The sequence below is a fragment of the Lissotriton helveticus genome, chromosome 1_1 (genome assembly GCF_964261635.1).
Source record: "Lissotriton helveticus chromosome 1_1, aLisHel1.1, whole genome shotgun sequence".
Taxonomy (NCBI): domain Eukaryota; kingdom Metazoa; phylum Chordata; class Amphibia; order Caudata; family Salamandridae; genus Lissotriton; species Lissotriton helveticus.
Genome location: NC_136057.1, coordinates 261,971,168 through 262,259,525, shown reverse-complemented (window position 1 = coordinate 262,259,525; position 288,358 = coordinate 261,971,168). Strand labels below are relative to the sequence as shown.

The following is a 288,358-nucleotide window of genomic DNA, read 5'->3' as shown; positions in this document are numbered from 1 at the left end:
GCCACCAGAGTTTGTCAGGGAGGGCCCTCATGGCAAAGAAATGATTATGCCTGCCTTCTCAAATCATATTTCAACTCATACAAAATCTATATATGCAAGAACATGGGCAGTAGCCCAAGCTCCTGCATTATATAAAAATCATGTAGGATGGAATGAGGACTCTCCTCCTCACAAAATCCAGTTGAAATGTCAACCCACTGCACAAAGGCAGTACCCAATTAAACAAGAAGCTAAAAAACAAGTCAGGGAGATCTTAGATCAACTTGAATATCAGGGGGTGATTGAAACATGCACCTCACAAATGAACAATCCTTTGTTTTCTGTCTCCAAGCCAGACGAATCATATCGTCTAGTTTTGGACTACAGACACTTAAACTCTTGCTGCAAAACATTTGCAGTACAAAATTCACACAGTGCAGCACTAATGAATAACATCGTGCGCAAAAAATATAAAACGACATTAGACATCTCTAACGGATTCTTTTGTCAAAACATAGCACCTGAAAGCAGGTATTTGACCGCTTTCTCAATAATGGGGTCACAAAAAACTTCTGTCGACTCCCACAGGGATTCAAGAATAGCCCAGGATTATTCTCAGCAAGAGTAACAGAGTTACTACAAATATATGATGATGAGGCATTATCCTATGTCGATGACATCTATCTCACAGACGATGACCTGGAGACTCACTTGAAAAGAGTAAACACCATAATACTTGGGTTTGCAGCTGAGGGTTACAAATTCAACTTAAAAAAGTCACGAATTGCCCATCTAACTGTCCTATTTTTAGGATATGAATTATCAAGTGAAGGCAAAAGCCTAGCAGACAACTTCTTAGAGAAGTGTGCTGTACTCCAAGCACATAAAACGCTGAAGAACTTACAATCTATACTAGGCTTCCTGAATTTCGAAAGGACATACATTCTAAATAATGCAGAGAGGGTTAAACCTCTCTATGAATTAATAAAACCTGATTTCAAACCAATTAAATGGACTCAGAAACACACAGAAATTTTAAGATCATTGCAAACAGACATGTTAGCTAAAACAAAATTGCAAACTTGCAAAAACGTACGCAACCTTGTAATCCGAGTCATCCCAGGAAGATGCGGATTCACGTACCTGACCTCTAATGAGGGAGAAACGGTACCAATAGCATACAAATCTCACTTGTACACACAAGCTGATATGAAATTCAGTTCTGCTGAAAAAATTCTAATAGCAGTTCAAACTGCTGTAGCAAAAGAAAGAGCCCAAGCCCAAGGCAGAAGGATAACTGTTTTAACAGCAGAATCAGCCCTTGAGGCATTAACAAGTGCACGCAATTTGACTGCTGTGGCATTAGATCCAAAATGGATACAATGGGAAAATTCTCTTGCTGCAGAAGACGTGAAATACTATTTTTACCTGAAAATGAAAAAACTAGAAAATGTAGAATATGAAGAAGAATATCCTCTGCCAATCGAAATTCGGCCTCTAGAACAGTACACATGTGTAATCTACATGGACAGATTTGCACAACACTACGATGTAGAGAAAAAATCCAACAACGCGGCGTGCGCGATTGTTAAAGGTCGCTGGCACTTTGGTAAATTCAGACCAATAGTCACCAAAACTGAATCACTCAGAAACTGTTCAGATCAGCGAGCTGAAATAAGATCTTTAAGGATGGCGCTTGAAAATGCCGATCGTGAATTCCCGACACTAATAGTGTGCGATTCGCATTACTGTGTCAAGTCTTACAATAATGACTTGCAGAACTGGGTTCAAAACGATTACAAAGATGACACAGGTGCCACAATAAAGCATATGAAGCTTTGGCAACAGGTAGTTCTTTTGCAGAAAGAACTACAAAAGACTCACGTGATACATACACTGAGTCATCAACGTGATGGCGTTCACGTTGCAGGGAATTCATTGGCTCACAGAGCCAAAGCGGAAGCAGGTCAGCTGGCTCCTGTAGCCACAAAAAAGCGTTCAGAAAAATACATAGACGGGGAAACCATGCTGGCGGTAAAAGCGTCTTTAAAAGGCAACTATGCAGCATTACCTGTGAACTATCCACTCAATAATACATACATTATTGATGCAAACTCCGTTCCTTTTGCTCAAATCCCTGGAGTGGGGGATAGAGTAATTGCAAACACGAACAGGAGAGTCTTATTAATAGCAGACGCACACATGGGTGAAGGTCTAAGGCACCAAGAGATCAAGGAATCTCTGAAAGAATTACAATCAAAATACTGGTGGCCGGGGATGAGCCTGCAACATTACAAATTTGCAATGGGCTGTCCAAACTGCAACAGAGATCGCAGTCATGAACCGACCGGAGTATTGTCAGGACCCTGTTATTAGAAAGCATAAGGCTATCTATACGCAAAAATCCAGCAGGAGAAATGCGTCCCCATAATATTTAAGACTAGATTCACTTAAAATGCAGACACCAGCACTCGGCTGACGCCAAAACTGTTATAAAAGATTTGCGAGTCTTTATCGGCACATACGCAATTGGCATGCTACATTCTGACCAGGGTCCTGCTTTTAGCTCTCAAGCTTACAAAGAGGCCATGACCAGCATGGGCATTGCATTGCGGTACTCTTCTCCATTCCATCCTGAGGGAAATGCGGTAGTGGAAAGAAAAAAACGGGACATAAAGCAATCTATAACGGCAAAGGTATTAGGTTCGGGTGATGGGTGGGTCAAACATTTAACAAGTGTCCAACGTAGTCTTAATAATCTGCCAAGAAATTCTCTAAAAGGTCTCACTCCGTACGAACTATTGTTCGGTACTAGAATGCACATTCAGGATCTTGATAGTCACACTTCAGTGGTAGAAGAAAAATCCTTTGATATCAAAGACCGGTTGGCTGTTTTACAGGACTTAAATGAAACAAGAAGAAACCTGAGTAACATAAAATTAAAGCAACAGCCAACGGCCACTGAAGAAAAACCACCTGTCCCAGCAAGACCTGTCTGGATTCCAAAGATTGAGGATCTGGTCAGAGAGAAGATCGCGGTGAAGAAGGAATTTGGGCCTTCTTACAGAAAAGCAGTACCTGTCTTAGCCATCAGCTGAACAAGATCAGTTGTACTACCGCCACTTGCTGGTAAAAAGGAGAACCGAGTTGTATCCATCGACCTGGTAAAACCACAATCATGTGGCCAATAATAAGTAGTAGGCCCAGTGGACTCCTAAGATATAGCAGAGTACCAAAATTTGCTACAATACAAGAGGTTCAAACGGAGAAACTGATCACATTTGATAAACCTGCAGTGAATAAAAAAGGACTGTGCAACAAAGCCATGGAACTTGTGTCTCTTGAAACCCAAATTGCAACAGTTTGTCAAGAAACACCAGTCTACAACAATGTAGCCTCAGACTATGCTAATGAGACAAAGAAAAATCCAAAAGCAAATGAAAATTCGGAAGCAATTCCAACAATAGACAGAACTGCATCTGGCTACTTCATCAATTTTGATGACTTTTTTGATGATCCAAGTGAGCCTGAAGAAATGCCAGCAACAAAAACTTTCAAAGACAAAGTAACTGAACTCTTTCATCAACTAAAAGAAACCTATCTGATCTCACCATGGATTGAATTTTGGAGTGTGTTAGGTGTACTTTTCCTTCTGCTTTGGCTCATCATGTTTCTTTGTTTGGGAAAATTAATTGAAGGAAAATACATTACAATGGACACAGCAAGTCAGAACATCCACTTGGTCCTAAAGCCTCACAAATCATCTCACATCGAAAAAAGAGAACTGTCGTTAGTGAACATCACAGACAATCCAATACCCGGTGGGGTAGCATGGGACAAAACGGATTATGAAATTTATGGCCCGATCGAGCTCTTGAAATATCTACACCTGTTCAAGGTTTCATTAAGTGACTTTGTAAAACCAAGTACTTTCTCTGATGATTGGGACTTTGAAAATATTAACAATATGATGTCAGATTTAGTAATGTCAGCCAAATTCACAGAACATGATTATTTACAGGGCTCATCAAATTATGAAGAAATGTAGTGCTATAATCACTTTGGTCATCACTATTTGCATAAATCTGCACAGCCTAGAAATGTTTTTAATTATAACCAATGGGAACATTGTGCAACACCGCCTAAAGGCAGCTCGAAAACATTTTATGAGAAATTCCCATACTTCTCAGGGTTTAACACAAGTGATGCAGAAACGTTTTATTTTAGAATGCTAAATAAGACAGGAATGAAAACAATGCTGACAAATACTAAATTGATTTATTCTGAAACATTTTACATTTGGTTTTGAATTCTGGAAAAAGAACATTAAAACAAAAACCATCTGGGGTACCAAAGATTGGCAGGTACAAGGCCTAGAAGCATTATTTAGGGCCTGCATGATCCCAGAACAATTGATATTCTTGAATGATACCATTCAACAGACTACTTTTCTTGGCCTAGCTAAGATAAAAGACTTAAACAAACCGTCTATTCCGAAGCCCATACCTGATAGTAATAGCACTAAAGATGTGGAGATAGACGTATCCCATATTTTATACCAAAACAGAACACATCCTGATTGGAAAAAATGGTTGATCTGGCCCACAGACACAAATAACTGTCAAGATAGATTCCTGAACAAAACACAGGGGTTCAAAATGACCAGGCCAGACCCAAGATACTCCCAGAGACAACATCCAGGGATAGTTACAACATACAGTGTAGGGAAACTATGCCTCGAATGGCTACAAAAATCCACAGTGGCTGAAATTAAGCAACACTTGACTTTACTTAAAGACGGTGCTGACTTGCGTGATTTCATATTGGGACCACGCAAACAGCGTCAAAAACATTTCATAGCGGCCGGTATATACGCTGCATACAACAAGGCTTGGAAAGAAACACAAATTGAAACAGCAGAAAAAATAAGAGAAATTGATCGTATTAATTTGGAAAAATCACTTTCTGTTGTGGACAATGGGTTAACGACTCTGTCCTCCAGAAAATATATTCACTGGACAGTATTGTATCATCTGCTATTGATATAATAGAGCAGGACTTGCTAATGTTACAACATGGTCAGTCCCAATTACGTTCTATTGTACAGCTTGGCTGGACGTTGCAAAATCTGCGTTCAGGCTTCGTGCCATGGCGTTTAATCAACACAACGTCATTATTCTCTATCTTTAACCTTACTGATAAACAAATCCGTTTGGCACAAAAAGCAGCAGACTATATGATTCTGAGCATTGAAAAACTTGAGAGATTACCATTGACAATGTCAGAAAGACCGGTCATTGAATGGATAATACATAGAATAATTACAATTCTGATAACAACTTTCCAGTTTAAATATTGCCAAGAGTATATACCAGCGGGCCAGTATGAAAGGTTGGGTAAAGGATACATCAAGTCAACATGGAAATTACCTTATACACACAAATGTTACAGTGAAAAGAAAAGGGAGGTATTTCTTAGTGGTAATAATTGTAAAAAATAACTAAGCGGTACACTTCTGTGTCAAGGTATTAACTTGCATGGAGCCTGCGAAGGGTCTTTGAATAACCTTTCATGTCACCTGCACGGCACTCCTACAACTCAGATAGAGCCATTTTTCAGACAGCTTTCCAACGGCAGTTATGTTCTAATAAGTGACCACAGCTGTTGTGGCATGGTGCCAGGAAAAGCCTATCTCGTGAGTGTTAGTTCCATGGTCACTTGCTGTATGCAAGTATTGTATCAAAACAGCAATCCAGACATAGAGGCGGCAATATGGCCTTATTTGAATATCTCTTCTATTCGAATTGATACTTTAAGCAGAATGAAGTCTATTCTTTTACAGACAACTGTGCCTTTGACCTCGTCTAAAGAAACGTATGATCTGCAAGTTGCAAGGACAACAGCAGAGATACATTCCTTATTATCAAAAAATTGCCCCGTGCATTTCATAGAAATGTTGTGCCAAATCTTAAACATGTCAGATACCAGTGGCATCGCACATGTATTTAAGACAATTTTTTCGGGAATGTTAACACCCTTTGAAACAGTTCTGGGCTTTATCCCGAATTTTGTGCATTCCATTTTTGGCGGTCTGCCTCTACTATTGGGACTCGTAGCAGGAATTTTATTTTTTATTCTTCTGCTCCGATATGGTAAGCCTAGCCACAGACAAGACTCCAGCAACGATGGAAGAAATGATCCTAGCAATACGCTACCGGGACCGCATAACTAAAGTCCTCGGATTAGCCCGGCTAAGAGATCTGAATATGACCTGGTTTCTTTCATTCAGACCGATCTGGCAAAATTGCATCTTACCTGTGCTTCGACGTATGCTATGCGGAGAAGAATGCATGTTGGACACCTGTCTCACACTACCATCAGCAGTACCAATGGATATCGATACTTTGCTAGGTCCCGTAACGGCTCATGCATCGTGTTGTCCCCAGCGGCTACCTATTCTGATGACGGCATTCGTTGAGACTTCACCACTACGAGTATGTGGCAGTGGAGTACGAGATGAAAGCAGCATCACCCAGGTACAACCTTCTGTGAGCATTGCTGATCCTGACATCGATGATAGCATTCATTCTCACACATGCACTGTTACAGCATTTTCAAACTTGGTCGAACTTTCACTTAGACCAGTTTTTTGCAAGTCTGTCTGATATGATGTTCTCCCCTGAACAGAAAGAATAACTCTTTTTAAACAACAAGCACACAGCGTTCCCTAAACTCTGAATTCGGCCTTCAGTTTTGATAAACACAGCTACTGAAAACAATTGGAATTATTTTTCTCCTGAAAACAAAATATTTTTTTTTTCATTTCCAAAATATTTAGCTTTTTCTGGCACAAAATACTCTGCTTAAAGTAGAAACGATTCTTAGAGAACAGAGCTTCTATTTTAGGAACTCTAGAGACAATATTTTACCTCAGCCGCAGGCGGTTGTAACAGGTGGTGGCAGCTCCTGTGAATACTGTTGTGCGCTGAGGGGCAGACTGCGAGGCGTGTGCTTGTGATGATCTAAGATCACCGCGCTCTCTTCTGCCTTCTTGTCTCGGACTTAGCCGCACTTTAATAACCCTTATTTTTGTATACTGACCCACCCTGTTACCGCAGCATTTTCCTGATTTTTAAAATTGCATTCTGTGTTTTAAAATCCCCGCACTGTTCCTTGCACTTATCTGCTGCTAGGTGTGTTCCCTCCCCACCCGATCCATCACGGCTGTATTGCCGCTAGTGTGGCGGGTTGGGGCGCCATCTTAGGTCAGTCTCCTGACCGGTAGGACCAGAGTTAGCGGTCTAGCCGGAGGCGGGGCGAGACTACATCTTGGCCGTGTGCGAGGGCGACGCTGCGGTTGTAACAGGTGGTGGCAGCTCCTGTGAATACTGTTGTGCGCTGAGGGGCAGACTGCGAGGCGTGTGCTTGTGATGATCTAAGATCACTGCGCTCTCTTCTGCCTTCTTGTCTCGGACTTAGCCGCATTTTAATAACCCTTATTTTTGTATACTGACCCACCCTGTTACCGCAGCATTTTCCTGATTTTTAAAATTGCATTCTGTGTTTTAAAATCCCCGCACTGTTCCTTGCACTTATCTGCTGCTAGGTGTGTTCCCTCCCCACCCGATCCATCACGGCTGTATTGCCGCTAGTGTGGCGGGTTGGGGCGCCATCTTAGGTCAGTCTCCTGACCGGTAGGACCAGAGTTAGCGGTCTAGCCGGAGGCGGGGCGAGACTACATCTTGGCCGTGTGCGAGGGCGACGCTGCGGTTGTAACAGGTGGTGGCAGCTCCTGTGAATACTGTTGTGCGCTGAGGGGCAGACTGCGAGGCGTGTGCTTGTGATGATCTAAGATCACTGCGCTCTCTTCTGCCTTCTTGTCTCGGACTTAGCCGCATTTTAATAACCCTTATTTTTGTATACTGACCCACCCTGTTACCGCAGCATTTTCCTGATTTTTAAAATTGCATTCTGTGTTTTAAAATCCCCGCACTGTTCCTTGCACTTATCTGCTGCTAGGTGTGTTCCCTCCCCACCCGATCCATCACGGCTGTATTGCCGCTAGTGTGGCGGGTTGGGGCGCCATCTTAGGTCAGTCTCCTGACCGGTAGGACCAGAGTTAGCGGTCTAGCCGGAGGCGGGGCGAGACTACTTCTTGCACATGCCTCCTCGGACGCGCAGAAGGCGCGCCGGAGTTGCGCCTGAGTTAAGCCCGTCTGCGCCCGGTCGGGGCACGGGGCATGTCACTCTGCCTACTCTTATGTTACTCCTTCCTGGGACCTGATTCAGCTACAAGCGCCTCGCTCCGTTGATCCCCTTATTAGGTCTAGGTTAGAGCTTTTAGGTTTACTGTGTGCCAGTGACAGGTTTCCTGAGGTTGCTATTCTGCCATCCCTTGCTCTCCAACGGACCTTATCCCCCACCGCTAGTCAGGTCCCGCTCAGTGCTACAGCACCTGACAATTTGGCCCTTTCAGTGAGCTACCTCAATACCCGTTCCCTGGTGAAAAACCAGTTAGAAATGTTCCCCTTTTTGGACTCTGACCGCCCTGATGTCCTATTTTTAACGGAGTCCTGGCTCACCGAAGAATCTACTCCGGATGTTCTGGCTGCCACCCCACCTGGTTATTATATCCTCCATGCTAATAGAGCGCCCGGTAAATCGGGTGGTGGGGTCGCAGCAATTATCAGACATCCGATCAGATTCTCTTCGATTGTGATGCCTAACATTCCCTAGGTTGATCTCCTAGCACTTAGGCTGGAATCGCCTGTGTCGCCTCTTGTGTGTGTCCTGGTTTATCGCCCCCCCCAACACATGCCTGACTTTGTGACGTTGTTTGGAGACCTGCTCTCCCAGGTGGTTATTAACAATTCCAGAATCTTGGTTCTTGGTGATTTTAATTACTGGCCTTCGGATGAGCAAGAGACCTCCAGCTCACTTGCTTTTTCCGATCTTCTACATAACATGAATTGTTGTCAACACATACAAACTGCCACTCATGTTAAAGGTCACATTTTGGACCAGGTATGGACTTCGAATGTAGAAATATCCACCCCCCATGTCTTTCCCTGTTTGTGGTCCGACCATTCTGTCATTTCCTTTTCCCTTAAATCGCTCGCCCGTCACAGTCACTCACGAGGGTCGACATTTTCGGCCCGGAATTGGAATAAGGCCAATCTTGGCGATTTTGTCACTCTTCTCAATTCCCCCCCCCCCCTTGTCCAGGGCTCAATTGATGCCTACGCGTCAGATTTGACGGGCTGGCTTGAAGTGGCCAGTGACAAGGTTGCTCCTTATAAAACTATTAAAGCCAAGCGCCTTCATGACGCTCAAAAATGGTTTTCGGAAGACCTTAAAACCTTGAAATTAGAACTCAGACAGGCTGAGCGCCGCTGGCGCAGGTACTATGCCCCTGACGCTAAAGCGGAGTTCTTAGCCCTTATGAAAGGTTATAAATCTGCCATCCTGGCGGCCAAGACCTCGTACTTTTCCAATAAGATCTTAGACTCTGCCCAAAAAGCTAAAGATATATTTTCCATCATGGAGGAACTTTCACATCCGGACAGGGTCACTATTAAACCCCTCCCTTTCTTAGGCACTTTGTGACTCCCTCAAATTGTTTTTCGTGGAAAAGATTAAGAAAATTAAGGATAGCATTTCTTCTGTGGCTGCTACTGAATCTGGTGTTGCTGGCAATACTTCTCTGCCCTCACAAAATATTCCGCTGTTAACTCAGATTCTCCCTATTCTGGAAGAGGATTTCCCTGCTCTCTTGAGTAAGGTTACCTCAGGCTCCCCGACAGATTGTTGTCCTCCATCGGTTCTTTGCGAGATCTTCACCGTTTGTCCCACCCCTCCCCGGACACTCCTGAATCTCTCCCTTTCCTGCGGTCTTGTCCCAAGTTCATTCAAAATTGCGGAAGTGGTTCCCATCTTGAAGAAGCCCACGGCCGATCCTGCGGTCATGAGCAACTTCCGCCCCATATCTCTTCTCCCTTTCCTTAGTAAAGTCCTTGAGTCCCACGTGGCCAATACCCTGAGCTCGTTTGTTGAACAATCTCATTTTTTGGATTCTCAACAGGCTGGGTTCAGGCCTGCCCACTCGACAGAGGCAGTCATTCTTTCTGTCATGGAAGAACTACGCAGGGGCGCTGACTCAAACATCAGCCGGGCCCTGGTGCTCCTGGATTTGTCGGCCGCTTTTGACACGGTCGACCATGATATTTTGGTCGGCCGTGTCAGGGAGGCTGGCATCCGGGGCACGGCCCTAGAATGGGTTCGTTCGTTCCTGACCGATCGGCATCAGGCGGTGCGACTCTCCCACTTCTCGGCCGACAGAGTTGGGCTGACCTGTGGAGTCCTGCAGGGCTCTTCCTTATCCCCTCTTCTTTTTAACTTATATCTTACCCCTTTGATTCGGTCTCTGCGTGGCATGAATGTCACTGCATTCAACTATGCGGATGACATTCAGCTGGTGTTTAATATTGATTCCTCGCACCAGTCAGTCCTTGACTTTCAAACCATCCTCTGCCATATTAGCAATTGGATGGGGGCCAACCAACTAAAGCTCAACCCCGACAAGACCGAACTGGTTCTTGTCGGGGGCCTCTCCAATCCCTGGAACTCCACCTATTGGCCGTCTAGTCTGGGCGCTGCTCCGTTGCCCGCTAAAACGGCCAAAAGTCTAGGAGTCATTATTAGTCAGGATCTAACAATGAAGGCTCAGATCAGTGCCACGGTGTCTTCCAGTTTTTATCAGCTGAGGAAAATTAAGAAGATTGCCCGCTTCCTAACTACGGAAGCCCTTACCCTGGCCCTGTTGGCGTTAGTCATCTCTAGGGTGGACTACGCCAACTCTCTGTACGTCGGGATCCCAGCCTACCAGCTTAAAAAACTCCAGCTGGTCCAAAACCAGGCTGCCCGCCTAATATATCACCAGCCCTGGCACCACCATGTCCGTCCTTTGTTAAAATCACTCCACTGGCTCCCGGTGTCCGAGCGCTGTAAATTTAAGCTAGGCTGTACGATCTTCAAAACCCTAATGGGTACTGGCCCGTTCTTCATCTCTGCCTTACTGCACCCGCATGTCCCTTCACGGAACCTGCGCTCCTCTCACCTGGCTCTTCTTAAAGTCCCGAGATTTAAGCGTAAGAGACTTGGCGGTCTCCGGTTCTCGTTCTTGGCGCCCTCCTTATGGAACTCTCTACCCATTGAGTTGCGACTTGCTCCCTCTTACAATCGCTTCAGGTCTTTGCTGAAAACTTTTCTTTTTCACTTGGCCTATGACTAATCCCTCTGGATCTCATCATTTCTTTCTCTTTTTCTCTCTCTCTCGCTATTGCTTTCTCCCCCTCACGCCAAAGCGCCAAGAAACCGTATGGTGTAAGCCGCGCTATACAAGTGCTTTTCACATCACATCACATCACATGTACAGAATTTGTATAAATATGTGATGGAATGGTCTCGACCTTCTTTTCTGTATTCAGAGCCATTTCATGTGTACATTTCGCAATTCATTGAGCTGATATATATATATGCATTTTTAACTGAATGATACAACTGCTTGAAAAGCGTACAGTACTAATACTCATTTTCGTGTATTTACCATATACCATTTCAAATGCTATTCATGTATTTTGGAGTGGGTTGGAAAACACACATGCATCGTTATATGTTTACTATTGCTTAGTTTTAGTAATAATGGATATTAGATCGTGGAGTGGGTGTTGTATTTCGATCTAGGACCCTAATTCGATATTCCCAATTTATGCCCTTGTATGGCTATAATAAATAATATCCTTATAAAGGCATAAGAATCATATCCATATTTAGTCGTAGCCCATGCAGTCCAAATTAAGCAAGGCTACTTCCCCAGACTCCTAGAAAGTACAACGCGTTCACCTCCAACAACCTGGGAAATCCCCATGCTTCTGTTTTGATTTGTCATAGAACTCCTGCGAGCACTGAAAGAACGGCCAGTTCTTAGTGACATCTTTATTGACGTCTTATGTCCAACCTTACGTCAAACCCGGCACCTTTCAGGTATAAATATACCAACGTTGCCTTAAGCAAACACACGGTGGTTTGGAGCAGAGCGGCTATCTACTTGCCAGAGAGCCCAGCTGATGCGAGAGCCCATGGACGTCGCCCCTCCCTTTTGAAACACTGAGAAAGACGCTGGCTTTTTCTCCAGCCGAGAAAATCCAGCTCCGGTGTTTCTATCCACCCGCGCGGGTTGCTGGGATATCGAGTCCTGAAAGAGAGATACCAGACCTCCTGCTTTCTATTACCCAGGTACGGAGCTGACTAAACCCTTAAAAAGAATTCTTGATTCAGATTCTTGGCCAAACCAACTTAACTTAAACTGCTACTTACTTACTCCTTCCCACGTATTAGGCTTAGGTCAGGTACACCGGGGTAAGCGTATTTAGACGCACCAGTTGAGTATGTTAGTCAATGTTTTTATGTATGTATATATTTTATCTATTTTAAAGTATCATATGGCTAAGAAACCATATCAATGCTTTTACAGTATTATTTTATAATACTCCTTTTACTGTACACACTTTACTTTACTATAAGTATTGCAATTGTGGCAATTCATTTCTCTGGCATGAGAAAGAAGACTGCTCAATAAATAACACCTTTTATTGAAAACGCCCGTCTCTATTCTCTGCACTCTGGTGAAACTAAGTATGCACAATTGACTAAGTGAAATAGCTGTCTATTGTTTTAACACGACTCTAGAGATACACTCTTATTCTGAGGGAGCAAAGTTGTCATGTTATATGGTTGTCAGAAGCTAATCCCTTCTTGTCTATCCAGGGAAGTTAAACTCCTCCTTGTTTATTCGAGAAAGTTTCTAGTGACCTCTGAGCTAGCTGGCGAAACTAATTAAGTCTAATATAGTCAGTAGAGACCTAGTTGACCTCAGTCCTACATCTACACTGCTGTTTATATTATTCAAATGCGCAGAGCCTATTGGGAACATAGGAACTACACTACAACGGGAGTGGGTATGGTTGCCACGGGTGCGGCTTTGGGTACTAAGGTATAGAGTGGGTCCAATACAGATTCAACGGGGGGAGTAAAAGAGCCGCTTGACAGTAAGCAATTGGAAATTAAGAAGCTGCCTTACATGGGGGTAACCAAGCCTTTGTGTGCTCATTTAATGTTGGCAACCAAGGAGCGCATATGGAAGGGTGAGTATGTTGAGATAATGAAACTCCGGCATAGGGAGGTCAGGTCTAAGGAGGGGTCCAAGGAAGAGGAGTATGAGTTGGCTAAGGGTCCTAAGGTGCCATTGACCATTGAGAATAAGACGGCAGCGTTTTTAATTTATGCAAGTGTATATTGTGAGAAGTTCCCGGAGCGCAGCGTGTCTATATTTAATATATGGATGTGCATCGCAAAGCGCAATTTACTGGTGGGGGTTATGCATGGGCTCAATAAGATGAGGAGTTTAGGGCTTGGATGGCCTGGGATCCAGAAGCAAGTGGGGGGAGTTAGATACTGACTTATGGCCGCATACAATGGGCGCAGCGGCAGGTGGCAAAATTATCTTCACAGCTAGTGGATTGCCTTTAATATGTCGGACATTTCAGGGGACGCCCACCCGGGGTGGGGTGGGAACCGCAACATCTACACAGATTGGAACGGGAGCAATAAAGGACTATGCACAAGAGAGTATTGTAAGTACAGACATGAGTGCTCCAAGTGTGGTAGGCGGCATCCCCTTGTTAACTGTTGGGGAGCGATATAGCAAGGAGGTCAACAAGGGTTTTAACCAGGCGCATGTACATCTGGCACCTCACAGTTATTTCAAGGGGGTCGGGGTTAGAGGGGCACAGGGTACTGGGCCAAAGGGCTCCTACGCCAGTTAGGTTGCCCAGGTTTGAATACACAAAGCGGGAGTTTGAGGATTTGGGGTGAAACAGAAGCTCTTGGAGGGTTTTCAATTTGGATTTCGTTTGGGTTATCGGGGACCAAAGTGGAGAAGGTGAGCAGATAACTTGAAATCAGCGGCAGAACATAGTGGGGTGGTGCGACAAAAACTGAGCAAAGAAGTACATGAAGGTCGGATGGCAGGCCCGTTTGATGATTGGCCAATTGAGAAATTGATAATATCACCGATTGGAGTGGTGCCCACAAAAGAGGAAAGGCAATACAGGCTCATACAGCATTTGTCGTGGCCTGAGGGGTCTACGGTGAATGATTTCATTGATGAGGAGGCGGCCTCAGTTTCATATTCCTCAGTTGACGTGGCCATGTCACTAGTAGTGACCGCGGGCGCAACTGCAGGATGGCACAATGTGATATTAAGTCTGCTTTTCGTCGCTTTCAGTCCATCCAGATGATTGGGATCTTCTGGGCATCATTTTGAAGGGAAATGGTACGTGGACAAAGCATTACCGATGGGTTGCTCCATGTCATGTGCTTTATTTGAATGTTTCAGCACCTTGTTGCAATGGTATTTTATGCACCACACAGGTCATTCCTTGGTAACTCACTATTTGGATGATTTTTTCTTTGATGGTTCCCCGGGCTCCGCGGAGTGCCAGATATCTCTGGACACTTTCCATGAGCTCATGGAGGATTTGGGAGTGCCCTTGGCTCCTAAAAAACAATGGAACCGTCTACAGTTTAATCCTTTTTGGGTATTGGAATTGATTCAGTGGCAATGCGGGCTCGCTTGCCGGATGACAAAAAACTGAAAATGCTAGACTTGTTGAGCACAATGCTGTCGAAACAGAAGGTGACAGTTAGGGAGGTTCAGGTGTTGCTAGGGCATCTTCACTTCGCTTGCAGGGTGGTCAGGGCAGGGAGGACTTTCTGCGTTTGGGGAGAGCTTTAGCAGGTCAGCATTGCCTCACAACCGTGCTCGTTTGTCAGCTGGAGTGAAAGATGATTTGCTTATGTGTTCCTTTTTCTTACTTCATTTTATGGAATGCCTGTGGTCAGGGAAGAAGATGTCAATGGGATGTTCAAATGTTTTCGGATGCAGCAGGCAGTGGCGGTTTTGGCCTATACTGGCAGGGCAGGTGGTGTGCAGAGAGGTGGCCACAGAATTGGAGGGATGGAGGGAGGAGCATAATATTTTTAGAGCTCTTCCCATTGCTAGTTGTGTTGACCCTTTGGGGGGAGGAATTAACACACAAGAAGGTTCTTTTTTGAGTAGATAACATGGCAGTGGTCGAGATTGTTAATAGGCAGTTGGCGAGAGAGGAACAGATTTTGAAGTTGATAAGGGTGTTTGTGCCTACCTGTTTAAAACATGACATTAAATTTCGAGCTTTACACATACCTGGTGTGGACAATGACATAGCTGATGCTTTATCTCATTTGCAGTGAGGGAGATTCCGTGGGTTGGCCATGGAGGCGGACATGACACCGACCCCAATGCCGGAACATCTTTGGTATGTAGGCAACGTAGGGTGTTACAACGGGTGGTAGGTTTGTTGTCTGCATCCACGCGATTGGCATATTCCCTTGCATGGAAAGAATTTTTGGCGTCCGGTGCATGTAGGCGAGATGAGGCATGGCGCCGTTTCTGATGATGTAGTTCAGTTCATCTTGGATCTTGTTGAAAGATATCTTTCCCGAATTATCATCGCCAGGAAATTAGCGGGCATTTCTTTTATGGGGAAACTCTTTTGGGATTATTCCCCGTCCGTTGGTGAGGTAGGGAAGAGAATGCTTGAAGGCTGGGCTAGGAAGCGGGGTGGGGATCAGTTGGCACACTCTCCTCTCTAGTGGCAGAATTTGGCTCTTTTGTGGGAAGTTTTACCATTGGTTTGCAGGGATGACTTTGAGACATGTTTGCTTGCCACGCTGATGGCTTTTATGTTTTTCGGGGCCTTTCGAGTATCAGAGCTATTGGGTACCAAAGTAAAGAAGGGAGTCACTTGGCAAGAAGTATTTTTCTTGGAGGCAGGTCTGCACATTTGGCTGTCTAGTTTGAAAACTGATCAGAAGAAACTCGGAAAAAGGGTTTGGTTGGAAGCAAGGACCCCCAGGGCTACTTGCCCTCTGCATTTGACCCGTCGTTGGAAGACTTTGTCAGGAGGGTCTGAGCGTGATTTTGTTTTTCAACATATCAATGGGGCACCTGCCACTGCATATCAATTGCGCATGGTCTTGCGAAAAGCACTGCGGAAGATTGGGTTGGACGGAGAGCAATATGGAACTCACTCTTTTAGGATTGGTGCAGCGAACAGGGGCTGACCTCAAGGGGAAATTATGCGTTTAGGACGTTGGTCCTCCAACTGTTTTTCAGAGCTATGTGAGGGCAAACAGGGGGGAGGCGTATTTTCTCTTTACAGATTCTGTGGTGGGCACCCAGTCTAAGGTTCTGATGGTTTGGATAGTGGGGCATTCAGTCATCAAATGGGCACAGGTTAGTGGCGGCCCAGAGTTATTTTTGGAAAATGTTGGGTTTTAACGATCAAATGTTTGACATTGTGTGGAAGGAAAAGGGGGGTATGCTTTGGAGGAAACTTATACCATGTTTGAATAAAGTAATGGTGAGGGGCCTTTGTCCCGACATTTTGTTGTTACACCTGGGAGAGAATGATCTTTGTGGGGTAAAGGGTAAAGGGTGTGGTTTTGTTGAGGGCAATGAAAAGGGACTTGTCTTTAATTAAGGAACGCTGGTGTGGTCGCCACGTGTTGTGGTCGGAATTGGTTCCGCTGAGGATATGGAGAGGGGTTAGGGAATCCAAGAGCCATTGGCAGGGCAAGGAAGATGGTGAATTCAGTCATTTCAAGGTTTTGCCGCAATTGGGTTTCGGGAGAGTATGACACAGGGATATCCGTTTTGAGTCGGTATAATTTTTTCAGGGATGATAGAGTGCATTTGTCTAGGTTGGGTATGGACTTATATTTGTGGGAGATTAGAGAGGTTTTGTCCAGATGTTTGAAGGTGACCACTGTGCCTCTCGAGGCCGGGTCACCCCCTTCACTCGCCTGCTGCCCTGCTAGCCAGCCTCCTTGCCCTGCCTGCCTGCCTGCCGCCACCGCCGCCCCCCCAGCACCCCCGAGCGGCCCAGCCACAGCGGAGCCGGCCGCTCGCCACTTTTCCCGCCGCTGGCCCCTGAGGCCCCGCCCACCACCGGCCCATTGGCCCAGACGCTCGCCCAGCCCAGCAGACCCGCCCTCCCGTCCCCCTTCTTATGATGCCCCCTGAGCGACCGCGCAGCGGACGCGCGCAGCGGGAGCACCGATTGAGCGCCGAAGGTGCGTCAGGGGTAAGCCCGTCTGCGCCCGTCCGCGCCTGGACCGCGCCCAGCGCCAGGACCCCTGGCCCTCGCAGACCCCAGCCCACCCGCCGGACGTACGACGCCGCCACCCTCAACGCACTCAACGCCGGCCGAACCCCGGGATGCTACCGAGCCACCCCGCGACGCACCCACGGACCCTTCATCTGCCAGTCCTGCAAGTTCTCCTGCATCCGGACCTGCACTGCACCAGCGTCCACCAAGCAGAGCACCAGCAGCAACCACCTGGAGTGCATCCTGCTCAACACCCGCTCCGTCCACAGACACGCCGTGGAGCTCTGGAACCTGCTCGACACCACAGCCCCAGACGTCGCCTTCCTCACGGAAACCTGGATGAACGCCTCCTCAGCGCCCGACATCGCCATCGCCAGCCCGGACGGCTACAAAATCATCCGGAGGGACCGCGTCAACCAGACAGGAGGAGGCCTCGCCATCATCCACAGGAACACCATCCGCATCACGACCAACACCGATGACACCATCGCACCCGCCGAACACCTGCACTTCCAGATCCACACCAACCCCAAGACCACCCTCAGAGGCACCCTCATCTACAGACCCCCGGGACCACGCACACAATTCAGCGAGGACATCGCCGACTTCATCAGCCCGCTCGCCCTCCCCTCAGCCGACTACATCCTCCTCGGGGACCTCAACTTCCACCTGGAGAACAACAACGACCGCAACACCACCACCCTGCTGGACAACCTCGCAAACCTGGGACTCAAGCAGCTGGTGACCACCCCCACCCACTACTCCGGACACACACTCGACCCGATCTTCTCTTCCAGCAAGGACATCGCCTTCAGCCACGCCACGGGACTCCCATGGACGGACCACAGCTGCGTCCACTTCAGCTTCAGAAGGACCATGCTCCACCATCACCAGCAACAGGCTCCCCGCAGAAGCTGGAACAAGATCACTGCTGACCAGCTCACCATGTCCTTGAGCAAGAACCCTCCCACCAGCACAACGAACCGCAGTCAAGCAGCCACCAACCTCATGAAATGGATCAGCGACTGCGCAGACGAACTCGCCCCGCTGAAGACCCCGCCGAGCCAACCCGGCAGCAAGAAAGCCCCATGGTTTAACGACGAACTCAAGAGCTCCAAGAAGAACTGCAGAGCACTCGAGAAAACCTGGCGCACAGACCCAACACCGGACAACATGACTGCCCTCAAGCTCACCACCCGAAAACACCACCAGCTGATCCGCGCCACCAAGAAAACTGCATTCAAGGAACGACTGGACAACAACGCACACAACAGCAAGGAACTCTTCAACATCGTGAAAGAGCTCTCCAACCCCAACGCTGGAAACAACGACATCACCCCTTCGCAAGACCTCTGCAACTCCCTCGCCTCCTACTTCCACAACAAGATCGCGGACATACACAACAGCTTCAGCACTCAACCGACGCACGCCACGACCGAACCACCGCCCCCCACCACCACCCTCCGCGCCTGGACCCCGATCAGCACCGAAGACACCATCTGCACGATGAACTCCATCCACTCCGGATCTCCGACAGACCCCTGCCCTCACCACGTCTTCAACAAGGCCGACACTGTCATCGCACCCCACCTGCGGGACATCATCAACACCTCCTTCAACATCGCCACCTTCCCGGAGAGCTGGAAGCACGCCGAACTCAGCGCTCTACTCAAGAAACCATCAGCAGACCCTACCGACCTCAAGAATTACCGCCCCATCTCGCTGCTCCCGTTTCCGGCCAAAGTCATCGAGAAGACCGTCAACAAGCAACTGGCCGCCTTCCTCGAGACGAACGGCTCCCTCGACCTCTCGCAGTCTGGCTTCCGGGCCAACCACAGCACCAAGACCGCCCTGATCGCAGCCACAGACGACATCCGAGCCCTGCTCGACAACGGAGAAACAGCGGCCCTCATCCTCCTGGACCTCTCCGCGGCCTTCGACACTGTCTGCCACCGCACCCTAGTACAGCGCCTCAGCAACGTCGGAATCCAGGAGAAGGCACTGGAGTGGATCACCTCCTTCCTCACCGGAAGGACACAGAGAGTCCGCCTCCCCCCGTTCAGATCGGAGGCCACCGAAGTCATCTGCGGCGTCCCTCAAGGCTCCTCGCTCAGCCCAACTCTCTTCAACGTCTACATGAGCCCCCTCGCAGCCATCGCATGCCAGCACAACCTGAACATCATCTCCTACGCCGACGACACCCAGCTGATCCTCTCCCTCACCAACGACCCCGCCACCGCCAGAGCCAACCTGCACGAAGGGATGACAGAAGTAGCCAAATGGATGTCGAACAGCCGCCTGAAACTGAACTCAGACAAGACGGAAGTCCTCATCCTGGGATCCTCACCCTCCGCCTGGGACGACTCCTGGTGGCCCCCTGCCCTGGGCAGCGCACCCAAATGACCACGCACGCAACCTGGGCTTCATCCTGGACTCCTCCCTCTCCATGACCAGACAAGTCAACGCCGTCTCCTCGTCGTGCTTCCACATCCTGCGAATGCTACGCAAGATCTTCCGATGGATCCCCACCGAGACCAGGAAGACGGTCACCCAGGCCCTCGTCACCAGCCGTCTGGACTACGGCAACTCCCTCTACGCCGGAACCACCGCCAAACTCCAGTAGAGACTCCAGCGGATCCAGAACACCTCAGCACGACTCATCCTGGACATCCCCCGCCGCAGCCACATCTCCGGACACCTGAGAGACCTGCACTGGCTCCCGGTCAACAAGAGAATCACCTTCCGGCTCCTCACCCACGCACACAAAGCCTTACACAACCAAGGACAAGGATACCTCAACAGCCGCCTCAACTTCTACGCTCCCACGCGCCAGCTTCGATCGACCAGCCACGCCCTCGCCGCCGTCCCCCACATCCGAAGAGCCACCACAGGAGGAAGGTCCTTCTCCTACCTGGCCGCCAAGACTTGGAACTCCCTTCCGACCCACCTCCGCCTGACCCAGGACCACCTCGCCTTCAGGAAGCAGCTCAAGACCTGGCTATTCGAGCAGTAGCGGACCCCCCCCCCCCCCAGCGCCTTGAGACCCTCCGGGTGAGTAGTGCGCTATACAAATGCTCTGATTGATTGAGGTTTGGCGGTGTGGGGTTTGAAGGTTTTTTCCTACTTGGGGGGCAGAAAGAGGGGTTGTGCCCCCCGTCTTTCTGGGTGGCGGGGAATATTTGTTTTGGGGCAGTTTTTGGCAGAGGTTTGTTGATTGATGGGTAAGTTGTGTTATTGACAGGGAAAGGATAGGTTGGTCGTTTTTTGTTAGGTTACACTTTTGGGGGATTGACAGCTGTGAAGGGGCAGGCATGGGAGTTGGATAATGGAGGGATTGTATTTATAGGTTAATACTGGTTGATATGGTGATGTTATGTTTTATAATGTTATGCTTTATAATGTTTTAAAATGTTGTATTGTATGGTGGGGCGGGGCCATACATTTTTGGCGAGGGAGAGGGGTTAGGTGTTAAATATTTAATGAGGCGTAGTTTTGGAAGGCGTTTCACCAAGGTTTATTTATTATGTGATGTGCACCTGTTTCCAATAAAGCGGCCTTTTCCACACATTTTCTTTGTCCGTGGGATGCTTCACCCCCCCCACCCTCACCCCTCCCTCCCAAGGGAGGCTTGGGGGGGCAGCCGACCGAAGGGAGGTCCCCCCGGGCGATTTGGGAGGGGCTGTGGGGGGGGTGTGAGCTCATGGCTGCAGCCATTTTAGGTGTTGGGCTGTTTCTAGTTTGCAGCCCAAAAGGAGCCCAAGCATAAATGCTTTGGGCTCCTGCTCCCGGCCACCATTTTAGGTTTGGTGACCTGGTGGCTGGGAGCTTAGGCAGTAATTTTTTCACTCCCTCCCTCCCTAATCACTTGGGTTTGCTGTTTTTTCCTTTTCCTTTGTTGTGCAGGGCTATTTTCGCAATTGTTTAGTTTAGTTGGCCTTTTTTGGAACAGGTGAGCAGGGTTTTTTTGTGGTATTTCTGTCTCTTGGAGCAGGTGCGGTACGGGGATTATATTTGTTTTTGGGCAGTTTTTGGCAGAGGTTTGTTGATTGATGGGTAAGTTGTGTTATCGACAGGGAAAGGATAGGTAGGTTGTTTTTTGTTAGGTTACATTTTTGGGGGATTGACAGCTGTGAAGGGGCAGGCATGGGAGTTGGATAACGGAGGGATTGTATTTATAGGTTTATACTGGTTGATATGGTGATGTTATGTTTTATAATGTTATGCTTTATAATGTTTTAAAATGTTGTATTGTATGGTGGGGCGGGGCCATACATTTTAGGGGAGGGGGCGGGGTTAGGTGTTAAATATTTAATGAGGCGTAGTTTTGGAAGGCGTTTTGCCAAGGTTTATTTATTATGTGATGTGCTCCTGTTCCAATAAAGCGGCCTTTTCCACACATTTTCTTTGTCCGTGGTTTGCTTCACCCCCCCTCACTCTTCCCTCCCATAGGGGCGGATTTACTGTGTGCACCAAATTATCCCGAAAGGGATAAGCAGCTGTCAGCAGCCAGTTAGTGCCCGGAGGTTATTCAAGAGGTTATTTGCAGGCTGATCCGGGGTGGTTTAATCCAATCTCCGGGACATAAGAGTGTCCTCGGGAGAGACATCATATCTTCACTTATAGAACTCCCCGAGATTACGGGATGGCATGACTGAGTTGAGGGATTGGGACTTTTCTCCTTACACATAAGTTGTATAAGTTAACTGGTTCCTGTTTTACACCACTTCACTGGCACATATTCTAACATCGGGATGTAGCTCAGTGGTAGATCGCGTGCTTTGCATGTATGAGGCTTCGGGTTCAATCCCCGGCCTCTCCAGTTAATTTAATAAATATTTGCTTTGAAGAGCGCAGCGCTTTCTTTAGTCAAAAAGGAACATATAATATCACGATGCATACGGACAGCACGTTGGAGTGCAGAAAAGCCACACATCAGCAACTGATAAAAAAAATGACAATTGAAACTGCCAGAAATGCAATGATAAAAAAGCGTGTTTAAGGGCTTCCATCAAGTGATTTTCCATGGCCAAGGCCAGTCAAGCAAGCATTTAACAGTGTTTTATAGATTTTAATGCTTTGTGGCCTTAGGTGTGTGGGGGAAGGCAAGACAGACAGGAAAAGACGGAGGGGGCTATTTGTGACATCAAAAGTGTGTGAAATAAAAACCCAGAGATGAGCAAACTGCAGCATAAATAAATGAGTTAGATTGAAAAGGGTCCTGCAGACCTGCTGTCTGGGCATTAGCTACCTGTTCAGCGCCGATGCTAATTGATTTTTGTGATTAAGAGCCAGGCTGCCTCATTTCTGCCCTCCAGCAATTTAGCAGGAAACAATCGAAAGGCATGAAATCTCCCAACGTGCTGGCAGAAGCAGAGTCTTATGTAGTTGGAGTTTTGACTCGGAAGTTCTGGGTTTTAGTCATAGTAAACAGGGCCAAGGGTTAATGTGCCTGCTGCAAGGGACATGGACCATGCAGATCACGAGACTCCCCTTTTTGGTAATAACAGTATACAGTTAGCTAGGAGCTTCCAGCGCCAGGATGCCTCTCGAGGAGACAGTGCGCTTTACAACTGTAATAAATAAATAAATAAATAGGAGCTGGCACAGAACTTGCAACAAAAAAGAAAAAGGATTTTTGTGTCAAAAACATCCGGCAGCTCTGCAGTCTGGGTAGAATAGGGAAGAAGGAGAAGGTATAGAGACAACAGGGCCACCGCCCCAGCGCCAACTGCCTTCATCATATCTATCTCTTTTGGCTAAACCAACTGTGGAAATTGCAGTCAGTATGTTTACAGTAAGTTAAGATAGATCTCGGCTGGGGGCTAAAGTGTGCCCGTTTTTTTTATTAAGATGTCAGCTAGGGCTGAGGGGTTCCAGATTCCAAAAGGGGGTTAGTAGCTCACACTCTCGCCGATGAAACGCAAGAGGACAACAGTTGGCATAAAGCCAAGAGCCTGGTCAGGTATTCGAGGTCAATAACAGCAGTACCAGAGAGTGTCGGGGAGGTAACAATAAGCAGCTGTTATTCAGCGCAAAGATGTCCTGTGGCAACATGAGCTTTACAAATAGGACGGTTAGGATTCCTGCCACCCCAGTGGGGCCAACCCATGATTCCATCCTTCCAAGTAAGAAATAAGTACAGTTGAGGGTGGGGTGGCAGGTAAGGAACAATGTCCCACATGGAAATAGCACAATGAAATGCGCAATCGAGTGGGTATATTGGATACTAGAAGAAGCAAAAGCAATTTCAAAAGTGTTGAAATAATAAAATGATTGTTTGGACAATATTGCAATGGAGTAGGCGGCTACAAAGTTAAGCAAATGTTTTACGAATGCAACGTTTACCGAATGGGAATGATGGCTGCATCTCAATAGAACAGGCCCAGACAGCTTGCTGGTAGTGTCCTGGTCCCCGGGGACAAGGGGAAGAGTGCGAAATGGGGTGGCCTCAACATTAGATGTAATTACGCCCATTATACAGGCTCAGATGGGCAGTATAGAAGACAAGGGTGGCCTACCACCATAGGACAAGTAGAGGCAATGCTCCTGCAAGCCCCTCGGGAAGCCGCACAGGGGGGCACAGAGGGAAGAAAATGGAATAAGACAGTCTCATGAGGGATAGAGAGGGTAGATGCTCAAGTCGGGCCAACCTGTGGGGGGCGATGGTCTGGGCAGGGGGCAAACATGGAAGAGCAGGGCGTAGTTGGGGGGAGCCGCCGGGAGACGGAAGCCTCCCAGACGGCGTGGCGAAGAACTACGCTGATAGCGGTTGGTACTGAGGCACACCGGAGGGCGGTGTGCCAGATTAGGTCCACTCACCTTCAAATGCCTCATGGCTGGGTGAGTTGGCCTAAGGACAGGTGTGTAGGACCACTCACTCTGGGATGCCTCATGGCTGGGAAGGAAGTTGGCCTACCAAAGATGGGGGGTAGCAAACGGAGATGGCGCTCGCAGCCCAACCCCCGCCTGAAGGCAGGGCACAACAAGGTAGGACAAGGTAGCGAGGTGGTCTAACTCCTGGACAGAAGCTACACCCCTCCCCGCGCAAAGGGCGTGCAAAAAACCAACCTACCAAAGAGAACGACCCAGAAGGGCCAAGAGACAATAACAAGGAAGTTTGTCAGGACATAACATGCAAAATATGCAAAGTATATACATGTTTCTTTGTACTCCTAATAAACTGCGGCCAACAAATGACCACTGCGAGACAAATGTGTATGTTGGCTTTTCTTGTCCTGATAAGGAATACAGTATGGGCGAAGGTGGTATACATATGGGAGTGGGGCAGAGTGCGGGGGTTATTGCAGAGGCTGCTCCCAAAGGGGGCTCGAGAGCCGGTGCCATAACTATCGCTGCGCCCCCGGACACAAACTAGTGGGGGCTGGGTTTTTGGCACGCAAAGCGACAGGAATGAAGGAAACGCCCGGCCGCCCCCCCTGCGGCAGCCGCCAAAGAGGCGCCGGCACCCCCGACCAATGGAGGCCGAGGCAGGCTACGAACTCTCCAATGGGCATGGGGCCTGACTGGCCTGGAAGGCAATTGGGGGGGGCATATAAGCACTGCTCCCCCAGGCAAGCTCCTGTCTTATCGGAGTGGGGCAGCAGCACCGGCGGCGGAGCACAAATTCTTGTCCCACCCACCCACACCTAAGGAACAGCAATGTCACAGGGCTGAGGAACAGGCAAAGTGTGGCGAAGAACTACGCTGATAGCGGTTGGTACGAGGCACACCGGAATAGGTCCACTCACCTTCAGATGCCTCACGGCTGGGTGAGTTGGCCTAAGGACAGGTGTGTAGGACCACTAACTCTGGGATGCCTCACGGCTGGGAAAGAAGTTGGCCTACCAAAGATGGGGGGTAGCAAATGGAGACGGCGCTCGCAGCCCAGCCCCCGCCTGAAGGCAGGGCACAACAAAGTCGGGCAAGGTAGCGAGGTGGCCTAACTCCTGGACAGAAGCTACTACCTCCCCGCGCAAATGGCGTGCGAAAAACCAACCTACCACGAGAACGACCCAGAAGGGCCAAGAGACAATAACAAGGAAGTTTGTCAGGACATAACATGCAAAATATGCAAAGTATATACATGTTTCTTTGTATTCTTAATAAACTGCGGCCAACAAATGACCACTACGAGACAAATGTGTATGTTGGCTTTTCTTGTCCTGATAAGGAATACAGTATGGGCGAAGGTGGTATACATGTGGGAGTGGGGCAGAGTGCGGGGGTTATTTCATTTTAACGGCTTTCTAGTTAAAAGAGTGATTCCCTGTATATGATAATATAAATGGAATTTTCTGATACCAGATACTGACGCGAGCAGTGAGAGCAGTGAGCGAGCGCAAGAGCAGCGTGGAGCATGGGGCGGAGCTTCAGTGGTCGCGGCCGTGGAAACGAGACAAGATGAGGTGTGGAACCCTGCCCTGCGGGGGATAGCGGGTCAGCAACGGCCAGGTTCCAGTAGAGGTAGGTGAGTCCCAGTCTCGATCTCCTCACAACCCCCTACCCCGTAAAGGAGCCTTGTATACAGGCTCTTGTTGCACTTACTCTGCTATACCTACTTCCACACTATTTACGCTCTGTACCCTTGCTGCACCGCTCGCACCACAACGTAAACAGCACTAGCCTGCAGTTGTCACGCTCGCTGGTTTGTTTGCTTTAGCCTTGCCCTGCCTCGCTGGTCCCGCACCTTTGAGCATCCTCCCTCCTCTTCCTCTCTGCCTACATTGACTGCTTGTTTGGGCCTCATTTATACCTCACACCACATACCATCTGGTACTTGGTATTTGTCCTCCCTCATATTTGGATGAGGTAACAGGGTCACAAGGCAGATCACAATAGGCAGAGAAGAGGAGGAGGGGCAGGGGGGTGTCAAAGCTGCAGCGGTAGTAGCTACCGGCTGCTGAGTGCAAACCCAGGTCCCAGCAGGAGCGGCCATGCCAGGTCTGGGTGTGGATAGCAGGGGCCTGGTGTGTTCCCGCTTGGGCTTCCTCTACTCCCCTTGGAACAAGACCACCCTGGGACCTCACTATTACTGCACGGGTCACTGAGTACTGGCAAAGAGGTGGTGGCGTGGTATCTTGACGTGTTTGTGCCGTGTTGTTTAGGCAGCCTAACAAAACAGAGTGATGAGATCCGGGAAAATAAGAAAGGTATTGCCATCTCCAAGCCAAAAAAATTAAAACGGACGGCAGTAGTGGCAGAAGGAGCTGCAGCAACTATTTTAAACAATGCATGGTCAAGCCCGCACTGCATTTATGAAGCTCTTTTCTTCCTGAACCAGACTGTGATAGCAACAAGGAGAGTACTTCTCCGCATGGCTCTACGCATCTGCAATCCCCTTCCATTCAAGATAACTTAAAAAAAACATCAGGAGGGGCTAAGTCCCCCCCTCAAGATTAAAAGGATCCTAAGGTTAGAGCTCTACAACAAACAACACAAGATGCAATTGTCCACATGCCACCAATTAATGAAACTCAACCATCGTTGGACATCTCCAGTGTAAGAACAACAGCAGAAGACCAGAAAATGGCCTTGCGGCAATAATCGGGGGTTCAACCAGACTATCAGCACTCTCTATCTCATTATCCATCTCAGTCCCAGGAAAGCCATGCATTATAATCTTCAAACAATCATTCCTGGAGTGAAACCACTGAGTCAATACCTAATGCTCTGCAACATGGCATTGGGGCAACTGAAAACTTGGCTTTTTACCCTTTAGTTTATTTCACTTTGTTGTTTAGCATGTTTTTAGTTGTTATGTTTCCTGTTCGATGAGCTGCCAATCTAAAGCGCCGGGACACTCCGTTGGAGTAGCCGTGCGCTATACAAATAAACTGTAACATAACATAACAAAACAACAACAAACATACCCATTTATCATTATGTTACAACAACATTCGTCTCCAAGTTCTCCACTCAAACTAAAAGTACAATCAACGAGTGCCGATGTATTCAGCCCTTTGCATCCCAATGGGACAGATCAGTAAAAGGAAACTTTAAATCCTGTTTGCCCCAAATCCCTCCTTACCCAGTTATAGTAACAGCCCCAACAAAGCTACAAACAGGAGCCGACTGAAATGACCAACCATCATTGGAGTTATCTTTTTTTCTTAAAGAGCAGACAAACTATCTAGTGAGAAATCGGATCCCGGTACAAGAAGCCCTATCTTCAGACTAAAGTCGGCAGCATGGTCACAATTGCTGCAAACTCTTCAAACTACAGTTACGGCATTAAATTATCATTCAGATAAACAGGGTATTCAAGTTGATCTTTTGAACACCTTAGCCCTGTTCACAATAAGCACTGACAACAAGCTAGAGAACCTAAATTATCTAATAATAAGGGCTCAATCATCTCCAAACCTGGTCCAGTCAGTTTGTTGTTGTTCACCCGTCATTGGCAGTCTTTCAGCACTTCCAGCTTTTTTAAACTGTGTCCTGAATGAAGTCAAACAATTGACTGGATGCAGAGATAATAAGTTCCAGGAACAGGCTCAATTAAAGCGTGCAGGACCAAGCTCTGCTAAAATAAATTAAAAAACTCCGGCACCAGTGGCCCACGGGGTGACAGGGAGTGGAGAGGTAAGTCACTGGATAGCATCAAATCTGTTCTACAATGATCAAGTTCTGATGCTGCCAGAGAAGACCCCATTACCTTTGACGTAGAGCCCTCAAGTTGGGAGTCACTTAATTCCACTAGTTGAGCCAGCTGACCCAGAGCCGGACCCTATGCCACTCACACTGGCCGCACTACATCCGAAGCCCAATTCTCAATCATCCATCCCCTTAACAAGAGAGAAAGGAAACGTCAATGTAAGCAAAGAAATAAGTTAGTGATAAAAACTACAGCTGAGTCTCTTAAGCTGTAACCATTGTTTAAATTACCAAACAATAAACAAGATTCAAGTCCTAGCTTACAGAAACACGAACAGCAAATGTTTACTGCAAACCCAACACTAAACGCTCAACAGCCCACTCCTGTACACCACCAGTTTCATCATGCTTCCCCTCCATCCTTTATCAAACACCCACGGTGCGGCAGTTATTGAAGAATCAAAAGAGCTCTCAACTGGCACAGAAAAAAACAAATGGTAAACCACAAGTAGAGAAAACAAATTAGACAACCAAATTGATCACTCCAATTCAATTTTCTCTTCATTCTCGACCTTAGACCCTTTGATCTATTGCTAGAAATAACCACCTAAATGTAGCCATCAAGCACGCACCAAAGTCACTTGGCGATCCCCTGACTAGTCAGCTAGACGCTCGAGAAAATTGTCTGCATAAACTAGGAACATCTTCTGGCTCACCTCCAAAAAACTATGATCCATTCGACTCTGGTCCTTGCCAATAGAAAGCTGCCAGTGATCCTAAAAACATGTACATTCTCTTTGTAACTGAATACAAATCAAAAGGACAACATTATGTCATTAACAGAGCCAACATTATCAAATTATTAAAAGGAGTACTAAGATTTGATAACCTGGCATCTGAAGACATCAAGTATATCGAATTTCTCCTTCCAAGAGGGCTAAAACCCTCGGAAGTAACATTGTTCACATTTAAATCCTCTATCTGGGCCCTAGCCCTCTTAGCTAGCAAAGACATCTTCCAGTCATGGGGAGTTACCAGTTACTCAGCCAAGTTCTCGCCACGCCCCAAATGGTGACAGAATCAAGCCGTACTCAATCCTAAAAAATGCTGTAGGCTACGTAGCCACAAAAGACAGACCATGGACCACACACCCTAATTTCAACAAAGTTCAAGATTGGGGATGGTTGCCAGCAGCCCTGCCGCATAAAATCTCAGCTTGACCACATGGGCAATGCTCACAAAAATTCAAACAAAAAGAAGTTGTCAAACTTAGCAAACTTTACCCTCAACCCATAACTCATACCAACTCGCAGTCGCAGTCTTGATCATCTCTATGCTCCTGGAACATTAGTGGCCTTCAACACAAAATGGCCTCATTAGAGACTCAAAATGTTATTCTTATATATGACCTACTTGCCTTCCTGGAAACATGGGCAACTCAAAACTGCCACTTAGTAGGATACATCGAATACTGGAAACCAGATGTAAGGCACTGCAATTATGGACGGCCCAAGGGGGCTTGTCCATTTACATTTCTTGCAGCTTAAAAGGCCCAATTGATTTATTGGACCTTGATGAGGACTGGCTGCTTGGAGTTAAACTTAATTAGTGGAGAGAACAGTACCCTTTACAGCTTCTTAATGTTTATATTAATCAGAGTGCACAAACAAAAACATCTCACTTAAATCAACTGCTCACAGTTCTGTGCGACATGCCTGGGTACTTTCCTCATGCAGATTGTTTGCTTACCGGGGATTTTAACACCAACCTTTTCAGGGAAACCCAGTGGATTTGGGAAGTCTCCTACCATTTTTTCGGCCCGTATTGAAGGATTAGGTCTAACCCACACTCCAATCGCATTGTGGTTTAGGGGAACACTGCGTGTTGCAACTCTACAGTGCCAGTTTTATCATAATGAATGGTAGATTTTCACAGGAAATTCCCCCGAATTGGACATGGATAAATGGTCGAAAGCATTCTTACTTAGGCTAAAACATCTGTAATTTAGACCAGCATCATAGCTCGATCCGAGTGTGATCACCGCCACAAGTCGCTACTGTTACCCTAAACTCAGTCCATCACAGTCCTGCTACGATTACTCACAGGGGAGTTAAGTCTGAAAACCTAAAACGTTTAAGATGGAATGACGACATCAGTATAAACATCATGAAGGAATGCCTGGTACTTACCGCAGGTTTTTTCCTGTTGAAAGCCTCTTTCAACGCTGATTGGGCAACCTTTTGTTCTCAACTCTTAAGTCAATTTCCATCTCCATCGCATTTCTATACCGACTTTCGTAGCACTCAGACCCCTACTTCAAATCAAACTATGGTGTTAAGGAAGACCCGAAACACCACCCTCTGGGCAGCCAGGAAGCACCCTGACTCTGTAGAACTAGTGAATGAGTATAAAATCGCACAAAAAAACTATAGGAGGCATACCAAAAGGATAAACCACACCAAATTGCACAATTCTGGTGCATGCTCCTCTGGGAAAGTAAAAACCAGAACTCAAGAAAATTCTGGGCTCTACTGAACAGGCAATCCAACGGAAACATCAGCCAGGGGAGTGCAAATATTGCAGAGGCAGAATGGGTAACATTTTTGACTGGTCATTTCCAGGCTAATGGAGGTGTAGAATCGATAGCAATCAACATTGCCACATTTGTTAAAGATGCCCCTAGGAGTGGCGTGATTGCTCACAAGAGTTGCAGCAACATCTAAGCAAGAAAATCTCTATCACCCAAACAAGACTGGCTAAAACACTATCTAAAACGAGATCAGATGATGCGCCGGGCCCAAATGGCCTGCCACAGGCCCTGTTTAAATCGAAAATCCCTCTCTGGTCAAAGCAGCTAGCAATCCTTTTTGATTATTCACTAAGAAGCTCAATCATACCTGACTCTTGGCGTGGGGCAATACTTCATCCAATCTACAAGTCTGACTGTCATTCATCCCCAAACAAGTACAGCCTTATAGCCCTACTGGACAATAAGGTGAAGCACTTTGCGAGCATTCTACTCAAAGAACTGAGCTCATGGGCTGACCTGAAAGGAATGATCCCAAAAAATCAAACAGGCTTCATTGCAAACTCTGGCACCATCTCTAACTTAATGGCTCTATCAATACTTATCAATAATGCAATAGTTTCATCCAAGGAGGTTTATTTCTGTTTTGTTGATTTCAAAGCTGCCTTTGACCGGGTTCCTAGAAAAGCACTTTGGGCCAAGCTAATGAAATGGGGAATCCTGGTCAAACCTTTGGAGGCAATAGTCCAACTACACACCAACACCTGTACATAAGTCAAGCCTGGTACTGGCTCACACCTATCTCGAAAAATCACGACTGCAAGCAGAGCCAAGCAGGTATGCGTGCTAGCACCTCTGCTCTTTAATCTGTTCATTGCCGACCTCTCAGAGGAGCTAGATGCAATAAAAAGCCATCCCTCAAGATTGACGGTGTATGCCTATGACCTTGTCCTCGTCAGCCTTAGGCGAGTTGGGCTGCAACGGCTGCTAAATAAATTATATTTAGTCATACCGACATGAACAACCTTGAGGTAAACTTCAAGAAAACTCAAGTGGTCATATTTGGCAGGAAGCATCATGGAGGTGGTGGCTTGTCATATAATAACTCTGAACTCTTGGTAAAAAAATCATATAAATACTTGTGGATCAACATAGACTCTAGGGGCACCTTTGTCAAACATTGCAGCAACATCCCTATGAAAGCCGTGGCCCTTCAAGTGAACCTTTCAAAACTTTCTAAAAAAGTTGACAGGTCTGAGCCTAACCCCAATGTTGGAAGTCATAAGTGCTAAAATAGGCCCCACGTTGTTGTACGGCTTTGAAATCTCCTTGGGTAAACCTAGTACTACATTAAAACCAACATGTGAACAAGATTTACAAAAGGGTCCTTCAGCTGCCAAAATCTGAATGTCATGCACAGATTTGAATACAACTAGGCCTTCTAAGCTATGAAAAGTTAAGCACAGGTGCCTATCTAAAAATGTGCCACAAGATAAGGTAGGCTGGAGCTGGTTCCCTCGAGAAATTGTTATGGTCAGATAGCCGCTCTAGCAATTTTGGCGGATCATGTAGTCGGTTTTTCATGAATTATCAGCAAGTGACCTCTGGAATCTCACCCCAAGTAATACAGCTTTTAAAATAAGTATCAAGAAGCGCATCCAAATGTGTTCATATTCTTCTGACAAAGTGACCCTTGCCGTACGCAAGCATGCATGGGCAATAATCGACTCTCATCAGTTGACCTCCCTCCATCATATCTTCCCTGCACACCCCCTAAATCTAAAACTCCAGTTTATTGCACTTAGATTGGTGGAGCGGCACTTTTTGAAACATCTACCCCTTTGGCATCGCCCATCAGATGAGCTTCTTTGAAGGGGTTGTGGGGAATCAGTTGAGTCTTTTAAGCATGTTCTATGCTTCTGCCCAGGATTGCTGTCCATGCGCAGACCAAACTGAGGTCAGAGTGATACAGATTGGGAGTCCGGTCATGTAGGCAGGCTATCATCGCAGCATTGAATCCGGAGAACACAGCTTTAAATATTAACTTCACACTCTTTATCCATCGTGCATATCGCAACCTTAATCAGTAAATTCCAGGCCCCATGTCAAGACCAGGGAATAGGCACAGGTGGTTATAATAATGGTACATCTTTGAAGCTACTCTCCAGTAAAACCAGTGCATTCAGCCCAGCCTCACAACATGAATCCCGAATTCAACAACTTGTCCTTGACTATTGACTGTCGTTACTATGAATTGTACATTCATTTTGGGATGCTCTTTTTCAAGTTGGTGTCCTACCTCCTGCTTTTAGAAGTAACCTCTATTTTTTATTATTCATATTTATTGATAAAATGCCGCCATCTGGTTTCACTTAAGTGAAGGTTACCCTGTTCTAGAAGGAATGTTATATTAACAAATGTATTGCTTTATTTTTATTGAGAATGATGGGAGGAGCGCAGTGAAAAATATTGTTTAATATCTTTTAAGTTTCGATTTTCATATGTGGATTGTAATGATTTAATTAATTAAACAATAAATATGATCTTATTTAGTATAATTCCAGACTAGAGAACCTGCTACAGTTGAGCTCAAGGCTTACCTGTCTATCCCTTGTGCTATCGGGGAATAACGTCATAATTGTTGCCCCTGTGCTCCTTAATCATTTCTTCTATTTTAATTTACGACATTTGTAATATGTTGATGGGTCTAGTAAAGAACTCAAATTACGAACCACCATAATTCTATTGTTGACTTCCTCAATTCTTCTATGAACATATGTAAATAGTATAACAAATCAGTCATGGACTATCAATTAAACTTATACGGTGTTTGGAAAAAAAATATGTATATATAGTTATTGATTTACTACCAGAGCCCAGGTGGAGACTCAAACCTAATTGGTGTGCATTACTAGCTACTTTGCTTTAACCCTTTGACCATTATCGGTCGGTATTGAATCACCAAAATACACATGCATAATTCTGATGGAAAAAAGGGAATTTGTTAATCCTATTCATGTTCCTGTTTCTCCTTATTTATGCCTCCTACGGAGGGATCTCCACCCTGGATAGCACTAGGTGTCTAGTTTTCATAAATGCACAAGTTGGCTACTACAAACTCCCTTGCGGTCCAGCTTTTCTCAGCCCGGTGCTGCCAGGACCCCGCCTGGCCCACAGGGGCACCCAGGGGCCTGGGTCCATGCCTGCATTACAACCCATCCAATGGGCTTTTTCTCTGAGCCTGCCTTCCCTGAGTGCAGGCAGGGATGTGAAGCTGACATCCCCAAGCAGGCCAGCCTGCTAGGGGAGGGCCCGGCCAGCGCCATATACCCCGATTGATTGGGCACACTTGGTCTGTTTAGGCATGGACTGCTTGGCCAGCATCAGATGTTTCAAGTAAAGAGCTTTCACCCCACCAGTAACTGTCCGATTTGAGGGCCTGCCATGAAAAGAGGCCCTTCTCCATCCCAGCAGAGCGATGGATGAGCAGCCTTGGCAGCATGCGCCCCCTTAGTGGTCTGACCAGAGTGGAACCATAACTGATTTAATGAGCCACATGTTCCTCCCAGTTCGACCTTCGCACGCCATGGGAGCCTGCTGGAGAAGCCCACCCACCTGGGGCGCCTTGTTGGGGGGATCCTGCATCTTGCTCAGGCTGCAACATGGCCTCCTTCTCCCTTCTGTGGAGATATCTGGGCCCTCAAGTGCCCGTGTGATGGAAATCCAGTAGGGCAACCAGATGGCCGGAGCGGGATCCCTACCCCACAAGAGTCACCGGGAGGCAAGTAGCACTGGTAAGAACCCAACTGAGCACCGGACTTAGAGTGCATGGCAACTCTTGTCATTTGAAGACTGCTGTATGACTGGGTCCTGGATCCCAGGCTCCAAGTTCCAGGTCCTGGGGCCTTGGTCCTGGATCTTGGGGCCTGGGGACAGGGTGATGGCTCCTCGGTACTGGGTCATGGAATATGTGTCTTTGGTCCTGAGGCTTGTTGCCTGGGGCCCAGAGCTTGGGACCTGCAACCTGGGTTCTGGGGCCTGGGGTCTGGGGACTGGGGACTGGGGACTGGGGACTGGGGACTGGGGCCAAGGCCTTGGGGCCTGGGTTTCAGGGGCTGGGTCCTGGAGCCTTGTTTGTTGGTCTTGGGACCTGAGTCATTGGGCTTGGGGCCTGTGTTCTGGGTCTTGGATCCTCTTTCCCGGTGTCTAAGGCCTGGGTCATGGGGTCTGGGTCAAGGGGTCCTGGGCCATTGGGCCTGGGGCCTGTGGTCTGTGTTCTGGATCTTTGGTCCTCTCTCCTGGGCCCTTTGTCCTGGGGCCTGGATCATGGGTTCTGGGTCCTTTGGCCTGGGTCCTGAGGCCTATGTCCTGTATAGTGGGGCCTGAGTCATTGCCTGGGCCTTGGGGCCTGGGTCATGAGTCCTGGTGTCCGGGTACCAGAGCCTGGGTCATGGGTCCTTGGACCAGGGTCCTGGGGTTTGGATCCTGGGGCCAGGATCATTAGTTCTGGGGCATGAGTCCTGGATCATTTGGTCCAATGCTTCGCCTGCATGTTAAGGTACCTGTCGCCCCAGGCCAGAGCTCCATCACGGCTCCTCTTGCAGCCGTGTGCCTGAGGCCCAGCTGGGACTCTCAGTCCCCCGAGCCTGGCCATCTGGTCATATGACATGCTTTCAAATGGGGCGACCAGAGGGCTGGGCTGCCTGGAAGTCCTGATGAGTGCTCATTTGCTTTCTTAAGAACAGGCAGGGCTCCAGGAGGTTGGGTGCATTTGCAGAGGTGGTCCCTCCGTCTCCCCCACCTCTGGCAGGAAGAGAGGCCATGGTCTCTCTCTTGGTCAGAGCTCTTGTGGGGCCTAGGCTCCATGTGCCTGCCCTACATGTCATCAAGCATTCAGCAGATAGAAATGGACACCACATTCACTAACAGGGCAGCCTGCTGTGGGACAGTGCCCACCAGACTCCAGTTGATCGTGCATAGCTCGGTCTATTCGGCGACTGTTGGCGGCTTGATTGGAAACACCTGACCTTGGCCCCCGTCAGGGTTTTCAAGCCACAGAGTGAACAGGACGGTGCTCTGCAGGGTAAGGGAGCCGGCAAATCCTGGGTCTGCAAGCCCAAAAGGGTCCTGAGCTCCCTTCCCCAGCCTGCAGTGTCGTAAAGGGGATGCTGCCCCTGTGTGGCTGGGTTCAGAGGATCTGAAGGGGGCTCCCGGGACCCCGCTAGGCCATGGGGTGTGCGCCCCGGTCTGGGGCTCAGTCCTCTAGCCTGCTGAATCACAAAAGGCCCGGGACGGGGTTCCCACAGGCCATGGGAGGCTTTACCTGCTAGGCAGGGTTGACGAAGCAAAAACAGGGCTCCAGGCCAAGGCTCCGGCTTCCCTGGCGTGGGAGCTCCCACCCTGCTGCCCGCTGCATGTCCATGTGCCTAGGATGGTGTTCCACAGGTGCAGCTCAGTTATGGGTTCTTGGCTCTTTGGGTTCTTGGAAAACGTACCCTATAAATCCCCACAACCAGAACGGTACAGCAGACATAACAGTATATTGCTTTCGATTCAATTTCAATATTTAATATTTGAAATGCTACTTTTTATAAGAAAACTTTGACAGACCTACTCATATGACCCCTTGCTAAATTGTGAGTTTCGTCTACTTTTCAGAATTGTATAGTTGTATAGGATCCACCATGGGTTTCACCCCCACTTCTGCCACTAACATGAAGGCGGTTATATTAGGACAAATTGGCTACGTCCCAGTAAAATGCCCAAACTGTGTTGAAACATGTGACTTTCTGATTCAAGTCTGTCTGTTTTTGAAAGCTGGGAAGATGGTGATTTTAGCACCACAAACCCACAAACTGACACTTTCTTCTGTAGTACCTTTTTAAAAAAAGAATAATAATTATCTGTATTTTGGATAATTTATCGGTCCCATCAGGGGGAATTCACAAACTATGGATACTTTTAGAATTCCCAGTATGTTGGAAAAAAGGGCACAGATTTGGTATGGGTAGCTTATGTGGCCATAATCGAAAACGACTCCAAATAGCCCAAAACATTAAGCACGTGTGTGGGGAGGGGCATTGAAGCGAAAGGGTTGATATTAAAATTGTCAATTGTTTTACTTTAAAAGAAAGTGAACCGTGAACTTTTTATGCATTTTTAATGTTTGTGTTTGGCAAATAAATGTTTCCACTTCTGCTTGTACATAAGGCTTTGCAAAAGCAACATACAATGCTGTTTCTCCGCACTTAGAACTTTAATCAGAAGGCAGAACGTAGAATGCAAAAGATTTCTAGAAGATTGGCAGAACACTCTATGTAGAAGATGCATTGCTCCTTAGAAGCAGGTTTATGACAGATGTTAATATTGAAATGCATTTTAATATATCGATGTTTGAATAAGAAAATAAAATTGTATATAGGAAGGAAATTGGCTCCTCGGTCACATGATTCATAAATTTGGTCCTCGTCATACTTTGAGAAAAATTTCCATTTGTCTTAACTCCTACTTAGTCATTGTTCTTGTAAGTTTTTTAAATGCTCTTTTCACTTCCTGGTTCCGAAGGCTGTAGATCATAGGGTTTAACATAGGTATCACCACTGTGTAAAACAAAGACACCACTTTATTCTGAGTCATTGAAGAGCTGGAAACTGGATGTAGATACATGATGAAGATAGTCCCAAAAAACAAAGTGACCACAGTGAAGTGGGAAGCACAGGTAGAGAAGGTCTTGTATCTCCCTTTCACGGACTGTATCATCAGGATAGTTGAGATGATTCGGCTGTAGGATGAAATGATGATCCCACATGATCCCATTCCAAGACATGTTGCAAGAACAAAAATTACCACCTCGTTGGTTGAGGTGTCCGAACACGATAACTTTAGCAAAGGTGGGAAATCACAGAAGAAGTGGTCAATTATATTGGACCTACAGAAAGAGAGACTAAAGGTAAGGCTTGCTTGTGCTGTTGCATTTACGGTACTTACCACATAGGTGGCACACAAAAGATTGCCACATGTCCTTTGGTTTATGATGACTGGATACAGCAATGGATTACAGATGGCCACGTATCGATCATATGCCATCACTCCCAAGAGAAGGCACTCAGCGGTCACAAACACAGAGAAACAGAATTGTTGAACAGCACAACCAGAGAAAGAGATTACTTTCCTAGTCAAGAGAAAGTTATCCAGCATTTTTGGAGTGACCGATGTTGAATAACAGAGATCAATACAGGCAAGATTACACAGAAGAAAATACATTGGTGTATGGAGATGCGAATCTGTGCAGATTAATACAGAGATGCCAATATTGCCTAGCACAGTGATAAGATATACCAGAGTGAAGATCACAAAGAGCATGATCTGAAGCTCTTCATCACTGGTGAGACCCAAAAGAATAAACTCTGTCACTGTGGTGTGATTAGCTGCTCCCATGTGTTAATAGATGTAACACTCTCAGCTCGGCAGTAGTATTTCACCACTGTTTTCTCCACTAACATGAACGTTGAAGTTTAGTAATCTGCCACTTGTTATCTCTTTATATTCAAACCTCATGAACATATGCAATGAGAAGATATTATTTGCAACCGCTGACAACTTGAAGGGCTTAGCTCTGCTTAATATATTCCACTGTGAGAGAGAAAGAGAAAGAGAAAAGGAGAATCAACTTACAAGTTCCAACCTCAAACGTTTGATGTACCTAAACAATTAGAAAGTGTTCTGGTTGTTACACCAGTTGTATTCGGCAAAAACACCACATGTCATTTGTGAGGAAATTCACATACATTCTTGAGGTTGAAACCCTACTCAAGCAGGAACCACAATTCTTTGTTAGGGTGAAGTCACAAGTATACCCTAAATTAACCTGTGCTCAACCGTCTGGTAGTTTGACACAGAGCAGTCAGACTTAATGTAAGGACAATGTGTTAAGTATTTATGCAACATTTCACACAATAATAAAGTAAAATACAAAAAAGTCCTACACCAATTTAGAGAAATAAAGCACAACGGGACATATGTATCCGAAAAACATTTTGTGAGTCCTTAATAGCGAATTTTTGCGAATTGCTATTGAGGACTTGCGAAATTAAATGTATGTAGGTTTTGCAATGTTAATTGCGAGAGGGTTCTGGAAATTTTTCACCCATGAAGGTGTTTAGAAATTTCTGCCTCCCGACCCGGGCCTCAGATTGTCTGGGGTCACAAAAGACTGGTGACCAATGCTTTCTGAGTGTGTCCTGGCATAGCTTTGATGATGCACAAGTGTGGTAGGTGACAGCTCCTCCCCTTGTTGAGTCAGAGTGGCCCATCCTGATCAATACCGCACCTTCCTTTATCTCACTGTCAGGGAGCAATACACAAATACCGACTACACCTAGTCAAGTGACCCAGGAACAAGTTGCAGACAATAAATCGTTTGGTCAACAAAATGTCATTTTTCTAAAAGAGGCATTTTCAGAATTGCGACTAAAATTCTCACTTTAGCATTACTGAGAGCTTTAAGTAACATTCTTTGGACACCAAACTCAGTCTGTCCACCTGATTCCAGTTGAAAGTTATCACTTATTAAATGTAATAAGGAAACTGCAGTCATGCCAAGACACTCCTTGGAGGAGCTGTGCGCTTTATAAATTGCTATCATCAATATTATCATCTCAATGCTATCCTATGGGAGCGGTAGTCCTTGAAGTGGTTAACAATTAATGTTAGGGTTTTGCACTACCAGGACACATAAAGCTTAAAAGTACATGCCCAATTTTTTTATATATATACTACACCCTGCTCTCTGTGCTGTTCCGGGCCTACGTTAGAGGTGACTTATGTGTACTAAATAGGATGGGTTGGGCCTGATAAAAGCTTTTTCTGTGAGGACAAAATAGCAGTTTAAAACTTCACACACAAACTGTGAAGGCAGGCCTGGGACATGTTTTACAGGGTTACTTAAGTGGGTGGCACAATCAGTGCTGCAGGTCCTTTAGTGGCATTTAATTTACAGAGTCTGGGTACATCAGGGAGCATATTTCTGGAGACTTACAAGTAAATTAAATAGGCCATTTTGTACCATCTTTAGGGAGAAAGCACACGTACTTTAGAACTAGTTAGCAGTGCTAAAGTGCACAGAGCCCTAAGGTCACACAAATCGAGATCAGCATAAATTGAAGAGGTGCAGGCTAAATTTTGAGGAAGACCACCCAAAGGCTGACTTGTCTAACAATGATCATATGTAGCCAGACTTGGGTTTCGTTATGGTCTCACCTACAAATAGCTTTATCTGTTTGTTGGTAAGACCTATTGTTTCCCATACATTACATACAATGTTAATGCATAAGATGTTTTTCCTAAATGAATCATGCACTCGAGAAGCACTAGGACACAAAGTATATATTTTAAACTGTTCATTTTAAAAGCCCAACCAATCCATACCATGTGGATTGTAAACACAAAGACTATAAACAATAAAGCAGTGAGTGAAATAAATCAACACTGCGAACAGCAAGAAATATTCAAAGATGGTATTGTATTCTAGCACTAATACTGAGACCCTTATTTACTACATCTAGGCATAATGCTAGTTCTAGCAGATTAGCAAATAACCAGTCTATCTTGTATTTCAAAAGTAGTGTGAGCTCCATACCGCACTCTGTCTCAATCGCAATCCTGCTATTTCTGTCACAGAGCAGTTTGTGTATCGAAGAACAAATATGGCATTCGGGCAGCTAGTCAAGGCTGCTCACCACTCCACAGCAAATTCCGATTTAAGTGGGTACTGAATTCATGCCCGTCCTGTCCAAATAGCACTGGTGAAAACATATTCTCTCTACGTTTATGATACTTAAGCATAGGCTATAGACAGTAGCGGCCGGTGTTGTGTAGGAGTGGCGGGCAGGCAGGTGGGTAGGGGCACAGGGTCAAGGACAAAATAAAAAATAAAATATTTTTAAAGAAACTGTGTTGTGTTCTTCCACTCTTTTCCTCGCAGTCACAGACTCCCAGCCTTCTCTTCAGCCAATCCTGACGCTGCCGTCATGTCATGAGTGCAGCATCAGGATTGGCCTGAGCGATCTGAATTTTTGTGCTGCCAGTGGTGCCTGGAAGCCAGTGCTTAATATGTAAAAAAAGAAGTGCAGGTGCTGAAAATGTTGCCAAGGAGGCAGAGATTTACCCTCTATTCATTCTACCCTTGCCCTTTTTCCTCTTCACTTTTATCCATGCTCTGCTCTCTCTCTCCTCGATCTTGGCTCTACGATCACTCTTCTAGCAGTGATTAGCTGTGTCTCCGTTTTATCATTTGTCTGCTTTTTTTCCTCTGTCCTGTCCTCTACATTCTTTCATTCTATCTTCTCTCTTCGTAATGCTCTCTTTTTCACATCATGGCTGCTTTCTCTTTGTATCTGATTTGCTCTCCTTTTCTTCCACTTAGCTCCATCTAATCTCTCTCCTCTCATGTTTTTCTTTCTCCTCTTTACTCCTGCTCTCTCTCTCATCTATAACACTGCTGCTGCCTGTGGCCCCTGTCGTCAGCCTGTAAATGTCCTTGCTAATTTGAACTCTGCGTTTTCCTGGTGTCTTTCCTAAAGAAGAGGAAGATGACGTGTGTTTTACTTTCTTACCTACACCAAGTGCAAAAACAAAATGTACACCAAATGAAAATTCGTTATTTGCATATATTAATCAGTGCAGTATAACTGGGTTATTTGCAGAACAGGTAGCTGCTCAAGCACAGCAGGTGATGTCACTACTAGTGCTGTCTGTAATTAGTAGGTCCAGGGAAGGCGACGGCATTGGCATCTACTGCTTAGCTTGCTGTGACCCTGCCTGCTACAGCACAGGCATTGTCCCCTGCTATAATGCTGCCGATGCCGATGCCGGTAAGCATGGCTGTGGTGCCTACTGGACTCACGCACGCTCAGCAATTACCATGCTGGGGTGCAGCGCACAGATTCTACAGGTGATGCCATGGCGCAGAAAAGTTGTTGGGCCACAGCCGCATTGAGCACGTTGAGGATGGCAGCAATGCAGGGCTGCAGGAAATGCTACTCTGGCTACACAGCATGTGTAAAGTCCACACTTACTTTTGTTTATTCTTCCTCAAGAGCACTCACTCCCAAGTTCCAAATGCGCTCCCACAGCTTCCTTGTCTCGACTCCGTCTTGAGCCAGCCCCCAGCTACAATTATCCAATGGGAGGCTTAGGCTCAGGCAGTGGCATGGTGCAGCAGACTTTGGGAATAGAATGTAAGACAAAGTTTGTCGATGACTTCTTGGATTTGTGATCGGCAAGATGACATCATCACTAACTTGTTGATACACAATCATGCCTGCCTGGGCGTATGCTGGCATGTCTATGAACATTTACCAGCCAGAAACCAGGCAATGTATGTTATTCTTTTTATTTTGAATTTGAACAATGAATATTGAGACCACCACCTGCAGGGTCAGAAATTGTAGCCCCGGCACTGTGAAAGACGTGCAGGGTCTGAGCATCTGAAAGCTCCTGCTCAAATTAAGCACTGCTGGAAGCCTGTGTCTGCTCTCTCCAACCCAGCCATGCAGCTAAAGTTGGAAAGCGCTACAGTGTACAGCCTTAGACTTCCAGACTCGGCGGAAAAGGAAAAATAAAACAATAATAAAAAGTGTTTATTCTTGTTTTCTTTTTCCTTTCTTGATGTTTATAATCTGGCGGGGTGGCGCTCCTCCACTGCTACTATTAAATAAACAGACATTGTCAGTAGTGCAACTACATAAAATTAGTATACACAGTTCCTTAAGAAAAACAACATATTACATGCAATAACTAATCTTCTGGAAGGTTTGTTTGTTTCTTATGAATAATAATGATATGCTGCAGAAGAGGTGAATAAATAAAATCAAAGTTTTGCTTAGCTTGAATATCATATTTGCATGAAACAATTCAAGAACATGTTAAGAACGTGCATTCGATAAGAGGTATAATTGACTAACACACATTTCATTTAAGTCAGAGGTCAGTGAAAGGAAAGCAGTGTTCACAACAAATCCACTAAGAAGTATTTCCATTTTACAGTGTTTTGACTTGGTAGTGTTGTCTTTTCTCCCCTGGCCCTGTTTCATACCCTCAGTCAGTATGCACTTCACTCCGAAATCCACGCCCTTTTTTGCCACCTGCCAAGCTATATGTGGTTTGCAATTTTGAAATGTTTTTTGGCCATTTGAAGATGGCTGTACCAATGTGCACTCATCTTTCTTTAGCTTTGCTATTTTTACAAATCTGAATAAAAGGAGGTCGTTTTGGATGTGTGCACATCTTTGAACAGGATCCATCTATATAAAATAAAACACTTTCAAACATGGGTGCAGTGAATGGGGGACATGTACGGTGGGAACTTTGAACAGGATTTCTGAGAATAAAATGCTTTTAAATATAACCATGCAGATGCAGGCACATCAGAAATGGACATCTTTAAATGTACTTACTTTATTTTCAGACTCCTCATTCATGGAAGGTTGCTGCGGATGGGACACAATTGTGTTGGCCATCTGGTTTTTCTTTTGTCAGATTGTTTCAATCAGTATTATATCATTTCACTCCTCTGCCACAAGACCCAAAGCTTCCAATTTTACAATTGGACAAACATTATACAATTCTCTGTAAGACCGAATCATGTGATCTTCTTCAAACTGTACTGGTCAAGAACTTCTAGAGCTGCACATTACATTGCGTTCTTTGTAGTTTTACCCACAAATTAGGGAATCAATCACGACTACTTGAGAATGATCCCTCAAACTGAGAAATTAGATTTTATATAATGCGTATCCTAAGGAAAGGCAGGTGCATGTTATTTAGCTGTAAAACTTTTAAATCATAGCAACATTTCATGACGTAAAACATATTACTAGCCCACTTCAATGTACTTCTTTTCTCCCCCCCCCTTACCTCCCCCCCCCCCGGGTCATGGGGTGACACCATTTCTAACTCTAATTCTTCTCTCATATTTTTCCTATGCATCTCCTCCCCTTTATCTTGAGCTGCATTCACTGTAGAATATCTGACTGTATTGTGACAGTCCAGTGGCCTGTCTAATCCCAACATTTCAAGGGCTTATAAACTGTAAAATTATAAAACGAGTTTACAAATAGCACATTGCACTTTAAATTTCTCATTAAATGTAATCTCTCTTCACCTAATGGGGAAAAATATGGAAATGAAGGACTGCAAGTTTTCCGGCAGGCCATACCATAGTAACGGATTTTGTTCCTACTTTAAATATGATAGCTTATAGTGTGTAGTATGATTAATAAGAAATAGAGGGAATAGGACACACTGCGGAATACAGCGGAAATTGTAGGTGGAATAAGCCCATCGCAATTCCACTTAGGCAGTACATTATCAGGTCGTTTTACTTTTAAATAATGAATTAATTGTTTTAAACTCAAGAATATTTTGAACGTGTTTTAAATTTGCGCTTTTTATAAGGCTGTTATTTTGTGATTTTATTTTCAAAATGAGAACGATGGGATACATTGCAAGTTTTTATTACCTGATCAATAAATTCTTATCATTATCATTAAAAAAAATTATAATCCAGCCCTGTCATGAGCCGGCTGGGCTGACATTCAGCCCTTCTTCAATCTCTTCCCCATCATCAGCTTTACAAATTCCCAAGACCTGCAAGATGCTGTTTAGTTTTCGACTAATACTGGCCAACTGACTGCGCTGTTGCCTGTACAACTAAGGACACAATGAATGGTAGGCCTCAGTTAAGTTTTTACCTTCCGACGTAGTCACTTTTTTTAGCTTTTTCTTTTAGCGTCGAGCGACACTACTGAGCAGGCCAGGTGTCAAGCTGATGGAGGCGGCTTGGCTCAGCGTGAGGCCTCGGGAAAATCCTGAAAGTCTCGAGCTGCGGTGCATTCAGTGGGATGAACCTGAAATCCAGGATGGGTCGCGGCTCTGCGTTGGCGGCTTGACTCTCGATGAGAAGTCAGTCAACTTATGGAGGTTTTGCGCAAAATTCTCCAAAGGTCTCCAAACTTCCAGAGTTTCTTCCACAAGGTCCTTTTGGGGTCCCAAAGGGTCCACAACAACAATCCAAGGTTCCAGAGTCTCTGAGTTTCTCCTTGAGATTTTGGGACTATGTCTCCCACAATGCACCAGGCCAAATTCTTAAAAGTCCACTGGGTGCAGTCTAGCTGGGTTCTTCTTGGTGGAGATGATGCAAGTGGAGCTTATTTCAAGGAGTCATCTCTTTCATCATTCAAAGCAAAGAAAAGTCCTTTTTGGGCTGAAGACCAAAGTGTGCAGCAGCAACAGTCCTTATGAGCGCAGTCCTCTCTTGTGTAGTCCAAGGGTCCAGCGGGGCAGTCCGTTTCTTCTTCTTGTTTCAAGGCATATATCTGAGTTGCTGGGCAGCTCTCTCATATTTATGCAGGATTACGGGTTGGCAAGCAAGGACCCACCCCAGACTTATACGGTGGAGGGTGCCACCCTACATTAAGACAACTTCTCTTGAAGTCTGGTACATTTTTGTCCCACATCGCACTGTACCACTAAATCAAAAGCGAAGACAATCTCTTTTGGAGGTTAAGATCTAGCTCTGCCAACACACTGGTGTGGCTAACTTTTCTTAAGACTCCCCTTCAATCCTCTCTGCTAATTGAATTACAGGGACTCCTTACTGGCTGGAGGAGCAGGAAGTGGGTGTGAGCCTGGGTCTTGTCCTAAGTGCCATTCTCTCTCTGAAGACTAGTTTGACTTCCCAGACCCCTACCTGTCTTTTGCTCTGCAGATTGAAGATTTCCTCCCACCAGATGCTCATTTGTTTCCACGCAGGCCACTTCACACCTCATCAGAGCAGTTTGGCTCAGCCTGTTAAAGGCTGGCCAATCAGGAGAGGCTGCTGCAAGGCTGGCTGATGAAGGCCTAGGCTCATTAGGGAAACAGAGGAAAGAACTTGCTGTCCACTCACATGTGATGCTAAGGACAGCTAGGAAGTCGAAACAACATTTGCACCTCACCTTTTAATCTTACCCTTATACTCTTCAGCTGTATTAAACCTTACATTTTAAGGTATCGGAGGTCATTTTATAAATCATTGCATGGATGACACCAGTACCTGCCCTCAGATGGAGGCCGTTCTCACCTAAGAAAGTGAGTATCCAGGTGCGAAAATCAATGATGACACCACCCAAAAGAAACAAGGCAGTGATTACTCAACCTCAACGACAGACTCTCCTTCTACATACCCAACAGGAAACTCCGCTCCGCCGACCTATACCTGGCCGCCGTCCGGCGCATCCACAGAACCACTTCCGGGGGCAGATCCTTCTCCCACCGTGCCGCCAAGTCCTGGAACGCCCTCCTCCTACGACAGACCGCAGACCTCCCGGCATTCAGAATACTGCTCAAGACCTGGCTCTTCGACCACTAGCTGCAGCTCTCCCCCCCACCCCCCCCCCCAACGACTTGAGACCCTAGCGGGTAAACAGTGCACTTTACAAATTCCCTGATTGATTGATGGATTGATTGATTGATACCACCTGTGGCAATTACTGGTTGAGGGTTTCGGTTCGACATTTAAAGTACCCCCACACCAGGAAACCCATACAGGTTACTTTCCTTTTAATTGATAACTCTGTGCTTATGGAATCTAAATTAAACTTCCCCATGCTTCTACCTCCCCATTTTGGTTTTTTAAGCAGGAGGAGGGCTCCACTAGCCATCATACAAGAGCCCGGAGAAGCTGTTAACTTTTGCTGGGAATTCTCAAAGCAGGACAAAGTCCCACTCAAGGAAGGTCGCCTCCTATGTGGTTACTCCAAACCATTTCTCGGGTTGCTCCACTCCCAATGAGATTAGTGCCTGTCTGACTGGGAGAACAAATAAGGCCTTGCCCAGATATTAGCTGGCATTTGTGCCAGAGTAGGGCTCCTTGAAGTCAATCAAGTTTCTGGGCACAGTTTAGATGGCATTGATACCAGCAGAGCAGAACACCTCCGCACATCCAAGGCCTTTGCCTTTAGGAGCAAGTCCACACCTCCTTAAGAAATGGTGATGATCATGCAAAAAGAGGCATTTTCCTAAAAGCTCAACATCTGAAAAGGGTTTGTACTAACTGAAATGCTTCATGGGAGGGATAATTTGTGCAACCTCATGTCACAATTAGAAAAGCTGTGATTCCCTTAGGAGAAGCGTTAGGTCTAGGCTTCTAAGGCTAAATGCTTAGAGTGCACGCATTTGTATATTTAAACACTGCTTTTGCCACTGTATCGTCCAAAAAAAACTATTTTTGATAGGTGTTCTAAAAAAAGGCACAGTGAGAGTGATAGATGACATAAGGAAACAAACACAGTGCACTGGTGATTATTAAAAAATAAACAATCGGGTAACAACTTTTTCAAGGAGAGACTAAAATTTGGAATACACTTAAGTGGGTGCAATTCACTTGTAAATTCCTTAATACAAATTATTGCATGGTCTTCCTCAGGACAGATGCAGAATTACTCAGGTAAAATCTTTCTAGAATTAAATGGGAATAGTGTGTGCAAATCCGCTTTCATGAACCCTGAATGAGCCTGTTTGGGCTTATCATTTTGAATACCGCTCCTCAGCTCCAAAGCGTCTGAGTCATTCCTTCACAATGATCACAAAAGAATAAACACATATAGGATTCACACACACTATTCTCAGTTAATTCTAGAAGATTTATGCCTGAGTAATTTGGTTTTGTGGTTGTTCAAACCAGAAGCCTTTATGTCTCAGAAAGTTCAGGGCTGTGAATATGCATCCACCGATTCAACCTTTTTAGGTCGAGCCTGAGCCGGTGCGCAAGCACTGCTCCGGCGATCTGTTGCAGGTACTGTATGGAGGAGAAGCCTCACCCATTTTTTTCATTGGCTTGTGTCTTTGTCCTTCGTAAATGTTTATGTTTGATTCCTTAATAGGCTTGTTAGTCCCTCCTCAGTATGGCCAGGTCGTAATTTCTATCCTCCCATTGTTACTGGCCCCTTTACTTTTACATGGTACGTGAACTTTTTCTTTATTAAGCCACGTTTATCGCACACACACACACAAAGGTTCCATGCTCCACCCTCCTCTTCCTTGTCCCTCCTCTGTCCCTCCCTTCCTTTGATTTTTTGTGTCCTCTGTGTGACTGCCTGTTTCCTTTCTCCCTCCTTCCTTCTCTCCCTCCCTCCCTCCCCCTATCCAGTTATCCTGTCTGTCATCTCCTCTCTTCCTGGGACCCTCCTTCTCCTCTCTGCCTCTCTAGACTGGGCCGCGTTGGCAACCGTCCGGCCAAGGCTGGGAGTATTCCTCTGCCCACTGCAACAGCCTGGCCTCTTCCTTCACTCAAACCTACTCCAGAGGGACACGTCTCCTGGTTATTGTGTGCAGGAGAGGTGAGCAGCGGCTGGGCAGGTGACAGACGGGGAAGGAGAGTTGCCAAAGTTCTGTCAAACTCTGGCTTAGGGTCCAAGAAAGGACAGCTGGTGGTCTCTGCAGAGGTAGATGACCGCCTTCTTGGAAGGATTGGCTCTGGCCTGAGGTACTGCCGCCCATCACACGTGTGGTGACCCGCAGCCCCAGGTGTATGTCTGTACTGGAGTCTCGGTGTGCTGTGGAGTTGAGTAGTCAGTCGGCGGGTCTCAGAGCACTCTACTCCGAACTCTAGGTCTGTATCAGAAGGCTAGGTTTGGGTGTGCCCCTGTCTCTATCTGAAGTCGAGGTTTGTGTGTGCCCCTGTCTCTAATTTTGAACCCTAGGAATCTTGTTGCTTGTCTGAAACAGGATTTTAGCACCCCGTTTCTTCCGAGGGGGCGTGTCTCATGTCTTAATCCCTGAGACTGTATCCCTCATGGTCACTGCAAGTGCATCTATCTATTTGTGCTTGACTGGATGAGTTTGGGGGACAGAGCCAGGCACGTTTCTGTACACCCCTCCTTGAGTTTCTCACAGTGACCTTATCTAGTCTTTCTTATTTCACTTTCCCGTCAACGTGCCCCATCACTGTGTCCCACCCGCCCCCTTCACTCTTCCTCTCTATCCCTCCCAGCCTGCAACATGGCAGAGAGATGCATACAGACACTAACAACCAGGTCAAGACAGTGGGCACTCATTAATAATTTACAACCACACATTTTTTTGGAATTTTCTAAATGTCTCGGGCCACGTCTAGCGGCAGCAGAGCACATGAGAAAGACGGTACATACATATATATATATAAACCTGACAAGGGCCTTGAGTATTATCAGTCAGATAGATTACTAATAGGAACATGACCATCTTTGCGTAAATGCAGGGCTTTAAGTGGGCCAGGTCCAGCCGGTGATCGGCAGTTCTAAAAATCAGGTGCCTAGATGGGTCCCTTATCGGGCTCTCAATGTTTGCCCTCAGCCCCGAAATGAAAAAAAAATAACACTGCAGCAGTATCACCCTTCACTGCTGTTGATGTAAGCCAACGAGACTAGTTATAGCTCTTTCACTGTCTCACAGTTTTTTCATCCCACTTAAAGCCCTATGTAAATGTATAAAAACAACAGCATACAATAATATGCAGACAGTAAAGACTTGCAGAGATCGATACATAAACACCGATTATCCTCCGCAGACTCACTTCCCATTATTAAATAAAATATTGGCTGCAAGATGCTCGCTCCACTGATGAGTGTAGTATCTGGTAGGACATCTTAGAGGCCATGCACAAGGTTGTTCTTGGCGCAGATGGAACAGTGTTCCTATTTTTTAGTATCACCCCCGAATTGACTGGTTAGGAAATGTTTGACTTTTAAATCTGGATATTTATAAAGCCAGCATTTCTGTATTTCATAAATTACAGCTTCTTTCTACAACTGTAAATTTCTCAGTAAGGCATGTCATAATGAAGGGCATGGTGTGTCATACAAGTAGTTCGCAGAAAGCATGTTAGCCACAGAGTGCCAGTTCAGAGATCTTGGATAGTGTGCAAATACATTGAGGTTTATTTGTAAAATTAGAGAAAGATGCACTGTTTGGGGTGCATGCCCAGCCATTACTTATGGTTGACAAACCTGAGGTAGGTGCATGTGACCTGGTTTATACACACTTGGGGCCTTATTTATGAAAAGTGACGCATTGCTGCGTGAAAACAGCGATGCGTCACTTTTCACTGCACCCTCCCTGCTACACCAATGATGCGTCATATTTACAGTATTGCACAATGAGTTACAAATACGTCAGTATTTCTGACGTATCTGTATGGCGCAAAAGTGACGCATTGCTGGAGTGTGTCACAAAAGTGACGCAACTCCAGCAATGTATCCTTCCCCATGTGAAAGGGCCTGCGTCAGTCTGACGCCTGCTTTGAGGCAGGAGTAAGAAATTTACGCATTTGTGTCCTAGAAGTGTCGTAGTGAAATCTTATAGATTTCACTGCGTCACTTCTACGACCCTTTCTTGCGTCAATACGCCCCCCTTGCATACATTATACCTGGCGCAGGTATAATGGGGCGCAGGGGTTTAGAAAGTGACACATCTACCTAGATGCGTCACTTTGTAAATGTTTTTTTTTTTTTTTTTTTTACAACACTACTGGTTTCTGACTCCCAAGCAGTAAGGCCAAGCCTTTGAAACCAATATAACCACAACAATTGCTAATACTGCGACCTGTTATTTCTGATCCCAATTGCCTACCACTAATTGAAATAAAACAAAAAGGGAGGTGAAAGGACTATTATTTGGTCCGATTAAATCAGATATTTATTTATTCAAATTATTTCATTTTAAAGAAAAAATGTTTTTTCGTTTCTCATTTTTTTGATAGCGGCGATCATACAATTAAAAAATTGTGCAAAAATACAAATCCAAACTTCTAAACAAAAAGACATTCACCTGTGTGTTTTTGCATTCATACCCACTCTACATATTCATCCTACACAACATCTCAATATTTACAGTGGTTGAAACGTTTTACATATAAACATCATTTCTTATTTGCCATAAAGGTAAACATTTCAGATAAATTCTCTTTTTTTGCAAGATAAAGTTAGAGCAATACTGTTTTTGCAGAACTTTTATGGCTGAAAAGGGGGGGGGGTCTACGCGTTTCGAACTCTGACCATTATGGAGTTCTCATCAGGAAAAAAAAACAGGGGCCGGACAAGGTTCAATCAACCATGGGAAATGTCAACCCGGCGCCACAATTACAAGAACTAATAGTATCACCGTTGTTGAACCTTTCAGAAAAAATCTTGACTACAGAAGAAAAAAGCATCTTGTCTAAAGGGTTAACCTTTGTCCCCTCTAAACATACAGATTTCATCAAGATGAAAACAGAAGTGATTGAATTCTGTAGGAAAATCAGATTAAAAACTTTTTTTAACTTAAATCCTATGGAGAGCCCTACTGAAACAACGGGACTAAGAAAGAAATCCACTTTCTGTCCCCCAGCTAATAAAATTCCGAAAGAAGTTACCATCTTTGAAAAAACCATCCTATCAGCTGTGAATGAGATGGAAAAGAAAAAACGGTGGATTAAATATAACATTACAAAACTAGAATCAGAGGCTCTAAATAATCTGAAAAAGGACACGTCCGTTGTCATAAAACAAGCAGACAAGGGAGGCTCAATAGTAATCTGGGACAAAGAAAAATACGTAATAGAGGTTGAAAGACAACTGCAGGATGTGACATGTTACAAAAAAATCAACAAGGACCCGCTGAATGAATTAAAAAATGAACTTTTCAGCATTCTAGATGAGGCAATGGAGGAAGGCTATATTGGCAAAAAAGAATATGAGTATATGAAAATCAAATGCCCCCGTATCCCTCTATTCTATGTACTTCCTAAAGTACATAAAGATGAAAAGATGCCCCCCGGACGCCCCATTGTATCCGGTTGCGAATCACTAATGGAGCCGATTTCCAAATTTGTGGATTTCTTTTTGAAGCCATTTTTACCAGAAGTAAGATCCTATCTCAGAGACACCACAGATTTCATTAATAAAATCTGCACACAGGATTTTGAAGAAGGTTCACATTTTTTAGTGTCCTTGGATGTGGTGTCTCTTTGTACCAAAATACCACAAGATGAAGGTCTAAAGGTAATCGAAACCTATTTGGAAACACGGGAAAAACCAACAAAAGTTCCAACAGATTTCATAATCAAATTGGCAAAATTTGCCCTCAAAAAGAACTATTTTAATTTCAATGGATCATTCTACTTCCAAATAGGAGGAGTAGCAATGGGCTGCCCTTTTGCCCCAGAATTGGCCATTTTATTCATGGCCAAATACGAGGAGAAATTTATCCATCAGAATAACCCGTTTGGTCAATTTGTAAAAAAGTGGAGTCGTTTCATAGACGACGTCTTCCTAATATGGACAGGCTCAGAAGAGGATCTGATTTTGTTCCACCAATGGCTAAACAACCGCACAGAACAAATAAAGTTCACGTTAAACTATTCAAAAAAACGATTGCCATTTCTTGATGTGGAGGTTTACCCGGCAGACGGAGGCCTGGTGACGACCCTATTCAAAAAGAAAACTGACCGGAACAAAGCATTGCATTTTACAAGCAACCACCCCAGAAGCCTAAAAGAAAACCTTCCAATAGGACAATATTTTAGGATTAGACGGAATTGTCATTTTAAAGACGAATATTTTTTTCATGCGGAAGAACTGACAAAAAATTTGCAACAACGGGGCTATCCTAAAAAACTTTTGAAAAGGGCCATGAAAAGGGCTTGGTGGACTCCCAGGGAATGCCTTCTTGAAAAAAAAACCACAAAAGAATCAGACAGGATTGTTTGTGTTTCCACATTCAGCCCAAATTCGAATATGCTGAAAAAGGTGATCATGCAAAACTGGCATCTGGTCAAAAATTTGGACAATTCATTGAAAGAACCCCCCCTTTTTGCGTTCAAAAAAGAATCAAGCGTAGCCAATCATTTGGTTAGAGCCGCACTTCCACAGACCGGCGCACTAACAGTAAGATCATTTGCTGGACTACCACCAATCCAAGGACATCGGAAATGAGGGACATGTACATGCTGCCCCTCGACGAAGGAAGGAAACATCTTCGAACATAAAAATATCTACTGGAAACACAACAAATTTACAAATTGTAAATCAAGATATGTCATCTACGGGATTTTATGCCCGTGTAAAATGTTGTACATAGGTAAAACCAACCAGGAAGTGAAGGCACGCATTACTCAGCACAAGTCAAGAATCAGAAATAATGTACATACAGCGCCACTGGTGAACCACTGGCGTTTAAAAAATCACAAAGAATCTGATTTATTGTGGACGGTCATGTCGAAAGTGGAAAAAGATCAAAGGGTGGTGATTTGGATCTGAAATTGTCAAGAAGGGAGGCAATGCTCATTGTAAAATTTAACACCGCAACAGATGGTCTTAACGAACTGTCCGAAATCTATAACCTCAGTTAGTGACACAATCATCAATAAGGTTTTTTTCGGGAAATCCTGGACCCAACTGGCTGACCTATCACCAGAATGTAAGTCACTGGTCTGATGACCAATAAGGACACTGAGTTTAATGGCCCACCAGCTTCTGTCCTTTGCTGTTAAATGCTAAACAAATATAAAAGAAATTCACACGCTACTGACAGCCAGCCCTTAAAAAAACTCAGAACGTGAGGACTTATTCTTCAAAAACTACATCCCCCATCAACACCGGGGTTTGGACTACAATTCCTAGATTCTCTAGGAAAATAGAAAACTCAGGACGTGAGGACTTATTCTTAAAAAACTACATCCCCCATCAACATAGGGGTTGGTATGGGAATTCCCAGACTCCCTAAAAAAACAGGAAACCTAAAACCAGGAAGAGCACACTACGTGATTACTGAAGACGATGCAAACAGAAGCTTTCAGAGGCAGACGGAACATAGATAACTGTCCCGGTCGCGCTGACAGGTAAGAAACACTTGAAGTATTGCTTCAATGCACGACGCCAACGCGTAAAAGAAAAAGCCCTTTAAAACGATCACTTTGTCTCCCTTTTTCAGCGCGCACCAAGGCGAGGGACCAAAAGAAACACGATAACTTAGATTCAACAACTTCATGAAGTAAGTTGACTCCTTCGAACATTTTAATACCTTTTTGTGGATCCAAAAGGCCCCCCGGTAAAACCGTCTCTTTAATCCTAAATCTTTAGTGCAAATACAGCGTGAAGCACCCTCCGCAAGCCTGCAGAAAGATCCTCACAAGTCCAGACCCCAATTAAAGAATGTAAGCGTTTGTAAAAAAGAATGATGCTGGTTTATATCACAGTTAAGAGTTTATTAGATTACAGTGAAATAGTTGAACGTGCTTTCTCTGTAACACATGTAGAATTGAAGTATGGCAAGGTCCTTGAAAAGGGTAACGAGTGGTACTTTTATTGATTTTTTTCAGCATTTTACGGCTGAATGAGCCCTGGTGTCCCAAACAAGCCCTTTTGGAGGTAAGAGAGGCGTTAGTTGTTGCAAGAGGGGATTAGGCAAACTAAAAAGAAGGAGACTAATTAGGTTATTTTCTATCTCTTCCCACAGCTTGTTCTTTTTGTGGTCCTGATGAGAACTCCATAATGGTCAGAGTTCGAAACGCGTAGACCCCCCCCCCCTTTTCAGCCATAAAAGTTCTGCAAAAACAGTATTGCTCTAACTTTATCTTGCAAAAAAAGAGAATTTATCTGAAATGTTTACCTTTATGGCGAATAAGAAATGATGTTTATATGTAAAAAATTTCAACCACTGTAAATATCGAGATGTTGTGTAGGATGAACGTGTAGAGTGGGTATGAATGCAAAAACACACAGGTGAATGTCTTTTTGTTTAGAAGTTTGGATTTGTATTTTTGCACAATTTTTTAATTGTATGATCGCCGCTATCAAAAAAATGAGAAACGAAAAAACATTTTTTCTTTAAAATGAAATAATTTGAATAAATAAATATCTGATTTAATCGGACCAAATAATAGTCCTTTCACATCCCTTATTTCAATTAGTGGTTGGCAATTGGGATCAGAAATAACAGGTCGCAGTATTGGCAATTGTTGTGGTTATATTACTTTGTAAATGTGGCACAACAAGGCGCATTTTTTACGCCAAAGGTGCGTCACAAACAATGACGCACCAGCCGCGTAAAAGTGACGCACGGCCTCATAAATGAGGCCCATAATCTTTAAGAAGTTCCTATCTCTGCCCAAAGACATTTAGGGGCATGTTCACAAGGCCCTATCGCCACCACAACATCACTTTCAGTGACGTTGTGGTGGCGATAGGGGCCTTGCCTTATTCAAAATGGAGCGTTAAGCCACTTAACGTGGCTTAACGCTGCCTTGTGAATATGCTCTCTTTCAAGCTGTGTTTTGCGTGAAAGGGGCATGCAGTGGGTGTTGTGGTGGGTGTTCCACCGTAACACCCATTGATATTTACGCTGCCCCCTATTCACAAGAGCAGCGTAAATAGGAGCTAACGACAAACTTAAGACCAGGAAAACCCTGGTCTTAAGTTGGCAATGCGAGGAGAAATGCTTTATTTCTCCTCGTTTTTGCATTTTCCATGTGTGCTGCCTTGTGCAGCACAGATGGAAAATGCTAAATGCTAAATGCCATGGTTAGTTTATGTACAGGAAGGTATCCCTTCCTGTACATAAACACACTTTTTTTTTAATTCAGTTTTGTAACTTACATGTGTGCAGCATGAAACAGTACACATGTAAGTTACATGCTGCAATTTTAGGTTTGTTTATGTACAGGAAGGTGTCCCTTCCTGTAAATAAACAAACCTTTTTTTAAAAAAGCCGTTTTATAACTTACATGTCTGCTGGATGAAGCAGCCCACATGTAAGTTACAAACTGGCATTTTAGATTTGTTAATGTCCAGGAAGTGCCACCTTCCTGTACATAAACAAACCTCCCCGCCTGCAGACACCCTTGCACTCTGGTGCAAGGGTGCCTGCTTTGGCACTAAGTTGTGAAATCGCAGGGGGAAAAGCAAGGCTATACAATGTCCTTGTGAATATTGTGCAGCCTTACTTTTCCAAAGTGGCGGAGAGAGGTGTTAAGCCAAGAAGGCTAACGCCTCTCTCCGCCACTTCTTGTGAATATCACCCTGAGAGTGTCAAAGGTTACCAAGATCTACTAAACAAGTCAATAACCAATGTAATGGCTATTTGGGAATTACACCCCAGTGCAATCATGCCACACCCAGGGTGCATGGGCAAGAATGACTTAAGCTGAGTGAGGGTAGCGCTTTTAGACTGGTTTTTGGGGTTGGAATCTTGTGTGTGCGTGTGTGTTTTAGAGCACATCCTTCCATAAGCCACACTGTCTTTCGTCATTTCTAGCTCTTCTGTTGCTTTTGGCTAGCGATCCCCCTATGTCCACATCGAGTTCTCTGTTCTCACTGCATTCATCACAGCTCTTATCTCAGGTTGAGAGAAGAGAATGGGGTAGCCTATTGATACTTCCCACCCACAACACCTCCATTGCCTCTCGTAACCTCCTTCTGTAGCCAATTGCTTCTCTCTCTGTGTACCTTTTGTCCCCCTCCTCTATTCTTAACCCCCAAAGATGATCTCGAGCTTGCTCCTACCTATTTGTTTTTCGTCACCAAAAAGGCAAACCAATACACAGTAATCACCACAAAATTCAACTACACACATTTCCAATCCACCTTGGATTTCGTTTTTTGCTGGTTTAGATGCCTTGGGCACTTTGCCACTGCTGATCAGTGTCAATGTGCAGGTGCTCCCTAGGTAAATTGTTATTATGATTGGTTATCCATGATTGGCATATTTGTTTTACCAGTAGGTCCCTAGTAAAGTGCACTAAGTGTGCCAGGGCGGGTGATTCAAATGCTACTAGTGGGCCTGCAGCACCGATTGTGCCACCCACATGAGTAGCCCTAAAATGGTGTCTCAGGCCTGCCACTGCAGTGCCTGTGAGCAGTTGCTAACTGCCATGCTGACCTGACCAGTGTCCTGACCAGCCCTATTCAGGCCCAGGTGCTACCCCCTCCCACCACTCTAGATGCAGATGGAGCTATTCAGCCCAGGGATGGCCCACTCAGCCTCTGGGAGCCACCCAGCCCCTGCCACTCACAAACCAGACAGTCAATTCACATACAGGCCAATGCACACAGAAAGTTCAGACAAGAGAACAGCAACTTTCTAAAAGTGCTGTTCTCAAAACACAGGATTTAAAAAACACCTTTCCTAAAAGATGTGTTATTAAATTCTGAGTTCAGGGATACTAGACTTGTATATTCTATCTTGCTCCTATGGGAAGATATGCAGGTAGCCACTGTAGCCAGCATTCCCCATGATAGCCTATGGGCAAGATAGCCTTACAATAGCGAAAAATGAAAATGGCTGTAATTCACTACCAGAGCATGCCACCCGCACTAGTACATGCTCTACCTTTCACATACACTGCACCCTGCCCAAGGGGGAACCTTGGGCCTTCCATAGGGTTGACCAATGTGCACAGAAAGGAAAGGGTTAGGCCTAGTCAGTGGGGACACTGGCCAGGTTGACATGGCAGTTCATCGATATACATAGGAACTGCTGTGGCAGGCCTGAGACACCATTTTAGGGCTACTCATGTGGGTGGCACAATCAGTGCTGCAGGCCCACTAGTAGCATTTGTATCACCAGCCATTGCACACTCAGTGCACTTTACTAGGGACTTCTTGGTGATACAAATATGCCAATCATGGATAACCAATTACAATAACAATTTACTCAGGGAACACTTGCACTTTGACACTGAACAGCAGTGGCAAAGTGCCCAAAGCATCTAAACCAGCAAAAACTAAATCCAGCACAGCATCAAAATACAGGAGGTAGAGGCAAAAAGACAGGGGAAATCACGCCAAAGATGCCAGGTCTAACAACCCCTTACTTCCAAATTGATAGTACAGAAATACAACTGAGCATTTCACAATAACTTAAATGTAGGGGTACGGATGCCGATACCAAGACCTTAAGCTATCAATGAGAGGTGCCAGGCTTACTTCTGACCTATAGCCTACTTCATATTACATTTTGTACCCTCCAGTCTAATTTACTTCAAAATGTATTCAAAACAGCCTATTGATAGATAATGCATTACATAACATGTACTAAAATTACAAACATGCATTCAAAACTGAAGAAAAACATCATTGTGAAATAAAACATTATGAAGCTTGTTGGAGAAAGTCAAGAGAACAAGAGGGCATATTATCAAGAACAGGCGATAAAATTATCGCTGCTTTATCGGCAGGAAACTGCCACTAAAGCGGCGATAATGGGCTTAATAATATGTGCTTGTGAATTCCCATAGCAGCCCAGGTTCTGGTATTAACCTGGGCTGCTATGGGAATTCACAAGGGCATATTATCAATGACATTCTAGCACTATCATCTAATGGTGATGACGACGAAAGAGGCGACAATCGAAATATGAAGACACAGTATGTATCCATCGTTATGCAAAATAATCTTTTCCCACCAAGTAAGTCAGAAAAGCCTGTGCGGAATGGTAAGCATTTGAAAGAAGGAAAATAACATTTGTACAGCAGTAATGTTATTGTATACGTCTCGGGGAGCAGTAACAGTACACAAAAACACGTTTCAGCTCATTACAGAACTAATCCAATCTGAATTCAAGTCTCAGGCAGGGGAAATGGCCACCACAACACGGCCGCATCCACGAAAACGTTTTCCAAGCATGCATTACAACGCATGCGTGGTCACAACGACAGCCTTTACCACGCATGCCTTTACTAAGAGAAGCGTAGAAAAGGCATGTGTGGTAAATGCAAAAAAAAAAAGGGAGCTTCGGGGGTCTCCCCCCAAAAAATAAATGATGAAGCGTGGGATTAAAAAGGGAGGGGTGGGGGGGTCCCCCCCCAAAAAAACGAAGAGTCGAGGCTGAAGCAATCATCATCGGTAGAGAGGAAACGGAAAGAAACTTCTGCTTCCTCTGTACGACGTACGACTGACGCCACCAAGGAAGGAGAGGAGACGAGTTAAAAAGGTAAGGAGAAATTAGGTTGGAAAAAAAAAAGGTTACGGGTTAAGGGCAGGGATAATTATAAGGAGTGGGGGCAGGGGGTCATGTAAGGGGAGGGGTATAACCTTTAACAAGAGTATGCCCTCACCATACATAAATTTACAACGAAAATCAATGTAAATCTATGCGTGGTAAAGGAATATTCATGGTAAAGGTTATGCGTGGAAAACGCATTCCGTTGTAATGCCTGCGTGGTAAAGGCATGCGTTGCAACGGAATGCGTTGAAACGACATTCAACCCTCAGGCAGCATGCAATATTTATTCGAAATGATGGGCCAGTGTGTGACACACTGCCATTCAGGAGGTTTCTCTTGACAGGTCTGGAAGCTCTGCTTGGGAAGCCAAGGGTTTCAAGCAAGCTGCTTCACTCACACTAGCACCATGTATCACACTGGAATAGCCAGCACCCGGGGGTGCGTGCAATGAGAAGAGTCAGAAACGTAAACAGCAAGATTTTATTTTAATGATGTCCTGTTCTCAAGGCTTCACCATGAACAGCCTTGTCTCCACGACGCCCTGTGGAATGAAAGTGTATGTTCTTCTACAAACCTCAATGGGGTTTTATCTCAGGCATTTCTGTGGCATGTGGCATTTACCTCCCATCTTGTGAAAGGCATCAACTTTTATTCTAAAATGTTTAGGATACTTTTTGAATGGTGGCTATCCTGTGATCAAATTTTGGTAATCGCTGCATGGCTTTTAAAAATAGATCCACCTAAGCGGATGTTAACTGTATTTCGGGTATGGGAAACGGATAAGAGAAGCAGATGAGTAACAAGCTATAGTAAATGCAGGAAAATATGCTACAGCCTACGGAAATGGAGGAAAGGTGAGTGTCAGGCACACAAAGCAAAGCAAAGCTAGAAAAGAGAGGAGGCGGGATGTAAGTCTCCTTGAAGTTTATATGAAAAATATTAGAATTTTCAAGCACAGCGCAAGCGCTGTGCAGGCAAAAACTCAAAAGGGAATTAAAAAAATATTCAAATACTACAAATGCAAATATAAAGTGCTGCTCTTTTTTCACTTTTACTAATAGAGCATTTGACATTTAGTGGCTGTCTCATAAAGGCATTTAAGAGTAGGTAAAATGTACTGTAAAGTGCAGATTTACTAAAATCTCCTGCAAAATAGCACATGTAAACAAACAGCATTGTGTTGCGCAAGAAGAGAGCAAGAGAGCACCATATTTACCAAAATATGGCACTCTCCTCCCCTCCCCCTAGTGCCCGCACTGAAATTAGCTGCCACGCGCCACTCACACACCATTGCATCACAGTGGAAGGGTGTATGTGTGAGTCTAGTGTAGGTTTTTATACAGGAGGGATAGACTTCCATTACAAAATACTACGCTCAAACTAACTATAAACCTTTTTCCCACTTTGCATGCGTGCTGGACAGTGAAGATACAAAGTTGGAAAAGGAAGGAGAAATTAAAGCATTTCTCCATCATAGCTCCTATTAAATTGGGTGCTATTTTGTGACGCTAAAACTTGTCTACTTTTTAAGCAAATAGGGTTTAGCATAAGAATCCTTGGTTGGTTGCATGACAACACCCTACGAGCTAGGTAATGCAAAGCAGCGTTATGGGCTACTTTCAAGTGTTTTCCAGTGCTAAACAACCTTAGCGCTGGAAAGTTCTTTAATAAAAAAGATTTTGCGTCGTTTTGCATCACTTTTGTGACGCAGACATGATGTTGAAGCTTAGTATATAGACCCCTAAGAGTATTACTTTTCATATTTGTATATGATTTTTCGAATCAGCCCCTGTGCACACAGAAAAACTGGCCCTTGGCTCCTCACAGAGCCAGAGCATCTTTTTGCTTTCAACTTAAAAGCAAAAGGGCGGGCATCAAGAACAGGAAGTGTGCATTTCTAAGTCATAACTCCTGGTTCTGAGGCCTACAGCTAATGTAGGGATATTATACTACATCACAAAGACATTTTCTTTGTGTTCTATTTATTTTTATCATTAAAGAATGTGCCCCTCAAACGTACGATTGAAGATGCGAGCGTTGACAAGGGATGCTTCCACGCTCGCAGGGTGATGCACTCAGTTTTCAAAATACATATTGTGTTCAATACACAACTCTGGCAATTCTCTTCTTCTCTTTTGTTGACATATATCAATAACAGTTTATTAAAAGATAGAACAGCCCCACCTACCAGAGTGTTAGGTATTCAAAGTGTTGGCCCAGAATCCATCCATGATGTGTTTTCTCAGCAACAAAAACATCTGAACCGCTAATGTTGTGAGTTTGACTCTGGATTCATTTTTATCCTGTATCAGAGGTTGCCTATGGGATAGATTTTCCCAGGTGACACAGAGCTTATACAAAGAGAAGAGGCTGATTCTAATGAGTTGACTGAAGGTAGTGTGCACATCTTTAGTCAATGTGGCTAATTAAAATTCAGTTACTTATCCCACTTAATATATCTGTTAATGGTGTTATTTCGATTTTTGTGGTGGGACTGTACTTGGTGTAAACAGTTTGTGCACCCATTAACCTAATCAAAAGAAGGTGCTGAGCAAATGATTTGTGGGAGTACAGAATAATATGCAAGCAAAGAGTTACTGCACAGAATGTACTCTTCCTTTAGCAATAGTGAATAATGCTAAGCTGTCCAATCCAGAATGTAAAATAAGGCGTACACTGTAAGTACGCATAAACAAAGAGAGAGATAGGGTAAAAAACCACTCTTCAACCCCTGCTAATCATATTTAAACAACAAAAGAGTGATCATGGGTGTGCATCCAGAACAAGTTAAAAGTTACACTCCCCAGAAAAAAGGGACAGAGGTGGGAGCGGGTTAGTGAGGGGACAATTTCTTGATTAGTATGAAGAACCGTCACTCACCGACCTGGTCGGTGACATGCTTCATCATGGGGTTCCCACCGGGTAGACCGAATGTCTACCCGGTGTGCTTCAACGCCTGATGTTACAGCGGAGCTGGTTTTTGTGTTGTGGATAGTGCAAAAAATAGTGATGTTAAAAGAAAGCAGTCTGTGTCTCAAAAAAACTTTTTATTAAGAGACCAGCTTGTGTTCGTTAAAAACAAGTGAAACGGACGCCAAACAGTCGCAAATTTGAACCAATAGTGTCCTTAGTGTAAAAAATGTTTGGTCGACATGTTTCTGCTCAAAATGGCTTGCTCAGCTGAGCTTTCATCAGGACCAGAAAATACCCCGGGCGGTATACACGCGCTAAGGTGTATCCTGACCGCAAGGTTCAATTTGCTAGTGGAACAAACTCACGGTTTTGTGGACAGTCCTGGATTTTCCCAGCGTCTAATACCCTGTGAAGAAATAAAAAGAAGAAATGCGGCGCAAAGCAACACCATAATTAATCCATTGCTGCCCACGTGGTAAATGCAGGCACACACTTACTCTAGCAATCGTGGGTTCTCGCTCAACCACCCTCCACCATAGAGACTTCATAATGTGCTATATTATAGTAATGTGAATTAAATGTATTATGAATTGAAGCGCAATGGTGAGGTATAACAATTGCGCAGTGCAGCATGCATTGTTATTGGTTGGGCATGCATTCAAAATAACACTAGTTCTAGTGCTCGCTAGGGCAGTGCTTCTCAGAATTATAGGCCTGCCACCTAGTTCCGTGTGGTTAAACAGTGCGTGCTCCTAAACACTCCATGGAGTGTTTGCGCAAACCAGAAATGGAGCGGCCACCTTAGTATGGAAAAATATCGTGATTGCTCATGACGGTCTTACATGTAGACGTGTTATGTCCCGCTTCTGTGGGCTCACGGCGGGGGTACTCTTCATGCCAGATAATAACTGTAGTAGTGTCAAAGAAAATGAGTTGGACTATTATTGATTTGTTATAATGACAATCTATCGATGACACCCATAAATGCCTCTTTACATTAATCCTGATTGTGCACCCGGGTGTTCACAGCGTCTAGTTTATAGGAGGAGTGCAATGAATGCCTGGTGCTCCCACTCAGCATTAAGAGTGACATGGTAAAAACTTCCCAGTTAAGCATCCTAGCACTAAGAAACAGGTTGGTGAGTGAGGGTTCTTCATACTAATCAAGAAATTGTCCCCTCACTAACCCGCTACCACCTCTGTCCCTTTCTCTGGGGAGTGTAACCTTTAACTTGTTCTGGATGCACACCCGTGATCACTCTTTTGTTGTTTAGATATGTACACTGTAAGTACCAATTACTCTGTTGAGGGACCGAAGCTTTTTTCAGACCATTCATAAAACCATAAAACCCTCTTTATTCAATAGTGGACTATCTTTGTGTTAGCATTAGCACTCGTTGCACCAGCATATTAATTGGACACAAAAAAGACAAAGTTGTCAGCAAACTTTTTTACACAGGTGAAATTGCCGAAAAGAAGTTAGAGAATAGGGGCCTATTACAATACTATAATTTGCAAAGCAATTAGCACTCATGAAAACTGAGTTTATGTGGCCCAAAAGTGCATTGTGGGGATAAACGTGCAGCGGCCAAAAGAAATAAATATGTCACTGTTGTTCAAGCCCTACCACTGGACTTTCACACCTTATTGTGTAGGAATTTCGTCGTCACAAGTGTGCATCAACTGGCTGGCCACACTACTCATCCAATGCTATTGTGTGTGAAAAATTGATCGAGATGGCCTCACACACCCACAGGGTGCCAGGCTTCAACATTGGCCATCCCGTGTTCGCCAAAGCTTCCTCTAATGACAAATGAGCCCCTCATACAGTGCTGTAAATCTGTCATTAGAAGGAAACCAAGGGAACAAGGAAGGGGAGTCCAATCAAAATCCCCACAACCTGCCAGTCATAGCTCACTAATTTCTATTCTTTGGTGAAGAAGGATGATTAAAAACTAAATTAAGTTGGACAGTAAAAGCCTTATTATGGTTCTAGTGTCCAATACTGGTCATGTCAACATGTTTCAGCCCTCCATTGGCCAGAGTGCTGTTTAGGGCTTTTCTCAGGACCAGATTGGACCCTATTTGACCCTTCAATATATCCCTACATACATTGCACATTCGTCCAACTCTACACATAAAAACGAGATTTCTATCCTGTTCAATCTAGGTCTTTCTGTTCTAGGAGCTTACTCACTACTTTTGGGAATAGTTCACCTCATGGGGGAGTGGATAGGGAGTTTTATAGTCAAACTTTCATTAAAGATCTCCCTCGTCTAATCACCTCTGATGTCTTCCTGACCTCCTCCCGACGAGATCTGCTGCTGCTCTGGTCTATGCTCACAATCATCAGCCCTGACACTTGTTCCAAAGAGTCTCTGAACTGTGCCACAAGTACTGCTTGAGATAGAGGAAGATGAGAGGCAAAAAGGGTAAACATTAATTGGAGTTCATGGCAACAACCCACCTGAAAACCTTCAAAGCTCCTGTGGCTCTTTCAGATGATGAGTTTGGAGGTAGGATATGCAGGACTACATCCAGTTGGGCAAGGCATGTCATTTTGTGACCAAATTCAATTGTTTGGGATCTTTTTTAATTAGTTTGGCTGATAGGAGAGAAATACAGATGTTGTCCTCTGCCCATCAAACATTTTGAGGACAGAGGTAAGAAGGGTTCTCTGTGTATTATCATAGGAAATGTAGTAGCTACCTGCAGCATAGCTACAAATGAGGTGATAAGCCATAATATGCAACTAAACCAAATAATTGTGGAATCAGCGCCTCCCTACCGCACGCATCATCTTTAAACAGTAAAAAATCTGAATTACAAAATGTTATAACTTCTAATGCTGACCAAATAAATGTGTCTAAATTGGCACTCTGAAAACCACCCTAACGTTCACCTGAAACTTCATGATCGCCATATAGACGGGTTCTGAGGACGTAAAGTGCCAGGGCTGAGAGTTGCAGATTCGAATGATGACATCATAAGGCATGATTTCATCCACTAATTCCAGGGCAAGAGGAGCAGAGTTGAGCAGCTTGCAGCTGATTATAGACTGAGCTAACTGTAAGAAACACCAAAGGATGAAGTGCAGACCATAATGTTAACAATGCATTTCCACCCGTCTACTGTCAGTTCTGAAGACTGTTGTTGACAAATATTATGATATGGACTTTGACCTGTAACAACCGGATGTGGGTAAGAATAAGACAACACTTTAGAGGAGCCCTGGAGAACACTACCTCTTCCGTCCCAATCCAAAAAAACATCACACTACATTCAAAAGGTAACATTTTGTAATACACATATGAATGCACTAAGATAGAACACACTTACTTAACAGTTCCAGACCGCATCACCACTTTTTCTGAGCATCACCCATTCATGCCCAACCCCAGATATTCCTTAAATTTCTTGAAAACGGCTGAATGGATTTACACCAAATCATAGAAAGCATGCTTTCTGAATAAAGTTCTAACTTTTGGCCAAATTTGGTCCAATTTTGCTCAGCCATAGATATATTCCTCTCATAATCTCAACTTTATATATTCTTCAAACAGAAAATGACTTGACAGGGGGCATGGGTTGGACGCCGAGCGGACATGGCGAGTTTCCTGGACGCATTTTGAATCCTGCATGTGCTTCTCCATCCCGGGAGCTGTGGCGGTAAAGTTTTCCTCATAAAAGCGCGAGCGTCCGCCATTTTGAGTAGTGGCTCTCGCGTTCCGATTTTCTCTTCATTAACTCGTCACATCTGCACTTCCATGATACTTTACAGTCTACTTTTGCATTTTTTGCCGCAAGTTGATGAAACTTTATTCTTGCATGTTTTTTCTGCTTCCAAATATGGGACTTATTGCTGAGCCTTTTTCTTTTTTCAAGATGTTACGCTCTCTGGCTGATTAAATTGCTGTAAATTATTAACATTGCAGAGTGCTTTCATTTCTACAATTGTGCGCTGGAAGGCACTTCTCTTCTCTGGATGAATTTGTACAGCGAATTTCTGCAGGTATTTTTTCCCTTCAATTTCTGCAGAGGCGTCTCTTATTCACATTGGGGCGCACCTTAAATGACATTTCTCTGTGACTAACATTTTTTTATTCTTGCCTCCCTCTTCTATATACAATCTGTTTACCGACTTTTTGGGAAGAACTGCAGTTCTTGTCTTCTTCGTTGCCTATGACAGGTATAATGTATGCAGGGTGGGTGTTCTGGTGCAGAAAAGCTTTGTAGAAGTGGCGCTGTGAAATCTCTGAGAGTTCACTGCGTCACTTCTACAGCGCCACTGCCGTCAAATCCTTACGCTGGCTTGAAGTAGGCGTATGGGGTGATGCAGGCATTTTTACACGGGGCTTGCCTATGTTAGAGTTGAAACCACACAAATAACTACCCACCCCTATTTCATACCCCATTTACTTTAATTCCTTTCTGTATACTGTATTCGCCTTGAACCAACTCACCATCATGACTCTGCCCACCTACTGGCCACAGAGCAGGTGCCCCATCTTTCTGACTCATTACATATACTCCACTTGATTTTGCCTTCTGTAGTGTTGCTCTTCTACTCGTATATTTACTCCCTCACTGGAACTTGTTGATGGGTCAAACTCATTATGGCCACCATGTCTTCTCAGGTAAGTTGCCCAAATACTTTAGATATAGTATCTATAAATGTTAATGGACTGTAAAACTATCTCAAGATAAAAAAGTGACACAAGTTCTCGGCCAACTAGACCACTGACATGGCGCTTTTGCAATAACCACACATGTCTGGATTGTGATCTGAGAAACTGAAAAACAGGGAGATGACAGTAGTTGACAGTAGCAGGTCTTCTTCTTTACCAGTGTAGGCACTCCTTCTGGAGACAACTAATGTGGGGTAGGCTTGCTCTTCAGGAAGTCCCATACTGTAAGAATGCTAAGAAGATGGACTTGTCCAGGAGGCTGATCTGTATTTCTAAAAATTACTCCCAGGGATCTAAGCTGGGGATAGATTCAATATGGGTCATGTAAAATATCTGTTGACCTCTCAGGACTACTTCCAGGGTTTGGAAGATCGTGCATAGTAGTGGGTGCGACAATAATTTTTCCTATGACCCTATTCAAGATCATGCTGGGAAGCCACACTAATTCAATAAAGGTGACAGAAGTAAGCAGAAAGAAATACCTGAGGGCTATTTCTGAACCTCTGGAAGCTAGCTAACTGAAGAGACAGAGAATACTTGTATGTATGAAATTGGGTTATTAGTACTGCAGGTTGTGAGGCCTGTGCAAGTAATAGATCCACAATTTAATTTCCTCTTAATAACCTCTAAGTATCCCATTGTAGAGCTTAACTCCCTCAGGGCAGCAAAGCTGAGCAGTCCAAGACCTACTCACAGGAGGTGGCGTGTGCTAGAAATCACTGGCATGCAGTAATAACAGATCACGTATCAATTTCCCCTACTACACCCCCAAAATTACTAATTTAATCTTAGGGTGTGTTACCGCTTCTTGTCCAAATTTCATTGCTTAAAAATGTTTGGGGAAATTCGTTGTAAACTTCAAAATGACAGACAGTCAGAGCCAAAAAAGGATGTCTGGATCAACCATTCACACAGTACATCAAAACACAAGCAAATAGTTTTGTGAAAAAATGTGTAAAGAACAAAATGACCCCTCACGGGCGCACCACCTTTGGAGCAACTGGCAAGTTGGGGGTGTAGTAGGGGAAATTGATAAGTGATCTATCCACTGCTAAAATACTAATACCGATATTTAATGTCTAAGGGACAGGGCTTTTTGATATTGATGATTTATGAGTGGAGGGCAACCCTGGTCTTCTTTTTCCGTCTAGGCTCCTGTGTGGAATAGATGCATTATTAACAGTCAGTGCTTTTTAGGTCTCGCCCTGCGATTGCAGGCCAAAGGCCTGCTGTCGCAGAGCGAGACTATTGTTATCATTCCGGCTTTCAAGGACTCAAAGGGAGCCGGAGAGGACAACAGACTGTCACGCGCACGCAGCAGCAGCAGCAGCAGCCTGCCGGGATCAGGTCGCGCGCATCAACAGGCTCTTCACAACACATGCACAACACACATACAGCCCCCCCACGCATACACACACACATACATACATACATACAGAACCCCCCCGCATACACACACGCACGCACACACATACACAGAGAACCCCCGGCGCTTACACACACATCCCTTACCTCGTCTCGGCGTCTTCGCGCTCCCTTGCCCCCGCTCCTCTGGTGCGCGCGCACCACTAGTTTCGATTCCCGCGTCGGCTCCTCAGCCAATCAGGATGCAGTACTCCTTTTAGACATGCTCCCTCTCTGGTCCGCTATCATTTCTAACTGCAGGGTGCGTCGTGGCCCCAGCAAAAACGAGATGGCCGCCCTTGTCACAGTCAAGCTTGGGACAGTATTGACTCATGCGGTTAAATATTGCAGAGACGACCGCATATGTATCTCACATGCTATTTTTCTGCACAGGAGAGCTTGGCTTGATGGTTTCATTTTTTTAAACCATTATACGCTATTTACATGATATTTTAGGCACATGCGGTATTTGTTTGTGTGATGACCCGTAAAAAATACAGAAGCGGTTTTCAACAGGAGACTGATTTCATAGTTTAGCGTTTATTATTATTTTATGACTAAACTAACTATAAGTTTTGACATCGCGTAAATTACACGTCTTTCTGGTCACGTGCTGTACATGATTGCGCGACCATGTATATATATATATATATAAGATAAAGAAACTCGGTAGTGGTGATGCTTGATAGGTGAAAGAAAAAACGGGAACTGTTATTAGTTGGCCCTTGCACACAACTTTAGGGGTCATGAGACGCTGAGGCTTAAGAGTAATTGTGAACAGTGCTCCATCTATTTAGTTCACTTTCTTACCAAGATGGCGGCCATCTTCTCATTCCATCTATTTGGGCATGTTGAGCAAATTCCCTTTGGTTACCGCATTTTATCGTAGAGCGCTCTCAGAGGCAGTTAAGCTGTGTTTGATTTTGTGATGATAATAACTGATCCGAAAAACGTATTTCATTTTCTTATTAAGATGGCTGCTACCATTTTACTTCGTCTGCACGGATATAGTGATGGGCATGTTGAGCCCATTCCCTTTGGTTTTCAATTAATTCTGTATTTTGTTGATGCTAATAACTGTTTTGAAACACAACACTTCTTGTTGGGTAATGATTTCCCTGGGTTTCCTGCTTTTTACCGGGGACTCAACCCCGTATAGAGTGGTGTGGTTAAGGGTGTTTTAAATGTATTGCTTCTTTGAATATGATTTTGAACTCAAGAATTGTAGGAAATGTGGCACAGGGAGACAGAATGATTTAGTATCATTTGAATAGAAATAATCTACCGATATGCCACAAAAATAAACATACATCTGCAATACATATAAATGACTGGGATGTTCTGCGTTACATTTCCTATTTTTATTTGTTTTTTGTAGAGAATTGTTTGATTGATATACATCCCAGGACCTCTGCATCTGAACCTTACAATCTTTAAATGTAACACATTGCATGCCATACATTTAAGGTATAGGATGCATATCATTATAACTAAAACAGTGATAAGTATTCTCTCTCTGCTTTTCTAATGATTTGTTTTAATCACGTTATTGCTTCTATAAATTGTGACTTTTTAACTGATTCACTAAACGGAATTAATTGGATATGACTTTAGCCATATATTAAAAAAAATTCTGACTGTGCGTTATGAGATAATGTTCTTGATTGATACATCTTCTATATATATAACAAGCATTGGCATAGCCAATAGGTCTCGCTTTTTGAACCTTATAAGTATTCAGTTATGCAGCACAATGTCCTTGGTGCAACAAGATTAACTGTTGCGTGGTTAAACACTTACAAGGTCCAAAGGCGAGACCTATTGGCTATGCCAATGCTTGTTCTTTAGAGAAATAAAATGCCATTTAGGACACATATGGCATTCTGCAATCACATTTGACCAATAAAATATCATGGGGCAGATGCATCAACATAAGGAATTGCGATTCCTTAATACAGATTTTGAAGGAGTCGTTATTTAGGAATCACAATTCCTTATGCATGTAGGAATCACTAAATAAATTACCACACATTCCCTATTGGTGAATCGCAAATTTGATTCGCGAATAAGGAATGCCTTCCCATTCATTCCCATGGGCCTACAAGCCCATAAAAATGAATGGGAAACCATTCTAAATTTGTGATTACAAATAGTTAATCGCAAATTGTGCATGCAATTTCAAGGGTGCTAGTGGGCCAAAAGTTCACGCTGATGCACGCCCAAAAATGTCATGTGTGCACATGTGGCACATACACATTCCTGAAGGGCTTGTGTGTGCACCACATGGCATTTAGAAAAATGTAATTGTGTGCATTTTTCTAAGGAATTGCAAATTACCATCAACTTGACGTTGAAGGTAATTTGCGATTCCTTAATGCAAATTCTCATTCTGAGAATGCTGCTTGCATTCCATCTAGAGAATCGCAAATTTTGATTCCCTACCTGCATTTGTAAAATAGATAATCGCAAATTACCTATTTTTCAAATGGCTTTGGGCTTGATGCATGCCAAAAGGCTAATTACCGGTCGTCAAGGGTCTGATTCTGCAAATAGGCCGGTTTGCGACTGGTAATTAGCTTGATGCATGTGCCCCCATGACCCTTAAGATCATAGTACCCCCCACCTATACCAGAAACACATCACATTATGGAGGAGTATCACTTTAAATAAAACAGGCCTAATAGCTTAACCAATGGGTCATCTTATTAATAGACAAATAACACACTTGTTATAACTATGTCATTTTACTGTAAGCAATAGCATCCATGTATCAGTGCAAACCTGAATGTCAATAAAGCATTTCAATAATCAAAACAGCACTGTCAGTATAAATGGCTATTAACACATTACAAATAAACCAAACACCTGTGTGTGCATTTTGTTATACACTGTCAAGCCACATAAAATGTAATCATGTAACCAACCCCAGAAAGTGTTGCACTCCCAGTTAAAGAGCAAAAGCTCCAGCCCTGGGAGTGCTTAGAAACCATGGGGAAAATCCTGGAGGGCCATAACACCTTTCACCCAGCAACCGTAAGGTCAGTTTTTAGAAATATCTTAAAGGGGAGAATTTCTGCACACCTGTAGCCATCCCTGAACATTGGTGGTTCCTTTGCCCACTACAAGTAGCAAAGATATATGCAAATAAGCCCTGCAGGGCATTATTGGGCCCTGCAGTGTGTAAGCTGTGCATTTGTAAGTAGCAGCTTCGGACGTGTACCATTCTGGTGCGCAGCCTCACACAGTGGCCATTTTTCCTTTGCTTTAGTCTTTTTTTGTGGAGTTGCCTATCCCAACCTGCAACCCCTGATCCCCAAGTCATCGGGGCAGTGCGAGGAATGCACTACCTGTGGCATGGTCAGATAACCGTGCCACTTGCAAATTCCCCTCTGCCATGGACGCCATCCTCCTCAATCTCCCTGCTCAATCTGAGGCCCGGGAGACAAAGTGAATAGATTATGGTGGACCCCCACCAGATACAAGAATGGAGCAAGACCAATCCACCGCCCCTGGGGGGCTCAGAGGCGCTCCTTTTATGTCTTTTCCAGGCAGGAGGTCTGTCAATGGGGCACTGGGACACTTACCTCTTCCTTGGAGAGGGTGCAACTGTGCTTCCTCTCTGCTGGCATTGGAGGCATGGGGGGCTAACAGCACTCCACTTCCTCTTCCATCGGTCCATGGGGAGATGGGGGACTCGGGGACATTGGAGCACAGAGGGGACCCACTCTCCCTGCCACATAATGGCTGCACTGACTCCCGGGCCCTGGGCCACCCCGGGGGTATTTGCATCTAAAATGGCAGAGCTCCATGTGCTCTGCTTCTTGGCTGAGGATGGTCAAAGCTTTGGAGGCTTAGAACCTGGGCCCGTTAGGTAAATTTGATTAATCGTGGCTCATTTTACTCCCAGTGGCAAGCTCTAGCCATCCGGAGCATTTTCAGTAGACCTCCTGGCCTAGAAAGGGTGTACTTTGCAGGTAGCTAACATCACAGTCTTTCGACACCAGTTTCTTCCTCTGCAGTGTACTTCACAGACCCCATGGCCTCCGGGCCATCTTGCAGGGCATCTGTGGGGCACGGGAGTCCATGCTTACCCCCAACTGGCCGTCAGGAGGTCTAAGGGAGCTGGCCTTACTGTCACTTGGAGAGACTCACTGGTACTGTTGTCAGCTGCAGGCAGAGTCTTTAGTCAATCAGCAATCAGCGTATTCCAGCCTTCCATGGTGTTGTCACAGTCAGTGTACAAAGTCCAACAACAACCCCCTTGTGCAAGAGTTCTTAAATGTGGGTGGAATGTTCTCAAAGCCAGCCATCCCTGGATAATCCTACCATGACACATCACATTTTCATCCCTTTCCCATCCCTCCTGCACAGCATGATAACATAATTTACAATGGCGCTATCAAGATGTCGCGGCTCACATCTCCTCAAGGGGCCTCAGCTCCACCTCAGCTGACATCACTGCCAGGGACGTTCCAACCAATACTTCAAAGGAGAACCTTGGCATCCTCCTTTATTCCGTGAGACTAGGCTGTCCAAACCCTGGTACACAGTAACAGGTAATTAACTGATGCATCCATTCCTCCTCATGAGCTGAGTAAAGCTGAGTTAATTGTTCCCTTTTTGTGGAAAAACCGTTGTTCCTTCTGGGGAGGAGGGCAATTAACTTGGCCCAGCAGGGTGACAAAAGGTCTGGACTCTGTTCCTGAGCTGTGCCAGAGAAATACCCCTAAGGTGTATATTTATGACCTTGGGATCTGTGTAGTCAAACTGGGTGCTCATGTTTAACCCCAGCTTCATACTTTTGGGGACATTGTAGACCAAAGGGAAGTGAAAATGCACTCTAAGATAGGTTTCTCCATATATATGTAATACAGTGCCTCTGCAGACAAAACAGTAAACCATATTGACTTTATCTATAAGTGCCAACCAATATCAGAAGGCTTATCCCATATCAACACTTAACCTTGCAGAGTCCCCTCTTTGCAAGGCTACTAGTGCAGAGTTATCAAGCTTGATACAATGGTAGTCTCACATACGCAGACTGCACACATTTCAACACATGTTCATGTGCAACAAGCCAAGTGCCCCTTACCCTTGCTATGTCACAGAGGTCTTGTATTAAAATGCGGACACTGGCAGTAAATATGCACAATCCATTTACCATATGATTACCATTAATGAGACACAAGTAGCAAAGCTCAACAACAGTAAAAAGTTCAAAAACTGGGTGTTCAAAAAAGCATATAAAAACAAGCATACTAAATGCGCATAACACACTTGCCACAATATTTTACTCAGGTGTGTCTGGCATATATTTTATTCTTGACGGTTCCATTTCTTCAGCCCCTTCTGTCATGCTTGCTGCTTATGAACGAAATAACCTATTTGAGATGCGCCCATTAGAGATCACATAATCATTTGCCACTTCCTTTTATATCCTCAAACATTCTGATCATAGAACACTACTACTAAGAGGCATTCTAATATCACCTGTAAATACCAGAGCTGTCCAAGGGTTTTGGCTTAATTGATGATACTGTGTAATAAGAAACTGCAAAGGCCATAGAGGATATGGCAAAATACTAGAAAGCCTCCCACTTGACCTCTATTTCTTTGCTACTAACTGATGTCCGTTTTCTGGGTCATCTCCTGTTATACACATGTATCCAAACGTTAATTATTATTTAGACTGAATTTATTTTCTTTATCCATTTAGTGTAAAAAAGAGGGAGCATTTTGTTCATTACAATACATAATTTGAACTATGCTCCTCATTTACGAAACAATACATACAAAAGATTGACGTAATTCTCTCATTTGAAAAATGCTGCAAGTGCATTTTCAAAAGTTCCAGTAAAGAATTCACATTTCGTCCTAGAGGACTGGAGTCCACGCTCATCGCTGTACACCCCCACCCCCATACTCACACCTCATTCACATACTCATCAATCCTATCACTGACACACACTACCCACATTCATACACACCCCAGTACAACTGTGCATGCACAGATGGAATCAAAGGGGTGAATCATCAACCCTCAGTGGCTGTGCTGATGACTGGGATGTCACACCATCCGGTCAGTCGACGTACGTTTCAATGGAAATCCATCTCCTTCAGGACCAACGATTTGTGACTTAATAGGAGTGGAAGATAGGGGATCTTCTAAAACTGGACCATAAAGCCTGCTTTATAACACTCCAACCGGAGTGTCATGTATGTAAAAGACGCTTGTAGTCTCATAGGGGCTGACCTCTGATATAGGTCTCAAATATCGTATGGTGCTCTCAATTGGGATATAACCGGTCCTCCTATAATGGGCCACCAAGCCTGCAGAAAGACACCCAATGCAGAGAAGAAGCTTGTAGTCTCATGAAAAGTGACCACAAATATAATTCACAAGTGTCGTATGGTTCTCTCAAATGGGATTCAGTCCTTAATATATTCGAGCTCGGGTTGAAGAAGCCAATACCCAAACGGACTTCAGTGTCCTAAATCACTTATGGTTGATGTCACTGTATACAACACAGATTCTGAAGTATGTTATCTTTCCTTGTACTTCAGTGAATTGCCCAGTCGTCAGTCAAACAAGAGGAGGAGGGTGTCAGGAAAGGCCCTGGTTGAGGACTGAACATGTGCTTCACTAGATGATAGTTTTTTTTTCTTTTAGACCATGTTGGTCAGATGTGGATGCAGAAAGTAGCCACAATTTGACAGTGTACCAGAAGGAAATGTCTGTATTTTCAGGATGAAAACTTGAAAATAAGACTACATTTTACACGTGTTAAAACAGGTACATGACACCCCCACAGTTTAGGGGAAACATAATGATCAATGTAGGTTGAGCCACACTTGCTGTTTCCCCGCTAGCCATACCACAATTGTCTTAACCATGCATGTGCCTTAACAGCGCATATGCGTGGTTAAGGCAGTGCGCCGTCGAGTTGCCAAGCGGAGGAACAGGAAGGAGAAGACAGGAAGAGGAAGGACTATCAGGAATCAGGAGAGGAGACAGTGAGGTAAGTGGGGCTGGGGCTTGGTCCGGGGGGTGGTGAGAAAATTTGTTTGGGGTGGGAGTGGGTTTTAGGACGCCGGAGGGGGTCAGGTAGTATTTAGGGTGGGGGGAGTTTTTAGGGCTAGAGACACAGTGAGGTAATTGGGGCAGGGGCTTGGTCTTGGGGGTGGAGGGGTAGTTTTATGTTTGGGGTGTAGGTAGGTTTTAGGACTCAGGAGGGGGTGGGTGTAGTTTTTTAGGTAGGGACAGCTTTTAGGGTTAAGGGCAGGTGAAAAAGGGACAATTACAGGGCACGGAGCAGGGTCTGGTTAGTTTAGGGATGTAGGGAATAGTTTTAAGGGCAAGGTAGTTTTTTGCGGCGTGGGAATTTTATGTAAGGGCTCAGGGCGGTGGTTGAAGGGACAATGTACAGGGCCGGGGCAGGGATGTAGGGGATAGTATTTAGCGCTCAGGGAAGGGGCCAATTTTGGGCCTCAGGGCGGGTGGGGGGTGGTGTCGGGGTACTTCATAAAGGTAGAGAACAGTTTTTTAGAGCTCAGGGTAGGGGGTTGGGGTTGAGGTAGTTTTTGGGGTGTGGGCTTAATTTTTAGGCCAGGCGGAAAAGGGACAATTTAGGGGATAGTTTTTAAGAATCATGGCAAGGGGGCTTGGGACAGAGTAGATTTTGGGGCATGGGCTTAATTTTTAGGGCTCAGGGCAGGGAGAAAAGTGACAGTTCACAGGGCATGCTCTGGGTCATTTAGGGATGTAGGGGCCAGTTTAGGACCCGGAAAGGAGGGCCTGGGGTTGGGGTAGTTTTTGGGGTATAGTTTAATTTTTAGGGGACAGGGTAGGGGAAAAAGGGACAGTTAACAGGGCAGGGGTCTGATCTTTAGTCCGCAGGCCCCTTTACCCATCATGTCTTGACCACAAATTTGCGTGGCAAAGGCCTGTGTGGTAAAGGGATGTGTGCTAAAGACGTGGTTGTTGTCAAGACCGTGTGGTATGGGCTGCTGCTGTTTAGGCATGCATTGTACCATCATACAACCACAGTTAATATCAATAATGTTAAGGAATTATTGCTGTGGTTTTATACCTTAAATGATCGCCAATTTTCCTGCCGGATCTACCAAAATATGACATGGTCAAGATTCTGTGACATAAGCTGTTGTAATCCCCCATCCAGGTTGATCCAGGATTGAGTACCTCAGTCATTTCCACCTGATGTACCATGCGGAGGCAACTTGAGAATTACTAATACCAGTGTTGGGTCCATACATATGTAAGATCCAGATGTGGCTTCAAATTACTTAAGTCAAATATCCTAGCTAGCTTAATCAAACAGTGAATACCTTAAACAGGTCCAACCATATTTCCTAAACATTCACACATTTCAGGGCAGCAGCAAAGTTGCTGTGCTGCATTGCTTGAGAAGGGAGAGGGTAGAAATGCTCCATATATACAGAGATATGAAGCATTTCTGCTCACTGCTTATGATAGCACGCTTCAGACAGCTTAGGGCGAATGCAGGCACCATTACACCATGGTGCAAGTTTGCCTGTTTTGCAAGTAGAATTGTTTTTGTGCAGGAAGGAAAACCTTACTGTGCATAAACAATCTCTCGAGGCATGTTCCCGTTTCAATGTGTGCTGCAGAATTCGGCACACATAGAAAATGTTTTTCTCCTCATTATGCCATCCTCTGAGATGCCATCAATTAACAAAATCCCTGGTCAGTGTGACTGCTCTCCCCCTACACAGCTCCAATACTAAGTGCTGCCCACTGAGCCCACTGAGCTCCCTGTTTGCAGGGTGTTTGAGGCCCCCCTTCACCCACAGGCTCCTGCCTGCACCTCATCCCTGGTGGTCCAGTGGGAGAGCACTCTGCTCTTCTGACTCTCTTTGCCCCTTTCCTTTCGTGCCCTCTTTTTCTCTTTCCTTTGTTCTGCCCTTCTGTCACTTTTCAATATTTCACTTTTTACTCGCCTCACTCTTCTCACTCGTTCCCTCATTTTCCTTAATTTTATCCCACTGCTGCAACTCCTGCGTCACCTCCCCCCTCTAGCGTGTCCTTCCCGCTCCCACCTCCCAGCTAAACTTCCCTCTCTGATCCCTACCTTATGGTGGCCGCTGTGCAGCTGCACGCAGTGGGTGCACAGCTGGGGCACCAAATTTAAGCCTGTCTGTGCCCATCCGCAACCAGTGCCAGGGACCCTGGTCCTCAGCCCTGCAACTGAAACAACTCGCTCAACCTCCATAATCTCAACCCCGGATGCAATAACAACTGCCAGCTCTCAGCAACACCCACAGCCCTCTCTCCTGTCCACACTGCACCCACACCTTTACCCACCTCCATACCCCGGCCGCATCTCCCAACCTACTGGACATCAACACTCACAAACGATTCAATTGCATCCTCCTCAACCTACGATACCTACACAAGCATGCCATAGAAAGCTGCGATCTTCCCAACACCTACTCGACCTACGCACCCAACATTGTTAGCGCCATTCTCCATGGACACAAGATCTTGTGCAAGAACTGCCCCATCGTCCAGGAGGAGGTATCGCCATCATTCACAGTACCACCCTCCGGACGACACGCCGACCCTCACGGAGCACGTCCACTTCCATATCCAGACCAGCCCCAAAACTACTCTTTGTGGAACCCTAATCTAAAGGCCACCCGGCCCCATGCTCCCTTTACTGATACCATCACCAACCTCATCGCACCCCACACCATCACATTCACAGACTACATCCTACTCGGAGACCTAATCCTCCACCTGGATAACCATGATGACTCAAGTATCTCCCTTCTAGAGAACTTCACCAACATAGGACAGAAACAACTAGTCAGCACCCCGATGCACACAGCGGGACACACACTCAACCTCCTCTTCACTGGAGGAAATAGCATCTCCTACAGCCACACCACAAAACTCCCCCAGACAGATCTCCACTGGATCCACTTCTCCTTCAAAAACACACCATACACAAGCATGCCCACCAACTCCCCTGCAGAAGCTGGAACAAAGTCACTGAAGACCAGCTTACCTCCGCCCTCATCAGCAGCCCATCATCGACTATGTCAGATGAGAAACACCGCAGGAGGCAACCTTTACCGCTGGATCACGAACTGTGCTGACACACTCGTCTCCCCAAGAATTCCACTGAAAGACACATCAAGAAAGCAGGCTGGTTCACCCCCACACTCCAAGAATCCAGACGCTCCTGCAGACAACTCAAAAAGACATGGAGGAACAACAAAACCCTTGAAGCATGGACCTACAAAGCAGTCACCAACGCACACCACCAATTCATCAAATCCACAAGGAAGAAATCCCTGCAAGACAGAATCTTCACCGACGCACACAACACCAAAGTACTCTTCTCCATCACTGGGACGCCCCGTTGGGGGTAGCTGCGCGCTTAATAAATGCCTTTATTATTATTATCATCAAGGAATACGCCAAACCAGCAGTGAAACAATACATGCCCCACCCTATCAAAACCTCTGAAACAGACGCAGCACCTTCTTCTACCACAAGATAAAGATGATCTACGACATCTTTGACAACCAAGACCACCTCGCCACTCCAGCTCCCCCCTCATGCAATACCACCATGCTCAAATGGATCCAGCTCACAACAGAAAACACCTTGAAGACCACGAAAAGCATCCACTCCAGTGCAAGCTTAGATCCCTCCTCACACCACATCCTCCTCAGAACCGCCTAAGCAATTGCACCCAAACTGCGTTGGATGATTCACTGCCCTTCGAGACCACCACTTTTCCAGATGACTGGAAACATGCCAAAGTCAATCCTCTCCTGAAGAAACCATCTACAGACCCTGCAGACCTCAAGAACATTAGGCCCATCTACCTGCTTCCCTTCACAGCCAAGGTAAACGAAAAGGTCATCAACAACCAGCCAGCAAACTTTATTGAATCTAACAACATCCTGGACATCCCCCAATCCAGATGCCAAAGCAATCACAGCACTGAGACCAACGTACTCGCCGCCACCAACGACATCCGCTCCGTCTTTGACCACGATGAAAGGGCAGCCCTTATCCACCTAGAACTCTCGGCTGCATTTGTCACCCACCGCACCCTAGCCACCAGACTCCATGACAGCGGCATCTGTGGAAAGGCCCTCAACTGGATCCACTCCTACCTCACTGGCAGAACTCAGCTGGTCAGACTCCCTCCCTACCTCTTGGTGATGCATGTGTTCACTCCAGGTACCACTCTTATCATAACTGAGATTCCTTTATCTCCTAAGCTGCATTACGGTCCGGTGTTTCCACAGACACACCTTCATCCTCTGATTGATGCACATGAAACCCAGGGAGCCCTCTTTCTTAAGCTATGTGCAAATCCTTTTTCTTTCACAATATGTATTGTAACCCTCAGGAATCTCATCTTATTTTCATTTTATTGTTGTAGGTCCACACGGAGTAAATTAAAATATCGCCTTTCTCAAGTCTCCACATCGTTGTTATGAAGTACCCCTGAGGAAGAATTAATTCAACCCAAATTGCATTGGAACTTATTCTGGAGTTTTTTAATATATTTGCATCTTGTGTTAGTTAAACACAGTACCATATAACGGAAATTTTGATATGATATTTTCATCTTATGTATAATACGGATTTATGTTTTTGTTACTCAAATTATGTCCATGAAATTTCAAGTAATATATGCTTTCGCACTTCATTTGTGTTATAGTTTTATCAAATCAACAAAAAAATCTAAAAAATGCAATGAGACTTGAAACCTTAGGGACTCAAGCTGTGCATCTCGCAGGTTTGGGTCACTCCAGGCCTTGATATTGTAGAGAATATCCCATGCCAACTAACCATGTCAGGTCAAGGCAGGGGTAGGACACAGAGGCGACTGATAAATATTTGGGAGTAATACTGCAATCAGGCCCACCTAATATTCAATTAATTGTAAATCTAAATCTAAATGTAAAATTCAGAGGAAATTAAGACTTATCAAGAACAGTGAGGAGTTAATGACCCAGTCAAATCACCCAGAAGAAAGATCCCATTTTATATTGTAAGTGGTTAGTAGATGTAAGTAGTGTAGTGAGTGGGTATGAGGGATGGAGCAAGTGGAGTTGAGTGTTGAAGAAAGTGGAGCAAGCAGAAAATGTGTGGCATTAATGGTGCAAGTGAGTTGGGTAATGGAGATAAAGGAAGGAAGCATGCATGTCAAATTGATATTTCTTTAATATATTCACATTTAAGTGAGAGGGTATACATTGATCACAATTACTCTTAGTCGAGAAGCACACAGCATTTATAAATGTTTGAATTGCATATATAAGGTAAAACATATTCATAGACTAGAGAAACATCATTTCCTTATCAAAGCTTTTTGTGCTAAAGGTGTATCAAAAAAGAAGCATATGTGATGTATGAAATCTGCAGACAGTTCTTTTAAATTTGCAAGCATATTTCAAAACCGCATGTATTTTGCTGAGAAGCTTGGGTGATTGTTACTTCTTTCTTAGATATGACCCATACACATATCAGTGTTCATCGGTTCCGCAGAGTCTATAACACAAAACAACATAAAAATATGTGAGATCAATGTAGAACATCAAATATGGGCCCATACTTTTCAAGATAGGGTATACATGTGATATTAATATGCCTGGCAAAAATTAGACCGGTTATTCTCACCTATGAATTATTCCTTTAAAAAAGTGTTTTATTATTGTAATAACAGTTATTGGACTTATTATTTCTTCCTACCTTTTGGCACATTTTTTTGAAATGTAAACGCATTATGCCCCAAAAGTCAATATTAACAGTGAACTAATTTCAGTGAATTATCTGAACTCTGTGGGAGCTCTTTAGGTAAATAGCTATAAAAGCAACTTGTTAGAAACTAGGGGCCTTATTTATGAAGGCCTTGCGCCGCCGGTGCGTGAATCTTCCCATGTTAAAAGTGACGCACCGGCGGCGCAAGGCCTTCATAAATAAGGCCCCTAGTTTCTAACAAGTTGCTTTTATAGCTATTTACCTAAAGGCCCTAGTGACTTAACTGCCAAAAGTGCAGTGTACTTATCAACCTTCAGTCAGTTGCTCCCAATAAAAAGCCAAAACAGTAGTTAGTAAAATATGGCTGATGGAGATTAGATAAGATGATGGCTTTCAACAGATCCCCCTATTTGTTGTTCAAGTGAACGCAAGGTCTGACAAATTGGCTTTAGTAACCGGAGACTTATCATTTATTCACCATATTTAACCTGTGGTTATGAAATAGTGAGAGTTATTACACGGTGCTAAATTGACTTCATGTTTGCATAAAACTCTACCATGTCCTATTATCTATAGGCAGAATAGACATTTGTTCCTCCCTACCTGCTGTGTCAGATATGAAAACTGGTACTGCATGAGGTGTGATACTTCCCTCTGTAACAGATACATTTTATGAAAGGAATTTTCTATGTATTAATCTTGAAATGTGAACCTTCTCATGGCATAAGCAGAGAGCGCACCAAAGAAGAACATGGACTAAAGGTGACAGCTCAGAGACCATCTTAGATATAGGATGACCACTGCAACCAAATACAATATTATTATTATTGTGCTACATAAAGTGATTTTCTTTGGATGTATGACATTACAACGCATGCTTTTACCACGCATGCCTTTACATCGCAGTTTTTACAAAGCATGCTGTTACAACGCATAGCGCTAAGGGGTGCTGGATAGTGAATAGTTTAATTTACTATTCCAACTCCAGTCCCCGTGGATAGTAGGGAAGGTGTTGGATAGTAATTTAAATCTATTCCCTATCCTAGAGCGCCCCGCAGCGCAATGCGTTGTAATGACATGCGTTGTAATAGTTGCGTCGTAAAGGCACTGCGTGGTAAAAGTTGCGTTGTAAAGGATGTCTCCCATTTTCTTTACAAAGTGACAAACATCCACATATGCAGATGACCATGTTGGGAAATTGGCCTTAAAATAACAGTGCATGATAAGTGCATTGTTCAATTTTCTCCCAAGGGGACTGCTTACAGACCACTCGGAAACCACAAAGACTTCGTAGAAGAAATATCAGACCTCATCACATCTGCCTCTAAACAACACTCACACTCCACCTTCCCTGAACACTTGAATGTTCCCTGTGTCTACAGCACCAAAGCCATGGCAAGTGCCGTTCACATTGTACTTAACATTCTAGAAACAAAACCCTGCATTAGCAAGTCAGCAGACTGCAAAGGCAACACACTGGGCCACATTCTCTCTATATCCTCCAGCATCTACTGTCAGTTCCCTCTTGCTCTTGGACTATAGTGATCCTCTTGATAGACATCAGTCCTCCATTATCAGTTCACTGCAGGAAGAAGCTATCTCTTATATTGTCAGCACCTTGATAACCCAGTGTACCTTCCCAAGAAGCTGCAAGACCAGACAGATCCTCCCCTGTTAAAAAATCTCACTATAGATCCAGCCAACCCTTCCAACTTAAGTTAAACTATCCACCTCCCACGTTGTAGAAAACACTTTGAGAAGACAGTTGCCACCCATCTATAGAAGACTATCAATAAGAATAACCTACTTCAAGACTAGCAGTCAGGGGTTAAGACCACAATGCAGCATTAAAACTGTCATGCTCCAAGTAGTTGTTAATATGGATATAGAGCTCAGCACTATTGACAAATGCATTAAACAGTTTAACGTAAACATTTCAAAATACAAAAGATAACAATGCATATGAAGTGTAACATAGAGTGAAAATGCAATATTAGAATAGTATCAGAAAAGCCTTAGAGAAGAACAACAACATGTTGGATAATTTTTTTATTCTTGAATGTCTGGGTACAGTGCTCCAAGAAAATTACTTTGAATTAAAAAAATCTATCTTTAAGCAAGTGCAGGGTGTAAGCATGGGCGCAGCTTGCGCCCCGAATGTTGCTAACGTTCAAATTTGCTCCCTGCCCCCCTCTCCTAGTAATTTTGTAATCAGGGACCCTCGTCTGTTATTGCTGCATTTAACTCGTACCAGCACTAGATATGAACTGCTCAAGGGGAGATTTTACCTGATCGCCCAGATGCAGCCAGGATATTGACAGAGACCATGAAGCCAGAGGATAGCATAAGCGAGTTCCAGAACAGAATGAGAGAATGATGGGGACAACAGGCTGGACAGCTATGGACCGATATGGGCTCAAAGGTCACATACTTCCACAACATTCTTATAATGGGGCAACCCACCAAGATACAGAGCAGGCTGGACAGCGCAGTGGGTTTCAGTGCAGTGGGTTTAGATACCAAACGCTGGTGGAAGATACAGGCTCACATCCTCCACTCTCACAAAAAAAGCACTAATAGAATAGAGAAAAATAGGAGCAAGCCCAAATAGACACTTCAAAACTGGCATAACACAATTTGAAGACGATTGCCCTCAAAGGGGCAGTCATGGCTGCAACAATGCATATGGCACCAGTCTCAATTGGGGCTCCACTGCAAACCCCAAAAGGGTTCCAAATAGGCTATGGCAACAGAGCAGGGAGGTTGACAGCAACCAGATCCTAGGAAGTGCTACTACTGTCATAGGCTGATGGGGCACCTGGCAGAGAGATGCCATATAAAGGCATAACACAACCGTGAAAAACAGCAGAGACCAATTAACCAGGGCCTGCCACAACAAAAATCCCAAAATTTCCCCCCTCAGCGTCATGCACAGAGGAATCAGAATACACCCTACATCCAGTCACAGGGAGGTCATTGGGTCACCACACAACCACAACAGCGGTCCTGCCAATGGGTAAACACATGCCAACACCTGCCACAGATAGGAAATACAATACAACAGGGGCCAGGGTCACACAACTCACAGGGAGTAGTGACAGTGTAGGGAGGTAGCCCCTTCACACAATCAAAGAAGCACATCATACAGTAAAAGTTAACCCCCCGCCCAGTAACTTAAAACTCAGTGATTAATAGCTGACACACACTAACCCTTTACCCCCAAACTACTACCATATGAAAAAGACTAAAAGCCAACAGTGGGGGGTTTAAAAATATTTTTTACTTTTGTCCAGAAATCCAGAGTGACTGGGGTCCTTCCTAACCTAGGGAGAGGACCAAGCTTATGCCTTGAACACAAAGAGTGATTGTGGTGGTCCCATCCTACTAGGACCACCCCAAGCAAAGTTATGGGCAAAAATACAATGCCAACCAAAGGCACAGCAAAGCATTATGGGGCGAGATCCTAGAGTTTAGTGAATTTTATAGTATTAGCTCTCAGCTGAGCCCGAGAGCCTGCCCCTTGAGGAATGTTTTGTTATTGGATAATATAATATTCACTACACCCTAGAATATTGTCCCATAATGCTTTGCAAGGCCTTTGGTTGGGATTGCATTTTTGCCCATACCTGTGCTTGGGGTGGTCCTAGGAGGATGGGACCACCAACGAATCATTTCAACATGATGTGCTCTTTGTGTTCAAGGCATCTGCTTGGTTCTCTCCCTATGTTAGTGAGGACATCAATATCATCACCTCTCTCACTGCTTGCAGTCTTTTCATTTTCACTCTTGTGAGATGGTTATATGCATTTTAGCATGTAGTAATAGAGTTACTTGTCGTTTTACCAAAGGTATGTGATATTTCTGTTTTATTAATTGTGTTGAGACTGAATGGAGTTAACTACACCCTCACATACTCTTAACCAATGAAAACAGTGAATAGGGCAGAGGTGCAAGACAAAATGCAACAATGTTTTCACACTTCTTCAGAACCTCTTGAAACTGTTTAAAGTACTGCAGCCTTCTACAGAAATGACTTATGTCTGCCTTGATGGTCCTCTACTTGTGGCTTAAGATACTGCAGCTTGCTAAATCAAGTACTTGTGTCTGACTCTAGGGACCTCTTCTAGCACCTAAAGTACTGCAGCCTGCATCAAGAAAGTTATAACCACAGCTTTGCCACATTTTTATGTTTATTTCTTTCGTAGGTGCAGAGTAGGCAAACAGTAAATTGTTGGACTAGGTGTGCAACATCAAGATGTAATTCCAAATCCAATAGGTCTAGCTAGCATTTTCAGTTACAAGCCAAACCTATTAACCTTGTTAGTGCTTGTATAAAAAAGTGAGACCTATTGCCATTGCCAATGCTGGTTTCCTCTTAAGTTATTGTTAAGCAGTAATCCGTATTGCACCGCCATTATGTCTTCGCTGCATTGCAAGGTGTATTTTTGCATTATATTCTTTGCTCTGAATATCTAATAAAAACAGAAGACAAAATGGGACCAACAAAAGGGGTAAAAGTGAGGCCTAAGACTAAGCAAAAAACTTAAGGCCTGATTTAGAATTTGGCAGATGGAGTACTCTATCACCAACATTATGGGTATCCTGTTCCCAGGATTGCAAGTGCATATCCTATGGCACTTGTAATATGGGGGTTAAAATATCTATAATTTTTGTGACATAGTATCCAATGATGATGAAGTGTAGTAATATTTGTAGTTGGCTCACTCAAACTGACGGTGGTTTAGAAAGAGCTTCCTCATCTGACATCGCAAGTGGCATAGATCATCAAGGTAAACTATGAGCCGCTTTTAACATCAGTACAAAAGAAACATAGGTTTTGGAATAATCTGACTTTTGTACCACCTACATTTTTATAACTATTTATGGCTATTCCTCTATGGGTTCCTAACTCCTTCATTAAAAGGCTTGATGGAATTATCTGTAGTTTTATCTCGGGTTACTGGGGGCCATCCGCAGAATTCAATTAGTTAAGTTATGTTATAATCAAGGGGGGTTTCTTTTCCCTGATTTTAAGCTCTATTTTTGGGAAGAGTTTGCTGGACGTCTTCAAAGCCTCTTGATCACTGTTAACCCTGACCCAAATGATTTTCTTTTTCGTTTTGCGCTAGGATCAGCTTTAAGATTGTTCCTCCATTGATTGGGACATCCCAACTATTTTAAACGTGTTAGATTTAAGTTAATTCAGGATATATTCAGTACATGGCGGTAGGTTTCCATTAAATGCACGTTTACTCTTATACATCCGGATACACCGATCTAGGACAACCCGATTTTTCCAGCGACATTTAGTGACAGGATAGGCAGACCCTGGTCCCGGTACAGCATTAATCGTCTTGCCCATATCTACGATCTCAATGGTTTTCATACATGCATTGGGCTTCAGGCATCTTTCAATCTTCAAAGCTGTATCTTCTTTAAATATCTACAGATTAGGGATTATTTGATTAATTGCTGCTAGCTCACAACTTTGTCTGTTGGCTCAGACGTACTTAACTATTTACTCAAAGTACCTCAGAAGTCGCTTATTAGTACTGTATACCAAGCCCTTATGCAATTTAAGGCTAGTGATATCAGTAGCCTTGCCACCAAGTGGACCCTGGTTCTCTTGGATGAAGTTTCACCATCTGAAATAAATGCAGCTTTAAGGACTCTCAATTAATCTATTCAATCAGTTAGCCTAAAACTGCAACAGTTCCACGCAATATGTTTTTTTATATTATATGCTCGATAAAATTGCAAAATGGGCCAGGAACTGCCAGATGGACAAGACTAAGGGGCATATTACCAAGGGCAATATCGCCGCTTTAGCGGGAAAAATTCCCGCTAAAGCGGCGATAATTTTATCGCCCTATTCCCTAGCTGTCGCTAACACCAGTTAGCGACAGCTAATAGGCGATAGCGGGCATTTAGGGGCCCACTCTGCATGTCAGCGATGATTATCGCTAATGACATGCAGAGTGGGCGTGCCATGATGTTAGCGACTGGAAACAGTCGCTAACATCGCTATCCCCTATTACCAACTTTTGGAAATAATCGCGCTAAGCGCGATTATCTCCAAAAGCTAAGGCCTGCCCAGAGCAGGTCTTAGCCATGTTATCCAATGGTAGGTGGATTACATGGCTATGAGCATTTGCTCGCTAATGCATGAATATCGCTGACTTTTCAGCGATATTCATGCATTTCGGCCGATTTTTATCACTTAGGAGATAAACCTTGATAATATCAAGGCTCCTAAGCGAAAGAAATCGTCAGAGCGCGGCAATATTTAAATGCCCGCTAACCAAGCTTAGCGATAATTATCGCTATAGCTTGGTAATATGCCCCTAAATGCCTTAAGTGTGACCTTTAAGCAGCTGATATTTTCAATATATTCATTGTCTGCCTCCTGCTCCAAGAATACTGAGCTGGTGTGATCCATCTCTTCAGCTCTAGTATTAGGAATGCTCTCCAGCATACACATAAGGAAATTATGCTAGGCTATAGGATGAGTGATGTCTTCCGGCAGAAGCAACTTTAATCTATATTTATCATTACAGTCAGGATGTGTATAGCAAGAGCTTGGATGTCACCAATACCTCCCAGTGTGACAGAATCGTGAGTTAACCTCTGACAACTTTATGACTTGTATCTTGCTTTGGCTAAATCCAGTGGGCTTCGATCCATTCAAAAATTTGACATCATCTGGGGGAGATTTAGTTGGGATCCCTATGTGAATACAAACCTGTAGAAGGTAACCTAATCTGTTCCAGCTTTAGGCTCAGGGATGAGCTCATCTTTCTGACCCCGAGTGGGATGGGTATGCTCAGACGTGAGTCCCATGCTCTTCACACCACTGGAGTCAAGCTATCCTGGCTGAAGACGGCTGATAGCCAGAAACCGGTCCTAGGATGCATGATTCCGGTCCAGGAAAGACATGGCTTGGCAGTTTGGGCTGGACTGTTCCCATGAGGCACAGGGTCAAGGCTGATTTGCATATGGTCATGTCTGAACTGGGGTGGTGTGGAGTGCAAACAAACGATGGATTTAGGCCCAGATCTCTGTACTGGGGTGAATGTATGACATTGTTCTGCATTCAGTCCATCAATTGTTGTTTTTGCATTTGTCACCCCGAGTGGGATGGGTATGCTCAGACGTGAGTCCCATGCTCTTCACACCACTGGAGTCAAGCTATCCTGGCTGAAGACGGCTGATAGCCAGAAACCGGTCCTAGGATGCTTGATTCCGGTCCAGGAAAGACATGGCTTGGCAGTTCGGGCTGGACTGTTCCCATGAGGCACAGGGTCAAGGCTGATTTGCATATGGTCATGTCTGAACTGGGGTGGTGTGGAGTCCAAAAAAACGATGTATTTAGGCCCAGATCTCTGTACTGGGGTGAATGTATGACATTGTTCTGCATTCAGTCCATCAATTGTTGTTTTTGCATTTGTCACCCCGAGTGGGATGGGTATGCTCAGACGTGAGTCCCATGCTCTTCACACCACTGGAGTCAAGCTATCCTGGCTGAAGACGGCTGATAGCCAGAAACCGGTCCTAGGATGCTTGATTCCGGTCCAGGAAAGACATGGCTTGGCAGTTCGGGCTGGACTGTTCCCATGAGGCACAGGGTCAAGGCTGATTTGCATATGGTCATGTCTGAACTGGGGTGGTGTGGAGTGCAAAAAAACGATGGATTTAGGCCCAGATCTCTGTACTGGGGTGAATGTATGACATTGTTCTGCATTCAGTCCATCAATTGTTGTTTTTGCATTTGCCACCCCGAGTGGGATGGGTAAGCTCAGACGTGAGTCCCATGCTCTTCACACCACTGGAGTCAAGCTATCCTGGCTGAAGACGGCTGATAGCCAGAAACCGGTCCTAGGATGCTTGATTCCGGTCCAGGAAAGACATGGCTTGGCAGTTCGGGCTGCACTGTTCCCATGAGGCACAGGGTCAAGTCTGATTTGCAAATGGTCATGTCTGAACTGGGGTGGTGTGGAGTGCAAAAAAACGATGGATTTAGGCCCAAATCTCTGTACTGGGGTGAATGTATGACATTGTTCTGCATTCAGTCCATCAATTGTTGTTTTTGCATTTGTCACCCTGAGTGGGATGGGTATGCTCAGACGTAAGTCCCATGCTCTTCACACCACTGGAGTCAAGCTATCCTGGCTGAAGACGGCTGATAGCCAGAAACCGGTCCTAGGATGCTTGATTCCGGTCCAGGAAAGATATGGCTTGGCAGTTCGGGGTGGACTGTTCCCATGAGGCACAGGGTCAAGGCTAATTTGCATATGGTCATGTCTGAACTGGGGTGGTGTGGAGTGCAAAAAAAGGATGGATTTAGGCCCAGATCTCTGTACTGGGGTGAATGTATGATATTGTTCTGCATTCAGTCCATCAATTGTTGTTTTTGCATTTGTCACCCCGAGTGGGATGGGTATGCTCAGACGTGAGTCCCATGCTCTTCACACCACTGTAGTCAAGCTATCCTGGCTGAAGACGGCTGATAGCCAGAAACCGGTCCTAGGATGCTTGATTCCGGTCCAGGAAAGACATGGCTTGGCAGTTCGGGCTGGACTGTTCCCATGAGGCACAGGGTCAAGGCTGATTTGCACATGGTCATGTCTAAACTGGGGTGGTGTGGAGTGCAAAAAAACAATGGATTTAGGCCCAGATCTCTGTACTGGGGTGAATGTATGACATTGTTCTGCATTCAGTCCATCAATTGTTCTTTTTGCATTTGTCACACCGGGTGGGATGGGTATGCTCAGACGTGAGTCCCATGCTCTTCACACCACTGGAGTCAAGCTATCCTGGCTGAAGACGGCTGATAGCCAGAAACCGGTCCTAGGATGCTTGATTCCGGTCCAGGAAAGACATGGCTTGGCAGTTCGGGCTGGACTGTTCCCATGAGGCACAGGGTCAAGGCTGATTTGCATATGGTTATGTCTGAACTGGGGTGGTGTGGAGTCCAAAAAAACGATGTATTTAGGCCCAGATCTCTGTACTGGGGTGAATGTATGACATTGTTCTGCATTCAGTCCATCAATTGTTGTTTTTGCATTTGTCACCCCGAGTGGGATGGGTATGCTCAGACGTGAGTCCCATGCTCTTCACACCACTGGAGTCAAGTTATCCTGGCTGAAGACGGCTGATAGCCAGAAACCGGTCCTAGGATGCTTGATTCCGGTCTAGGAAAGACATGGCTTGGCAGTTCGGGCTGGACTGTTCCCATGAGGCACAGGGTCAAGGCTGATTTGCATATGGTCATGTCTGAACTGGGGTGGTGTGGAGTGCAAAAAAACGATGGATTTAGGCCCAGATCTCTGTACTGGGGTGAATGTATGACATTGTTCTGCATTCAGTCCATCAATTGTTGTTTTTGCTTTTGCCACCCCGAGTGGGATGGGTAAGCTCAGACGTGAGTCCCATGCTCTTCACACCACTGGAGTCAAGCTATCCTGGCTGAAGACGGCTGATAGCCAGAAACCGGTCCTAGGATGCTTGATTCCGGTCCAGGAAAGACATGGCTTGGCAGTTCGGGCTGCACTGTTCCCATGAGGCACAGGGTCAGGTCTGATTTGCAAATGGTCATGTCTGAACTGGGGTGGTGTGGAGTGCAAAAAAACGATGGATTTAGGCCCAAATCTCTGTACTGGGGTGAATGTATGACATTGTTCTGCATTCAGTCCATCAATTATTGTTTTTGCATTTGTCACCCTGAGTGGGATGGGTATGCTCAGATGTGAGTCCCATGCTCTTCACACCACTGGAGTCAAGCTATCCTGGCTGAAGACGGCTGATAGCCAGAAACCGGTCCTAGGATGCTTGATTCCGGTCCAGGAAAGATATGGCTTGGCAGTTCGGGGTGGACTGTTCCCATGAGGCACAGGGTCAAGGCTAATTTGCATATGGTCATGTCTGAACTGGGGTGGTGTTGAGTGCAAAAAAACGATGGATTTAGGCCCAGATCTCTGTACTGGGGTGAATGTATGATATTGTTCTGCATTCAGTCCATCAATTGTTGTTTTTGCATTTGTCACCCCGAGTGGGATGGGTATGCTCAGACGTGAGTCCCATGCTCTTCACATCACTGGAGTCAAGCTATTCTGGCTGAAGACGGCTGATAGCCAGAAACCGGTCCTAGGATGCTTGATTCCGGTCCAGGAAAGACATGGCTTGGCAGTTCGGGCTGGACTGTTCCCATGAGGCACAGGGTCAAGGCTGATTTGCACATGGTCATGTCTAAACTGGGGTGGTGTGGAGTGCAAAAAGCAATGGATTTAGGCCCAGATCTCTGTACTGGGGTGAATGTATGACATTGTTCTGCATTCAGTCCATCAATTGTTCTTTTTGCATTTGTCACACCGGGTGGGATGGGTATGCTCAGACGTGAGTCCCATGCTCTTCACACCACTGGAGTCAAACTATCCTGGCTGAAGACGGCTGATAGCCAGAAACCGGTCCTAGGATGCTTGATTCCGGTCCAGGAAAGACATGGCTTGGCAGTTCGGGCTGGACTGTTCCCATGAGGCACAGGGTCAAGGCTGATTTGCATATGGTCATGTCTGAACTGGGGTGGTGTGGAGTGCAAAAAAACGATGGATTTAGGCCCAGATCTCTGTACTGGGGTGAATGTATGACATTGTTCTGCATTCAGTCCATCAATTGTTATTTTTGCATTTGTCACCCGGAGTGGGATGGGTATGCTCAGACGTGAGTCCCATGCTCTTCACACCAATGGAGTCAAGCTATCCTGGCTGAAGACGGCTGATAGCCAGAAACCGGTCCTAGGATGCTTGATTCCGGTCCAGGAAAGACATGGCTTGGCAGTTCGGGCTGGACTGTTCCCATGAGGCACAGGGTCAAGGCTTATTTGCAAATGGTCATGTCTGAACTGGGGTGGTGTGGAGTGCAAACAAACGATGGATTTAGGCCCAGATCTCTGTACTGGAGTGAATGTATGACATTGTTCTGCATTCAGTCCATCAATTGTTGTTTTTGCATTTGTCACCCCGAGTGGGATGGGTATGCTCAGACGTGAGTCCCATGCTCTTCACACCACTGGAGTCAAGCTATCCTGGCTGAAGACGGCTGATAGCCAGAAACCGGTCCTAGGATGCTTGATTCCGGTCCAGGAAAGATATGGCTTGGCAGTTCGGGCTGGACTGTTCCCATGAGGCACAGGGTCAAGGCTGATTTGCATATGGTCATGTCTGAACTGGGGTGGTGTGGAGTGCAAAAAAACGATGGATTTAGGCCCAGATCTCTGTACTGGGGTGAATGTATGACATTGTTCTGCATTCAGTCCATCAATTGTTGTTTTTGCATTTGTCACCCTGAGTGGGATGGGTATGCTCAGATGTGAGTCCCATGCTCTTCACACCACTGGAGTCAAGCTATCCTGGCTGAAGATGGCTGATAGCCAGAAACCGGTCCTAGGATGCTTGATTCCGGTCCAGGAAAGATATGGCTTGGCAGTTCGGGGTGGACTGTTCCCATGAGGCACAGGGTCAAGGCTAATTTGCATATGGTCATGTCTGAACTGGGGTGGTGTGGAGTGCAAAAAAACGATGGATTTAGGCCCAGATCTCTGTACTGGGGTGAATGTATGATATTGTTCTGCATTCAGTCCATCAATTGTTGTTTTTGCATTTGTCACCCCGAGTGGGATGGGTATGCTCAGACGTGAGTCCCATGCTCTTCACATCACTGGAGTCAAGCTATTCTGGCTGAAGACGGCTGATAGCCAGAAACCGGTCCTAGGATGCTTGATTCCGGTCCAGGAAAGACATGGCTTGGCAGTTCGGGCTGGACTGTTCCCATGAGGCACAGGGTCAAGGCTGATTTGCACATGGTCATGTCTAAACTGGGGTGGTGTGGAGTGCAAAAAGCAATGGATTTAGGCCCAGATCTCTGTACTGGGGTGAATGTATGACATTGTTCTGCATTCAGTCCATCAATTGTTCTTTTTGCATTTGTCACACCGGGTGGGATGGGTATGCTCAGACGTGAGTCCCATGCTCTTCACACCACTGGAGTCAAACTATCCTGGCTGAAGACGGCTGATAGCCAGAAACCGGTCCTAGGATGCTTGATTCCGGTCCAGGAAAGACATGGCTTGGCAGTTCGGGCTGGACTGTTCCCATGAGGCACAGGGTCAAGGCTGATTTGCATATGGTCATGTCTGAACTGGGGTGGTGTGGAGTGCAAAAAAAACGATGGATTTAGGCCCAGATCTCTGTACTGGGGTGAATGTATGACATTGTTCTGCATTCAGTCCATCAATTGTTATTTTTGCATTTGTCACCCGGAGTGGGATGGGTATGCTCAGACGTGAGTCCCATGCTCTTCACACCAATGGAGTCAAGCTATCCTGGCTGAAGACGGCTGATAGCCAGAAACCGGTCCTAGGATGCTTGATTCCGGTCCAGGAAAGACATGGCTTGGCAGTTCGGGCTGGACTGTTCCCATGAGGCACAGGGTCAAGGCTTATTTGCAAATGGTCATGTCTGAACTGGGGTGGTGTGGAGTGCAAACAAACGATGGATTTAGGCCCAGATCTCTGTACTGGAGTGAATGTATGACATTGTTCTGCATTCAGTCCATCAATTGTTGTTTTTGCATTTGTCACCCCGAGTGGGATGGGTATGCTCAGACGTGAGTCCCATGCTCTTCACACCACTGGAGTCAAGCTATCCTGGCTGAAGACGGCTGATAGCCAGAAACCGGTCCTAGGATGCTTGATTCCGGTCCAGGAAAGATATGGCTTGGCAGTTCGGGCTGGACTGTTCCCATGAGGCACAGGGTCAAGGCTGATTTGCATATGGTCATGTCTGAACTGGGGTGGTGTGGAGTGCAAAAAAACGATGGATTTGGGCCCAGATCTCTGTACTGGGGTGAATGTATGACATTGTTCTGCATTCAGTCCATCAATTGTTGTTTTTGCATTTGTCACCCCGAGTGGGATGGGTATGCTCAGACGTGAGTCCCATGCTCTTCACACCACTGGAGTCAAGCTATCCTGGCTGAAGACGGCTGATAGCCAGAAACCGGTCCTAGGATGCTTGATTCCGGTCCAGGAAATACATGGCTTGGCAGTTCGGGCTGGACTGTTCCCATGAGGCACAGGGTCAAGGCTGATTTGCATATGGTCATGTCTGAACTGGGGTGGTGTGGAGTGCAAAAAAATGATGGATTTAGGCCCAGATCTCTGTACTGGGGTGAATGTATGACATTGTTCTGTATTCAGTCCATCAATTGTTGTTTTTGCATTTGTCACCCCGAGTGGGATGGGTATGCTCAGACGTGAGTCCCATGCTCTTCACACCACTGGAGTCAAGCTATCCTGGCTGAAGACGGCTGATAGCCAGAAACTGGTCCTAGGATGCTTGATTCCGGTCCAGGAAAGACATGGCTTGGCAGTTCGGGCTGGACTGTTCCCATGAGGCACAGGGTCAAGGCTGATTTGCATATGGTCATGTCTGAACTGGGGTGGTGTGGAGTGCAAAAAAACGATGGATTTAGGCCCAGATCTTTGTACTGGGGTGAATGTATGACATTGTTCTGCATTCAGTCCATCAATTGTTGTTTTTGCATTTGTCACCCCGAGTGGGATGGGTATGCTCAGACGTGAGTCCCATGCTCTTCACATCACTGGAGTCAAGCTATTCTGGCTGAAGACGGCTGATAGCCAGAAACCGGTCCTAGGATGCTTGATTCCGGTCCAGGAAAGACATGGCTTGGCAGTTCGGGCTGGACTGTTCCCATGAGGCACAGGGTCAAGGCTGATTTGCACATGGTCATGTCTAAACTGGGGTGGTGTGGAGTGCAAAAAGCAATGGATTTAGGCCCAGATCTCTGTACTGGGGTGAATGTATGACATTGTTCTGCATTCAGTCCATCAATTGTTCTTTTTGCATTTGTCACACCGGGTGGGATGGGTATGCTCAGACGTGAGTCCCATGCTCTTCACACCACTGGAGTCAAACTATCCTGGCTGAAGACGGCTGATAGCCAGAAACCGGTCCTAGGATGCTTGATTCCGGTCCAGGAAAGACATGGCTTGGCAGTTCGGGCTGGACTGTTCCCATGAGGCACAGGGTCAAGGCTGATTTGCATATGGTCATGTCTGAACTGGGGTGGTGTGGAGTGCAAAAAAACGATGGATTTAGGCCCAGATCTCTGTACTGGGGTGAATGTATGACATTGTTCTGCATTCAGTCCATCAATTGTTATTTTTGCATTTGTCACCCGGAGTGGGATGGGTATGCTCAGACGTGAGTCCCATGCTCTTCACACCAATGGAGTCAAGCTATCCTGGCTGAAGACGGCTGATAGCCAGAAACCGGTCCTAGGATGCTTGATTCCGGTCCAGGAAAGACATGGCTTGGCAGTTCGGGCTGGACTGTTCCCATGAGGCACAGGGTCAAGGCTTATTTGCAAATGGTCATGTCTGAACTGGGGTGGTGTGGAGTGCAAACAAACGATGGATTTAGGCCCAGATCTCTGTACTGGAGTGAATGTATGACATTGTTCTGCATTCAGTCCATCAATTGTTGTTTTTGCATTTGTCACCCCGAGTGGGATGGGTATGCTCAGACGTGAGTCCCATGCTCTTCACACCACTGGAGTCAAGCTATCCTGGCTGAAGACGGCTGATAGCCAGAAACCGGTCCTAGGATGCTTGATTCCGGTCCAGGAAAGATATGGCTTGGCAGTTCGGGCTGGACTGTTCCCATGAGGCACAGGGTCAAGGCTGATTTGCATATGGTCATGTCTGAACTGGGGTGGTGTGGAGTGCAAAAAAACGATGGATTTGGGCCCAGATCTCTGTACTGGGGTGAATGTATGACATTGTTCTGCATTCAGTCCATCAATTGTTGTTTTTGCATTTGTCACCCCGAGTGGGATGGGTATGCTCAGACGTGAGTCCCATGCTCTTCACACCACTGGAGTCAAGCTATCCTGGCTGAAGACGGCTGATAGCCAGAAACCGGTCCTAGGATGCTTGATTCCGGTCCAGGAAATACATGGCTTGGCAGTTCGGGCTGGACTGTTCCCATGAGGCACAGGGTCAAGGCTGATTTGCATATGGTCATGTCTGAACTGGGGTGGTGTGGAGTGCAAAAAAATGATGGATTTAGGCCCAGATCTCTGTACTGGGGTGAATGTATGACATTGTTCTGTATTCAGTCCATCAATTGTTGTTTTTGCATTTGTCACCCCGAGTGGGATGGGTATGCTCAGACGTGAGTCCCATGCTCTTCACACCACTGGAGTCAAGCTATCCTGGCTGAAGACGGCTGATAGCCAGAAACTGGTCCTAGGATGCTTGATTCCGGTCCAGGAAAGACATGGCTTGGCAGTTCGGGCTGGACTGTTCCCATGAGGCACAGGGTCAAGGCTGATTTGCATATGGTCATGTCTGAACTGGGGTGGTGTGGAGTGCAAAAAAACGATGGATTTAGGCCCAGATCTTTGTACTGGGGTGAATGTATGACATTGTTCTGCATTCAGTCCATCAATTGTTGTTTTTGCATTTGTCACCCCGAGTGGGATGGGTATGCTCAGACGTGAGTCCCATGCTCTTCACACCACTGGAGTCAAGCTATCCTGGCTGAAGACGGCTGATAGCCAGAAACCGGTCCTAGGATGCTTGATTCCGGTCCAGGAAAGACATGGCTTGGCAGTTCGGGCTGGACTGTTCCCATGAGGCACAGGGTCAAGGCTGATTTGCATATGGTCATGTCTGAACTGGGGTGGTGTGGAGTGCAAAAAAAACGATGGATTTAGGCCCAGATCTCTGTACTGGGGTGAATGTATGACATTGTTCTGCATTCAGTCCATCAATTGTTGTTTTTGCATTTGTCACCCCGAGTGGGATGGGTATGCTCAGACGTGAGTCCAATGCTCTTCACACCCCTGGAGTCAAGCTATCCTGGCTGAAGACGGCTGATAGCCAGAAACCGGTCCTAGGATGCTTGATTCCGGTCCAGGAAAGACATGGCTTGGCAGTTCGGGCTGGACTGTTCCCATGAGGCACTGGGTCAAGGCTGATTTGCATATGGTCATGTCTGAACTGGGGTCGTGTGGAGTGCAAAAAAACTATGGATTTAGGCCCAGATCTCTGTACTTGGGTGAATCTATGACATTGTTCTGCATTCAGTCCATCATTTGTTGTTTTTGCATCTTTCTGATTTTAGCATAATCTTTGGGAAAGGGGTCATTTAACATGTCGTAGGCTTTAAACATGTTTCCCATGTTCTTCACAATGTTTGTATTTATCTTACTTTGCATCCATATATTTGAGATATACTTAACGGATGGACTTCAACACCTCAGTTTTAATATGCTTAGTACAGTGATTCAGATTGATTTCTTTTTCTTTTTGTATGCCCATTTATGACTAACTAAATAAATAAAAAGAAAGTGCTTCCTCCTCCACAAGCAACTGCACCATATTCACCATTACTGATCAACTCCACAAGCATATCAGTGTTTTTATTGGATTACAAACCCCAAACCTTTTAAGGTAAAGCACATACCCTAACCTTGAATGAATGAACAAGGATTTACAAAAGCGCAACAGATGCTTCAAGCAGTGTCCCCGCGCTATGAATAGAAAGAGAGAAATCTGCCTGAACAAAGAGCTAAGTCTTGAGTTTTTCATAAATAAAAGTTCTGATGCTTCTACACAAAACTCAAGGTGAAGTCTATTCTAGGAATTGGATGCCAAAAAGGAAAAAGAGCCACTGGTTTTCCTAGATTTCCCAATTCTTGGAACAAAGGTAGCTGAGAAGAGCATGGCTCCCTTGTAGGAGAGTAGTAATTAACTCTGGCTTTTAGATATTGAGGACTACCATGATATAGAGCTGTATGTGTCAAGGCCATTGCCTTTGAAAAAAAAAACAGCAAACCTTGCACTGCAATGTAAGACACATGATATAGTAAGGGATTAGTATTGCAATGGAGAATGTTTCAATGTAATGAGAATCTTATGCATTATATGATTTTGCATTTTTTCCATTAAAATGTAGATAATAGGAAAGCCTTACCGATTGGCCAGGTAATATTTGCAGATAAATGGGTATGCATAAGGAGTCAGAGGATAATCATTCCAGGTCACGTGTCCTATTTGAATGGAAAAGAATGTTATTGATATTGGAACCAAAAACATGAAAAGGTCTGCTTTGATACTTGCATTGTTTAAATAAATGAATATTCTCATATATATTTATAAAAAAGTGTTATTTTATTTAATTTCTTTACCTTTCCGTGTTTCTTTTTAATTAAATTCCATTTGTTTTCTATTTACCTTGCTAATTTTATTTTACACATATATATATATATATATACACATACACACTCACGCACACACACACACCCACACACACACACACACACACATATATATAAATTATAGTTATAATTAGAACCTAGTTTCCATAGGAAAATAATTTTATGTTTTGCCAATAACTCTGGTGCAGTTTGATGAATCTTCGCATCATTTTCAAAAAGGACGGACCACTCCAGTCAGCTCCTATCTCAAAAGTTTCGGGGTGATTCATCAAGTGGTGGGTGAGAAAAAAGGGGGTCCCAAAACAACTTTTCCCAAAGTTAATTTACATAGGAACTTTAGATAAAGCTACACCCCGAACTGCTGAACGGAATTACACCAAATTTGGCAAATAGGTAGGTCTTGGTTCAGAAATATACCTTTTTTTAGATCATGTAAATCCGTTCAGTAGTTCCTGAGAAATTAGCAAAAAGAAAAATATCAATATCTGTGTATTGAGGAGGAGTTGTGACTCCTCCAGGGCATGAGCTTCACTCTGATTGGCTGCCAACACTCCAAACCTGGAAGTGTTGGCGGCCATCTTGTAACTCGGTAAAATAGAGTCACAAGAAAAAAGGTGAAAAAAGGATAGAAAAACAAGAAAATGGGGCAGGGTTGAAACAACCTGACCCCCTAGGCCTGCTCCCCGGGGCCTAATTAAAGAAATAAAGTAGGGGGTTACGTCCCCGGGGACCACCACTTCCCCGGGGCACTAAATATTGAAATAAGGGGGTCCTTTGCAGACCACCGGGCCCTAGGGAACACCACCTCCCTGGGGCTTTAAACACTTGGGAGGAGACTGCTAGGCTCCGCTCCAGGAACCCTCAACTGCGCTGCTAATATGCAGATCCCCTTGTGCAAAAGCAATCGTACTTTGGTTTTTGGGAACAAAAAAACAAAACAGAGTTTGCAATGTCACCCGGGACATTGCGGGAGCTGGCCCTGGGGGATTGTGGTCCCCAGGACAGTTGAGGGTTCCTGGAGGGGACCCTTGCAGTCTCCTCCCAAGTGTTTAAAGCTCCAGGGAGGTGGTGGTGCCTGGGGCCCGGGGGTCTGCAAAGGACCCCCTTATTTCAATATTTAGTACCCCGGGGAAGTGGTGGTCCCCGGGGAAGTACCCCCCTACTTTATTTCTTTAATTTTTCCGGGGAGCAGGCCTAGGGGGTCAGGTTGTTTCAACCTTGCCCCATTGTCTTGTTTTTTTATCCTTTTTTCACCTTTTTTCTTGTGACTCTGTTTTACCGAGTTACAAGATGGCTGCCAACACTTCCTGGTTTGGAGTGTTGGCAGCCAATCAGAGTGAAGCTCATGCCCTGGAGGAGTCACGACTCCTCCTCAATACACAGATATTGATATTTTTCTTTTTGTTAATTTCTCAGGAACTACTGAACGAATTTACACCATCTAAAAGAAGATATCTTTCTGAACCAAGAGTTACCTTTCTGCCAAATTTGGTATAAATCCATTCAGTAGTTCGGGCTGCAGCCTGTTCCAAAATTTCCTACGGACATTAACGCAGAGAAAACGTGCTTTTGGATCCCTCTTTTTTCTCAGCCCCCGCTTCATGAATCACTCCAAAACTTTCAACTGAGAAACTGAAAGGGCCGACCCATTAGTTTTAGAAATATCTCAAAGATTTGTCAATTGGCGCCAAAGATTTTGGCAAATCAAAAACAAAATTCCAATGGAAACTAGGTTCTAACTATAACTACCTATTGGTGATTGACAGAAGGTAATATACATATATAACATATACATATACATATATATATATATATATATATATATATATATATATATATATATATATATATATATATATATATATATATATATATATATATATATATATATATATATATATTCACTGAAAAAACCATAGGTTATAGACCATATATAGTTAGGAATTAGCATTTACAAAACCTTGAAAATTCACTGAAAAAACCATAGGTTATAGACCATATATAGTTAGGAATTAGCATTTAAAAAACCTTATTTTACTCACACAAAACCATTGAAATTCCATATATAGTTAGTTGCACTAACTATATATCGCGCACCCGCAATCCACTGCTGATCATGTCACATATTACATCATTCATGACATGGTCAGTGACATCACTGATGACATCACTGATGACATCTCAAATGACATCACTGATGACATCACTGATGACAACATCCAGTGACTGTATTTTTCTGTAAAGTTAAAATATGTCTTGAGTGGATGTATAAGTGTCTGGATGAAGGATTTAGTAGGTGCATGACTGACTGTATGAGTGAGTGATTAAATGTGTCTCACTGAATGCATGGGTTAGTGACTAAACTGTCTTAATTTGTGCATCATTATGTCTGTTGTTCTGTAAACTGCTGCATGTGTTGATCATTAGCTATACGAGAGGCTATATGTGTTATTAATTGGTTGCCCAAGTATTTCTATGGGAGATTGAGTTTGTGTGGGGGTGGCTGGAAGGTGTGTGACTCTATGCATAGATGTGTGAGCAGTTTATTCACTAGGTGTATGAGTTCAAGAGTGCATGTGGAAACAGCTACATGGGCAGTTGACTGTGTGCATGAGTGTATTGATGAGTGAATGGATATCTCAATGCTACATGTCATAGTAAGTACATATGTAAAATACAGTACATGTGAGAGTTGGCATATATAAATAACTGTGCATGAGAGCCACTGAATGAGTGAGTGGTTGTATCGATCATTGTGAACTTGTATCAGGGATTGTATAAGAGAGTAAATATGTGTTAGTATATGTTTCAATAAGTAAGGTGTGTTTAACTGTATAGTTGAAGAAATGGAGGTGAGATTGTTTCTTTGCATGACTGACTGGGTGTGTGAGTAACTCCATGGATGAGTGGCAGTGTGTGAGTGTCTGTTTACACTGAGTGTATCTAAGGTTATATTAGAGTCTGAAGAGGTTTATCGTATTAGCACAAGAATGATGTCAAATGAGATGTCATCAGTGATGTCATCAGTGATGTCATTTGAGATGTCATCAGTGATGTCATCAGTGATGTCACTGACCATGTCATGAATGATGTAATATGTGACATGATCAGCAGTGGATTGCGGGTGCGCGATATATAGTTAGTGCAACTAACTATATATGGAATTTCAATGGTTTTGTGTGAGTAAAATAAGGTTTTTTAAATGCTAATTCCTAACTATATATGGTCTATAACCTATGGTTTTTTCAGTGAATTTTCAAGGTTTTGTAAATGCTAATTCCTAACTATATATGGTCTATAACCTATGGTTTTTTCAGTGAATTTCAATGGTTTTTTAATAGCAAATATCATAAGCTATCGAATGTCAAGTACGTGGTAAGTAAAAACATTTTCGTGTTTATGCACACTGATCTGCTTTGAATACTGCCCCCCACCCCTCATTTCTATTAGGAGTACTCTCTCTTTGCAGATAGTGAAGGGTAGTTAACGCAGCCCTTTGCCCCCTTTGTAATACGTCGTGCCTGCTTCTCTCTCCATTTGATTGATTGTTCTCTTTGGTTCATTCTCTATTTACAAACAAGCACAGAGTCACAATACTCTGTTTAGTCTTTGCAGATAGCGAAAAATCGTGTAAAAAAACAAAAGGAATCGAGCAAAATCAGTAGGCCACTAATGGGATCTCTTTTTGACCTCGCTAAAATAGAAACATTAGGAACAACCTGTTGAAAATAGCAATGCGTATGTACATAAGCGGCGTTCATTTGTGTTCACAGTACCCCTTGTTGATTGTTTCAATCGAGCATTGAATTGTTCGAAGTTAATTCTCTTAAGGATCTTCTCTACCTGCAAACGAGGAAGAATAGGAATATTCTCTCTCCCTTTGCAGATAGTGAAGGGTAGGTAACGCAAGCCTTTAACACGTCGTACCTATTTCATTCCTCATTGATTGATTGATTGTCCGAACATTGACTGTTTGGGAATTAGTTCTTTTTGGAGGTATTCCCTGTTTGCAAATAAACGTAGGAAAATCTTTGCAAGTAGTGAAAGGGTACGTAATGCGGACCTTTCTCCCCCGTTGTAATCTGTCATGCCTATCTACTCCCCACTGATTGATGCACCTTTTTCACCCGGACCATTTACTAGAGATACGTCATCTGGCCCGACCAGAGAGCACCCCTAGTGAAAAGGACATATGCAATAATAACGAAGTGATCACTGTATCCTGTTAACAGAAACTTTACCATGAAACAACCTGGAAAGAAAAAAATAGGAAAACGAAAATCAGTAGGCCACTGATGAACATGAACTTTTATTAAACAACAAACAAAGAAACGATAACATAACGTAATGATAAAACCTATTAATGTCCTAGAAACAAGAAAACGTTAAAGTATGCCAGTGGTGAGAGACCAGAAAAACAGTCCGAGAAACCAAATCACCCCTCGCTGTCCCAACTCATGCACTCTGAAAGTTCAAAGTTTTGAGGAGTGCTTGTAACATTGTCTGAAGCCTATTTGCAATTGCTTCATCTTCACTATTCTTAAAGTAAGTGGGGGCTGTTGTGATGCGGTGCCACCCTGAACCGCTTGACGGAGGCCCCCGAGGGACGGTGTCATGTCGCGGACTCGGAGGGGGCGCTTGGCTCCGGCCCCCTCCCCAAGTCGTGTTGCCCTGGTGTGGCCTGAGATCGCCCCCGACATAGGTGGCCGGCTCCCGGGGTCAAGCGGAACTTTTTTCCTTTTGGTGACTCTTCCATTCTTCACCTTGTCCCACAATCCGTTTCACCTAAAGACACGCTGTAGTGGGGCACCCCTTTTCCGTTTCATTTGCCATTCAGCCCGCTTTTGCTACACTGTGCCTCTTCCGCTATTCAGCTGTTTACCGCCCGCTCTTTCGACTACAGCGTCTCGCTCACCATGTACTTGAGTTGCTCCCGCTCTTGCGGTGCAGCGATAGGCGGCTGCCACAGGACTCTCAAAATGGCGGCCATCTCTTCAGATTTGGGCGTGGTCCACTAAAATGGGCCTGCGACACCGTGGAACTCGGACGCTTGTCTGCTAGAGCTTGGGCTCCATTCTCGAAAGCGTCCCCTCATCCTTGAAGATTCTACAAAAGTCTTGGGGGCCCCCGACTCCCGCAGGCTTCTGGTGGGGAGCGCCTAGCATGATTGCTCGTGGAATGGCCACGACGGAGCTACGAAATGGTGGTGCTCTCATGCTAACGCCAGCTTCAGTCTGAAACATCCAGAAACACTGTAGACTACCAATTCGATCAGTTCCGGTAGCGCTCCAACGTGACCCGGTAGAGAAGAACTTGCCCTCCCCTCTTTGACTGATGGTTCTTGTTGCCTGTCCCTTCTGTTGTCATTTAACAGAACTATTTAGCCTGCTGAAAGGGGTTGTGTGCCGTCCGCTGGTTGGTGGAGACATTTTGACTATATTCTGGACCTGCGTTGTCGCGTAATGCGTCATATGACGTGCCGCGTTAGAAAGTTTAATAAATTATTAAACACAATAAACAATCCTTAAAAAATAAAAAAAAATAAAAAATAATCAACAAAACCAACAATCAATTAACAACAGTATTTGAAAAGTCTATCATTCATTTTTTTTTTTTTTGCCCCGCGGGGCCGTTTTAAAGCCTCCACATTAAACCTAGGGGGTCAGGGAGGATCTACTATGCCCCCTTATGGTTATTTGCCCCTTTGTTTTGGCCTCCTCTTGTCTCTCGATCCTACCGAGAGACAAGATGGCGGCCGCTACGGACTTTTTGGAATGTTGACAGACGCCAGAGAACCAATCAGCTTCGCTTCACAAAGCTCCGTTGCGCGAAAAGTACGCGTCCTGGAGCGCTGCCCGGTCCGCTGTTACAGATATATATCTTTTTTTAAACGTTAATTTCTCAAAATCCACTGGAGCACATATATTGAGACCTACAAAAGGCACATCGGGCTACCAGTCCCTACAATTTTGCCAAGTTTCGTGCAAATCTATTCAGCCGTTCGGGCTAAAAGTGAGGCTAACCGCCCTATGGAAAAATCAATGTTAAAAACACGTTTTGGGACCCCCCTTTTTTCTCGGCCCCCCCTTGACGAAACCCCCCCAAATTTTCAGGGGCTGCTCAGAAACAAAATGTGCCATTTTCCTGAAAATTTCAGCCAATTCCGTCCACAAACGCCAAAGTTATTAGACATAGAATTTTCAAAAAACCCATAGGGAAAAAATCCTAACTATATATACCTACTGGCGACCGCCAGTAGGTAATATATATATACATTATGTTTTTTGCACAGAAAAAAACATCTGTTTTAGGGGTGTTATACTTAGCTGGACATTTCACTCATACAAAACCATAGAAATTCCTCAGTTATAGTTAGTTCTGCTAACTATAACTTGCGCCCCGCAATGCACTGCTGATGATGTCACATATTACATAATTCATGACATGGTCAGTGACATCACTGATGACATCATTGATGATATCCCAAATGACATCGCTGATGACATCACTGATGACATCATCCATTGAATGTTGTTTAGTTTGAAATTTAAATATGTAATATATATATATATCAATCTGTATTGAAGATTGAGTGGATATATAATAGTCTGGAGGAGGATTTAGTAGCTGTATGACTGTCTGTGTAGGTGAGTAATTAAAAGTGTCTCACTTACTACATGGATTAGTAACTAAACTATGTGAATGATGTGTGCATCACTGTCTCTGTTGTTGTATAACATGCTGCATTAGTTGGTCACTAACTACATGAGTGTGTATATTAGTTATTGATTAGTTGGGTGAGTATTTGTATGGGACACTGAGTTTGTGTGTGGTGTGTGTAACTCTATGCATAGATGGGTGAATGATTGATTGACTGGTGTATAGGTTTAACAGTGCATGTGGAAACAGTTGTTTGGGTGACTGAGTGTATTTATTTGTGTGTTGATGAGCGAATATATGTTTTAGTTGTACATATTCAACAAAGTAAAAAAATAAAAGGCATTGTATGTGAGAGTTGGTGTATATAAATAAGTATATGTAAGAGTCAGTGATTGTGAGAGTAACTATATAAATGAGTGTATAATTGTAATGGTGATTTTTTAACATATTCACTATGAGTTACTATGTGTTTGAATAAATGAGGTGCTGTGTGTATAATTGTGTAAGTGAGTAAATGTAAGGGTGATTAATTTTTTTCATGAGTGAGCAGGATGACTGCATATCTGACTCTGGCTATACTAGTGTATGATGAGGTGTATCAGATTGTCACGTGGATGATGTTATCAGTGATGTCATTTGAGATGTCATCAGTGATGTCATCAGTGGTATCACTGACCATGTCATGAATGATGTAATATGTGACATCATCAGCAGTGCATTGCGGGCGCGCAAGTTATAGTCAGCAGAACTAACTATAACAAAGGAATTTCTATGGTTTTGTATGAGTGAAATGTCCAGCTAACTATAACACCCCTGAAACTTATGTTTTTTTCTGTGAATTTCTAAGGTTTTTTAAATTCTGATCTCTAACTATAACGTCTCTGAAACCTATGGTTTTTTCAGTAAATTTCAAAGATTTTTTAAATGCTAATTTTTAAGTGTAATAGTAGTTATACCTATTTGTTTGTACTGATTTTCTACAGTTTCTTAACTGTTTATTTATAAACATTTTATTAATTAAATAACATTATATATTTTTCTGAAACTTGCAAAAAAACATTTTTCTTTTAATCAAACTGAAATATTGTTATTTTTTTGTTTAATTTTTTCTTTTAATATATTTATATTATTTTCTTTAAAAAAAAAAGTCACATTTTTTTCTGAGTCATGCACCCAAAGCGTACACATCACAGTCATGAAAGATCCGCATACGGTGTGCGATGGCTGTCTGTTTTTTAGTTACATCATATACATTTAATATTACGTGATGTGCGCACTTGATATGTGACCGGTCCGCAACTCCTGCTCCCACGCATTTGTGACACATGCGCATTACGGTACGCAACACTTGACTCCAGTGGCATGGAGATCACGGGACCCACGTCTGGGAGACTTATTAGTTATGAAGTTTCCTAATTTTCTCATTTACTACAGTCTTCTCAGAAGGAAATACTTGCAGTTTTTTTACTTTGGTTCCATCAAGAAAGCATTAAGACGTGTCACGCATTTTCCATACATTCTGAATGTTAGCACTCTAGTTGCTCAGTAGATCACTGTACTAAAGCTACTGCTCACCAGGGAAGTCTGCTGTTGGTATTCAAAGTGCATGTTTCTGCCTGCATGTTAGAATTTTTTAATGAAATAGAAGAGGATTTGAGAAGTGAAACTGTGCCCTAATTTTTCTTTCTGCAGCATTAATCATAATTTCTATGGCAAAATGAAGCCGCTCATTTTGTTCCTTTGCAAATGAAATGTTTTAAGTGTTACCACTTTATTCCAATCAAGATGGCTTCAGGTGTGCCATACTTTTGTCATAAGACTGTAAGCGCTCTAGTTGTTCTTTAGAACACTCTGGGACATTCTGTCATTGGGCTATACTTGGGCTTCACCTTGGTAATATTTGTGCTACATTTGGGCTCTTTTGTCTCTGGCGGCCATCTTGGGAGACTTATGTGTTATGAAGTTTCCTAATTTCCTCATTTAATACATTCTCCTCAGTAGGAAATACTTTCAGCTTTTTACTTTGGTTCCATCAAGAAGGCATTCAGATGTGTCATACATTTGCCATGAATTCTGAATGTTAGCACTCTAGTTGCTCATTAGATCACTGTAGTAAAGCTACTGCTCACCAGGGAATTCTGCTGCTGGTATTCAAAGTGCATGTTTCAGTCTGTATGTCAGAAATTTTTTCATGAAATAGAAGAGGATTTGAGAAGTGAAACTGTGCCCTAATTTTTCTTTCTACAGTGATAATCATAATTTCTATGGCAAAATGAAGCCCCTCATATTGTTCCTTTTTAAGTTAAATGTTTTAAGAGTTACCACTTTATTCCAATCAAGATGGCTTCAGGTGTGCTATACTTTTGGCATAAGTAAGGCTGTTAGCACTCTAGTTGTTCTTTAGAACACTTTTGGAAGCTACAGTAGAACACAAAGGAATCAACTTACAGTCTCTGCCCTTGCTGGATGTACATGTATTACTGAGAATGTCAGACTTCATTCTCACATGACTGAGAAAGGTAATGTGAATTTACAGAAAATATGCTCTCAATTTAGCTTATAGATCACCTTCCAAACCTCTGTGGGAATAGCATGAGAAAATAGTTTTCTCTCAAACATGATTCATGATATCCCAGCAGAAGGCTTTTTCACATGGTAAAAACACCTTAGAACACACCACAATTCCTAAAATGAGTATGGTACCCTCAACAAATGATTTATAATGTAACTAAAGTCTTAAAACCTTCTATTAACTGCAATGCTTTTTAATGAGGTGCTGCCATGTATATCGGTCCCAAGATGGCTGCCAACACTTCTTGGATGAAGTGTTGACAGCCAATCAGATCTCACGATGAGATGTGTTGTTAGGCTCCGTCCAGATATATATATTTTTTTCCCTTTAATATCTAAAAAAGTACTGAACAGATTTATGTCACAAGTCTGAACCAAGGACTACCTCTTTGCCAAATTTGGTGTAATTCCGTTCACCAGTTCAGGTTGTAGCTGCGACTAAAGGTTCCTATGGGAAATTGCATGTGGAAAACACTTTTTGGGACCCCCTTTTTTTGGCCCCCGCTTGATGAATCACCCCCTTTCAGGATCGGAGCAGACTGGAGCCCCCCATGAGTTATGAAAATTTCACGAAGATTCGTCAACCGGTGCCAAAGTTATTGCAAATAGAATATTGCGGATTTCCTATGGAAAATAGGTCCTAACTATAACTACCTACTGGTGACCACCAGTAGGTAATACACACACACATATATGTATGCATAGAAAAATTCCCCTTTTTACAAGGTCACATGGGAAGGGAAACATGGCTTTAGACCAACAATTGATGATTGATTGTTACAGTTTAAACTTGCAGTGTGATATCCCTTTGAAATATGTGTAAGTTACCCCTATTGAGGCATTGTAGCCCTCAAGGTAGAGTGCATGGCATTTAAAAGTAGACTTGTTGAAGATTAATATTAACATGTCTCAACAGTGCCAAGGCTCTAAAAGCTATTTCCCCTGGCAGGGCTAGTTGCTCCCTGTAGAAAACGAGAGTGTAGATTAAAATAGTAATCCTAGACCAGCTAGGAAACAATTAAACCAATATTTTATTAGTTATTCAAAAATCCAATGAAATAGTGGAGTTGGATTTTGATAAATATTAAGGAAATGTAACTTCTAGAGAGTTGTTCTCCACATATATGAGATTTCAGGATGCTAATTAGCATTCGTAGCATCTGCCAACTCACAGCCTGTCATCAGCCTTGAATGAGGTGTGAACAAGATGTCATATTCCTCTCATAACCTACTCAAAAGGGAGAACTGGATGTGAGGGGGATGACTCCTATGAACTCTGCATAATATTGACGAACGGCCTAAATCCTGCCTGACAGGTCTGTTTGGGATACAGGTAACATTTTGATGCCCTGGAAAGGAAGAAAATAGGTTACCAGGATAATGCTGGTGTGTCCCCTCCCTGGGTGACATAGGACCCTTCTTTTGTCCTAACATTCATCGGTCTCCTACATTGTTGTCGGGAGAGTGGCTGCTTCAAACTAGATTCAAGCGTTTGATATGGGAGGACACTAGTAATGATCATAGTTAACTCCCCCTGCACACCCACAAACCTCAGAGCCTAAGATCAGTTTGACGAAAGACTTTGTCCATTTTAGATTTTCTCTGACCAATTGTATTCTGGGCCTGTTTGTGAATAAGCAAATCGGATCTATTCAAAAAGTAGGTAGACGGTTCCATTTGTCAGAGAGGCACTAGGGGTGTCGTAGCTTTCCCCACCCCAACAGACAGGTAAATCGTACAAAACTGCACCCTCACCCAGCATTGCTCAGAGTACTCTATGGACCTGCCAAAGAATAAAAGAGGACTGAACCTACTGTCTGTGACCTGAAAGGAGCTCTAATGGACTGGGACTGCTCCGTCTTGCACCCAGCACAAAAACGTGGACTCCATATATCATTTACGTCTACCAAAATATTACTACATTAAAAACACAGTGGTGTTAGGGACTGTGAAAATGCATGGGCTGAGTAAATTGAATGGGGATGCTGTACTTATGCAGATGGTCCTCCTTTACCTATTTCTAGCCCCTTTAAAAATACAGTAAGCCTCAAATACTATACCCTATACCTCTCCTAAAATTTCTGACCCTGTGTTTACATTCTGCATTAAGGTTCATCTCAGTACTCATTTACCTTACCATTCTCCTCATGAAAGGCCTTAAATTCAACAGCTCCTATTCCAGCATAATGATGTTCAGGAGTACTTGCCTATGTTAATTCGATATGTTAGCACACTAGTTGTTTATTAGAACTCTGTGGTGACTGTGTACTTGATTACTAGGGAGTTCAGTTAACTGACAGGCTATTGCTATATTGCATTGCTACAAAAGTCGCGCTTCTGCTCACGCGCGCAGTCTAAGAGTTTGATCATTCCTGAGGCGGAAGCCGGGAATGTAGCACAGCGCTAACCTCACTTGAACATTTTTATTTTTTAACCTTCTAAAATTGTATTTTTAACTCTGCTTTGCCCTCACCTGCATTTTTGCCGAATCCCCACCGCAGCCGATTAGGTGCTGTCGAGGGGCTCTCAGCTGCCATCTTTGGTGAGGTCTCGGGTTGGCGGACCAGTTGTCCGGCCCTCCCGCCCTCATTGCTATAAAATGACCGCGCCAAAGACAAGCCCGTCTGCGCTGGTCCGCGCAAGGACGGGTCCTGGGGCCAGCACCCCTGTCCAAATGATCAACCATTCCTCGGAAGACCTACGAACACTGCATCAGGCTGATTTTATGCCCGGTCCAGCTACCCTCGTTCATCTGATCCACCTTGACATCCTCCGTGAATCTCCCAATGTACTTTATCCTCTGCCCGCTATTCCTTGTCAAAGTCCTATTTCGCTCTCGGCCACTAATGTAACACTCCATATCTGATATCTGAATACTCGTTCTTTGGTCAAGCACCAACTGGATATATTTCTACTCCTTCTTGATGACAAGCCTGATGTATTTTTCATCACTGAAACATTGCTCAATATTGACTCCTCCCCAGACATCCTGGCAGCCCTCCCAGAGCCATATTACATCCTGCATGCCGATCGGGCTCAGGGAAAGACGGGTGGTGGAGTAGCTGCAATCATCAAAAAAGAGCATGTTTTCACCAGTAAGTCCGCCTTGAACCTTCCTGGAGTAGATAACCTAATTATTAAACTAGAATCTAAGACTGGCCCATTAACCTGCATTCTCATCTACAGACCCCCCCAATATATGGCCACTTTCCCACTCTCCCTGGGCGAACAGTTAGCTACTGTGGTTACAGATCATACGAAAATTCTTCTGCTCTTTGATTTTAATTACTGGTGTAATGATGAGTCAGGCGGTCCGCAGGGCGCTGAAATCATGGAACTCCTTTCGACCCTCAATTTCTGCCAAAATATCAATTCCGCCACTCACGTGAAAGGTCATACTCTTGATCAGGTGTGGAGCAATATTTTTTTTTTTTGTCCTCATTTGCCTTACCCCTTACTTAGGAAATGCCAAACACCTTACGTGTCCCCGACAAAGAGAGGGAACCAAAATGTGATACCCATCTCTGGTACCGGAACGCAAAATGTTTTACTGGTGGCAGAGAAGTCCCAGAAGGAAGAGAGGATTTTAAGATCTTACGCTGACTCCATCTAGGTATGTTTCAACCTGAAGGACCAAAAACCGTATCGGGACCAGACCCGGTCCAAGGAGTGTTGATGGCATAATCATAGGACCCGGGGAAAAAAAAAACCCGGAACACTATCTCCACTGTATCAACAGATCCCAAAAGGCCAAGTTACGATTATTGCAAGCTCTAGCCATGTCCACCTTTGATGTTTCGTAATAAGACGTGAGCCAGTCCGAATATATTGGAGCAGTTTTTTCCACCCACCGTATGCAAATCTGCCTTCTAGCCAACAAAATGGCATAGAACAGAAAAGATCTCGCTTTGCCAGAAATGCTGTCCTCTAAGCCAAAGATGATAAGTGGCAATGAAATTACTAATGATGTATTCAAAATGGAATTCAAGGTAGATACCACTTCCTTCCAGAACCGGCCGATGTTGGGGCATTCCATAAACATGTGAATGTCTGAAGCTTCTGGTAAATTGCATTTATTAAATTTCTTGTCTGGGAGAAATTTGGAAAGTCTCAGCAGTGTTATATATGCCCGATGTGCTGTGAACAGATGGTTACGCCTCAGCCATGATGGCTTCACCACTTTATAGAGGAGCGCAAAAGATCTTAACCATATCTCCTCACACTGAAAGCCAGTTGTCTCTCCCCACAATTCATCTGGAAGGGTAAAATCCCCATCGGTTTCCTCCAGAAGCTGCCAATACCAGAAGGCCACCTCCTTACCACCCCTAGGCCTTTCTAATAGCTCCTGCTCCAGGGAGCTTGATTTCCCGAAGAGTACATCTTTGCACCGCTGGGCTCTCCCCCAGCTTTCCAGCTGGATGAATTTAAATCTAGAGAATGCTGGACCTATACGCTCATGTAATTCATCCCAAGGAAGTATCGATCCGTCCACCATTAGCTCTCCCCATCTAGCAATCCCAGCCTCCTCTAATGGAGAGGATAAGCTGTCCTTTAGGCCCTCCGGTAAACCCGGGGAGTCCCATATGGGAGCGAAATTGGAGTAGTAGGACAGCCCCACTCTTCTTCTAATGGCTAGCCAGACCTTAGCCCATGACTGTATCATTTTTAGCCTTACTTTCTTGAAAAATTTCTGGCTCCCAAATTTATATAGAAATCCATCAGCTGGTATATTTGCTCCGGTTAACATGGCTTTATACATTGTCCCCTCTAGAAGACTAGATGGTGTTTTTAGTAACATCCTGGAGTAGGACAACTGAAAGGCCCATGCGTAATATACTAAGTCCGGTAGGGCGAGACACCCCTTCTCCCATCTCCTCCTCAACTTCTTCCATGCAATTCTAGTAGACTTATAATTCCAAATAAAGGAGTTAAGCTCTCGCTGACATTTGTCCATCATCTTCACCGCAAACCCCAAAGGAATGGCACCAAAAATGAATATAAACTTAGGAAGAATAGACATTTGTATTAGGTTCTCCCTACCCATTACAGAAAGTGGCAAGTGAGTCCAAGATTTCAATAGGCCCTTACATTCCCTGGAGACTCAATCTAGGTTAGTTTGGGCAATGGTTCCGATGTCTTGGGTGATTCGGATCCCGAGATAACGCATAGATGTGGTAGTGTTTATACCTAACCGTGGATCCGGAATATTCCACCCCATGACCTCGGTCTTACTTGAGTTGATACTATAGCCCGAGATCTTGCAGAACTCTACTGCCCTTTGAATCACAGCGGGGAAGGACAATACCGGATCCGAGGTGAAGATTAAGATATCATCAGCATATAATGCTGTCCGCCTCTCCCACTCCTTAAATTTAAATGATGGTATATTTTCGTCTGCTCGCAAAACCTGGGCAAACGGCTCAATATATAAATTAAAAAGGAGGGGAGAGAGCGGACAGCCCTGCCTCGTACCTCTAGTAATCTTAAAGGGTTCTGTCAAGATCCCATTAATCAGCAGCCTAGCCGAAGGGGCTCCATAAAGCAAAGCAATAGTTCTACGAAAGCCCTCCCCGAAGTTAAACCTTTTTAATACATCGTTTAGATAGGGCCAGTTGACCCTATCAAAGGCCTTAGCTGCGTCAAGGGTTAAGGTGGCCAATGCAAGGGAAAAAGCCGAGGCAATATCTATGGCCCCTACCAAGTCATGTGTAAGGTCTGAAAGATGGCGCCCCTTAATAAAACCTTTTTGGTCATGATGGATAATGGTGCCTATTACGTTACCCAATCTTGCTGACAGTATTGCGGCAAAGATCTTATAGTCGCTGTTCAGCAAAGATATTGGTCTGTAAGACCCACAGTCTGATACATCCTTCCCTGGTTTGGGTATGAGAACAATTGTGGCCTCACCCCATGATTTTGGCGGTAGCTTTCCTTCCCTAAGGATACCGTTAAAAAGGGTTGTCAATACTTGGACGATATTCTCCCCCAAGACTTTATAAATCTCCCCAGGAAGACCGTCTGGGCCAGATGCTTTCCCTTTTTTTACCTGCCGTATTGCTTCCTTTACTTCTACCTCCGTTATTGCAGTCTCTAAACTGTTACTCTGTATTGCTGATAAGGTTAGGAGCAATATTCCTTCCAGCCACGTATTTCATGCTGTCTGGTCATCTGGTAACTCTTCCCTGTAGATTGCCTCAAAGAATTCATAAACGGCTTTACCTATCTCCTGACTAGATGTCCTTGGTGCCGCCTCCCCTACCACCTTGATTTCTCTGATATGTTTCAGAGCTTGGTCAGATTTTATTTTCCACGCCAATACTCTACCCGCGGCCTCTCCAAACTCGAAATGGGAGATCTTGCTTGCTTTCCATCTTTTATTAACCCTCTCTTGTAAGATGTTTTCTAATTGGAGCTTTAACTCAGCCAACTTTGACTGCTCCTCAAGAGAAGCTAGAAACTGACCTAGATTGAACTGAATGCCCTTCATTTCCTGTTCCAAATTAGCTATCATATCTTTATATTTTTTACTCCGATATGAGGACCTACTTGTGATACACCCCATTATAAAGGCCTTAAAGGCCTCCCAGACCACTGCCGGAGAGGAGGACTCGAGATTAATTAAAAAAAAAGCCGTTGTTTCTGTGGCCAGGAAGTTCACTTCACCTTCCTCAAGTAGGAGTGTCCGGTCAAAAGACCAAGATGGGTGTTCCCTCCTACTGTCGGTTCTAAGTGAGAAAACAAGAGCCGAATGGTCTGACATGTGAGATGGGAGATATTCTATCGCTATTAAAGTGTCTTTCAAGTTGTAAGTAAACAGAGCGTAGTCGATTCTAAATAAATGCTTAAAACGACTATTCCGATAGGAAACCCTCATTTTACTGCCTGCTCTTTCCCGCCATGGGTCCGCCAGGCCTAGCTGAGTCATGGTTCCTATAAGAGTTCGCCTAGACTTTGGTGAACTACAGGCCCTCGAATTTGCTGATTTATCTAACTTAGGATTCAGCACAATATTAAAGTCGCCCATCCAAATCACCGGATCCTGAAAAAGTAGCAGGTGATTCCTGATGGCGTCCATATGCGATGGATCATCTGAGTTTGGGCCATAGTAGCCCACCAAAGTGTAGCGTTGACCCACCAACTGAACTCTCAATATCAGCCATCTCCCTGTGTGGTCCTCTATAAGCTCCAAGATTTGGGCTTTAGCAGCTTTTTAAAAAATAAATATAACCCCCCTAATATTGTCATTATGATCAGTAGAGCAGAATTTATCAACCCATCTCTGTTTTTTGAGTATCTCCACTGCCTCTATTTTAAGAAGATGTGACTCCTGAATGGCAATGATCTGCGCAGGGGAGTCCCTCAAATACTGCATTAAACGCTCCCGCCTTCTTCTCACTCGCAAACCATTGACATTCCAGGACATATAGTGGAGGGCTGTCATGGTACCACCACTACCCCCCTCACATCAACCTTTCCCAACAACTCCTGCGGGAATCCTAAGATTTGCCATTTACACTTTTGATGTTGGACAGATGTCAGAGATAAACATTCTGCAAAATAAGAGGCAGACTTATGAGGATTTTTTGCTTTTTTCACCCTCCCCCCTCCCCCCTGCTCCCACCCTCCCCGGGAAAACCCTCCCCTACTTACTCTGACCTTGTGGATTGCCAGATTTACACCCACAACAGCTCTCCAACCTTACCTCCACCCTGCTAGTATAGTCTGTCAACAGACTCCAAACCAGTATGGATGTTAAGGGGGAACTTAAATTGTGATGGCAGAGGACCCTTATAAGGTGCAGGGAATATATCTGCACCTTTGGTTATTCACAGATTCATAAGTATATGTGCAAATATATATATATATATATATACACGCACATATACATACATACATACATTATTAGATTTTAATTTAACTTGTGTTTCCCCTACACCCCCTCTTGTGCTGAAGTAAATTAGGAGAAAATGAGAAAGACTCTATTTTTATTTTTTTTAGTAATTGCAGGTGTAGCCCTCATACACTATGTACTTTTCTTCTTCAAAGTTTTTTTTTCTCCTTTTTTTCCCCCTTTTTCTATAGCTCTTTCCTACTCCCCCTTTTTTTTCCCCCTTCCTACCGTGTTTTTTACCCATTTTGATTCTGGGCTATAAAGTCCATGACTGAACTAATATAGACCAGCCATAATTTTATAGTGGCGATTAACCTGTTCAGACCCAATAATATAATAATCCACATTTGTAAAGCGCACAATCACCCGTAAGGGTCTCTAGGCGCTGGGGGCCGTCAGGAAGATTAAGCAAGCTATTGCCCAGAGTCACATGGTCGCTGGGCTAATCTGCCGTCGGTGCCGGGGATCGAACCGTGATCCCCAGATTCCGGAGTCAGTCACCCTGGCCGCGGCGCCACACCTCTTCCACATAATCCGCTATGTTTTACTCTGAGCCTGGACATGGTCTCTAATAGATTCTAGTAACTCATCTACTTCCGAAGGTGAACGGATATTATGCATTTTATTATTATACATAATACGCAAAACGGCTGGGAACCTCATCTGAACATTAGCAACTACCGCTCTGAATTTTTCCATGCGCTGCCCCAACTCCCATTGCCTATCAAGGGTGGTCTTAGATGTTATGTTAAGTTATGTTAATTACTTTTGTAACGCGCACAGCTGCCCCAGCAAAGGGGCGTCCTGGCGCCCAGGAAGGTAAACACAACATTACATATAGCTGCCGAATCAGCGGTTTTTATTAAAAAGTACTGTTTTTATCGCACGTCTAAACTGGAGAAGATCTTCCAGTACTCGAATTTCCGCAGGAAGGGAGTTCCAGAGTTTTGCGGCTACCACTCGGAAGGAGCGGCCACCAATCCTGCTCCGCAGAAAACGTGGGACCACAGACAAATTCTGACCCATCGATCTCAGGGGTCGGGAGGGAACATAAGGGGTCAGAAGATTCTCCAAAATGGGTGGGGCTGTACATTTTAAAATTTTAAAAGCCAGGCAGAGCACCTTAAACTCAATCCTCCTGGCTACTGGAAGCCAGTGGAGCGCCTGCAATGTTCTAGAGACCGAACATCTCCTAGGCAGGCCAACTACCGCTCTTGCCGCGGCGTTTTGTACTCGCTGCAGCCGTTTTAGTTCCACCTGGTTGGTCCCTGCTAGCAGAGCACTGGCGTAGTCTAACCTGGATAGCACTGAGGCCTGGACCACGAGCTGTCTGGTGGGGGCATCAAAAAATTTCAATACCGGCCTGATGCCTCTAATGACACCAAAACAGGTAGCGGCTACCCTTTCAGTATGACACGTAAAGCTCAAGGAGGGGTCCAACCAGACTCCAAGGTTTTTCATCTCTGTGATAGGAGTTGGGATTATTCCAAGCTCAGAAGGCCACCAGCGATCATTCCACCATCCAGGTTGCTTACCAAACACCATGACCTCTGTTTTTATAGTGTTCAATTGGAGACAGTTCTGATTCATCCAATTGGCTACCGCACGAAGCCCCTCACAGAACTTGAGGGCCTCCCCTGCTGAGTCCCCACTTAACGTGACCGCCAGCTGTGTGTCATCCGCGTAGGAGACCATTGTCAGGCTAGGTCTGACCGCACCTCAAAAGAGAAGTCTGGGCCCTGTAGTGATCTGGCTTTCAGTGCGAGGTTCAAGATCTTATCTTTAAGTGAGAACGTCAGGAAGTTGATCAAAACCTTTCTGGGTTTGTCTCTCCCTGGCTTTAGACGGAATTCTATGAATTCGCTGGATGTTATTATCTAGCTCGTCAGCTGACTCCTCCAAATTAGGAGAGTCTTTTAGGATCTTTATTACAAAGCTTTTAAGGTTTGTACCCTCTTTTCCTTCCGGAATCTTTAAGAGTCGCAAAATATTTCTCCGGGAATCATTTTCCAAGCTTTCAACTCGCTCTCGCATACTTTCCCCATCCTTTTGCAGCGCTTGGATTTTAGATCTGGCTATCTCAAGATTGGATGTCAGTGATCCCACAGAACATTCCAAAACCTCTGTCCTTGCGCATAAGCCATCCACTTTTTGACCCAGCATCTCACAGGATGCTCTGATTTCGTTCTGATTCGTCTTAGAGACTGCAAAATCAGCACGGATCTCCTCCCTCATTGCAGTTATTGACTTTACCAAAGCCTCCAGTGTATTCCCAACTCCTGGGTCCTCCAAATTGCCCCCACCTACGTCCGGCGCTGCTACTTTATTAGGTGCAACCACCCCTTGGGACCCTTGGGATCCTTCATGGGATTGCTGGTTACTAACAGCAGCGACCTCTGTTTCATTGACAAGCGCGGAGGACTCCACTAACCCAGTTACTGTTTTAGCTAATTTACCGGGTACAGGGATGGCTATTGGGAGTGGTAATACTAAAGGAGCTGTTATCTCCTTCGACCCGGTATCAAACTTGGGTATAGGAGCAATAATCTTACCATCTCCACCCCCGTCATATGCCCTTGCATCTGGTCGGATCATTTCCTGATAAAATTTACTATTTCCATGGCAAGTGACGGCAAATCTCCGACAATGGCTGGAGGCCTTATTAGGAACTACAGCAATTCAAATCCGCAAGCTCGGAACAACCAGCCAATTCCCCTGCAACCCTATCCAAAGGATCTTTCTTCCACCATCCTTTTCACTCCAGAGTATCAATCAAAGGGCCCATTTGATATTCTGAATAGACGGAACTTACTGCGGCTATTTAGTACCATACCAGCACTTAAGGACTTGTCTTCAGCGGACCTCTTGTCTATTGAATTGATAAAGTCAGGCAGGTTGGATGGGAATGAGGCGACAAAAGCTACATGGACTTCCCCTGACATAGTCAATAAAATCTTCAAGGAGCAAGGTCTCCTTAAAGCATGGGGGATCGACACAGCGGTCCACTACAACACTGGATACCCGCTGCCCCTACTTGAGCGGCCCCAGCAGCGACCAGACACAATTTCAATAACTAGGTCCGTGCTGAGGGGTGTACTGGGTCGCTCTAATATAGTACCACAGGCGATACCCACGCAAAATATTTCAAGGCCTACTAACACGTATCGCACAATTGAACACCGGCTCTTCAGGATATGTAATTCACAAGGACATTTTCAATCACAAGGAAACTCTCAATGACAAGGTCATTGAACAGAGAGAGATCCGCGTATGGAGGCACCGCACATGGACCTATGCTCTTGGAACATCAATGGGCTCTATAATAAAGCAGCGGATACTGATTTCCTACAATATGTCAAATCGTTTGACATTATCTTCCTCCAGGAAACATGGCTGGAAGAGCCTATTCATCTAGAGGGTTATACCTGTCATCACTCCCCAGCCACAAGGAAAAGCAAGTTTGGTTGTCTGTCAGGAGGCCTAGCAACCTATCTCAAAATATCAACGATTGGTTACGCTCGGGCACTCAGCACAACTTCCTTGGCCATAAACACAGTGGAGGTACTACTTAACTTTGGGGGTAAGAAGAAAGCGGTACAGCTGACTAACACCTACATCAACCCTAAAAACAAGAGAAAGGAGGGGAAAACCCTAATAGACCACTTATACAACGTTATGATTACCCGAACATCCCCAAATCTAATTTTGTCTGGAGACTTTAATCAGTGCATCTTGGGGACTTCAGCAAAGAATGATATTCAGGCACAGTCTGATCACTGGGATATCCCGAACCAAGTATTTAGCAGTCAGTGCAAGGCTTCAAAGGCGGCAAAGGCACTACTGGAAGATCTAGAACACATGGGCCTGAGGGTCTTAAACGGAAGATTCGTAAAGGATTCACCATCTGTGGCTTCATTCATCTCAGGCACTACTACCTCTTTCATTGATTATACGTTAGTCTCCCTCACGCTATTTCATCACGTTTTGAGCTACAACTTAGGAGACAAGGGTGAAAGCGACCATCGCCCTCAAGAGGTCAGTTTAGGAGCCCTCCCAGATGATATTCTTCTAAACGCAACTGGGCCGCCGGACAGTTACACCATCAAACTTAAAAGTATTAAAACGTCAGTAGCAAATACTGCGGAGGTACATCTAGCGGCAAAAACTCAACTGACCACCTCAAACTATCCTTCCGGCAATATAGTGGCAGGCTGGGAACAATTTACGATGGAATTTGCGAACAACTACTCGACAACTGTACGGCATTTTCCACGCCCAGCACAGGGTGCTACAAGGAAGATCTCGGGCACCCAGAAACTGGCAATGAAATCATACAAAAAAGCGATTAATAAAGCTTTAAGATTGCTAAAGAAAATCCCGGGGGATGTAATGCTGCTAGCACGGATCCGCAAGTACCGAGCGGATATCAAAAAACTGAAATGGGAAATCAAAAGGGCTAACGACGTTGACTTCTGGGCCAAACTTCATCATGCATCCATGGGCAACAACAGCGCCCAGTTCTGGTCGATCATAAACAAACTGCTAAATCCAAAAATCAGCGCCCAGTTCTGGTCGATCATAAACAAACTGCTAAATCCAAAAATCAGCGGTATAACATCATACATATCGAAATCATCTTGGGAATTATTTCTTGATGAACATTTTAATCACCAGGACAGGAAAACAAGGGGGCCTCTCAATCTTCTGGGTGGCAGACAACCGCAAATTCGCTCACCAAGGGAAGACGTCATTCTAGTATCCTCTGCGGCTCAAGTCAGGAAACTAATCTCCAAAGGTCGAAAAGACGGGGCAGCTGGACCAAATGGTATTCCCCCGGCCCTCTTCAAACTTGAACCTGATTACTGGGCCGACACATTGATCCCCCTCTATTCATCTGTCACCATCTCTGGGTGTCTTCCCGCCTCATGGAGGGGCTCGATAATTTCACCGATCTATAAGGCTGGGGACAGACTCCTTCCAAAAAGCTACCGACTGATTGCACTCCTTGACGTTGAGGCCAAATACTTTGCAGGACTCCTATTGATCCATCTGCGAGAATGGGCTGCAAACCAAAGCTCAATACCATCCAGCCAAACGGGGCTCTGCAAAGACATAGGGACAACAACCAACTTGATCGCCATCTCTTTGCTCATTGACAAGGCAAGAGCGACCAAGCAGGCTCTCCACCTCTGCTTTGTGGACTTTAAAGCGGCCTTTGACAACGTCAACCGAGAAATCCTATGGCAAAACTGGCCTCCTGGGGGATTCCCTCACCTCTACTAAACCTCTTGATTGAGTTGCACACAAACACATGGGTCCAGGTAAAGCTTGGGAACGGCTCGCACCTCTCTAGGCGCATTCCGACCACAAAGGGCCTAAAAGAGGGGTGCGTGTTAGCTCCAACTCTTTTCAATCTTTTTACAGCTGACCTGCCACCCACCTTAAATGCCTGCAATTCGCATGCTCCGCGGTTAGGAGGCAAAGGGCTGCCCAGCATCTCCTACGCAGACGACGTGGTCCTGGTCAGTCACACGAAAGTTGGTCTTCAAAACCTTATCAACACGCTTCATTGTTATGCTGTCGAAAACCTACTAGAAGTGAACACTAGTAAAACAAAAGTTCTCTCTATAACTAGAAGCAAAAAGTCGCACACTTGGATGCTTGGTTCGGATGCAATCTCAAACTGCTCTGAATGCAAATATCTTGAAGTCCAAGTCGACAAAGGTGGCCGCTACCAAAACCAATTAGAGGCCATCAAGAGGAAAGGCATGCTAATAGCCGTCACATTGAAACAGCTAAAGACCAATCTGACCGGTGAGACTCTACTTCCTCTATTACGAGTAGCCAAAATCAAAATAGAGTCATCAATCACGTATGGCAGTGAGGCTCTAAGAGGAATTGATGCTAAACTTCTGGACACGACCATCTCAAAGGCCTACAGATTTCTTTTTAATCTATCACCCTATACTTCGCAGGCCCAGATTCGGTTGGAATTCGGGCTGACGTGCCAAACGCTTGCTCGAAGGGGTTCATACATCAAGTGCTGGTATAAACTAAAGAATTCTCAAGAAAACACCCTGAACCGAAAACTCGGACAAGACATGCTTACCACATCGCGAATGCCGGCGAAAAAATACCTAGAGGAGTCCTTGTCTATCACAGGACTGAAAGACCTATGGCAGACTCCTGTATCACATGCGCAATTTAAGCGCATAGTGAACAAGAGTCTAAAGAGACAATCGCATGTGGAGGACAAAGCTTTGCTCTCTTATAGGCGCCATGCCTGGATGACCTTGTGCACATACAGAACACCGGGGCTCCAAGCATATTATGGTCTGGGGTATGGCTGGAAAACAAAAGAGGCCTTTTTCAAACACAGGCTGGGGATTCTACCCGCCATTCCTCACCTACCACCATGGTTAAGGCAGGACTATGGGACCAAATGCCGGCTCTGCGGAACAGGAATCGAAGATCTGGAACACCTATTGTGCACTTGCTCTAGGCTGAACGAAGAAAGAGTAGCTCTGTTGAAAACTGCTTTCAACGAACTAGGAGTTCGCTCACGCAGACAAGCTGTCCTCGCTTGTTTTGATCCTGGTCTCCCACCACTAAATGGGAAGCTAGTGAAATTTCTGAAACGAGCGGAACGGAAACAAATATCCCAGGCACTTGGCTAAGTAGAAACCCGGGACAGGACCAAGTGCCTTGAACATTTTTTCCAGCGGGGTTTTACTGTTTTTTACTTTTACTATTCGATCGACCATGAATTTCTGCTTTTAAGGTCTTTTAAACTTCTTATAAGATTGTTTTCTTGCACTTTTTGTAACGGTTTTTATTAACCTAAAACAATAAAGAATTACTTACTTACTTATTAGGAAATGGAGCACTCTTCACGAACAAGCTTTCTTAGACAACTTAGCAAGCATCATCCCTACTGATAGTATAGATCTCGAGCAGGCTGAAATGAACATCTCTTGCTGGCTGCTGGCTGCTGGCTTCAAGCAATCTACATGCTCCCCTGAAGAAATTCAGAAGAGGCCACCGTCCGGACTCTCAGAAGTGGTTCTCTGAGGACTTGAAGGCGAAAAAATTAGACATTCCCCACAAGGAACGCAAGTGGAGGAGAAACTATGACCCTCAGGCCAAATCTATTTATATAGCTGCTCGCACCGCTTATAAGTAAGCTATCGTCCAGGCTAAGGCACTTTACTTTTCAAATATAATTGTCCACTCTGAAAATAAGTCTAAGGACATTTTCACCATTGTTAACAAGCTGTCAAACATGGAGAGAGTCATCCCCAAACCAACGGTGATCCAGGATTTGTTTAACTCCCTCAATCTATACTTTCGGGATAACATTTCTATAATTAAAGCCAGCATTCCAGTTACCGCCCCTAAATTGAATACCACCCCTCTGACCTCTAGTGATCACGTCTTTGATCAGTTCCCACTTCTCAATGCAGGCTCCTTACAAGCCCTCATCACAAGGGTGAAATCTGGCTCTCCTAGGGATTGTTGCCCCCCGTATTTCTGAGTAAAGTTCTAACTTTTAGCCAGATTTGTTTCTGTAGCTGCGACCGAATTTTCCAATGGGAATTTAAATGAAAAAACAATGTCTTTGGCCTCTTCTGTTTTTTTGGCCTCTGCTTGACAGATCAACATGAAACTTACCAGAAAGGAGCCGAGGTGGATGCCATTTTTCTCGAAAGATCAGTTAATTGGCAACAAATATTTTAGCAAATAAAATCTCTTTTCCGATGCAAACGCAGACCTAATTATTTATTTATTTTTCATTTATTTTTGTTAAAGAAATTAAAGAAGGTCACCAACACAATAGTTTAGCATATGAAACACCAGATGAATGAAGTCAACAAATATTGCTCAGGAGTCATAACTGTGAGCACAAGACTATTTGGGGGCCACATCACAGTCTGAGGTATATCATACGCTGCTGTGTGTCCGCTGGGAGGTACAATAAGCCGGGAAGCATTGAACAACCAAACAAACAATCAGTATGTATTGAGAGGGTATACACAGAAGGTCGCATAATATGAAATAACCTGTAAAGTAACTTAGGCTTTGATGTGGTATCACAGATGTCAGCAAGAAGCTGGGAGTAATGGCTCCGCGCTGTGGCAACAGGTAGGAAGAGGGAAACTAGAAATGTGAGGCAGGGGAGGTTGGGTGTACTGAGATCGTACATCAATAGGTATAAGTATGGGAGTGGAGGAAGGGGTACAGAGCATCCAGGCCACCATTGAGGAGATTACAAACATTAAAAAGCGTCACTGTACACTCTAATGGAAAGCAATAAGATGCCATTGAAAAGATGGCACCAGATATCCCAGGGTATGAATGGGGATTGAGCAATTTTGGGATCATAGTTATGAAATGTTCTGGCAGTCATAGAGGATATATGTTATGTCATAATTGGGCATGCTACAGAACCAGAATTGTAGAAGACCTCTAATTTATGTGGAGTCCAGTAATAGGCCTGGATCATCTTAAAGTGTTAAAATTACATCCTGAATTTGTGAGTCTCCCTGTCCAAGTCTGCTAGCACTTCTGCCCAGTCATTTTCCTTGTACTCTACCCGTGGCCCCTCCTGCTATTTGATACACATAAGGGCCAGGAGGGGTCATAAATACAGATGGTTGATAATGAGATTATTAAAGCCGGACATGATCCCCTTGCACGGTCCTCAGACCTTCAGGTATTGTGCAAAAGGGGAAACTAGAATGGCCGGGCTCCCAAGACACCCTGGAGGCAGTGTCTCAGATGTAAATATCTCCAGTGTCGGCACTAAAGTCGATTGAAGTTGTCTAGGGTCATTATGCTGGCGGTCTTCCAAGCACTCTAATAAATGGGTCTGCCATCCACCTAGATTGCAGCATTATTTCACACTGATTAATGGAATTGACTCTTCAAGGTGAGTCATTTTAGGCTGCATAGAGGACAAGTGGGCAAGATGGAGGGCTAAATACTAGAGTTTGATACAGGGCAGCCACCACACAGCCAAACTGTGATCAGTTTAGAGGCTTTCAAATGCAGTCTCATGCTGCCCCAGATAAAGGATTTGATATACTTCTCAAAGGAGAGAAGGAAGTAGGTCTTGAGCAAGACGGGCGGCATGCCAAGTACATAAGTGATCAAAAACAAGGAGATGATGGACGGAGCACTAAAACATTTAGGACACCCACCCCGTCACAGATCTGGGTTGAATCCATCATCGTTCTTTAACTAAATTCCCCATCCCAGTTCAGACCCTGCTATATGCCTCATGGGAACAGTCCAGCCCAAACTGCGAAGCCAGGTCTTCCCTGGACCAGAAACAAGCATCCTGGGACCAGTTTTAGGGAGCACCCCTCATCAGCCAGGCTAGCTTGAATCCAGGGGCAAATTGAGCAAGGGACCCATGTCTGGGCATACCGGAGCACTGAATCTTTTCAGATACCCACCCTCAGTCATGGATCTGGGTTGAATTTTCCATAATTATTTAACTCACTTCCCTATTCCAGTTAAGACCCAGCTATATGTATATCAGTCTTTACCCTGTGCCTCAGGGGAACAATACAGCCCAAACTGCCATGCCAGGTCTTCCCTGGACTGGAAACAAGCATTCTGGGACCAGTTTTGGGATAACACCCCTCATTAGCTAGACTAGCTTGAATCCAGTGGCAAAGTGAGCAAGGATCCCATGTCTGGCAATATCCTGCAAACTTAGGGAGAACAAAGCAAACACAAGGAGATGATGGACAGAGCACTGAAATCTTTCAGACATGCACTCTCAGTCACAGATTTGAGTTGAATCCATCATCGTTCTTTAGCTCTCTTCGCCACCCCAGTTCACACCAAGCTATTTGCAAATCAGTCTTGACGCTGTGCCTCATGGGAACAGTCCAACCCAAACTGCCTAGCCAGGTCTCTCTTGGACCAGAAATCAGCATCCTGGAACGAGTTTCAGGGTTACACCCCATATCAGCCAGGCTAGCTTGAATCCAGTGGAAAGTGAGCTAGGGACCCACGTCTGGGCATACCCTGCCAGCTTAGGGCGAACAGCGCAAACATAAGGAGATGATGGACAGAGCACTGAAACTTTTCAGACACAGATCTTGGTTGGGTTCATTGTTTAGCTCACTTCACCACCCCAGTTCAGGTCCAGCTATATGCGAATCAGTCTTGACCCTGTGCCTCATGGGAACAGGTGGAAAATTCTGCAATGAGGGCTAGCAAAGCTGGTAGAGGGCTGTTGAATGCTGTGAGTGTGAGCAGGGTATCATCCAGGTGACAAGCAGCACTCTACAAATCCACCTTACATTACATCTACATACAGGAATAGTTTATAAAGAGGCAGTTGGTGCCCAGAATTTGTGTAAATTGGTTGATGGCAGCGACTAGCAGTTTCTATGAGAGGAGGAACAGCAATGGCGATAGAGGGACACTGTGTCGGGTATTCCTGCGCACTGGGAAAGCATAGAAAAAAGGAAGCAACCACAGATAGCCTGAGCATTGAGCAAGGTTTACAACCATTGGATCTTCACTATGAAACACTCCACCAGTCTCAGCCATCGCAGGGTATAAAACACATAATCCATTTGATATGAACGAGTACCTTTTTGGCATCAAGCAAATGGCCAGGTTGGGCTCCGCTGAGTCTTAGATATTCAAAGAGGTGGGAAAGGAAGTGGATGTGGTCTCAGAATGAGCAACCCGGGCCATAACCCACTTGAGAATGATGGATGTGGTTCAGAATAACCTGTTTGAGCTGAGTTGCCAGGATGCTGGCCAATATTTCTATGTCGGTATTCAGGAGGGAGACCGGGCAGTAGCTGGCACAGAGCAAGGGGACTTTATCTGGTTTCGGGAGGATGGTATTTACAGCCTGATTAGACATGTGTGTCAGAGACCCAGTGTGCTCACCCTCAGGAAGGAGTCATGAAGGTGGTCGACAATCTCTTCTTTCAGCCACTGATTAAATTCTTCCCAGACTCCAGCCTCACCTGGAGCCTAATTAAACAGGAGGCAGGGGATGGCCTCTTGAAGATCTAGCCCTCTAGGAGCACATGACTGTCATCATTCAAACGGGGAGGTCACATTAGCAAAGAAAATGTCCTGATGAGTTTCCCCTTGTAATATGTCAGAGCTATAGAGGTTAGTACAGTAGGGTCAGAAAGCATCAGCAATAATCTAAGTGGTTCACAGCATGCATCTGAAATCATTCCTAATGGCTGGGATAGCCAGTGCAGCTATCCTTTGTCCGCATTGTTCAGCTAGAAGAATCTCCATCTTTTCTCCCTGTTAATAATTGAGAGCTTTCAGTTTATAAAACATATAGTTAGCCTTTGATGTATAGAGGGAATTAAGGGACATTTTGGCAGTTTCAAGTAAGCATTAAGTGTGGGGGAAAGCCTCCTAGTATCTAGCACATAATGTCTGGGTATGAAGTTTGATATCCTGCTATAGAGAGACTTTGCACTGAGCTCTAAGTTTGTTTACACTTGGTGTGTCTTTTATGAGTTGGCCTCAGATGGTGGTTGTTTTAAAATTGCCTTCTCTGAAGGGTCACCCCAAAACAGTAGCGGTCGGCAGTGGGAGTTTCGGCAGGGCGATGACGTGGGCAGGGGGAGGGGCAGGGTGGGGGGTAGTAATGTATGGATTACAGAGTTTTACAGGTAAGTAAACATTTAAATAAATACAACGAATTTCGTTGTGCGCACTGCATCACATTTGGTGATGCAGTGCGCGCACGAAATTCGTTTTATTTAAGCTTCAGGTATCCTCAAGGGCATGAGGCCCGATTCACAAAAGTAATCTGAGACAAAATCCTAACTTTACGACTTTCGTTATTCATAAAGGGCATTTTGGAGTAGTAAAGTTAGGAATCCTAACTTTACTACTCTAGGGATCCTAACCCCATGATAGCCTTTACATTCCGAGTTAAGTCTTTGATCTTTGTGTGCATAGCAGTCAGTCATGCCCTAATAGAGGTGCGTTCCAAAGCAACTTTCCAGAGGACTTCTTTGATGGCATAGCATTGCAGGGATAGAGGCAATCATGGTAGGAAGACACAGGCAATCCAGATAAAGGCAGTGCGGTCACAAACAGTGCAGTTATGGGTGCAACTCAGCCGTTATGTCCCAGGGTAGTAGCATGGTGTAGGTGATGCCTCTGTCAGGCGAGTGCCAGAGAAAATTAAATGTAGTGTCCCACTATATCCTGGCAGGACAGGGCCCCACTCCTCTTGACATAGAAAAAGAGGGGGTGCACAGTTCCTTTCTTGTGTGTTGTATCCCTATGATAGGGAATGTGAAGGTGATGCAGTGGTGAGGCACGGGTTAGATGAGGGGGAGAGGAGGTCACCATTCTGGGGCCAGTGAGTCAGCCACGTGATGAGGGGGCAAACTAGCCCAATGCGAGCCCAGGCCTGACATTGTAATATGGCAGCAATTGTCGGTGCTACACACCAGAAGCTGAGGCGTGATTGTCCGTGACACTCTTGTGTCGAGGTCTTGGAGGTTGAAGGGCTTCACGAAGTGGGAGCCATGCAAATGAGGCCTGCTGAGGCCAATCAGTAAGTGGGGTCTCCCATGCAGGCAAAAACAGTGGTGCAGGCCTAAGAAGCTAAGAGGACTATGGACCCCCTCGTTACCTCGTTTGTGGTGTACAGGGCAAAGGGTATAATATGTTGGAAGGTACCTGCGGTTCTACCAAAGCATTGGGAGAAGAGCAGAATTCCCCACAGGAGCATAGCTCACCTTTATCTCTAGTTGCGCTTAAAAGGGGCTTAGAGAGCCCGGCGAACTGATTTGACAGAAGAATTTCCTTTCCCCCTCCTGAGGGAGGGGGAAGCCTGGAGGTCTCTCCTTTTCACTTTGTGCATTTTAATAATTCGTGCATTTTAAACATTGCATTTACTGTGGCTTCATTTAATAAGCTTTGTATTTTTGTCCTGAGACTTCCTTGTGCTTTGTGTCCTCTCCCCCCCTCCCTTCGTCACCGGACCGCTCTCGGCCGAGCATTGACGCCGAGGGTTGGTTCCTGGGTTTGGTGGCCATATTGGGTGTGGGCTGGGCGGGTGACGCGCTCTATTTGCGCTTCAAAGAGACGGCCATGCCTCCGTGCAGCGGACGCGTACAGCGGACGCGCCGGACCTGTGCCGGAGTCGTGCCAGAGTCCTGCCCGTCTGCGCCCGTCCGCGCACTACCGGGCACTAGGGCCTATCCTCCTGTTTGTCGTCTGATATATTCCTCTGGTGAGTTACACCAGCTAGATTCTAGTACTCTTACCTTAACTTCAACCACTTTAACTAAGTTAAAAGAGACTGGTATACTGTCCACTGATAGGAGCATGCCGGAGCGTCACCCCAGCCTGAGGTTAACTAGTCTGAATACCAGATCGCTACAAAAACACCATCTTGAAATTTTCACTCTTCTTCAAGATGAAGACACTCACATCCTAACTCTTACAGAAACGTGGCTGGGCGATAGCTCTCTACCTGATATCATTGCCTCCCTCCCTAACGAATATTATGCGATTTGGCATAATCGTGCAGACAATGCCTGTGGGGGTGGGGTGGCAATTCTTTTAAAAAAAACTTAACAGTTACCAAATTAATGGCCGAAACAGTGGATCTAGCGGACATTGTTGGGGTGAAGATTACACTGAGAAACACCTGCCTTGTCAACCTTACAGTCTACCGCCCCCCAAAATCTACCGCTCTGTTTAATGACCTATTGACCCCATCATCTCAGATATATGCACACGTTATCAAAAGGTCCTAATAACAGGAGATTTTAATGTCCATTGGGACAATTTACGCAAGGACGGGGCAACGCGACTGCTGGAAACTTCTATGACCTCACTTGGACTCAAACAATTAGTAGAGGCACCCACACATATTAAAGGTCACACTCTTGATCTTATCTGGACCTCCGATCCAGCTGTAGCGTTAACAGATATTCTACCTTGCATATGGTCAGACCATTACATGATAAATTGCGTTATCCCTATTGATGGCCATTTGCCTCAACCACTACCCCTTACATCTAAAAAAGTTTGTCAATGGAGGAAAATTGACTCAGAAACCCTGACGGACACCCTTCTCAAAAAGTCACAGTTTTATGATACGCATGGGGACCTTGATCAGGAATATGCACATCTAATGCTTAATCTCGGTCAGGCCATTGATCTAATTGCACCCGAAAGAAATCATAAAATAAATAGAACGGTAAACGGAGCCCCATGGTTTAATTCTTCCTTGAGGGAACACAAAATAAAACTCTGCCTTTTAGAGAGACGCTGGAAGAAATCAAACGATCCCATTGACAGGGATCATTATAAATCATTCCTTAAATTGTACAAAACCTGTATTCGGTCAGCAAAAGCAGAATATTATGAATCCCGAATTAACAACGCGGATAATGTACAAAAAGAAACTTTTAAGATCTTATCAGAGTTGAGCAAGAAAGTAGAAAGATCAATCTCCAATTGACTGTAACACCTTTCAACACTACTTCCTCGACAAGGTACAAACTATTCTTAATGACATCAAGAATACTTCAAGCAGCCACTCCTCTCCTCCCTATCCCCAATCCCCTCCTCCAAAACACACTATCTCTAAGTTTCCTCTGATTGATTCTACAGTCTTAGAACAGCTCATGAATCGAACAAAGTCTGGCTCTCCTGCAGATCCATGTCCTCCTAGCATCTTTCGCCTGGCGCTCCCTGCCCTATAAATTCATCTTGTCTCCCTACTAAATAAATCATTAGACACTGGCCAGCTTCCATCCAGTTTTAAAGAAGCACGAGTTAGGCCCCTAATTAAGAAGCCGGGGGCTGATCCCATCAACCTAAAAAATTATAGGCCAATATCTCAGCTCCCTTTCTTGTCCAAGATTTTGGAACAGCATGTTTTGATGTCTCTTTCATCAATCCTGGAATCACACCATCTACTCCAGGAACGTCAAGCAGGTTTTCGAGAGCATCACAGCACCGAATTGGTGATGCTTTCGGTGCTTGATGAGCTCAGAGGTATGGCTGATAATAAAAAACCGAGTGCCCTGATATTATTAGACCTGTCAGCGGCATTCGACACTGTCAGCCATACCTTGCTTTTGGACAGACTGGCCGCGTCTGGGATTCAAGACGTAGCCTATAAATGGCTCAAATCCTTTCTTTCTGGAAGATCTCAAAGGATTCAACTGGAGGACTCTATATCAAACTTGGGTATCCTGAAGTGTGGAGTCCCTCAGGGATCTGCCTTGTCCCCACTCCTTTTTAATCTTTATTTGCAGCCCTAATCGACTCCTTGGTAAGCATGGGCTGTAAAACCTTCAACTATGCTGACGATACCCAGTTGTTACTTAGTATTGATAACACAGCATCCGCACAGACCCATGCTCAAAAAATACTTAGTCATACGGTGAGCTGGATGACAGCAAATTCATTAAAGATCAACCCAGAAAAAACTGAGTTCCTGGTGGTTTCAACTGAAGCGTCTCCTTGGGGTGATTTGTTCTGGCCTCAAGACCTTGGCCCGACCCCTAAACCCTGTTCCAATGTAGAAAGTCCAGGCATAAAGATCGACCATGAGTTGTCAATGGTCAGCCAGATATCCTCATTGGTCGGGACCTGCACTAACTTAATTAGACAGTTACGTAAGTTAGTCCCTTTGCTCTCCTCCACCACGCTCCGTACAACTGTCTCTTCCACAATAATCTCAAGATTAGATTATGGGAATGCCCTGTATTTGGGTCTCCCCAAAACACTGACAAATAGGCTGCAAGTAGTCTTGAACGATGCCGCTAGGCTAATCTTTAGGCTACCTAGACGCACTCATGCATCGCCGTTGCTTTGTAAGCTACATTGGCTCCCCATAAAACAACGGGTGGAGTTTAAAAGTTTGTGCATTGCCCACAAGGCAATCTATGGTCAAGCACCTGCTTACATTAAAGAACGCCTTGGAGTTTATAAACCCACACGATCACTAAGGTCCTCGAACACTCAACAGCTGTCCTGCCCCCGCTATAAATTAGCAACGAAGGGTGGCAGATCTTTCTCAGTGGTTGTTCCACAGGTTTGGAATAAACTCCCAGAGTCTCTTCGTAAAGAACCCAACTTGTTGCAGTTCAGGAAATCCCTAAAAACACTCCTGTTCAGGGAAACCCTAAGCTCCTCTTAGTGCCAGGGTTCTATGTATCTGCTCTTCCGTTAGCATATCTTTCTTCTGTCAAAAGCGCCTTGAGACCTGACGGTGATTTGGCGCTATACAAGCTGTAGATAACAATAACAATAACAATAACTTTATGGAGCCTCAGTGCTAATGGTTCTGCGGTGAGGGTGATCAGCATCCTTCTGCTTACAGGGAAAGTGGCATCCCAAGGGCAAATGTAGGGAGGGAGAGGCTGGGAGGTTCAGACGGTTGATGTAGCTGGGCCTAGTTGGAAAAGCAGTGCTGCAGAACACTGTGTTGGGCTGCCAGGATTGTGCCAGCATCATCCTGCTTCATGGTGGAGTAGCTGGATGGAGGATGGGCAGTAGTACTGGCATCGCTGATAAGCAGCCTTAGATTTCATTTGTGAAGAAGGACCGGTTGAGCTACCTCATATTACTGGGAGGAAAATGAGGGGTTAGAAGGCTACAATGTTGTCCCACAGGCCAATGGGGCTGCGCTGGTGTCTCACTGCGGCATCATGGAGGAGCCAAGAGGTGGAGGGGGGGAGGGAAAAGTAGCAGTCAGCGCACCAGTCGGTGGCCTCAGATTTCAGTGACTAACGGACTCCGGGATTTGGAAACCAGCTCTATCAGTGCCACTATGTAGTTATAGTTAGGATCCTGTGTCCACAGAAAAGCCCATTTGCACGTTATTATCCACTCATCAGCTGTCTTCCGCAGTTCCCTGGGACCAGACAGCTTAGAGTCCACTGAATATTGGTGTAATTTCTCTTGTACACAATGAGTCGGGATGTGCCCTTTAAGGAATAAATTGTACAGTCCCTCACAGGTACTCACCTGGTTACCTTGAATCCAGCACTCTAGTGCCTTGACTGAGATATGTACAAAGCTCATCCAGGACTGTGTGTTTACTTTGTCCCTGAACTTCACTCAGTACCTATCAGGGTGAGACCAAATTTCTTGACTAGACATTTTCTCATGTGGAAGTAGGCTTCTGCCTCATCTCCCTGTAGGCTCAGGAGTCAATCCCCTATGAGTAAACCCCAGTATTTGTAATGGGCCCTTCTCATCTTAAGATGCCCTTTCAAATACAGTCAGCCATTTTTCAATGTCGTCCCCCTCTACATACTTGGGAACTATCCCCTTGGGAAGCCTGGGATCAAACAAACCACCCCTGGACATCTCAACCTTGTCCTAGGTTTTGCTGCAGCCATTTAATTTCTCTTCCTCCCTTACCCACTTCTTCTTAGCTAGATCTAGCTTCTCTTTGTCTATAGCTATAGAAGCTAGTTGAGCCTTATGCTGTCTCTTTGCAAGGGACAGTTCTTGTTCCTCCTGGGGGAGCTTCCCCTCCTTCCACTAGCTGGAAGCCTGAACCGGGTACTGGAAGTTATTGGCACATTGTCATTATCCACCTCCAGGAGGTTTTCTGGAGGGGTACTCTCTCCTTTACCCTTTATACCCTGGAGCTGACTTTGCCCAGGCCTTAAGGGACTCAACCAACTCTGCCTTTCTAATTGTATTAGCAGCTGGCAGCCTCCAAGCCCTATACTGAACCCTAAATTCAGTTATTGTGAGATTAGTCAGGTTAGCCAGATCAAGCTCCACGGTATCCCTAGTTTTGGGTCACTAAAAAACGTTTGCAAACAGAAGTAGAACAATTTAAAACAATCACAATTGAGTTAAAACAGTTTAGTCCCAAAACATTTTTCAAAAATGGAGTTTTATAGATCTTCACTTAATTACTGTATGGTGTGATCAAACACAAGTACCATATCCCAGCACTGCAAATAAAATGTTCGAATGCAGTTTATTAGTAGGGGTAAGTAGGTACCTACCACTAGTATTAGGGACACAATCACAATGTAAGTTCCTGTCAAGGTCTCAATAAATGATTCCCTTGTTCAACCCTTTGGAGCTGTCTGTGAGCAGGCAGTCTTAACTTAGGAGACAGGTGTGTAAAACATTTAAAAACACCAATACATTAAATAAGTTAGACACAACACACACAAAAAATCAGACACCACTTTTTAGAAATAGGAAATATTTGTAGGATTAAAATAACATCAAAATGACAACATTCCAATGTAGGGTAGCAGAGGTATGAATTTTTAAAGATGAAATAATTTATAATGCCTAAAAACGGAAAGCACCAACTTGGGACATCTGGTTGTGCTTGACCGGGACAAAGTCAAAGTTTGAGGCCGACCGCAATGGAGTGCGGGTCGGATACCCTGAGTGATAGGGCCCGGTCAAGCACCTTTGGACTTAGTCATTTTCTGGAGCTTTTTCTCTCATCATTGAGCGAGGCAACTTGTCAGGCTGTGTTTGGAGTCAACAACAGAGGCTTGGTTTAGCATGAGCCTCCTGAAATCCTGGAACTCTTGAGCTTCGGAGCTTTCTGCGGAAAGGATCTGAAATACAGGCCAGGTTGCAGTTGAACGTTGGCGGCTTGACTCTCAACAACGGGTAGGTCCACTTATGAAGCTTTTTACCAAAATTCTCCAAAGTTGTCCAAACATCTAGAACTTCTTTCAGAAGGTCCTTTGGGATGTAGTTTCAAAGTGTTAAGTAGGTGCAATAACTCAGAGTGCTACCCTCTTGGAGGGTTACAGCAGGGCAGGCCTTCTTCTTGTAGTTTCAGGCAGGGATCTGAGTTATCCGGCAGCACCCCCATATTTATCTAGTGTTCCTGGGTGACAAGCAGGGAGATAGTCCTGCCCAATATGTTGCAGGGTGCCACCCAGAAGCATGTATCCAAAAGAATTGGTGGATATGCTTTTCGATCTCCACATCAAAGATGTCAGTTGATACTATAGTCCGCACCAAGTTAGTATGATATCAATTTATGTTGGGTGCTCCCATGGTGCCAAAATACTCACCCACTTTGAGTATTAATCCACTAGACCTATAACATAATAGAAACAACTTTCTACCATACACACCAAAGCACACCAAAAAGTGTTACTATATTTCTTATAGAATAATGACAGCTTCCTCCAAAGTGTGTCATATACGTGTCCCAGAAGGGACTGTATTTTAAAATCCAAAATGAAGAAACTCTTCTGCAGGTTTGAATTTGGCTTAACCAACCTACTGGTGTGGCTAACTTTCCCTAATGCTCCCCTTCAAGCCCCTCTGCTAATCCAATTACTGCGGCTTCTGTCTGGCTCGGGGCGCAGGATGTGCGGGTGGGCCTGTATCCTGTCTAAACTGTCATTCCCTCTTTGAAGACAAATTTGGCTACTCCACCCCATCCTGCCTTTAGCTCTGCAGCTGCAGATCTCCTCCTACCGGATGTCCTTTGTTCTATGCAGGCCACTTCACACCTCAACAGAGCTGTATTGCTCAGCCTGACAAAGGCTGGCCAATAACAAGAGGCAGCTGGAAGGCTGGATTTTGGCACATCAGAAAAGCAAGTTCTATAACTTTTTTTTCTGAAGTTGTTATAATAGTTATATTACATCTAATATTGGCAAGTTGTTGGAGTTATCATAACTATCCTTTTAACTATTTGAAATATATTTTTAGCTCACATATCAGCCTATGAAGCAAATGTCCTACAGTGGAGAAAAACAAACTTGGCAGTTTTCCCTCACTGGGGCATGTAAAACATCTTTAAAATGTTGCTGCTTATTTTTTCAGGGCAATCTACCTCTGGGGCACTTTTAAGTACAAGTAAGTTAGTTTAAGACTTTGGAAGTACCTTTAATTCTAAAGTTGAATTTGCAAAAAATGTCATTTTAAAAGCAGCCTGCAAAGCAGGGCTGATTTTTAAAATGACAGCAGGCAACACAGCAGTGCACACTTGAGTGCATTACATTTGCTGGGATTCTAAACCTATATGCTCTATTATATACTAGGGTATTACAGGTAGGCTGTTATTATACTTAATTACCATGTACCTTTTACGCAGAGCACTGGCCCTGGTCAGCAGAGCTCAGGGCTGAATCAAAGTCAGTTACAACCAGTATAAATTGTTTTTTTATTGGGGTGTTTTATATAGAACAAATTTGACCCAAAGGTATTGATTATCAGAATGCTTTATGTTAGCACCAGTTGCATTACACAAGGACACATTCATTTTTGTGAGGCACGGGGAAATTAATTGATTTGTCCAAATTCACAGGATGTTGAGCGCCCTTGCCGAGACTCAAACCCAGTTCCCCCATATTTGAGTTGGACCGCCCTAGCCGCTAGACCACATCCTCTCCCCTATCACTCAAACAATTAGGGCGATCAGGGCAAAAACTATGACTTTCTCACACCTTTTTTGTGTTGCTAATACCCTTGGTGCTGTTTAACAAATCTTCACAAAACTTTTAAAAAAGGTTGACTAGTTTGTACACAGAAAGTTTCAGGGAGATACATCAGGTGGGGGGGGGGTGAATTTAATTGGTCCCAAATGCTTTCTCCTTATTCCTTTTCCTAAAGGAACTCTAAATACAGCTACAGCCCAAACTCCTGAGTGGCTGTACTCCGAATTTGGCAGACATCTTGATATTGGTTTAGGAGGAATGTTTATTGTGATTTGGTGTAAATTCGTTCAGTAGCTTTTCAGCAATTAATGCTCAAAAACATTATATATTTTACACCCAGGCGGCTCAGAGTAGCTACCAATAGCTGAGATTAGTTCAAGCATTGTGTTTTTGTATAAATAAGTGCAAGGTTCTCCAATGTTAGTCTGGAGGGCTGGATCCACACTAGATATTTAGCATATTCACATTTAGCTAAATGCAGTTATCTTAAAAATCTGGCACACATCCAGACCTCCAGGACAGACATTGGAGAACCCTGATTTAGTGAGTCACCCTACGTGGTATGCCCAGATGTGGGCCCCCCGCCCACTGGGTCACTGGAATCCAGCTATACTGGATGATGAGGTCTTACGAAGACAAAACGGGTCCTGAGTTTCTTGTATTTCTGTTGTTTGTATTTCACTTCAGGGAGTACCTGCCCTGGCACTTCGGGCTGGATTGTTTTCATTAGAGCAGGTTCAAGACTGATTTACATATGGTTTGGTCTAAACTGAGGTGGTATGGTGTGCAAAACAACAATGGACTGGGATTTGGCCCGAGTAGTTACCAGTGGCTGAGATAAATTCAAGCTTTAATATAACTTTCTAAAAGTTTCATTATCACAATTGTAACTTAAACCCCCACTTTAACATTAAAGAGGTTTTTAAATTGCAATTCATTTGAATTTAAACTGCATATATCTATCCACTCCTAATCTAAAGTTAACACATATTAATTGCAATAAGGTAACCCTAGGTCACTCATTGGGAGAGATTGGCTTTACATCAGTAAAAAAAAATTACTTTAGGAGTTTTTCACTGACAGGACATATAAAACTTAAGTACACATGTCCGGCTTTTTAAATAAAATGCAACCTGCCCTTTGAATCTTTTAGTGCCTACCTTACTTGTGACATAGATAGAGAAAGTTTAGACCTGGCAAAAGGTTGTTTTTGCTAGGTCAAAAGGGCACTTTCAAAACTGAACTACAGGCTGCAGCAGCAGGCCTGGGTCATGTTTTAAAGTGCTACTTTAGTGGGTGGCAAAATGAGTGCTGCAGGCCTACTAGCACCATTCAATTTACAGGTCTTGGGTCCATGTAGTTCTATGTACTCAGGACTTACAAGTGCATTTAATGTACCAATCAGGTATCTGCCAACTGTACCATGTCTTAAGGAGAGAGCACTTTAGCACGTTTTAGCCAAGCACAACAGGTTCAGCAAAGGAAGGGCCAGGTCCAACGCAGTAAAGTAAATAAAATAATGCAATTATTTTCAGCTAGTTCAAACGTCCTAGTTTTTAAGCTAATCACTACACTAATTAAGTACTTTGATGTAATGCAACTAAAATGACAAATTCAATCAGATCATCATTTTCCCATGAATAATTTGTTAATTCAATTAACATTTCACTTTAAACAAATCTCGGGTTACAAAACTTGAATTTTGAGAAGGCTTAGGAAACAAGTGAGCACAATTTACAGCTCTACCTTTCTTCAGCAAAATCAGTCTGATGTCCCCAAATCTAAACCATATTTTATTTAAACTTGTAACACTGTACAGATGGTTAGTGGATTCAATCATCTTTTACAGCTTTTAAAATCTTAAATCCAGTCCTTGTCTACCTATGAATGTGAAAATATATTAGGAACATGCTTACCATTCTCTACATACCAGGAACCGATGAAGTCTTCGTTGCCACTATTGTCAGGTTGTCCTTTACCAAATGGCAGCATTGTCATTTTAGATCCGTCGGAATGTATATACTCTCCCTCCTTCATGTAACAAAAAAGAACTCACAGGGATGAATCAAAAGTATTGTAGCCAAAGATGTAAATCAGTTTCACTGATTAACGCAAGACTGAGAGACTAAATCAGAAATAAGAAAGAAGTATCAAGCATACAATATGCAATATATGTGAAATGGCAGAAACATGGGCACACACCAGACTAATATTCATGTCAAGTAAAGTTGAAAGTCACTCACCTTGAAGGTGTCATGAACTCCTAACCAGTAGGCACTCTTGTTGAAAGGATCCACTGGTTTCCCCATAAGAATAAATACAAAATCATTTTCTTCTTCACTGTGAATGGAGGCCAAGTGAGAATTCTGGGAGAGACAGGTTGACTTGAAGAGAGAAAGAAATGTTATCAGATCAGACACTGTGGATGACATCTGATTCTATGACATTGGCCAATGTTATAATGCAATAATTATTCTTGTCCCTGGACTTCAATATTGAGCCAGAAAGTAAGCTGCACTGCATTACATGGGAGAGTGAGAGATGGGGCCGGTCCATATCTATGAAGATATGGTGCTCTCTTCCAAAGCTCTGATGAACATTTAAGCAACCAAGCTCTACATGCACATCTTTGCTCCGTAGTGCAAAGCTGTGTGAGATGTCTAGCATATGTTTTGTACTGGAAGGGTACTTTTCCAGTGTAAAATAATAAGCTTAGACATGCTTTTTATGTATGCTGTACAGTAGAGGACACACAGAATGTTAAAAAAGTTTAGTCGAAAAAAAAGTTTCTACTACTTTGCATCAAATATCGTGAGAGGATGTGTGGGAATTCCCATGTAGCAGTCATAGGACTCCCCATTGACCTAACCTAATGCAAAGCAGTGCAAAGCATTGCTTCATGTTACTTTTAGGAAACTTTCCATCACAAAATACACTTTCCACTTAAAAGTAAATACCATATCAACACTTTGCTCCGGCCCAGTTTGCTTTAGTTACATTGCACTGGTACAACATATCATAATGATACCTTACACAACAACATCTTTTAGGACAAAGTCAATGCAGTAAATAATATGGAACCTGATAACCCTATTTAAACAGGACATAATGACAAAAAAGACCTGGAGGGCCTTCTTAAACATCAGGAGATGGAGCGTCATATTATACGTTACGTGGGTGGGCTACTTTAATTATTTAACACTGATTTTATATGGCTTCTGTGGTTTTCAACATTTCTACGAATCACACCCAGTAGAACGCGAACAGTACAACATACACTACCGTTGTGTATCAATGCTGATAGGTGCTGGATTTAATTTATAAGCCTCCCGTCCATGCAGCTATGGATTTAGTGGGGTGGCTGGTCTCCCAATATTAAAATAAGGATCATGTGAGTTATGTATTCATTAGTCGCGATAGAGATTACAAAATGCAAGATGGCTATTCTAGCTTCAGTCATGTTACCATGAACTGTATGTCAGGTGGAGAGCCATCTGCTTTCAAACCTTACCATGGCGAACATAACGGGCTCTTTATTTGCAGAATGCCTTTTTTTTTGTGTTCAAAATATTTTATTGAAATTTTCATCAAAAGAAACAATAAACAAGACATACAGAAAAATATAAGAAATTCGCAATTCAAAATATGAAGAAATAGTTATGCAATGATAACTTAAGAAAGGGAAGGGAAGGGAACATATAATATCATATAATAAATAGAAAAAGAGCCGAGCTACTTATACAATAACAATATATGTATCAATCTGGCATCGTAAAAAGAAGCAAGTATTATAATTAATGCGATAAATAAACATCAATAGGAGTCCAAAATAACTGATAAGAAATAGAATTTTGACAAACCCCAGATAAGGATACTTGTGCACCTATTCTCGTAACAATAACCCAGGACCACCATGCATGAACTGATAATTTTTAAACATCTTTCCAACAAAAGGTAATAGATTTTAACGCAGCTGAAATTAGGAAATTAAAAAGTTTACATTCAATTGCATCTAAATCTTGCGACAAGAGTACAGATTTGCAAATTAACAGATTATAAAATAAGTCTTCTTGAATATTAAGAATATTTTTAACAATGACCCATACATCTGTCCAGAATTTAGTTATTAAAGGACAAGTAAAAAGCATATGTTGCAGTGAACCAGAGTGCAAATTACAATGCCAACAAGTATCAGATTGAAGGATTTTAGCACAATAATCGTAATGGTGTCCATAAGCAATTAAATAAAATATAAGAATTAGTTTGAAACAGAGAAACAGGTAACCAACCAGATATATTGGAGATCCACATAGTTTCCCACAAATCAATGGATAATGAAAGTGATAATTCATTGTTCCAAAAGTCTGCAAACATATTAATATTCGAACCTAAATTGTTAGACAATTTTTATATAAAATAGAAACACAATGAGGATTAGATGATATAGTTTGAATATACGTGGATAGATCAGTATGAGTCATAGAGGGAATAGCGTGTGAGAAAGAATCCAAGATAGAATTAGTTAATAAAATCTGAATTAGCTAAATTGAATGTAGTTTGTAACATTTGAAAAGATATGAACGTATTATTAGAATAAACATCCTTGAGATAATAAATCTCAGCTTTACCATGAGGACCAAAAACTAACATGTCTATTTCATTTAATAACATTACTATACCATAGCGATAAATCAACAGTATTGGACATGGGGTATTCAAAAATAGAATCAAGATCATTAAAAATTTGTTTAGTGGATTTAATGATACAAGATTTATGAAGACAAGAGGATTTATTTGACATGGTAATTAAAGCGAGAAGTGGAAAGGGATTCACAATGGATTTTTCAATAAGGAACCATGTGGGAGGATTATGCACAGAGGCATGGTTAAACCAAATAGCACTTTGTTTCATAATAAACACTTTATGATACAGAAGAAAATCTGGAATGCCAAAACTAGCCTTACCTTTCAACATCTTTAGTTTTTTATAACTAATGCGTTTTGCTTTATTATTCCAAAGAAATGTGGAAAGAAGTTTATCAATATCTTTATAAAATTTTAATTGAAATTGATTAGGGATCATAGTTAGAGTTTAAAAAATGTTGGGAGCAATATTCATTTTAATGCATTCCATACGTCCCCACCATGAAAGATGCAATGAAGACCACTTAGACGTTTTATCTTTAATATCATTTAAAACAAAACCACTATTTAAAGTCATTGTAGATTTAATGGAAGAAGAAAATAAAGTGCCCATATATTTTAACTTTTTCTTCTGCCAAATAATTTCACGCATGGGAATCATATCAGAGGTACAATAAACATTTAAGGGAAAAAATTCTGTTTTATTAGAATTTAATTAATGTCCAGACACCAGTGAATATTTAGAGATTACGTCTATTAAGGAAAGAAACAAGGATATGGGATCATTAATAAACAAAAGTACATCGTCAGCATATGCCAATGTTTTAACCACGACATCTTTAACCTTAATTCCTTTAATGGAATCGCATTGTCTGATAGAAGCAAGAAAGGGTTCAATACCTAGTAAAAACAAAAGTGGAGAAAGGGGACATCCCTGACGTGTACCTCTATAAAGGGAAAATTCAGTGGATACTTGGCCATTAATAAATAGTCTAGCAGTAGGGGTAGAATATAAGGCGGAGATCATACGGATATAATTATCACCAAAATTGAAACAAATTAAGGTACGAAATAAAAAGTGCCAATGAAGCTTGTCAAAGGCTTTTTCAGCTTCCAAAGCCACAACACCTGATGGACTAGTGAATGTTTGTGCTTGTTCAATGACATGTAATAATGTTTTTGTATTATTAGCTGAGTATCTATTTTTCATAAACCCCGATTGATCAGAATGAATAATAGAATCTAATATTGGGGATAAACATGAGGCCAGGATTTTTGCATATAATTTACAATCTTGATTTATTAAAGAAATAGGACGATAATTAGAAACAAGAGTGTGGTCTTTGTCCGGTTTAGGAAGAACTATAATTAAAGCTACCGAAAAAGAACCAGACATATTTCCTGAAGATGTAAATAAAGTAAATAGCTGAAGTAAAAAGGGTGAACGTTGGGATTGAAATTCTTTATAAAACTCTGCTGGTAAACCATCAGGACCTGGAGATTTATTTGATTTGAGGGATTTTATAGCAGACAAAATGTTGTCTAATGTAATGGGTAAATCTAATCCAAGTTTATATGATTGAGAACGTTTTGGTAAATCACAGGAGGATAGGAAGGAGTCCACTAGGGAATCATCATTAAAATCAGGTTTATTATATAATGTAGAGTAGAACTCTAAAAATTCATTGACAATATCCACGTGTGAGATGGCAATTTTACCAGTAGGACTACGAATGGAGGTAATTTGGACATTGAGGCCAAGCGCTGCACTATGCAGTCCTCCTTTTGGAGGACCTGAGGCTATGGGTAAAAGACCACAACTTGATGCAGATGAATCAAACAGGGTTCACTGCTAATTCAAGGACTAGGACTAATCTGTTAGCAGTATCAACCATTGTCGACAAAGCTTTTTAAACATCTAGGTCAGTGTTTTGCTGCTTTGTCGACTTCAAAGCAGCATTTGATAGAGTCCCCAGGGCGGCCTTATGGGTAAAACTAAGGAAGTGGGGGATTCCAGAGAATTTGTTAGAGGCAATCATCCAACTACACTCCCGCACCTGGTTCCGGGTGAAGTTGGGGTCCGGCACACATCTCTCGTGGAAAATTATGACAACTAGAGGTGTGAAGCAGGGATGTGTGCTGGCCCCCCTTCTCTTCAACCTGTTAATAGCAGACCTGCCGACGACCTTGGATGATACAAATAGTTATCCTCCAAAGGTGGGAGGCTTGGCACTAAGCAACCTTTTGTATGCCGACGACCTGGTTCTCTTTAGTCTTACGAGGGTCGGGCTACAAAGGATCCTGGACAAATTGCTTAGCTACACGATCATGAACCAGCTAGAGGTCAACCTAAAGAAAACGCAAGTTGTCCCCTTTGGTAAGAAACGTTACGCTGGTGGCGGGTGGTTATTTAACAACGTAAGCCTCATCACAGGTCAGTCGTATAAATAGCTAGGTGTCCATCTGGATTCTAGACGCAATCTCACAAAACAGCGTAGTGAGATCGCAGTCAAAGCTAAGACCCTTGAGGTGTCACTAGGCAAGCTCTCAAAAAACTCTCAGGCCCAACCCTATCGCCTCCTCTAGAAGTAATGAGAGCGAAAATTGGCCCCACTTTATCATATGGCATAGAGACATTCAGGGGAAAAATGAACACTGCTTTGAATAGGCACACGACAAAAATTTATAAAAAAGGTTCTCCAGCTACCAAAGTCTGCATCTGCTGCACAGATAAGACTAGAGATGGGGCTATTAAACTATGATGCCTCCGACACCGGGGCATACCTGAACCTTTGTCACAAACTGAGGCAGGCGGACCCTGGCACATTAGAATCCCTAGTCTGGTTAGAAATCTCCCAGAAAAATTCAGGTGGAACGTTCGGTCGCCTTTTCAAAGACGCAATTCAGCAAATGTCAGCGAGTGACCTATGGGCCCTTAACCCCAGTCAGACAGCTGTTAAAATGGGGATTAAAAAATGTGCGAGAATGAAATCTCTCATTATGGATAAAGCACACTTTTCGAAACGCAGTCATGCTTGGGCTCTTTTAAATTCGTACAGTCGGCTAGCCCCTGCCACCTACCTGGCCTGTACATACTCATTGTACCTTAAACGTAGTCTTACCGCTATCAGAATGGGTGAGTGGCGATTTCTGCAAGATCTACCTTCATGGCGACGCATGGCGGAGGATCCAACTTGCAGAGGATGTGGCAAAACAGCTGCAACTCTGCTGCATGTGGTCTGTCTCTGCCCAGCCCTTAACTCCGAAGGCAGTTCCAAACTTAAAGCTGAATGGAATAGGCTGGGTGTCCGGTCCTGTAGGCAAGCGATTATGGTGGCTCTGAACCCCGAAAATACTGTTTTAAATATAAAACTCACAAAATTCATTCAGCTGGCATACCGTAACTTTAATCAAAATGGGTCCTGCTAATGCGCCCCTCTACTCCTTTTAATCTTTAATGCACCCCACAACAGATTTTAATTTTAAGGGGGGACAATATGAAATTTTAATATAGAGGTTTAGGAATGTTGGTTGTCTTTTATATGTACGGTACCATCGACAATGGGTATATCATAAAAGGGTTGATGAGTAAAATTATCTTGCACAATATGTTTAAAGCTATCCTTTCTCTTCTCACTACCACCCTGTGTTTTTACTTTCCTTTTAAATTGCTATGGAACAAGGAGGCCCAAGAGTGGATAACTTCTACTTTTATTACGGCTGGTTAATTGTCTGTTACTTGTTCTCTCTTCGCTTTTTAACAGTTGCTACACAATGTGAACTTTGTAATTTTCTTTTAAAAATATATGTTTATATCTAAATAAAGATATTTTTGATTTGATTTTTGATTCTGGTAAATTAAATATGCGAAGATTATATTGTCTATTACGATTTTCCATGTCCAGCAGATGTGAGCCCATAGGAGAAATTTTCGCCACCTTGGGGTAAAAGCATCAATTTTGGATTTATTATCTTGTATCTTAATTGAATTATCAGATGATTTCTGTCACAATAGTATCAGTATTAGCACGAACAGCTTGAATTTCTTCTAAAATTAAAGACAGTGAAGGTTTAGTTGATTCCACCACTTTCGATTTTAAAGGAGGAGGTGAAACCTGCCGTCTCCTTTTATTGTTAGCAGAAAGTTTATTTTCCATTGTTGAGGAGAAAAATAACTAAATTTGAAGTTAAATGAGCAAGTAAGTAAAGCAGAGAATATGAAGTAAAATAGTACTAAGTTCTTCTTCAAAAATACAGGTGCAGCAGCTAAATAGGGCTGTGGGAGTGGCTAGGCCCAAGCCAGGCCCTTTCCTGGTGTATTCTCCGCCCCCCTGACAGACACTTCAGGCAATACCTCGTGAGAGAGCTCGGAACAGGAACCACAGAGCAGAAAAAAGGGCCTCCGTCGAATAAATCGGCTTCAAACTGCCTCAGCCAGCAGGTAACACCAAAACTAGCCCAGCTACCTCATTTGCGGCAATTTGCTGAACTAAATTCGTCGTTTTAAACTGAAAACGGGCGAAAAAGCAAAGGAGCTCACTTCACGGCAGCCATCTTGGATTTGCGTGATCACGCGATCCCCTGCAGAATGCCCTCTACAAGGGTGAGGGGTGGCACGAGGCTGGGAAGCCTCCATGTGTTGGCAATCGAAAGGTAATCTCTGACTCGTAACTACCACATTGCAGTTGGTGTTAGAAAGAATAAATAGGAAGGATCAGCAAATAAAGAAATACTCTAATGTAGGCTCTGCATCTTCATGTCTGAAAGAGCGCTTGCAACATCAGCTACTAATGAATGTGTACTAATTATTGCTAGGTTCTTTGCACCAGTCTTAACAAATGGCAGTATACATCTAAAACCCAAGGACAATGTAAACTATGTACAAGTTGATACTGGATAATAATCATCCTCAATTACAATATTTAAGATTCGTGTAAAAAAATACTAAAATACAAATGTGCAAATCACTTTGACAATGGCACTATCTAAAATCGGTTTGGCACTAAAGGCATTAAGACATGGATAGCGTGCTTATTAATACCAAGTAAACGCTGTGCTTCTTTGCTAGTATTATTTTTATAGCATCCACCCAGGTAAAGATTGTGCAAAATATGCAGATTTAATATGGCGGTCATATGATGTAAAACACTAAGGTAAGCACTATTTATTTGATTTTTGCAGTAATGTGCTGACTTGTTGCAAAAATGTTGCTGCCCTGCATGAAGTCTGTAATGACTGGCTGTTGTGTAATGCCATAACGGCCGATCGGTAGGATCTAACATGAAGAGAATGGAAAGCACAGAGTAGAAAATGCAGTCTCAAATTGTTCACAGCTGGACTGATACACAGAAGGTGTATGAGTGTCTCTTCTGCCTGTTCACAAAGTCTGCATTGTGCGGTCGGCCATGTTTTTTTCCATATTGGGACCTGATTTTTTGAACAATAGGCTCCCAGTCGAATCAGAAGTAGAAGGTGCTGAACAGATGGAGTTATGTGTTGGACAAGATACGGCTGTGGTGACCGGATCTCGAATGAAGATAACACCATCCAGCTGTGCTTTTTCTTTGCTAGAGCAGCTCATTAGCCAGGCTTTTTGTTTTGCAGCGTTGTCGGCTGTTTATTTAAATGCAGGGAAGCTACAGTTTGTATCCCAGGCTTTGTGCAAATTGAGGGTAGTTAGCACTTGTTTGAGTGCAGTTGGCCAGTCTTTCTTTCCTTTTGGCTGATTCTTCAATTCCGTCCAGCAATGCCCAAGCAATGACTCTTCTCGGGCTGCTCTTAATTTCCAGCACATTTTTAGTATTGCCGCTTGTCTTTCCGAGAGTTGGTTTGAGAACCCAAATTCCAAGCAAACTTGTGCTTGAGATATAAATTGCCAAATCGAAAGAGTTGTTTAAAGAGCCCTGGGGCATATTATCAAGGATTTATCTCCGCTTTTTTGACTTTAAAAGCCAAGAAAGCGGAGATAAAATGATCTCCCTATCAGCAACAGGGTGCTATCACGCAAATTCGCATGTTAGCACCCTTTTTCTCTACGCTTCCCCTTGCATCTCTAATGAGATGCAAAGGGGGCGTTCCAGAGAAAAATAATAGGAGAAATGTTGTTAAGCGACATTTCTCCTATTATCAAGGATTTCGCTAACCCTGTTAGTGATAAAAAAAAGCAGCACTAACCGCGGTTAGCGCTGCTTTTTTACACCTGGTATTTTCCTGACTTAGCCATGATATCCTATGGAAGGTAGATATCATGGTTAAGTTTGTGAGCCCCTATCATCAAGGTAATGCCAAATTTCGAGAGATTATCGTTGGTTTTCCAGCGATAATCTCTCATTTGGCAGTTAGCGCGAGGATTTTTATCACTTCTGAGATAAACCTTGCTAATAGCAAGTTATCTCTGCGATAATTTCCGGCGATGCTTAGCGTTAAAAAATTCATTGCTAAGCCTCGTTAGCGATAAATATCGCTAATAGTTGGTAATATGCCCGCTGATTGTTGGAGATTCAGAAAATGTGCATCCTGACCCTCAAATTATTTGGAGCCATATGTCCGGGTTGGAAGAAACGTGGCAGCAATACATTTTAGTAGGTGGGAGTTTGATGGGCACTTACATTTCAGCTTTAGAGTGTTTAGTGCAAAGCGTAATTTGTTTGCCTGTGCTCTTCTTTTTAATTAGATGATCTTTGAGTGTGAATCTTGAATCAACCACCACTCCTAGATATTTGTGGGAGCCAGTCTGCTCTATGCCATTCCCTGATGCATACCACTTATATTTTTTCCTGATGGGCCCGGTGTTTGCTGAAAGCAGATGACCTGGGTTTTGTTGTAATTTAGCGATAGACCAAGCTCATCTGTGTATTCCAACAGCTTCGTGATCAAGTGCTGCAAGTCTACTGGGGTCTGGCTACATAATACAATATCATCTGCATACTGCAAACTTCTAACTTGGCGGTGAGAGTCGCTTTGGACTGCTGTGAGCCTTTTATCTAGATCCACGGTAAAAGAGCTAGGAGCTAGCAAACACCCTTGTTTCAGGCTGATGTGCGCTGATAACCTTGCCGTGGTTCTTTCCCCATTTCCTAGTTGTATCTGGACCCAAGCGGCTGAGCACAGGTTAACTATAGCCCATAGTAGCAGTGGCAGAATGGCCCATTTTGCCATCATTTGTCACAAGAGTTCTCTGTGTACCATATTGAATGCTGCTTTCGGATTGACAAAGCAAGTGTACAGTTTGATGGACTTTGTCCGCGCTTTTTTGACAAGGAGATTCAGGGCCAGAAGAATAAACATTGTGCTTGTGCCAGATTTTTCTAAATGCTGTTCATTCTGGGTAGTATGTCAGAATATTGTAGTTTAAATATCTAGACGTAAAATATGACATAGATGAGTAAAGATTTACTATTCTGAACTCCAACTTCACCTGCTTCCGCGATATAAGGGTTGTTAAGGTATAGATAAATTGAGATGTTTATAATAATCTGAGCTTGCCTAAATTTACTTACCTGCAGAATATTTTGATAGTGGATATCTTGGCCAGCATTTTTTCGTAGGAAGATATATCGTACACAACATTCTGGTGGTATGCCATCATACTGACCTGTGTGTCACAGTAAACATCAATGTATAATGGTGGATTTGAAGGAAGGACATATGGAGGAAGGATGGAAGAAATTCGGAAGAGAGAGTAAAATAAAGGGGTAGTTAGTGTGGGTTTGAGGAAAAGATTCCAGGAAGCGTTTGTATTGTGAGTTAGATAAGATTACCAATTTGAATTTTATGAAACAAACTGGTCAACCCAAGCCTATTTGAATGATTATATACCACTGTTTTGTAACACACCAAATAATTTGAATCTATTTTTTGTCAGATGTTCAATAATGAACAATATATTGATAAATTCTTTAAACGCAGACCGTTGTGTAGGAAATTATTTGGTGTAAGAAATGTTACATATACCTCTTTTAGTGTTCAAATAGCACCACATTAAATATTTTTGTAGTAAAAGGTTTGGGTTATTTCAACAAGTCAAGTCAAGTCAAAATATGCTTTATTCAGGATTTCACTCATAAAAGCAAGAACAATTTAAAAATACAATCAGATTATCAATTAGTTACAATAAAAAGATAAAGCATATTGTTTACAATTAGTGACTCAGTATATAAATCAAAATTTAAAGATATCATATACCAATACATACAATTTATAAATATGTTTAAAAGAGTTAAAAAAACACCCAGTACTAACAAGTTTCTAAAAAAATTAACATGAAAGGATTATACGAGCAGTTTACCTAGACAGAGAATAGCCAAGTGACTAGCAGTCTCTGTTTACTTAACCATAGAGTTTACCCAAACAGGGAATAGTCAAGTGGCTAGCAGTCTCTGTCTGATTGACCATGCCCATCCAAGATATTTGGCAGTTGCTATCGATATCCATATCTCGCTACTAGTGCATATAATACATAAGGCAACTGTGCTGCTGGTAGTCCCTAAGTTCCTGCACATCGGTTTTAGCCATACACGTCTTGGGTCCAAGTAGGCTGAGCAAGAAAATAAAAAATGGCCCTTAGTTTCATTAGTGGAACCACAGACAGGACAGCCAACATTCTGGCCACCTTCCCATTTAGCTGTCAAAGATCTGAGAGGTAGCGAACCTGCTCTCAGTTGGAATAGAAGTTTTCGGTCACCAGGCCTAGTTATACTGTCCCAGAAGGGTTCCAAGGAAGGGTACAACTTAGCCTCTAAGAATTCTTCAGTCATGGAACCTAAGCCAGTAGTACTTCAACCCCGAGAGGCTACCTTTTCCCAGTAAATTTCTTTCAAAGCACTTTTAGTAGGGAAAATTGCTCCAGCTGGATCTGACCAAAGCGAACCCATTCCAAGATCATTCAAGATTTCTTTCAGGGAATTAAGTCACCTATTTTTGTGGAATATATCCAGTTTGATAATATCTAAAAAGCCCTAAGCATAATGAGAAAGCTCAGGCGTTGTCCAGAGCCTTCTCCAGTACAGGATCGGTCGGAGTCTGACCAGGTCTGTAACCGCTTTTCTACCCAGATCATATCTCAGGGCCAGCAAAGGGGGTACTTTTCGGGACACCAGTTATAGACCGAAAAAACGTATTTTCCGAAATTTGTAGGGCAGCCACCTTCTCAAAGCCCCATATCTCAGCACCATATAGTGTAGAACCAAGAGCCTTTGCCTCATATACCTGCAAAGCGGGCTTTATTGGTTTTGTCAAGGACTTTCTATGTTCAGAACTAATAGCACCTGATAGTTGTCTGTGCCTCAATGTAGCTATATCAATGTGTTTCCTCCAGCCATTCTTATTCGAGATATGAATACCCAGATAGGTAAAAATGTTCACTACTTCTAAAGGCCGACCGTTCATGATAATTTTGGATTTAAAACTGGGATGAGGGTTTTTGATAGAATGAGCGTATCATCCGCGAACATTAAAATTGGAATTTTAGTGTCAGCTAATATAGGGGCATCCAACTCTGCCAATATCATGCGGGGTACAACTCCGTTAATAAACAGTGTGAATAGAGTGGGGGCCATTGAGCAGCCTTGCCGGACGCCCCGCTCTACTGGTAAATCCGCTGTCTCCAAGCCCTGACCCCCCCATTGGATTCTAGCGAATGTTGATTCATGGAGCCGCATTATCAGAGACAGTAAATCATCAAGAACACCCAGGTTCTTAAGAATAAACCACAACTTCGACCGCGGCACTATTTCAACAGAGAATGTATTAGAGTCCCTTATAATCTCACCATCTCAGTTAACCTGATCACTGGTAATGCTGGGTGCTGCATTTTGATTGTTGTATTAGCTTTGTGTTGGGTAGGGGTCTTCAGTTCCAGTTCCATTCTTTAGTTTTTTAGAACGTTATCTTTGATTAGTGACAAGTGCTAGATGGCGCAACATTGCTGAATTCCCAGGTTGCCATCACCTGCAAGTTACAATTCATGCTTCCTCTGTTCTTTGTTTTGCTAGGGTAAAATAGTAGCTAGAAGGCAGGAAAATGGCACTTTATATGTCATAATTATTAGTACATGAGTATATTTTGCTCTAATGGAGCTTTGGGATAAAAGCAGGAAGTTAGAAAAGAAACATAGAAAAGTGCGACTGAATATTAGCAAACCTGTGCTTTAAATTCAATCAAAAGCATGGTAGCGCCAACACAAGTACTCTGCATGTTAGCCAGCGTTTTATCCTTCCTAATCCAGCCAATAGGTTGTACTGTTTCATATAACACCAAAACAATTCTAAATATGTTCAAAAAGCTGCCACAGGGCACAAGGACAAGCATGGTTTATGTACAGTGCATGATTTGTAAAAATAAATACATTAATATGTGCTGGGATCTTCCACGAGAGGTTCTCATTCTGACCACCATGGGTGAATCAGACTTCATTGGGTGTTAGATGAACAACATCACTCCTGGCTTGAAATGGTTCAGCTGGGGAAAGCCAGGTAAGCATGGAGGCCAGTGTCAGTGCACTAAAATGCTAACAAGAAATAAGTATGGGGCATATTATCAAGGACAGCGATAAATGTATCTCCGGTTTAGCGGCAGAAAACTGCCACTAAAGCAGCGATAATTGGCTTGATAATAAGCCCTGGAGAATTCCAATAGTAGCCCATGTTCACACTAGAACATGAACTTCTATTGGAATTCTCAACGGCATATTATCAAGCCCATTATCTCCGCTTTAGCTACAGTTTTCTGCCGCTAAACTGGCGATCATTTTTAACGTCGTTCTTGATAATATGCCCCTATGTTGCTTGTTCCTGCAGCCTCAGTCTCCTCAAGTTATTGGATTCATCTAGCCACAAGTACCTCCTCTTAGTCCTCCCATGGCAGACAATCCATGCTGCTGCACAACAAGCAAAGCCAGAACCAATCACAGCTTCTCCATTTGGAGCTGGGGCGTCAGCAGCTGCTGCCTTCATTTGCTCCAGAAATTACCTTCAAGTATCCGGAATACCTGGAGCCTTAAGAAGAGATCTCAAATAGCTGCATAATGCTGTAAGTAAGAGGGAGCAGAGTCCAGACAGAACAGCCACTGCAGTACACTGTATAAAGGTGGGCACCCTGTGCTCTAGCTGCAGGATGGCCTGGTGCACGTACCAGTGATGTTGCGTGAAACAACAGGCAGTGCTGCATCTCAAGCTGGATCAGCTGAGCTCAACCAATGGGCATGCAGCTCTCATCAGAAATGAAAGATGAACCTGGAGGAAAGTGCTGAGGTGCCCTCACACTGTGGTTCTTCTGCTTGGGAGCATGCTAGTTGATTCCAGGATAGACAAGCAATCAGCCAAGTGGATAAGAGGCCACTGCATACCTCTTCAATTCAATACACTGGCCGAATGCAAAACGTTCCCCAACCAAATACATAAGCAGTGTTGTTAAATTGCTCACTATAGATGAGAAATAGCATAGTAAGCTTTTGCACTTCAGTGAGAGGAACTGTAGCTCGGCCCAAAGACAATGAGTAAGAGTCTCAGCAAAGTAAGGGCCCGATTACGATGCCGAATGGAAAATCCTTCCATCTGCCATGGTGTCTGAAAAAATCCATTGCGCATGACCCGCGGTATGTCCGTCAGTCAAATTACGATCACAAAACACCATCCACCACGGTCGGATAAGCTGCAAATCCGACCGCAGCAGTCAGGGAAAGTTGAACAACGGACTGGAAAGGCCTCTCCTGCCACGGTATGACCGCATGGCTAATTGCGATGAGAATGCAGAGCTGGCAGACCGAGCACTGCAACCGACCGCGTGCACGCACATAGGCCAAATGAATGATGGATGGTACCAACCTCACAATAACGCTCGAAGTGTGCTTGTACTCCCTGCTGCCCTCAATCACAACACACATGCCACAATGATACACCCCAGCTTGTTCCTGATAAGGAAAGACATGTGCAGCATGGAAGAGACATTTGGAGGTCACCAAACATGTGGACACATCCACATACCACAGTGAAATCCAACCCCTTCCAGGGCCAACATCCTTTCAACACCACAAGTTGAAACAGAGAGACAGGGCACCATTGACTCACAGAGCACAGCATCACACCCACCTATCTCTACACAACAAAACTCTCACCCTCACACCTCACACACATCAAATATCTCCAACACCCCCTTGCACCCTGCCCCTCATCCATTTGCACCATGCCTCCCAAGAAAATGCGCAAATTCACCGACTCACAGTTGAAAGTGATAGTAGACAAGATAATCAGGGGAAAACCACATTTGTTTGGGGACCGGGTCCAACAAACCCCACCTGCGGGAAAGAATCAGATGTGGGCAAGGATTCACAGCAAAGTCAAGGCCGCAGGGACCACCCTACGCACTGTGCGAGACATCAGGATGCTGTGGCTCGTCCCCAAGGCCCGGCTCAAGCGTTGGGCCCAGAGGAACCACGCGGCAGCTTACAGAAGTGGTGGCGGTCCCCCCATTCCAACACTAACCTTCACTGAATGGGAGGAGAAGGTGCCTGCCATAATGCGTCAAGAGAGTCTCACAGGAATCGAGGGGGGACTGGAGGCTGGTAAGTACAAACAAAATGATCACATCACACAGCAATCTACTATTGTGCACAACAAGTGAGCTTCAATCGCCCGCCCACATCAAAATCATGTGGAATGCACGCTTGCAATATGAATGGATCACAAAGACAGCCTTTCCTTAATCAGCTCCACCTCACAGGTAGGTGGTCAGCTCATGCACCCTGGCCTCCCTCCCAAACAGCATGGCCCACCCTCCCCACTCCACAGCCATGGGGCAGCTAACACTGTGGAGAGTGCCTCCTAACAAGTAGGTAGTCATCTTACTGGGGAGGGGTTGTTGAGACCTGACAGCAAGGCCACAACTCCCACAAGGCCCTCTGTCTTCCCTCACAATCAGCATGGAGCAAAATAAACCCCACATCCCACACTTGGTAGCCAACTCTGGAAACCACCATAAGTTGTAAGCACTGCACATACAGCTAATACCAGCGAGAGGCCACATGATTCTCATTGTTATTGATGAAGTCACGTGTAACTGCAAAGCAAAACACAAGAAGGCGACCATGAAAAGCCAATGTGCAAGTACCATAGCCTCAAAGCAGAAAGACTCGGGTCAACACAACACATGATTGGAAACTCTGTCAGCCCTCACAAACCACAGGAGGTAAGCAGCCACGGTGCGTCCATAGGGGTGTGGGGGCGTAGCCACCCCGCCCGCAGCTCCCTCTGCGTCATTGAACTGGAGTAAACTGAGAAGGTTACTCAAGTTCAAAGAAGCCGAGGGAGAACTGACAATCTTGTCAGGCAGCATGACGTTGGACAGCCCACCCCTACAGACTCTGAAGGGGTGGGCTGTCTGACGTCATGTTGACTGACATGATTGTCCCCAGAGGCAGCAGGCAGAAAGCACAAGTGCGCATGAGTGGGGACGGAGGGCACATTTTTTACCCGTGCCCACTCATGCGCACTTGTGTTTTCACTTAATTGCGCATGCCCATTAAGAGCCCCTTGGTCTCCTAATGTGCATGCTACGGGCGAAGAGAAACCTGTGCCCCAACCAATCCTGGCGCTGCTGGCAGTGCCAGGATTTGCTGCGAGATACTGCCAGTCCACTCCAGAAGGCCTTTATTGAAGGCGCCAAGCCAGGGGAGCAGAGAGGTGGCGCAGACCAGCTGCAAGGTAAGTTTTTTTCCTTTGCATATTGATTTCCCTTGCGACCCCCCCGACCTGCGACCCCCCCACCCCAGTTCTGGAGGCCGATGCTTCCCGTGTCTCATTCTGAGTGCTCATCATGTCATGGCTCTCCTTTCTCTGCCCTATAACCCCCAACCCACACCCCAGACAGTGTAAGAGGACCAATGGAAGGGGGCGCCACATCTGGCTTCACCCAGGGCTCTACCCGAACAAATGCCAACTCTGAGAAACCTAACATGAACCAACGGAAGACGCAGTGTGTCTCTGCAAATCTGAGAACCACAAGTATTATGCGAAACAATTCTGTTATCGGTGCCCTGTTTCCACCCACAACAAAGGGCAGTGCCAAGTGCGAACAAAGGGACTGATTGCCGGAGATTCACACGCACAAAGGCAGGACCGAACCCTGGCCGGCGCTTCTGAGACAAAGGCCGTCTGTCTTTCAGAGCAAGAGTTTCGATACATTTCTAATTTAGCAAACAATAAGAATAATTTCCTTGCAGGTATGATTGAGTGCCGGAAGCTTTACAGAACTGCTTTCGTGGAATAATGACATGTTTGCTCTCGTGGCTTTTATCATTTCATAACATGATTAGTATTGGGAATAATTCACATTTGCATCAATCTGTACCTTAATGTAAGACATGTCCTTGACCATGTACATTTAGGGGCATATTACCAACAACTAGCGATAATTATCGCTATGTTGGCTTAGAGGCAATATTTTTATCGCCGAGCTGCGGCGATTTTTATCGCTTAGGAACCTTGCTATTATCAAGGTTTATCTCCTAAGCGATAAAAATCGGCCGAAATGCATGAATATCGCTGAAAAGTCAGCGATATTCATGCATTACTGAGCTAATGCTCTTAGCCATGTTATCCACCTACCAAAGGATGACATGGCTAAGAACTGCTCTGGGGCAGGTGTTAGCTTTTGGAGATATTCGCGCTTAGCGCGAATATCTCCAAAAGTTGGTAATAGGAGATAGCGATGTTAGCGACTGTTTCCAGTCGCTAACATCTTGGCACGCCCACTTTGCATGTCATTAGTGATACATTTCACTGACATGCAAAGCGGGGCCCAAGATGGTCGCTCTCCTACTAGCTGTCGCTAACTGGTGTTAGCGACAGATAGGTAATAGGGAGATAATTTTATCTCCGCTTTCTTGGCTTTTAAAGCCAAAAAAGAGATGAACCCCCTTGATAATATGCCCCTTAATTTTCAGAAAGAGCGTACAGCTCAGAGCTGACTAATGCTGAACGGGAGACACGTGTCCTCGACCTTCTCCAAGATCCGGGATTTACTTTCCTTGCCCTGCTCGCTTCATGAATAAAATTGGTCCCATGGTCCATAACAGATCTACTGCGATCTGCCGATAAAACATAACAGGTCTGGTAAAACCCATTGGGTGAAATACCCTCCTGTTGAAATCACATGCTGGATAAAATAATAGGGACAAAATAAAAACTGCAATTGATGTAAAATGTATTAGAGTTTAAAACACGATTTAAAGAATATAAATTAATGTTATGAAATATTGGAATGGTGTGAAAGGATTCATAGACGCGGTATAGCATCCCTGCTCCAGAGAATGAAAATAATACCAATGCGTAGTTACTAACTGTCCCGTTGTTGCAGGGACCTTCTTGGCAAGTTTGGAGACTGTCCCTGGTAATATTGTTGCACAAACTGTTCCTCTTTATTACACCCCTCCACCCCCCCGCCGCTATTGTTATTTTATTGCATTGAACGGTTAAATTGTGCCGGACTGGGTTTTTGGGGGAACAAGTGGGGACTGGGGACTGGAGGTCACAGGGGACGGGGGACACTACCCACCACCAGTGGTAGAAGTGGGCGGGATCGGAAGGGCACCGCGTGCCCCTACTTTTTAAATTTGACACAGTCTGTTCCCCTACTTCTGTATTTTAAAAATGCGTCCCAGGACGGCAGGAATAGTCCGAATTTAAACAATATTGTGCGATCGTCCAGCCCTGTGCTTTGCACATTAAGGATGACGTCTCCAGCGGCCACAACCTCCTCCCTCTCATCCTCTGTACCTGGGGGCAGTGGCCTGGAAAGCAACACTGTAGGAGTAATTAACCAGCACTCGAAAACGGCAACCTTTGGTGGCCGCTAGAGTGCTATTTACACCTAATTTAGCGAGGAGGCCCCCTGCCTGCCCCCACTCTGACCTATACAATGGTCACATCAGGATGCATTTTAGGCATCACACTTGCCCTCATCTGCCCTTTATTTTCGGCCTCCGATGACGCCACAAAGAAAGGAAAAGCACTCCATGTAGAATTCCTGGCAGACAATGCCCAAACCTAGGCGCTTTAAAAAGAAGCATTTACAATGCAATAGGTCTCACATTTTCTAAACTTTGACCTATTGGTATTGTAAATGACAACACCTTATTGCACATTTTTTTTAAACATAAATAAAAGGCATTGTCATTTACAATGCCAATAGCTCAAAATATCGTGAATGCGAGACCTATTGTATTGCAAATGCTTGTTGAAGTTTGTTTGATAAAATCTTCAAGTTTTGGATTATGTGGGGTTAAGGGTCAACTACATTACTACTCAAACCAGTTCATTTTTTCTGGCTTGTGGAAGTGTGTGATTGTGCTGGTGTGGAGATTTCCCTCATAATTATGAAAAATAATTGGCCATCTCCGGCATAATATACAGCTCTGACCGAAAACAATTTTGTTTCTAGCTCGAGCCGATGTGAGATTCAAAATAGAAAGCGCCCAATGTGATGTCGCAAAGTGTTAGACATTTTGTAAAGCTTACCCAATCATCTTTAGTTACTGATTGCAGCATACGAATTATATTACACTGGTAATAACGAATTGAAATTTACACCCTGGCAGTATTCATTAGTGTTAAAATAACATCATGGGAAACTAATAATGTCACAGAATGCACTGTGTTATACCGCATAATTTCTCATTTTAATTTAGACAAGTATACTTTATAACCCGGAAATCCTTCACCCTTTTTCGGTGCTGTATCACCATAAGTCAGATGAGTGACATCTTCTGCTGTCCTTCTGGGACATGCACTGCTTTCATAATGCATCTTGGTCGCGGTTTGCAACACTCCTAGTCACCCTCACTTGCTTAGGGAGACGAGCAGTAGCCGGTAAATATATATACTGAAAGGTGGGCCCACCGTAGAATAATGGTAACTAGTCCAGCTGTATTAGTATAAGCAATACATGCATTCTGGGATCTGTGGTGCTAACATTAGCACTGCAAATTGGGTCTGCTTGTAAGTATGTAGCGCATGGTGTCTGAGTTTAAATATGGTGGGTGGAATTTCGGTGCCGTTTTACACTATCATTTATCATCATAAAATGTTATTGGTCATATCAATGTTATCTTCCCCAGCCCAGCTGAGAAACAGGAATACATCGAAGCTAAGAAACCTTGCACGGAGTGCAATTTTCAAATCGCGCAGATAGATTATTGCGTAACATTGTAGCATTCATATAGTGCTTTTACCACTGGGTGTGTGTAGGTGTCCTGCAGCGCTTGCCAGCAGGCACGCCTTGCAGGCTGTGTGCCTGATAGGGTGTGATCCATGTTTTGATCCCATGTGGAAAGTGCTTACTTATCATGCGTGATGACCACTGAGGTGCAGTTACCCAGTTATGAGGCGCAGATTTAGCAATGTGTCTAATCGATGAACAGTGAGAGAACAGTAGCCTAGCCAGTGCCTGTTTTTATTCTGATGTTAAGAGTTTTGTTGTCATGAGTCAAATACTGGACTACCCAAATTACCATATAAAAAAACAAGAACAAGGCGTAATATTGAGCGGTTATTATATCTGTGTTTTTGACTGTTACATCCACCTCTGTACTATTTTACCACAATTTCACACTTCGCATTGGGGCCTTCTTCCATTTTACTCCCACTACGTTTTCTCGATAAGGGCTCAGAAGAAGATGCTGTTTGACAGATAAATAAATGAATTATTGGCTAGCTATATTCAGACCAGGAATGCACCGTAATCCCTCATCCAGTTCTTGCAATAGCCCCGCTAGTGTGCAGAGAAACGCGGGGTGTATCAGTAGTTCTATTACAAAGCCTGAGCGGAACTCATGCCCAGTCCTCGTGGCTTCAGGTCCACAGTGCTACTCAAAGTAAGGCCCCAGGACCACTTGCCCTCCTGACCTTTACATGCAGCCCCCTGGTCAGCAGCAGCAGCACTGGGCTGCTATTTTCTCAATTCATCACTAACATGGAAAAAAAATCAATACACAGCAATCACTTATTTAAAGGTTATTTGCAGTTAGGGAAAGGAAGTAGCTAGGCCCCTAACTTTAGGAACACCTTCATTTTTAGAGACAGCCACTAAATATACATGCTTTGCTTCACCTACACGCACTTTACACCCCCCGCTGACATTAGTGCGGCCCTCGGTCACACCATAAACCAAACTTTGCGGCCCCCAGGAAAACGTTTGCGAGTATCCATGCTACAGGACAACCAACCCGCCCCTCTGGCTGGCGTTTCGCGGTCTATTCTTCACTTTCCATTGGTTTTCATTGCCTGGCAGCCCTGATCCGTGACTTCAAATCTTCTTAAACTGGTTGTTGTGATATTTTTTTTAACTCTTTTCGCCCTTTTATTAAGTAACATTTTTTTTAAAAAGCACGGTGTCTGTGAATCGGGTAATAAAGTTTATTTTTAAAAAACAGTTTAATGGTACATCACTATTGATTAGGAAATGTGTGGCATTGTCATGAAGTCTTGTTATGGTTGCAGCCAATTATGAATCATTAATGAATGTAATTTTCTTGCCCTGATATTCAAATCAATAAAAGTTAAAAAAAAACAAAAAAAAACAGTTAACAGAGTGCGGTGTCCTTAAAGCGGGCGCCGCGCTCAGCATGCAAGTTAGAGCGGCATGGCGTCTGTAAGAAAAGCAGCCGCCATTGTGGGTGCGCACAAAGAACAGTCGCTATCGTCCCCATCAGTGACAATAAACAAAATAGTGCTCACCCACTTATAACGCAGACCATGTAACAAGCTAAGGAAAAGGTCCAGTCCTTATGTGCGGTAACAAATGCAGACAAGGCGGTACCAAGGAGGGACTAACAAGCCTATTTACGAATCAGAAGCCAGCATTTACAAAGGACAATGACACAAAGCCAATGACAAATATGGGCGGAGAGTGGGCGGGGCTTCCAGTACAGACTCTAATACCCGCATGCATGCTGCTGCTAGGCTCGACCTAAAAATAAATGAAAAAAACATTTAATGTCTTGTCAGCCGTTTTCCCTATTTCATTTTATAAAATGTGTACTGCTGCTCTGTCTGTATTCATGGATGTGCTCTTCTTAAAAATACTGTTTACCTTTTTTAAGAATATAACATAAAAGCAGCCCGATGTGTCTAGTTTTGTGCCACCCGAGCATCAGCGCCACTTGTGTACCCGATCCAGGGCGGAACTGTGAAAACAAATAGGTCCAGTCACCAAGACAGGACTGGCGTAATGGGCATTGGGCTGGAGGAGGGGGACACTGGTTTTGTTACTGGGGGCTGCAAAACCGGCCCCCAGTAACAAAACCAGCAGGACTATCCAGCACAATGACTCACTTCTCACTCTCAAAAACGCATAAATCATTGCAGAGTTCCTTGTAAACTCAACAGTTTTCATGCAACATTAAAACAGTCAAGATTGGGGGGCGTGGTTTGGACGCCAAGAGAAATGGCGGCTTAGGGCTTCCCTCCTCCCGTAACGAGGTCTCGCTTCAATATTTGGAACCTCGTTCACCGAACCAAAAGCGGTCCACTTACAAATCCGTGGATCGGAAAGCGTGAGGTACAAAATGAGCTGACTTTCGGTCGCAGAGGAGACCGGATTGCTTCAAACTCGGCGAAGACACTAAGCGTGCCCGCTTCTGATATCGGCGGGTGCGCGAGCTCACGGCGGCCGGCCGTGACAGGCATCGGACGGAGACCGTTCGAGCTACCATGCACGGAGTCTGCTGATCCTTGTTGGAGACTATGCTGAGCGTCTGGAACCCCATAGCACATGTGTGAGTACCCCATTCTGTCATCTCGGCCACCATTAAAGCACCGCAGGACCGTTCTATCACACGCTTGGAACACTTCCAAGATGGCGGACGAGAGCTTTTCAGTCCGAAAATGATCCGGCGCTTGTAATCGCGCTACACCTGCCTTGCCCCGGTCACACACGAAGAGGGTCTACCAAGTCATAATATATTGGGCACTGAGATGGAGACTGAATCTATGGGGAGAGGGGTTGGCCTAACGGCTAAGGCGCTCGACCTCGGACCTGGGGAACTTGGTTCGAGTCTCGGTAACGATGCCAAAAACCCCCTGTTATTCTGGGCAAACCACTTAATCTCCCCGTGCCTAAAAATGAAAAAAAAAAGTGTGTCCTCATGTAACGGAACTGGTGCTATGTAAAGCGCTCTGATAACTGATTCGGTTCGGTTCGGTTCTAGTTCGCGCTATATAAAACTCTGCAAAAAAAAAAAAAAATCTATATTCATTACTGTATGTGAAGTGGTTTCAAAGGCTCCTGTTACATACAAAAGCGATCTGCCTGCTTGTGCTCCTATAACCCACCGCCGCCCATGCCTCAAAATAAAACTAAGACTTAAAACCACCTAAAGTCGCTAAGACATGGGTCCTGTTCCATGAAATCGGCAAGGGGTGTACTTCTAACAAATCCTGCGCACATCATGCACCACCATTAATGCTATTCTGCCATATCTGAAAGGGATCACATGTAAAATGGCGGACACGTTTTCCCATGACCAGAAGAACGGGCAATTTGCACGACTGCACGCTCAGAACCTGTAAGGCGTAAGGTACCAGTCCAGTTGGGCCCATTCAAGTAACGCATGCACATGGAAGCGAATGTATGATCTCGTCAGCTCTGTGTTGTGCACATGAACCAGATTAAGAGCAGGCGCAGACGTCCACCCCTGAAAACGGTTCCGCATACTATCTACGCTATTATACATGCAGGTGCTATAAAAAGGAGACCACGTGTTTCCTGACTCAACCACTCCTTGCATATCCATCACTGCATGTGGGCCTCAGGGGGACATGCCATTGCACTTACAAACAGGTCACTTCGTCCTGACGCCACCCTCATGAGTGTACCATGTGTGTCTCGCGCTACCTAATCTCAACCTGAGGTCCTTCCATACACGGTACCCTCTCCTCACAATCGCTGTTGTCCAGTTAGCCAAACCGTACCTCATCTACTAAGCCAGTGAGGAGCAATTCAGAAAGCATTGCCTACTGTCCTGCGAGCACACAGCTGTTGAGTCACTGTTAACCACACGCTCTGGCGGCTACTGCCAAGAAACGGAATTATGGAAACCAAAGAACAAAAAACACTGAAAAGAGTCAAATCTGACCACTCAAATCTAAGCTCACCCGTCAAAGGCAAAAAGGATACTAGTGAAGCAATAGAAATGATCCTGAGCAGACTGGATGAGGTGAGAGACTTGGCCAAATCAACTAAGGAAGAGGTGGCAGCGATACGACAGGATATACGGGACACTAATACAAGGCTCACAGAGTCAGAATCGAGGATTAGCCGTTTGGAAGATATAGAAACCAAAACATGCGGAGCTCTTAAGCGCCTGTCCATAGTATCGGCTCAAACAACGAGGAAGCTAGCCGAATTGGAGGACAGAAATTGGAGGGGGAACCTCCGTATCTTTGGAATTCCAGAAGGGGCTGAGGATTCACAGGGCTCCTGTGTTCCGTTTCTGGAATCATGGTTCGCGCAGGCCACAAATATGACCTTCCATCAGTCGTTAGAATTTGACAGGGCGCATAGAGTCCCAGGCAGGATCTCCAAAACACAAAAAGGTCCTAGGCCCATTGTTTGCAAACCACTTCGTTACCAGCACGTGGAACAGATCCTTTCATTTGTTCGGAAAAACAATCACATCTTATGGAAAAATGCCAAAGTATATATTTCACAGGACTACAGCAAGGAAACAGTGGATGTGAGAAAGGCATTTCTGGCACTCCGCCCGCAGCTCAAATCAATGGGATATCAGTACGGTTTCATAGGACCAGCAAAATACAGAGTGATCATACAAGGATCCCCACATATCTTTTCAGATCCGATGAAACTCAAACGAATGCTGGAAGGCCCTACAGACCAAGATATGGACACTAACAACTCAGGAGGCATGGCTGCCTCAGCTTCGGGCTACAAATGAGTATCCTTTGTTCATATAGTTGGCTGAATAAAATCTTTCCTTTGCGGTTTGGTTGTGCTGCGGCCATAGGTGGGTCTCTCCACGGCCATAGATTGTACAGTAACACTGATATTGGTAGGGCAATTGGGTGCTGTTGGTATTCATTCAAACTTGGATGGGCTCATGGAACATTCTTCTTGCCACTCACCATAGTGTATCGACCGTCAGGCACTTTCCATGCCGTTGACTCTTCTCGTCATGTGCCATGATGGTTCCAAGGCATTCAAAGTCCTGCCCGGCCAGTGTGCAATGTGTTACATACAATTGCGCTTGATAACCGCTTGTGTGAATGGAGATAGTGAAACGAACGATTGTTTCAGAAGTTCAATGCAAGTTCAGTGCAACTCATACTTGAAATGCAATTTATACTTGGAATGCTATTTTCATATGGAACAGTTATATATGTCAGTTGCCTTGTTCTATGCCTGAAGCTTTCTTGCTTTACAGCTATACTGATCTTTGGTGATCTTTGGTGTGGAGTTTGGTATTGGATATGTGTTTGTCCTCGGCTTAACCCAGAGGAGCAATGTTGAGTTCATATTTGTTACATGATGGGGCCCTGTCCTCAAATGTCATGTGTCCGAAATTGTACTCTCTATCTAAATTTGGCTATGATGTTCTTGTTTGAAGAAGCAGTTCCAATGTTTCTAATAGTTTCATATCCACAGGAGGTAATTGCTGCGATTTTTCTTAAGTCACCATGCTTACTGTTTACTGTTGGGGAGGGTGGGGTGGGGGGGAGAGAGGGCTGGGGGGGGTATGTGTAGTATCTGTAGTATTTTCTTTCCTTTTATGTACTTATTGTCCTGGAATTATCTGACAATTGCATGACATATTCACAGGCTTCTACAACCACATACACTCGGATTTGGTCGGTTACGGTAGTTGGTAAGACCTTCAGGTACATCACTGTTCTCACACGGGATGACTCACAGATAATAAGACCACCTAGGGGTCACGAGGCTTGGATCTTGATCGTATTGTTTACAGATGGTGCATCCTACAATTGATACACCGCTTGGTGTGGCCGCTATAGATAAATTGAAAATACTGTCCCTGAATGTGAAAGGTCTGAACCAGCCCATCAAGAGGCAAAAGATACTAGACTACCTGCGTAGACAACGAGGGGACATTGTCCTGCTGCAGGAGACTAAAATTGATGTTAAACAATTTTACACATTGAGGAATAAATATTATTCTGAGGTTGTGGGGTCAGAGGCAGTGGGTAAGAAGAATGGGGTATTAGTACTACTAGCGAAAAAGTCAAAAGTTGAACTCCTCTCGTCCACCACAGATGATAAAGGGAGGTGGGTCACAGCTAAACTTAGTAGGGATAACACAGAATTTTATATAACAAATGTTTACGGCCCCAACACTAATGATTTAAAATTTTGGGAGAACTTGGCTAAACAAATTGAGACCATACCAGACTCGGCCGTACATCTATTAGCTGGAGTCTTCAACTTTCCCATGGATCCTATCCTAGATAGAGACTCCCGATGTCCATTCAGGCCGAGCAAATCACATAAAGCTTTTATTAACCTATGCAAGCGCTTCCATCTCATTGATGCGTGGAGACTACAGAATCCCACGGCCAGAGATTATACATTCTATTCCGCTCCTCACGATTCATATTCACGAATAGACTATATTCTTATAACACAGAATGGGGTTCCTAGGATAGAGGATACCTCAATAGAACCAAGAGTAATATCCGATCACTCCTGCATTTCCCTATCCATTTCCAACATAAAGACCTCACCCCATCAAACGTCGTGGCGCCTGAACGATGAAATATTAGACAAAGAGCAACACCGCATTACTATTCAATCTGCTATTAACTCATATCTGGACATCAATAAGAGGGGAGATACCTCCGATCTCATCCGTTGGGAGGCCCTGAAAAGCACTGTTAGGGGGGTATGCATCAAAATTAGATCAACGATGAATAAAGATCATAACATGAAGTTAGAAACTTTGGAACGGGAAATCTCGGACCTGGAACATAAACACTGGATAATCAGGGGTGACATGATATTAAATACATTGGCTAACAAAAAATATGAATATAATAAAATAGTGAGCGAAAGGGCTGGGGTATGAAGAAGAAGAAGAAGGTTTAAACTCTGCGATTCAAATAAGGCAGGTAAGAGCTTGGGCGCATATTTGAAATTCAAGGTTAAAAAAAACTACCGTCAAGGATGCGTCAGAGGTCGCCCATTCAGAGCCAGACAAGATAGCGGAGGTATTTAAAGAATTCTATGAAACTCTATATGCCAAAAACGCCTCTGTAGAAGAAGATAAAATTCTGGACTATTTAAACGAATGTGACCTCCCCCAGCTTTCCTCTGATGAGCAATTGCGACTTAGCTCAGCGATCACAGTTACCGAAAGAGCAAGCGATTAAATCTTTGAAATGCGGCAAGGCCCCCGGCCCTGATGGGTTCACAGCGCGTTATTATAAGACATTTCCCTCCCTGTTAGTAGATCTCCTTCTACATATTTTTTGGGAAATAAACGATACTGGTGAAGTTAAAGGTACCCTGTCCGAAGCTATAATAGCAGTTCTACCAAAAGATGGTAAAGATCCTTCTCTCCCAAAGAACTACAGGCCCATCTCCCTCATTAACCTTGATTGTAAACTTTTGGCAATGATCCTCTCCGCTCGTCTTCAACGAGTTCTTCCAAAATTGATCCACCCTTCCCAAGCAGGGTTTCTGAAGAATAGACTATCAAGTGACAATACTAGGGTACTGACACATGTTCTGGAAAAAGCTAAACTCCTCGACACACCCACTGCGGCGATAGCTTTAGACGCCGAGAAGGCCTTCGACAAAATTGACTGGTCTTTCCTGGAAGCGGTACTACACAAATTCAACCTGGGGACGACCTTCACGAAATTGGTAATGTCCCTCTACTCTTGTCCAACGGCTAAAGTTAGGGCGGGTGGCTCTTTTTCATCCCCTTTGCAGTTGAAGCAAGGTACGAGGCAAGGGTGCCCCCTGTCGCCTTCTTTGTTTTTACTGGCGATCGATCCATTTCTCTACCACATTAGACATAATGACGCAATTGCTGGTATTCCATTTCAAGGGTGTAATGTAAAACTCACAGCATATGCAGATGATGTACTAATTATGTCGGAGAGAGCTGGTGAAGCAATACCCGCCCTGATGACAACTATTGATGAGTTTTCCCGGGTCTCAGGGTACAAACTGAATAAGGACAAAACGGAAGTCAAACTCCTTAACAACATAGGCAATAAAGATATCCTTGGAGACTCTGGTCTAACCTGGCAACCAAAATGTTTTAAATATCTGGGTCTCGACTTTGACAAAGACCTGATCTCCACCCTAAAAATCAATGAGGAACTTACCCTAAAAAAGATCTCCTCCCTTCTAGAAGGATGGTCACCTAAATTCCTTTCATGGTGGGGCAGAGCGGAGACCCTTAAGATGATGGGCACCCCGTTGGTGAAATTTTTGGCCAGCATGCTTCCTATGACATTCACTGATGAATTCATTAATAAGGTGGACAAGCTGTTTGGAGGATTCCTCTGGCAAGGTAACAGAGCCAGGGTATCACTGAAGAAGCTACAATTAGCAAAAGAAAAGGGCGGCCTGGGTCTTCCCTCGTTCAGGACTTATCAGACAGCTTTTCTCTGCAAACAGGGAGCACAATGGCTGATAAACTCACCGTCCTATACGCCAATGTGGTTGGATATTGAAAAATCTATCATCGCTCACGCGCCTCTCCCGGCCCTGCTAACCATGGATCTATCACACTTACCCCACTCTAAATATATTATGTTGAACACAAGGAGGGCCCTGTTAAGGTTAGATCAGTCCCACAAAACCAACTTAACAATTAAAAAGTCCACGTTTGTGGCTCTCTGGAGAAACCCTTATTTTAAACTAAATGGCAAAACCCTCTACTGGGAATCCTGGGCCACAAAAGGTATTAAAATGGTCACCGATCTATAAGACGGGACTCAGCACCTTCCCTTTTCGAATTTACAGACAACATATGACCTAACACCCATGGATTTCTATGAATTCCTGAAACTGAAAACCATCATATCTCCCGGGGCCTTGTCACACACACACCATGGCTCGTGTCCCACCTACCACGCCTCATGTCCGCTGGCCACTTCGTCTCCAGAGTATATAAGCTACTACTCCCTCTGCCCAAGAACTACCACAGACAGGCTGAACTAAAATGAGAATCAGAGCCCAATTCCACTGGGATAGGTTTTGACTGGGGTATGATCCACAGAACCGCTTTAACCAATAAGGTGTCGCCAATCATGTCCCAGACAAAATATATGCTATTAAACAGAGCATTCTGGACTCCCAATCGACTTTTTAAGTGCCAATTGAGAGATACCCCCACATGCTGGAATTGTCAATTAGGGGAAGGTGATCTCGCCCATATGCTCTTTTACTGTCCCTCTCTACAGATTTACTGGGATAAGATTTTTGACTGCATTCAATGTGTATTCCACCTGAAGCCAATGAGGGAATTTGTTTATGTTGTATTGGGGGCCCTCGACCCACAATTACCTAGCTCACAGGATCGCCAGCTTTTGGACTTGATGTTAACACTGGCATGTAAGGTGATTTTGTGCAAATGGAAGAATGCATCAGAAATTAGTTTTAGGATATGGCAGGATTGGCTCTCCTTCCTGAGAGGAGCAGATAACCCAGTGCTACAATCGGCTACCTGGCGATCTTCCAATAGGAGACAATGGACATCACTCGACGAGTCCTCCTTCCGCTTTAATCCCCCGTGAGGTATCACTTGGTATTATATCCCTTCGAAATACGGAACTCTGTGCCTGACCTAATTATCGTTTGCTGGAATTGTCATGTAACTGTACTTCTTTTGTTTTTAGTCATTTATTTAATCATTGTCATTATTCCCATGTAACTCCATTTACAGACATTACCGGACAAGCTTATAATTTGATTTCGGTTGGATTTGTGTATTGTTTTCGAACACTGTTTCTGTCTTGATCTATGTATTGGAAGCTTTATTGTATTGTACTTTCTTTGTTTCCCTTTACTTCAATAAAAATGATTTGAAATAAAAAAAAAACTGTCAAGATTGATGTCTCTGGTGGTTTATCTCCCTGTTGGAGAGAGATCGGAGTATTGTCTATTGCATGTTTTGACTCATCTACTGTAGCGCCGAAGGTTAATATGCCAGTTGCAAAGAACGTGTACCATACAGATCACAGAACTGTATTTAATGTGTGTAGCTCAGTGGTTTACTGCTTTTGTCACTGAGATCTTTTAGTTACTTGCAGTGCATAACTTACAATTGTAATACGTCTAGTACCTTAAGCTATGACCTGCCATCAAAGAGCTGCATGGAAACTGCATGGTTCATGTTTGGAAGTTGTGTTTTTCCCCAGTCTATCATTATCCTAATTCTGCTAAAATGGGTTTGTTTTGGTGGAAATACATTATTATTAGTAAATCCAACCACCATGTTTCGTTTTGAATCCTGAGTTTGTGCTTCTCCAGAATTGAAGGCATGTGAATCCTACACCTTGTAGTCCTTTTTGTCTTGTATGACATTTTCTGGACACTAATTTACAAACATATGACTCATTGTCTCTGTATGTCTGCATGATGTAAAGTTCTCCGACACCCTACACTGGTATGAGAGGTGCTATAAAACAAATTAAATACATGTGAGAGAGGGGCTATGGAGAGATGAGGTGCAGTGTTAGAGGGTGATAGTGAGGGAATCATTGAAGAGACCCAACAAGATTGTTGTATCCTGGTGCACTTTAAAATCATAATTTACTGTGCTCTAAAAGCTAATACAATTAAAAATATAATAAAATGTGTTGTAAAATGCACTATTAATCTAATTTTTCCAAAATCTTCTTGGAGATTGAACACCCTCTCCCCCATGTCCCCTTTGTAGTGGTCAGGGTCACTTGCTGCATTTGTCGCAACACACTGCACGGAGGATGGACAAAATTTGCCAGAGCTGCTTTGGGTTCCCAGTTCAGCCCTGTCTGGCACCAAATCAAAAGTGCCCCATTTAACTAATGAGATATCTAAGCAAGCATTGGCAAAGCCAAATAGGTCTTGCTTTTGGAACCTCTTATGTTTGTGATTTTTGACGCTTTACAGCATCACTAACATACTATTGTGTCACCGAAAAATAAAGTTGGATGTATCCTTCACTTCCCGAATGAAAATATAATTTTGTCTTTTACTCTCAAGAGCTCTCTCAAGTTTTTTTTGGGTAGGAACTTTAGCCAAGCGGGAAGTTCAAAAGGAATCCTCTGCAGGACACTTGAATACATAATGTCGATGTTTGAGCAGCTAGCTGGCTGTCATGAATGTGGAGCAGACCTTGTGGGTTTCCGTGAATCAGATCAGATTCTCCTGAAGAGTCCCTTAAGCTTATGAGCCCTACTTAACCCTTTCCTTGCTGTCCATGAGTGCAACAAAGGCACACCTGTGTACATAAGGAGCCCTGTATTCATGTCCTCAACGTTCGAGGCAAAAAACACTCATTGATTTCTGAACAACGAGGGTAAAAGCTTTAAGGTAACCATGTCTTTCCTGCTTATATTTTGTATGCTTTACATGATTTTGCATTAATGTTTGCTTTTTCCATGATGTTATTTTTTTCAGGCAGTGCATACTATGACTTGAGTCACATCCAAGCATTTATAATTGGGCACCATTGGGTTGTAGCTGAAGGCAGTGCAAGTTTCTCTAAGTGGAACAGAAAGGTGTTTGGGGGCAGAGGATGTGGCACCATGGCCAGAGCTACCGAATTTGAAACTGGAGAACTAGGATCAGGCTTCATGACCAAACTACTCTTTTGAGAGAGCACATTCCCCTAATAGACCTTAGAAGGCCTCGTTAGACCATATAAGCCCTAGTCTCTTAGCACCAGAAGGTGGACCCTACTGGAGGCCAGTGTGGGTTAAACTTGAAGGCCTGTCCACCACAATCCATACTGAAGTTAACCTCCAGTCTTGGGCGCAGGCCTACGAAGAAGCACACCCTAGGTAAACAAAGACTTTGTCACTGAGGTCCCGGGACCTTTTAGGCCAGTCCGCCTCACCCATTGGCGCCTCCATTGCCCTTGTTCCAGCAGTAGTAGTGAAACTCACCAGGGATCAGCAACACAGGATTTTCATGCACACCAAACTAAGGGGCATATTTACAATGACCTTGCATCCTGTTTGCGCCACAGAACGTGGTAAATGTATGATGCAAATCTCTAATTCATATGTATGAAGCCACCCATAGCCACTTTGCATGGCTTTGAATGGTTTCATGAATATAGAGTAATGCGACACAGCAGAAATTGCCGCTTTGCCTTCCTCTGCACAAGGGACGCGTTGTGGTGGGTGATCCCATGCAACTCCCATGGTTTATGATGCATTCCTAGATTTACAAGGAGTTGTTAACCTGAGAATGTATCAAAATCTTACGCCTGCCCAAGGGATGCACAACAATGAGAAATATCTCTATTTCTCCCAGTAGTTTTCTCTTTCTATATGTGCAGCACACATAGAAAGTTGAAAAAGCCTCTCAGGATTGTTTTTGTGCAGGAAGGGAAAATGGCAGGTTCACGGCAGCCTGGCACACCGCTCTGTGCTGAGCAGTATCACCCATTATATTCTTGTGAGTAAATTGTACTGGGCACGATTTGACGGACTTCGCTATTCAACTTTACGTTGAATGTTGTTCGATGCAGGTTAGAGGGAACTTAAGAGACCTGTGTGGCACAGTCCACACTGTGCGATGCGCCACACGGACAAAGAATGCAGTGGCACTTGAGTGAGGGCACTACAGGAAGAGAGATGGCAAACCAAGGGCAGCTGCATTAATGAAAGTAAATGCCAACATTTTAACATTTATTTATGAATTTAAACCGTTATGTTCAGTGATTTAGTTCCTATTTAGAATGCACGTATTCATCTTGCATAATTACATTCCCTAAAAGTATTAGCTATTTGAACGATGTTACTTCTTTATTTTTTTCATGTATAACAGTGCTCTTGTACAGTGCATAATTTGTACTGAGTTGCGAGTTGAGAGCTCTGAGGCTGAGGTCACTGCTGCGAGTTTTTCACAGTGCCTGTCAGTGAGTGAAAAAGGTGTTTAGAAATCTTGATGGCTATCCAGTCCTGCGCCTCTCTGCACAGCCCACAGGGCAGTGAGCATGTGTTCCAGTTGTAAACTTAGTTCTGTGTATATGGGTTAGATGGGGATAAAAACAAATTAAATAATGACAAAAGTAAAAAGAAATGCAGTGCTCTCCCGCTACTTATAAATCATCCCTAACTTTTACGCCCCACTGCTTTCAAATGTCACCAGCCGCCCCTGGAGGTAAGTACAAAAATCACAACCCAAATCATGAAGTTGCTGCATAGTAGTCAGATACACATAAAAAACTCCTAAATGTCCAAGCTGGAATTGAATTGGATGACCAACAAGTTAGTACCAGAGGACATGTCCTTGGAAATACAATATCTGAACATATGAAATTGTTCCTTTAGCCATGTCACATCGCTAACAAGCAATGTGTGTACCCAGGGCTTTAAGTGGGATGAAAAAACTGGGGGGTATCTCAAAGGGGCATGGCCAATGTAATTTAGAACGTGGCTTAAAATGTAAGCTACAAACCTGTGCTTAGCCTAGTGTGCTGCCCGGCTTGCATTTTGCTGTTTCTTTCATTGCACCAAGATACATGATACAACATGTAACATGATACCTACAACAATTCCGGAATACTGGCTTTGTCAATGTTTGTTAGTTGCATAAGAAAAAGAAGCAGCAACTATGGTTTGCATATAACATTGAAAAAGCTTCCACTTAAAGCCCTGGTGACACCACAACAGTGTTGCTGCTCCTGAGTTTCAAAAGGAGGCAAATCCAAAGAGGGACTGACTCTTTAAAGGATTATACTTCCTCACAACGCTCACCTGGCATGACGTCATGCCGTAACTTCTCCACTAGTGAGAAGTGAGGAGTGTGAGCATGTGCACATCAATGTGCCTACCGTCATTGCAGTCCAGAAAAAAATGGGCCGCTTGTGCCAGGGCACAAAACAGATCTCGATAGAGACCCATATCGAGGCCCACTTAAAAATATGTTGGTGCTCAGCACCGGTGAGACCCGGCCCAACTAAAGCCCTATATGTACCTCAATATCGTGTTCGACTGCTGACAAACTGCGATGAAAGCATATTACTATCAAGGTAAAAAGTCAGGTCATCTCAAATGAAATGTGCTAAACATGAACATGAAAGTTGTGCTGTGTGCCGAACATGCTGACAATATAACCTCACTCCAACAGGTGACTCGCTAGCAACAGCAGGCAACCGTACCATGGACGAGCCCAGCCCGTCACCCACCCAGAAAGGTGAACCCTTGGATGCAGACTTCCTGGTCTCATCAGGTGAGGAGGATCGACCTGGCCCCTCCAGCGTGCCCAGGACAGGCCATGCTTAGGCACTCACTGTCCCCACCACTACCACGACTCCCACAACAGCTGCAACACCAACGCAGACCCCTGCAGCAACGACCTGTGTTGCAGCCACCTCCACCATCACCGCCACTGCCTCCAACACTGCCCCTGTGCCAGCAGTAGCGAATACCACCAGGCACACCGGGGATGCTGGGGACGGTGTGCGGCAGCAACGCTAAGCAATGTCATGGGTCCGTGGCATTAGGGCAGGTGGTAGGCCAACTGGGGGACAGTGACAGGAGGACAGTGAGACAGAGGCCCTGGACATCATGCAAACTGTCCTTGGTGCATACCACCAGAACCAGGGACAGATGGGCCAGGTCCTTGAAAAACTGTGAGAACAGTACCTGCTGCAGAGGTCCATGGACACTCGCTTGGGGCAAATTGCTGAGTACATGGGCCAACTTGTGGGTGGTCTGCGGGACATGCCTGCTGCTCTAAGAGCTGCATGCCCCTCTGCCCAGCCGGATAATAGTCACATCACCTCAGCAGCGGCCACATGGAGGGGTGAATGACACCACAGCGAATCCTCAGACACCTCTGAGAATGCAGCAGGTCCTCCCTGGCAAACGGCAGAGGGGGCGTCCGAAAAAGAACCCGGGACGATCACGTGTCATCACTGTAACACTGAGCATTGACTTTATTGTAAATCAGAACCCCATTGCCACAAGGACGAGAGTGTTCTGTTGGACTTTGGAACTTTACCATTGAGTGTTCTACTCTAACTATTTGTGTACCATCACTTTCAAATTCACCTCTCACCTGTCACTCATTGTTAAAAAAAACACAACAGGATGCCTTAGTGACAAGAGCATTTTCATTACAGTAAGTAGCATGTTAACTCATATTGCAATGTATCTGAACATGTACAAGCGAAAATCCATTTAGAGAGTGGAAGAACTTGAAAAGACACAACGAAATGACAGTGCGTTGCCAGATCATGAAATTAACCGCAACAGGACACGACTAGGCAACACTGTACAATATGCCTTCCAGAGAACACCGGCCAAGACCATCAACATGGACAGTAGGGGGACTGGAGAACACGACTACATCTCCCAACACAGTTCACCCCTTAGTATCTTGGTAAATGCAGTTTAGCTGAAATGCTTACGTGTGCCACCATTGTCGTGTGTCACCAAGATTGGTGCAGGTCAGTGCCGTGATTCTCTAGACACATGTGTGTCGCGTTATCATCCTGCATCAGTACAGGTCAGATACATTGTGATCGGTGTCTGCTGAGGAAGCTTGAGTCTCTGTACCTCTCCCTGCCCAACTCAGGTTAGACACTTCAGTCCCATGATAGGTAAGCATTATGACTGAAGTGCATTTACCAGAATGTTAAGGGATGACCTGTGATCGGAGGTGAAGCAGTGTGCTCTCATTCCCCTAATTACATCAGCAAGGACATGAGGGACGTTGTAACAGATTACATAGCACTGAACAATGAAATCCTTAGCAGTGTGCCCACAATAGCCAGTATCGCAATACATTCTGTCATGTGGACTCTTAAGTGATGTCGCTGAGGTCGTGGAGCCCTTCGATAAGTGTCAGAGTGTACTCCTACTGGCCAAAGTACAAAAGCTGAGACTTAGAAACTTTTGCCAACTTTTTCCCTGAAGAACCAGTGGGATGCCGGTATTTCCTTCAAGTCAACGCTGTTGACTACAATTCACTAGTCATACTGAACTTACTGGTCTGCTCTTCTGAAGGACATGTGACATCTAGAAAAAGTTTCTAAGTTGGAACATAAAGGACTTTACCAAGAGCAGTGCTGAGCTAAAGTCAATCAACTTCGAGCACTTCCTAGGCACAGACTCAGGAATTTGCCCGCTTGAGCCTTGTAACCTTCATCGATGACTGCATCAGGACCCTGCTCTTTAGCAACCCTTCATCGATGAACCCCGACTCAGATCCAGCTTTCAGTTTGCTTGTCGATAACCACCTTTTCTCCAGAAATATTTCCAGGTTTCAAGGTAACTTTGTGCCCATGACCACCCTGGACTTCGTATCTGAACAAGGCTCTACAGCAGTCAGCCCTAACTTTGATTTTGCCCCAGTCTAGCACGACCAGTTGCCTGGGGTTGGTGCTTTGTACTTTTTGGTGCAAAAGTGTAATTCTAATTTTAAAAATTCATACCTCCTGTTGCCCTCAATGGATTTTTTTTGGTCGATTTTTTTCATTAAAATATTATCTTTTTTTATAAATTGGTCTGGAATTTTTATAGAGTTGTGCTTCTCTCTTTTTAATGGTTTTGGTACTTGTAAATGCTTTACACATTTTCTTAAGTTAAGCATATATCCTATGTGCCATAGCTACCATGCGGAGGACTACCATCTGACCCAACAAATAATACACTTTCTCACAGCAAATGAAACACATTTTTTAGAAATTCTGAAGACAGGTGGAAACAAAGATTGCTAAAGTATCAAAACAAACCAAGACACTTTGCGATGCACAATTTATAAATATCCGCTGAAACTGGATTTGTACACATCGTTTGTGCACCACATAGTTTAAATTAGTCAGTGCTAAATTTGTAAAAGAGGCCACTGCAGCTTGCATCACCCTTTGCCCCTGCCGGTGCTGCCAATGAAAGTACCAACATGAATACTAACCATCACACGTTTACAATTGTCACAATTCAGACTATTTCAAACCCACAAAAGTATAAGAATGGCTTGGGCAGCAGGTTTTAGTAATTTTTCATGTATATTGAATAAACAACTGTTGTTCTCCTCAGCTTTACATCTGATAGCACCATCATGTGGCAGACTGTCATAAGTGACAGTGTTCACAATTATATGCCGGTGCCAGAAACCACCGGCTCAAACTAAGCCCTGACCATGTTTGTGAAACTTAGTGACAATTTTAATGGAAAATGTGTTGTTTGTAAATCTATGCTATCACACCATTTAGTAATATATTTGCTGCAGAGTCATCCAAAATAGACCCCAACCGTAACAATCTCCAGTTAAATGGGCTTGGCTCACTTGCAATACTTACTGTTTGTGAGAAGTTTGGATTTTTTCCAATCCCAATGACTTCTGTAATGTAACTTTAATGGCAGCACCCCTACACTGAAAACTGTTCCAGAACCACTGATGGCATCTAAAGCAGTGCTATAGGAGGAGAGTGGTGCCTTAAGAAAACAAGATCAGAGTTGCATTTGAAGTACGATGTAAAGTACACATGGCTGATGACACCTTTAACAACTGTTTGATTCTTTGGCAGGTGCGTTACCATTCCAGTAAGGCACTTGTTGTGCTGTTCATTGGTTTTATAGGTTGTATAGGTGGGCTACAATAATTATTTCAGTTTTACACTGTTTCTCTTGTTTAATGTTTGATTTTTAGGGTTTATGGTACACACGCATGAACATAATCCAGATCATTCCTTTAATAATATACAAAACAGGAAACGTCCTTTAAGACGAAGCTGGAATCACGCTGGGCTTTCACAATGCCGGCAATAGTATGAACGTGTCTTTTGTTCAGCACGCAAGTCGTTACCATGACTTACTTTTGAAGGGCGCTTTGGTGAAATGGTGTTGGGTTTAAAGTTCAACACCTTCCCTACTGTTGTGCAGACTGGAGTGCGTATAGTAAATGATCCTATTCCATAGTCCACAGTCCAGCACCCCTCTAAGCAAGTCGTTATAATGATTTGTGTGCTGAACAAATGCGTACTAATGGCACGTTTTTTCTAATGACGCTGTGATGAAGGCATGCGTGCTAAACACGTGGGATTCTGTTGTACATTCATACAAAAAATGTATTTAACATTACCTCTTGGCATTGAAACATTTTGATCATTTGTATATCTATAACTTGTGTTTCTAGGCTGATATCAGCCTTCTGTCCCCCATGTTCCGGGCACAGTTACTAAATTAAATTCACACTAAGGGCCATATTAATGACCTTAGCGGTGCAGGGCAGCACAGCAAGTCACATTGCTGCACTGCCCTGCATCACTGGGAAAGGGCAGGAATGCACTGTATTTCTCCAATACGGTGCAGTCCTGTCCTTTACCCTTTGCGCTGGCATCATTATGGCAGCCTAGCACCAAAGGTTTCAAGAATTGTGTAAACTTGATTTATAAATACTTGTCCCAATTCAACATCATATAACATACAAAAGTTCTGGTTCAAGGTCAACGTCGTTTTTACTGTATCTGATACATCTTATTCATATGATTTCAACAAATACAATAATGGTAATTGAGTGAAATACAATTTAACTAATACATTGTTAAGTCACATATGTATATTTCATTCCTTGCGACTATTGCAAAAAGACTTTAGATAAATAATAAACATCGAAACAAATTCCAATGCATTTCGGGTCGCTACCGGACCCTTCTTCAGGGGTGGTTCTTTATACAAACGGTTTAAATTCTTGATTTTCAATAGATGTTTCTGTGTATGAGCACTTCAAAGTAGCATTTCAAACACTGTGAAGATAATAATCGCCATAATGAGAATGTCAGTATTTGCGTGTGAAAGTCTGCACGATGTCAAAATTGATTAAAATAAACAGATAAGTGAGTCATGACATTGATGGCAGTTACGCTACAGAGTGTGAGGGAACCGAATTAGGGGGATAAGGTGTTGTGATCCTGAGGTGCAACCTTATGTAAAACACCCTGCTTCTATATGTGTACCTTACACCAAACACCACGTGGTAAACAGTCCGTGCAACTCAATTGCACCCAATATAAGAATCAAAATCAAAAAATCGCAACTTACCCGCCCAACACACACAATTGTGGACGGTTTCAAGAATTCAACGGACGTTTCCGGTTCTGTGAATTACATGGGTGCTTATGTCAGTCAAAAAACGTTATACGCTCAAAAACGTCTCCCTAACTCTATGTGGCTCACCGACTTACCGAAAGAAAAGTATCCCAAGGGTCAATCTCAAGTTTCCCGTGATCTGCGGTGCAGCATAGACCGGTTGATCAAAGACTCCCTGTGAATAAAGATGCGAGTGCGTCAGTCTCTCGCCCCAATTTACCCGTGTGATGTTGTCAACGCGGCAAGCGCTTCCATCATGCCTACCTTCGGTGTCGTGGCGTCCTCTAACCCTCGACCTGACGATTACTTCCGGAAAAAACATCCGGTACTACGTAGCATGCTTAAGTAGTCATGCGCCCTGGCCTTAGCCAGATTCTAGATCCTTTTTTACAAGGGTTTCAAAGTTGTCCAAGATTTTATGCGAGATGGGGGACATAAACTTACTTTTGGGCTTGAAGATTTCTTTGGGTCGCTGTGACCCATTAGATGTTGTGGAAAAAAAGAACCATTTAAGTCTCAATTTTCGTAGAAATTTGAAAAGCGCAATCTCTGTTTCCAAACCATTAGATACATAGGTAGGAACAAATGAGGTACCTTTGTTTAAAATGTTCAATTGGTCTGTCGACAATTTGCGGCTCGAGATATTCACGACAAGGTTCCCTTTTTCGCGACTACTCTCTGTGGTCTTCCTCCTTCTGGAACTTTTTTTGCTACTTTGTCCCCTCCTGATCCGTTTGGTCTTGCTTCTGTGGGTAAGTCGGGTGGATGTGTTGCTGATTGTCCTTCCGCTAAAAAAGAAGGTTGCACACCTCTGGATGATCCAGATGGTGTGGGTTCTTGGGATTCTGTGCTCACAACTGGAGCCGGTGCCCTTTGTAAAGACAAATCTTCGTCCTGTACTATGCTTTCCTCTGATGATGTCTGTTTTGGAGTCGGCCTGCTTGTAAATCTTCTTTGTGCGTAGGCTTCCGCCCACGTGTAGACTTCGTCTAGCTTATAATCGATCGTATCCCTACGAAACTTGCGTATTTTACGATCATGCACTTCTTTCGCATGGGTATCCAGTCTGCGATTGATGTCCTCTAGAATTTTTGTCCAGTCCTCAGATGGTATAGTTCTAATTAGATCCTGTTGAAGATTGTAAATATCTTCCTTTAACTCATTCAAGATCTGCGACAACATGCATATTCTGATTTTGTATAGCACATTTTGTTTTTCCTTTCACTACAGTTGAGCACTTCCCTTCGGGTTAATTTGACATTACACCGAGCGTAGACCATAACTACACACCTTTTTATGGAACTCAGAGACTTTGGCATACCTTCCTTTATTTATGGCTTTGGCCAGACTTTGAGACATTTTCTAAACAAACCGCGTAGTTCATATTACGGAAGACGTAGTACCTATCCCTTTAAGATCACACACACCGCGAATTGTACGTTAGGCTAAGGCCAGGGCGCATGACTACTTAAGCATGCTACGTAGTACCGGATGTTTTTTCCGGAAGTAATCGTCAGGTCGAGGGTTAGAGGACGCCACGACACCGAAGGTAGGCATGATGGAAGCGCTTGCCGCGTTGACAACAACACACGGGTAAATTGGGGCGAGAGACTGACGCACTCGCATCTTTATTCACAGGGAGTCTTTGATCAACCGGTCTATGCTGCACCGCAGATCACGGGAAACTTGAGATTGACCCTTGGGATACTTTTCTTTCGGTAAGTCGGTGAGCCACATAGAGTTAGGGAGACGTTTTTGAGCGTATAACGTTTTTTGACTGACATAAGCACCCATGTAATTCACAGAACCGGAAACGTCCGTTGAATTCTTGAAACCGTCCACAATTGTGTGTGTTGGGCGGGTAAGTTGTGATTTTTTGATTTTGATTCTTATATTGGGTGCAATTGAGTTGCACGGACTGTTTACCACGTGGTGTTTGGTGTAAGGTACACATATGGAAGCAGGGTGTTTTACATAAGGTTGCACCTCAGGATCACAACACCTTATCCCCCTAATTCGGTTCCCTCACACTCTGTAGCGTAACTGCCATCAATGTCATGACTCACTTATCTGTTTATTTTAATCAATTTTGACATCGTGCAGACTTTCACACGCAAATACTGACATTCTCATTATGGCGATTATTATCTTCACAGTGTTTGAAATGCTACTTTGAAGTGCTCATACACAGAAACATCTATTGAAAATCAAGAATTTAAACCGTTTGTATAAAGAACCACCCCTGAAGAAGGGTCCGGTAGCGACCCGAAATGCATTGGGATTTGTTTCGATGTTTATTATTTATCTAAAGTCTTTTTGCAATAGTCGCAAGGAATGAAATATACATATGTGACTTAACAATGTATTAGTTAAATTGTATTTCACTCAATTACCATTATTGTATTTGTTGAAATCATATGAATAAGATGTATCAGATACAGTAAAAACGACGTTGACCTTGAACCAGAACTTTTGTATGTTATATGATGTTGAATTGGGACAAGTATTTATAAATCAAGTTTACACAATTCTTGAAACCTTTAATGGACTCAGGTTGAGCCCCCAGTTAGACCTTGTCATACTAGGTCTCTACAGAGCTGTTTGACAAAGAATTGTGGGCACAATTCCTACTGGGTTAGCTCCCAAAACAAGTTAAAAATTTTTGTTAAAATTGATTAATCGGTTGCAAATAAGTAGGTGTGCAGGCTAGACCCATTACATTGCAGCCTAGCACCAAATTCACACCCTTGCACAGTGGTGCAAGGGTGCCTCGCTGTAGGCAGGATTGTTTTGTACAGGAAAGGGCACCTGCCTTCCTGCACAAAAACAATCCTGAGAGTCTTTTTCCTCTTTCTATGTGTGCTGCAGAATCTCGTAGGTGCTGGGTCATGTGCTCGTGTCCTGAAGTTCCGAGGATGAGTCTGGCTGCGGTGTTCTAGATGGTTTGGAGCTTGTGTATCAGGGTTTTGTTGATTCTGGTGTAGACGGCATTACCATAGTCCAATCTGCTGTTTATGAGTGCGTGCATGATGTTCTTTCTGCTGCATACGGGGGGATCCACTTGAAGGTCTTGCGGAGGATGCCGAGGGAGTTGAATCGTTCAGGTCAGCCTATTGTTTGCTCCTGTGGAGCATTCCACAGCTATTAAAATGTATTCAAGCTAATTACTGGCTGGGAGAAACTGGAGAGCTGATTAATGTTAGCCTCAAAGATTGTAAGTCAGGCAAAAGGTAACATTCTCAAAACTATATTTCCTTAATACTTATTAAAATCTGACTTGAGCATCAAATTGGATTTTTAGTAACTGTTAAAAATAGTTGTTTATTATTTTTCTAGCTGGCCCCATTACTGAGATACATTTCTTCATAGGACAGATAGAACTGTCTAAAAAAATAGTTTTTGAGTTGTATTCACTGTAAGGATATGTTAAAATCAAATTCCTATATGTACTACTTTTAAGTTCAATGAACACTGCCTTGTGGGGTACAAAGCCTACATTTTTTTTGTAAATAATTTGTATTAAGGGGCTCATTAGGATAGCGGTTTTTCCGCATCCTCCGGGCCGGCGGAAGCCACCGCCGGCCCGGAGGATGCGGAAAAACCGCAGCGGACCCACCAAAGACCCACCGCCACATTAGGATGGCTGGTGGGTCCTGGTTTCCGTCCGCAGCTTTTCCGCCACGGTTGGCTTACAACCGCAACGGAAAAGCACTAATATGGTGACGGTGTCTATAAGACACCGTCAGCCATATTAGGATGCCCAAAAAGAAATGCTTTTCCACGGCGGATTTTCCGCCGTGGAAAAGCATACGGAGCTTCACTGCGGGGGCCCGTTGCGGGTCCCCTGGGTGAAGGGCGGTGGGGGGTGCACATGGGGGGTACCTATAGTACCCCCCTGCATTTGTATGCAGTAATCGGCAGGCACCGCGCGGTGCCTGCCGCTTGCTGCATACAAATGCAATGTATGCATTTTTAACATTGCAGCGGGTGCAGCTTGAAGCTGCACCCGCCGCAATGTTAAAGATTGAGGATGTGACCGCCAGGCTGGCGGTCACATCCTAATTGCACTGGAGGGACCGCCGCTGCCCCTGCGGACGGTCCCTCCTCCTCTAGGGTGGCGGACGGACGCAAGTCCGTCCGCCATCCTAATGAGCCCCTAAGTTTTGATATAATGAGAACTTTAACATCTGCATGACAACATCATCTAGCAATGACACTACATTGACAATAAGTATAGTGGTTCAGCAGGAGGCCAGGAGAATCCAGTAAAGTGGGAAATAAAGTTCACTCTGCCGCCCATGCAGTCATACAGTTACATGACATGGTACATCTGCCAGTAGTATCGAGAGGAATATTAATAAAAGGAGAATACATCATTATTACACAGATCAGGTGCAGCATTAAGTCATGTAGTGGTAACAAAGTGAAGTTAACAGAAAAAGAAAAACTGAAGGTAGATCTCCATGCGTGGGCACAGGCCTCTGTACGGATATTAGTGGGGCATAGCAGTGGGCAGCACATAAGTAGTTAAATAGGTGCATCAGGCCCTACGGAGACAGCAGCGGAAGGGCAGGGCAGGGGCCGGATATGAGAAAGGGCCAGAGAGGAGGTGGAACATAGTGCGACCAGTAGCGAGGGAGGTATGCATGTATGTACAGAGGGAGGAACGCTGGCCCTCGAAACTAAGAGAGCTGTAGCCCCCTGCTAATGTCCTGGGTGGAGGGCTAAGTGGGGGGACACATCAAGGCCAGCCGAGTCTCAACCAATGTCAAGTATTCTTGCCAAGGGGTAGAGCTCGGTCACGGGGGTGCTGTCGCTCTTGCAGCCATTGGCAAGTCGAGCATCCATGTGTGTATGTTGGGGTCCAGTGGTGCCTTCCACTTCATAGCTATCGCACGTTTGGCAATGGCTAGGGCTGAGTCCAAAAACTTGTTTAGGCCTTTATGAGGTGCAGTGCACCTCGTGATACCCAGTAAGAAATGGGTACCACTTTTTGAGCGGCAGCTGCCTCTGTAAGGATAGTGGCCACCTCGGTCCAGTATACTTGATTAATCTCACAGGTCCAGACCATATGGGTGAATGTGGCTCCCAAGTTGCAGCACCTGGGGCATCTGTCTACCGCTGTTGGGTACATGCGTGCTAGTCGATGAGGTGTGAGGTACGTATGATGTAAATAATTTAATTGGGTATATTTCAACCTGGCATTAGTCGAGATAATGTTCGGGTGGTTAGTGCATTGTATCCATTGTTTGTCAGTGATAGTTATGCCTAGCTCAGCATCCCAGTATGCTCTAACTGCTGTCAATGCAGGTGGATCGTCTATTGTAAAGGATGTGTATAGGGCCGTTACAGCATATCTGCCCCTCCCATGTGTAAGCAATGTTTGCAAAAGTGTGATGTGGGGGGCTCTGCGCAGTCGTTGCCCCACGTTTGTAGGGCATGGCGTGTAAGCAGTGCATGTAGAAGAAAGGAACCTTGCGGCCCCTCTTATGCGTAAACTAGTTCCTCAAATGTTTGCAACTGTGCGTCCGCGAACATGTCTCCCCATGTTTCTAAGCTCCTCTCTCTCCAAAGGCCAAGCTCCATGCGCCTGTGACAGGCAAACATTCCTGGAAGTACCTCCGGCGGCAGGCCAGGGGCATAAGAAGTGGTCTGACCTGTGGACAGTAAACATGTAAGCCAGCTCCGTCTGGTCGATGCGTTGTTTCTGGGTTAACGTATCAGTGCCCTACATCCATTCTAATAATACTGGCAGATCCCAAGTTATGGCTGCCGTGTTCAGCTCAGTGAGGTTACTGCTAGCCAACAATTGCATTGGCCATTGTAATTGTGCTATTGCATAGTAGCTCTAATAATTCAGGGCACCAAGGCCGCCTTCCAAGGGTAGCAGTTATAACTTACGGAGGGAGGTACAAAGCCTACATAAGGGTGACTTAATAATACTTAAAAGGGTCATACATCCTATAGATTCTCAGTAAAAATGTGCATTTGTTGGACAACATAAACATCAGAACTGTGAAAGACTGATTTTATGCAAACCATCAGGATACATTGGCCTTAGTCCTGCTAGCTCACAGTGCACCGTCTGTACCCCTATCCTGGTAAGGTAACAGGTGAAATGTACGATGTCAGAACACTTTAACCGTGATCCCCAGAAAGTTTTGGTAACAGATTCATGCATATCCAAAGAGATTTAAAAGAAATACACAACATGGCTTTTCAATATTTATTGAAGTATTATAATTCTTGTGTAAAATACATGAGCTGCAATAATCAATAAAAGGAAACAGAACAGTGTGATCAGCAATGAAAATGGTGAAGAAGATGAACGATTCAACCATTGTACAGTTACAGAGAATATATGCATTTATATAAATACTGTTAATGTACTCCAAGCTAGCGCTACCTATCCTAGTGTGCCTGGGTGGGTGAATCAGCCAGAATCCCAGTAGGGTGATCTAACTTCCCCATTACTTGTGGGTAAGTGTCATCAGGGAGCCCATCTTGGTGGAGAGCTGGGCGTCATCTTCGACAGAAGGTAAACAGGAATCAGATGGGCTGGAATTCTGCCATGGGGCGACCTCAGCAGATTCAGTGAAATTCTCCTCTAATTAAACAATGAGTGATGTAAACATCACCCATATTGCCATGTCGAAGTCCCAGTCAGGCTGCCATTAATAATAATGATTGTACCCTGACAAAGCTGTTGCAGAGCGAACAATAATAAACAACATACTTTTGCAAAGTGAACTTTAGCTTTGGTACAGAATGTTCAAGGTTCTGATAATGGGCCTATGAAGATGTAGGCAAAGCTATTTCCTGGTACACTATACATACATAAGAAGGAGTAACCACTAAGGATACTGAATACCTGTATAATTATTACGGTATTGTGGGTTGCATGCCTTACGACCCAGTATGGGACAATCCTTTGTCCTTTGAAGACCCCTCACTCACCAACCTAGTTGGTGACATGCTTCATCATCGGGGTCCCACCCGGACAGCCGAATGCCATCCAGGTGTGCTGCGACACCTGATTACAGTGGAGCGGGATATTCGTTTTTATATGTGATAAAGATAAAAAAGTGTGTTTAAAAGTTGTCTCAACACTACCCACTCGAAGACTTTATACTGGAGTGGTTGGACAACCATTAAAATATATATACAAAAGTATTTACATGGGGCACCTTTGCCTTATTAGGTAGGCTGTGGTGTCAAAAGAGACGTGATAAAAAGGAGGGAGGTCTACATGTTTCAACCTACGTGTGATTATGGAGGTTTTCGTCAGGACCAGTGTAAATATAGGCTGGGTGGTCTACACACGCTAAGGTGTATCCAGTCCTAGCCTACAGTTCAGGTGAAATCACAAACAGGTGATTTCTGAAAAAGGTGTGTTGCTCTCTGGTTAGTTTCGATTAAAAACCTGTGGAAAGAAAAAGGGGGGGGGGGATTGTGGTAAAGGCATGCTGGTAACGTACAAACATAAAAGTGTGACTGGTGCACTCTGTGAACCAATACCCATACTTGGGCTCGACCAGTTGTAAATATGAGCAGATTTACGTGCTAGTTGTGAGGGAGCCGCACGCATTCACTGCCTTCAGGGTGTTGAGTATCATACTTAATTGTGAAGTATCGTCACAATATTGGGATACTGATTTAGGGCTTCTACGCTACATTGGCATGACCAGTAGGAAGGTGAAACAAAGAATTGGCGAACACAGAAGCACTATCCGGTGCAAAAAATCGATGACCAAACTAACTGAACACTACCTCTCCATGAATCACACGCCTAATGATATGACATGGACTGTCATAGACCAACTGACACCAGGCGAAAAATTATCACAACGACTCTTTGAAAAAGAGCAACGTTGGATATACAGATTGTCCACCCAGAGCACAGGGCTGAATGACAATATTCCGTGGAATTCAGTGCTTACTAACTAATTTCATCCATATACCTCTTGGTTAAACGATGTACTAACGGTACATCCGTCCAGTACCTCTCCCAAGAATACGCCACTTTAAGAATCTGTGCAGTAACAGTTCTGTCACCCAGCCCCTTCTGAATATAACTCCTTCCCTCTACCTATGCCCTCAACACTACGCTGACAAGCGTTTTTAATTCACTTTGATGATAATCCCTTCTCAGTGCACCCATCTGCGGCTGCGCGCAACTAGCGTTGGTCTCTAGCGTGGTTCCCCCTAGCAACGTGGCCCCACGTGACCACGCCCCGCCCCGGTCACTCGGCAAACATGGAAGTCTTTTTCTAGCAGCACGCCAGAGCCCGCACCGCACTCCCGCGGAGCTCCCGACAGAACTGCTGCTAGGCTAAACTGCCTGATCTCCTCAAGCCGCAAATAAGTCCGGACAGATCCAAAATAGTTAGGTCATGGTTCGACGGAACCCTTACGGCCCTCTCACCCCCTCGCCCCTCTCCATTTTAGATGGCGGCTGTACGAGCAGGGTCGGAGAGCTCATGAAGCCCTACATCAGCGTGCTTCTAGTAAGAATACTGTTTGAGTATGCTCATTTGCGAATGATTATTGTGCTACCTGTATGTGTGTGTATGTGGTTTTTAACGAGATCAACATTCGGCACTTGGAGATCTCTTTTTGCGCCGCATCACGTTACCTTAGTTATTATTTTGAGCACGGCACGCTCCATTATTGGAGCTTTTACACAACTTTTCCCACATGGGTCAGACTCATTATTTCCTCACACTCACTGGAACAGCGGCTTTTTGGTATCCCAATATTGTGACGATACTTCACAATTAAGTATGATACTCAACACCCTGAAGGCAGTGAATGCGTGCGGCTCCCTCACAACTAGCACGTAAATCTGCTCATATTTACAACTGGTCGAGCCCAAGTATGGGTATTGGTTCACAGAGTGCACCAGTCACACTTTTATGTTTGTACGTTACCAGCATGCCTTTACCACAATCCCTCCCCCCTTTTTCTTTCCACAGGTTTTTAATCGAAACTAACCGGAGAGCATCACACCTTTTTCAGAAATCACCTGTTTGTGATTTCACCTGAACTGTAGGCTAGGACTGGATACACCTTAGCGTGTGTAGACCACCCAGCCTATATTTACACTGGTCCTGACGAAAACCTCCATAATCACACGTAGGTTGAAACATGTAGACCTCCCTCCTTTTTAACACGTCTCTTTTGACACCACAGCCTACCTAATAAGGCAAAGGTGCCCCATGTAAATACTTTTGTATATATATTTTAATGGTTGTCCAACCACTCCAGAATAGAGTCTTCGAGTGGGTAGTGTTGAGACAACTTTTAAACACACTTTTTTATCTTTATCACATATAAAAACGAATAACCCGCTCCACTGTAATCAGGTGTCGCAGCACACCTGGATGGCATTCGGCTGTCCGGGTGGGACCACGATGATGAAGCATGTCACCAACTAGGTTGGTGAGTGAGGGGTCTTCAAAGGACAAAGGATTGTCCCATACTGGGTCGTAAGGCATGCAACCCACAATACCGTAATAATTATACAGGTATTCAGTATCCTTAGTGGTTACTCCTTCTATTGTTTAAATCATTATACCCAAGGGGACCAGGAGTTCCTACTTGACCTACAGGTCGAACTACCCTTACTCTCCCCTCTGTTTATATATATTGGGCAGCGCACAGCTGCGAGAGTTTGTGTCTTTTACACTCCCCGCACACACAACAAGTAGCCACCTACAGTCACCATGAGCGAAAACAAAGGCCTTTCATACTCCGAGGCTGAAGTGGATGCGATAATGAGTGAATTATCCATCTTTGCAGATGCTAACATATCACAAAGCATCTCACAAACAACAGAATAGGAAAATTTGACAGAACTGAAACGGAACAGAAAAAGAACGATTTTACATGGTACAATCCTAAAAGAATATCTTAACAACAATATGGCACCCAAAGGTCTACTCGTGACCAATGCTCCCCGAATTTTTCTTGATGATGAAACATTCAGAAAAGACTGGTCACAGATCGCGTGGCACTGCACGCATGACTGGATAGTGTTGATCCTCAAAACAGCAGTCCGCCTCTCTGAGAAAATCCAAGTAGAAATACAACAAACTGAAGGGCAAATGAGAACCACTATTACAGGCTACAAGAAGAGGCTCGACGAGATCAACAAAGAAATGACCGAATACAGAGACAACCTCACTCAGCAAAAAGCACAGAAGTTTCAGAAATACCTGAAACGTTTCTCCTTTAAGAAAGCCTATCCGTACTCTGACCCAGAATACACGGCCCCTACAAGAGCTGATCAGGACTCTGATGCCTCTAGTAATAACTCTTTGTCAAGCAATTCAAGCACAGGGAGTACGAAACAAAGAGGAAGAGGGAGAGGAAGGGGACAGAACAGAACACAAAACAACTGGACTCCCTACCCACCAATGATGCAGGGTTTCCAGGATCCGTTTGCTCCCTCTCCACAAATGTATGGATGGCAACCCCCTTTCCAACCACACTTTTTCCCACCTAACAACTACCGGCCGCCTTTTTTAGGCAGGGGCCGGAGGGGAAGAGGAAGACAAAAGACACCCAACCAGGTCCATTGGGAACCGAGGACCCAGTAGGGAACCACACCAGGAGCAAGAATCCACAACCAGGTCCGAGCAGCAGCAAGACCTAGTCACTAATCTAGCCACCAGACCATTGTCAACCATTGAAGAAGAAGTCCTCAGTAAAGGACTTGGCTTTGTCCCGACACCCAGATTGGATAAATTTCAGTTGCATTGCGAACTGGCTACCTTCTTTAGGAAATTGAAGCTGAAAGCCTTTTTCGAAAAGAAAGCGAACAAACCCCTGACAAATGATGATCCTAATGAGACTGGACTACGTATAAAATCTACTTTTGTACCTCCTCCACATACAACCCCAGTGGAACTATCGGCGTTCGAACAAGCAGTGTTCAACGACATTGAGAAATTACAACCACCTAAACCCTACATCAATCTCAATAAAAATGAAAAGAAAGCCTTCGAGGAATTGAAAAACTGTGACACAATTGTTATCAAACCAGCCGACAAGGGCGGAGGGGTAGTTATACAAGACAAGACCATGTACCAGAACGAATGTCTCCGCCTACTGGCAGACGAACGGAACTACCGCAGACTACCAAGCGACCCCACGCAAGATCTGAAACAAGAGATAAAATCCCTTGTTGAACACTGTGTATCCATGGGCTTCATCTCTAAACAAGAGGGGGATTTTTTGTGCAATAACGATGGAAAAACTCCATATTTTTACACACTACCCAAAATGCATAAAAACAAATACCCCCCCCCCCCCTGGTAGACCGATAGTATCCGGTATAGGATCACTACTGGAACCTTTGTCCCGCTTTTGTGACGTTTTTCTGAAACCAATTATACAAAAGACCACTACATACCTACAGGACACTAAGAATCTTCTCCAACTTCTGGATCAAATTGACGTAGATGAAAACTCTCTACTCGTAAGCTTCGACATAGAAAGCCTCTACACTAGTATACCCCAAGATGATACCCTCAAAGTCCTTGAGCAAGTACTCAACAATGAAGAATGGACACAACGAACACCCAAAAATTTCATTCTGGAGTGTGCCAGACTGGCTCTCAAAAAGAACTTTTTCGAGTATGAAGGAAAACTGTATTTACAAACAGGTGGTACCTCTATGGGCAGTACTTTTGCCCCATCGGTGGCCGGGTTATACGTATATAACTTCGAACAACAATTCATCCGTAATGCAGACAACCCATTCGGATCCAATATAACGTTTTGGAAACGTTATATAGATGACATTTTTGTCATCTGGCAGGGACCTGAAACTACTCTTAAATCCTTCGTTGAGTGGCTCAACTCCAGGGACAACAACTTGAGATTCACTTAAACGAAGGACCACATAAATATGGTCTTCCTTGATTTGGTCATCACCAAGGAAAATGGACGATTGCGCACCAAAACCCACTACAAACCTACGGCAAAAAACAACTTGCTTAGGTTTGAAAGTTTTCATCCGCGACCACTAAGAGAAAATTTGCCATATGGGCAATTCCTTAGAATACGCAGGAACTGTAGCAACCTTAATGATTACCGAGACCAAGCAAAAGATCTTACCTCGAAATTAGAGTCTAGAGGCTACCCAAAAACGATCTTAAACCAAAGCCAGAAAAGAGCGAGGAACCAGCAACGGGAAATACTCCTAGAGGATGTCACAAAGACCAACGACCAAATCCCCCTGACCTGTGTAACTACCTACAGCCCGGCATCCAATCATGTGACTAAAACCATCCAGAAACATTGGAAGATACTTAATACGGGCAATTTAAAATGGGAGAAACCCCTTTTTTCTTTCAAACGGGCCAGGAACATAAAGGACGCGGTCGTCAATACTAGACCAAAGAATCAGGGCACACCATCTCCAACAGTGCTAAACGCGTGGGGTCTCCCCCACGTTATCGGGCACTTTGAGTGCGGTAATTGCAGTGTGTGCCATCTGACGGAGAATTCGAAAACCCTTTCTTTGGAACCAGGGAAAGTATGGACCATCAGGGCCCATACAAATTGCAACAGCACTAACGTTGTGTACCTTATCATCTGTCCATGCAATCTACGCTACATTGGCATGACCAGTAGGAAGGTGAAACAAAGAATTGGCGAACACAGAAGCACTATCCGGTGCAAAAAATCGATGACCAAACTAACTGAACACTACCTCTCCATGAATCACACGCCTAATGATATGACATGGACTGTCATAGAACAACTGACACCAGGCGAAAAATTATCACAACGACTCTTTGAAAAAGAGCAACGTTGGATATACAGATTGTCCACCCAGAGCACAGGGCTGAATGACAGTATTCCGTGGAATTCAGTGCTTACTAACTAATTTCATCCATATACCTCTTGGTTAAACGATGTACTAACGGTACATCCGTCCAGTACCTCTCCCAAGAATCCGCCACTTTAAGAATCCGTGCAGTAACAGTTCTGTGACCCAGCCCCTTCTGAATATAACTCCTTCCCTCTACCTATGCCCCCAACACTACGCTGACGAGCGTTTTTAATTCACTTTGATGATAATCCCTTCTCAGTGCACCCATCTGCGGCTGCGCGCAACTAGCGTTGGTCTCTAGCGTGGTTCCCCCTAGCAACGTGGCCCCACGTGACCACGCCCCGCCCCGGTCACTCGGCAAACACGGAAGTCTTTTTCTAGCAGCACGCCAGATCCCGCACCGCACTCCCGCGGAGCTCCCGACAGAACTGCTGCTAGGCTAAACTGCCTGATCTCCTCAAGCCGCAAATAAGTCCGGACAGATCCAAAATAGTTAGGTCATGGTTCGACGGAACCCTTACGGCCCTCTCACCCCCTCGCCCCTCTCCATTTTAGATGGCGGCTGTACGAGCAGGGTCGGAGAGCTCATGAAGCCCTACATCAGCGTGCTTCTAGTAAGAATACTGTTTGAGTATGCTCATTTGCGAATGATTATTGTGCTACCTGTATGTGTGTGTGTGTGGTTTTTAACGAGATCAACATTCGGCACTTGGAGATCTCTTTTTGCGCCGCATCACGTTACCTTAGTTATTATTTTGAGCACGGCACGCTCCATTATTGGAGCTTTTACACAGCTTTTCCCACATGGGTCAGACTCATTATTTCCTCACACTCACTGGAACAGCGGCTTTTTGGTATCCCAATATTGTGACGATACTTCACAATTAAGTATGATACTCAACACCCTGAAGGCAGTGAATGCGTGCGGCTCCCTCACAACTAGCACGTAAATCTGCTCATATTTACAACTGGTCGAGCCCAAGTATGGGTATTGGTTCACAGAGTGCACCAGTCACACTTTTATGTTTGTACGTTACCAGCATGCCTTTACCACAATCCCCCCCCCTTTTTCTTTCCACAGGTTTTTAATCGAAACTAACCGGAGAGCAACACACCTTTTTCAGAAATCACCTGTTTGTGATTTCACCTGAACTGTAGGCTAGGACTGGATACACCTTAGCGTGTGTAGACCACCCAGCCTATATTTACACTGGTCCTGACGAAAACCTCCATAATCACACGTAGGTTGAAACATGTAGACCTCCCTCCTTTTTAACACGTCTCTTTTGACACCACAGCCTACCTAATAAGGCAAAGGTGCCCCATGTAAATACTTTTGTATATATATTTTAATGGTTGTCCAACCGCTCCAGAATAAAGTCTTCGAGTGGGTAGTGTTGAGACAACTTTTAAACACACTTTTTTATCTTTATCACATATAAAAACGAATAACCCGCTCCACTGTAATCAGGTGTCGCAGCACACCTGGATGGCATTCGGCTGTCCGGGTGGGACCCCGATGATGAAGCATGTCACCAACTAGGTTGGTGAGTGAGGGGTCTTCAAAGGACAAAGGATTGTCCCATACTGGGTCGTAAGGCATGCAACCCACAATACCGTAATAATTATAAAGGTATTCAGTATCCTTAGTGGTTACTCCTTCTTTTGTTTAAATCATTATACCCAAGGGGACCAGGAGTTCCTACTTGACCTACAGGTCGAACTACCCTTACTCTCCCCTCTGTTTATATACACTATACATACAAACACACAAGCAAAAAGTGTTATTACTGTCAACTTTCAAGAAAAGATGTCAAGTCTAAACATGAGCATGTAAAATGGTGGTGTTTCTGCCTGGGTCTAAATGTGACCGAATGACAAAAGGAAGGTTTTTTTATGTCACAAGGATATATTTTGAGAGGCTGATTTGCAATTTTTACACTGCTACCATCAGGCTACTATGGTAGGTCTGAAGCGATATTGGCACTGCCATTGTCGTGGATGACAAAATAGTTGCTGCCCTCCACTAGTGGCGCTTTACTTCCAGCTCCTGGGTACACTTTGTACCATATATTAGGGACTTATAAAATCATTAAATAAGCCAATTTGGAATATGTCAAATCATCCCTGATTACAGGGGAGCACAGGCCCTTTAATACTAAATAACTGGGTTTTAACCCCTCCCATGCTGGTGACGGAACCGCTCCGTCACCAGCCTCAGACGCGCTGTGCTGATGACGGAGCGGTTCCGTCACGGCCCGCTCGGCGCGCCTGCGCGGCGATGATTCAGCGCCTGTGCTGGACGTTCTGTTGAGCGGGTGGGCCGTGACGGAACACCTCCGTCACGAGCATGGGAGCGCCGTGCGGCCCCCCTTCCCCCTAGCGCTGCGGCGGAATTGCCGCTGCAGCGAAGGGGTTAAAAGCAAGGAAAAATATATGGTTCAGCAAAAGGTTGATTTCCTACACTGCTTCATAACATTACATCCTATATGTATTTATAAAACTCACATTTGTCCAGAAGGGTATGTAAGTGCTGAACACCAGATTATTAATGTCACCCAGCTCTGTTTTGAAGTTTTATCTACCACAAAACAAAGTAGGGTTGAGTGGCCATCCCAAGATCTGATCCTGTGAGCATGCGATCAAACACAAGTCTTTACAGTGGATGCAGTGGATGCCTTAGCCGCAGGTACCTCTATGACCTCTTTTTCATGTTCTTAATAAATGTTCCTTTGGGACACTCTTTAATGTGCCTTTCATGATCGGTACTGTTTCTCTAACCAGTAGATCAGCATGCATATTAAAGGGGAGAACTACTGAAAATCAAATTCTTGGATCAGAAAGTAAAAAAGCAATGGTGCCCATATCATTCCACTGGCCCAAGCATACGTTGTCACTCATGAGCATGCCATCCAAGTGATGTAATCAACAGCAGCGGTCTTATCATCGTATCTTTTTGTTGATGCAGTACAGCATCATGAAATAGATTTTGCTTATTACTGATGCTGTGCAGCCTTACAAAAAGGCACTGGCAAAGTAAATAGTTCTGAAAGGTGAAGACTGTTGGCTTTACCAAAGCTCATAATAGACCTTGCGCGCTATCACTTGTTTCTTTCATGTGCCCTCTTTATTTCTTTCCTTCTTTTATTTATCGTTTTTCTTTTAATTTCCTCAGTTAGTTCTGAAGGGTCATTCGATTGCCACTCATTACATCTAGAGCGTGTTGCACCCTCTGCAGCCATTATGTCTTATCTAGGCAGCCTTCATGGAAAGATGTTCCTCATAATTTACCATTATTTTCCATTCCAAGATAACCACCATATTTAGAAGCATTGAATCAGCCACTTTGGCTCAGTACGGGAGGAATTCACTGTACACTTTAGCATTCAAAGATGATAGCACAGTGCAGTGGAACCTTAAAACATTTATGCACTACGTCCAATTCTATTGCAAGAGAGCCACCCACTTCTTTGTAATCTCTTTTCTCCTTTTAATGTTTTCATTTGTCTTATATATGCTTCTAGGAGATTGTGTCAGTGGTATTGCGGATGAGTAAATTGGTGAATGAAAGAATGAGTCAGTGAGTGGGTGGAATTATATTTATGCACAAGGGAGAGTGATAGGGTGCATGTAATCTTATCATTGACTCAGGTTGCATTTTCTGTAATAAGCGAAAGCTATTGTCATTCCCAATGTTTGTTTACTGAAAGCGCTCTTGTCATTATGAAATGTTGCGTGTAGCTCGAGAACATGTATAAACAATACACTCATACTGTGGTAAATAAATAAATAATACCCTATTTTTGAATGAATAAATGAATAACAGATAGCTCAATAAATAAGAGTCAAGATTCGAGGTAGTAGGAGGTTTGCAGGTTTAATACAGCATAAGGACAGGAACAGGACGACCTGCACAGGAATAGGATGACAGGGCCCGACAGCGCTGCCGGGGTCAGGATCGGGCAAAAAGCAGGAAAAGGATGACTTTTTAATAACAGTACACGAGCATATATACATAACGCAAACACATAGCATTACATTGCAATAGGCGTAGCAGTGGGTGGAGCAGAAGGCGTGACGCGTAACAGTCGCGAAAGATAAGGGTGAAAAGAGGTGTAACAGGGCGTATACATGGACATGTGATGCAAACGTAACAGAATATGTCATGAATGGGGTGTAACCCATGGAGGGGGCTACCTAAGGAGCCGGGACCTCTAACCTGGTGGTGCGCGCAAACTGGCAACGACGTGTTACTAGGAGAAACTGGGGGCTATGAACTCTGTGCTAGGAGCAGAGACTGAAGTCTGGAGAGTCAGGGCGACATGTACCTAAACCCTATCTAGTATCTGATGTTTAGAGAACATGTTGATATAAACTAGAAGTCAGGAGGGGAAAAGCTAACTTGATTCTAAGACTGGAGCATGCATTATTCTACATGTAGTGTGTGATGAAGAATATTAAATAACCATTAAATGCAGTATTTCTCTTACATGGAGACGTAAAAGCTAGACAATGACGGAAACTATTGATGCGATTCAGTAGCTTAGGAATGCAGAGAAGGAGGACTGAACTGATAACTGGAATCATAACATACTCTTGGCAGACTCAGAGGCAGAGCCAGGGTGAGCCGGGCACTGCGAGGCAGGAAATAAGTGAAGGGTCGAGGATACAGGTGGGGGCTGTATCGCTCCTCAGCGAGGCTTCAGGAGACAGGAGCTGAATCTGGTGTCCAGGCCCTTTTGAGGCCTAGAAACGGGGACTTTACATGCAATAACGTGCACACTGAGAAACGTGGCAACGTAACTTTACATAGGCCTGATATTCGTAGTATTCACGAGAACTGGAAACTGACATACTAGAGGTGGACACAACTATAATTGCGTCTTTAATCAAACATGGGGAATACATATGCATATTAATCATGCACACATAACATATGATGGATGACGCGTAGGGACACAGAACATGGCAAAATTAACTTTTCCACATTCCCTCCTTGTCACTACATTTCCATCAGGAAACATCAATATTCATGATACCATCTATCATTTCATACAGTACCATTTGCTCGTCTCGAATTATCCTGGAACGGGATTTAGAACGGGGCTTGGGACTAGGAATACAAGAGGTAGCACAAATGCCGCAAATCGCAGGGCCACATTGTATACAGAGGCAGCAGCTGAATATGATCGCTACTGCAATACCTAGAAAGGACAAGACTTTCCATCCCCAGGCGGAAACTATATTCCAGAACCAACCGGACCATGTCCAGGTGCCTGGATCTTGGTGTAACAGATGGGCAATTTTATGGAGTCTGGTTATAGCTGAATAAACAGACGGCGCGTTATTTGGAATAAAAATGCAGCAACTAGATCCGATGACTCTACAGGCCCCGCCCCTATCGGCCAATATGACGTCAAGGACGAGACGATTTTGCAAAACGACAAATCTCATAGCAGATTGCTCTTCGGTTAAGTTACCTAAAGCAGAGGCAGTCTCATTTACTACAGCTTCGAGGGTTCTTGTTAACCTACGGATCAGCTTACTATTCTGGATAGGTCCTATAAAGAAGAAGAAACCTCTATTGAAATCTGTGTACTGTTCTAGAGCAGTTTCAGTATAATCGACAATGGGGGACTTGATCTCCCTTCTATGTCTAAAGTGTACTAGATGTGTGTTTCTATGATAATCAGGTGGGGCTAGGAAAACAGGTGGCAGTAGGAAGGCAATGTAACAGGTTCCCTCCCAATCGAGGGGCAGACGAACATATGCAGTTTGACCACAAATAAAATAAGAATGACGTGAAGCTTTGAAAATAGATTTCCCACTGTCACTATACTTGACAATAGTAGTACAATCACTATGTCCTACATGTACGGAACCATTATTTCGGACACATAATTCGCCTTTGACTGGTAGTACTGAAATAGCAGGTAAGTCTGGAGTAGTATCAGACTGAACATTCAGGACCATGAAATTCGAAGAATAGTTACCTAAATTATACACTTCATTTTCTAGATCTAACCCCGTTCTGTGGGGGAGACCTTGCTTGTCTGGAAAACATGTACTGTTAAGAAAAGACATATCTGTTGAGGATGACGTTAACGTGGACCATGCTCCACACGAACCATTATGTGAAAAAGGATAAGGGAAGAGTGGCAGAACTCCCTTCGGCGTCTGGAAAGGGGGGAGTCGACCACACACCCAACAATTAGTGGCATTGCTGGTCTGGTGTGAATAATGTAACATGCGGATGAAAGAATTATTACGCATAGCGAGGCGGTAAGAGAGTTCATGAGGAGGTAGATCACTAAACGTATGCTCTACTGTAGCATTAGCAGACTTATTTACATGAGAAACTGGAAAATACAGATAAAATGCATAACTGGTGCAGGAAGTCATAATGCTGAGAAATAATATGAAACTTAGAAAAACGATACATCGGATTGAGTTTTGACTAACTCTCTCACTATGGGGGTCTATTTTATACATGTCAGAAACAGTCTAACCGTTTCACCTAGGGGAGGACTTAGACAATCAAACTGGCTGACTTATTTTACTAGACCGGAGTTTCAACTTATACTCCTGTTGCGGAGTTTTCTCTAACGGGGAGGGTGCAGTATCATTGTTCTTTGCGGGACAGTCCTTGAGAATAGTACTTTGGCAATCCTTCAAATCCTGGGAAATGTTCTTTGAGACGGGTTTCAGTCCATAAAACTTCTTTATGTGCGAAAGGTGCACCCAGCCTTTGCGACCCTCCAACTTCACGGCTGTACGGGTGGCGAGGAGGACCTGTCGGGGCTCCTTCCAGCGAGGCTCTAGCGGACTTGAGCGGTCAAAATTGCGGACAAGAACCATGGATCCTGGAACGATTTCATGCGGTGCCACCTCGGTATTGTCTGGAAATGCGGCGGCAACCTGTGAACGACAAGAGTTGAGGGCAGACATCAAGGAAGCTAGGTAATCTGTCAGCATATTACTTGAAACATCGGTAATACTTCGGGGTCTAGGAGTACCCCACATGTTAGGGGGGCGGCCGAAAACGACCTCATACGGGGACAGACCTGATCTGGAATGTGCGACCATACGCATATAGAACAAAGCAACTGGCAGAGCTACTAGCCAGTCTACACCTTTCTCTTGACATACTTTGGCAATACGGATTTTCAGGGTCTGGTTATGTCTCTCTACGAGACCGGCTGCTTCAGGATGGCGCACACAATGAAACTTCCACTGGTACCCTAACAACAGGGAAACGTGCTTCATTAACTCTGATGAGAATGGCTGGCCGTTGTCAGAATATACGACTCTAGGGAGTCCATAACGGGGGAAGAACTCACGAACCAGCTGCTTGGCAGTGGTCGCGGCGGTGTAATCTGGGACTGGATATGCTTCTGTCCACCTGGACAAAGCGCATACAACTACAAGGACATACTTGAAACCTCGACATCGCTCCATTTGAATATAATCCATCTGGAGGACTTCAAAAGGGTGGTCAGGGGGCTGCAATCCACCTTGTTCCACCGGGACACTTTTACCTGGATTAAACTGACAACATATCATACAGGTACGGACTTTCTGCTTGGCTGCAGCTCGTAAATGCTTGTTGAACCAAATGTTCTGGATACTGTCTAACATAGCTTTTTCTCCTAAATGTGCTGGACTATGTGCGGTATTAATAATGACTTGAACCATAGAGTCGGGGAGAAACCATGTGGCTTTTCCTTTCGTTAACCATCCTTGATCTGTCTGGACCCCTCCTTGTTCGAACCATTTCTTGATTTCTTCGGGAGTAGCATGTAACTGGATATCTATGACATCTTGAGTAGGGTCTTTAACTGTCATGCATGTAGTCGGATCTGGAGTGTGTGTCTGTGTCGGATTAACTGGAATGTCTGGAGTCTGTGCTGTAAGCTTGGCTGTGCGATCTGCTAGATCGTTACCTTGAGAAATAGTGTCAGTAACTTTCGTATGTGCTTTGCACTTCATGATAGCAATGGATGTCGGTAAATGTATGGCATCTAACAGAGCTTGAATAAGGAGACCATGCTGAATCTTGGTTCCATGAGAAGTCATGAAACCTCTCTCTTGCCAGAGCACTCCGAAGTCGTGTACGACTCCAAATGCGTAGCGTGAATCTGTGTAAACATTAACTTTCAAGTTCTTGGCTTGTATACAGGCTTGTGTCAGAGCAACTAGCTCTGCTGCTTGAGCGGACAGGGTGTCAATACGGTGTGTCTCAATAACTTCGGTGTCGGTAGTCACTGCATACGCGGCGACTAGTTCTCCTGTACTTGTTCTCATACATGAACCATCCACATAAAGTGTCAGGTCGGGATCTGGTAACGGAATATCTGTCAGATCTTGTCTTGGTTTTGTCATAATGTTAACTACTTCCACACAGTCGTGTGTGGCAGAATTCGAAGTAACTGATGGTAACAGTGTAGCAGGATTTAAAACGTTGCAGCGTCTGATTTCTATGTGTGGCTGGAACAGTGTCAATTCATAACCTGTTAAACGTGCAATTGTCAAGTGCTGAGTCTGTGTTCGGTTTAAAAGAACTTCCACGGAGTGTGGAACTTGTACTGTCAGGGAATGTCCTAAGACTATGGAATCACTTTGTCTGATAGCTAGTGCTGTGGCTGCAACTGACTTGAGGCACGCAGGGAGAGCCTGGGCTACAGGATCTAATGTGCTCGAAAAATAAGCACAAGGCTTGTATTGTCCTGCTTGATCTTGTGTGAGAACAGATAATGCTGTACCTTCGCGTTCTGTGACGAAAAGTGTAAAAGGCTTACTGTAGTTTGGTGTAGCTAGAACTGGAGCTTGACATAAAGCTTTCTTTAACTCATTGAAACTGAGTGTATGTTCAGATGTCCAAGGGAGTACAGTCGATACGGCTGCCTCCTGTGTCGTTAACTGTATCAGTGGCTTAGCTAGAAATGCATACTGAGGAATCCATTGTCTGCAGTAAGAAGTAAGGCCAATAAAAGCACGTACCTCCTTCTGGGTCTTGGGCTGAGGAAGACTCGCTATTAACTGAATACGGTCAGGTGTCAACTGCCTACCCCTCTTGGACAGTAAGTGTCCTAAGTAGACCACTTGCTGGACACAGAATTGAAGCTTCGAAGGGGACACCTTGTGCCCCATCTCGGCTAGGAAATACAGAACCGTCAGTGACGCTCGCTCGCAGTCATGTTCCGAACGGGCTGTGATCAGTAGATCATCGACATACTGGAGCAGGGCAGTGTCAGTTGGCATGTGAATGTTGTCTAGTTGTCTCTTAAGTGCTTGACTGTAAATACTAGGACTTTCTGTGAAACCTTGAGGAGCTCGTGTGAATTTATAGCTCCTTCCATTTAAACAAAATCCGAAAAGAAACTGGCTGTCTGGATGAATGGGGACACTGAAAAACGCGTTCTTGAGGTCGATTACAGTAAAGAATGAAGCTTCGGAATCAATAGCTGTTAATAGGGAAGAGATATCTGGGACAACTGGATACTGGGGAATAATACATTTATTAAGTTCTCGGAGATCAATCACTAATCGATATACTGGGGGTGCATTTGGATCAGTACGTTTCATGACTGGAATGATCGGAGAATTGCATACATTGGAGTCAGTTTCTACAACCACTCCTTGAGCGATGAGCTCGTCAATAATTTTGGATAAGGCTGCTACAGCCTCAGGTGGCAATCTGTACTGTCTGATTCGTGGCAGGACTACACCTGGCTTGAGAGTCACACGATAGGGTGTGATTTGCATGTACCCTACATCGGTTGGACCTTGCGCCCATAAATGCTGCGGAACATTAGACAATCTAGGATCAAAATCTCGTAATACATAGTGACCCTTGAAGTCACGTAGGAACAATCGTATTCCCTCTGGGGAACAGCATATAACTGCACCTAATTCTTTCAGTGTTTTAATACCTAATAGATTCTCTGGACATGACTTAGTAAGTAACAGATCAGTAGTACGGGACAATGGACCTACTTCTAGGGTAACTGGCTTTGAAATTTCATTTACGATAGGCTTTCCTGAAAATCCAAGGGAAACATTTCTTGAGCCTGAGAGCGGAGCCCCTGGAACTTCTGCGTGGCTAATTGTGGTCCTACTTGCCCCTGTATCAATCAGAAACTTTCTGTCTTTCCCTAATACTTGACTGTGAACATAGGGACCTTCTTGATCTACAGGTATCTCGATGAGAGGCAAGCCTACCTCCCTCTCTAGGCTGTTTCATGAATACTGCTGGTACTCTGGATACTCGGACTGTGCATACTGGTACATCTGCTGTGTAACGTGCTGTGTTGCAGCAATGGGCTGCGGTGCTGTAACTGTCTGTGGTGCATTCTGTGGCTGAGGAATCTGTGAAACTTGTTCTTGTCTAGGCGGACGTGGTCTTTCTTTAGTCTTACCAGTAGCTATGTTGTGTTTCAGAACTGCACACTCGTTTATAAAATGACCTGGCTGTTTACAATAATTGCAGTTCCCTTTAACGGGAGCTGCAGGATGACTGGCTTGATTCGGATCCCTCTTCTGACTGTCTTGAGGAACAGATTGTGCAACTAGTACTTTCATCTTCGTGTCTTTCATACGTTTTCTCTCGTGTTCTTGCTCTTCTCTGATTCTGTTCTGGTGGTATTGGAGCATTTGTAACATCTGGGACGGAGTATTAGCTTGCCAGGTACTTTTGACTTTCAAAACTCGATTTTTAATTGGTGGACTTGAATTCTCGACTAATTTAGTAACAAAAAGATGAGGGTATGACTCACTACTTGTCTTGAGGCCACTGTTGATGCTAAAACATTTCTCAAATCTAGAATAAAAATCACTAATGTCTTCGTCTTGTTTCTGTTTACAGGCTGAGATTGCATCCCAGTCTTCTTTTCTAGTTGTCAATAATCTGGGTAAAACTTGTATTAATAATTCCGGTAATTCTTTACATTTCGCTCCAAGACCAGTACCTGGTACTCGTGCCTTATCTTCAGCTTCTAGAACTGCCCAATCGATCTTTTTCTCTCCCACCTCCCATTCTTTTTCCTTGAGCTTTTCATACACCCCTGCGGGCAACAGAACTTTCAACATTTTAATTATGTCTGGATACGTGTATTCTCCCATACGGAGCATGTCTTTTAATTCTCGGTGGAACCCTGCTGGATCTTTATCATGACAGGGAATTAATTTCTTCATCTCTAGGAGTTCCATCTTTGTAATCGGAGTGTAAACAAACACTCGTTCTAGTTCGCCACCCGTTCCTCTAACTGGGTGGACTTCTCGTAACGGATTCTGTCTCTCTATGTAAAATGGTTTACTTTCTGGGGGTGAGACATGAACAAAATGCGGATTCAAAAACGTTCTATATTTGTGACGCTGTTCTAGAATGACACTAATTAAATCGGTACCTAAACCTTTCCATCTATACTGGAGTAACTCGTTCAGGATATCATGTAACGGGCCTGGATCAGAGTGCTGACCCTCATACAATGTAATGAGGTGCTGAATCATATACATACCCGCCAGTCGTTGCTCGGCTGGGGGCATTTTCAGAAACATTTGTGCCACTATTTCGTCTGGAAAAGTGGTAGAATCAGTAATCCATCGGACTGCTGATCGGACTAGTTCTTGTTCATGCATAGTACTTAACTCGCTATAACCGATTCGTGATTTCAGAATGTGATCGGTAGCTTGGAATACTTGTTCTAGAGAACCTTGTTCTGGTGCTGGATGATGAAAAGCTGGCTTGTGTTCTAGGCGTAAATGGCGATCTGGGAATCTAGATTTTCCTACATACGCTATTCTGGCGGGATTCTCGTCCTCAACCTCTTCAGTATCAGAGTTACTTTCTTTCTCGCTTACTTGTGCTGCTTTACGTTGTTCGTGTATCTTTATTATTTCTTTACGGATTTTCTTATACATACTCTCTATAGCACCGATAGTCTTGTGCTTACCCTCGGCTATATTATCACTCCACTTTGTCAGGGTTCTCATTTCGGCTTGATCTTTGGACGGGTAATCTTGTTCTCGTATTAGACAATTAATCAGAAACTTTAATAGCATGAGCTGGACTTCAGCTTTTCTTTGAGACATGACTTCGCCAATGCTTTCTGGATCATCCCCTGTACGGATGAAACGATATATTCTGTCTAGATCTTCTTTCATATCTGGTAGGGTGACTAGATACTCGGTCACCTTTCTTACGCGTAATGAATATAAAACCATACTATCCTCGCCTGGGACTGGATCATAGCCACATTCGTTAAGGGCTTTTCTTATTTCTGCAACAGACTGATACCTGGGCGTACGCTGTGACGCTTGCATATGTAATTCGGCTGTCGTTAAACGCTTGTGTGGCGGCGGGGTTTGAGGAGGACCTCCTCCTGCGGCCCCTAAACTAGAGTCGTCTACTGATCCTCTTCGTACTAGTGTGGCAGGAAATTGAAATGCGGGCTGAACTGGTATGGCGGGCTGGACCGGGGGGACCGTAACAGGTACTGCAAGGGGTGCCCCGGTGTCTGGAGGAACGGGAAGTGCCTGATTTACAGGGACTGGCGGAGCGCGAACAGGATTTGCATATTCTGGGACTGTGTCGTCCAAATAGGACGAAATAAAAATATCAGCTGCGGTCTGTTTGTGACGTAGCTTGGTCGGAACTAATGGTGGCGGGAAATTACTGGATGCCTCTGGGGTCGCTTTTGGCAAGCCCTCGGCAAGGAGAGGATACATACCCTTAATAAGGGCATGCCTCTGTCTGTCTGACTGTTCGGCTTTAACTTGTTCACCTATCTCGATTAGTTCTTTTTCTTGTGCTCGTTCTAAGGATTCTCTACTTAATTCTGACTTTCTGATTTCTTTTTCGGTTCTTTTATGAGCTTCTTTGCGCCATAACTCGATGGCATCTTTCTGTGACTGTCTGGCTTTCTTTTTCCATAATGCCTCTTCTACTCTCATGATGCACTCGGCATCCCATGTACCCGATACGGGCCATCTATACTTTTCTTCTAACTGTTTGGTATACTCTACCCATAAATCTAGATATAGTATGGCACTTATGCCATGCTTCTGATACATAAAATGACCTGGACTGTCCCTAGGCGGAACTGGAACTGCTGCTTCCAGCAGACCCTTTCTAGTTTTTAACTGACGTAACTTAGAAAACAAAGGCATGACTGGACTGTAATCTAGACACAATACAATACACAATGAACACGATACTTATTCCCCATTCATACCACGACATTAAAATACATGAAGAACATTTAAAATAACAGTTCGAACAGAATACTACCTGGAATACGGAAAACAGAATACATGAATTTTCTCGAGAACAGAACTGACTGGAACAGAAACTAGATGCACTGCTGAAACAGTACGAAACTTACCGGTCTCATAAAGAGATACGTCAGGACCCGCATCCACCGAAGTGGACACTTCGTTTGTGGGTCTGTGTACCACCAACCCACGGACCAGAGTCAATTAAATTGACCCTGTCTAGATACTACCCCAGTAACGGTACTCACCGGGCAGCAAGAACAGAAGACCTCGGACTGGACTGGACTGCTTCGACGTCGGACGGACGAACTTCGGACTTCTGTTACGGGTGGGCCTCCGGATACCTCGGACCTTGGACTCTCGGCTTGGGCTCTGGTCGGGACTCGCCGCATTCCTCCACCGTCTCGTCTGGATGCTGGACCGCCTCCTCCGTCTCCTCCGTGGGCCTGAGGGATACTTGAAGCAGAAATATCTGCCGGTGCGCAGAAGAGTTCCGTCACGACTGCAGAGGGTCAGGGGGTCGGCGTGGCTTCACCGACACGTGGGGAAAGGGCAAGTCCCTATTCGGGCGCCATTATGTGGTAAATAAATAAATAATACCCTATTTTTGAATGAATAAATGAATAACAGATAGCTCAATAAATAAGAGTCAAGATTCGAGGTAGTAGGAGGTTTGCAGGTTTAATACAGCATAAGGACAGGAACAGGACGACCTGCACAGGAATAGGATGACAGGGCCCGACAGCGCTGCCGGGGTCAGGATCGGGCAAAAAGCAGGAAAAGGATGACTTTTTAATAACAGTACACGAGCATATATACATAACGCAAACACATAGCATTACATTGCAATAGGCGTAGCAGTGGGTGGAGCAGAAGGCGTGACGCGTAACAGTCGCGAAAGATAAGGGTGAAAAGAGGTGTAACAGGGCGTATACATGGACATGTGATGCAAACGTAACAGAATATGTCATGAATGGGGTGTAACCCATGGAGGGGGCTACCTAAGGAGCCGGGACCTCTAACCTGGTGGTGCGCGCAAACTGGCAACGACGTGTTACTAGGAGAAACTGGGGGCTATGAACTCTGTGCTAGGAGCAGAGACTGAAGTCTGGAGAGTCAGGGCGACATGTACCTAAACCCTATCTAGTATCTGATGTTTAGAGAACATGTTGATATAAACTAGAAGTCAGGAGGGGAAAAGCTAACTTGATTCTAAGACTGGAGCATGCATTATTCTACATGTAGTGTGTGATGAAGAATATTAAATAACCATTAAATGCAGTATTTCTCTTACATGGAGATGTAAAAGCTAGACAATGACGGAAACTATTGATGCGATTCAGTAGCTTAGGAATGCAGAGAAGGAGGACTGAACTGATAACTGGAATCATAACATACTCTTGGCAGACTCAGAGGCAGAGCCAGGGTGAGCCGGGCACTGCGAGGCAGGAAATAAGTGAAGGGTCGAGGATACAGGTGGGGGCTGTATCGCTCCTCAGCGAGGCTTCAGGAGACAGGAGCTGAATCTGGTGTCCAGGCCCTTTTGAGGCCTAGAAACGGGGACTTTACATGCAATAACGTGCACACTGAGAAACGTGGCAACGTAACTTTACATAGGCCTGATATTCGTAGTATTCACGAGAACTGGAAACTGACATACTAGAGGTGGACACAACTATAATTGCGTCTTTAATCAAACATGGGGAATACATATGCATATTAATCATGCACACATAACATATGATGGATGACGCGTAGGGACACAGAACATGGCAAAATTTACTTTTCCACAATACACAGGACATATTGAATTGTTCTCCTACATCTTACGATAGTGATGGCAGTGGTGAGCCTCACTATCATACATGCATAGAATACAGATCATAAACTATCATAATTATTGTTCAAAAACTTATGTAAAGAGATGTAATACCATACATTGCATTATGTAAGGACATGGACATGGATAGATGTAATCAACCCTGATCATAATCCACAATAGATTATGGGCTCTTTTTACTAATCAATGTAATTCACCACTGCATCTGGGTGCCTTTAAAATGGTTAGTAAACTCAAGCTGTCTTTTGTGACATTCAATCACCATTTCAAATGTTAGTTAATAAAGGCCTTCACATTTATGAGGTTAATTGTGGATCTCTTACCTCTGCCTCTGGCCAAGACACTATGTCATTGAACCGCTTGTAACAAGCATTCTTGTAGTGCACCCATCCGTAATCACAGGAGCCTCGAGCACAGAGACAGGTTTCTAAGGCATTCTTTTCTGCCGATGTCTCTGCAGTCGTGTCCTCAGAGTTTCCTAGCAATATTCAAAATACAAAGCAGAGAGAGGGCGTGAGTTATGGAAGGACACTGTTCAACATTGAATACTTTCATCCAAGAAGTTAAAAACATAAGCTATCCACACAAGCCTCTTGCAGCCTCAAATAAAGCAGATTGAAGAGTGAAATGCAATAAAAAGGGTATGCAGGGAAGAAAAAAAAGATGGGAAGCTAGAAAGGGGAAAATGAAGAGTGAATGGAAGGGTGAAACGAAGAGTATAAGAAAAAGGGCCATATAGTGAAAAGAAGAATGGAATGGTGTAAAGGGGAGAATGTGTGGAAGGAAAGGTGAAGGATACATTAATAAAAAAAGATGCATGAATGGGTAAGAAGAAGAATGGCCTTCATTACCCCAATTCGTATTCGTCCTCGTTCCAGTCCACACTATTCCCCCACAATAAAACCCATTCTTTCTGTTAGAAATTGGGGTCTCTAGTTGGCAGAGGTAGGTACCTTTGTCCAAATAGGGACACTTGCTTCTAGTCAGGGTAAGGGGGATACACTCCTAAAAGAACCCTTGCTCACTCCCTTGGTAGCTTGTCACGAGCAGACAGGCTTATCTCAGAGGCAGTGTGTAAAGCATTTGTGAACAAATACAGCATTATAGTGAAAACACTACAAATGGACACCACACCAGTTTAGAAAAATAAAAAATCTTTATCTAAATCAACAAGACCATATACGGTGAAAAATCCAACATACAATACTCTTGAAAAATAGTACTTGTGTAAAATAACTTTTAAATTGCGCGAAAAACAATAAAACACAGTTCTTTGGACTCAGTAGCTCCTCCCGAGTCTAACAAATCCAGCTGAATGAGTCGATATGGGCCAGCTAAAGAGTCGACAGAACCTTTCTTGTTGCGACCAACACATTGGTGCGGGTCAGTCGGGGCAAACGTCGCAGTTGTGTTGTGAAGTGGAGCTTTGTGGCGGGCGGTGTCTTCATGATGCGGTGCAGGCACTGGCTCATTGACAGCGTCTGTGAGACCAGGGATGGTCATGGTGCAGCGACGGAGTTGGGCGATGTTCGGGTCAGGTAGCAACAGAGTCGGTGGTGTCCTTGCAGAGTGTAGTGAAGCGTTGCAGAGTAGAGGCTCGTTGACGAAGTCGGTGAGACCAGGGTTGCATTACAAAGTGAGGCTTTGCTCTTGGTGGTGCTTTCAGGACACAGAATCCTTCGATGGACTCGATGACAGAGTCGGTTACCCTTTTCTTCTGTGGAGACGATCACAGACACGTTAAGGTCTTTGCTGTTCCTGAGACCTCAACAAGAGGGGGCAAGCTCACTTTCAAGCCCTTGGAGATATTTTATTCAAGCAGGGGGGACAAAGCAAGCAGCACATTTTTTCTCTCTTTTCCTTGGCAGTAACTATCCACTGCAGGCCAACCCCAGACAAAAAACAGCACAGGGGCAGAATTCCTCCTCAGCTTCTCCGGCTCTACTCTTTGGCAAAGGTTCCTTTTGATTTCCCAGAAGTGATCTAAAAGTCTGGGGTCTGGGCCCCTTTTTTATGCACAAAAAACCTTTGATCCCTGAAGGCAGAGAGGGTCTGTACCCAGCCAGAACCAGTTCTGTCCTCACTGGTGAAGCTTCCTGGCATGGGGTGGAGACAGCATTGTTGAAGGCAGACCAGGCTCATTCAGGTGAAAGGAATTCTGTTCCTCCTACTTCAAATGCATCCCAGGTCTATTCAGCCCATCCCTTACCCATCTAGACTCTCGGGAACCACTGCTCTTTCCCAGCCCCTGTCATCCCAAAGCCAGACAGTCAATCCACAAACTCAGTGGAGGAACACTGGATGGCTGAGCAAGTAAATACCTACTTTCTAAAAGTCATATTTTCAAACACAATATGTAAAAATCACCTTCACTAAAAGATGCATCTTTAGATGTTGAGTTCAGGCACTAAACTGTATATTTCTAACTTGTCCCAGGGGGTAGTTATGTTTATAAGATGTTATAAACAACTCCCAATTCTGTCCTATGTGGACAGGTAGCCTTGCAATAGTGAAAAACGAAATTGGCAGTAATTCACTATCAGGACATGCCGCACATACCAGGGTCTACCTTAGGGGTGATTAACATGTAAGAAAAGGAAAGGTTAGGGCCTGACCAAGCTGAAATGGCAGTCCCAGACTGCACACAGGCTCTGCGATGGCAGGCCAAAGTTACATTTACAGGCTGCTTGTGTGGGTGGCACAATCTGTGCTGCAAGCCCACTTGTAACATTTGATTTACAGGCCCTGGACACACAAGCATCACTGTATTAGGGACTGACTAATAAACCAAATCAGACAATCATGAAGACACCAATCCATAATAACGATTTACAACGGGAGTTCTTGCACTTTAGCACTGAACAGCAGTGAGAAAGTAGACAGAGACTCTAAACCTGCAAAACCGGGAGGTCAGAAAGCAAAAAGGCTGGGAAAACACACCAAAAGATGCCAAGTCTAACAGAGACACTCTGTCCACTGATGATACAAGAGTTTTAACTTGGCTGGTCTTGGCCACTGGAATTATTTAGATTTTGTTATCAAATGTAGCCCCACTACCAAGAGCCAGCCAGAAAAGGGAAAATGCCCTTAGAATTCACAGGAAGTTGTTTGAATATAGACAACTTCTTTTTGGAACTCATCTTAAATGGTTGCAGAACCTTTCCCTCTGCTGCCACCTTTTTTGCCATCTCATCAAGATTAGTTCCAAACAATGTCACCCCTGTGAAGGACAAATGCAGGATAAGACTTCTCTGGGTGACCTCCAGTTTCCATGATTCCATCCACAGCAACATGTGACCGGCTACTAGCCCTGCTGAGGATGCAGCTGCCACAGGCTATTTGAAAGAAATTTGGATACCAACTCTATCTTACTCAGTATAATAGAAGGATCCTCATTCTCCTGAATACAATCATACAGAGCCAGAAGATCTTTGAGTAGCACCTAAGTTGATTAAACTGAAGGTTTGACCTCAATGCAAGATTAGATGCCACGAAATTCATTTTTAAGGCAACCTCCACTTCTCTGTTCACCACATCCGGGAGAGTGAAGTCTTCTGAGGCAAGATTAGTAGTAGACGTCATATATGTAAGAATGGTATGACATGTTGGAGCCTGTGGACAGTCGAGCTCAAAGTCTTTGATTAAGTGTCTTTTATTGAGAAACTGAGGAATGGAATTTTTATCTGGATCTTTCCACACCTTAGACATAACTTCCTTTATAACATCATGGAAAGGCATATCATCTGCAAATCCACTGGTACACTGTGAGTAAAAACTCCTCCTCGTGAAGGGTGTTTACCTCAAACTCCAAAGTCTTACCTACCCATCGTCTCTCTGATTTGGACCATTACCATTCAAAATGGGGCACCTTGTATATAATTGTCCTTCTGATCAGTCTTCAGGATCCTATTCTTGGTAGGCCACTTTGCACTAGGCTCAGCCAGTGTAGAATCCATTGCCTTCTTTATCAGGGATAGAAGATCAGATTGGGATATCTGTAAAACTTCATTGCATTGCTGCTGCTTCAGATAGTGTAGTTTATCCTGAGACTTTCTGACCTCCATTGCGAACAGGAACACGACTTGCTAATGTAGCACCCTTCCGGTTGATATAGGCGCTTGGCAATGAGTTCTTGCAAATCATGAGAGCTCATTGTCCATCAGAAACAGCACTGCCTCTCATCTACATACATTTGGGCACCACCTATGGCCCAGAATACCCCAGCATGATCCCACACAGCCCAACCATGATACAAGATAAACATTTACCACCCCAGCTCAGCACATGGACTGAAAGCACATCAATGATCAATGCATGGGAAAACAATGCTGTGCCCCATAATAGCTTTGAAGATATAACAAGAACATTTTACTTAATTAAATAAATAAAAGAGCATGACTTTCCTCCTTCCTCGAAGGGATGAAAAAGATAAAGGAAGTGGGAGGGAAGAGTATTAGTGTGGGTTATCGACATAGAAGACAGCTTCGTATACAGTGGCCTTCGGTTCTGTTTTTTGGGACAACTTCCTGCCAGAGGCAGAACCACTTAAATAAAACGATTGACATAAAAGTGGACCAAATGGGTGAAAGCAACTCTTCTAGTGTTGAGCTTTACTCATATAGCGTCTTTGGAGATATGATTCAAAGGGGAGAGGAAGGCGGGTTTGTTTTTATTTTCTAGCTATTTCCTTGAGCACGATCCTCATGGAGCAGCTGATATAATATGCACACATATTTCTTTACAGAACAGGAGTCTGCAGGAGCACAAGAGAGTCCCAGAAGGAGCACAGAGCTCAGGGCCGGACTGTGAGTGACTGTTCTCAGATCTGGGTTCGTTCAGGGGTATGCAAAGTTACAAACTCTGAGGACTCCCATTTATTTGCATTAAAGTATTAAACCCTATTATGGAGTCAGAACATCTTGTAGTTTCAACAGAAAACTGTTCCCAATTCTCGAAGGGCCAAGTTGGTTAAATGTGGTACTGGTGTCACCACCGGCCCCATATTCTCAGCTCTGTGTCCTCTCGCTAACTGTTTGCTGCTGGTATGGCTTCGTGTCCACTGCTGCCTCTTCGTCTTGAGCATACTCTGCACACCTCCATGTCAGGTGTAGGGTGCTCCTTGCAAGACCCTACTCTTTGCACTCGTTCCCCTGCTACTAACCCCTCTGATACCTATGTTATATAATTGGGAGGGTGCAATTTTATAATGCAAAATTAAATTTGAGATGAACTGGAGCAGGAAATAGCCACAGAGAGGCATAGCAATAGTCTTTTACTCCCCCCACTGTTACTGCTAGGGGGGCATCAAATATCTTTGAGAGGCTTTAGGAAGGTTGAACCAAGCTAAATGGGAGTCATAAAAAATGTGCCCAACTTTAGTCAGCTTTTGCTAACTTTATCTAGTGGTAGTTCTGCATATGATTTCCCCACTTTGTCTGTTCTTGAACATGCAGAAGTAAACATGTGCGCACAAACATGCACACACTGGCTCGTCATTGCTGAAAGTTTCCCAGGTCTACACATCACCAGCTTCTTCAGTCCAGAATTTTTCTTTGCGTTCTCGGAATTGTGGTCTTAATTTTATAATGGTATAAACAAGAAATTTAGCATGTAAACAAGAAATCCGTGACTAGAGAAGCAAATCAGACTTGGGCCTGAAAAACCTGGCTGGGCTGGCTCTTTCCCATTCCTAGAATCTCTTGGGGGCACATTATCAAGAACAGCGTTAAAAATTATTGACTGTTTAGCGACAGAAAACTGCTGCTAAAGCTGCGATAATGGGCTTGAAAATATGCCCTGGAGAATTCCAATAGAAGTCCATGTTCTGGTGTGAACATGGGCTAAACCGGCAATCATTTTTAACGCCATCCTTGATAATATGCCCGAAGATGCTTTCTTCTGAAAGGGGCCCTATGGCTTCACATTAAGGGCAGTCCCTGGAAGGAAACAATGCAGCACTTGTGACTACTGAGCTGGAAAAGAACTGATAGCCATGTAGTTCCATGTAGTGATTTGATGTCCTTTCTTACATGCTAGCCAAACGTTTTCTGGGAGATCCATCAAAACCTGCACTCTAAAAGATAACGGGGCTCACCAGATAAGCAGAGAGGACCTCTCCTTAGAGATTAATCTGCCGGGTGGAGATCTCCAAGCATCCATGACAAAGGTTTCCATTATCTGAGTCTCCCCTGGTTGAAACCTTGTGGTTCATTTATGTCTAAACTGTCAGGGAGCTGCAGCTTTGGAGCACAGAAGTTAGAGAGCAGGTCCCTCTCCTCCAAATTCTAAATTATCCCCCACAGGATATGACTTGTGATCCCTCAGGTCTTCTCTCTCATAAATATCAATAGGCTTTAGTCACACTGGGAGTCCTATAAAGGAGAGGGACTGCACTGCAGGGTCCTCTGTCACAGATCCAACTAACACATCTGCATCACTTTCTCCAGGGTGCCAGCTACATTGGACTTCAGTGAGGAATACCAGGGATGCTCAAGCCAAGTGTGACGACACACGATGCGCTCCCTGTCAACAGCGCCTCAAAGCCTGATCTAAAATTTACAGTTATTAACAGCATATCTGTAGCTGTATCTGAATGATGCAATGATTTCATTTAAAAAACATTTCACAGAAAACAAACCACATTTTTAAAAGTGTAACAACCTCTTAGGGCCAAAAAAAGAAGAAGCATGGGAACTGCTCTCATGGTTTCTGAAAGAAAAAAGAAATAAATATCAATTCTTTTGTTTTTGCTGTACAGCAAAATAAAAACTTAACAGTTAAAATATAATATCAAAGTTCAAGGTTTAAAGACACTTTATTCGCAATAACGTTGTATCCATAAAAGCACAAAAACACAACAACAAAACAGGTTAGAAATGTGCAAATTAGAGAGAGTCATGATAAAACCATAGCAGCATACAATATACAATAATCTTTTTGATTCATGAAAATTCATAAATGGATGATATATCAGCTCAGGGATTAGACATCATTTGACGTGCTCAAACTGCAATTCTCAAGAAAGTGCCTGTGCGAAAGACCAACTCTTCATCATCAAATATAATACCATTTGTTCAACAATTCAGAAAGGATCTCAGTTCAACTATTGGTTTGCATGCAAGGGTAGTTAGGGGAAGAATGAGGACAGGCTACCAGATTGTATCCTTTTAGAGTTCTGTTCACTGTCTCTTTGTGCCGTTTTCATGTCTGTGAGACAGGGGTACCTAAAGTAGTGTCATGGATAGCTAAGTGCAAGCCATGTGTAGTATCTGCTACACTGGGCTACCAATAAATGATGTCTATTCTTCTCTGGTGTATACCTGGGCACTTAAAAAAACATTTTTTAAATGTCCGCAATCCCTGGACATAGGCTTGGGCATGGGTGTTATTTCTACTTGAGCTTTGTTTCTGTCCCTAGGGAGTAAAATGCTTATAAGCATGGCGGGCATTGTGGGAGTTGGAATCTTTCAGTAGCCTCATTGGGCTGAAAGCAATTCAGTGAGAAAAGCACTTTTTAATTAGATCACTGAGAATGGGAAATAAAGAAATTCAACGTGACAGGTGAGTAGATTGACTATGGCTTAGCTGAATTAAGACCTGGATTGGAGGAACAATTTCAGGGAGCAGGGCAGCTCAGCAAGGCAAGAGCTCAACAAGGCAAGAGTCCAGCAAAGCAGCAGACCAGCAGAGTGGCAGTTCTTTGAAGCAGCACAGCAGTTCTTCTTCCTGGTAGAGTGGTCACAGGCCAAAGAGTGTACTAAAGTTATGGTGTCAGAGATCCAGTACTTATACCCAGTGTTGCCTTTAAAGTGGGGGATACTTCAAAAGAAAGCTTTGAATTGCGTAGAGGTCCTCCCTTCCTGCCCCGGCTCCAGACTCACTACATGGGGCTATGCAGCCATTTGAGCAGGAACAGGATACACTCTATTCAGGTGTAAGTGTGATACTCTGCCCAGCTCCCCTCACCCATCTCCGAGGATGGCCAATAAAGACACAACTAAACTCCTTTGTGTGTGGCTGTCTACAGGGAATACAAAAAGCCTACCTGTCACCCAACTCAGACTGAACAGAGACAGGCAGCAGACACCAAATGGCTAAAGTAAGTAATTGCAAACTTTCTGAAAGTGGCATTTGAAAAACTGTAATTTAAAATCCAGTGATACCAAACTTGAACAGTCCATCTTTTAACAATTGGAAATTACATTGAAAAGATGTAATCTCAATGTTACTGTATGTGAACGATAGGCCTTGCAGTAGTGACAAAACACATTTTGAGGTTTTTCAATACCAAGACATGTCAAACTTTATCACCTGTCTTCTAAATATATTTCTGTTCTGGATTTAGTGTGGTAGAGAGCTTGAACCCATCCACTGACCCATTATTAGTTTCTGTACCACTCCGTCATCTATCATGAGAAGCATACTCACTCCAGACATCTCAAAGTAAGGTATGGGTCAGTTTACATGGAGCACTCTTAGGGGGGTTTCGAGGGATAGAGGTCCACCAGTTAGGTGGCCTCAGCCTTCAATCAATCAATGAATGAATCAATCAATCAATCAGGGGATTTTAAGCATGCTACTCACCTGTGATGCACTCAAAAGAGGAACAGGGGAACTGTACTCACTTGAGCCTGGGTATAAGGATTTAAAAAGAAAAACAACGGCTCCTGCGACCATGTAGTGTATAAACAATTTAGTCAACAACAATTTGTACCATAGGAAACTGTTGTGTTTTAAGGTCTGCCTCTTTGTAAAGTCGACGACGTTTCTACCCTTTATGATTGTAGGGTCTCCTCAGGACTGAACAGTGTAGGGACACCTGAAGAGGGCCTGCATTGTATTGGTGGCACCGTGATAATTACGTGAAGAGAAAATAACTCACAAAGGTCCCAGCTGGGAGCCAGAGTGACTAAATTGTATATACACTACATTGTCGCCTTTTCTTTGATGATACAAATGAAAAACAGAAACCGTTTCTTGCACACACCACAATAATGTCAGTATAGTAGCGTATTTCTATGGTTTATTTTACTGGGACACAAATTACACTTTTCATAAACATTGTAAAGAAATTACTCACCTGTGATGGTCTCAAGGAGCTGGGCATGGGGGAGCAGCTCTGGTTAATCAAAGAGCCAGGTCTTGACGGTCCTGCTGAAGATGTGCAGGGTGGGGGCATGTCTGATGTTGATTGGGAGCTTGTTTCAGGTCTTAGCCGCACTGTATAAGAAGGTTCTTCCACCCGTTCAAACTCTGCAGATGTGCGGGTGTTCGGCCAGGGTGAGGTTGGCAGATTGGAGGTTTCTCTTGGGTACGTGGAAGGAGATTCTATTGTTGAGATATTGAGATCCTGTGTTGTGGAGGCATTTGTAGGTGTGGGTGATTCTCTTTAAGGTTACTTTCTTCTCAGGTTTCGCAGGTGTGGGGTGATGTGTTTGTGTAGAGAGATTCCGAGGATGAGTCTGGCTGCGGTGTTCTGTAAGTTCTGGAGTTTGCGGAGCAAAGACTTGCTGATCCCAGCTTTGAGGGCATTTCTGTAGTCCAGTCTCCTAGTTATGAGTGCATGGGTGACGGTCTTCCTTGATCCGGGGGAATCCATTTGAAGGTCTTCTGAAGTATGTGGAGGGTGTTAAAGCAGGTGAAGGCGAAGGCGTTCACCTGCCGGGTCATGGAGAGGGAGGAGTCGAGTATGATGCTGAGGTTATGGGAGTGGTCCGTCGTGGGGGGCTGCCGAGGGCGGTGGGCCTCCAGGTGTTGTCACATGCTGAGGTGGAGGGTCAGAGGATGAAGACCTTTGTCTTCTCCGAGCTGAGCTTCAAGCAGCTGCTGCTCATCCAGGATGCAACATCCTTCATTACTTTCTGGTAGTTGAGTCTGGTGGTGAGGGAGAGGATGAGCTGGATGTTGACGGCGTTGGATACTATGCTGAGTCAGTGATGTCTGACAATGGCGGCGAGGGGGGCCATGGACATGTTGAGTGATGATCCTTGGGGTAGTCCGCAGTTGATCTCTGTGGGTTAGGAGAGGACGGGTGGAAGTCTGATTCTTTGAGTTCTGATGGTAAGAAAGGAGCAGAGTTGGTTGAGTGAAGTTCCTTGTATGTTGGCTTCATGGAGTCTGGCAGTGAGTGTACTGTGGAGCATGGTGTTGAAGGCTGCAGAGAGGTTGAGTAGGATCAGGGTTGCAGTGTGTCCTTGGTCGTGGAGGGTACGAATGTCATCTGTAGCAGCAAATAGAGCGGTCTCAGTGCTGTGGTTGCTGCAGACTCTGGATTGGGAGGGGTTCTCTTCGATTAATTTTGTTAGTTGGGCGTTGATGGTGTTCTTGGTGACCTTGGACACAAAGGGGAAGAGGGAGATGGGTCGGTAGTTCTTGAGGTCTGTAGGATCTGCTGAGGGCTTATTGAGTAGGAACCTTGTCTTGCTACGCCTTTCAGATAATACAGAATCTCCCACACGGTGGCTCAAACACGGCAAAGTAAAACTTGAAACACAGCAATGCCTAGAAAAGAATTTTATTTTACAAAATAAAATGACTCTCTTTTTAGAATAAGGCTTGGGGTTTATGTATGCAATACTGTTTAAGAGAAAGGCTTTCCCAGATGCCGAAATGAACAATTTTGAAATGTATAGAGAGATATATATTTATATGCAAGCAATAATAACACATTTGGTAAATGCAGCAGTTAAATGAATGAATAATACTAATGAATAATCAGGCAGCAAATGATATGATATAAAGCTCAAGCAAATATACTGGACGTCCGGCAAGAGATAAGAAAGATATATATAAACTGAATACTTCAAATGATTAATTTGGATGTGCTCTCTGGATCATTAACACATCACAAAGAAAACACCTCAAATGATCAAAGCCACCGGCCACACATCACAATGGCAATAATCAAAACTCAAACACCTCAAATGACCACATTCCAGAAACCACGCATCACAATGGCACTAGTCAGAAACAAGTCAACTCACCCGATCATTTACTCGACATCCTAGCCAATTCAAGCTGGGGGAGCCCGTTCACAACTGGACTTGGACTCTCGACCGGGACTCGGGTTCTGTTTGTCTTACAGCAGTACGTCTACTCTGTAAGTAAGCTCCCAACCTTGGCTGTCAACCATCCTCAGCTTTATAGTCTCAATACATACACTAGAAGGTTCAAGAGTCTTCCCCTCTCTGCACCAAGGAATCTTACTGGAACAGGGCAGCTTCCCGGCAAGCATTCCACGGCGGGAAGGAGTTCCCACGTGCCCTCTACATTTACGCATGTTCCAGCCTTTATCTTGACGAAGCTCACAAAAGCCATTCAGGGTACATTAAACAATCTCTCACAAAACAATACTTGATTGTGGTTAACCAAAACAACTTGCAAGCGTGGCTGTGCGAGCAGAGAAGCTGGAGCTAGGCAGAGTCAGAATTCAGAATGACATGAGACCATGTCAAAGCCAATAGTAAGAAATTAATAATACTTGCCAATGAACAACACAATGCACATTTGTGCACCATTGCTTATAGCATCACATATTTTATCTCTCAATGTACAACACAGTGCACATTTGTGCACCACTGCTTATAGCATCACATACTTCATCTCTCAATGTACAACACAGTGCAGATCAGTGCTCCACTGCTCATAATACTGCACTTCTATGAGACCAAAAAGTACTTTCCACACCTCTCTCGCTCTCTCTCATGCTTTCAAATGCACATCCACACATTCTTTTCAAGGCAAGGCTGTCCTACTCCCACTAAAAGACTACAAGATTCCAAGACAAAAACCTATAAGAAAAACAAGGCATATGCAGGACTTCATACATTCAGGCTAGGATAAAATAACACACCAAAGTCAATTAACATGATGATAGTCAAAGGTCATCACGGGGTGTCAGACCACAAAAGGGCCTCTAACACTATAAGCCTGACTTCTGAGGGTTTCCTGTCTTCAGGGAAAGTGCTGGTTTCGGAGGTGGCATTGATGGTCGGTCATAGTTCCGGTTCGATGGCAGCAGCGGCACTGTGGAAGATGTGTGGAGGGCAGGGGTCCATGGGACTCCTGAGTGGATGCCTTTTATGGTTGATGAGGTGTCTTCCATGATGACTGAGGTCCAGGAAGAGATGGTGGGCTGGCAGGCATTGCTGGAGGAGGGAGATGTTTTGGAGTCAGGTGTCCGGTCGTTGAAGTTGTCGTAGAGGCCCTTGATTTTCAGTTAGAAGTAGGATGCAAGCTTGTTGCAGAGGTCCTGGGAGGTGGTGATATCCATGGTCTTGCTGGGGGGTTTGGTGAATTCCTGGATCATGCTGAAGAGTTCCTTTGAGTTGCTGGAGTAGGCGCGGATCTTGTTCTGGATGAAGTACCTTTAGGTGGATCTGATGCGTTGTTGGTATTCTACCATAGCGTTCTTGTAGGTGGTGCGATCTTCCAAGTATTTGCTGTTTCTCCAGTTCTTCTTCAGACGTCTGCAAGTGCATCTGGATTCGTGGAGGTTGGTGGTGAACCAGGTGGCCTTTCTGGGGTGCTATCTGTCGGGGTTACGCAGGGGCGCGAGGTTGTTTGCGCAGTTGGTGAGCCATCTTTGAAGTTATTTGGCTGCGAGATTGGTGTCAGTCGAGGTGGAGGGGACATCATGGATGAGGGTGGATTTGAGCTGCTCCTCAGTGATCTTGCTCCAGTTCCTTTTCAGGGCGGGGAGCCGGTTTGAGTGCAGTGGGTTTTTCACTTAGTCTGAGGTTGGTGAGGTTGTCCAGGAGGGTGGCAGAGTTGGGGTTGTTGGGGTTGCTCAGGTTGTTGAGGTGGAAGTTGAGGTCTCCAATGAGTATGTAGTCCATGGACGCGATGGCATGGGGCACGATGAGGTCAGCAATGGTAGTGGTAAACGTGGTTTGAAGTCTGGGAGGCATGTAGGCGAGGGCACCTCATAGCATCGTTCTGGGGCAGGTCTGGATCTTGAACTCGAAGTGTTCGGTGGCTGGGCGGGCTCACACTTCACCAGGAGGCCGTGAGTTGGAGTGAGCTCTTGTGTGTGATGGCAAGTCCTCCTACTAGGTGGTTGAGGCGGTCCTTCCTCTGGAGCCTGTATATCTCAGGGTGGAGGTGGCGATGTCGGGGTGAAGGTGGAATTGGTCCAAGTTTCTGTGAAGAAAGCAATGCCTGGCGAGAGGGTGTCAAGGAGGTCCCAGATTGCTACAGTACATCTGTGCGGGCAGCGCATGTTGATAAGGATGCAGGGGTGCTGTTGTCAGGTGGGGGGGGGGGCAGTGGCCATGGGGGTGCAGAGGGTGGTGAAGGTTTGGCAGCAGTGGTGTTAGGGCATGGACAGCTAGCAGTTTTTGTTTCTCCTGGGGTTAAGTACAAAGAGGGCAGATGAGTCGTAGCGGTGGGTGATTGGGAATCCAGGTGCTGGTCACGGTCGGGTTGTTGATGGCCACAGACGGGCTTGCCTTTGGCACGCTTTTGGTGCACCAGCAGCGTGGCCGCCACTAAATTATGAAGGGGGAGAGATGCGCAACTGGGAGGCGGGGAGTGGGAATCAGCAGGGGGGAGGGACCGCAGTGTAACAGTGAAATTACAAGGTCAACAGAAAAACACAGATAACAGGCACAACAATGCAAAAGACAGACAGTGAGACAAAATGAGCACAGCACGCAGACAGACAGCAGACAACAGTGGAAACGCACAAGAGCAAGGCTCTCCCTCTGGACCATCAGGGGTGAGGGGCAGGTAGGAGGCAGTGGGTGGAGGTGGGCCTCAAACAATAAAATGAAAAGGGAGGTCTCCTCACAATCCGTAAGGGGACGAGGAGAAAAACAACTGTTACAACTCGCAAGAAGTCCCTAGTTGGCCTATAGGTAAGGCAGAGAGGGAGGTTCTCCAATTAGAATGACCCTATCGTCATTCTAATTGGAGAACCTCCCTCTCTGCCTTACCTATAGGCCAACTAGGGACTTCTTGCGAGTTGTAACAGGTGGGCCTCAAACACCTTCCTGGATAGAGGTGTCGGATGTATGTGGGCATGAAATTAGTGCCCCTGTCAGACACTAACTCCTAGGGGAAGCCAGCATGGGGAAAGATCCCCATCTGTGAAGTCACTGACCTCAGAGGGATGGCCTCTGGGTAGCAGGTGCCATAGTCCAGGTCAGAAAAATGGAGGGAGGCAGGCAAAAAACTGGGCGGGGCCACCCTAAGCTGTCAGGTCTAACATTATTAAATAGTGACTTTTTGTGTGGGGTTGCATTGATATGCAAATCAGTGAATGCATCGATTGAGAGTGTAAAATCACATGATTTAAAGAAAGTATATGGTAATGTTTAATGTATGCTCACATACAGTAATAAATATGTACGTTTGGAAACATCACAATGTTAAAAACACCTGCACTTTTTTTGCATGATTGGGTGTTGAAAAGTATTAGCAAAAGGAAACTTTCAAATGTTTTGAAGGGGGCATTATTATGCTACCCCAATCTTCTTTAAAACAAAATCACATAAGGAGCATCCTTTAGACCAACAAAAATGTTAAGCTGGAAGTATGACCTCTCACCTGAACAGAGTACATCAGCTGTGTTAATCTATGCCGGCATAAAAGGGCATTGTGAAAAACAGTCACAAAATGAGTTCCACATAATGAATGTTAATATTGACAAATACAATTTTGATACACCATGAAATATGTGCATGTACCAATGGCCTCGCATCACTGTTGTCGAACCCACCCGAAATAACCTCCCCATCATCTCTGAGTCAGAAATATGTGATCAGTCAAGCTTGACGAACCTAGGCCTGAAGCAACTGAATGCCATGTCACAGGTAGGGGGACACGTAGCCTTAGACAAGCACGCAAACAGGAAAACCCTAGTAACACCACAACGGTCATAGGAGACTGGCCCCAATCAAACACGTTTTGCCGGACTAAGTTCAGAACACTCAGCCAATCAGGACACAGCATGCACACTACACATAGTGATCACGTGCTTCACATGCTAGACATCTGTACACATACCCACTGCTCCAACAATATGTCCATGCAAGGCCAAGACCCATCTGTGCTCCTTATCAAATTACAACATTTATGACCCCTTGACTAGGCCCACATTTCTGTTTCCAAAGGAATGTGCAAATTGTTTTACGATGCCTCATGTAATGTAGAAAGTGACAGCCAAAACGATTTGCTTTGAGAAAGTGCTGGATTGAACTAATGGCAATTCAGTGAATTGGGAAAATACCTTCAGCCTTTCAAAATGAATTAGAAATGCTTCCAAACCTAATCAGTGAAAGCATCTAGAATATGAACGTTACTCTCCGGATTGTAACTTTAAGTGTTCAGCATGTGTCCTGTAATCATAGTTTGATGATTGATTTATTTAACTTTGAAATAATTTTCACATACATCACAGAATCTATAGCTTCATCATTATATTTATTATAATTAGGCTACTTACAGTAGCCTGGAGGACCAAGCTCCATTAGGTAGACAATTCAACAAGCTATAATTGGGTTGGAACCAGCTTGCAGGTGGAGCTGCGCAAATTAGACTCCACCCTTACATGTCATAGAGATGCAATTATATACATGTGTCTGTCATATTTACTGTGTGCCTTAATTTCATTAACCTGAGTGAATGATTTAAATTATTTACTGAAATGTATTTACTGTAGAAACTAATGATTGATATACGTGTGTTCACTAATGTTTCATTTGAATATGAACCTTGTATTCTTTCTTATGCTTTTCAATTACACTTTAAGTTAGATTGCATATCTAAACATGTAATATTTGTTTTGCAGTTCATTTAAAGCTACATGTATGCATGTATAACCATGTATTTGAAGTGCAGATTAAATGTTCATTAAACTTAACCTGACTCCAAGCCTCAGTTTAAATGCTTTTTACTTTGCCAGAATGATTCCCTTTTTTCTTTGCAGGTTGATCATCATGATTCACGTTAGCTAGTGAAAAGTCAATTTTCTGTATTATACGGATGATAGATAGGACTGGGAGAGACTTGGCAGTGAACATGGAGGAACAATGGTCGAAAAAAGCTTTCTGTTTACCGTGTTCCAGATTGGTAAGATGCTGAGAATGGCAGCCTTAGTCTGATGCATTGTGAATTCACAGCTATGTTTCAGGAACAGATGAATAAGAGTTCTGATTGGTTGTTGGTGGTGTGAACTGAGATAAAATGTTTGCATCTCATGCTTTGTTGGAAATGGCCCTTTTTGCAGGGTTATCCCCAAAATATGTTACTTCCTCCTTTATATTTCCTGACCCGTGGTTCATGGCAATAGGACTCTGGGCACTTTACCTCTGCTGATCAGTGCTAAAGTGAATAAGCTCTCTAGGTACATTGTTATTGTGATTGGTTATCCATGATTGGCATATTTGTGTTACCAGGAAGTCCCTAGTAAAGGGTACTGAGTGTGCCAGGGCGGGTGATTCAAATCCTACTTGTGAGCCTGCAGCACTGATTGTGCAACCCACATGAGTAGCCCTAAAATGGTGTCTCAGGCCTGCCACCGCAGTGCCTGTGTGCAGTTGCTAACTGCCATGCTGACCTGACCAGTGTCCACACTGGCCAGGCCTAACCCTTCCCTTTCTGTACATATTGGACACCCCTATGGAAGGCCCAAGGTACCCCCTCTGGGCAGGGTGCAGTGTATGTGAAAGGTAGAGCATGTACTAGTGTGGGTGACATGCTCTGGTAGCGAATTACAGCTATTTTCGTTTTTCACTATTGAAAGGCTATCTTGCCCATAGGCTATAATGGGGAATGATGTGTATAATGTTTACCTGCATATCTTCCCACAGGAGCAAGATAGAAAATTGAAGTCTGGTATCCCTGAACTCAGAATTTAATAACACATCTTTTAGGTAGGATGGTTGTTAAAACCTGTGTTTGAAAGCGGTACTTTAAGAAAGTGACTGCTTTCTTGTCTGACCTTTCTGTGTGCCTTTGACTGTTTGTGAATTGACTGTCTGGTTTGTGAGTGACAGGGCTGGGGGATTCCAGGAGACAAAACGAGTCCGCCCAGTGGTGAATAGAGAGATCTGCATCTAGATGGGAGGGAGGAGTTGCACCTGGGACCTGAATAGGTCTGTGACTGCCCCCACAGTGCTGGCTCCACCCCCTGTGGTGGAGCCAGCACTGTGGAGTCATGTAAACAGAGTGCTCCAGAACTGGTTTAGACTGGGCTCAGAGCCCTCTTGCACAAAGGGAACACAGACGTTTTGGGGTATAAGTACAGGACCCCAGAACACTGAACTTTACATCATCCTGGAATCAAGAAGGAACCTCTGCCAAGGAGAAATCTGGAAGACTGAAGAGGAAGGACTGTCCTGCTGTTTGTTTGTGGGCTGACCTGCAGTTGCTTTGCTGCCAAGGAGAGGGGAAGGACTTTGCTTTGTGCTGTGTCCCCTTGCTTGAAGATATCTCCAGTGGCCTGAGTTGAGCTGGCTCCCTGTTAAGAAGTTCCAGGAACAAAAGGGCTACACCCCCAACTTCCCTGAACACTACTGAGAGCGTTATGTCCTTCCTAGAGTGCTTGGGCCAGTTTTGGTGCCTCTGGAAGTAGTACCTGTTGTTGGGAAGCTGGATAAGAAGAAACTAAAGACTTTCTGTAAAGTTTCACGCATCGCTCGCTTGCGGAGCGCATCTCCGTCAGTTCTAGGAAATTCCAGCTGCCGCGAAGATCCAGTTCGGCGCAACACCTGTTGCCGCTGCAAGAACCGACGCATCCTTCGCTTGCGAAATGCAATGGTCCGGTGCGTGAAAAGTACAATTGCTGCGAGTATCATCGCAGAGCCTGTCGTCACTGGGTGAAATCGTCGCACCGCTAGCTTGCGGCCCACATCACGTCGCTGCGAGTGACGTCGCGGAGCCATCGCATCTAGGGGACACGAGAGGGGAAGATCGATGCTGCGCATCGCCAATTCACCTGAGATCGTCGCATCGTACCTTTGAGAGACGCTTCCTACGAAACCTGCGGACCAGAATCCATACACGGTATCGCATCCCTCCCCATACAGACCGGAGTCATCACAACACAGCCACTGCATCCAGCGTGGTTGTCGCATCGCCTCATCAGGGTCTCAGAAGTGACGCATCGCTTGCTTTTCAATGCTGGAACATTCACTTGGAACTTTTGTCGCATCTAAAGGTACTGTTGGCTAAAACGTGATGCAACTGAGGGTTATTTTAACGCAACCTTAAGAACTCTTTTGGAAACCATATTCTTGAACTGTGTATGTTGGATTTTTGTCCTTTTGGTCTTGTGTAGTTTAGATTAAATACTTTTATTTTTCTAAACTGTTGTGGAGTACATTTGTGGTTTTTTCACTGTGTTACTGTGAGTGTTGGTACAAATACAATACACATTGCCTTTGATAAGCCTGACTGCTCGTGCCAAGCTACCAAGGGGGTGAGCAGGGGTTATCTAAAGAGTGTATCCTCCTTACTCTGACTAGAAGCAAGGGTCCCTATTTGGACAGTGGTACCTACCTTTGCCAACTAGAGATCCCCAGATCTAACATGCTTCTTTTACCTTGGTGTTCTCACAACATTGAGTTATTTCTGTTGGATTTAGGCTTTAGGAGAGATCCCTTTTAGACTTTGAGAGGGACAGACTTCTCTGCTTGCCCTATTCCTGTAAGTTGTGAAGCTTTATTCTAAACAAATATTTCCTTCCTTTTGGACTTATACTGAAGTATTATCTTGCTGACACCTACCTATTCTATTGCTACCAAATTAGAAACCCTTGATAGATGATTCTATATTTGACGCATGTTAGAGGAGAGAAGGGCAGTTTCATTATGGAACACCTGTTCACTTTTATTTGCTATATATGCTTGTGTCTCTGTATCTCATTTTATTGCTTATCAACCGACTGCCTTATTTTACTTTGCCTATTGTACTAATGTAGCTATTGAATCTGCATATGGCTTTTGTAGTGACTGTATTGATCGGTAATTCAAATAAAACCCTTTAACCTTGTTCATTGATTTCTGCTCTTTAGCTTCACAAGTTGAATTGTATTGTTCATTTTGTCTCCCTTTCAATGATTCATGTCAGCTACAAAGGCTCATCAAATCTATTGAATATCATCTTCAACAACTTGACTGAGAGACCAAGCTTGTAAGGCCCAGGACGCTCCAGCGCAGGTGTCAAGTAAGGATACTCAATATCTACCACAAAATGTTTGAGAACTCCTCCTAACAGTGGCAACTCATATTTTCATAGCAATTTCCTATAAAGTCCAGATATGAAATTTGATATCTTGTAATGTCAATATTATTAATACTATCAGATCATGCACCACCATACAGTACATGTCTATTTAATCAATGAGATTTACAGAGTAATAGATAAGAGAGCTCTGTGACTGTGAAGTGGTTAAAAATTGACATGAGGAATATACAGAAAGCACTATGGGTAACAATCAGTAGAACTTGTGTACGTAGTTATTCCATGACAAGTTGTGTAAAGCAGTTACATACTTTTATACTAGTGGGGTAAAGGGTGACAATTCAATGTGTTGTTAACTACAAAGCCATGATTAAATATGAATCAGGTATACTGGCATTCATGTTAAATGATTATTGTGAATGTGAATTATATATTTTATGGTAACTACTGGAAAAATATATTGAGGTAAATAAAAACATATACAGAAGTTGTGGCGACATATGCAAGGTTTCTGGATTGAAAGCTGGGGTGCCAGGTTGAGTCTCAGCCTCAGCTCAGCATCCTGTGATACTGGGCAAATAAATTAATCTCCTGGCACCTTTAAAACAGTAATATGACCTTGTGTAATGCAACTGGTGCTCATGTAAAGCACTCCAACACAGTTGAGTCAAGTTTGAAATATATAATACTGCAAAAAAACAACAATAAAAAACTGCATTGATGAATTACGGAAGCAGGCTGCAAGCACACAAGTCTCATGACGTATCAGTATCTATGGCATCTGGAGGCAGGCGGTCACAGGAGGAGGAGCTGCTGGAAATTTACAGAAAGGAGGAGTAACCTTGGTGGGCGTCTTGGAACTCTTTACTTTAACAGATGATAATGAGGATAAGGCTTGTTGTGCACACATGTGCCCAGTCAATACACATCACTTAAGTCTATAACAGTACCAGCCAATGGTGGTTTCTCCGCCAAGTCGGAGCAGCATCCCCCCACCGCTTTAAGAGCAGTGCAGTGGAAAAACAAAAATTATAATATTGTAGTTATTATCATTCTATTTTTCACTACTGGCTGGGTTAGGGCAGGATGGGGCTGAGGTGACGGGGGGGAGGAGTGGTTTGCCTACTCCAAGTGTGCATGACTGCATGGCTGGCCCTCTAGGGCAAAATGCTGTCTCTCAAACTGCCTTATAACTCAAGTACCAATGGCTGTCCTGTGGGTTGACCTAAAAGATGAATGACAGTAGAAGCCAGACCAATGGCAGAAGAGGGCAGAGCCATTGCCCTATACAATGTATGCAGTCAAAATGGGATTGACAATGTCTCCAGCCAGTGGGTGTAGAAGGATGTCCCAAAGCCCACTACATGTATATTATACATGATGTTTTTAGTAAAAATATAATAGATCTAAAAATGAAACCGAGCTTCAGAAGCGGGTGGAAATGGTTAAATGCCCACATGATGAGTGGTTTATTTGAAAGTGTAACTATTCTTCACATGACTCTAGGCGTGGAATGCCACAGTGATATCCTTTTAAGGAGGTTCTGGAGGCACCCACATCCTGTGCACAAATGAAACCTAGACAAACCTTTGGAAAGGGTGCAAACCCCCTCACTACGACTGCATACACAATAAGGCTACACAAAATAATCCCTGTAGCCCCTCCACATGGACTCAACACCAGCCATGAGGCTCTCTCAATGTCCACCACCTCATGGGTCGCAAGCATTTCACAAAATATTAATTTTATAATTGTATTTTCAAAAGTGATTTTTCATAAAGCAAACTTCTTTCAGACACATGTACGGATTATTGAGTCATCAGGGTAAACACAGAAGATTTCTCAATCGCACCACTGGGACAGTACAGTATTTCAACACAATTTGAGCTTCAGAAAAAAGGGCAGCTTTCGGGAAGGTATGTTGTCACATCTAAATTTTAACATTACACTGTTGGGTTTGGTGCCAGCTGGGAGAGAAGAGAGTTTTGTTTGGTTCATCTACTGATAAAGCAATAAATACGTGTTCAGTAAAACTGAACAAATAAAATCTGATGTAACCTTTTGGACCCTTAATTTCATCCACCAAAATCCTTCCTATAGGTACCTTGTTCCAACTACATTGACTGCAAGCACTAGTGCATAATATTATAAAGTGCTAAGCAGGTCATGCATGTCGTATTTCAAATGTTATTTCTCATTTACGTACAACCATCTTGATGTGCCTAGTTGGGTTGTGAGCCAGCGTCTAAGCGCTGCTCTGCAAAGAGCTGTGGTAGTTCAGTACAGTGAGAAGCTCTGCCCACTCCCCCTCCCTTATTTTTCATTGGCTTATGTTTGTACTTGTAAATGGTGTCTTCTGATTCATTATGAGGATTCTTAGTCCCGCCTTAGTACAGCCATGTCCTCATGTGTATCCTCCCATTGCTACTGGCCACTTTACTTGGTTGTTAAATGGGCGTGTCCTATTTACTTTATTATGGTGGTGTGGTTCCTCTGGAAGTCCAACGCCCCAGGCCCAGGGAGCAGCTGGAGCCGGGGACGGCCACAGGAGACGGACCAGGTAAATGTGGAGTGTCTTTTTCCATCCCCGCCCCTCCTCCAGTTGTCCGTGCCTTCTCCTCTGTTCCCCCAATTTGTTTGTGTGTTCTCCCCCCCCCTCTCCCTCTCTTTTTGCCAACCATTTGCAATGCAATAGGTCGCTTGTAAATTGGAGACCTATAGTGTTGCAAATGCCTGTATTGTTCAGGAGGCTTATCTGCTTTGTGTGCTATCGGACGCCGGTCCTATCCCCTTCTGTGCCTGAAAGGGGGCAGATGTGTCTCTGTAAATTGTTGTGGTGGGGGATTCTGCGGGCCGGCGGCTCATCTTTCATTTTCCTAGTATTTATCATTGTGAAGTGAGTTAAGTTGTTTTGTGCGCCTCCTCAGCGCACAGAACAACTTTTCACCTTGGTTGATGGATACCAGGAAAATGAAAGTTGGGAGTGGATCTGGAGATTGCAGCTGCCTTTAAACAGACTATCGACTGCAACATAAGACATCACTGCGACAGCAGGGCACAGCGATTCAAGACAAAAACTGCAAGCCTTCCAGGCACTGTGCTCCCGCGAGCCAGGAGAGGGGGAATAATGCAAAACAGATGTATGAGAGAAATTTGTACCAGCATCCACTAAGTAGGGGCTAAAATACACTATAACTAACTACACTCAAATAGAGCAGGCTTTCAGCAGGTCTCTGCGTGGGATGCACGACCATTTAGTAAATTCTGACTGATTGCCACACATTTGACCCTACTTTTATATCCAAGCAGTAGATATTTTATTCATATTCTCTTTGCAGTAATCAGTCGATATTCATGTAATCAGGGCCGACTCTAGGGCAGTGCGACCGGCGCGATCGCACCAGGCACTAACTTTAGTTTGGGCGTCATATTTGGGAGTATTGTGTGGTTTTAAAAGCACCGGCTGTCGCATTCCTTCCCTCCAGAAATTTATAAGCAACATTATAAATGTCAAGATAAGTCTGGTGATTAATGTTCTTCTAGTGATCAGGTTTGCCTAGTGGAAGTTTTGACTTGTGGTAAAGTAGCACCGAGGGTTAATATGCCTGCTGCAAAGAACTTGTACAATTTAGATCACAAGGCGCATAAAATACAGATAGATCAGTGTGATCCTTTTGTGACTTGCAGTTTACAATTATATTCCTAACATAGAACAGTGAGCTACTGTCACCAAAGAGCTGCATAAAAACTGCAAGGCATAGATTAGAGCATTAGGATTTTATCCCGTCTTTCATATTCCCAATGTTGCAAAAAAGGTTCATTTGGATAGAAATCAGGGGCATATTATCAACACAGGCGATAAAATTATCGCTGCTTTTATCGGTAGAAAACTGCTGCAAAAGCGGCATTAGCGGCAGTTTTCTGCCGATAAAAGCAGCGATAATTTTATCGCCTGTATTGATAATATGCCCCTCAATTCTGATTATAAAAAAGAACCCTTAACCATGGTGCTAAGTTTTAAATTCAGAGTTTGGGCTTCTCCAGACCAAGCACTATTATACCATACTGTCTACTAGAATGGAAGGAGTGACACCTGTACCTTGTAGTCCTCTGTTTAACGTACCATTTCTTATACACTAATCTACACACCTATGATTGTTGTTCTCTGTGTAGTGTGTGTGACGTAAAGTGCTCTGGTACCCTACACTAGTATGAGTGGCAGTGGCACTATAAAAGGAATGAAACGCATCTCAGAGAAAGACGTTATGGAGACTTGAGGGGCACAGTTAAAGGGTGGTAAGGAGCGAATCCGTAACGGAGGTGGTTATTGGGAAGCTACAACAAACATTGTTTCACAGGGCGCCACCAGCGCTAAACCGGCCCTGCATGTAATCTGCAGGTTTGCAAAGCAAAGCGCTTCCAGCCCCTTGGCCTCTCAGGCGCTAGGTACATAGCATAGAAATACATAAACAATTTTTCTTAAATGTGCCTACGCATGCTCATGCATTGAATGTTTTCGAAACTCATATTTCACATAGATGACACTATGCAATTGAAGCTGTGAATTAAAAAGAGAGTGAGGAACAGAAGTAGCTACTTTACTTCCCTGTAGGATTATAGTAATAATCAAAAAGAGCTAGCTGTGCTAGTAATTCTCATGTAGTGTGTGTCAGAAAAACATAGTAGTTTTTGTGAAGGCCCTCACCCACCAACCTAGTTGGTGGCATGCTTCATCATCGGGCCCCACCCAAGGCACTGAGTGTGCCTCGGGTGTGCTGCGACGTCTGTTTACAGCGGAGGGGATAGTGTCAAGTGAGTGTGCAGTGATGGTGTTGAGAGTGTATGTTAAAAACTGTCTGAAGGGTCCCAGCGTCCACAGGATAATTTACCTGTGGGCCCTTGGCAACATTAAAAGCAAGGTTAGTGGATGTGGTTGGAGAGACTAATGGGCTCCGGCATCCGTTGTGGTCAACTAGTTTCAGCCAGGCCTCGTGTTAAATCTGGCTTTCGTTAGGACCTATTTGTGAAAAGTGAGTTAAAAAAGAGGTTTACAGAGTATTTATATGCTCCTAAGTGACACACTCGCTAAGGTGTGATAACTGTAAGAGGAGGCTTTCCTTCAAGTTTGTCCCTGTAAAAATAAGTGGACAAAACAACATATAGACACACACATATAAATGAAAACCAAATCAGCACGGTTATTTTAATGACTTCATTGCATCCTGCCTAGCTGCTGATCAGAAGAAACTGAAGGGGTTTGGCGGTTTGTGTCGGCATGTGAATTAGACTCCAGAGTTGCGCAACTATGTGTTATTGTGCTAGAGGTTAGAAGGCGGATTGGTAATACCCCCATTGTGACCAAGGTGTTGACCGCGACATGGTAAAAAATGTGCTTACTCTTATGTTCAGGAGGACAAACTCCATGATTACCTGGAGGTTGTCTAGTTTAAGAGTAGCACTCAGGTGGTAAAGCGAGCGTTAAACACAGAAGTAAGACATGGCCCTGTGCCATGAACGGGGGCGCCTTTGCACTCTAGAATAAAGGAGAGCCGCCCGATCTGGCTCATTATGGGAGGTATGCAAGGGCCTATCAAATGTCCAGACGTTCCCCTGTGTATCACTTACTTGGTGTTTGCTCTTGACCCACTTTTCAACCTACTGCCACCAAACAGGAACTCTGTCAATGGTTTTGGGGGTTTCTGTTGTCGTTTTAAATAGGATCTTGATGCCACAGCTGTAGCGGGTTCCAGCACGCCCGAGGCACACTCGGTGTCTTGGGTGGGGCCCGATGATGAAGCCTGCCACCAACTAGGTTGGTGGGTGAGGGCTTTCATAAAAACAAATATGTTTTTCTGACACACACTACATGAGCATTACTAGCACAGCTAGCTCTTTTTTATTATTACTATATAATTGAACACATTTGAGTCAAATCCTTCTGGTAAATTCGTACTGCACTCAGGTTCCTTGGTCCGATTTCCATCTCGCCAGCTAATTAGTCTGTAAGTATAACAATGAATTTAAATAGTACTTTAATTAACATTATCTCCATGAAAAACCATCTTTCTCAGCGGAACAATGCAGAGAGCAGATGCAAAACGACAGAGAAGCGTTTAACCTCTTCCATGCTCGTGACGGAACCGTTCCGTCACGAGCCACGGGTGGGCTGTGCTGGTGACGGAACGGTTCCGTCACGGCCCTGCCGCCGCGCCTGCGCGGCGCGAATTCCGCGCCTGCGCTATTGTTCGAAAGAACGGGCGGGGCCGTGACGGAACCGTTCCGTCACAAGCACAGCTCACCCGCGAGCCGTGACGGAGCGGTTCCGTCACAAGCACGGAACCGCCGCGCGGCCGCCCCACCCCCTTAGCGCTGCCGCGGAATAGCCACCGTAGCGAAGGGGTTAACAAGTCAAAGCATGTTTACTAATATCTCAGCATTTTATAGAACATAATTTAACATTTTTATATAGTGCATACAAAAAAAACAGTTAATAGGTTTGGTTATTAACATACCTTTTTTATTAATGGACATTTCCCACCTCGATAAAAGCTATATAAAGCTACTTTACATGTTAACTGTGCCCAAAATATGTGATATAAAATGCTGATTGTGGCGGGTATATAGTCGAGGAAAGATGTATGGATGTCATTGATACATGTACAATAAAGGACCTCATTATTGTTCCATAACACCCCATGTCTAAATATACTGTATGTTTAAATGTCCAGTAATTCAACCGTTTTATAGAACTGATGGCAGAACTGGAAGTTTTATGGAATGCGATTTTACACTTTTGAATTCATGTAATAAAATAACTGTACTGTTCCAAGTTATTCAGCCGCCCTCTTTCTGTTTTCATTGTTGTTGTAATGTTTGCATAAAATAAAGTAGTTTGTGTACTTTTGTTGTGCACTTATTGTGCAGGTGCGGAAGAGAGCCCCGGACTACTGCTTGTCCAACCCTTGATATCAAATCAACATATTTTGCTGTGTTTGCTCCCTCTTTTTTTTTTAAAGAATATTTGTAATGGAATACGCACATGTTTCCCATTGACGTTTTGGGCCCAAATATTTTTTTCATTTTGGCAAGGAAGCGTGTTTTCCAAATATCAAGTGTTATGCCCATGAACATGACTTTTATTCATGTTTGCCTAGGCAGAAATATTGAAAACACAGACATTTTAGTTTGCATGAGTCCCAGTTTCAAAGTATCTCCAGGAAGTCTGCCACCCTTCCCATGGTGGGAAATTGGGCGCTACACATTGGGTAAAAATAACGCGTCTTACCTAATGTGCTTAGACTAAAGTCTATTACAGAAATAGAAGAAATACAATATGAAGCGCTATGTAAAAAACACATTTTTGTCTAGCAAATTCCATACCTCAATTCTTAGCCATAGAGTGTGAGAGAGCGCAAACTGATATAAATATATGAGTACATCACACTTACCTATAGAGAGCATAATTCATGAAGAGAAATGCCATGAGTGCTAATAGTATATGAAATTATATTCTAAATGTATAGCTAATATAGAGATTTAAGTAGAAGTGGAACTAATACAGAAATGTGTGACATTATATGATTTTATTAGACGTGATTATTTTGAATCTATGTCGTGTAGCTGTTAACATATAAGATGGTCTGTGGTAAAACGCAGAACGTGGTAGGCCTCAGGGCCAGAGCTGGAGCTAAAAGGGAAGGTGTTTCTTTTCACGACACAGATTGTTTAACGTTTTTGGTCATTGCATTAATGGGCCATGATTTAGAGTAATGTTTTCTAAATAATAGAATAAGAGTTTTAACATGCTTTAATTAAATGAAGAAATTGAATGCTATAATCATAATGTGAAATATTGTAGGCCTGAAATGTTTTAGCAGTGATTTACACGTACATGTCTGGGCTGAGAAATGTTGCAAGCCTTTTTAGAAGTCTATGAGAGTTGGGTTCTTGGCGGCAGATATCTGTCTGCAACAGGAAAGGGGGGATCCAATTATAAGTGAATGAATAGAGGTCTGTTCAGTAGACGGCCCAGACATGGAGGAGGGTTCTGGAATGTTTAAGGGGTATCAGCGGGCCGGAGAAGAGACTGAGAAGCAAGGTCAACTCTAACGTCTGAGGCCCAATACAAAGCATCATGGAAAGAGCCTGAAGTTGCACCACGTGAGAGGCGTTTCGCAAGGGGCGTCTCAAATGTTGTTGACTGTTTTGTATTAGGGACAGCACCCCTGGGTGGAGTTAGAGCAGAGACCTGAGGACCCTTTAGAGAGCGGATGGGTAGGCAGTGAGGGGTCATGACTGGAGAACTTTAGGTTTTCACCAAGAGACTTAGAGTGGGTGACTTCCCTTGGGGGTCATTCATTGCTGACACCTTTGTTAGGTTGGGATTTGGTTAAGTAGGGATACCATCTAGAACAGGCTAGGGACGCCTAACCTGTGTTTGTTTTCCTCCAACCTAAATGAAGGAGAGATATGCGTCTATGCTGATAGCTTTGCTATTTTTAGAACTTGTGTTAGTGATTTCTGTTGCTCGTCTGAGGGCTTTTCGAGAGCACATGTATGTAATTGGACCTGTGTATCCCGTGAATCTCATTCTGAGATGCTTGTATTTGCAGCTCATTATATCTTTACAATAAACTTTTGAAACCTAGAAGTTGTCCGTGATCTTTGAGAGTAGAGTCCTTTCTTGGGTGAACTAATTTGCAGATAGGTGTACTGTTTCCTTCCAAGACAGGCAATAAAGGTTCAGTCGACCAGATCGAGGTTTGGATCAATAGATATAAGGTATCGATCAAAATCTCGCCCTTTCAGTTGGTAGCTATAGAGGATGGTTGCCTTCTTGAGGACGGTGACCTAGGCCAGGTTAGCTTACCCCAAGGCCCCTAGAAATCGATGATCGGAAGAACAGCCCGCAGATGAAGATCCGGATGACGTGAGACAGAAAAAGCAGCAGTATCAGAGAGAGTGAGTATAAAGGGTTATGCGTGTTAGATTGCGGTGTTTTTGTATTGTATCTATGTTGTAATGTTTGGCGGAGTTGAATGTCTGTAGAGTGACTGTGGAACAGGTTGTGAGCGCGCGCAACCGGTGGAAATCTTAAGTTCAAGGAGAGCTTAAGTGGTTCGGGTGTATCGGACACCCAGAGTAATTGTCAACTAGTGTGAAGGGGGTCATGAGGTACCATTGATCACCCGAGAGACCGAGATAGGGGGAACGTAAGAGTGAGTGCGTGAGTAACGGACGCTGGTCGGAAGTTACTGTGAGTGTAAGTAACCTATCAGAAAGACGATAGACATCTCGTCAGTTGTGTTGACAATTACAGATAGACTGTGGACGTACAGTCGAGAGAAGTGACCGCTTGGTCGGAAGTAGTCATTTTTCAGTGTATGAATGGGACGCATGCATAACCGGGAGACGAGTTGAGAAAGGAGGGGTGCTGCTGCGAAGCGGAGAAAAGAGACGTCAGGTGGTGTCGCGCAGTGATTGGCTGACCGGAGAAAGACCGCGCTGTGATAGGCCAGCTAGCGAACACGTCATACAGGGTCGCGACGTGATTGGCCAACAGGAGAAAGACCGCGCTGTGATAGGCCAAGCTAGCAAAGCCGCGACAGGATTGGTGGATTGTCATCAGGAAGTAAACAGAGTAGCGAGGCTGAATTTTGTGCGCATAATTATGAAGTGTTTTAAATGGTTGAAAGCGCTGTTTAAGAAAGAGAGGCGAGGATCGTATGAAGGGGAAGAAGCCCCGCCGGAGGGTACGCCAGCTCGTTATATGGCAGTAAATGTTGGGTTGCATACGATCCTTTGGATATCAGAGTGGAGTAAGATTACTGAAGGAAACGAGGAACTGACGTTCCCGAAGTACGGGACGTTCAGATTAGAGGTGTTACATCGATTGAAATCAGTCATGACCTCAAAGAGACCCTTGCCTAGACCAACCCAGTTTGAAGCCCTTGAGGCATGGCTTAGGGCAGCGCATGAAAGGAATATGAACAGACGACAAGAAAGGGTGAAACGCTCGGTAAGGGCAGTACAGGATGCCAGGTGGGATGCGGATGCTAAAAGATGGAGAGTGCATAATTTGGAAATAAATAAACTGTACCCAGTGTTAGAGGCGCCAGTAAATAAAAGCCCCCTAGAAGAAGATGACGAGAGTGAAACAGAGGACAGCCTGATAAACAGATTACTGACAGACAGGCCACCCCCGTATAATAGAGCAGGGGGAGAGGTCGAGAATACTGAAGGAGAAAAGGGGGGCAATGCAGGAGAGCATAGACCGCTTCCCAGTTCAGAGTGGGATCCTGAGCCAAAGAAAGAGCTGTCCCAGCCTAGTCAGGTGCAACAGGTGGTCGGTAGGTTTGTGGTACAAAGAGCGCCGGAAACGGAAAGCGCCACATCCTACCCATTGCCAGATGCACTACAGGTACCTGTTACCATAGGTCCTATAATATCGATATATGACCAAGAGAGAGCAAGAGGGGAAGAACGGAAACGGAAAGACAGAGAAAGAGCAGAGCAGGCAAGGAGGAACGATACCACTAATTCCCCAAGTCAGATGCCGATACCCAGAGAGTGGAGCACCCCGATGCACACAGCAGGGGACCCAGGAGGAGATCCTGGGGGCCCTAGATGGCCAATGGATCTGAGGGGATCTGGACGAAAATCCTTTCAAGAGCTAAATGAGTACATGAAGCAGTGGGATGAGGCAGTGAAGGCTCAAAAGTGCATCAATGCTGCAGAAGCAGAAAGGGAAAGTCAGGACAGCAGAGCACGAACTCACTGCGGGGCTGGGGAGAGTAGCCCGGAGTGGGACTGTAGAGGGAGTAGGGGAGTCACCCATTGGGCCCGGAATGGAGGTAGAACAGACCTGGAAAACGGGGGCCCCGGGAGTGAAGGGGTGGCGTGCCCAATACTCAGTGAAGGGGAGAGGAGAGCGCAAGAGTACAGGAACAGCTTTAAGTGTCCACACTGTGTGCCTGGCACCAGAGAACAGAATGGGAGTTGTGAGAGGTCGCACCATAGTCCCTGTGATGACAGAAATGAGCGCAGCCCAGGGAATATGGGGAACCAGGAAGGATCGTATCGGATACTGAGCGATACGAGGCAAAGGGAGTGTAGCGACCAGAGGGAAAATAACAGAGAGATGTGCGGTGAGAGGAGAGAAGAAGACGAGAGTGGGCAGAGAGAGAGTAGGGATAAAAGGCCCGTGTTCCATCACCTTCCAAGATTGGATGGCCGAGCATGGGACCTGGAGAGATGGGAGCAAGGGAGGCCACCCATTAATTCTCCTGAGCCCAAACGCAGAGCTCGAAGTTGGGATGGTAGGGAGACCAGTGAGCCCCCTTCAAAAGACATATTGCGAGCTGAGATAAAAGCCAAGAGACTTGATGTCTCCAGCTTAAGGTCAGATCTGGATGACATGGTAGATGGTACCCTGCCTTTAGAAAGAATGGAAATGTATGAACAGGATGAAATACTGTATATGGCAAAGGACATCACACGAAAGGCGAGAGCAGTCCATGAGAAGTTAGTCGAACTAGCAGGCAAATATATGGTGGACTTGTCAAGAACCAAAGCATTACAGGGTAACCACAGGCTACATTACTCAGATCGAGATCTAGATGAGAGGAGAACGATTGGGCTGAAAACACACATAAGGGAATTGATTACTGGAATAAGGACATGGAGGGCACTAGATAAATGGGAAGAGAGGTGGTCCAAGAAAGGGACCGGCAGAAGAAGCATGATTGGTATAACACCAGGACAGCAGGGAATAGAAGCTTACCCTTTGCGTGAAGTTGCCAATGGGAGCTATGTACATGTCCCTTGGAGTAGGGGAGATTTAGCTGCTTTTACCACATCTTTCCCCAAGTTACGAGAGAGCCCCGTGGAGTGGTACAAGCAAGTCGAGAGGTTTGTAAAGATCTCAAAAGTCCTATGGATAGATCTGAACACGCTGTTTGACATTGTAGTACCAGGAGATCTGTGGACAGCATGCAAGGTTAGCGCTGAGTGGCCCACAACGGAGCCAGAGAGAGATGCTAGGACTAATGGGCCGTCCGAGATCGTGATGGCAAAATTCGAGAGAGTGATGACTTGGCTGAAAGAGAAGGTGCCAATGCAAGACATAGATTGGGTCAGAATAGACAGAACGAGACAGGAACCCAAAGAGACAGTCCATGAATATTACGAGAGATTGCTGAAGGCGTTTAAACAGTATAGCGGCTTGGATGTAATGGATCCAAAGGACATAGGGCAATTCGTGTCCAAGTTCGTCCTGGGACTGAGACCGGATATTAGTTTAATGATTCAGCAACACTCGATTTGTTGGCAAAGTAGACCCCTAGATGAAATACTGAGATATGCCAGGTACTGCTGTGATGAGGTAGACTCCAAGGCTAAGAAACTAAAAGAGAAGCTGATGGTGGTACAATTGCAGGCAGCAGGAAAGGGGGGACCGCAACAACAGCAGCAAGGGACAGGTACAGGAGGTAAGAAGCAGTACAGTCAGAACAAGGGTAATGAGGAGAGTACTACCTTCAGACCCAGAGTAGACATAGCTACCTTGAAGAAAACGACTAGGTGCCACCAGTGCAACGAGTTGGGGCATTGGAAACGCGAGTGCCCTTACAATGTAGAGATCGGAGAGCAAGAGATAGAGGAGGAAGAGGTCCAGAGCGCACCTATGAGAGGGGCGACGCCATACCAAGGAAAGGTGCTCAAAGGGGGGGGGGCTCCTCCCCGAGCCCAGTTCCCGCAACCTCCTCGAGTAGGGAGTATGGGTAAGACCTATAGACAAATGCCCCTGTTTGTGGAAGGTGAAGAGTGCTATTATGTGGACCCATTAACCGGACAGAGAGTGGAAAGAGAAGACTGCACCCTTGGGGCAGCCTTAGAGGTAGATCAGAGGGGACCCTATGTTGAAGCAGAAGTAGCAGGGTGCCCTACGACATTTCTGGTGGACACAGGAGCCACTAGATCCACGATCAGATCAGCTGCAGTTCCAGACCTGCCCATGTCTGGAGAGACCATACAGGTGGTAGGGGTCGCAAACAGGAGAATAACCAGCCAATTGACAGAACCGGTACAGGTGAAAATAGGGAAGTACAGCGATGAGCACCAATTTGTGGTTTGCGATTCAAGCCCTGTGTGTCTGCTAGGAAGAGACCTGTTGTGCAAATTGAATTGTACTATATATTGTACACCCCAGGGAGTGGAGGTATTGACTAATGATGATGATGCAGATTTCAAAGTTGCAAACTCAAGAATATGTGTGGAGCTGTACCCTACTTTGACAGTAGACGAGCTTCCCTGGGATTTGAGAGAGACAGTGGCATCAGAGGTATGGGATTTCACTGGGGAAGAGATTGGATTGGTCAAAGGGGTGGACCCAGTGAAAATTGTAGTGAAACCTCATGCTGAGTTCCCAAGAACACCCCAGTATAAATTGACTCCAGAAACGATTGCAGGCATAAAACCCGTGATCGAGTCCATGATTAAACAGGGAATACTGAAAGAAATCGTGGGTAGTCCATGTAACTCCCCGATTATGGGTCTGCAGAAACCAAATGGGAAATTTCGGATAGTGCAGGACCTTCGAAAGATTAATAACATAGTCGTTTCATGTTGTCCAGTGGTACCGAATCCATCAGTGATACTGTTTCAGATTCCATTCCAAGCTGAGTGGTTCACTGTGATAGATCTTTGTCAGGCTTTCTTTTCGATCCCTTTGGACGAAGATAGCCATTTTCTTTTCGCATTTAAGCTGGAAAATCGCGTCCTAACATGGTGTCGTATCCCTCAGGGTTATACAGAGAGTCCATCGATCTTTAACCAGCTTCTGAAGAAAAATCTTGAAAGTCTAGTGCTGCCCCAGAAGTCAGTTCTGGTCCAGTACATAGACGACCTCCTTGTGGCGTCAGAAACAGAAGAAGCTTGCAGGGAAGATTCCATTGCTTTGTTAAATCACCTAGCTGCTAAGGGGCACAAGGTGTCCCCGGGAAAATTGCAGTACTGCCTGACAGAAGTACAGTACTTGGGACACAGAATTGAGAAAGGCAAACGAAAGGTGTCACCAGACAGGATAGAGGCGATCATGAAAATGAACGCGCCTCAGACACAGAGAGAGGTCAGGATGTTCCTAGGGATGGTGGGTTATTGCCGACAGTGGATCGTGAACTTTTCACTGAAAGCAAAGCCCTTGCAAAAACTGACGCACAAAGAGGTGAGTGATCCGGTACCATGGGACAAAGACTGTTTGATGGCATTCTTACAGCTGAGAGAGGACCTGTGTCGTGCTCCGGCATTGGGAATGCCTGATTACAATAAACAATTCTTTCTTTACTGTTGTGAGAGAGAAGGTTGTGCGTTGTCTGTGTTGGTCCAAATCCATGGGAATGCCCGTAGACCAGTTGCTTATTTCTCAGCTACTTTAGACCCAGTAGCCGCAGCGTTGCCCGGATGTCTCAAATCCGTTGCTGCAACGGGTGTCAGCATTGAGAGATGTGAAAATATCGTCATGGGGCACCCGTTAGAGGTGTGCGTGCCACATTCTGTTGAACTGTTGATGACCAGGACCAAAACACAGCATCTGACCAATAGCAGGCTCACGCGCTATGAGCAAGTTATTCTTGCTGCAGAGAACGTGACCCTCAAGAGATGCTCTGTTTTGAACCCTGCTACCTTAATGCCACTTCCAAATGATATTGATGATGATGATGAATATACAGACCATGACTGTCTCGATGTGACTGAACTATGCACCAAACCCAGACCCGACATCGTAGATGAGCCACTGACCGACCCAGACGAAGTTTTCTTTGTCGATGGCTCATGTGTAAGAGACGAAGTTGGGCAGTTGAGAGCAGCTTATGCTGTTTGTACAATTGAAGGAGTTGTGGAAGCAGGGTGCCTGGAAGGAGTAAACTCCGCTCAGGTAGCCGAGATTATTGCCCTAACACGTGCTTGCTTAGCAGGCAATCAAATTCGAGTCACCATCTACACCGACAGCCAATACGGGTTTGGGGTAGTTCATGATTACGGGCAGTTATGGTCTCAAAGAGGGTTCATGACTTCTTCAGGCTCTCCCATTCGCAATGGAGAGTTTGTGCGCTTGTTGTTAGAAGCATTGCAATGTCCAGCAAGTATCGCAGTTGTAAAGTGCATCGCACATACCAAAAATGAGGACTTTGTTTCGAAAGGCAATAGATATGCTGATGAAGTTGCGCGGTATTGCGCAGAACAAGGTTACTCTTTCACAGAGGTGGATGTGGGTGGAATAAATGTGAGAACTGAATTAGCCATGATACTGGAAACTGTTGATACTTGGGATGAATTGTCAACCATGCAAGAAAATGCTCCTGATTCAGAAAAGGAAACATGGGTAAAGGCAGGATGTGTAATGGGTGAGACTCATTTTTGGGTCTCAGCAGACGGCAGAGCAGTGTTGCCCAATGAGATGGTGAGTCCAATGGCTAGACTCATACATGGTCCCGTACACTTAGGGAGAGATGCTATGCTGAGAGTGTTTAGACAGACTTGGTACAATCCTAAGTTTAGAATAGCAGCAGAAGCAGTGTGCCAGCGTTGTGTGACCTGCCAGCAGCTGAATGTAGGGAAAAGAACACCAGTTGCACTAAGTCACATAGGAAGGTCTGGAGGTCCATTCAACAGAATGCAGATAGATTTCATTGAAATGCCAAGAAGCAACCGCCTCCGCTATGTCCTGGTGGTTGTTTGTGTGTTCTCCAGATGGGTTGAGGCATACCCTACACGTAGGTGCGACACCCTCACAGTGGCTAAGTTACTGCTTAGAGAACTTATCCCTCGGTTCGGGGTGCCGGCCTTTTTGGAATCAGATAGGGGAACACATTTTAACAGCGAGCTTGTGAAGATGATTTGTGTTGCACTGAATATAGACCAAAAGCTCCATTGCAGTTACCGACCAGAAGCCTCAGGAATTGTGGAACAAATTAATGGCACGATCAAGTCCAGAATAGCGAAAGTGTGCTCCTCAACGACCCTGAGTTGGCCTGATGCCCTGCCATTAGTACTCATGAGCCTTCGTAGTACCCCAGACAGAAGAACAGGGTTGTCACCACATGAGGTGTTAATGGGGAGAGCAATGAGACTGCCATCTATTCCAGCTACTGCACTGTTAAATATCACAGATGATATGATCCTGGACTATTGTAAGGGGCTGTCTGACGCCATGCGTTCTGTGTCCCTTCAGGTGCAGGCTGCAGAGGTTCCAGCGTGCCAGGGCCCTTGCCATGACCTGTATCCGGGGGACTGGGTCCTGGTGAAGAAACATGTGAGAAGAAGCTGCTTGGATATTCGTTGGCGTGGGCCCTACCAGGTCATCCTGATCACAAGTACAGCTGTAAAGGTGGGAGGCCTGCCCAACTGGATACACGCGTCGCATACGAAAAGGGTTCCAGCACCTCTGGAAACAGCTCCTCTCTCGGATGGACGTCCAGCTGAGGACCAAGAAGCCATAGAGGGGGCTAGCCAAGCTGTAGAGGTGCCAGTGGAAGCAGGGAACGAGTCTGACCAAGCTGAGGACGGTCAGTACAACAGCGAAACAGAAGACGCTACAGAAGGAGAAGACAGCTGGGAGTACGAGTCTGACCCTGACAGGTCTGAAAGAGAGCGAGAACAGACCAGAAGGAGAAGGAGTAGAAGGGCACGTGGAGAAGCAAATTGGCCGCAAAGAAGAAGTTCTAGCCTGAGGTCAACTCCAGAAGCAACCCTTCCTCCGATATCAGAAGACTCAGACCCAGAAGAAGGTGCTCAGGGCGCTGAGGCACCGAACCGAAGGAGGTCAAGAAGAGTGCGTGTGCCTAACAGAAGATACTCCACACCTGAGTGGACATATCTGGCGACAAATGTCTGTGAAACCGGAGACAGGGAGGATCCGAGCGGTGGTGGTGTCCAGTTCTGAGCCCATTATCACCGTGGAAATACAACTGTTGGTACCCGGTGTCGAACAAGAAGGGTCACTAACATTCGTGCTCCCCAGACCTCCCCGCCTCAGCAAGTTAAAACACATGTTTCTTACAGAATTGAAATTCCCCGACTTTGGTACAACGATAACAGCACATGAAGAGCACACTCTTCGCATGGAAATATTGAACTATGCTATTGAAGCTGCAACCACAAATCTAATAGTCGATTGTTAAAGGACTTTGTAAATAAAGCAAGCAGAAGAAAAGAAGATTACCTAGCGCCCAGGAAGCAGAGAATTTTAGGGAACCCCTTGAGTGGATGGAGAAGGGCTAGGGTTGTCTTTTTGAACTGTGAAAGGACTTTTTGCGAAAAAGGCTGTCAGCCTCCAGCTGTGTGGATTCTAAAGACAAAAAAGGATTGAAAGAGACTGTGAAGGAACGAGAGGAAAAGAACTTTTTTTGCAAAGAGAAAGGGAAAAGCTAGATTGTCTGACGAAATGGAGGCCGGCACCCCGAACCGCAGAGCTAAATGTATAATAGGTACACTAATAGTAGGAGTGATAATATTAATAGCTTTAGTGGTAACAATTTCTTATGTAAAGGGACATGAGGAAGAGGTAAAGGTAACTGATGCGAATTCTGTAGTAACACTTACACCCACTGTTGCAGGTGAGAAAAGGGAAAACACTCAAGAGAAAGCGTTATTGGCTGCAGAAGCCCGCAGGTTACATGTAGACGAGTCCCAAGGAGACTTTAGGTCAAATGCTTATGCTAAACTTTTGTATGAATACGTGGATGCCATGGAGGTTAAGGATTGCTACGTCTGCATGCAGTTGCCTGCGTCTGTAGATGAAGGATTTCGATATCATCACCTCCCTCTGACATATGGCATTACATGTAGCTTATTGCTTAGTATATTTTATGAGAGAGATAGTTTTGAATACTATTTCTCCAATTATGATTCTGTGTTGCCAGAAGTCCCGAATTATAAGCAGATGAATAAATGGGATTACTGGAAGAGTGAAGACAGATTGGCCAAGTTCTTCATTCCTTGGATTACCTTAGATACTTCACATGCCCGTAGAAATAATCTGACATGCAAGGTGTCAGAAGTCGAGAAAAAGTTCATAGGGCAGGTGGATGATCGTTACAGGAGACAAAAGATTTTGAAAAAATCAGGACAAGGGAAATTAGATTGGACCGAGGAAGAGAAGTCACACAAGAGAAAGGGTAGTAGTGGTCCCATAGCTTTAGATAAAGCGCAAAGAGGAAAGTTATGTCTTCACCGAGCCAAAACGTATTATGAAAATGTATACGTGGGTGAAGTTGACTGTGAACATGCTTTTAATTTAGAGTACTACACTAAGGATTTCCTGAAGGGAATGCAAGTGATTCCAAATGTGTATTTTGTATGTGGAAGAAATGCTTACGTGAGACTACCTGACAACTGGTATGGATCATGTTACTTGGCAATTGTCTTCCCCAAAATATATCATGCACAAGACTTATTGATCATTGAGGGCCAGACATCATCGAGGGGAAGGAGAGATTTAGGCGATGCAGAAATGGTTGGAGATGTCTTTGGAGCTATGTTCCCTCTTTTGGGAATAATCCTTAATGATGTTAAAATTAGACGACTGGCAACAGTTGTCGACAGGTTGTCTGCCAGCACTGCTCAGTCCTTAATGCTGGTAGAAGGAGAGATGCAATCGATAAGGGCTATGGTTCTTCAAAATCGGCTTGCATTAGATGTCTTATTAGCAAAAGAGGGCGGAGTCTGTAAGGCTTTGAAGGTTCAGGAATGTTGCACTTACATTCCAGACCTTTCAAAGCCCCTTGAGAAAGTTATTAAGAACATAACTAATATACACAAAGAGATCGAAGACTTGAGTAGAGAAAATGTCTGGGAAAAGGTGGGCCACGGAATGAGTGCAGTTGGAGGGTGGTTTTCCACCTTAGGCAAAAGCTTTATTTGGTATATCCTAAAGCCTATCATCATAATATTGATCTGTGGGATAATATTGTGGGGATTGGTGAGGGTATTCAAATGGTACAGAGCAAGAAGGTCAGAAGGGGCCCAAAGAGAACAGTTGCAGAGATTGGCTGCCATACAAGATAATCAGTACAGGAGCCTGAGAGCTCTGGAAGCGCAGAGAATGCCAGCAATAACTGCAGTTTAAATGTTAGTGATGACCCCGAGAGGTCATCAAAGGGGGGAACTGAGAGAGCGCAAACTGATATAAATATATGAGTACATCACACTTACCTATAGAGAGCATAATTCATGAAGAGAAATGCCATGAGTGCTAATAGTATATGAAATTATATTCTAAATGTATAGCTAATATAGAGATTTAAGTAGAAGTGGAACTAATACAGAAATGTGTGACATTATATGATTTTATTAGACGTGATTATTTTGAATCTATGTCGTGTAGCTGTTAACATATAAGATGGTCTGTGGTAAAACGCAGAACGTGGTAGGCCTCAGGGCCAGAGCTGGAGCTAAAAGGGAAGGTGTTTCTTTTCACGACACAGATTGTTTAACGTTTTTGGTCATTGCATTAATGGGCCATGATTTAGAGTAATGTTTTCTAAATAATAGAATAAGAGTTTTAACATGCTTTAATTAAATGAAGAAATTGAATGCTATAATCATAATGTGAAATATTGTAGGCCTGAAATGTTTTAGCAGTGATTTACACGTACATGTCTGGGCTGAGAAATGTTGCAAGCCTTTTTAGAAGTCTATGAGAGTTGGGTTCTTGGCGGCAGATATCTGTCTGCAACAGGAAAGGGGGGATCCAATTATAAGTGAATGAATAGAGGTCTGTTCAGTAGACGGCCCAGACATGGAGGAGGGTTCTGGAATGTTTAAGGGGTATCAGCGGGCCGGAGAAGAGACTGAGAAGCAAGGTCAACTCTAACGTCTGAGGCCCAATACAAAGCATCATGGAAAGAGCCTGAAGTTGCACCACGTGAGAGGCGTTTCGCAAGGGGCGTCTCAAATGTTGTTGACTGTTTTGTATTAGGGACAGCACCCCTGGGTGGAGTTAGAGCAGAGACCTGAGGACCCTTTAGAGAGCGGATGGGTAGGCAGTGAGGGGTCATGACTGGAGAACTTTAGGTTTTCACCAAGAGACTTAGAGTGGGTGACTTCCCTTGGGGGTCATTCATTGCTGACACCTTTGTTAGGTTGGGATTTGGTTAAGTAGGGATACCATCTAGAACAGGCTAGGGACGCCTAACCTGTGTTTGTTTTCCTCCAACCTAAATGAAGGAGAGATATGCGTCTATGCTGATAGCTTTGCTATTTTTAGAACTTGTGTTAGTGATTTCTGTTGCTCGTCTGAGGGCTTTTCGAGAGCACATGTATGTAATTGGACCTGTGTATCCCGTGAATCTCATTCTGAGATGCTTGTATTTGCAGCTCATTATATCTTTACAATAAACTTTTGAAACCTAGAAGTTGTCCGTGATCTTTGAGAGTAGAGTCCTTTCTTGGGTGAACTAATTTGCAGATAGGTGTACTGTTTCCTTCCAAGACAGGCAATAAAGGTTCAGTCGACCAGATCGAGGTTTGGATCAATAGATATAAGGTATCGATCAAAATCTCGCCCTTTCAAGTGCTTGTCGTGTTCAAAGTACACCATCGAAGTTATGAAATGTATTGGCATGCAAATGGCACATAATACATTTCCAATTTTGTTATTTTAATTTTCTCGTCCATTTCTAAGCATTTCCCCTTTCCCTGCGCACTGTCTACGATCCTTTGTCACTTAGGGGCAGATTTATGATAACTGGCACATCCCCAGGGATGCGCCAGTTATTTTGCGCCGCTGCTCCGCCACCCATGGTGCGCCGCATTTACAATGCGGCGCACCATGGGGCAAAAACGGCACAGATGCGTGACGCATCTGTGCCGTAAAGGTGGCGCATTGCTGGAGTTGCGTCGCAAGCGCGACGCAGCTCGAGCAAGGCTCGGGGGTGCCCCATCTTTACAATGCTGCGTCAAGACCTACGCCTGCTTCAAGCAGGCACAGGGTTTTGACGCAGCATTGGCCTGAAAGTGACTGAGTGAAATCTTATAGATTTCACTCAGCCACTTTTGCGAGGCGCACCTGCCTCGGAACGCCCACCCTGCGCCGGAACGCCCACAAGTGGCGCAGGGCTTTACAACGTGATGCATCTGCCTAGATGCGTCACATTGTAAATGGGTCGTAGGGATGCGCCACGTTTATGCCGCAGTTGCGTGACGCAAACGTGGCGCATTCCCAACATAAATCTGCCCCTTACTCTCTAACAAGGAATGAGTGCCCGCCCTCTTTTTGGTGCTGCATGAACCTGATTTATTCCGTGCCACATTGTGCCAGAGGCCACTAAGGCCTAGCCCCCACCACCGCCCCTGGTGCTGCTGTCCCATGTTAAGTTTCCTAGCACAGCCCGTCCTTTCAGAAGTTTTAATCACCGGCCATGGCCATGTGCCATGTTGTGACACATCCCACCTCTGAGGTGCCTATTTTTGGGCACTGGACAAAGTCGTCTGTGGTGCCAAGAGCCAGCGCCGCACATTTCATGCGGACTTCCTGCACTGCCCCGGGCACCTCGCCTGGAGCATGTAGTGTCCTGCTTGCAATGAGGACAGACACTACTTGTATTTATCAAGAGCCTTTATTCTCTGCTTCATACTGTGACCTGGTCCTGGCTCTAACTGCCCTTTCCTCCCTTTGCCCCTCCTCTTCCCTTCCACCCCACTAGCTCCACCCACCCAACTACTGGACCGCTAACTACATAACATCTCCCTTTTTCTTAACGAAATGACAGAATAAAGCATTAAATCACATCTCCTCAATAAGTCTCTTTGGTCGCTGAATGTTTCGGCGGGGTCTCGTGGATATGGTTTCAGTAACATCATCGCTCAGGGTTTCACTTGATAGACTCCTGCTCTCTTGTTCAGTTTGTACAGACTCTTCAGGAGTGAGTAAGTCAGACAGGCTCGTCGATGGTCCTTTCGTGTCTCGAGAACATCTCTTGAAATGCGACACATTTCTGGTGATTCGCCTTTGATCAGATTCCGCCGTTAGCATGGTGCCTTTCTGCTGAGTGACCAACAGAGGTTCATCTCGGAACCGACAGTCAGTCTTTCTCTGTTGATCTTGTTTGACGATAACGTAGTCTCCTTCATGTAAGGATGGTGACCTCGCTCTCCTTTTTGCATCAGCATACGATTTCATCTTGTCCTTGTTGCATTTATCAGCCGCCATCATTTCTTGATGGCTGCGGATTGGCGACATTGCTTGCAAGGCCCCTTCCCAGGTGGGGATGCAATTTCTCATGGGTCGCCCCAGCATGAGTGTCGCAGGGCTCTTTCCAGTCGTCGAATGAGGAGTTGTCCGATATGCCCTGAGGACATCGTTGAGTGCCACTTGCAGATCCTTCTTTTCAGCCGTGGCTTGCTGGAATGTCTTTTTGATTGTGGCCATAAATCTTTCAATGGTGCCATTGGCTTGCGGCCAGAGGGGCGTAATCTTCCTTTGATTAAAGTCCAGGTGCTTTGCAAATGCACTGAATTCGTGTCCATTAAACTGAGGTCCATTGTCTGTTTTCACTTCTCTGGGGACACCCCAAGTTGCAAACACTTCATCTAGCACTTTGAGAGTGCTAGAGGCACTGGTGGATGACACAAACTGGGCAATGGGAAAATGTGAATATTCATCCATTATGGCTAGTACATATTTTCCGGATTGGAGTGGTCCGTAGAAGGCCATGGCAATCTCCTGCCATACTCCACTCGGTAGATCAGTCATTTGTAGTGGGGCCGGGGGATCACCTTTGTTGGTCAGCTGACACAGGTGGCAATTCTTCAGAGTGGACTCTACCATCTGGTCAAGGAGGGGGAACCACACACGTTCCCGGAGAGCTCGCTTTGTTGATACTACTCCTCGGTGGCCTTCATGGGCAAGGTTGATGACTCCCTGACGTAGTTGACTAGAAATCACGATTCGTTGACCTCGGAGAATCACTCCACTGGTGGTGACAGATGGTTCGTCACAGACATGACGGAAGGCTTGCATCTCCTGCTTGACACCCGGGTCGATGTCTTCTTCTTGAGGGTCATGCCTCCACCGGTTGTTCTGAATTCGACGAAGCACTTTCTGCATGATGGCATCTTGCGCCGTGACTTCCTGGATGACTTCCATGGGGATGGCAGGTGGCAGTGCCTGATGAACCACGAAGTGGATGTACTCCTCGGCAATAGATGGTTTGGAGTCTGACGATGCATGAGGGTGACGGGACATGTAATCGGCCGGGTTCTCTGCCTTCCCGGGTTTGTGGACAATGGTAAAAGTATACTCCTGAAGTCTGAGACCCCACCTCTCAATTCTCGGGGGCATTTTCGATTTGGGGTTGCCATAGATGGTGACTAACGCCTGATAATCGGTGATCAAAGTAAAGTGCTTGCCATAAATGAAAACATGAAAATGTTCACATGCCCACACCACTGCAAGACTTTCCTTCTCTGGTTGCGAATATGCCTTCTCAGGATCAGACAAGCTGCGACTGGCATAGGCAACGATGCGCCTCTGGTCCGAATCATTGTCATATTGTGCCAAGATGGCCCCCAACCCCACGGGGCTGGCATCTACGGTGATCTCAGTTTTCCGCCGAGGATTGAAGTATGAGAGGTTGTGAGCAGATTCCACTGCACGCTTGATTTCTCTGAATGCGTGGTCACACTGGGGCGTCCAGTCGAACGGTTGTCCTTGTTTGGTGAGACGGCGAAGGGGATGGCTGATGGTCGCATAATCCCTGATGTAGCAGGCGCAGTAGCTGGCCATCCCCAGAAAAGAACGCAGTTCGCTGACATCTTGCGGGCTCATGGTGTCGTTCAGAGCCGCTATCTTGTCCGGATCAGGTTTCATCCCCTCACTGGAGAAAATGTGACCGAAGCACTTCAAAGTGGTCTGGTGGAACTCACATTTGGTTTTGTTCAGCGTCAGGATCGCATCCAACAGGGCGTGACATACGCGATTGAGGGCTATGTCATGCTCACGGACATTGGAGCCATACACAAGAATGTCATCGCTGTAATTCAGAGTGTTGGGGATGTGTTGAATGATTTGCCGGATTGCCTCCTGAAAGATTTCCGCGGCTGATGACACGCCAAAACTCAGTTTCTTATATTTAAAAAGTCCTAAGTGAGTTGCAAAAGTTGTAATGTAACGGGACTTGACATCCAGTTCCAGCTGGTGATAGCCTTTGTTTAAATCCAGCTTCGAGAACACTTTTGCTCCATTCAACGCAGAGATCATATCACACAGATGCGGCCCAGGGTGACGCTCCCTTTCTATTGCTGTGTTGGGGAGTCGCATATCAACACACAGTCTCACTTTGGTAGGAGTTCCTTTCTTTGGTACGATGACCACAGGCGACACCCAAGGAGTTGGACTGTCCGTTCGTTCAATGATGCCTGCAGATAGAAGGTCTTGCAATTCATCCTCCACAGCTTTTTAAAGATGGAATGGAACACGTCGAGGGTGCTGCGCGACCGGCTTAACCTGTTCACCGATGTGTAGATGAATCTGGCATCCCTTTAATTTCCCTAGACCTTGAAATAGTTTTGGAAACTTGCTGATAATGTCCTGATTATCACCGACGTTGAATAGTATTTCAACTAGGCGGAGGCGCTCTGCAGTCGGTAGGCTAAGTAAGCAATCAGCTTCAGGACCTTTGATGACATGAATGACCGCCGGTATGGTGATGTCGTCATGTTGGAGTGTTGTTGGGAATTTTCCCAAACACGGGAGTGGCTTCTTGGACATCCAAGTGAAAACTCGGACCGGTGCATAAGCCAATGAAGGCTTAGGGTTCATTCTCTCATATTCAGTGACTGGGATATAATTCAGTGAAGCCCCACTGTCCAGTACAAATTTTGTGTCATGGTTCCCTACTTTGATGTCCAAACGTGGATATCTCTTGAGTTGGTCAGGATCTGCGATCATATTCAGGTATTCTATAGTATATTCTGAGTCTCTGGACGATGATCTGGATTCTTGGGACGGTGATCTACGTTCCCATTGGGATCTGCGCGATTCTCGGCTGGAGTGTCACGAGCCTGAGGACAATGTAGACTTCCCTTTGACAGCTCGTATGTGATGCTTGCTGGTGTCAGAGCGAGATGACCTCGTCGTTTCACTTCGCCTCTCCCTGTGATAGTCTCCTCACATCACTTCGAAATGGTTTGTCCGTCCGCATTTCCGACATCGCTGGCCCATGGCGGGGCAGGCATCGGCATGAGGATAGTCATATCCACACCTGTAGCATCTTCTCGCCCTTTCCGGTCCCTTGTCTCTTCTCCCATGTTCTCGCCTTCTGGGGTCTGAACGTCTCTGACGTGATTACGGTCTTGGTCTCCATTGTCTGTCTCTGGAGCTTCTTCGGCTGCTGCCTTTGGCCTGGACGCGATGCACCTGTTCCTGGCTTACGCTGCACCCCGATTCAATGGTGGTGGCGTGTTCCTCGGCCTGATCGTAGACACGAGTCATTTCTTCAAAGTCGTCTAATTCATGAGGCTTTCGTAGCAGTCGCCTCCTGAGGGCTTCCGAGTGACATCCGGCTATGATTTGCGACTTAATGGCGGCATCTGGTGAGAAATTTTCAAATTCACAGTGTCTCGACAGCCGCCGTAGTCGAGTGATGAATGCGCTCATCGCCTCGTCTTTTCCTTGGCGCGCTTGGTGAAATGCATGACGTTCATAGTCCACGTTTCTTTTATGAAGGAACTTCTTGTTCAATGCCACACGCACCTTGTCATAGGTTCCAGCATCTGCAGGGGGAAGGTCTTTGATTATTTTGCTTATTTCTCGACCTGCTAGGTTGCGGAGGGCAATCAGTTTTTCTTTGTCTACAGTTACTTTGGATCCCTCGATATAGTCTTCGAAGTCTTCTAGCGACTCTTGCCACTTGGGGCCCATGCTCCCTCCCGTGGTTAATGTTAAAGGTTCTGGGGTCAGCAGGTGCGACCCTCCTGCAATGGTGGGCTTGGCTTCATTTCGCTGTGGGGATGTGTCTGGGGTCACCATTGTGGCAGTACGTGCTTTTCGTTCACAAGTACTTTGGGTAATCGGTCACGGTCGTTCTCAGGCACGGCTATTTGACTTTGGTCGTGTTGTTCGTTCCTATTTATCACTGCTCATTCATTTGCATTTGCCAATGTTTGTTCCTTCAAATTTGCCACGGTTTGTTTCACTTGTCACACTTGCTTGTGCTTGTTTATTTGCCAACTTTTGCACTCGCCAGTGCTTGTTCATTTTCCCTTGCCAAAGCTTGTTTGATTGTTGATCCTTGCACTCGCTAGTGCTTGTTTGTGGGCCCTGGGACACTTGCCGGTCTTTAATTGCACTTTCAAGTCTCTTGCCTGACCTCAAAATGGCCGCCGGTAATCCCTCGCAGGGGATTGGACACTGCTGCCTGACTTCAAAATGGCCGCGCGGGAATCTAATTTCCGACGAGATTTCGGCCGTTTTCGTTCGTTTCTTCACCGGATTCACTGCCTTCCCCAGCGCTTCCACTCACCGCTTGCCGGTCGCAGCCAGGGTCCACCGCTGGAGTCAACACTTTAGGTAGGGCAGCTTCCTTGACTTCTGCCGCCGGGGTGGGCTCTCGGTGGGCACTCCAAATGAGACGCTCCAGCTGACACACAGGGGCTCTCGATTCCAGCGATCGACCGCGCTTTTGCAGGCAACCTCGGCGCCTTACTCGGCAGGGCTCCACGCATTTCGGGAAACTCCACACGACCGGCCGGTCGTGTAGTATGGTCACACACCGCTGGCCTTTGCGCTTTCGGCGGCGGTTTACTTTCGCAGCACACGTGTCGCGACGGCGACTTCCAACGTGTGTGGTGAGGACGGGTCACAGGTCTCTGTCGGCGTGGGAGGTGACGGGCTGCACCATCCCACCCTCGTCGCCAGCTGTAGTGTCCTGCTTGCAATGAGGACAGACACTACTTGTATTTATCAAGAGCCTTTATTCTCTGCTTCTTACTGTGACCTGGTCCTGGCTCTAACTGCCCTTTCCTCCCTGTGCCCCTCCTCTTCCCTTCCACCCCACTAGCTCCACCCACCCAACTACTGGACCGCTAACTACATAACAGAGCAGTCTGTCTCTATTCCACAGGCACGCTCTGCAGTTTACAATGTGCTCTTCCCTCGAGGTGCTAAATTTTTTCAGAAAACATTAATCCAGAGAGGTGGTGTCTAGGGTCTGGGAGCTCAGCAGTTCATAGCAGTACTTTGTCAATGCAGGGACCTCACGCTGTTCCCCATAGAGCCTTGCTTTGTGACCTAGAAGTGTTAATTATGCGTCCACAGGCCTTTTACTTTACTTTTTTAAATTTAGATATCTGTTTTCCTTAAACGTAATTTAGTGTACTTTTTAAAATTGTTTTTAGGCAATTAGAAGTTTAAACCTGGGATCTCACAATGCGTCATGAAACAAAAATATATATTCGAGGGACCGGGCGTCCTCGGGAGAGTTGCAGTGTCTGTCTGCTTTTTTCTAAAGCCAGTCATTTGTTGTTCTTATGGTGCCTCGGCGTGCACAACTGCTGCAGGGGCTGTGTGCACTCGGAGGTGAGACTCCCCCTCACCTCCAAGTGCATACAGCACACAGCTCACAGCTCATAATGTGAAGAATAGTGCAACGAAAACGGGAGGAAGTTGTGCCTTAATAATATAAATAAATAATACAAATACAAACGAGGTGCTTGAAAGAAAGATAAAAATAGTCCATAAGTACATAAATACACTGAGGGCCCGATTCACAGAATCAACTTAAGACTCAATCGTAAACTTACTACTATTTTGGTATTCACAGAATGCACTTACTACTTTTGGCATTCACAGAATGAACTTACTACTTTTGGTATTCACAGAAGTTAGGATTTTGTCTTAAGTGTGTCCACTGTGCGCCGGAGCAGGGGAAAAGGACAGGAACCCCCTGTATCTTATAGATACGGCGCATTCTTGCCCTTTTCTTTTGCCGTAGGAAAGCGCAGCAGGAAGGCCTGCTGCGCTTCCCTATGGCAAAACCTCATAAATGAGACCCTTAATGTTCTAGCAATTGTGAACCTTATCCACTGCCCGGACGTTTTAAAACCTCGGTTTTAATTGAATAGACCAGAAGAACATCTATTCTTTTTAGTATATTTTAATTGCTTTTATTGAGTTTGGTCTTCACACTAAATGAAAGTTGAAAATGTGGATAATGACGGTTTAAAAAAGGGATCATTCCGTATTTTAGAATACTCATTTGTTGCTATTGTGTATCTTTTATGGTATTTCAAACCAAATGAAGATTATTTAAAGAATGAAAGATAAAAACTTAAATTCAGTTTGCTGATGTGTCTGGCTAGTGAGCAACAACTCAGAGCCAGCCGTACCCTTTCTCCACATTGCAGCAGTTGCAGACAGTCATTAGTCAGGAAAAAGGGGTTTGTGTCTTTGGGTGATTAGTCTGTGACAGATGCAGGTAAAATTTAGAACTCAACTATCTTCGCCTTTTAACAGAACATCAAAAAGTCGGATCCTAGGTTTGGTAAGAGAGAGTTCCAAACTGTCAAAATGCAGTGACCTTTACCTAAAATGTTAATAGTGAGAGAAACATATTCAGAACGAGACAGTATTATAAAATCTTAGGCATCGAACAGGTCTGTAAGATTGATAGGCACGTCAAATTTCTACTGAATGACTATATAAGGAACTGTGAACTGGAATTTAGATAGAATAACAGAAACTGAAATATCGTGGATGAAAATATTGTGCCAAGAATATTGAGAACACAAATATTGAAAAGATACATTTCTATGGGTAAGCTAAGTTTTCCTATATACAACTCAACATACATGCGCGTTGTCTATATATATGACTTCAAAGTTTGAGTTGAGAATAGAAAATCTATACTTACCTATTGGCACTTACCTATTGGCACTTACCTTCTCAATATATTGGTTCCACATATTATTTACATGATATTATGTCCACAGGATATTTATGTTTCCAATATTCTGTCAGTGATCCATGTGAACTATATGTAGAGTGGTAAACTGTGATGTTTCATTAACTATTGTCTCTTGAATGGTCTTTGATCCAGTCATGATGTGGTCATCAGAGCAATGGGAATATGAGTGAGAATATCTCCTTTGAAAAAGTTAGAGAATTTAGAGAGTACCTTAGGTGGAAACTACTATTTTTTTTGTCCTCGTTAGCCTTAGTTACCAATCTATGGTATTTCGTACTCCAGGGCGCTACTTTGGGGGAAGATCTTGCCTGGAGAGCAGTATGAAGAATTATGGCAAGTATCATGTAACTTTTTATACTCCATGGTCCATGCTGAAAATGTAAGCGGAACCACCTTTTCTGTCTCCACAGAGTTTACTGGACTCGTATAAACTGTCTAAAATGGGGAAAGGCCCCATGCCGAGATGTCCAAAGTGTGGGAAGGAATTAGGTGGAAACTACGTGTATATGCTGTTGCAGTAATGAATCAGTGATGTTACTGTTGCAAGCATTGGAGCACTTTCCTGAGAAGCTTGGAGAAGAGAAAAGACCCTAAAGAAACATATTTCTTGTACTTTGTTTACTTAGTGTACACGAAAGAGAGACACAGGTGCACATCATTTTGCACAGATATAGCTATGGGCTGCATCACACTCAACCATTCAAACAATGTGTTGCATTAACTGAGCCCTAAGAGTGATTTCTGTCTTGATACCGTTGGTGTCATCATGTGTCGTGTAGATAATGTTTCCAATCTCATATCCACCCTCTGATTCCAGAGAGTGCATGATATCATACCACTCCTAGAATAACTGAGGTTTAGCGAATATTTTAGCCATCCAGTGAGGCCATACACCAGCAGCGATATTGGGCCTGTTCTCTACTCAAACCTTTGATGGTGATGTACGGGCAGTACAAATTCATTCTTTGTCAGAATACTCACTGATTACCTTTAATATACCAAGTAATACACCAGGTAGGTCGCTCCCCCTCCGCACAGCACTGCCTGGTGCCCCCTGCCTCAGCTGCCACTGCTGAGGAAGTTCGAGGCCCTCCACCACCAGCAGGACACCACCTGCAACCTCAGACGCTGGATCAATAACTGCGCAAACACCCTCGTCCTGCTGAAAAAAAAACACCCACAGAGACACCAGCAAGAGAGCTAGCTGGTTCACCTCAGAACTCCTAGCCTCCAAGCGAACCTGCTGGAAACTAGAGAAGAAACGGCACGATGAAAATACACCGGACAGCCTCGCAGCCCACAAAGACACCATCCGCAAACACCATCACCTCATCAGATCTTCCAAGAGGACCTCCTTCAAAGACCGCCTCAACAACAATGCACACAACAGCAAGGAGCTCTTCAACATTGCAAAGGAACTCTCCAAGCCCAGCTCCAACACCAACGACATCCCGCCATCTCAAGGCCTGTGCGACTCCCTCACCAACTTCCTCCAACGCAAGATCGCCGACATCCACGACAGCTTCAATGCCCAGGCAGCCCCAACAGACATCGACACTACAGACTCCCGGCACACCATCGACCATGACCCCCTGACAGCCTGGGACAACGTGAACATAGATTACACCATCAAGATCATGAGCACAATCCACTCCGGCCCCCAGTCAGACCCACTCCTGCATCACATCTTCAACAAAGCCAGCAGCTCCATCGCACCCCATCTGCGCAACATCATCACTCTCTCCTTCGAGACTGCGATCTTCCCAGAGAACTGGAAACAAGCCGAGATCAATGCCCTACTCAAAAAACCCAAGGCGGACCCGAGAGACCTCAAGAACTTTCGGCCCATCTATTTGCTTCCGTTCCCCGCCAAGGTCATCGAGAAGATCGTCAACATACAGCTAACCCGATGCCTCAAAGAAAACAGCATTCTGGACCCATCCCAGTCAGGGTTCCGCAGCAACCACAGCACCGAGACTGCCCTGATCGCCGCCACTGACGACATCAGGACGCTGCTGGACAACAGTGAGACCAAGGCCCTCATCCTCCTGGACCTCTCCGCCGCCTTCGACACCGTCTGCCACAGCACACTACGCACACACCTCCATGACGCAGGGATCCGAATCAAGGCCCTGGAATAGACCACCTCCTTCCTCTCCGGCAGAACCCAGAGCGTCCGCCTCCCCCATTCTGATCCAAAGCCTCCAAGATCATCTGCGGCGTACCCCAGGGATCATCCCTCACCCCGACACTGTTCAACATCTACATGGCCCCGCTCGCACAAGTCGCCCGACAGCACGACCTCAACATAATCTCCTACACTGACGACACTCAACTGATCCTCTCCCTCACTAAGGAGCCCCTCACTGTCCAAATCCAACCGCCACGAAGGAATGAAGGACGTCGCCGACTGGATGAAGATCAGCCCACTGAAGCTGAACACGGACAAGATGGAGGTCCTCATCCTCGGCTCCAACCCTTCAGCCTGGGACGCCTCCTGGTGGCCTACAGCACTGGGAGCATCCCCGACACCCACCGGCCATGCACGCAACCTTGGAGTCATCCTCGACTCAAAACTCTCCATGACCGAGCAAGTCAACGCAGTCTCCTCCTCCTGCTTCAACACCCTCCGCATGCTCCGCAAAATCCACAGGCGGATCCCGACAGATAATAGAAGAACAGTCATCCAGGCCCTCATCAGTAGCAGACTCGACCATGGAAACGCCCTCTACGCAGGAGTCCCAGCCAAGCTCATCAAACGACTGCAACGCATTCAAAACACCTCTGCACCTTTGATCCTCGACGTACCACACCACATCACCCCTCACCTGAGAAACCTGCACTGGCTCCCCGTCAACAAGAGGATTTACTTCAAGCTCCTCATCCACGCAACAAGACACTCCACAAGACCGGTCCAGCCTACCTCAACAGACGACTCTTCTTCCACATCCCCAACCGCCAGCTTCGTTCCGCCGACCTCGTCACTGTCCCTCGCATCCGAAGAACAACCACCGGCAGCAGATCCTTCTCCCACCTCCCCGCTAAGACCTGGAACACCCTCCCACTGAGCCTACGACAGACCCAAGACCTGCTGACCTTCAGGAGGCCACTCAAGACATGGCTGTTCGACCAGTAGCACCCCCCCTCCCCTTTTTTTCCCCAAGCGCCTTGAGACCCTCACGGGTAAGTAGTGCGCTCTACAAATTCTTAATTGATTGATTGATTGAATACATCGTATGCCTCGAGAGCAAACTATGGGGCATATTATCAAGAAGGGCGTTAAAATTACCGCCGCTTTAGCGGCAGGAATCTGCTTGATAATGTGCTGTTGAGAATTCCCCAAAGAGCCCATCTTCACACCAGAACATGGGCCTCTATGGGAATTCACAAGGGCATATTATCAAGCCCATTATCGCCACTTTAGCAGCAGTTTCCTGCCGCTAAAGCGGCGATAGTTTTAATGCCGTTTCTTGATAATATGCCCCTATGACTTTCATTTATTTGGACCAGTTAGCCCTCATGCCCCAGCCTGTCTGTGCTATTTGTTTCCTACCTGTTGTCACTGTTGTCGAGGTGGGAAAGTTCCATGTACTTTGCAATGCATGTTACACTGTTTTCTAGTTGGGCAGTTGCCATGTACTCACATGTGCACTTTATTTAGGCATACCATTTATTAAATTTTCCTTTTAGTTGCAGGTCTATTTACCTAAGGCCTAGTGCAAGCAGGTGGTGCTGATTAGATTAAAGCCCCTATTCTCAGGATACCTCGGGGTACCAGTGAGCTTCTTTGTTGTTTATTAGTTCAACTGCTCTAATAGATGGTGTTAATAAGTTAGAATCGGCTGACTTTAAAGTTATATAGTATGCTTGCTAGCTTATTTGTTTAGCTGCCCTGCAATCTAATTAAAGGCCCCATCTCACCGGCTTCAGTTTCAGAAACAGTTTTCAAATTGACAGAAACACTCAATTATCTTCAGGTAGCCACCAGTGTGTAATATGTTTGTTTACTCAACATTCAATTACCTGGGACAGTCTCTGCTGAAGACAGCCTTCTAATTAAAAGGAAACACTCTAATATTCTAGAAGGGTGCTGATACAAATATTTGTATGACAAATTGTAAATCAAGTTTTCAAACTCAGTCCCCTGCTTTGCTTCATCAATCCTTTTTGTATCCTGCCAGCACTGTCAAGTTCCAAACCCTGACACATGCAACAAACTTTACCTAGACATCTTTGAATCTAAGCTGGGAAACAGCACCCCTCTTGGAACTCCGCCCAATTAACCTAGGAACCTAGTTGATCAGCCAGCAATCCCTCTTGGAATTCTGCCCCTTCAAGACAGCTTCCAACACCCTTGAACCCTAAAACCAGGTTGATCATCCTACAATCCCTCTTGGAACTACGACCCTTCGAGATAGTCACCAACCACCTGGAACCCTGTACCCTGGTCGGTCATCCAGTATCACTGTGTCCCCATCACCTTTACACAAACATCAGGTTAGTGCATTAACCAGGCACTTTTAGTTTTGACCTCTCCTTATTCTTAAAGAGCGCCCTAGCAATATGAGTTTAAATATTAAAGCCTTGACTAAAGAAAAGACTAGTTGTGTGAAATAATACAGTGTTAAGGCCAGATATAGAGTCATATAAGCAGAGGTCAAATGATGTATACTAGGATTCAGCGCACAGGTCTGTACTCATGGGTCCTTCTGTAGATCGGAATTCCTTACTGAATTTCTTGGTTTATAGTTTTCATTATTTACTCACTCCTCAGGCTGATTGTAAGGCATTCCTGTGTGGTTGCCTTAAATTGTGGGGTTCTTGTTGCTGAGTAGTATGTATCCTGACTGAAGGAGTGCCTCTTGCCACTAGAACATGAAGGGTCCTGCTTATAGCATCCGCCTAGCATCCTTTTCACAAGAGCTCCAAGGTAAACATGAACCATCACTCTATCTCTCCATCCAGATCTGCCCTTCTGATTAGTCCCTAGTATCAGTCATCTCTTCTGACTCTAAGGATTAACCTCAAGGGGTACATGGTGGTAGTCATGGGAATCCATGTAAGTGGCCCTTGGCATGGCGATAGTTCAACAATACAAAACACTTACAACCCTTTAAAAGGACGATAAAAAAACACAAGTCACTCAAAGAACATTCCCAAAGCCCCCAACTGCAAAAAAAGCAGAATACCGAGCATAGGGGCATATTATCAAGAACGGGCGTTACATTATCGCCGCTTTTATCGGCAGGAAACTGCTGATAAAGCGGCGATAATGTGCTTGATAATATGCTCTATGAATTCCAATCGAAGCCCATGTTAGATGTGAACACATCTAACATGGGCTTCGATTAGAATTCATAGAGCATATTATCAAGGCCATTATCGCTGCTTTATCGGCAGTTTCCTGCCGATAAAAGCGGCGATAATGTATCGCCTGTCCTTGATAATATGCCCCATAGTTTCCCCTTCACACATTAATTACCAAAAAATAGTTTAATGAGTAGCAAGCCAACACAAAATAGGAGAAAGGGATCCAGGATTGCCTATAGCTGTTTGACCTAGCCCTCTCTGCAGGGTCACCCATAAACCTTCTGGCTTTTACCCTCCACTTTTTGGCTGAATTTGTTTTTGTTGGTCTTAGGACTGCTTACCAGTGCTAATATGCTTGTGCTCTCTCCCTAAAACATGGTCAAATTGGCTTATACCCAATTGGCATATTTAATTTACCTGTAAGTCCTGTGTAGAGTGGTACACCATATACCCCAGGCCTGTAAACTAAATACTACTATTGGGCTGGAAGCACTAATTGTGCCACCCTCTTAGGTAGCCCTTTAAAACATGGCACAAGCCTGCTATTGTAGCCTGAATTCAGTGTTAAACTGCATGTTGACTTTGCTTTTAAACCCTCTTGCCAACCCTTAAACTTCCTTTTTCTTACAAATAAGTCATCCCTAAGGTAGGCCCTAGGTAGCCCGTGTGGCAGGCAGCTGTGTAATGAAAAGGTTGGGCATGTACATTTAGTTTTACATGTCTTGTTAGTGAAACACTCCTAAATGTGCTTTCACTATTATGAAGCCTACAACTCCCATAGGCTAAAATTGGGCATCCTTTATTACATTTAAAAAGCTGGTAGCTATGTCATGTTATGAAGATATGAAATTGTAATGATAAACCATTTTTGTTAATTTATTAATGATTAGAAGAGGATGGTCCATGAGCTCAGTCTCAGGGAGGTGGACATAAGGGAAAGAACTGGATTCCAGCAATATTGGTAGTCGATACTATAAGCAAATGGTATTCAGCATATGGGGTAGCTCTGTGGGCATGCAAGGTCCCAGGGGAGTACTGAGGATGTATCTTGTGGAGTTCCATGCCCATGGTGGGGAAGGATATAATCCTTACACTTGAGGTACAGGGCCAGACCAAGTATGGCCCTACGAAGACCATTCATCTTACCAAGTTTGGCCTGACCACTTGGGAATACCATCGGAGGTGGTTCAGGGACGGTCACAAACTCCCAAGCCAGTTCTTGTGGACTTCCTAGATAATTTAAGCAAGGCACTGAAGGACAGTTTGACGGCCAGCAAAGTCGATAATTTTGTTGGACTGTATAACCTAATTCTGAGAGAGCACATGTTCAATACCTGTTTTACAAAGCTGCTCCAACTCCTGGTAGATAGCAAGCTTGCTGACCCCAGGAAGCTTGCTGAGTATGTGGAGCTCTGGGTCAGTGTCAGCGTGTTGTAAAAGATACCTGGAGGTGACCCTGAGAGGGTAATTCAGTATCCCCCAACAGAGTGAGGGGGATGTAATGGTAGACCACTAACAAGTCTCAGGTTAAGGGGGAAGGAAAGGGTTCCCATGTCCCTTCTGAAAGAAGGAGGGTGGTTCTGGTAAGTGGCCCTGGGTTCCCCACTTCCATCACCACTGCTTTGATTGTTCCCAGCTTGGAACCAAGCCGGGGGACTTTGTCTGTACAAATAAACCAACCATTGTTGGGACCTTTCCAGGGGTGGCCAAATTGGCCTCAGGCGAAGGTAGTTTCCAAGGGCAGGGGAAAGATTATGCCCTTATCTCCCTTAGTTTGGCGATTAACTCAGAGGGTTGGCTGGTGATCCCTGAAGGTGAGAGTCATCACTTACACCAAATCAAGGGGAATGGGGTCCTTGTCACTGCTTTGAGGGATACTAGGGTGACTACCAAACCATGGTGGTGGAAAAGGCTTCTTTCTCCAGAACAGTACACCGGTCAAGTGTGTAGAGTAACTCAGGATCAAGGTATGGTCTTTCTTTGCTCCTGGGCCCTGGTATCCCTGAATTTATTCTTGGGAATAAGTTGCCACTGGTGTTGGAAGAGGTAGGAGGAGCAGCTGCCCAGGGTTCCCTGAAAGCTCAGACATCTGGGCATACCACTCCGAAATGGAGGGTACAGAGACTCGGATGGAGAGGAATGGAAAGGAAGAGCTCACCCATGACTCCTGTTCAGCCTATCTACAGGGTATCAACCATGGGCTGGGTTACAAGTCTCAGTCTACCACACCTGGACTGGTGAGAGGGACTGTGGAAAAAGGGTGCCTAGCACATGGCTCTGTTGCCCCCTACTTTGAGACACCTCAGTGGACAGAGACCCTTGGATGGCCTGGGGCTTGGTTGGTGACATTGAAAGTTGTCAATGGCCTCTTATTTTTGTTATCCTCCTAGGCAGAGTTTTCTTTGCATTGGGAACAAAGGCTGATCCAATGGGTGCACTGGGACACATCAGTTTGCTATCCATGATTGCATTATCTGCCTACTGGGGTGCAACTGTGTGTAAATTAAGGTTAGGAGCTGCACATATGGGGTCTACAGGTGAGTGGAAGGGTTACCTATTGGTAAGTTCAGTGGCTCATGAGAGTGTAGGCAGAGGCATCAAACTTTATTCAGAGGGAGAGAGAACTGGTACAGGCCCCTGGTTTTAAGCTGAAGGGGGGTCGTGTTGGACCTGACTCTCTCTGCAGGGTCACCCTCAAATGATTTGCCTTTACCCTCCGCTTTCTTTGGTGAACTAGTTTTTGTTTGCCTTGGGACTGTGTTATATTTAGTACTAAAATGCTTTTGCTCTCTCTCCCAAAACATGGTCAAATTGGCTTACACCCAATGTCCTTAAATTGATTACCTGTATGTCCCTTGTAGAGTGGTATACCATATGCCCAGTGCCTTTAAATTAATAGCTACTAGTGGGCCATAAGCACTAATTTTGAACCGACTTATGTAGCCCTTTAAAACATATCCTAAGCCTGCCATTACAGCCTGAATCCAGTGTTAAACTGCCACATCTTCTTGTCATTTAAAAACCTGTGCTACGCCTTAAACTCTCCTTTTACTAAATGTATTTCACCCATAAGGTAGGCCCTAAGTAGCTCATAGGGAAGAGCGCGGGGTATTTGAAAGTTTCAAAATGCACTTTAAAATGTTACATGTCCATGTAGCGAAAAATTACATATACATTTTCTTCTTACATTTAATAAACTAAAACTTCTAATTTGAGCTGGTAGCCATAACATGTTTGGTATCAATGAAATTGTAATAATTAACACTGTTTAATGGAACAGTTGGATTTTTCATTACAATTTTGAAAAAGCCACTTTTAAAAAGTTGGTATTTTCCTGCTATCATGCCTTTGTGCCTGCAGCCTGTCTTGAGTCACATGCCTATGTATAGCTTGCAAGCAGACTTTATGAACTCCTCCCAGACAGTAACACAGTAGAGTGACTAGGTGTGTCTGAATGGGCTATCTGTTTGCAGGATAGGGGCGGAGCTGAGCACAGCCCCACTTAGAACTGAATAGCCTGTGTTCAGCCTCCACACAAAGGGCCAAAACAACCCTGCATACTCACTGCAGCCAGTTTGGAGCCAGGGCAGGGGAGTAAGGAGATTCCATGCACTGTAAATAACATTTCCAGGAGCTTTTCTCACCTTCTAGCCATCAGGATATAAAAATCAAACCTTCAGACCCACTATTTAGTTCACTACTCGACCTGATGATGGTCTCTCAGAGTACTGCCTGCTGCTGTGACCTGCTCTGCACTCTGCCAGACTGCTGCTATACTTGAAAGGACTGATTTGCTGTTTGGAACCTGCCTTTGACCCTCAGAGAACAGCTTTGCTTTTGGGCCCTGCATCCTCACCTGTAGCCAGAATTCCCAGAAGTATCTTCAAAGGCTAGTTTTCTGGCCCTCTGTTTAGAGCCACAGGGACGTAAAAGGCTCCCGCCATCTTTAACCCAAACCTGGACCCAGCCTGAGTAAGTACTGAACCCCCAAGAGGGGTCTTACCAGTCCTTGACCCCTGTTTGTGGTGCTAAATGTATTTAGATGGGCAATACTCAAAAATGGGGATTTAACCACGATTTGCCCAACAACTGCTCTGAGAACCAGGTGGAAACAAGGACCAACCTATTTGCATATACACCCAAGGTGCATCACTGGTCAGATTGATTTTGCATTGTATCCTTGTAGGAAAGTGGGGGCATATTACCAACCAATAGAGATAATTTTTGTCTCTAACTTGTTTAGAGACAAAAATTATCGCCGCAAATCGGCGATTTTTATCGCAGATAAACCTTGCTATTAGCAAGGATTATCGCAAATGCGATAAAAAACGGCCGCAATGCATGAATATCGCTGAAAAGTCAGCGATATTCATGCATTATCGAGCAAATGCTCTTAGCCATGTTATCCACCTCCCATTGGATAACATGCCTAAGAACTGCTCCTGGGCAAGTGTTAGCTTTTGGAGATATTCGCGCTTAGTGCGAATATCTCCAAAAGTTGGTAATAGGAGATAGCGATGTTAGCGACTGTTTTCAGTCGCTAACATCTTGGCACGCCCACTTTGCATGTCATTAGTGATAAATATCACTGACATGCAAAGCGGGGCCCAAGATGGTCACTATCTCCTATTAGCTGTCGCTAACTGGTGTTAGCGACAGCTTGGTAATAGGGAGATAATTTTATCTCCGCTTTCTTGGCTTTTAAAGCCAAAAAAGCAGAGATAAAGCCCCTTGATAATATGCCCCGTGGTTTTCTGTTGCAGTAACCCTCCCACTTTTCTGAATCACTTTGACTGGATGTCGCCTAAGTCCCTGCCAATCAGGTTCCCAGGGCCTGTGTTCTTTTCCAAAAAAGTACATTTGTACTCATACTTGACACCTCTGGCCACATTTAAGTCCCTTGTAAAAGGTACCATGGGTACCGAGGGCACTGTGACCATGGTAGACTTCTATGGGCTGCAGCACATACTGTGCCACCCATAGAGGTCCTGTACCTTAACACACACACTGCCATTGCTGACTGCAGGTTTTTGTGCAGAGAATAGTGAAAAGTCGACATTGCACACATACCTGTGTGCCATGCCTGCAACCCATTGCCTATGATATAGATGTCATCCCTCTAACTGTGTGCACTATACCACTGGTGAGGGTACAGTTGCATGAGCAGTGTGCCCCTACAGTGTCTTAGTCCATTCTTAGACATTGTAAGTGCAGTAAAGCCATAAAGGGTAGATGGTCGGGGAATTTGTCATTACGAATCCCACAGCACCATAATGACTTTACTGAATTCTGAGAAGTTTGGTATAAAACTTCCCAGCATTATAAACCCACACTGATGCCAGTGTGGGATTTATCATACAATGCACTCAGAGTGTATCTTAGAGAAGCCCTACAAAAAAACACCCAGCCTCTGTAGGGTTACCTGACTGGTAAACACCAGCCTGCCACCACAAGACACGTTTCTGTACCCCTGGGGTGGGAGCCTTTGCCCCATGAGCCCAGAAATAAAACCTTTCCTGGGCAGAGGTGTTCACACCTCCCCCAGGTCAGGAAGAGCCACCTGTGGCAGGGGAGCTACAAAAGCCTTGCCACCTTTGCAACATGACCCACAGCCTCTTCTGTTATCAGGTGCAGGCCCCCTTCCTGTCTCACCTCCTTTTTGGTGGGATAAATTTGAACAGCCCCGAAGGTACCACCCACAGTCCACAAAGTAATTCAAAACAAATGAAAAAGTAATTACTGTGTAATTGAAACTGCATTGAACGTATTTACCTACCTGTAACAATTGCAATTTCAAGCACCACTGCATTTCCTTGGACAGTCTTACATTTGAAAGTATATAAGTATATTTGATTTACCTGTGCCAAGTCCGGCTGGGTTCTAAAATAAAAAAATAAGTATACCTTTTTTATACTTACCTAATTGGTATGGATTCTGTCTCTGAGTGTGTGCATCCATCATGGATTGAGTTAATACAATAAATGCTTAACACACACTCTGGTTAAGCCTGACTGCTCGCCCACACTACCACAAATAGAGCTGTCAATAATTACCTAATCTAGCCTCTGCTTTACCTCTGGTGACATACTTTGGTATGGTATATAGAGAGCCAGCTTCCTACGCTCCTGCTATGTTCTTCATCACAGCAGCAAATTTGTTTCAGCAGTCCTTCTCCAAAGGGGTTTCAGACCTCGTGGAATTGTGTTTAGCTATAGCCCTCTGCCTTTTCCCGCTAGAGATTTTTTACTTCCATTTTGACTACTAAGTCTAAACATAGAAATCTTCACTGTGCTCTCGACTCAAGACCACCCAACAATCAAGCTCTCTCCTTGGACACTGCCTGCAGCCCTGCCCTGCTGAACTTTACCTTCTGAGACAGTTTTTGTCTAATTTCTTCTAATTCTAAAGGTACGCATTGACCCAACCCAATTCACTTCTTGTAACCAAACTGCAATCCATAGCAGTCTCCATATTTTTCAGCTTTGGCCTTGTCTTGTATGACTAGATGTCTGTGGGCATTGGGCGTTTTAGGAATTACAATTTGTATATAGATTTCACTTCTAATTGAACAAAAGTATTTTGGAAATGTATGACTTGAATATCATTTTCTCAGAAATGTTTGAAAAGCATTGACCTAATGAAATAGACAAAAGATGTGAAAAACATAAACTTTCTTGTATTGTTTTTGATTAAGCTATACTTACAGTTTTGTACTCAACGAATTACAATTGATTATATTTGTGAAACCTTAGGGACATTGGTGGAGCACCCTGCACGCCTAGTTTCCCCTAGGTCTATACAGTGCAGTTTTGACATACAGGTTGTGGGCACTACCCTCAGCAGGGTTGCACCCTAACATTTGTTTAATAAATTGGTTAAAATATCATCGGGAGATTACAAACAGATATACAACAGGAGTGCAGGTCCTTAACATACCGAGCTGACACTGATAACTTTACCATTGCACTGGTGCACTTCAGGCAACCTATCTCCAATTTAGGCCCCCTTGAGGCAAGTGCATCTGCATCATGGGCAGGATTGCTTTTGTGGGCTTTGAGCAGAAAAAAATCAAAAGCAGGAATGACTTTTGAGAAAAGTTTTATTTTTTCAAAATTTTTCTTACGCTTTAATGTACGCTTTAATGTTTTTTAAGAAGGGCACCCTGCCAGAATAAAATCTATGCTAGAAATCATGCCCATAGTTATGTTATGTTATTTTATGTTGATTTGTATAGCACTGGGGCTGAAGTAAGAGTTGTATAGACTAAGCCCGGGGCTGGGCTACATGAAGTGCCAGGTCTTCAGTTTCTTGCGGAGCACAAGAACTGAGGAGGAGGCTCTCATTAGCATGGGCAGGTCATTTGAGGCTTTGAGAGTGAGATAGGAGACTACAAACCCCCAGATGGGGCTCTGCTTAGGGAGTGTGTGTGTGCGAGTAGGACTTTGTATGGTTAGATGTGTCTGGTAGGTTTGTGGAAAATTATGCTGTGATTGAAGTATATGGGGCCAATGTTATATAAGGCTTTGTATATGCAAATGAGGAGTGTTAGAAATGGGATTTCTGGTTGGCTAGGGCATGCGCCCAAGCTAGGCAGAAACCACCACTCCAGGCAGGGCAAAGTAATTACACACCGAAGATAAGCCCTGCTCACCCCCTTTGTATCACATCACACACACACACAGCAGCGATATACGTGGCACACCACAAAAGAAACTACACAAAAGGTTTTTTTAAAAATAGCCTTTGTATTACTCATAAAACACATTAGAGCATAGTCACATAGATACACTGTGCCAACTGGTACTGGGTATTACTTTACAGGGGATTATATACATTGCAGGGCCAATTGGGCCACTGTCATCACCTCACCAATAAGTAGTGAAAATACAGAGTAACTACTGGCCAGGTTACACCTAGCACAAACACGTTATGTATAAATCACCAGGCCAATCGGGCCACTGTTATTAGCTCCTTAAAGTAAAGATGACCAGTTACTACTGGTAAGATCACCGTCCAGCATAACGCATTATGCCTGAACATAATCAGCAGTGCACCATTATAAACATTTGCAGTACATAGCCCAATCCTTACAGGGCGAACACATTATTATGTGTGGTTCTGGCAGTTGTCCGCTCTGTCCTGTGAGGCAGCCTCCAAAGTACTGCGCGGGGGCCCGTCCTGGGCTGACCTCAAATGGCCCCTACCAACACGAGGCCTCTAAACTGGCCTGTAAAATAATGGGGGTGAGGGTGCAACTCACCCTTGTCTTGGTTCAGTAAACAAAAATGCCCCTGTGTTGCAGCTACCCGGTTCGGCAGTGCAGCTGTGTGAAAAACCGGGCTCCAACAGTGCGTTCCAAACCCCACTTACCAGGGATTCTCTTCTTTCGCTGGGCCACTCAGCAAAACAGAATGGGTGCAAGGCCGGGAGCCAGTGAGGCTCTGTCTGGCTCTTGGCTGCATGCGGCGCTCTCCTCAGCACTACGGGAGCCCCGCCTTGGACCAGGCAACCACTGCCTGTCTTCTGCTCCAGCTGCACTTCCTCATGTTGACTACAACCGCCTGACTTCTTCTTTTGGGCCCTGAATGCCCTTGAACGTGGGGTAGGATCCCGCCCACCACCAGACACAGCTCCGACCTGACTGAGGGGGATGCTCCACCCTCAGTCAGGCTGGCTTCGCATGACTTCCAGGTTGTAGTCTTCTCCTCTTTGCAAGCCCCGCCCGCAACAAGGCATAGATTCAGCCTGTCTCCTGGCTTTGCAGAGCGAAGTCTCCATCCGCTGGGGTCTTCAGCTGCAGGAACCGTCCTCAGACAGGAGAGTGCCCACTTCGCCTGGAAGAGCGGCACCGTCATGTGCTTCACCAGGGCAGTAAGAATGAAAATAGGCAGCACTCCACCTGCATCCTTCACCAGTGTTCCTTTAGCACAAGCTCACGCCAGGAGCCCAAGTGCACCAGGGCAAAAATCCCAGAGCGCTCCATGCCTTGGTTCAGACCAAATGAAGTGCTTCACCTGCCTCCCACTTTGTGGTACAACCAGGGAGCAGGCAGCGCTTTTCTTCAGGAACCTGTCAAGGGGAGAGCTGACACAGGCAGGCTAGCACACAGGGTTACCTCGGCAGATCAACAGCCTCTTCAGCTGCCAAGCAGTGCAGCAGGTCAGTACCCCAGCGGCGGTTTCTCCTGGCCGCAAGTTCCCAGTCAGCACCAAGCAGCACACTTTACATGGGGTCACAGCCCCAATACTTATACCCCATGTCTTCTTTGTTCTGCCCTGGCACAGGGCTTGGGACTCATTTCAAACCTGTTCTGGGGGGCACTTAACAAGTGCACCACAGTCCTCCTTGAAGGTGTGCGTCCTGGCCCCAGACACACCACAGGGGGTGGAGCCAGCTTTGTACAAGGCAGGCACATACCTAATGCAGCCCTGGTGCTACTCCTTCCACTACTCCAAATGCAGATGGGCCTGTTCAACCTAACACTGACTCACCCAGCCCCTCTGGAGCCACTGCACCTCCGCAACCCCTGTTATCCAGAGCCAGACATGCAATACATATCAGGCAGGCACAAAGACACATAGCACACAGAACTGCCAACTTCTAAAAGTGGTATTTCTTAAATAGTGATAATAAATCCGCGCCCATCATTACGCAGCATTTATCACCATTATTCCAAACATACCAAACTTGATTATGCTGCTCCTCTCATACCAGGAATTACCAGTGAAACGCATCTCAGGGAATCCCCATTGCATTCCCATGAGAGGGAAGCCTCACAGTAGTGAGTAACCAAAATGGCTGTTTGTCACTACCAGGACATGCCACACAGTTAAGGCACATGTCCTACCTTTTACCTACAGCACACCCTGTCCATAGGGCTAGCTTGGGCCTACCTCAGGGGTGACTGATATGTAGTAAAAGAGGAGTCACAGACGTGGCAACCACTTTATATGTCACGTCACAGGTGCAGTAAACTGCGCATGCAGGCCATGCAATGGCAGAGGCCTGAGGCAGGTTTGAAAGGCTACTTTGCTGGGTGGCGCAAGCAGTGCTGCAATCCTGCCAGTAGCATTTAATTTACTGGCCTGGGTATATGACATACCACTTTACAGGGGACTGATAGGTAAATTAAAAATGCCAAACAGGTGTAGACCAATCTTACTGTATTTACTATAGAGAGCAGATACACTTTACACTAGACAGCAGTGATAAAGTGCCCAGAGTCCTAAAACCACCAACACCAGGTCAGAAAAAATACCAGGAGGAAGGCAAAAAGTTCAGGGATGACACTGCAAAAAGGGTCAAGTCTAACAAGGAGTTTGAATAGTGCCCATGTGAGGATTGGGAGCCAGCGGAGCTCTTTGAGGTGAGGGGTGATGTGAGGGATATGTGAGAGTCTAAAGGTGAGCCTAGCTGCTGAGTTTTGTATGGTCTGGAGTCTTTTGGTCAGTTGAGAGTTAATCCCAGCATTGAGTACTCTGCCATAATCTAGTTTTCTTCTGATGAGAGCTTGGGAGATGGTTCTGTGAGTGTTGGTGAAGGGTCATTTGAACATCTTCTTGAGCATCTTGAGTGCATGGCAGCAGGAGACAATGACTGTGTTCACTTGGCTGGTCATGGTGAGTTAGTTGTTGATTACAATTCTGAGATTGTGTAGGTTGCCAGGAGGTGTCCGGATGCAAGTTTGGCAGGCCACCCGGTGGAGTCCCAGTGGGGGGTGTCTTTGCCAAAGATTACTACTTCCTTCATGTCTGTGTTGAGCTTGAGGCATATGTTTTTCATCTATCTGGTGACATTGGTCATGCAGGCAGAAAAATAGGTCTGGGTGTTTGGCATCTTATCAGAGAGGGAGAGTATGAGCTGGGGGTTGTCACCAGAAGATATGGTGCTGTTCCCGTGGGCATGGAAGGAGCTGGTGAGTGGGGTCATGGAGAACATAGTGGGGCTGAGTGAGGATCCTTGTGGAACTCCGCAGATGAGACTTGTGGCAACCAATGTGAAGGGAGCCACGCTGACGGACTGGGAGCAGTCTGTCAAGAAGAAGCAAATCCAGTGAAGTGTGAGACCTTGGATGGCAGCTTTGTGCAGTCGTTGGATAAGGATGGGATGGGAGAAGGTTGCAGGATGTGGTGTTACCTCTGTCGCTGATCATCCCAATGTAGTCCATGGTGGCAATGAGGGTAGTTCTATACAGTGGCTGGGCATGAATCGCGATTTAGTGGTGTTTAGGAGATGGCTATACGAGAGGTGGGAGGCTAAGCATTTGTTTCCTATTACTTTTTCCATGCAGGGTTGCAAGATCATAGGCCAGTAGTTGGCTGGTATATTCAGGTCTGCTAAGGGGATTCTTGAGGAGGGGAATTAATGTGGCGTATTTCCAGGCATCCAATTAGGTGGCTTTGATGATTGGGTCATTCATGGGTCAGGGTGAGGCTTGCATGGTGTGGTCTAGTTCTTGATGAAGATGTGGTGAGGGCAGGGGTCCAAAGGTACTCTGGAGTGTATGGACTGGATGATCCTTGCGATTTCCTGAGGGGTGAAGGTGAGCCAAGCATTCAGGGTGGTCCTCTGGATGTTAGTAGAGATTGGTAGGAGGGCTTTAAAGCTGAAATATTTTGGGTGGGGCTCAAAATGTTTGTAGATGCTGGTGACCTAGTTGCTTAAAAATAGGGATAGCTGGGTGCAGAGGTCCTGAGAGGTGGTTGCACAGGTGAAGCTTGATACCAGATAGGTGACGTTTTCCACTATTAGCAGAGATTTCCTCTACACTGTTGGTATTGTTGCCCATGCAGTCAGTATATGCAGAGAATTTGGCATTTTTTATTTGCTGTTAGTAATGTCCGAGGATAGATTTGTAGCTGCTTTTGTTGGTGTAATTTCAGCTTTGTCTCTAAATTCATTCACATTTAAGGTGAACCTAAGATCTTCTGTTTGGAAGCTGCTTGCCATCTGGTTCTCATATCTTTATTCACTTTGAGAGGAGTCAGCTTATCTGTGCAGCTGGTGATCTTGGCATTGAAGTTGAAGATAGATTTGGGGAGGATGTTGTTGCATTTTGTTTCAGTTCCATAATGAAAATTTGGCGACAGTGTTTCTACGGTGGCGTGGGATAGGTTTGCTGAAACTTAGGAGGGTAAGGTTGGACCAGGTGATCAATGTGAGCTTGTCTACTGTCATGTTGGCCAAGCTGGTGAAGATGGGGTCTAGTAGGTGTCCAGTGAAATTTGTGGGGCCTTCCACTCATGCAAGGGTGTGTACGTGGTGCAAGAAAAGCCAAAAGTATTAACTCATCGTATTACATATGGCGATGTCCTGATGTCTGCCTTTCACACATCATAGTGCAGCAACTTGATTTTGGTTCTGCTGTGTGATTTGAAACAAAGCTGGCCAATAATGCACTTGTACAGCAAAATGCTCTTCACACGTAAGGTGCATGTGTATACTAGCCACTTGTTCACCACCAGACAGGATCACTACATTGTGTATGTGCTAAAGAGCATGTACGTGTCCATTGACCAAACTGCAATAAATGTATGCAACAAGTAGCACAACATAGACCCCATCAACTGCTAGCATCACTCATTGGGATGGAGGGGGGACAGTTCGGTGAAAAGCAAGAAAGTGACAAAACAATACATTTCTTGGTCACTGCTCGGAGAGAAGTAGCAAATACACTAGAGTGGGTCAGTAATTCACTTCAACATGCAACACCCACCATCCTACTGTGTATGCGTCAATGTCATAATGGCCATGGTCATGACAGGCACTACCACTGATAGAGTATGTAGTTCCAGGGCAAGAGCAGTGCCACTAGGGTAGGTAGACAATAGCATGGTCAATAGCATGGTTGCTTTATTGTGGGGCACTGGCCAATAGCAGTGCACCTCTGTTTCAGTTCATGTAGAATGTTGAAATGGGTTGAGTCTCACTGGCTTTGCCTCCCCCCACCCACTTCCTATTTCCATGCTGTCACAACCTGCTCTCCTTCTTCAACTCTTCCTTCCAGCTCACTATATTTAGTTTAGGGATCACATATTATGTCAAAGACCTCTATCCTTCTCAGTTATGCACCACTATTTCCATGTCTTTTTACTCTCCATTCATGCTTAATTTTTCCCTATGTATTGTCTGCCTAGTCTGCCAATTTTCTTTTTCTGTTTACTTCTCGGTCCTTCCCCGGATGCTCTATGTTTCTCGTCCTCTTAGGCCCATTGGTGGCAGCCCTTCGTTTGGGTATGCATTGTTTATCAGTCTTCTCCTATTCCTTGTCAATCAATCAATCAATAGAAAACTTTATTTCGGTCAGTTTGACCTTAAAAGTGCAGCAGAGATTATATACATTTCCTTTCTAAAAAAGCATTTACAGTTTTGTCAAGGGAAGAAAGCAGAACAGGTCAAAATACATAGAGTGGAGAACACTTGTATAAAATATAGAAGATATAACCTAGCACGTTTATATAATATAATCTATTCGACCAAGTACACATGTAAAAATGTAATCATATAAAACTATATTGAAAGGGCCATTCGAATGCTAATTAGACAAATGGTATGTATCAAACATGTTTGATGCAAAATAAGGAATAGCAAAATTTGCTATTCCTTATTTTGCGATTGCACTTAAGGAAACGCAAATTTTGCGATTCCTTAAATGCAATGTATCAAACAAAAAATATTCAAAAAATACCATTAAGGATTCGCAAATTACCACCAACTTCTAGTTGGTGGTAATTTGCGAATTCTTTTCCAAAAGCTTTTTTCCAAAAAACAAAAGGTGCCATATGACGCCCATACATGCCCTTTGGGCATGTATGTGCGCCATATGCCCCCAAATGTCTTTTTCAGGGGTGCAGCAGGGTGTTCTTGAGACACCCCTGCACCCTTGGAAAAATTCCTAATTTGCGATGAGCAAATTGCTAATCGCAAATTGCCCCTTCATTCCTATGGGCCTCCTGGCCCATAGAAATGAATGGGTAAATTGCGATTAGCAATTAGCTAATCGCAAATAAGGAATGGTAAGGAATCGCTATTATATAGCGATTTTGTACATACATACCGTTTTGCGAATTCCAAATAGCGATTCCTTAAAATTCGCTATTTGGAATTCGCAAAACGGAAGTATGATACATGTGGCCCAAAATTTTTAGGTAAAAGCAATTCTAAAAAACAGAGTGGATATACAATAATGCCAGACATAATATCATAGGCAAATGTAAAAATTGTGTCTTATAAAACTGTTGATTGATTTTTAGATAAAAACAGTTTCTTGGGGCAAAGTGCAAATACAGCGAAGCAGGATATAATACCATAGATAAGTGCAGGAATAGGAATCATAGCTTAGACTTGGCCTTAAGTACAAGTTTGGGCACAGATAAATGTAAGGGATTTTCAAACAATATGAAACGGGGGGGGGGTAACCCAATCATATTCCTCCTTTCATTTGTGCTTGGCAATAGCCCTTATTTATTGCCAAGGTTTTGGTTTGTCTAATTTAAAAAACCTGTGCGAGTGCACCACATAGAGAATAGGAAACCTGCTACCGTATATACAATCGGGAGGCTTGTGTCATGTTTAAAAACCCTAAAAGCCTCACAGCATCGTCTGGTCCCTAGATGTCTACAAATCTATGCCAACCACCGTTTTCCCACTTTGTTGTAGCCTGGACAACTAAAAAAAACATGTAGTTCTGATTCCATTGGGCACTCGCAGGCCTGGCACCCTAGGTTTTGCGAACCACCCCAAATGTTTGTAAAGTAACGGAGTGGCAAGACCCCGTATCTAAATTGGAGAAAGAGCTTTCCTGCAAGCACTGGCTTGATCTCGTTCAAGACAAGCTCTAAACTGTACCGGTCTTTTACCTCTAGGAACAGTTTAGACCGCTTACCCACTGAAGGGTTGCTATGGAGTTGGGCCAATTTAAATTCCCCATAGCAATCCCTCAGCGCTTTCCTAGAGATTGTGGTGCACGCAACCTCTGGGACATCCTAGAGGTTGCCCCTTCCTTAAGGTGACTAACATATGGTGAACATGAGCAAGCCAGGTTAATTTGCCAGGCCCTGGCAGGGGCATCACCTCTCTAAGTTCCTCCCTAAAGTCAACAAGTTCCGGGGTGGCCCAGAGACGACACCAAAATAGGAGGGGTCTAAGATTGGATTCATCCATAATGGACCTTATCCCCAAATCCAGTCTTAGCGGCGTTAGTGGGGTACTCCGTGGGAGGCTGAACAATTGCCTAAGAAATGTATTTTCTAGTTGTGTGAGACTCTCGGACCTACGATGTCCCCAGAGTTCTGCCCCGTACAACGCCCCTCCCCTAGCTTGGACCCTGTAGATTTGGCAGGGCTCACTGGCTAGTAGCTTGATTTTGGATAAACCTTCATCAATCCCCCGATGTTAGAGCTAATCTAAGTGAGTTTTTTTTATGTGTGCCCCCCCGTCCATTGAGTCTGTAATAGTAATACCTAGATAAACAAATGAGGCTACTCTTTCAAGGGGGTTACCATAGAGAGAGTGGTTAGGTCGAGTAGTTTTGGGCAATTAAAAACCATGAACTTGGTTTTTGGAGGTTGATTTCCAACCCTCTTTCCCTACAAAATGCGTCAAACCTGTTCAATACCCTCTGTATCCCCATGGGTGATTTGGATACCAAGAGGGTATAGTCGGCGAACATCATGGCAGGAATTTTTCGTGAGGCCAACTTGGGGGCATCCAAGTCTTGCTCCCTAAGTAAAAAGTCTACTAGCCCATTTATGTAAGGCAATTACACATCCCTGACGGACGCCTCTATTTACTGGAATGGGAGGTGTAAGATTGCCCTCCTTTCCAAATCTGATTTGGGCATAATTTCCTTCATGTAGCCGCTTTATGGCTTGACACAAGTAGGGTGGGACCCCATCTCATGGAGAACTGCCCACAACCTCTCTCTCGGGACCAGATCAAACGCAGACCTCAGGTCTACAAAAATTAAGTAGAGGCTGCCACCCTCCAAAGACACAAAATTCCATTGTAATAATTGTAGCCTGAGCATTTGATCAAGTGTGGACATTTTTTCTCTAACCTTGCCTGCAAGGAAGTAACGATCTGGTGCTCCTTCATCCAGCTCTGCAGCCGGAGCAGCAACACACATGCAAAAAATGTTTGTGTGACATATATAAGGCTTATTGGCCTGAAGTTTGATGTCAACAGCGGTGAACCCTTTTTGTATATAGGGATTATTTCTGCTACAGCCCAGCTATCAGGGATCTTCATGCCCTGGAGAATAGCATTAAAGAGCACCCAAAGATATGGGGTCCAAACATTGGGTTTGCTTCGAAAAAGGTCCCCAGGTATTTTGTCTAATCTGGGCGCCTTACCTAATGCTATCTTTGAGAGAGCACCAGTTATCTCATTAAGAGATATCACAGGGATATGATCCATTGTTCTATAAGAGCATGCTGACACATTCAGGAGATCTATTCCTTGTAATTATAGCCCTAGTTCTTCAAATGTGCACCAATGAATAAGTAAATCAAATATTTAATTATTCAACAAATACATTTTCAGCCTCAACTTCTACTTATAAAAGGTAAAAAACGTTTAAGTTCATGAACATCAAATTACTAAAAATAGCACTATAAATGCACATAATAGAGATTAGGGACTAATCTAGCCTCTCCCAATTTGTAGATATGTGTTAGAAGGTCTCCCAGTGTTAATCTTTGTAAAGCCCTTCACAATAGTATTGGTCACAGAATCCTCAGTGTATTACTATTTTCTATTGTGTTTGTTGTGATCTTTACATAGCAAACACAATTCATATTGTATATGCCCTCAATTTAAAAGCAATTCGTCAGAGTTTCGGTATGTAAATACTTCCTCCTGCAATTACAATGTCTCTACATGTTATGAGCAACTGAACTTCTTCATAGGTGGGTTAACACAACAGTTGCCAAACCATATGCCAGCAAAGAAGATGAACAAAGGCACCGAGCCAAAGCCCTGGGATCCCATAACTATTGGGCCCAATCAGAGCACCAAGGGCACATCTGTAGATTTGACCTTTGTGACAGTGAGCTCAAGACATATTCACGAAGTTGGTGTGCGTCAGAAACTGAGAACTCCATTAAATAGACAATAATGAAGCAGTGCCCAAACACTGCTTGTTCTTTTAAAAAGAAAATGTATTTTCATTCACGACAGCCAAAACCAAAACATAAAACTATACATGTTCACAATGCAAAACAGACCTCTACAGCCCATAATGAACATAAGTGTAATAATGTCTCCAGTGCCAAACCAGGTTAGCCCTTTCCTATGATGTTTGTCGTAAACTTCACAATGCAAAAGTCTATCTATTATATTTGTTAAGACACTTGTTATTGTAGTTGTCAGAGATTTTACAATGAAAAACGTCTTTGCAATCATTTATCCGAGAGTTCACAATATAAAGCCCCATCTTCCAGGGCTTTTTGTCGGGGGTCTACAGCATCAAAGCCTTATTCTTCTGTATTTGGCAAAATGTCAGTGTTAACAATGTCTGTATTAGATGTGAGCTACTTGAAGTTAGGTTAATGCCACTGCTTCCCAATCACATGTTATTATACATGCTTTTTCAAATGCCTTTTCATTAAAGTAGCTATTAAGGGTGGAAATGTATGGATATGGCGCATGTAAAACCTATGAGTTCCTAAGCCTCATTCCTCACTCCTCATCCCTCAGCACGGATCCCTCACTCATCACTCTTCATCCATCACTCCTCATCCATGAATCCTTATGCCTCATTCATCAGCACTGATCCCTCACTCATCACTCCTCATCCATCACTCATCATCCCCGAGTCCTTATGCCTCATTTCTCATACCTCATCCCTCAACATTGATCCTTCACTCATCACTCCTCATACTTGAGTTCTTATGCCTCGTTCCCCATGCCTCAAACCTCAGCACTGATGCCTCACCCATCACTCCCCATCCCCGAGTCTTTATGCCTCATTCCTCATACCTCATCCCTCAGCAGTGATCCCTCACTCATCACTCCTCGTTCCTGAGTCCTCATGCCTCATTCCTCACACCTCATCCCTAAGCACTGATCCCTCACTCATCACTCCTCATCCCTGAGTCCTTATGCCTCATTCCTCACACCTAATCCCTAAGCACTGATCCCTATATTCATCACTCCTTATCCATCACTCCTCATCCCTGAGTTCTTATGCCTTACTAATTACTCCTCATCGCTGAGTCCTTATGCCTCATTCCTCACACCTCATCCCTAAGCACTGATCCCTCACTAATTACTCCTCATCCATCACTCCTCATCCCTGAGTCCTTATGCCTCATTCCTCACACTTCATCCCTAAGCACTGATCCCTATATTCATCACTCCTTATCCATCACTCCTCATCCCTGAGTTCTTATGCCTTATTCCTTATGCCGCATCCCTTAGCCCTGATCCCTCACTAATTACTCCTCATCCCTGAGTCCTTACGCCTCAGTCCTCACACCTCATCCCTAAGCACTGATCCCTCACTAATCACTCCGAATCCATCACTCCTCATCCCTAGGTCCTTATGCCTCATTCCTCATACCTCATCCCTCAGCACTGATCCCTCACTAATCACTCCTCATCCCTTCAATTAGTGTCTACTTTGTAGGAAGAAATCCTTTTTTGAAACGAAACATCACATTCATTTTTGAGTTAGAAACATTTGCTAAGGTTTGCGTAAATACGTGAATATTTCAGTGTCAAGACACTTTTAAATAACTGAGGGGCATATTACCATGGCCATGCGATAATCAACGCAAATCGCGCTTAGCGCTATTTATATTATTGCTGGATTACATCGCTGTGTTAGCGACGTATCACCAACGTTTTGCTAACAGGCGATGTAATTCCAGCGATAGAGGACAAATAACAGGATTAGCACATAAAAACCAGCAAGGATTTCACAGCGCTCATGAAATGCTTGATAATAGGGGAGTGTGGATCTAACCAGATGATCCACCTCCCATACAAAACATGCCTAAGTGAGGTTTTAAGCAGACGTAAGAAACCCTCGATAACTGCATTTAGCGCGGGTATTAATATCGCTTTGCGGTTCCTTAGCTGCGTTCTTTATATAGTAATGACGTCTTTGCGACCTTATACATGTTGTTTGAAAAAGGAGCGCCTACTTTGCATCCAATTAGCGATGTGAAGTGTTAGGAAAACGGCAGCTAACATGCGCTAATGCATGTTAGCGCTGCCTTCATGAGTGTGCGACATAAAAATCACAGGGCCTCATTTATGAAAAGTGACGCATCGCTGCGTGAAAACAGCGATGCATCACTTTTCATTACACCCTCCTTGCGACACCAATGATGCGTCACATTTAGAGTATGACGCATCATGTCGCAAGGAGTTACAGATACGTCAGTATTTCTGACGTATCTGAAAGCGCAAAAGTCGCGCATTGCTGGAATGTGTCACAAAAGTGACGCAACTCCAGCAATGCGTCCTTTCACATGGGGAAAGCCCCATGTGAAAGGGCTTGCGTCAGTCTTACGCCTGCTGTGAGGCAGGCGCAAGATTTTGACGCAACAGCGTCCTAAAAGTGACGCAGTGAAATCTCATAGATTTCACTGCGTCACTATTATGAGGCTTTTTGCGGGGGAACGCCCCCCCTGCATACATTATACCTGACGCAGGTATAATGTAGCGCAGGGGTTTACAAAGTGACGCATCTGCTTAGATGCGTCACTTTGTAAATAGTGCGCAACAGGAGGCATGTTTTACGCCGACGATGCGTCACAAAAAGTGACGCATGGGAAGCGTAAAACTGACGCAAGGCCTCATAAATGAGGCCCATAGTTTTTTCGGCCCTCTGTGCCGAAAAAGCGGTGATATGTGTGGTGATAATATGCCCCTGAGTGTTTGTACTGGAGCATGCTTGCAAGGCGGGGCTAAATACTTTTCCGAATCTGCTGCTCGATAAGACATACCAAGAACTAGGCTTAGACTTTGTGCAAACCGACAAAAAACGAATGGGGCATGTGAAACGAGTGTTACCACTGGGTTCGTTTAAAAGTCATGCATGCAGACACACAGCCTCATGGCCACACTCCCACAAAGACGACAGACTTACCTTGCACACTGGGCTCTGCGTCGCTGACTTGAGAAGAGCTCAGCTGAGAACTGGCTTCCTCTTCAACTCTCACTGCTTTCTAATATTTACCACCCTGAGCAGCACAGGAAAAGACTTCCTACTTTGTAAATTGCTCAAGTTCCTGTTTCTGCAGCTGTGATAAACCACAACAGATATGGCACACCAATGCAATCAAGCGATGGAAGCCTTGTTCGAAGGTTATGGCTTTAATCTTGAGCGACTGAAGGTTAGAGTGACTATTGTTCAGCACTTCCTGCAATTCAAAATGACAATTTCATACAAACGCCTTATACTCTGTAGACTTTAAGCTGTAATCCGGCCGTGCAACGACCCCCTATCATCTCCATTTCGCCTTCTGAAGACTGCGAGCTTTATAAGTTGAAGAAAATGTTCATTTAAGATTTTCCCAAATCACATAGGCATGCCCTTGATGTGCCACACAATACAAATGATACATAGGCATTGACATATGTCCAAAAAGCACCATTGCCAGGGGGCCTGAAAATGGACATGAGAGCACACAACGCTGGAGAAAGGTTTTCAAAGACCATCATCAGTAAATGTCACCATGGCGAAAGGTGAAATTTCCGAGCATCTGCCTCCGGGTGTCCAGCACCACTACCCACAGTTTAGAAAGGCCCGCACGTGCCTTTTTTGAATAGGTACCGTTCACCGCCACCTACTATCTTTGCAGGTCTTCTTTCAGATCTCCTCTTTTACCCCACACCACCCAACTCCGGGCGCATGCCTCGCCTATGCTCCCTCAAAACTTCTGCTTTGTGTCCTTGTCAATTCAAAGATTTGCCCTGCTGCAGCTGATGCTCCCAGCCGTGTTTAACCTCAGCGTCTGGTTTCCCTTCGGTAGGTAAGTCATCCGCTACCAAAATTCATGGCTGCAACTCACTGCGCTTTTAGACTACCGCGCATACAATTGGATATAGGTCATAGTCACAGATGGTAGTATTAATAGCCATACTGCTGAGCCTGGGATCATTGACTTCAGACAGTCACCAAGAGGTTTAGCACTGGGACTGACCACCATTTGGTGGTCACCATTTCTCCTATTTCTCTAAACCTCCCACAACACCTCTTGCAAACATGCTCCCATCCATCACTCTTGACTCTTAACATTCAGTCTTGTGTCACAAGGATGCCAAACAAAACGTCACTGGAATCCTCTAGATATGTAAATAACCAAACAGAGCGATGAAGAATTGCCTTGAAAGGATGAGGATCCAAAGAACCCACAGAACTAAACATCACAGTTAAACATTCAACATATGTGGGGTCCAATGTGAATCGGTTTAGAGAAGCAAAACAAGAGAATTGCTATTTTTTGGACTAACCCAAAAGAAATATGAAGACGTACTCTGAGGGCACTGACTTAAGATCTGCAGCATTATGTACATTATTGGAAGGTCAAGAGTTTAAATTCCAGGGTTGATAAATGGAGTATCAGTGAGTAGGGAAGTATTGTCAACTGTTTATTTCCTTGCAAAACAGCATGTGCTAAATATCAAAACAAGGAATTACTCTGGACTGCCTTCACTGGAAGAACCTAGAGATTTAAGAATCATGTTCCCAAAATATCCAGTAGAATTCCCCAGAATATTTCCTAGCAGGCCACAGAGCAAATTCGACTCTAAAAACAAAACGCACCACCAACCAGAACAAAACCAGAACACCACAAGCACAGCTGCAAAAAATTATCTTGAAGTACTTATTGCATATATACAAAAATGAAATGTCCATCGTGAATAAATGTGGCATGGGGGATGTCATAAATACTTTTGCCTTTGGTGCCTCAGAGCAGAGATTCCGTTTCACCACTGTGTGATTCCTATGACATTAGGAGGAATGTGTGCATCATGCAGCCTCTAAACCCCTGTGCAAGTCAGATTTTGCCCGCACCATCCATGAACCCTTGTTTGCATCTTTCCAATAGACAAACAGCATCAAAATCCTCCTAAAGGCTCCAGTGACGAAATTGAGGATCTTGACAGAGCAGATTTTATGGCTGCTCCATACTTCCTCATCACAGCATTAAACTATAGAGTTCCTGACCGATCTTCATAACTAGCCGTCATGTCCATAAGTTCCAGCATTTATCTCTGCATCTATCTCAGTGTCTACCATCCTCGCCATTCATGCATGATGGAATTTATAAAAGCAGGAGCAGATGTCTATCACATTTACTTCCAGACATGTTCCTAATGGGAAACAGCAAGTTGCATTGTATGGTTGGTGTTAGACCTGGCATCTTTGGCGTGGTTTCCTCTGTCTTTTTGACTCTACCTCCTGTATTTTTGATGCTGTGCTGGATTTCGTTTTTGCTGGTTTAGATGCTTTGGGCGCTTTGCCACTGCTGATCAGTGTCAAAGTGCAAGTGCTCCCTGAGTAAATTGTTATTGTAATTGGTTATACATGATTGGCATGTTTGTATCACCAAGTCCCTAGTAAAGTGCACTGGGTGTGCAAGGGCTGGTGATACAAATGCTACTAGTGGGCTTGCAGCACTGATTGTGCCACCCACATGAGTAGCCCTAAAATGGTGTATCAGGCCTGCCACTGCAGTGCGTGTATGCAGTCTGTGAACTCCCATGTCCTCCTGGTCAGTGTCCCCACTGACCAGGCCTAACCCTTCACTTTCTGTACACATTGGTCACCCATATGGCAGGCCCAAGGTAACCCCTTGGGCAGGGTGCAGTGTATGTGAAAGGTAGAGCATGTACTAGTGCAGGTGACATGCTCTGGTAGTGAATTACAGCCATTTTCGTTTTTCACTATTGTAAGGCTATCTTGCCCTTAGGCTATCATGGGGAATGCTCTGTAAAGTGGTTACCTGCCTATCTTCCCATAGGCAAGATAGGACATAAAACTCTGGTATTCCTGTACTCAGAATTTAATAACGCATCTTTTAAGAAAGGTGGTTTTTAAATCCTGTGTTTGAGAAGAGCACTTTTAGAAAGTTGCTGTTCTCTTGTCTGACCTTTCTGTGTGTCTTGGCCTGTTTGTGAATTGACGGTCTGGTTTGTGAGTGGCAGGGCCTGGGTGGCTCCCAGAGGATGAGTGGGCCATCCCTGGGCTGAATAGCTCCATCTGCATCAGGAGTGGTGGGAGGGGGTAGCGCCTGAGCCTGAATAGGGGGCTGTGCCTGCCTTCAACAATGCTGGCTCCACCTCCTGCTGGGCGCCTGATGACCCTGCCCCTCTCTCTGAAAGGAAAGGTGAGGCCAGGAAACAAAGTGCTCAGGGATCACCCAGAACTGGTTCAGACCGGGCCCAGAGCCCTCCTGCACAAAGGGAACAAAGACTTTTAGGGGTATAAGTAAAGGACCCCAGACTACAGAAAATTAGATCATCCTGGAATCAAGAAGGAACCTCTGCCAAGGAGAAAGCTGGAAGACTGAAGAGCAAGGACTGTCCTGCTGTGTGTTTGTGGGCTGCCCTGCAGTTGCTTTGCTGCAAAAGGAGAGGGGAAGGACGTTGCTTTGTGCTGTGTCCCCTTGCTTGAAGAGATCTCCAAAGGCCTGAGTTGAGCTGGCTCCCTATTAAGGAGTCCCAGGAACAGAAGGACTTCACCCCCAGCTTCCCTGAACTCTACTGAGAGAGTTCTGTCCTTCCTAGAGTGTTTGGGCCAGTTGTGGTGCCTCTGGAAGTTGTACATGTGTTTGGGAAGCTGGAAAAGAAGATACTAAAGACTTTCTGCAAAGTTTCACGCATCGCTCGCTTACCGCCGTAAATATCGAGATCATTGCAGCGCCTGTTGCCTCTGCCAGAACCGACGCATCCTTCGCTTGCGGAATGCATCGCTCTGGTGCGGGAACAGTACCATTGCTGCGAGTATTGTCGCAGAGCCTGTCGTCACTGAGTGAGATTGTCGCACCGCCTGCTTGCGGACCACCTCACGTCACTGCGAATGTCGTCGCAGAGCCATCGCATCGAGGGGCCGCGAGAGGAGAAGATCAATGCTGCGCTGTGCATCATCGCCGCACCTGAGATCATCGCCGTCCCGAAGATCGTCGCATTGTACCTTTGTGAGACGCTTCGTAGGAAACCTGTTCACCCAAATACACGCAAGGTATTGCATCCCTCCCCATACAGACCGGAGTCATCTCAACACGCCCGCTGCGTCCAGCGGGGTAGTCACATCGCCTCCGCAAGGTCTCAGGAGTGATGCATTGCTTGTTTTTCAACGCTGCAGCTTTCAGTTGGAACTTTTGTCACATCTAAAGGTACTTTTGGCTAAAACGTGACGCAACTGTGGAATTTTTTAACGCAACCTTAAGAACTCTTTTGAAACCATATTCTTGAACTGTGTATGTTGGACTTTTGTTGTTTTGGTCTTGTTTAGTTTAGTTCAACTACTTCTATTTTTCTAAACTGTTGTGGAGTCCATTTGTGGTGTTTTCACTGTGTTACTGTGAGTGTTGCTACAAATACTGTACACATTGCCTTTGATAAGCCTGACTGCTCGTGCCAAGCTACCAAGGGGGTGAGCAAGGGTTATCTAAAGAGTGTATCCTCCTTACACTAACTAGAAGCCTATTTGGACAGTGGTTCTAACATTGTTGGTCAGCGGTGGAATTTTGAACTTGTATTTGTACTTGACCCACAGTCATTGGTGTACATCACTGGTGAGTGCAGACCACTACGCCACCGCATACTACGGTTGAGTTTTTGTTGGTTCTATTTTTGAGTAACTCTTCAAAGCATCATGTCTCAGAATGGAAAGGTAGCAAGTAACCAGAATTGGAGTTTTGCATTGAGGATTTGTATTCCTACAAAGTGGAGCAGCTCAAACAATTCTGCAAGGACCGCAGTTGCCCTGTGAAAAGCAACTTGAGAAAGGATGAGCTGCAGAGAATCTTGAAGGCCTGGTGGGAGACCCAAGAGGGAAATGATGCAAGTGGAAGGGAGGGGTTTCAACCCTAGGATTTGCCAGTGGGAAATCCAGGCTCAGGGGCTGGCAGCAACCACTCCAGCCGGGGTCTGACGCTATATGAGTTAGAGGAGAAACAAAGAGTGAGAAATCATGAGTTGGAACTTATGAAAATGAAAATTGGAAGTGGAGAAAGAGGCAGAGGAGAGCAAGAATGCCCGAGTCCTGGAAGAGAAGAGATTACTTTTGGCTCATGAGTTGAGCATGAGTGAACTGGATATAAAGGCCAAGCAGGTGTATTCCAGTTTAAATGGTGGCAGCGCACAGCCAGTAGCAGGGGGTAAAGTATATATTCCCAAGGATTTCATACAGAATTATAATAGGAGTGAGGATATCTATGCCTATTTTACTTCTTATGAAATTGCATGAGAATGAATGGTGTGCCTAAACAGCTTTGGGGGCGAACCTGTGGAAACATTTTGAGGCTTCTGGGAGAAGTGCTCTGAAGCTCTTAGAGTTAGCAGGTGCCATGACCTACCCAAATATTAAGGAGGCCTTATGTCTCAAGTATGGATTTATTCCAGAGCAGTACAGACTGCAGTTTAAGAACTCCAAGAAGAAAGAGTCTGAGACTTGGATGGAGTGCGTGCACTGGAAGGTTGGATGAATGGCAGCAAAGTAACTGATTATAAGGGGTTGTTGCATTTAATTAGTTGGGAGCACTTGAGTAGTCTTTGTGTTCCAGAGCTGCACCAGCATATTTTAGACAGCAAGCTGACAGACCCCATTGAGCTTGCTAAGGAGGCGGACGGCTGTACCAGTACCAGGGTCCACAGAGGAATTGTCGGTACCACAGCTAAAGGTGAGCAGGGTCCCCAGCAGAAGAGTGGGGGGACAAGGGTAACCAAAATAAGTTCTCTCAAGGGCCCCAAAACAGTTCCCAGGGAAAGGAGTCCCAACCCCCCAAATCCAAGCAACCATGGCCTCCTAGTGGAGAAGGGATAACAGAGGTCCCCCTACCTGCTATCACTGCAATGAGGTGGGACATGTTATCAATAGGTGCCTTAAGAAACAGCCAGCACCCACTGGTGCTCCCGCTCCAGGGTTAGCAAGTGTAGCTTTGGGAGGGGAGTTAATTTCCAGTGGGGAGGAGGGACTAGGAGACCAAGAGATGGTCCAGGATACCTACCTGCCCCCTAACACTAAGAAATACGGGCAGAAGGTGACCATCAATGGGAGGGAGATAGAGGCTCTGAGAGACACAGGAGCCAGTGTGACATCCGTGAGGTGTCAGTGGGTGTCTGAAGAGCAGGTCATTTCCAATGTGCTCCGCCCAGTAGTTGCAGCTGACAGCTCAGTGCACCTCTGCAAAGTGGCGTAGGTTCCCTTAGAGTGGAGGGGTGCCTCAGGTCTCTTGGAGGTTGTTGTAAGTCAAGCCCTGCCTGTATACTGTCTGCTACTTACCGGAGCTGTGGGGCGAGGCGAGAAAGCCCACCAGTGTTGCCGCCACCGCCAGGAGTCACAACTTGCTGGGATTGCGCCACCGCCCAGGGACTACAACTCCCGGCTGCCTCAGCGGCGGCACTGCTCTGACACGCACCGCAAGCGCCAAGAGGCGCCTTTAAACAGCGCTCTGCCCGGCGGAGCGGGGCGACACTTACCGGAGCTGAGGGGTGAGGCGAGGAAGCCCACCAGTGTTGCCGCCACCGCCAGGAGTCACGGCCTGCTGGGATTGCACTGCCGGCCAGGGACTACAACTCCCGGCTGCCTCAGCGGCAGCGCTGCTCTGACACGCACCGCAAGCGCCAGGAGGCGCCTTTAAACAGCGCTCTGCCCCACCTCGCGGGACGCCGGGCGAAGCCCGGGCAAAGGGCTGGCCCTCTGTGGCCCTCAGAGGCCAGAGGAGGCTGGGCTGGGTCATGGACCTTGGCGCTGTATCTAAGGACCTATGACCTAAGTGAGTCCCACTTAATTGTTATTAGTGTAAAGTGCTTGTGAATATTCATTTCTGTCACTTGATTAGCTTTGTGGGATATAGGCAAGTTTGGACTACGTCTATGGCCAAGACAAACAAAACTGCATCTGGCCTAGGAACCATGGACAATTACTTGGTAAAAAAGGTCACCCAAATTAACACCGAGCGTCGGGCCTCATTAGGTCGAGGGAATCACCCTGATTTACATGAAGAGCTGTCTTTCCCACTGATGGACCTGGCTGTAACTGATCTCTTGGATCGGGGCAATGGGGGTATCATAATGGCCGAAGCACAGGTTCATGTTGAACCGAATGAAGACCTACCTGATATAATTAACGATACAGCAGAAGAGCCACCACCCTCCCCTAGGCCAGTGAGATTATGTAGAAAGGCACAAACTAAACGTGGAGGGAAGAACAGCAAAAAAAAGAGTAGAAAACGGCCATTCAGCCCCAAATAGTGTTGCAGTTATAATTGATTCTCAGGAAGGTAAAAGTGTGGATGGTACAAATATAAATATAAACTCGGCGCAATTTATCCTTCTAATCCATACGATAGAAGTAAAGATAGAGGCAAAAATTGTAGAGCTGATGAAACCGCTGATTTCCAAACTAGATACCGTGGCCCTAGAAGTCGAGAGACTGGGTGGGCTGTTAGCAACACACCTGCCTCAGCCGCTGCAGGAAGATCAAAAGCGGTGGATAAGAGACCAGTTGCTGAGGGGCAGGGAGCTGGTAGAGTGAACTTACAGCAAACCAGCCAGCTAACATCTGTAACTGTACCAGCCCCACTTGAGTTTACCCCTCCAATCACTCAGAATAAAAAGGCCACAGTAGACCTGGAGGGTACGCCGGCTCCTATGTATGCAAAGAAGAGCCGCCATGCTAACCTTCCTCCTGATTGCGCACCATATGTGGTTGTTATTACAAATGTTCCCCCGACTGAGTGTTATACTCTTCAGTCCTATGAGGAATCCCATGAGTCACTAAAAAATAGACTGTTGTGGTGGTCCAACTTCCTACAGGGAATGGACTTTACAGTTGAACACCGCCTTGGTACAGAACACCCCAACGCTGATGGTCTGTCCAGATTCTTCTGCCTTAGTGAAGAGAACTCCCAAGAGCGTGGGCAGTTCTCCCCACTTTCACCTGGAGGGGACATGTTTTAGTCCTGGCATCTTTGGCGTGGTTTCCCCTGTATTTTTGCCTCTACCTCCTGTATTTTTGATGCTGTGCTGGATTTCGTTTTTGGTGGTTTAGATGCTTTGGGCACTTTGACACTTCTGATCAGTGTCAAAGTGCAAGTGCTCCCTGAGTAAATTGTTATTGTAGTTGTTTGTCCATGATTGACATATTTGTATCACCAAGATGTCCCTAGTAAAGTGCACTGGGTATGCCAGGGCTGGTGATACAAATGCTATTAGTGGGCTTGCAGCACTGATTGTGCCACCCACATGAGTAGCCCTAAAATGGTGTCTCGGCCTGCCACCGCAGTGCCTGTGGGCAGTCTGTGAACTGCCATGTCAACCTGGCCAGTGTCCCCACTGACCATGCCTACGCCTTCCCTTTCTGTACACATTGGTCACTCCTATGACAGGCCCAATGTACCCCCTTGGGCAGGGTGCAGTGTATGTGAAAGGTAGAGCATGTACTAGTGCAGGTGACATGCTCTGGTAGTGAATTACAGCCATTTTCATTTTTCACTATTGTAAGGCTATCTTGCCCATAGGCTATCACGGGGAATGCTGTGTACAGTGGTTACCTGCATATCTTCCCATAGGAGCAAGATAGAACATAAAAGTCTGGCATCCCTAAACTCAGAATTTAATAACACATCTTTTAGGAAAGGTGTTTTTTAAATCCTGTGTTTGAGAACAGCACTTTTAGAAAGTTGCTGCTCTCTTGTCTGACCTTTCTGTGTGCCTTGGCCTGTTTGTGAATTGACTGCCTGGTTTGTGAGTGGGAGGGGCTGGGTGGCTCCCAGAGGCTGTGTGGGCCATCCTTGGGCTGACTAGCTCCATCTGCATCAAGAGTGGTGGGAGGGGGTAGCACCTGGGACTGAATAGGGGTATGCATGCATTCCACAAAGCTGGCTCCACCTCCTGCTGGGCGGCTGACGACCCTGCCCCTCTCTCTGAAAGGAAAGGAGAGGCCAGGAAAAAAAAGTGCTCAAGGAACACCAGAACTGGTTCAGACCAGGCTCAGAGCCCCCCTACACAAAGGGAACAAAGCCTTTTAGGGGTATAAGTATAGGCCCCAGACTACCGAAATGATATCATCCTGGAATCAAGAAGGAACCTCTGCCAAGGAGAAAGCTGGAATACTGAAAAGGAAGGGCTGTCCTGCTGTGTGTTTATGGGCTGCCCTGCAGTTGCTTTGCTGCCAAGGAGAGGGGAAGGACTTTGCTTTGTGCTGTGTCCCCTTGCTTGAAGAGATCTCCAAGGGCCTGAGTTGCGCTGGCTCCCTGTTAAGAAGTCCCATTAACAAAAGGACTTCACCCCCAGCTTCCCTGAACTCTACTGAGAGAGTTCTGATCTTCCTAGAGGGTTTGGGACAGTTGTTGTGCCTCTGGAAGTTGTACCTGTGTTTGGGAAGCTGGAGAAGAAGATACTAAAGACTTTCTGCAAAGTTTCATGCATCCCTCGCTTGCGGAGCGCAACCCCGTCAGTGCGAGGAAATTCCCACCACCGCGAAGATCGAGATGGTCTCAGGGCCTCTTTCCACTGCAAGAACCGACGCATCCTTCGCTTGAGGAACACATCGCTCCGGTGCAGGAAAAGTACCATCTCTGCGAGTATCGTCGCAGAGCCTGACGTCACTGGGTGAGATCGTCACACCGCCTTCTTGCGGACCGCATCACGTCACTGCGAGAGTCCTCGCAGAGCCATCGCATTGAGTGCCGCAATAGGAGAAGATTGCCGCTGCGCATCGTTGCTACACCTGAGATCATCGCCGTCCCGAAGAGCTTTCCCATCTCTAACCGTGTCCCACACCACCTCTGCTCCTGGCCGGGTCCGGTGCCCACGTTTTCCTGTTGCTTTCCCGCTCTCCTGCCTCTGACAGGAACAGGAAGCAGGCATCCTTACTCCCCTAAGCCAATCACAATGCTGCAATGGCAGCGTTGTGATTGGTGCTGACGGCAGCCAGCCGGGCGCCTGTAGGGAGGCCATTTCTCTATGTAAGCTGTATTTAGCCTGCATAGAGAAAATTCGGAGTGCGCATGACTGGTGGCCGACCAAACAGTCAAGGCCCACAGCATTGGGAAAGCTACTCCTCCTCGACCTGACTCCCCACCCTCCCCCAACCATTCTGCTTTCTTGCGGCGCGAGAAGCAGAAACATAAAATAGTATTTAAAAATCCATTTTTTGTTTCTGCTTCTCGCACTGCGAGAAAGCAGTGGGGCGGCACTCCCCCGCCCTAATAGAGTAGCCACCCGTGCTTGAAGGAGTTTGATGTTTGTACTGTCACCGGCAGCGCTGGCCGGGGGAATGGGTGGTGCAAGCAGCAGAGGCCTCCTGACGACAGCCCTGCACTTATTTTGTTTCACAAATTAAGCACTGGAACTGCCTTTAATTTGAAATTTGTGTTTATTACTGCTATTAGGGAAACCTTCCTTGAAAATACAAAATCACTGATTTACTGGACTACCACAGCTGTTAAACAGGTTCAGAAGAAACTATTTGTATCGTGCAACACGTTTTGCCCGAGTTGTACTTCCAATAAAAGAATACAATTTTCTTTTTGACCGTTGCAATACCTTCTGTGCCTGAAATTCCTCTGGTCCACTGGAAGTGGGTGCATTTACCTGCTTGAAGAAACTGGCGGCATGTTACTGCTGGATTTCACCACTACTTGCAAGAAGGCACTAAAAGCTCAAAACTAAACAACATTTGTAATCTTTGTTATGCTTTATGAGTGTAGAAATACCTCACAAAGGAGTTATTATCTCTGCTTAACGGTTAGTGGTAAAGAAAAGCACAATAGTAAAACAAGCCTACACTACTGTTAAATTATAACAACACAAGTACTATATATGTGTAGTG

General features: G+C 44.7%; 2 protein-coding genes across 2 annotated transcripts; both read right to left on the bottom strand.

The window, feature by feature from the left end:
* Positions 1-36,678: 36,678 nt before the first annotated feature.
* Positions 36,679-37,806, bottom strand: LOC144769237 (olfactory receptor 5AR1-like). The gene has a single exon (XM_078653289.1). It carries the CDS (start codon positions 37,804-37,806, stop codon positions 36,874-36,876), a length of 933 nt encoding a protein of 310 aa, XP_078509415.1. The 3' UTR covers positions 36,679-36,873.
* Positions 37,807-79,584: 41,778 nt separating this feature from the next.
* On the bottom strand, positions 79,585-277,491 carry LOC144769234 (C-type lectin mannose-binding isoform-like). The gene is made up of 7 exons (XM_078653276.1): positions 277,439-277,491; positions 210,545-210,592; positions 204,208-204,362; positions 137,238-137,378; positions 136,911-137,025; positions 97,197-97,272; positions 79,585-79,929 (listed from the first exon to the last, which is right to left on the bottom strand). The coding sequence occupies exons 2-7, from the start codon at positions 210,585-210,587 to the stop codon at positions 79,905-79,907; spliced, it is 555 nt and encodes a 184-aa protein (XP_078509402.1). The 5' UTR covers positions 210,588-210,592; positions 277,439-277,491; the 3' UTR covers positions 79,585-79,904.
* Positions 277,492-288,358: the final 10,867 nt, after the last annotated feature.

Excerpts from the sequence above, each read along its gene's own strand:
- LOC144769237 (XM_078653289.1), bottom strand. The coding sequence starts at position 37,806 with ATGGGAGCAGCTAATCACACCACAGTGACAGAGTTTATTCTTTTGGGT.
- LOC144769234 (XM_078653276.1), bottom strand. The coding sequence starts at position 210,587 with ATGAGAGCAGTTCCCATGCTTCTTCTTTTTTTGGCCCTAAGAG. Across the intron at positions 137,379-204,207 it reads TGTCTTGGCCAGAGGCAGAG|TCAACCTGTCTCTCCCAGAA; the intron begins GTAAGAGATCCA and ends TCTCTCTTCAAG. Across the intron at positions 79,930-97,196 it reads AAATATTACCTGGCCAATCG|ACTCTGCGGAACCGATGAAC; the intron begins GTAAGGCTTTCC and ends TTTGTGTTATAG.